Raw genomic sequence first — 229,641 nt, forward strand, 5'->3', positions numbered from 1 at the left:
TAAATCCAGGCCACTGCGACCCTCAGAGGTGGCTTTTTCTCTGTGTGTGCTGTGACAGTGAGAGCTACTCCAGGCTCTCATAAGTGTCCAGGTAGCCAAAAGGGAACAACATTCAAACGTTTGATTATTATTAACTTTAAAATCCCGGGTCACAGTCTTCAACTCGTGGGCTGAGAAATAGACTGCTGTGTTTTTCTTTTAATTTTTCCTTTTTCCGATGCGGATTGCTGTGCAATCAGCTGATCTCACATTAACGAGGACAGCGCACCAACTTTGTAAAGGATGTAACTTAGGATGTGATCTTCCCCGCCGCCGAGGAATACATGAATACTTTGCATCGCCAGATGAGCGCAGTAATGTCAGCACCCTGCCGAGGACAGTGCTGTGGACGTTCAAGCGAAGTATTTCTTTTCCAAACTCCGAAGAAGTGGAGCAACACGCACAGAAGTGGCTTATGTCTGGGCAGAGGCATTATTAAGATAGAATTGTTAATGTGTGGCTTTTCACTTGTAAGTGCTGCTGAGGGTGGTGATCTTTATTGGGCTCTTTAGTTAATAGTCTATCGCTATCTCTTTCTCACACATTTTTACATGAGCATCGAGGTAGAGGCGATCATGAATCTCCTCCCGAGACACGTGACGCTTCACGGGGGTCTTCGCCTTTGTAATATTTGTTTGCCACATAAGCCACATCACGTGGGCAATCGCCATCTTGGCTCTGAGCTGCATGCCCTGCGTGCCACTCTGCTGCCATCTTGGTTCTTGCTGACGTCACTCATGTGACTACCCGCCATCTTGGCTTGAAGGGACACGCCCCACATGTCGCCCCTCTGCCATCTTGGCTCTTCCTGATCACGTGACTCCATCACCATCTTTCTCTCTCTCTCGCTCTTACACACACATACACACACATACACACACACACACTTGTTCATATATATATATATGCACACCCATATGTATGTACATGTATAGATATACCCTTGCTGCTGTACCTGTGTTATCCCTAGTTAGTAGTTGATGTGTGTAGATATAATAGGATTATAATAGTGTTTATTGCAAAGTGATACTTATCTATGGATGGTTGTTGCTGGTTAATAAATCCTGTTATAGTTTAACCTGTCGTTGTCTGTGGTTATTGTGAATGTACTTGTAATAACAGCTGAATTCATGACAGTCAGTGCTTGGAATCATCCTTCATAATTTCAAGAGACTGTTTTCCTATTAATTAATTTGGCTATTGGTCCCTGGTGACAGGGTGGTGCCCCAATATTTATGTGTATAAAGCATACACTGATTTTTGCTTTAATGATTATTCCCCATAATCATTGACTCTTTTGCCAATAACCAAATTGCTCCTACTAGTGCTCAACAGTGTTGTTCAAAGTTTTGAGCTGAAGACCAGTACATTATCCAAATATGGGACACAAACATCATCTCTGAGATCACCGAGACATCCTTCCATGTAGCGCTGAAAAGCTGCCGGTGCATTAATGAGACCAAAGGGGATCCTCACCTACTCATAGAGTCCCTCTCTACACAGTCTGTTTTTCTCACTCCCTGGTGTGAGAATCCCTGGTGATAGGCCTTTCCCTGATCCAACACTGTGAACCAAGAGTTGCCTCTCGGGTTTTCTAGGACCTCCTGTATCCTCGGGATTGGGTGCTGGTCAGGTAAGGCCTTCCCATTAACCATTCTGTAGTCTATACACAGGCGGAGACCACCATCTTTCTTTCTGATGCATACCACAGGTGAGGAATAGGACACAAAACTTCTGGATAAGTCCTGTATATCACTTCTTGATATAGATGTCTAGGGATTGCATTGTTCTTTGCACAGGCACATTGCCTTTTAGCTGTATTATTTAACATCCTCAACAGGCTTTGTAGTTGGTAGATGGCATCAACACGGTGCAACCAGTGCTGAACCAGTGCTATGTTCAATGGTGTTGAACATAGTTCCTTAAACATGTGGCCTGGAGGAATGCCGTCTTCACTTGTGTCATTTCTCAGTGCTAGTTCTTCAATCACATTAAAACTGATGATGGGCCGTTCAGTGTCATCACTGGCCACTAGAATTGGCACCCAGTTGCTCACTCATTCCAGCCACAGCATTCCTCCACCCATCTGTTCCACTGGCAGCTGAGAGCTCTAAAGCTCCTTCCTCAAGCAGCTTCTCCACTGGTCTCACTTCAGCACTGGGCAGTTGTTTCTTTCTCCAGTTCGTTAACCACCATTGACACTCGAGACCCAGTGCCCCACAGTACTGTAGTACGCCCCCTAAGGACGCACAAACTAGGCATCAGCTTAGCAATTTGCCTTTGCTTACCAGTGAGGAGTATCCTAAGGCTGAACAGGTCTACTTGGCTTGTCTTGTCTTCAGGATGAAGTAGAATTTCAGTCTTACTTGTGTTGGGTGACACATTTCTTTGACAACAACCTGATCCCTAGTAATCCCATTTGGATTAGACACTTGACACTGCTGACACTGGTTGGTCTGTCTACTCATTCTCATTGGCTGAGGTTTAAGGGCATACTGAAGATTGGCAGTTTGAGTTGTGAGATTCTGTATAGCTTCACATATGGCCTTATTACCTTGATCAACTTTTTCCATTAACGTATCTCGTTTCACCATTCCACATTGCTTGTTGTTACCGTGTGGTTTGTGTGCACAGCTTTCTTTGTTTAGTTCTTCATTTCCATCACTTGACAGCTTATTTTTTTGTTCAACTTCTAGATCTTCAGGAGGACCTCATCTGCAATGTTTGGGTTTTGTAAGTATGGTTTCATATCAGTTTGGACAGTATGAAACCCGGGAGTATATGGACCCAAATGCAACACACAGGACTAGGTCAGTAAGGAGCAAAAAACTTTATTAGTTAATTCAGGAGGTTTTGCTGAGGCAGTAATGTCCACCAGGGAGCGGGGCTGGTCAATGGAGTCCACTGAAAGGTTAAATAACAAAAGAATTCCAAGAACAAAAACCTCTTCAGCAAAAAATAAAGTCACAACAAAAACACCTTCTTCAAAAAACGAAGGGAAAAAAATCAGAGTCTACTTTACCAAACCACAAGGCGGGAGGCAAAAACAGAAGCAGACAGGGTAACAACAGGCAAGGCAAACTGGTATACTGAGCTGGAGTGTCATGCAGAGCAAAGGGACAATCTGGCAATGAGATATGGGCAGGGGTTGCATTTGTAACCTGTGTGGAGAACAGGTGAGAGCAGTGAGGCTGATGAGGTGATAATGAGCTGAAGGATGAAGCATTCAGGGGAAAACAGAAAAATCAGTGACTTATGGACAGCAGATCATGACACAGTATCATTAAGGCCAGTGAGTACTGTCTGAAGAAACTGATTTAGGATGAGTCCTGGGCCGTACTTCAAACCAGACTTAACCCTCTCTGAGGAAAGACAATTTGTTGTCTCAGGTCCACAGCTCGCATCAAAAACTGAGTGGGAGTGAAACAAAGTCCTCTCCCTCTAAATACTGGAGAATAAGTCTCCGCGGTTTACGAGGTAAATCCTTGTCACTTTTATCCAATGTTAAGCCAAGTACTGCACAGATATCATTCAAATCTGATGCTGACAGTGTTAGTAACTTTTCTTCTACCTTCCCAACAACATTCTCCCATTCTCCGACATTCGTTTTACTTTGGACATGACAGAAGACTTTTACCGTCACCTTTGCCTTCAGGCACTGCAGTAGGCTATGGACTTTGTCGTCTTGTTTCCAGGCCACAAACTCCAAACTGGATGGAAACACCAGATTTATATTGCCCCCTTAATCAGCACGACAAGAACACGTCTTCGTCCTTTATTTTTATCTTGCTTGGATGATACCCATGAAACAATACTGAATTACACTTTTGTCCAAATATCTCCTGTCAACAAATCACGGTCCTTCAGTTCAATCAAACAGCAAGATGTAGAATTCCACTGACTGCTCCTTGAGGAAACATCACCAGCTTTCTATCTGGTGATTTGCCGTGCTCACCCCTTCAGTGTAGCTGTCAATAGCAGAAGCAGAGAAAACACTGAAAGTAGATTCTTTCTTGTGCTTAAAGGATACCAAAGAAACTCCCACCCTCTTAAACTTCTGGTTGTGTAGGGGGCCCACTCAAGGTGGTCCAAAATGAATGGAGGCTTACTGAGCTGTAGCCTCAAAATGTAACTTTTATGATGTAAAAAAAAAGTTATGCTAATTTTCTTTATGTTTTCGGTATAAGCGATAGAGACAATAGATAATTTCTTTAGATTAGATTTTTGCTGATTTTTTTGGTGATGAAATACCTTTTTGTATTATTAAGTAGTATGTGCAGTATACGCGCCAGTTTAAGGCATTCACCATTTTGGTTTCACACATCAATCAAGCACTAAGTTTGTGTTTTGTTTTAACCATGCTTCTAATGTCAGCTGTAGCTATCGTTAGGAAAATGCATAAGGACTATAATACACAAAACCAAAACCAAATTATTGGGGTTGTATTCAAATAATCATAATTGAAGTTAGCCCACCGTAACGTAACATTGCTAGTCATAAATCTTCGGTTGACCGATCAGCATACATTAGTAGAATGCTTGCACTTTATCGGCAAAACCGTTTTCCCTGTAAGAAATAGACAGGCTTTAGTACTTTTTCATTTCAAATCTGATATAAAATTGATACTATATTTGCAAAAACTGAAATAAAATTTTGGTGTTCTTGTCCAGAAGTAGGTGTAAATAATAATTTTAGCCACTCTATTCACTCCTGTTCTTTGTGGACAACTCTACACATATACACACTGTAGTATAGTTGGTTGTTTTTGTTGTTTCGATTTCATCCATTCGATATATCCGGAGCCAGATCGTGGGGGTAGCAGCTTGAGAAGGGATGCCCAGACTTCCCTCTCCCCAGACACTTGGACCCCAAGGCGTTCCCAGGCCAGTCGAGTGACATAGTCCCTCCAGTGTGTCCTGAGTCTTGCTCAGATAGGGCCCCAGTAGGGCATGCCCGGAACACCTCCCCAGGAAGATGTCCAGATAGATACCACATAGATTGACTGGTAAATTGAGACCTTCACCTTACAGCTCAGCTTCCTCTTTACCACAAAGGACCAATACAACGACCGCATTACTGCTGCCACTGCACCGATCTGCCTGTCAATCTCATGCTCCCATCTTCCCTCACCGGTGAACAAGACCCCGAGATACTTAAACTCCTCCACTTGAAGCAGGAACTCTCCTCCAACCTGGACGAGGCAGACCACCTTTTTCCGGTCGAGGACCATGGCCTCAGATTTGGAGGTGCTGATTCTCATCCCAGCCACTTCGCACTCAGCTGCAAACCTCCCCAGCGCATGCTGAAGGTCCTGGCTCGAAGAAGCCAACAGGTCAACATTGTCTACAAAAAGCAGAGATGAAATCCTCTGCTTCCCAAACCAGACACCCTCTGGTCCCTGGCTGTGCCCAGAAATCCTGTCCATGAAAATAATGAACAGGACCAGTGACAAAAGGTAGCCCTGCAGGGGCCCTATACGCCATAATCCCAGAGCACCTCCCCCAGGATGCCCACAGGGACATGGTTGAATGCCTTATCCAAGTCCACAAAACACGTGGATCAGTTCGGCAAACCCCCATGAACCCTCAAGCACCCTGTGGAAGAGCTGGTCCAGGAGCTGGTCCAGGTTCCACGACCATTGCGAAAACCACATTGTTCCTCCTGGATCTGAGATTCGACTATTGGCCAAATTCTCCTCTCTAGTATCCTGGAACAGACTTTCCCAGGGAGGCTGAGGAGTGTGATCCCTCTGTAGTTGGAGCACACCCTCCGGTTCCCCTTCTTAAAAAGAGGGACCACCACCCCGGTCTGCTAGTCCAAGGGCACTGTCCCTGACTGCCACGCAATGCTGCAGAGCCGTGTCAGCCAAGATAGCCCCACAACATCCAGAGACTTAAGGTACCCAGGACGGATCTCATCCACTCCCGCTACTTATATGTTATAATGGATTTTATTATATCAAAGATTATTAGTCATAAAATCATTAACAAATACTGTCAATTACATGGCACCACCCTGTTGCAAGGCACCAGGGGCATTGCTAGATATGCAGCTCTACACTGGTGTGAGAATTAACATCTGTGCAGATGAGAAAAGAGAAAGCTTCGACCCCCACACGCACACATACATGTCTGAGTTCATCAAATTCATGTTTAGGATTAAACCTCACGCTTTGCTACTGCTTGCAAGTAACGTTACCTTTTTAGATAGTTAGATTTTTTTTTATCACCAACTACAGCCAGATCTTACCTCCCTCATCCTCATCTCTTCTGTCTCTGCATTGTCCAAAGAATTTCCTTATATCCATCTACAAAAGTCATTCAATAATGTTTTAGTTAGTAGAGATCATGGTTCCATTTCTGTCGTGTCTGCACTCAATTTCGCTTGCTGACACATGACTGGATAATTGCATGCACATTACAGTTTACCTGCTGCTGTACACACACACTGACTTGCACAGAACAGAAAAACAAAAATGCAGAATGTACAGAGCTTCTGTTGGGGTTAAAAACTGTGTTGCAACACTTTGGAGTAGAAAAACATAATAATAATAATATAACACCCAGATAATATCATTCTATATGAATGCACTGACGTTTTTTTTTTTGTTGAAAACTGAGGACACAGCACATAAATGCTGGGGCATGTACCCCAGTAAAGTGGTTCTGGGGACGTGCATGCCAGGGATCAATAACCAAACTGGAAAAGCAATCTTAATCTGGTGTTCACTGAGAACTGTCAATATCAGAGAGATATTAACATTAATAAAGGAAAGAAAGTGAAAAATATAAAAGGAAAAAATATAATAAGTATAAAATATGAAAATATCAGGTAATTTACATGTGTCTGTACATTTATACATTCCGGGGAAGAGTATGTGTATGTGTGTCACTCTGTGGTGCATCGTAGGGTAAGAGTCTCTGACTGAACAAGCTCTGGAACTACATATGCAGACCCATCTATTGTCTTGATCTCATGGCACACATGGCATGAGATCCCAACACATTACTGCCTAGTAAAATGTCTCAGTTAAAAAAAATGTCACATTCAAAAGTGAAAAATGTTAAAGTGGTAGTCACACTTTAACTCTGTCTGTCTTTGAAACATGCACTCACAGCACCTTCGCATGATCTCATTTTTGTTTTGTTTGTTGTGGGTCATGTGACCTGTTATCTGTTGTGGCTGTTATCCCCCACTGTACAACAATGTTTACTGACCATGTTGACAACAAAATAAAAAAAGAAAGATTTGCTGTTGATTATGTCACATCCCCATTCCCCACAACCGGTTTGATCACACACAATTAGCTGTGCTATAGAGAAAGGAGTGATGACAATACAGTACATTCTTTTTTTCTCAGAGATAGTTGTGCATTGCTCTAAGCCAGGGGTGCTCACACTTTTTCAGCATGTGAGCTACTTATAAAATGACCAAGTCAAAATGATCTACCTACTACAAAAAAGCAAAACATATATTTATTTATAAGTATATTAAGAATTCTTTATATGTACAATGTATGTTGATGTACCTTGCATAACCGCATGGGCCAATATTGCACAACACAACACAATTAACTATGTACATGTTTTGTCATTACCTGAGTTTACTCTGATGACTTGCACTGAATGCAATCAGCCAGGGATGCATAGTCCGGACAGTAGCTGCTGACAGCCGGCATCAAGCACACTTCCTAATGTTCATCAGTCATGGTGGAACGGTACTTGGACTTAATAATCTTCATGTGGGAAAAGGCTGACTCACATAAATAAGTGGAGCCGAATAATGCAGTCAGGGAGGTAGCACATTTCCTCATGTTGGGGCACTTCACCTTTGTGAGTAAGTTCCAGAACTGTCCATGAGCTCTGGACTTCAGCTCAATGTCAGCTTGCAGTGTCAAAAACTCATCTTCCACTTGAGAAGAGTTCAGGTTCACCCGGAACGACGCTTCAGTGGCGGCTTTCGCTTTTGAAGTATGTTGTGAGAGAAATGACTGCTGTCCGGACAACTGGCATTTTAGTCCCTTCACCTTTCTCTTTCTCATCTCGCTTTTCGGCGGGAAGTCGGTGTCGTACTTTTCTATGTACAGTCCGAAAATGCCGCTTCACATTTCCCTTCTTTGGTATTACGATCGTACACTGGCAGATGAGGCAAACGCACTTCGAAAATGTCATCAAAACTCCTCCTTCCATTCCGTATGAAAGTGATACGTTTTTATTTTATTTACTTGGTCCAGATTCCCCACTCATTTTTATACCCTTTTAAGTTTAAGAGGAAAAAACGAGGGCTAGAAACTCGAGGTAACTCGCTAGCTAGCTTGTTAGCTTTGCTGCACTTGACGTCGTTTGCGTGCTTGCGCATGTGCAGTGACCCAAGTGTCAGAAAAAGTCATCTGACTGGCTGCCCTGTATATCAATCAAGTGACAGGATGAATGATAGGCTGACATCTATCAATCAAGTGACGGGATGGATGATAGGCTGACGTCTAATTTTTTTAAATGTCATGCGATCTACCCACAATGCCTTCGCGATCGACTAGTAGATCGCGATCGACGTATTGAGCACCCCTGCTCTAAGCAGACCAGATGGCATGTAGCAGATTATAAAATACTCATTACAACCATAAGAGACTTGAGCCTTGTCTTGGAATTGCAAAAAATGACTTGTGAGCATCTCTGCCAGTAACATACAACAACCAGAAACACTTTTGAAATTGAAAGTGGACTGACATAGCATATGCGAATAATTTTTAAACCCATATAGGCCATGATATTGTGGATTGTTCAACAACAGATTAAGAACAGGTGCTGAAAGTTTCCTGATGAGTGTTTTATAGTGAAATACATTACATGCAGAAACAAACAAATACATAACTCATGATTGCTTTTGCTTTCCAACAACAGGAAGCCCATGTGATAAATAATATGCAAACAGGATATAGTACATTTAAATTAAATCATTTACATATAGTTTTATCACAAGCGTGTAAATGTTTTTTGGTAACTGTCAAATTGATCCAGTGAATCCACAACTGCTGAATCTTTAAGTAGCTTAAGTTTTAGATACCAAGCTGCTTAATATGTAGAAAAAAGCCTTCTTAATCGCTCATGCTATTTGCTGTCAGACCACTTGATGTGGTCTTACTTTGGGGGAAAGCCTTATTAATTTCTTGACCGGCCAAGATTTAGATTTTAAAGGGGCAGTAAATAAATTATAATTATAGTCCCTGTTACCTCCTGTTTCTTGGTGAATTCGCTGCACCTCCAGTCCTGACCGGACTTTACAGTCCAGTCCAGAAAAGCATTGCATTTTAAAAGTGTATATCTAAATTTTCAACTACAACTGTTTTCTGTTTGTTCAACTGACCAAGAGAAGATGTGACAGATAAAAAAACAAGTCAACTCATACAACAATTGACAAGCATTCTTGTGGACATTCAGTGACTTAAACTAAAACTGAGTTTAGGCAAACTTCATCTAGTTTAACCGTTCTCACATTCAAAGCAGCATTATACTATACTCCAAATTAATAAATGCAGCTTTAGAAAAAGACTAACCAGCTTCAGAGATTTCTAGCTCGAATGTATGTTCAAACAAAACATCTGAAGCTGCCGCAGTTTTAAGATAACGTCAGTGTTGTCAAAAGCTACTAGCTACTACTAAGTACTGATGATGAAGCAGACTGTGGAACAAAGCATCACCGAGTCTCTGGTCTAACTTAACACCGATTCCAGCCTGAACCATGTAGGTTTGGAAAAATTAACACATATGGTTGAGCCCTCTATGGCCCTGCCTACTGCACTGATAGTGCTACTGGATCCAGAACCCTCTCCATGGCCCTGCCCGGATCCTGCTGCTCCTGCTCTGCACTGTTCTCTCTATCCTCCCTGTCTGTCCTCTCTCCCTCTCCTTTTTCTCTCTATCTCCCCGTCTCCTGTCTCTCTCCATCTCCCTGTCTCTCCTCTCCCCCCTCTCCCTCCCAGGCGGTCACAGCAGAAGGCCGTCTACACTGAGTCTGGTTCTGCTCGAGGTTTCTGCCTGTTAAAAGTTAAGTTACAGTTTTTCCTCGCCACTGTTGCCATATGCTTACTCAGTGTTTCTCTCTGATTCTCTTCTTTTTTGTTGTTTTTTCTTGTTGTTGTTTACACACCTGTAAAGTATCGTGAGATAACTGTGTTATGAATTGGCACTTTAAATAAAATTGAATTGAAATTGCATTGAATGGTTATAAAGGGCTGTGCTCACTTGTTTAATACAGGTTGCCAGTTTGAGGAACATTTAACTAAACTATTAACTTCGAATTTACTCTACAATGTAGTGAAAAAATAATAATCTGTTATTTTAGTTATTGTAACTCTGTGACTACGAGTTGTTCAAAGCTTAAGTTCTTAAAAATTCCTAACCAATCCAGACTGTCTGAGCAAGAAGTGTGGCTACATGAGATCACTGACCCTTCATCACCTTCATTCTGAAATTCAAAAATCTAATAAACATCTCTGATTTTTGTCAAGTGTCTCACAGCAAGAAAGCAACACTTACATAAAATTGAAGATCAAATACACTCTGTAGATGTTCTGGAAATCAAAAGAAGACTGTAGGAGCAGAAAGTCCTAAAATACAAGTGGTACTCCATTGCTTGCAGACATGGTGAGCTCATTCACAACTCATTGACATGTGTTTTGGCAAATTAACAAACTGAATCTCATAAAGAAAAAACATTCAATATCAGCGAATGGATTCAAGGTGAGAAACGAAAAAAACGTGTTGACTTCAGAAAATCCATCAGAAAAGCTTGATAAACATAGGTAATGTCACTGCACTGGCATGTGTACAACAACTCAAACACCTTATTTTATTTTCTATTTATATTATCAATATATTTATGTTTAAATACAAATTGTGGTTGAAACTCTCCTTCTATGTTAAAACCATAGAATATTAATTTATTCTTCTCAAGGAAACGAGAGAAATATGCCAAATGTTCACACAGTCAAGAAACACCTAAATCCTCTGTAGGAAATCTGTAAACAGATGACTGATGGTTTGTAAAATCTTTCAAAAGTTTTTGTTCAAAACTGCATGATGCCAGGCTAACTGGTTTATTGGGAATGCTGAGAAGGTTAAAAACCTCCAATGACTCTAAATCAAATTTAGTATACTTAGTATTAGGGCCACAATTTTGGATGTTTTTTTGGTTGTTTTTCTAAAGAGGTGTGTTAAAATGTGTTCTGTTAAATAAACATAATTTCAATTTTAAAAAAGTGAAAATATATGGCATGCCGTTCAGGAAATTAATATTTGAATATATGGAATGAAACCTCAAATATATGGAATGAATCTCTGAATATATTGAATGAAACCTCGGATATATGGAATGAACCTTGAATATATGGAATGAAACCTTGAATATATGGAATGAAACCTGACCGACGTCGCCATTGCCGGCATCGTGGTATCTTTAGCTATGTGCAGCGGGCGGCAGAAATGATTCAGCCAGCACGCAATTTGTTTGCAGCTATTTTAAACAATGAAGATTTAGTAAACACCCTGGCACCCGTGCACAAGAAAGGTGCCAAGACAAAAGAGATAAGAATAGGTAGGATTTATTTAAAACTAGATGAGGGCTCTCAGTAGAGTGCATATTTAATGATGCACCGGTACCGATACTGCGTTAATATACTCGAAATTAAAAGTTCACTGATACCAATCAAGAACTTCATACCCGCTTGTACACACTGCGTCTGCTGATCACCACGGACAGCTGCGGACACGAAGCAGCTCCAATGATCGAGTCGATCCACCACTGCTGCCTCCCGACACGGAGCACCTTAGATCGGTGTCAGAATCACGTCAGGAGAATGAAACCTTCGACCTCCAGCTGCTTCGTGTCCGCAGATGTCCGTGGTGCTCGTGGTGATCAGCAGACACAGCGCGCAGTGTAAGCGGGTATAAAGACGTTGATTGTTAGGTATCGGTACCGGTGCATCATTAAATATGCACTCTACTGAGAGCCCTCATCTAGTTTTAAATAAATCCTACCTATTCTTTTCTCTTTTGTCTTGGCACCTTTCTTGTGCAGGGGCGAACATTCGCCAGTGTGTTTATTAAGTCATCATTGTTTAAAATAGCTACAACACGGGCAAAGATTGTACACAGGGGCTGTTGTGGGGCACTGCTGAGTTTCATTCCATATATTCAGAGTTTCATTCCATATATTCAGAGTTTCATTCAATATATTCGAGTTTCATTCCATATATTCAGAGTTTCATTCAATATATTCAGAGTTTCATTCAATATATTCAAGGTTCATTCCATATATTCAGAGTTTCATTCAATATATTCAAGGTTCATTCCATATATTCAGAGTTTCATTCAATATATTCAAGGTTCATTCCATATATTCAAGGTTCATTCCATATATTCAGAGTTTCATTCCATATATTCAGAGTTTCATTCCATATATTCAAATATTAATTTCCTGAACGGCATGCCATAATGTACTACTCACAATTATTTAGGGATATTTCACTTTCGGGTGAAATTTCAGAATACACCTAAAATGCACTATAACCTTTATGAGTGAACTTAATTTAACCTTCTCTAAACTTTTGAATGCACATATCCAACTGTTCAGTGTTTCAGTACTTAATGAATAACATGCTGTTCTATAACTTTCTCCCTTGGTGATTAACTGCAAGAATCACAACAAGCGTCTAGAAGTCCCAGAGAAGAGCCATTTGGCTCTTCTACCTAAAATGCCCACAAGAAAGCCAAATGACTAAAGCCCCCCCCCGTGGATATTCCCTTTTGTTATGGAAATGTTGGCAATGATAATTTGCAGATACAGTTATACAGATATGTAGTGTTCAGATAGCAGTGACCTCATTACCATAACAAAAAGGGTGATTAGAGTAGTGTGGGAAAGCAGTTGCGCCAAATGACTAGTCTCTGGGACTTTAAGGTAGGCAGAAAAATCCTGGGACTTCTAGTCCTCTTCATCATGCTGTTCACATTTTGACATCATGAGACCAAGGCGACACCTAACACTACATTGCCATTTTTCAAACTTTACTTGTCAGTATATTTTTACATACACCGAAATTCTTCTTTGCAACATGCAGAAGTACACCGGAGAAGTGGGCTGCCATTGTCAGGCGCCCGAGAAGCAACTGGGGGTTAAGGGCCTTGCTCAAGGGCACATCAGCCTGCTAATGAACGGGGGTGGGGGGGTTAATTAACCACTCCACCACACCCAGATTTTTTTTCCTGCCAGTCTGGGGGGAATTGAAACGGTGACCCTTTGTTTACAAACCACTTCTCCAATCTCTAGGTCACAGCTGCCCCCATTTGAAGCAAGGCTTCAAACAGTATGTATGTTCTCAGAGGGAAGTTGCTGCTGAGCTTAGAGTGCTGCAGAGTGTCATCAGCAGGTTGCAACAGAGACACAGAGAGACTGGAAGAGTCACAGAAAGGCACAGAAGTGGATGTCCTAGGGCCACATCCCATGCTGATGACCGCTTCATTGTGAACAGTGCTCTGCGGAACCGGATGATGAATGCTACTCAACTCCAGGCACCTGAGTGTCACGTCAGACCAGTCGAAATTGCCTACTTGGCATGGTCTGCATGCTAGGGTACCTGACCACACCACCTGACCACACCACCTGGCCACCAACGCAGTTGGAGACGTCAAGGAGAAAGCCATGCATCAGCCACTGTTGTCACCAGACGAGCCATTGGAGGGTGATGTTGCAGTCTGGGCAGGTGTGTCTAGTCAACAAAGAACTACCCTACACCTTGTGACTGGTACTGTGACAAGCCGATACTACCTGAATAACATCATTAATCCAGTCATTGTGGTTCTGTATGAGCAACACAGGCCTGATTTCATCTTCATGAACGACAATGCCCCAGCTCATCGAGGTTGCCTCATCAGGGAACAGCTGGTGGAGGCTGGGGTACCTCAAATGGAGTGGCCTGTACTTTCTCCAGACCTGACTCAGGTAGAGGTGTTGTGTAGAGGGTCAAAACCCTGAACCCCCGAACCAATGACCTGAGGGCACCCCTTCAAGAAGAGTGGAATGCCATGCCTCAGCAGACAATAAGTCAACTTGGGAACAGCATGAGACGTTGTTGTCAAGCTGTAGTTGATGCTGAAGGACAAGTTATTGAGACAGTTTATTTTGTGGTATACCCACCACTGTTGTTAGATTTTGTTTCAATAACCTGTTTTTACCATTGTGTGTGTGTGTGTGTGTATACACACACACACACACACACACACATACATATTTAAAAAAAATTTCAACCTGTCAAAAGATGGTGAATTTCCATCTGTTATTAGTGTGTTAGTTACTCTGTCCTCTCTCTCAAGAATATATAAACAATTCCAAGTCTGGCTGTTTTAATTCTCATTAACACCATCTTTTATCCTTAAATATAATAAAAACACTATTACCAAGGAGGATGCAGAATGACTGCAGAGGTGTGTTGTAGCGTCATGTGAAATGAATTTAGCATGATGATCCTTTTCTCTCCTGGTCCCTAGAGGAGGTTGTGTTTTGAGAAGGCCTTATTCACCAGCGCCTGGACTGTGATGCTCACTTTCACCAGGCCTTTCTCTTCCAGGATGTGGTGAGGAAGACACAGTTTGTCCTGAGAGACCAGAGTCAGAGTGAAGGAGGGATGGAGGAGAAAAGAACAGGTCAGAGAGAGAAGAAATCAAAGAAAGGGAAGGAGTGCAGGAGCAGAGGAGGAGGGAGAAAAGAGACAAAGGCAACAGGATTTAGACATAATGCATATAAATATAATGTGTTATTCTGTAATTATGCCCGTATGTACAATCTGTTGACTATCTCACCTTCACTGAACAAAGCAAACAAACCTCTTCTACAATAAGGAAAACAATTTATGATTTCATCATTTATCAGCTTTATATAGACAACAGCGTCATATTTTAAAATGACGATGAAGCATACACTGCTTTACTTACATTCATTCAATATCGACACATCCACTACAAGTTAAATGTGCTGACATTACTAATATTAGCATTAAGATAAGATCGGGCCTTTTTTTTGATGGAATGTATGAGCTCTGGCTCAGGTGGATCCAGCTCATTGGCTGTAGCTTTATATTTATCATGTAAATATGAGTCGTATCTTCTCATTGTCATTATCTGACAAATGTAGAAGCATTACTTTAAGACCTGGTTCAAGTCAGAAGAAAACTGAACCAATGACTCAGATACTGTCCTGAACTACATTTATTGCCCCAGACCCCAACATTGTCAAACATACATAAGTCATAAAAATAATCATTCTTGTACATGAGATCTGTTAACATCAGCACAAAGTTAAAAAAAAAATCTTGGAAACAACAGCAGTTAAAATTTACTTCAAGAATTAACTCACAGAGTATGAATATGTGAATAACTTAATCATATTCATAGTAGCAGAAATATTTGATAAATGCTGATGGAGTTACTCAGCTTACACTTGTTTATGTCAAATATTCAGTCTTAAATCCATGGCCTCTCTTTCTTTAACATCTGTAATTAAAGGCCAAATATCAGTGACAGACAATTAGTTTCTGTGAATTAATCCTCTGCTTACATTGGCAAGGCAAAATAATGTTGCACTGGGCACAACAAACATCCACATTTCTCAGTTTTTAAATTCCTCTTAATATTACAACATTCTAATCCTCTATGTGTAAAAACTCAACAAGATACAGAGCTTAAAACAATTAATCTCTCTCTCTCTCTCTCTCTCTCTCTCTCTCTCCCCATATATATATATATATATATATATACTAACTATACTATACTATACTACAACTTCAACCATTACCCACAGTCACATTGCATATCAGGGTACAACAGGCTTTGGTGATGTAAATTAAAAATCCTCCCATTATGCTGTAGAACAACTTAATAAAATTCACGTTTTCAAATATCATTCTCTAATTACTGCTTTAAAAATCAATTCTTGCAAATTAAGAAACAAAATTACATCTGTCTTAAATAATTATTACATAAACATAATCCAAATTGCTAATCAACACTTTTTTATATTATCTATAGAATATTTCAAAAAGAACACTGTGAACCACCAAACATTTACATTCAGGAATCTTGTGCTCATGCAGTTCACTTGTTCAACAGTCACGAAAACATATATTCAAGTCATTTACTGTACTGACCTGAATCTACAATTTTTAAATATTCAGAGAATCATACATTCAGTATTCAAAGCTCTTCTTGTTAGCTTCACTAAAAAAAACAATGCATCAGCGATAAAATGGAGCTTCAGCAGTACCATTTGGTGGCTATGCTGGAGGTCTTCAGTACTTTTGATTGTATTCTTTACAACAGTACAGCATTCTCAGATTAATTTGGTAGACATGTTTAATATCTGTCTGACCAAGCTCTAAAGACCGCTAACGGATCGCACTGACTTTATTTAGATTAGACAGATTAACTCATTAGCTCACAACCACAGCATTTGATCAGCTACCCACAATTTGTTGGTAAAGTTGTTTTTATGACATGCACTCATTCTGCAGTGCAGTGCAGGACTTTTACATATAAAGTGAACATTCATTACTTTCAAACCCTCACCAAACAAGTTCACACTATGCTGAATAAGCCTTTCACCACCAGGTAAATCTCTCTGTATTTCATAGTACATCTATGTGGCAACTTTCCCGTTCTGGCACACTTGTAGTTTTATGAGAAAGTTTTATGTCAACCAGTAAAGATTGGTCTGCAAGAGATGAAGGGAAGAGCAACCTAAGAGGAGGCTATAGCAGCTAGGAGTATGGTGGAGCCTATAGCCTCAAAAGCAAGTCAACACTTCACTTACTGTCACTGCCAGAAGGGGCAAACAAAAGTTCTGCACAACAGGTTTAAAATACAGTAAATATGGTTGTAAAAGGTGTAGGTAGTTAAAACAAATATGTCACTATGCAATCTAAAAACAAACCAAACCCTAACTTTTCAATCAAACCATCAAAAATTTACCTCGTGAAATACTAGCTAAATTGTCTACAAAAAGCTAATTCTAATTGTAGATGTTTTGTAGTAGAGATTAAACACAGAGAAAGTTCATTTTACTCTGGCCATGTTTACATGCACACCAATAATCAAATCTAACAAACAGTATGGAATTGAAGCAAAAAGTGTTACCAACCAATTAATAGAGAAAGTTGTTACAGGCAGCTTGATTTATTGCCAAAAGTTACTCAATGAAATTAATGTACAGTAATATGTGTGATAGTGCCAATACTTACTGATGTGCAAAATCTAATATGCAATGACATTACTCAAACTGAGTGGCCTTCACAAAAAATACATAAATATTACATACAGTAACATAAACACATTTTTTTTATGAGCAGATTTTTTAAACTCTGTAAAATCTTTGTTAAGAGGAGCCTGAGTTTCATGTTTGCGAAATCACATTAAGCTTGGAAGTCTTCACTGAGCTCAGATCTTGAGTGCTGTATTTCAAATTCAATGTGGTGGTGTGCAGAGGCCAAATGCCAAAAAACTGATACTTCTCCCAATATATATGTACCAAACTCTATCTATCTATATTTAAATATGTACATTTTCTTTGATTTAGCAAACTGACTGACAACCAGCTGTTGGAATTTAAAAAAACGCCAATAGTCAGTTGTCTACTGGAACTCCATGATGGTGCCAAATGACTGCTGGTGGATGTGAGCAAACTATTGACTGGTGTTACAGTGATGTTACAGATGATGCTAATGTTGGATACTGTATACTGTGCAGATTATTAATCTATATATACAACACAAAAATCTGAACAAGACCCACTGAATTTGTTTAGTCAGTACTTTTGTTTTCTTATCATTCTTCCAACATGGTAGTAGTGTCCCTGATAGATACATAACAGACAGTTCATGGCTCCAACAGGCCCTTTCAGTGCTGACAGATCAGACTGTCCTTGCTGTACAGCATATCTTAAGTCATAAAATACTTAAGGTAACCTGCTGATCCACAAGTCCTGCTTCTATTAAGAATTTGAGTTTTGTTTAAATTTATTACAAAGGCATAAACATGTTTGTGAGTAGATTTTTCTTGAAGAGAAGATCAAACAAGGAACAGAAGGCAAAGCTCATGCTGATGGGCCATTGGTACCACAAGGACAGAACTGAGAGCTGGTTTAGATTATATCAGTTTTATTTATAAGCTGCTTAAAACATCATGAAAGCATTTTGGAATGGTGTTCATTATTGTTGTAAGAGTGGTTTTATGTTGCCACAACTACACCCATCACTCCCAATGTCAGAGTTACTCCAACAAGCAAGATTTCTGTACAGATGCTGATGGAACTCAGACAGCCACCAGAAGCGCATATATGTTCTTCGTGTACATCTAACTATCTATCTATTTATCAGCGACGTGCGGTGAGGTTCACGGCTGGTGAGGCACTGACTTCATCACAATCAGATTTACAAACATGTAAACCCTACACAGTAGCGTATTCACCATTTGATTGGCAGCATTTACCAGGTTATATTTAAAAACTCATATCAGCATTCTTTACACATACAAACTGCAGCACACAAAAAAGCACATTTAATTAAAAAGCATTACGCATTGGTTTTCCTTTAATTATTACCTCCTGCTTCGATTGAAAATCCAGTTTAGAAAACTGCTTGAGTTTAGATATGTAATCCTCCATTTTGAAAGTAAGGCCTGACGAGAGGAAAAACTAAACGGATGAATGCAATTGACTTGCTAACTCGAGATTGTAGCTTGCTGTCACTTATTCTGCACTTGACGAGTCGCAAGAAGAATCCCTGGGATCACGAGTGCTCCCTACCATGAGGCTGGAGAACTGCGTGCCTCACCTAGTGCCTTTTCATGGCCGTTTTATGATTGCTCAGTAAAAGAAACACGTTACACACATACAGTTGTTGACAAAAAAAACACTGTACATTATATACATCAGCTAAACTATGGAAATTTAGTTCATATAGCAAAAGTGTTTGAACATTTTAATAGCAACATACAGAGAGACAGCAATATGGTCTCACTGCCTAGCATGCCAGCACAGTCAGCCGAATCATTGCGCAATCCACCATGAGGCTCCGCTGGCTGCTGCCTCACTATGGGATTAGAATCCTGCCATTATCTGAAACCGAAAGAAAACGTTTACACTACATTGTTTACATTGACGTATCATGCACCAATGACTGACATAATGCGTCAGCGTCATGCATGGTGCTGTCAGTCCCACCTGACCTTACATGTGATTGGAATATACTTCACCAAAGAAACGATAGGTTAGAAGAGGCAGGTGTCCCTCCCCCGGAGCCGTTTTGTTTTTGGTTGTTTTCTAGTTTTTCCAGAGCATGAGTTTCAGAGTTTCAAACCAAAGCAGCGAGAGAACACTGCCAAAAATCACATGATCGCAACCTCACAGCGTTGTGGATGAAACTCCTAAAAGCGGATGTTGCAAAGTTACGAGTGCAAAAGTACATTCAAAATAAAATTTCTTGCTTGCAAACCTCAGGTTTACACCATTTCAGCACTTTTATTGCAAACCTACTGGAGTGGGAGAACAGTGACACGTTTGAAACTCTGAAAACGTGAGGGTGAAAACAGCACGGTTTGTCGTTAATGGGAGGTTTGAAACTCTGCAAAAACATAAACCACTGTTGCACCCAGAGCTCACATACAAATTGATGTTTGCAGAAGATTTCAACATTTCAAAATTCAAGTTTCAAGGTTTCAAAACTATTTTGCAAACACGCACTCAGAAGTTTTCAGATATCATAGTACAAGGTTTCAAAAGTGTTTTGCAAACTGATGTGGTGGGACAACAATGCCGTATTTGAAACTCTAAAAATGTATATTTAAAAACAGCAAGGGTGCAACAAGAGGTTTGAATCTCTCTGAAAATGTGAAGCTGAAACTCTGTAATATGCATGTTGCACTTATGAAAAATAAAAATTCAAATACAAAATTATACTTGCAGAGATTCAAACTTTTTTTCAGACTTTCAAAATACCTTTCAAGGTTTCAAAACTTATTTTCAGACTTGCAACTATAACAACATTTCAAACTTTATTTTAGGTTTTAAATCAAACACTGACTTTCAAGGTTTCAAAACATTTTGTTTCGGTTTCAGATAATGGCAGGATTCAAATCCCATACCTCACCGCACGTCTCTTCTCAGTATTTGAATGGTAAATGGTGACAATTCCGCAATTTTTAATTTAAAAAAAGAATTAAAACTGGTGAAGTTAAATGGAAAATAACGTTATAGTACAAATCACTGGATAAATATAACCATTTAATTTAATTTTTCATTTTACATTTTTTTCTTTCCGTGATGACAGGTGAGGCACGGCCTCTCCTGCTTCCCCTGACTGCACGTCACTGCTATCTATCTATCTATCTATCTGTCTATCTATATGACATCAAAACAGCATCAATTCTTCTAGGTACACCTGCACAGTTTTTGAAGGAACTAGGCTGGTAGGTGGTTCCAAACATATTGAAGAACTAACCACAGATCTTCTGTGGGTGTAGGCTTCCTCAAATCCATCTGTCTCTTCATGTAATCCCAGACAGCCTTGATGATGTTGAGATCAGGGCTCTATGTGGGGGCCATACCATCACTTCCAGAACTTCTTGTTCTTCTTTACGCTGAAGATAGTTCTTAATGACACTGGCTGTATGTTTGGGGTTGTTGTACTGCTGAATAAACCAAATAATAAATTTGGTGCCAATTGTATGCCTCCCTGATGGTATTACATGATAGATAAGTGTCTGCCTGTATTTCTCAACACTGAGGACACCATTAATCCTGACCAAACGCCCAATTCCATTTGCAGAAATGTAGCCCCAAACTTGCAAGTAGCCTCCACCATGCTTCACTGTGGCCTACAGACACTCATTATTGTACCGCTCTCCAGCTCTTCGGCAAACAAACTGCCTCCTGCTACAGCCAAATATTTCTGCTGTTTCCTTGGCTGACCACTGCGTCTATGATCCTCAACGTTGACTGTTTCTTTGTGCTTCTTCAAAAGAGCTTGAACAGCACATCTTGAAACCCCAGTCTGCTTTGAAATCTTTGCCTGGTAAAGACCTTGCTGATGCAGTATAATTACCTTGCGTCTTGTTGGTATGCTGAGGCTTGCCATGGTGTATGACCTGTGACATGGAACCGTCTTCCACAACCTCACCTTGGTAGCAGAGCTTGGCTGTTCTTCAACTAGTTTTAAGTCTCCTACACAGCTGTTTCTGTTTCAGTTAATGACTGTGTTTCAACCTACATGTGAAATTGATGATCATTAGCACCTGTTTGGTATAACTGGTTGATCATATACATGACCATAATCCTACAAAATCCCTGACTTTGTGCAAGTGTACCTATAAGAATTAATGCTGGTTTGAGGGCAAACAGTAGTAATGCCAAATATTGATCTGAATTAGATTTTTCTTTTGTTTGCTCACTTTGCATTTTGTAAATTGCAAAGTACTATATATATATATATATATATATATATATATATATATATATATATATATATATATACTTATAAAAATACACACACATATACACACACTGACTCAAAGAGGGTGAATATTGGCATTGCAGTATGTCTATTATGGCACCAAGTATCAGCCACCTATAGTGTAGCCTTGAGATCCCTCTCCAGACAGTTTAATATCCCTCATGTGACCCTATTGACTTATATGATGGAGTGGCATGACAACTCACTAATGAGTCAAACCTCAGCTCACGTGATCCCAATGACTCACCTGGAGGTGAGGCAGGAGGTGTCAATGACCCTCACGACCACCCCCAAGGTCACAGCACCACTAGAGCAGTGCTTCTCAATTATTTTCTGTTGCGCCCCCCCCCCCAGCAAGTAGAAAACAATTCGCGCCCCCCCCCCCCCCACTCTCCGCCGCGACTATAAATAATAGTAATAATAATATGTAATAATATTTAATAATATGTAATAATAGCATGCTAACAATTCTCGCTGGTTTACTGAAGTAGCATTCACAAAGCGGGATGATTGTTGGCAATATTCGGCACGTTTTGGCTGAAAAATCTCCAGCGGCTTATCAGCATGATTGGGATGTAATGTCTTCAAGTGGGGCCTTAATTTATTTGGCTTCATGCTGTCCGCTGCCAGCATGTTTAGACAGTAAACACACCGGTCTGTCGTCTCCCACTGTAGTCACAGTGAAGCCAAGCGCTACATATGCGTCGTCATATTTCCTCGTCTTAGCTTTCGGGTGAGTTACTTTTGTCTCATTATCTTCGTCTCTCTCCGCCTTTCTTCTCATCCCTGTTAAAAATGTCTTCATGTTGTCTCTTAAGGGTTCGCTTACTGCACTTCATATCGCCTGCTCGGTGCAAAAAAGCCGCTACACCATAGAGCTAATACTCCCTGCGCACACTCTGACAATGAGAGCGCCACTGCCAACTACTGTAGTGGATGTGCAATTACACTTTATTCTAGTACGGCAAAAAAAGCATGTTCCCCAGGGTCACACGCGCCCCCCCTGGCATCGCACCGCGCCCCCCCAGGGGGGCGCGCCCCACTATTTGAGAAGCACTGCACTAGAGGTTACATACATGGGACTCATTCAATCATACATGGGACTCAATCAATCAGCTTTTAGAACTCATTAGAACGCATTTTAATTATTTATGCAGTGACTTGTTGTACATTATTTTTACATCATATACTGTATGTTTAATTAATTGACATTACTTTGTAGAAATCTGTTTTCATTATGACATTCAAGAGTTTTGCTTTGTTTTTTGTAAATTTATGTCAAAAAAGCCAAATTATATTGACTATGATATGCTTGTCAAAGCAATAATAGGGGAAAACATGAATAATAAATAATTTTTATCTGCATTGTATATTGAGTCATTAACTGGGCTCTTTGCCCCAGACTTTATCTGAGGCACTTATTTCAAGATAAGATAAGATGAACTTTATTGGTCCCGCAGTGGGGAAATTCACTTGCTGTGGCATCGCACAAGAACAGAACAAAGTGCAAAAAGCAAGAAGTGTGCAAAAACACTTACAAAAAATATAGAGATAATAAATAACAATTTACAAGTACACACAGTACAATATATAGCTATATACAAGTCTGGATAAGGGAGAAAGAGAGGACTAGACTGTTGAGTTGTACAATCTAACAGCAGTAGGAATGAAGGATTTGTGGTAGCGCTCCTTCCTACACTGAAGGTGTAGCAGTCTGCCGCTGAAGGAGCTGCTCAGAGCCTCCACTGTCTGATGCAGAGGGTGAGAGGTGTTATCCATGATGTCAGCTTGGCAAACATCCTCCTCTCACCCACCTGCTCCACGGAGTCCAGCAGGCAGCCCAGGACAGAGCTGGCCATCCTGACCAGCTTGTTTAGTCTCTTTCTGTCCCAGTCCGTGCTGCCCGGTCCCCAACAGACCACAGCGTAGTGAGTAGCAGAGGCTACCACAGAGTCGCAAAATGTCCGTAGGAGGGGCCTGCACACTCCAAAGGACCTCAGTCTCCTCAGGCAACTTTGGCCCTTCTTGTACAGGGCATCGGTGTTATGTGGCCAGTCCAGTTTATGGTTTAGGTAGACACCCAGATGTTTAAAACTGTCCAAAATCTCAATGTCTCAATGTGGTAATGTCCATCTCCGGAAGTCAATCATCATCTCTTTCGTTTTACTGGTGTTTAAGCACAGGTGGTTGCGCTCACACCAGTCCACAAAGGCCACGGTGATTGACCTGTACTCCGTCTCATTCCCCTCAGACACACAACCAACAATGGCTGAGTCGTCTCAGAACTTCTGGAAGCGACATCTGCTGGTGTTTGTAGGTGAAGTGGGAAGTGTAAAGGGTGAAGAGGAAAGGTGAGAGCACTGTTCCCTGGGAGGCCCCCACCACCACCTCAGACACATACTGTGGCCTGTTGGTGAGGTAGTCAGCCAAATGTCCATCCACTCCTGCTCTCTCCAGCTTCCCTATCAGCAGCAATGGTTGAATTGTATTGAATGCAACCCAATGTCTACTGTCAACATCTGCCTATGTCGTTCTTCTATGTAGTGCTATTATAACTAACTTCAACAACATATCAGCTAAAAAACAAATACATACAATACATAGTCTTTCAGAATTCCAAATATAACAACCTGTCATGTTTGTCCTTTGTAATGTATGATGTTTATTGCATGTATGTTTCTCTCTCTCTCTCATCCTTTATTATTCTTTTTGAATACACATCCTTCCCTTATCCTTGCATGCTTTGCACTCTATATCCTGTTTGCTGCTGTAACACTGTAATTTCACAGTTATGGGACTAATAAAGGATTATCTTATTTTATCTTATCCTCTCTGTCCTGTCTACCTCTTCTTCCCCCCCTTCACCCAGCCGACTATCAGCAGGATAGTTGTCCCTTGTGAGCCGGGTCCTGCTCAAGGTTTCTTCCTGTTAAAAGGGAGTTTTTCCTTGCGACTGTCTGCTTGCTTGGGGGTTCAGGCTCTGGGTTTCTGTAAAGCACCAATTTTGATTGTAAAAGGTGCTATATAAATAAAATTGAATTGTATTGAATTGAGTCAGCGCCCGGTGCAGCAGGTGGATGACAGCATCATCCACCCCAATGTTTGGCCTGTAGACAAAGGTGGCTAGGAAGGTGGCTGAGGATCAGCCTCTCCATGGTCTTCATCAGGTGGGAGGTCAAGGCGACAGGCCTGTAGTGGTTTGGCTCCTTGGGGTGTGCAGTCTTAGGAACTGGAACCACACAGGAGGTCATCCACAGGACAGGGAGCCTCTCCAGACTAAGACTCAGGTTGAAGATGTACATGACTACCTCACAGCAGAGCAGATGAACGAGACAGGGATCAGAGCGTCCGGGTGGGTGTATGTGTCTTTGACATTAGTATACAAAAGTTCCAGTGTCCTGTTGTCCCTGGTGTGGCACTCCACATACTGTGTGAATGTGGGGAGAGTGGAAGATAGAGAGGCTTGATTGAAGTCTCCACTGATAAGCAGGAGGGACTGTGGGTGCTGTGTCTGCATCCTTGTCACTGCACTGTGGAGCAACTCACAGGCGGCTGCTGCATTGGCCAAGGGAGGGATGTACACATTAAACAAAACAACGTGCAAAAACTCCCTTGGGATGTAATAAGGCCAAATACCAATAGCAAGTAACTCAATGTCTTTAGTGCAGACTTAACAGAGACGTGCCCCAGGTTGCACCATCTCTCTTCGGTCTGTGCTGACCGGAGAGTCAGCACACACATAAGCTTGTCGGTGTTATTGGAGAGGCAAGGGACATTTCTCATAATCATGGATGGTAAATATGGTCTGTAGCTCCGTTTTCTCTCCTGGATCTTTCATCCCGCTCTGCAGCCTGTCCTTCTCCTATATTTCCGCAGGAATCTCTGGTTTCTCCGTGTAGAGAAGAGCAGGGCCGCATAGAGCTAACAGCTGATCCCTGGTGTAAACAATAAAGCCATGGCTGAAGCTGTAGTGGTCCCCTAGTGGAGTGCCAAAAAGGTCAAAAAACAGCAAAAAGCAAAAAACAAAACTAATAAAAGTGGTTTCCCTGTGTGCACATTTGCGACAGGAATCAACCACATTAAACAAAACAGGTAAACCACGCCAAAAAACAGTAAAAAAGAAAACTAAAAAGAAGAAAAGAGGGGGAGCTGCCACAACTTGCTGCTGCTCCTGCAGCGCCATGTTGGATTTCTTTTTAAAATTTTTCTGATTTTAAAAAGAAAAAGGGAAAGACCCTTTAAAATGTAAAAAGCTTATTAACATGGTTGGATGCAATGGAAAAATCATTGGTTATCATTATGAGCTCACAGAAGTGTTAAACCTTCTCAATATTTTCAGATAATGTATATTTTTGAACATGATTTTTCCCATGGGACATAAAGGCAGCAAAAACAAGGAGGAATAGCTTGGTAGAAAGAGAGCAAAGCTTGCAGGTGACACACAGGAGGCTGTTGTCAACAATATGTCAGCTCACTCCAACTATAGGCCACAAACAGCAGAATTAGGCAGAGGATGTGAAGCAGACTTGAGCGTATTAGGTCCCAGATTTGCCATGTGGGAGGTGAAGTTTGAGTGGTAACAGAAACCAGTGTGGGAGTTGCTGACCCCCTGGAAGAGGCTGGGTTTGGAGTTGAGACTGACTCTTCCTGTTTCAGTTCCAGTGAGGTTGTATCCATGGCAACCAACCCCTGAACTGTGGTGCAAACTCGCTGTAGGCGGCACTGGATGATGTCATAGGGCGAACAGAGGGAAGACTGGCGCCCCAAATAGGAAGATAAGGGTAAAAAAAAAGAAGGAAGGGAGGCAGAGACAAAAAAAGGGCAGGAGGTAAGTATAAAACAACGAAAGAGAAAAGAAAGGGAAGAAGAAAAAGTAGTCAGGGAATGACAAGTGGGGGTAGGAAAGAGAGAAAAGTGGAAACAAGACAAGTATGGAGGAAACAGGGAATAAGGCATTAAAGGGATGTGAGGAGAATGAGGGGAAAAAAGAGGAAATAAAGATGGTACAACCATGGGGGGAAGAAATAAGGGGATGGGTAAAGGAAGGAGAAATTAAAATTTAAGTAGAAATGAGGATTAGTAAAAAAAAAAAAGGTTCAAGCTCAGGGAAAGGGAAGAACAAAAACAAGAAAGACAAGGAATAACCAAAAACCATGGAGAAAAGAGGAAGGATGGAGGAGATGAGAAGTAAATTAGAAATAGAAAGATGATGGAGGACAAAAACAGAGAAGGATACAATTGAGGGAAAAAGAAAGAAAAACAAGACATAGAACGATGACACAGGTGAAAGAACGAAGATATGGCATAAAAAGTAGAGCGAAGGATATGTGATGAAGAGTGGGACAAGACAAATGCACAAATCATTGGAGCAAGTACACATTTCAGAGGCAGTTTAAAATAACCCAGAAGAAAATAAAAACAGAAACATGAAAAGTGAAACAAGAAGAAGAGAGAAGAGAAGGAAGACATGGTGTGGTCCAACCAGAAAGAAAAAGAGAAAGAAAATGCAGGAGGTTAACCAGTGGACACCGAGTGTAGAAGATGACAATATGAGCTGATGGGGTGAGGCAGGACCAAGGAAGGCAGGGACTACCATGGCAACAAGCAGGGATGCTTACTGAGAGGACAAAGTTAGACAGTCAGCCAACAATGCCGTAGGCCAGCATGAGAATCTTTTAGCATGTTCACTTGCAGAGGCATGGCCACTAAAGCATTCAGGCTGCAGGAAGCCTGCTATTTAGCCACGTCCAAACAGAGGGTAAGAAAGAATAAGCAAGTGGCAGCAGAAATGAAAGTCAAAGGTCAACCACTCTGTTCAGATAAACAGTGCAGAATAGGAATAGTCTTTAATTTTTTTCATCACAGAGGTATGTGAGACCAAATCTTTTATAGATGTAAAGAAAAAAGTAGAAAAAATACCTTTGGAATATATGTTAAAGATAAAACCATACAAAACATATAATAAAAATCATCTGTGGCTGCAACAAAACTGCCTTTCTCTCTTTAACAGCTACCCTGGTTCTGTACAAAGACAACAATAGGTAACAAAGATGGCGGCGCGCGGTAGTGCAGCGGCTTCTCACGCTCCCGGGTTTAAGCCCTTTTTTTGTAGTTTTTGTGCTGGTCTGAAGGCCAACTCTACTTGTTTTGGTTGTCTAAACCAACGAATAAGGTACAGCCGAGCCGAACTCTTTAAAATAAGGGACGGCTCGAACACCACAACAACAACAACAACAACAACAACAACAACAACAACGGCCTCACACCAACTCAGGGCTTCGCTGGGTAGACTGCAGCTGCTAAGAACACCGGACTGGCGTAGCAGGCTACACCGGACGGAGGGCAAGAGGAAGCGGTGTGCGCGGAAGCAGAAGAGGGGCAAACGGGGTGGTCTGTTAGCCAGGCAAAAGGCTAACGCCGGGAGACCACCGATCCCGTCCCTGTTCCTGTCCAATGTCCGCTCTCTGGACAACAAAATGGACCTACTTCGACTGAGGCTAGGGGTTTCACGTGAAATGAGGAACTGTGCAGTGCTTTGTCTCACGGAAACATGGCTAAACGAGAACATGCCGGATCCAGCCTTCCAGATCGACGGCCGGCTTCTCTTCCGAGCGGACCGTAACCAGCTATCGGGGAAAGTTCGGGGGGGCGGACTATGCGTCTACGTTAACAAAGGTTGGTGTACAAACTGTATAAAAGTTAACAGCCACTGCTCTGAGGCGATAGAGTATATGACTGTGAAATGCCGGCCACACTATCTGCCTCGGGAGTTTACGGCGGTGTTTGTTATGGCTGTTTACATCGCGCCGGGTGCTAATGCTAACAAGGCGCTAAGGGAGCTACACAATAACATCAGCTCGCTCCAGCACAAGCACCCGGAGGCTTTTTACGTGGTTGCGGGAGACTTCAACCACGTAAACCTGACAGACACTCTGCCTAAGTTCTACCAGCATGTCACCATACCAACACGGGGAAATAACACGCTGGACCGTGTTTACACGAACAGACGAGACGCATACAGAGCTGTCCCCCACCCCCACCTCGGCTTCTCCGACCACATCTCCATCATGCTGCTTCCTGCCTACCGTCCGCTGCTCAGACGCCACACACCAACGCAGAGGACCATCACCGTGTGGCCCAGCGATGCAGTCCCTGCACTACAGGATTGCTTCCAGCGCACGGACTGGCAGGTCTTCAGGGAAGCAGCTGTCCGTGAGGGAGAGGTGGACCTGGAGGACTACACATCTGCGGTCCTCAGCTACATCTACAAGTGTGCAGAGGATGTTACCAGTACCAGGACAGTAACAACCTACCCAAACCAAAAACCCTGGCTGAACACGGAGGTCCGTTCTCTGCTGAAAGCCAGGGATGCTGCGTTTAGGTCAGGTGATAGAATGGCACTCAGGGCGGCAAGGAGAGAGCTGACGGCAGGAGTGAAGAGGGCTAAGACCGCATACGCCCAGAGGATCCAGGGACACTTTGCGTCCAACGATCCACGGAGCATGTGGAGGCGCATTAAGTGCATCACAGACTATAACACCAAAGATGCACAATGCCCCAGGGACCCCTCTCTGCCTGAAGCTCTCAACAACTTCTTTGCCCACTTTGAGGACCCGGACGCCCCCCTCAGCACCAGACTCACCCCCCCACCTGGTGAAGAGCCCCTCAGCGTGACCTCAGCTGAAGTGAGGAGGACCCTCCAGAGGATAAACCCACACAAAGCTGCAGGTCCCGATAATATCCCGGGGCGGGTGCTGAAGGGCTGTGCACATCAGCTCACAGAGGTACTGACGGACATCTTCAACACCTCTCTCCAACAAGCGACGGTCCCCACCTGTCTGAAGACCGCTACAATCATCCCCATTCCCAAAACGTCCACAGTGACGAGCCTGAATGACTATCGGCCAGTAGCCCTCACTCCGATAGTCATGAAGTGCTTTGAGAGACTGGTCATGGCCCGTATCAAAGACTGCATCGACGTCACTGTGGATCCACACCAATACGCATATAGGAAGAACCGATCCACAGAGGATGCCATATCTTCTGTGGTCCACACAACTCTCACCCACCTAGAGAATAAAGACTCCTATGTCCGCCTTCTCTTTGTGGATTTCACATCAGCCTTTAACACCATCATTCCGCAGAATCAGAATCAGAATCAGAATCAGAATTCCTTTATTAATCCCTGGAGGGAAATTCTTGTTTCTACAGACAATTGCACATGCAGTATTCCCGACCAAGAAAGGAGAAAAGTGCAGAGTATATAAATAGGATAAACAAAAACTAAAATCTCAAGTACAGTAGTATTTACAAAAACTGTATTCAAAAAATTTTTTAAGAAAATTTAAAAATACAGGTATGTACAATGTGTAAAAGTAGCCAATATGTACATTGTATAAACAGTGAGTGTGTCCGTCACAGTGCTGAGTTTAACAGTTTGATGGCGACAGGCAGGAATGATTTCCTGTGTCGCTCTGTGGTGCATCGTGGCAGTATGAGTCTGTTGCTGAACGAGCTCCTGTAGCCGATCAGCACATTGTGGAGAGGGTGAGAGGGAAAGTCCAGTATAGTTCTTATTTTGGACAACATCCTCCTCTCAGACACCACTGTCAGAGAGTCCAGTTCCTCTCCCACAACATGGCTGGCCTTCTTGATGATTCTGTTGAGTCTGTTTGTGTCCCTCACCCTCAGGCAGCTGCCCCAGCAGGCAACGGCATATGTGATGGCACTGGACACCACCGACTCGTAGAACATCCTCAGCATCGTCCTGCAGATGTTGAAGGACCTCAGCCGCCTCAGAAAGTAGAGGCGGCTCTGGCCCTTTCTGTAGACCATGTCCACGTTCTTGCACCAGACACTGATCCATAAGCTCAGTGCTCTCGGTTTGAGCTCCACCCTCTGCAATTGGGTCCTGGACTTCCTGACGGACAGGCCGCAAACAGTGAAGATCCATGACATCTCCTCCTCCCCCATCACCCTCAGCACCGGCTCTCCCCAGGGCTGTGTGCTGAGCCCCCTCCTGTTCACCCTGCTAACACACGACTGCTCAGCGCAACATCCGAGCTGCCTCATCGTGAAGTTTGCGGATGATACAGCTGTGGTTGGACGCATCGCCAACAGCGACGAGGCCGACTACAGGCAGGAGGTGGAACGCCTGGAGGGTTGGTGCAGAGAGAACAACCTCTGCATCAACGTGAAAAAGACCAAGGAGATGATCGTGGACTTCAGAAGGGGCAGACACCTCCCCCTTCCTCCCCTGTACATCGGAGGGACAGCGGTGGAAGTGGTCTCCAGTTTCAGGTACCTGGGCGTCCACATAACGGACGACCTCACCTGGAGCAACAACACTTCCTGCCTCATCAGGAAGGCACACCAGCGCCTCTACTTCCTCAGGAGGCTGAGGCGTGCCGGACTGGGGAGTTCGGTCCTCACATCCTTCTACAGATGTGTGGTGGAGAGCGTCCTGTGCTCCTGTATCACTGTGTGGCACGGCAGCTGCTCTGCAGCAGAGAAAAAAGCTCTGCAGAGGGTGGTGAAAGCTGCACAAAAGACTGTGGGACACAGCCTATCCACCACCACAGACATTTACACCTCCAGGTGCAGGAAAAGGGCCTCCTGCATCATGAAGGACCCCACCCACCCCTCACACAAACTGTTTGCCCCTCTCCCCTCAGGCAGGAGGCTGCGGAGCATCAAGAGCAGGACCACCAGACTGAGGAACAGCTTCTTCCCAGAAGCTGTGAGACTGTTGAACTCTGGAGGTCCTCTGTAGCCCCTGCTGCCAAACTCACACCTCACACACCAACAAACACACAAACAATCACCCATGGAACATTTTGCACAATGCAGCATTTGCACAGAACTCAAACTGCTCATGTTCATTGCACTACGGTCATTTTGCACTACCCTGTCAGCCATTTTGCACTACTGTTTATACTGTTTACACTGGTGTTTATATCATCTACTGTTTTTCACTTATATTACACTGTTTTTATACTATATAGCATTGTTTATATTTATATTTATTTTGTTAAGAAACTGGGCTGATACTGGGACCGGGGAAACTAATTTCGTTCCACTCATGTTTTACGTGTGTGAAATGACAATAAAGCTCCTTGAATCCTTGAATCCTTGAATCCAAAATAAACTGAGAGCTTGTTTCTTTTATCCTTGTAAAGGTGACAAATATCTGTTTTACAGAGGGTTATGGTCCAGACAACTTCATAGTCTGGAACAGTTGCCTGGCTATCAAGAGACTCCATGAAGTTCCTGTCCGAGCCAAGAAAAGTCCAGCACATAACCCAACATAACCTCATCAGTCAGCTATAGGGGTACTGGTAGGCAGACTTTGTTACCCTTGGACAGACCCAGGCCAGCTCTTTCCCCGTTTCCAGTTTTGATGTACCGCGCTCCTGGCCCATACTCTGAATTTTTACTGGAATTTCCAGAGTTCCTAACGAGTCTGGTCCTTAAAACTAATAAAGTTATTATTATGGGTGATTTCAACATCCACGTGGATGATAGTAATGATAGCCTTCACGCAGCATTTATCTCTCTCTTAGATTCAATCGGCTTCTGTCAGTGTGTACATGAACCCACTCATTGCTTCAATCACACTCTTGACCTTGTTTTGACATATGGTATAGATGTAGAACATTTAACTGTCTCTGAACAAAATCCTCTTCTGTCTGACCATTGTTTAAGTTTGAGTTTATACTATTTGACTTCATACCACCAAGAAAAAACTCCTACACTAGGTACCTGTCTGATAGTGCTGTGGCTAAATTTAAAGAAACAGTTCTATTGTCATTAACTTCAGTATCATGTCCCCATACGAGTGAACAATACAATAATCCCTCTCAAGTGCTGCAAGTTTACTAAGGACGACTTTAGACTCTGTTGCTCCGCTAAAAAAGAAACTCATAAAGCAAAAGAAACTTGCACCCTGGTATAATACAGAGGTTCGCAAATTAAAGCAAAATGTGCAAAAACTTGAGAGGAAATGGCGTTCCTCCAAACTTATTGAATCTCGCTCACAGCTTATATAGGAAGGCCCTGCCAGAGCAGCCTATTACTCAAAATTAAATGAGGATAACAAGCATAATCTCAAGTTTCTCTTCAGCACTGTAGCCAGGCTGACAGAGAGCCACAATGCTATCGGGCCTTGTATCCCTGTGACCCTTAGCAGCAATGACTTTATAACCTTTTGTAACGACAAGATCTTAAACATTAGAGACAAAATTCAGCACCTACTGACCTCAGCTGATACTGATGTAACATCAAACACTAGTGTCTTAGAACCAACAGTAGAAACAGATAATCATCTTGACTGCTTTTCACCTATTGATCCCCATCAGCTATACTCACTCGTATATTCATCCAAGCCAACAACATGCCTCTTAGACCCCATCCCTACCAACCTTCTCAAAGAAGCTTTACCCTTACTTAGCATCTGTCTGTTAGACATGATCAATCTGTCCCTGATAACAGGCTATGTACCCCAGTCCTTTAAAGTAGCTGTAGTCAAACCTCTCCTTAAAAAACACACACTTGATCCAGAGGTTTTAAGCAACTATAGACCAATATCTAACCCTCCATTTCTTTCCAAGGTCCTTGAAAGAACAGTCACCAATCAGTTATATGACTTTCTTCAAAATAATAACTTATTTGAAAATTTTCAATCTGGCTTTAGAGCTCATCATGGCACAGAAACAGCATTGGTCAAAGTGACAAATGACCTCCTGGCATCAGACAAGAGATTTACCTCTGTCCTTGTACTGTTAGACCTCAGTGCTGCATTTGACACCATTGACCACTCTATATTACTGCACAGATTGGAACGCCTAATTGGCATCAAAGGAACTGCATTAAGCTGGTTTCAGTCTTATTTATCAGATCGATTTCAATTTGTTCATGTTAATGATACATCGTCCACACTCACAAAGGTTAGTCATGGAGTTCCCCAAGGTTTTGTCCTTGGGCCAATATTATACAGCCTGTATATGCCCCCCATTGGTGATATTATTAGGAAACACTCCATACATTTTCATTTTTATGCAGATGACACACAATTGTACTTATCAATGAAACCAGATGAAACAAATCAGCTAGTCAAACTTCAGGCATGTCTTAAAGACATAAAAACCTGGATGACCAGCAACTTCCTACTTCTAAATTCAGACAAAACTGAAGTTATTGTTCTGGGCCCCAAACACCTTAGAAACAAATTATGCAGTGATATTGCATTGCCAGATGGCTTAGCCGTGGCCTCAAGCTCCACTGTAAGAAATTTAGAAGTTATCTTTGACCAGGACATGTCCTTTAACTCGCACATAGCAAATATTTCAAAGACTGCATTCTTTCACCTCCGCAATATCACAAAGATTAGGCACATCCTGAGTCAGAAAGATGCAGAAAAATTAGTCCATGCATTCATAACCTCTAGACTGGATTACTGTAACTCCCGTCTGTCAGGGTGCCCCAATAAATCCATAAAGACTCTCCAGCTAATCCAGAACACTGCAGCACGACTACTGACAAGAACCAGCATGAGAGATCATATTTCTCCTGTTCTGGCTTCTCTACATTGGCTACCTGTAAAATTCAGGATAGATTTTAAAATTCTCCTCCTCACTTATAAATCCCTGAACGGTCAGGCACCATCCTATCTTAAAGAGTTTATAGTACCCTATTATCCCACCAGAGCTTTGCGTTCCCAAAATGCAGGGTTACTTGTGGTTCCTAGAGTCCTCAAAAGTAGATTGGGAACCAGAGCCTTTAGTTAACAAGCTCCTCTACTATGGAACCATCTTCCGGTTGCGGTCCGGGAGGTGGACACCCTCTCTATATTTAAGAATAGACTAAAAACTTTCCTCTTTGATAAAGCTTATAGTTAGGGCTGGCCTAGGCCGTGCCCTAGTTATGCTGCTATAGGCTTAGACTACCGGGGGCCCTCCCATGATGCACTGTGCTCTTTCTTCCTCTCCCTCTCCTTCTGCACACATTCATGTCCCAGTAATGCATATTACTAACTCAACTTCTTCTCTGGAGTCCTTGTGCTTTCTTGTCCCGCAGATTCCTATTGATCATGACTGGACCTCCTGCTGCGGTCCTGCTGTCGTCCTGCTCTAAACCTACTGCAATTACTATTGTTTAGTCATAATCTGATTTAAATCTGTCACGACTCAGTACAGCTACTACCATTATTGTTACTACTATTGTTATCAAAATCACCATAATACCTTCTGTATACTTCATTGTCATTATCATTATCTACATTTCCGATACTTCTGGTATTATTACTGCTGCTATGCATCTCTGCTTGTGTGCTCCTTCTCTCACACCCCACCCCCTCTGCCTCTCTCCCTTGCTCTTGCTCTCTCTCTCTCTCTCTCTCTCTCTCTCTCTCCCTCTCTCTCAATCCAACCGGTCAAGGCAGATGGCCGCCCATCTTGAGCCGGGGTCTGCTCCGAGGTTTCTGCCTTCTAAAAGGCAGTTTTTCCTCGCCACTGTCGCCAAGTGCTTGCTCAAGGGGGAATGTTGGGCTCTCTCTATTTACAATTTAATTAAAGAGTTTGGTCTAGACCTGCTCAAATTGGAAAGTGTCATGAGATAACTTTTGTTGTGAATTGGCGCTATATAAATAAACTGAATTGAATTGAATTGAAATCGATGCTACACTCAGCAAAGCTGGCATTTCAGGACACTAGTTCAGTTAGTACACCAAGTCACTACATACTAATTTTACACACCCAATCCTGCATGACCTCTCAAGTGTTGCTACAATAGATCTGTTTGATAGGGAAACCAGACACACACACACAAACACACACAGGGGAAGAGAGAGAGAGAGAGAGACAGAGAGAGAGAGAGAATAAATCCAGAACAGCTGTTTTGGACTGAAGCTGCTGTTTTTGCTGTTATGATGGAGGAAGCTGGAAGCCACAGACAGCGATGACAATGATTCAATGATTCATTAAATGGTGATATTAATAATACTGTTTAAAAGTGATGAGAACAAAATGAGGGATTAAGGAAGGTTAAGTCCTGGTAAAATGTTGAAAATGAAATGAAAGTTTTCATTTAGAAATAAAAACATAATTTGGGTAGTAGCAGACGTATCTGAAAGTATTACATTCAGCACTTCTCGACTTTGATGGTAGGATTTCTCAGGCAATCATGACAAGATTCAGTTGCATTTTTGTCCTGTTTTCCAGGTACAACTATTTCTTGCCAAGATGCCAGCCCTGCTACCTGTCTATTGAAAAGTATATTAGAAAGTCAAAGGCATAATATGTAGCAATTTCCTTAAAAAAAAAAAAGAAAAGAAAAGAAAATGAGGTAGTGTGGTAGTGTCTCTGTCTACAGAGACCTACTCTCTGTCTATATTTACATATTGCTGTCAGGACATAACAGCTAAGGATGTAGTATCCAGATTTGCTCTCTCTCTCTCTCTCTCTGTCATAAAGAGATGCAGGAAAGTTTGTGTGAATTACATGCAGGAATGCTAAGTAGAGGCACACAGTGAAAGGATGAAAACTCCACTTTGCATTTCACACAAAATTTGGAGGGTTGTGCAGAGGTGTAGGTGCTTTTTTTGTCCATAAGAATGTAACCGCTGTGAAGCAATCAGAAAATGTTTTACTTCTCTGATTCACACTAACTGCCTCTCTCTCTCTCTCTCTCTCTCTCTCTCTCTCTGAGCTTTGGACAAGCAGCCAACTTTGACTTGTGTGGTTACAAACAAACAACTGAAATATTCTACATATTATGCTTTTACCAAAAGTAAAGTCAGAATAAGCAGGTAAAGAGAAGTAAAGCACCTAGAAACAATTTTGATGTCACATAAATAAAATTGAACTGAACTGAAATTGAATTAAAAGTAAAAACTGTTCATAGTATTTTGTCCAACTAAGCAACCAACCACAAAAGTAGAGTGCTACTACTCTGCTGATACCCAAATTATGATACTCCAGAGTAATGGCATGTCTTACTTCTTGTACACCAATTTTTCTGCAGGCATCCAGGAAGTTTTCCACATTTCTCCGACACTTGGCCATGCTGAGTTTGGGCTGGAACCACAAAGTAACACATACACATACTCACAATATACAGAACAAATAATCTTTCATACTAAAAAATACATTTACAAGCAAAACATACAAAATACATTTCTATGATCAAAAATTTTAAGAGCAACTTGTTTAAAAAGACTATATCAGAGAAAAGCTAACAGAAAACACGTTTGCAAATTCTGGAGTTTTATATTTCACGAACTTTTTTTCAGTGTATCATGAGTATAAATCTCAGAGAGCAAAGTAACAGTCGGAGACGTACCACTGCAGGTGAGGGAACATGGATGCTGGCAACAGATCGTGGACGAATGTGGTTTACCAGATGGCAGAGCAATACGCCATCCCTCAGAGACGATCCAAGGTCCACAGGAAGTACAACCTTGAGTCTGCTCTCGATGCTCTTTGGATTAAACAACATTGTAACTAGGCAGATGCAAAATCTAAAGGACTGCTGTTCCCCAAATCAACATTAGTAACAGTATACCAAACAGTACCATGTGCTATACTGTTGTTTCAATGCATATTTTCTAGTTAATACATAATAATGTTTTGTACAGTTTTGTACAAACAAAAAAATATGTTGGTGTACTTAGTAGTGTACACACTACGGACTCAGAATTACTAAGTAGTATATAATCTGAACACAGTTTACAGCAGACAGATTGAGTAGTAATTTAAACATCTGCAAGTGTTTTTTCATGACAAACACTTTTTTGGTAGAGTAAATGTGTCTTACATCTCGCAGTTGCTCCATGAGCTCCAGTTCCTCTCGCAGTTGCTCCATCTTTCTTCTTATGGTAAACTGCGGATCAACAGACTCCATACTCTTGTGGCTCCACAGAAACACTGCCATGAATGCGTCAAGAAGAAGATAGGCAGTGTTAGTATGTTTCTTATAGAACATGCAAGCATGTCTTCCATGCTTCAAAGTGGTTCATTTAAAAGATTTTGTTACTAAATTCTCAACTGACCTTTAGCTAAACCTCAACTTTCCCAGTTACTGTTCCTGTGTCTGTCCCAAGCTTTCTACTTTTGAAATGGCACATATGCAGTATCATATAATGAGGAACTTTTACCACTTTATGGTTATTTTATTTTTAAACAAATGAATCCTTGATTTCAGAGAAAAGTACACAAAAGTAGCATCTAATTTTCAACTGACAACTGGTAGTCTATATTAGCAGAAAACTAGCTACCTCTAACTAATAGAGGGTTGCCAACTCACACAACTGACACTTCACATGCTCTTACACCACACATCCATGCAGTGTATAATGCATAACTGATTATGTGACGCAATGCGAAAAGAGGACACTGACAGTCAATGGACAGAAAAGCAAACAGGCAGTGCAAGCACTGTATCGTGAGATGAACAATGAACTAAATTCATGGCGAATAATACAAATTCCGAAATCAAATCACAAGTGGCATCAGTTAACAATATATGTGAATAAAATCCATCAGATATTCCCACAGTACAATATGTTATATTCAACTCATTCAACAAAATAGTTAAGCTAAGAAGTATTTTGCCAGTTTATCAATTACATCTAATGAAATCTAATGCAGGTACAACTGTCTTTGTATTTTTCAGCCGACCCCTACTGGCATAAATGGGGTTGAGTGAAAAGAGACTTCCTTAATATCCATTTGTGGATATTCAGTGACACAGAAAAGGGCTTTCTGTAATTAAAGATGTAGATAATTTATGTACGCTGATGTAAATATAAAGTAGGAAAAAAAAAGGGAATTATAAAAAAGAACACCCCCCTCCAAAAAAAAAAAAAAACAAAACAAATCCAAAACTAAATACAAATAAAATAAAAGAAAAAGCGATTTTAGAAACATTACAGCTAATGATAGCAGCATCCTAGTAGGTGGATTTTAATAACTTTGGACATATCCAGGCTATCTGTTGTTTCAAATATTCATGCTAAGCTAAGCGAACCTGCTGCTGATATGTGACAGGTAAGATACTAAATAAGTATATATCCCTAAATATCTTATACTTTAAAATCCATCCATCCATCCATTTTCTATACTGCTTATCCGTCAGGGTCACGGGGCGGAGCCTATTCCAGCTGACTATGGGTGAGGGATGGGGTACACCCTGGACTGGTCGCCAGTCAATCGCAGGGCTGACACAAAGACAAACAACCACACACTTGCACCTAGGGGCAGTGCAGAGTAGCCAATTAACTTAATGTGCATGTTTATTGGGATCGTGGGAGAAAGCCATAATACCCAGACAAAACCCACACAGGCACAGGGAGAACATGAAAACTCCACGCAGAGGAGTCCAGACCAGGAATCGAACCTGGAACCCTTTTGCTATGAGGTGACAGTGTTAACCACTGCACCACCTTGCTGCCCTGGAAACTGAAATCATTAAGCAGAATCAGATTCTCTAAAATTTAAATGATAACAGATATTAGAGAGGAGAACAGCTTTTCCAAACACTGTAGGAAAAAGAAACCTACATACACAAACTAACTGAATGATGACTCTTCGCATCCTCTGTGCCCTACTAGATCTCTATAGGATGTCTTCAAACATTTGAACATGTTTCCAAATGTAAAACTTGTTTAGCTAACAATCCTCACAGTTGTGTGATTGAATCTGATTTAAATAGTGTAAAACACAAGGAGAAGCTGTCAAAAATGGACAAATGCAGTGGGAAATAAAAGAAGGGAGGGATGACAGGAAAGGAGAGATTTAAGCTTTTTTCTTCATGGCAGAGTCCACTCAGATTATTAACACTAAAACCTGACTGCACTCCAGGAGTCCTGATCACAATCACATCCTCCAACTAAACAAAACTAAGCATACCAATGTCTAACAATGGCAAGCTAGCTAGGCCCACACACCATTTGGATAAGAGTCATATTTCACCTGTTTTGGTAGCAGATAACAGCATCTGCTTACCACCAGCTTGTGCACCAATAAGCCAACATGCCAGGGCTGGTTTTTCCACTTTATTCCACAAGATTTTTTTCTATGATTCCCTGTAGAAATCTGTGGGATGCACTAGAATAAGCTGAATCTGCCCTCTCACCTGGAGGCCGAACCTTCTGTGCACATCACCCAGTTTTGGCAGTACAAAAGAGATTTGAAAAATATCAAGCAGGTGGTTATGGTTATGTTGTGGCCAATCAGTGTACATACATAAAAAAAAGACCCAGTTAAGAATTGTTTGTCTTGGGATAAATTCAAATGATGTGCAGTTCCTCTGGAGGACAGAAGGTTAAGGGAAGGCAATGAAGAGCAAATTGTTTAATCTCTTTAGTTTTATCTTCTAGGTCAAGTCATCATCCATCAGCTTTGGTTGCATTTGAGCACTGGGCATCACTGATGTAAACAAAGAGTCTTCCTGGCCTCCTCTTGTGTTCTTGTCAGTTCTTAACCACCTATCCAGGGCAAGAGCTTGTTCTGGCATGTTGAGATGTAGTAAGGTCTCTGTAATGATGTGTTTACATATGTTACATATACATATATACATTTTATTTCATCCATCCATTTCTTCTTGCATGTCCAGATAAGTTCTGATCAATTTCAGCAAAAGACTCCACCCCCATGTGGAGGGAACAACAACAGAAAGGAGAATTTCTATGAAGGTAGCATTGACATTGTATTACATAAGAAATTACAACAGAAAGTGAAGCTGACCAGAAGCATAAAGATTGTGGAGAGATGCAAATACAGCGTTAAACAAATATAGGTGGTGTGCAAGTCCTGGAAGGGTCTACTGTAGTAGGTTTTATCTCAGTTCAACATTGTAAAAACAGACATACTTACAGCCTTAAGAAGGACACAGCAAGAGCTGACTTTTTATGGCAGGTCAGGCATCACTGAATATTGTACAACAACACAACTTTATGGAATTCACTGATAAACAGATAGCTTTAGTTGTTGGTAAAGTAAAGGTTTACCTGCTATCAGGATCACGCTCAGCAGCCTCTAAATGAACACAGCCAGAGACCAAACACAGCACCTGAGATCAACAATGGCCAGTTTGATGAATTCAGCATCAAGGTAGCTTACAGAATTTTCTGATGGACAGAGAACAGTTTGATGTCAGAAGCTGTGTTTGCTCCCGCTCCAACTGTACATGGAAAACCCTTTTAACATTTATTCAGTCGTGTTCACTGGTTGCTCCAGGGTCAGCTGGCTGGCTAAAACTGGCTCATAGTATCAGCCATGACTATGATTCTCTCTGGCTATATTATGTTTCAGTCTTTTTACTCTGCATCTTATCTGTCGTGGAATAATTCATTCAACTGTGGAGTATTTGCTTCTGGTGAGCATAAATCCTGGATTGAAACTTCAGCTGATGTAAGGCTGACTCAGTGTAAGTTGCAGTCTTTTTAGTACAAAATTCCCTCTTTATTTCTAGGAACAGAATATGCTATGACAGAATATTTCCTTGCTGACCCACTGTAATTTGTTAAACCAACCAAGTTCAACCCAGTTCAATATGCAGTTCATATTCTGTGACAAAATTGCTACCAATTGGTGTAATAAAAGTATGAAAGATACGTTGTCTTCTCTGGGTGTCTGCTACCATCCTCTGAGGCTAACTTGCTTAAAGGGGTGGGACCTACTGAAGTTGGGCATACCTCCATCATCATGGCAACAAGGTGTATCCCTAGGGAGGGTTGAGGCCTGTGACAGGAGGGAGGTGTGAAAACAGGAAGGAGGGGGCGAGCAGGGCATTGAGGGTGGGGCTACAATTCAGTGGTGGGAGTGGGCATTGTTCGTGCAGAAACATGGGGCACCGTAGTGAATCAAGTAGAGCAAGGTAATGTCAAACAACAAAATAGCACACTCAGAAAACATGAATATCATCACGAAAATAAAGGGAACGGAAGGAAAAAAAATGACACGATAATATATGACAGGAGACACGAAATGACACAAAAGAAACATGCAGCACATATTAGATATTAGATTAGATGAGTTTATGATTTTATTATCAAAAGTCATGCAGCAGATCAGTGAAAAAAAAAAACAATAAACAAAAAAACATGTTTATCAGAAAAGGAAAATGGGAAAAGTGGAGATACCGAGAGATGACAACACAGAACAGCACAAAAACAAAATAAAGATTAGTGGCATTTTACATTACAAATCACTTTAACATGCTGTTAGCACCATGTTAGCATTTAGCAAAATTACACACTGTTAATTAGCATACAAAGGCTGAACGCGACTGAAGTTTGCTATGTATCTGCAAACACGAGACAAGCACAGCTTATAAAGCTGCATTCATCCCAACAACTGATTCAGTTTATGATATTTCAAATTATTACTTAAATTACTTATATTACTTAATTACTAAATTATTCTGGGTTAGGTTGCGATCAACTACCCATGATTCTAAATGGCTATGTTTATGTCTCATTCCTGTTAAAAATGAAACTACACTATTAGGCATCTGATCCAAGAGGATTTAGGATTTAGCATTAACACACTATTCTGAAATTGGTCATTTTACATAGTGAGTGCTTTTATTTTGGTCCTTTAAATATAATTTGATTATATATACTGAATGGAGCTCGAATGTGATGTAGCAGAGTGGGAAAACCACAGTGCATTGTGGGCTTTATGGGCCACTGAAAATTGGGTTTGAGTACAGGGGTTTGAGTACTTGAATGATCCGAGGGGCTATGTTGTCGGCGGCTTAATGTCCCTGGTAAGGTCTTCCAAGGCAATCAGGTTCTAGGTGACAGGTCAGACTAAGAGTGGCTCAGAAGCCTCTGATGAACAAGGATGTGTACGTCACCCAGATTGGCGTTACCAGGGCCTCACCCTGGAGCCAGGCCTGGGGTTGGGGCTCGCAGGTGAGCATCTGGTGGCCGGATCTCCGCCCATGGTACCGGCTCGAGATAGTCGCGCTCACTTCCACGCACAGACTGGGCTCTGGAACCCAACTCCTGGAGAGAGGCTGGACTCTCTTCTACTCCGGAGTCGCCCATGGTGTGAGGCAGCGAGCTGGTGTAGGCCTGCTCATAGCCCCCCAGCTCAGCTGCCATGTGTTGGAGTTCTCCCTGGTGAATGAGAGAGTCATTTCCCTACGCCTTCGGGTCGGGGATAGGCCTCTCACTGTTGTCTCGGCCTATGGGCGAAACAGCAGTGCAGAGTACCCAGCTTTCTTGGAGTCCCTGGGAAGGGTACTGGAATGTGCTCCGACTGGGGACTCCATAGTTCTACTGGGGGACTTCAATGCCCATGTGGCAACGACAGTGACACCCGGAGGGGCGTGATTGGGAGGAACGGCCTCCCCGATCTGAACCCGAGTGGTGTTCTGTTGTTGGACTTCTGTGATAGTCACAGTTTGTCCATAACAAACACCATGTTCATGCATAAGGGTGTCCATCAGCGCAAGTGGCACCAGGACACCCTGGGCCCGAGGTCAATCATCGATTTCATGGCTGTGTCATCTGGCCTTCGGCCATATGTTTTGGACACTCGGGTGAAGAGAGGGGCTGAGCTGTCCACCGATCACCACCTGGTGGTGAGTTGGATCCGCTGGGGGAGGAGGAAGCCGGACAGACTTGGTTGACCCAAATGTATTGTGAAGGTCTGCTGGGAACGTCTGGCAGAACCCTCCGTCAGAGGGTTTTTCAACTCACACCTCCGGGAGAACTTTGACCAGATCCCGAGGGAGGCTGGGGACATTGAGTCCAAGTGGACCATGTTCTCCACCTCCACTGTGGAAGCTGTTGCTCGGAGCTGTGGTCGTAAGGTCTCTCGTGTCTGTCGTGGCAGCAAACAGACTGCTGTATTTTTCTGTAACTTCTCCTTTTTTCCTTTTACCGACGTGGATCGCTGGGCAATCAGCTGATCGCACGTTAACGAGCCGCGCACCAACTTTGTTAAGGACGAAACAAAGTTTGTTAACTTCTTCACCAGTGATTTTCTCCGCTGCCGCCGAGAGATCAATACTCCGCATCATCTGAGATAACGGACCGCCAGCATTCCGCCAAGGACGACGCTACGAACGTTTAAGCAGATTATTATTTCAAACTCCGAAAGATCGGAGCAACGCAAAGTAAGAGGCTTATGTCTGGGCAGAGATAGTGTAACGTAGGGTTGTTTACACACGATTTCCTGTAACTTATAAGTGCTACATTTATTGATTTTGTGTCCAGTCGGTCATTTCCGCCGTTTCAGCGAGACCTCCCGTCACCGGTTAAAGGACCAATAGCTGAGCAGATAAGCTCCGGTTTACTGACTCCGCTATTGTGTGGTGATACGCGAGACTCCAAAGAATTGGAGTGGATTCTTTTATTGGGTTTTGTTTCTTGTATTTTCATTTCTATCTTTCCTCACACTCTTCCTTCTGAACGGTGAGGCGAAAGTCCAAGCATGCGATCATGAACCGTAACCAAAGGGTACGTGGCGCTCAAAGGCTTCCGCCCATTGTTCTCTCCTGTGACCATATAAGCAACATTATGTGGGTTATCATCAACTTGGCTCTGAATAATGCGGTCGGCATATTTTTCTGTAGTCATTTTGGGTTTTGCTGTGTCATCACTTTCATGTTGACTAGCTGTTTTGTTTGCTGAATCATCCTTTATGTGGTTGTTCATCTCGTGTGCTGATTCCCCCTCGTGTACTCCTCCACCATTTTGATTGTAGTTTCCCCACTCGCCATTTTGGTTGTAGTTTCTCCACTCATGTGGCCATCCGCCATCTTAATTGTAGTCAGCCACTAGTTGTTGTTGTTAGCCGCTAGCTTGTTAGCCGCCATCTCGCTATCCTGCTATCCGCCATCTTGTTTGTTTTTAGCCGCTAGCTTGTTAGCCGCTATCTGGCTAGCTTGTTAGCCTCCATACTGTTTGTTGTCATCTCTCTCTCTCTCTCTCTCTCACACACACCCATACACACACACACTCCTGTATATATGCACACCTATGTATAGATATACTCTTGCTGCTGTACCTGTGTTATCCTTAGTTAATAGTTAATGTGTGTTGATAAAACTTAGATTATTACAAAGTGATACTTATCTATGGATGGTTGTTGCTGGTTAATAAATCCTGTTATAGTTTAACCTGTCGTTGTCTGTGGTTATTGTGTATGTACTTATAACAGCTGAATTCATGACAGCCAGTGCTCGGAATCATCCTTCATAATTTTAAGAGACTGTTTTCCTATTAATTAATTTGGCTATTGGTCCCTGGTGACAGGGTGGTGCCCCAATATTTATGTGTATAAAGCATACACTGATTTTTGCTTTAATGATTATTCCCCATAATCATTGACTCTTTTGCCAATAACCAAATTGCTCCTACTAGTGCACAACAGTACTAAGTAGGTTTTATTAAATTATTCACAATAACGTTAAACGTTCAGGACTAAATAAGACATAATCATGACAACCATACATTTTTGTTTGGAATTAATTATGATTTCTGTTGCATTACAACCACCTTAAGCTGTACCACAAAAACTACAAATGGTGTATGAACACAGTTCCTAGTTTTTACAGGCATTGTCAGCGAGATCATTATAGATTATTCCAATCAAACTGTTCCAACCTCAACATTATAAGTACTCGTGATACCATACATTCTTTGGATAAACTCCAAGTGTGAATTTTTTAAGAACAACCAAAATATAAAGTCAGTCTCATGGCAATGATGTAAAGAGTATGAAGTGTTTTCACTGTCACACTTTCCAGAACAAGCAGTCAATCAACCTGCGGATTGGATAGCCCAGATATTTGACCCACCCTCTTCACTCACCTGAACGGGGCTTCAATCCAAACACAGGGCTGTAGAAGGATGGAGATCTACTGGCTGATGATCTGTCATCTTGCTACAGCAACAGAATGCAAACAACATGGTTAAGTAGCTAGCTTCATTGTCAAGCAATAAAAGTATGATTTATTAAACAGATGCTGGACATCCTCTATCTTGTGCTTCATGTGGGAGCAGTTTGCAAAGAAACAAAGACTTACAAATGAGTCAGAAATGAAGTAAAGAAACACATACTCTGCTGTGAAGAAGCTGTACATATTAAAGGGAGTTCAGTGACCTAAGGTTAATCTCCAAATTGAACTCAAAAACTGCAGCACTCTATCCATCCATCCTGTCATCTCATATTTACCAGCAGTCAAAAAAAAAAAAAAAAAAAAAAAAAAGACTAGACTGATACAATGTCAGCATTCTTTGCAGCTCTCTAAACCTCTTCAATTTGACTGAATTGCATAGATTTTTGCACAGTGTGTGATCAAAGTCAATTCCAAAATTACCCTTCAGGGAAATGCTCTTATGCATTCCCACCTTTCACAGGTACCCCGCATCCACCTGGTAATATCTGATCTGTATAGGAATTTCTTATCTGGATCAGAAACGATACATATTATGCGAGGATAAATGCACACATTGGTGTGCCAGAAGATAAAGAGTGCATTAATTTGTAAGCAGTGTTGATCATCAGAACCACGAGTGAAGTACATAATATAAGAATAGAGGTGAAGTTATATTCAGTGAGATGTAATAAACATAATACAGTGCATCCAGAAAGTATTCACACTGCTTCGCTTTTTGCGCATTTTGCTATGTTACAGTCTCATTCCAAAATGGATTAAATTAAATTTCTCCCTTAAAATTCTACACAAAATATCTCATAATCCCAAAGTGAAACAAGTTTGCTTGAATTTTATTAAAAATGAAAAACAAGAAATGTAACATGTACATAGGTATTCACACCCTTGCCATGACACTCAAAATCAGAATCAGAATTCCTTTATTTATCCCCGAAGGGAAATTCTTTTTCGTACAGACACTGCACTTGCAGTTTTCCCGACCAAGAAAGAAAAGTGAAAGATATAAACATAGGATAAACAAAGACAAGATGTATAGTGAGATGAGAAGTATAAATCTAAAAATGCACATATTTATATGTGTTAAAAATTTTAAAAAACAAGTATTTATATGGTTGAAACAATATATACATTGTATATATAAAAGTAAGTGTGTCCGTCATAGTGCAGAGAGTTTAGCAGTTTGATGGCGACAGGCAGGAATGATTTCCTGTGTTGCTCTGTGGTGCATCGTGAGTCTGTTGCTGAATGAGCTCCTGTATCTGATCAGCACATTGTGGAGAAGTATAGTATTCCAGTATAGTCCTTATTTTGGACAACTTCCTCCTCTCAGACACCACTGTCAGAGAGTCCAGTTCCTCTCCCACAACATGGCTGGCCTTCTTAATGATTCTATTGAGTGGGTTAGAGATGTTGGTTTTTTTGCACTAAGTCAGGCATAAAGCGCAGATGAGCAATGAGCTGATATTTCCGTATATCAGGAAGGTCAAGACCACCCTCTGAGGAAGAAAGACGTACCCTGGACATTTTGAGGCCAGGTTTCTTTTTGGCCCATATAAAGGACCTAAACCAGCTATTCACATTGTTAATAGTTCCAGGTGAGAAGGGAACTGGGAATTTGTCAAAGCAGGAGTTAAATTCATCCATCCATCCATTTTCTATACCGCTCATCCGTCAGGGTCGCGGGGGAGTCGGAGCCTATCCCAGCTGACTACGGGCGAGAGGCGGGGTACAATCAAAGACAAACAACCACACACTCTTACACTCATACCTAGGGGAGGAAGCAGGAGAAAACCCATGCAGGCACAGGGAGAACATGCAAACTCCACATAGAAGGGCCCAGACCGGGATTCTTGCTATGAGGCGACAGTGCTAACCACTGCACCATCGTGCCGCCCCAGGAGTTAAATATCAGAATCAGAATTCCTTTATTAATCCCTGGAGGGAAATTCTTGAGATGCTCCCAAATACAGTATATGAACCCTGTAAGTTTTAGGTTTTTGTTTTAGGCTGCCGAGAAGCATTGCTTCTGAGTTACTTAAGTTTATTCTGTACCTGCAAAAAACACTGAACTTGTTGATGACCTCAGTAAGGGTCGAAATAGATGTCTGAGGCCTGGTCAGAAAAATCTGAATCTGAATCAGAATCAGAATACCTGTATCCTTTTCACCTCATCCCTATTTCCAGCTCTGACAGCCCTTTACTTGGCATTCAGGATGGTCTGCTTGCTTAATACATCTGAGGATGCCACACATGCAGTGATGGTGATGCTGGAGAGACAGCAGAACTCCAGCGTCACTGATCTTCCTTGGTTGCCATCCAGCCTTTCCTGGACATCAGTGGTTGCCCAGAGTTTGCTTGCTTAATACATCTGAGGGTGCCACACATGCATCCGCTCTTTCACCAATAAAATCAATAACATTAGAGAAAAAATCAATAAAGATCTTCCCAGAATAGCCGATATAGTGCCATCTCTAGAAATCTGTTTTAATCCTACTCCATCTCTGGACAGGTTCCTGCCCATAGACCTCCCCGAGCTGACCTCCAGCATTAACAAATCTAACCCAACTACATGTCTCTTAGACCCCATCCCAACTAAGCTCCTCAGGGACGTCTTCCCCTTGATTGGCGTTTCCTTCTTAGATCAGATCAACTTATCCTTAACAACAGGTTATGTACCACAGGCGTTTAAAACCGCTGTTATTAGACCTTTACTTAAAAAACCTTCACTTGACCCAGACATCTTAGCAAACTATAGGCCGATATCCAACCTGCTTGCAAATCAGTTGATTGATCACCTACACAGGAACAGTCTCTTTGAAATGTTTCAGACTGGTTTCAGAGCCCATCACAGCACAGAAACAGCACTGGTTAAAGTCACAAATGACCTCCTCATGGCATCAGGCTTGTCTCCATACTTGTTTTGCTAGATCTCAGTGCTGCTTTCGACACTGTAGATCACAGCATTTTATTACACAGATTAGAACATGAGACTAGGATCACAGGGACTGTGCTACGCTGGTTCAAATCATATTTAACAGATAGATTTCACTTTGCTCAAGTTAATAATGTTTCCTCTTCATATATAAGGGTTAGCCTTGGTGTTCCACAAGGTTCAGTGCTTGGGCCGATCCTGTTCACCTTATACATGCTCCCTCTAGGAAATATTATTCAGAAACATGGCATAAACTTTCATTGTTATGCTGATGACAATCAGCTGTACTTATCCTTAAAGCCTGAAGAAACAGAGCCGTTAGCCAGACTCCAGGCATGTCTTAAGGACATAAAGGACTGGATGACCTCCAATTTTTTATTATTAAACTCAGACAAAACTGAGATCATTGTTCTAGGCCCCAAACACCTTAGAAATAGAATAGCTGATAATATTCTCTCTCTGGACGGCATTACTTTGGCCTCCAGTACGACTGCGAGGAACCTCGGCGTTATCGTCGATCAGGACGTGTCATTTATCCATCATATTAAACAGACCTCTAAGACCGCCTTCTTTCACCTCCGTAATATTGCTAAGATTAGGAGTGTCCTCTCTCAGAGTGATGCTGAAAAACTTGTCCATGCTTTCGTTACTTCTAGGCTGGATTACTGCAACTCACTATTGTCAGGATGTCCAAATTACTCTATTAATAACCTATGCAATCTATTAATGATCCAGAATGCAGCAGCTAGAGTTTTAACAGGAATCAGTAAAAGGGATCATATCTCCCCCATCTTAGCTTCTCTTCACTGGCTTCCGGTAAAATTCAGAATAGACTTTAAAATTCTCCTACTTACATATAAGGCCCTAAATGGACAAGCCCCATCATACCTGCAGGATCTAATAGTCCCATATATTCCCAATAGATCACTCAGATCACAGAGTGCAGGTTTACTTACAGTTCCCAGAATTCATAAAAGTAGAACGGGAGGACGAGCCTTTAGCTATCAGGCACCCCTGCTGTGGAACCAGTTGCCAATCTGGGTTCGACAGGCAGACACCACCTCCACTTTTAAGACTAAACTTAAAACCTTTCTGTTTAGTAAAGCATATAGTTAGCACCAAATAAAGTGTGTAGGGCTGGTAGGCATAGTTTCACTCACCTCATGATATATAGCCACAGGTAGAATAGGTCTGACTAACTGTTAATCTTTAAATCTCTATCATAGCTAAGCTGCTAGAGGCCTATGCTGCCGGGGGACACAAACATGATCCACCAAGCAGTTTCCCCTCCTCCTTTTCCTCTTCTATCCTCTCCCCTCGTCAGATTAACATGCAGTTCATTATTTTATGTCACTAACTGTGTGTCCAGCGCTCCTCGTAGTCTTGTGTCTCTCCCTCCCTTTCTCTCTCTCTCTCTCTCTCTCTGTATCTTTCTGCAGGTATCTCTCCATCCAGATCTTCAAGTTGAACTGTAGCCGGCTCTATGACCAACCCAATGTGTATTGTTGACATCTGCCTGTCATTCCTCTATGTACCGACTATGGGCGGGGTGGTTCTCCCTACGGCCCGAAATCGAACTGATAGGATAGTGATTCTCAACATCACATAAAAAAAGAATACATGAATGTTACAGCAGTTCATTATAATTTTCATTACTATAATTTTCTTATAACTTGTGAAATGTTAAAATCATATTGAGGTGGTAGCAAAAAGTGAAACTAAACAGTTGAGATTTTGTTTTACTTATCTTTTTAGTAATATAATTTCTCATGTTGTTAATTGCTTTCCTGCCTGTACAACATCCATTGCACGTCTGCCCGTCCTGGGTGAGGGATCCCTCCTCTGTTGCTCACCCTGAGGTTTCTTCCATTTTTTCCTGTTAAAGGTTTTTCTGGGAGTTTTTCCTTAGTCGATGTGAGGGTCGAAGGGCAGAGGATGTTGCTGATGTTATGTTAAGCCCTTTGAGACAAACTGCTTGTAAAAATGGGCTATACAAACAAAGTTGACTTGACTTGACTTGACTTGACTCTTTAGAACGACTGTGGCCTTCGACCTTAAGCTGATGTCGTCAAACGGTGCCCAACTTTCTCTGGGTGTTTCAACCCTTAACCGCTACACCCTTCAGTTGGCAGGTCAGCAATGGTGGCCAGGTCACTGCCCATCAGCTCCAGGCCTCCAGCCTCCCTCCTCCCTTTTATGCCAAATCTGTGCACAGATGTCTTACGTTCTTTGCCTGATATGCTGAGTGTAGTGAGCACCGACCATACAGACTGTGCCGGGAACCCTTTACATCCCACCTCCACCGGAAACAGCCATGCTTGACACCATTTCTCTCTGCACTCCATGACAAGGTCTTGGTATTTTAGGCTCTTCCTCTCATGGGCCTCAGCACAGCCTTCTTCCCACGGGACAGTCAATTCCACAAAGATGATCTTCTTTGCCTGTTCTAACCAGATGACTACATCCGGCCTAAAAGTGGTCTGAACTATGGGAGGGAAAGTCCGCTTCCTCCTCAGGTCAGGTTTCACTTAGCATCCTTGTGCCCCATGAAGGATATTGGTTCTATTCTTCCTAGCAGAAGATGACTGCTCCCCTGTCCTGATGAACTGCGATGGTTGTACTTGTGGCTTGTGTGGTTGTGGTCTTTTCCTGGCCTGCTTCAAGATGTCTGTGATCACGCTGAGCACCTGGTCATGCCGCCATGCAGTTAGTCTGTGCTGTCTCAACCAAGCTTTTTTCCCTCCTTGTTTTGTGCCCCCTCTCCTCTGTGTGTCTTCCTGTGGATTTCAGTAAGAACATCAGCTCTTCTGGTCACCAAAAAGTAAGATACAAGCAGGAGCAACAGCAACAGGTTGCATGCATGATCAGCGTATGTGTACTCTGCTCATCATGTCATCAGTATAAAGGGTAATTTTACTTTCTTTGTCTGCTATGGTTTGGTCATGTATGTCAGGGTTTGTCCTAATGGTTTCAACCAGGGGCTCTATGGTTGACGCAAAAAACAACCTTGCCTTATACCTCTCTGAATCTGGAAGTTGAAAGATTGTGAAGACTGCAATGAGCACTGCAGGAAGAGGATTATGAAATAGAAGCTTAAGCCAATAAATTGTTTGCTGAAACCAAATTTATATGAAGTAGGAACAAATAAGGCCATTCAATGCAGTCAAATACCTTCGCAGCATCAAGTAAGATCAAGATGGTATGGGTGTTTAGAACATCTAGTGACTGCTGATGAAACAACTGAATTGTATTCATTAATGTGCGTGTTTTGCATGAATTACATCCTTTAGTCAGTTTAGTCAGTAGTTAGTCAGTTAGTCAGTTTGGTCCTCTTTAATAAGCAAGGGAATTAAACCCTAGTCGTGTAGAGAGTATCTTTGAGAGGAGCTTCAGATCCACATTTAGTACGGAGATTGGTCTATAGTAGGCACAATCTTCAGGCTGTTTATCCTTCTTTAAAATTAAGGAGATATTAGCTTCCCCCAAGGTTATTGGTAGAATAATCCTACCTAATGAATCATTAAACATGTTTAGCAGGGGATCAGCTAAAAGGTATTCTCTTTATAAATCTCTCATAAACTCTTTATAAAACTCATTACTGAGACCATCTGGTCCAGATGCTTTTCCAGACTGCATCCCTAATAGCATGCAATATCTCTTCTTTAAATATAAAAGCATTGAGAGTAGATAATAGGTCATAAATTAGGTGAAAAGAAAAAGTTGTCTGTTAATTCTGGGGTTTTTTATTTTTTATTAAAATTTTGCAATGTATCATTATTGTATCATTAAATATCAAAAGATACTAGATACTTTATTAGATGGGCCAAGCATTTACCACTCACTTTGTTCATACATTTTTTGTTTGGTGAATCAAATCCTCCATCCTGTGCATTTTGTTAAGATAGAGTCTAGTGAAGAATGGAGTGCTGAAATTTCTTTAAGCCTCTTTAAAGATGGATTTTTAAGATAGTCCTTCTCTGCAAGTTTAAGCTTAGATTCTAAAATCTGCCTTTGTTCAGCTTGCCTACAGCTTTTGCTAGATGAGTAAGATTTGATAAGACATAAGATGTCATTACACATCATTTAGAAGATTACCTTAGATTATTATTATTATTATTGTTAGCAGTAGTTAGAAAATCTCTCAGATGGCATGGGGGGTAGTAGACATTCAAAACAGCAGTCTGCTCTCCATATAAAATCCCTTTCACAATTTTGTCCACCTCTATCTTTAATGCAATTTACGAGTTGAAGTTTTCAAAATAAAATAGCTGTGCCCCTTCTCCTTGATGTGAATGAAGAGAAAAAGACCTGTACTGTGTAATTTAAGATGTTCCTTATCATCCAGATCAGTCTCCTTTAGCAATGCAATTTGATCCCCCTCTATTTTGAAGTAGGTCAGGATCTTTCTTCGTTTAACAGGTTTGTGAACGCCATTAACATTCCAGGTACATATATTCAATGTTTGCACACCCCAACAGGCTAACTGTCGGGGCAGCCCAGAGGTGACACCCTAGATTTAACCTACTACATGAACCTGAGTTAATAATAATACTTTGCAAAGGACAACTTTAAGGCAGACAGCCTATACGCCATCAGTTACTCAAAGCATTTTTCCTATCAAAAACAAGCAAATGACAAAGAACCTACTGCACAATCAGAATCAGAATTCCTTTATTAATCCCTGGAGGGAAATTCTTGAGTTCTTGAGTTGATATATTGCTTCACTTTAGCCAAGTCATGAAAAGTTTTGGTGGAACTGCAGTCGCTGATTGAGTGACGCCAGGTAGAACTGGCTATAGTTGGCACTGATGGAGTTCAGGCGTTTCTTCACCTCATCAAATCGTTTGCCCCTGTACAGCTGTAGAGAAATCCTGGAAAATCATCACTGTGGTATTCCCGTGTCTCAGTGATCCTTTTTCCCCATATCCCTTGAAGTGTTCATCACCCGCTGTTTATCCAGAAAGTTGTGGAATCTAAGGTTGTGGTCTCCCTAATGGGAGAGACTTGGGAGCCAAGAAGTGTTAAGCCCTCCCCAGCTTTATTTTGCCCATCTTTGTTTCAACGTTTTTGGCAGCCAGGTTTCAAAAAACTGTGTCGGATTATTGCCCTCAACATCCTCTGGCATCCCGACAATATGTATGTTTTTTCTCCTCCCACGGTTCTCCAAGTCATCAGTGTGTTCAGTCGTGTCCTGCACCTGCTTTTCCAGCCTCCTCAGTTTGCCAATGACAGGATCAACACTGTCCTCCAGCTTTGAGATTCTGGTCTCCACTTCGGACATCTGCTTTTCATGGCTGACAGTGACCCAAGCTTTCCATTGATGACATTGGAAGTATTAGCCGTATTCTAAGAGACTGCCTCACAAAGTGCTGGTTCAAGTGTGCCAACGTCAGTGTTAACTCCTATGTTACCTTCTTCACTAGCTTGTTGGCTAGTGACTCTTCTGGTTTGTTTGTTATATTTTGTGTTTCCTTGCTACAAGTTGTTGGACTGTCTAGTAGTTGTTAATACTCATTACAAATTGTGGACTTGCAATAAATTGCCGAGATACAGTGTTTGTAGGTTATAATGTAGAAGATCAGTGTTTAATAACAATAATAATAACAATAATCTTCCCTATCTTTAACCAGTGTGTACTTTAACAAGCTAAGAGAATCTTCTGTGATCCACCCCATATTCTGTACTCCCGTTATTACCATAAGGCAGACAATGCAGAGATCAAAGCAAACTGAACTGGAAAACTCCTATTTGTGATGATAGACGGTGGGGACTTTTTTTCCTGTATTGTTTTCTCCTGTTGGTTTTTATTTTCTCTCTCGCGCTCTCTCTCTCTCTGAGCTGAGCAGAGCAGTTTGGATTCTCCAGTCGCATTCTCTTCTGCTGTGTCTCATCCCATCCAGTCAACTCTCCTCTACTGCTATGTATTAAAGGCCCAGTCTTCATCATTGCCAGATTATACCAACTCCGCAGTGGTATTCTCGTGGCTTTCTTGTGATTTTTTTGGATCTTGAATTAATTGTTGTTCAGGATCACTGCCTAGTCTCTGCCTCTCCTGCCCTGTCTGATCTGTGTCACCTGTCTCTCTGGAAGTTTTGATTGTTCTGGAACTACTGGATTTAATGGACTCACCTGCAAGTAGACCACATGCACTCACCTACCCTCTGGTTTCCTTGTTGTGTGTAGCTCTGCTTGGAAAGACTGAGACTTTGACTTACCTTTTGCACATAGCATAAACAGTTTGTTGATTGTTAAGACTGAACTAAACTTTGATTTTTGTTGTCTGTGTCTGCTTATTGGGGTCCTAATCTTTATAAAATCCAAACAAGCTGCATAAGGAGAACAAAACCCCAAACTGACTGTATCCTTAGAGTGTGCATCTTTGTATTATTCTAATCTTTATAAAATCCAAACAAGCTGCATAAGCAGAACAAAACCCGAAACTGACTGTATCCTTAGAGTGTGCATCTTTGTATTATTTGTGGCGTTTCTTGACTTTCTGTGTTGTGTACTTTTTTTTAAATGTCTGCTGGTATGACATTTAATTATTTCATGGCACTTAACTTTGAATAAAATGGCTCTCCATAACTGAAGTTTTAATAAAATAAGTGCTGTTATTCATTCTCACATGCAATAATGTGTCTACTATTATTACCATGATTGCAGATGACCTTCTGTGCTGTGTCTTGACTCAAAATAAGATTAAGTTTTAAAGTTCAGCACACTGTACCTTTGGTGTGACACTGTCATCGCTGTCCTGTCCACTGGAATGAGAGAGAGAAATAAGGAAAAAGGGATAATATTAACTTTTCCAGACACAGCAACAGTGGCAAACTTCACACAGTGACAACCTACATGGAGGTTTTTGACAAAAACACACAACAACATTCAGTCACCACTGAATTTCAAAGTCAAAGCTAAACTTAACGAGACAGTGCACTTTTTTTTTACACTTTTCCTCAAATGGGAGTGAATGACAGGTGATTCTAGGGATGACTGTTTACAACTGCAGACAGACAGAAATGTTGCTTTTGGAGAGCATTGGCTTTCTCCTTGCCACTCAGCCATTCACACAATGGTTGTTCAGTACTCTCCTCATGGTGGATTCATGAACATCAACTTTGGCCAATGTGAAAGAGGCCTTCATTTGCTTGGCATGTGGTATAATTTCTATGTAAGTTATGATGGGCTAAAGTTATAGTACGCACTGCAATATGATAGCATGAAGTAGTCTGTGAAGGTAAAACTGTGATTGTGAAACTGTTTTATGGTAGTGAAACACTGTCTATGGTAGCCATACACTGTCAATGTAATCTCATTGTAACTGCTGTAAACCTGAAAAAGAACATTCATTGTAATCCTGCATAAAACAATTATTTTTAAAAAATAGCACAGAAAGAGGCCTGGAGATAATAGTGTCTGGTGCCAGCTGAAACTTAGGCAGAAATTGGAAGGCAGCTCAGAGAGGAGAACTAATGGTGTAAACTATGCTAAGAAGCACATAAAAATAATAAAATAATAAATAAACAGGTACAAGATAAGACCAGTGGAAAGTCCCCAGTAAACCTAGGGCAGGCCTACCTAATGGTGTAAAAAGTCACCACCCAATCCAGGACAAAAAGAGAAACCTATTGGTGTAATAAAAACAAAGTTGGCAAAAGGGATGGACAATAGGCGTGGAAAGGTCCAAACCTTAAGGTATATAATGTGAAGCTACCAGTCATTCTGTGAGAGACCCTTCATGTGTACCTAGTGTGCTTTGTGAACTTTTTTGCCGGCATTAAAGTCTTTGCTGCTCAGAATCCTGTCTCCTGCTGATGATTCTACTGGACTTCGAGGGAAGATTTTCCTGAACAATTGGACACAGCTAAAACCACAAATTATTGTGGTGTGGCTTTGAGTCTCCGCTCTGAGCCTACACGACAAGCAGTTACCCTTGGTTTCATTTGTGACCTCTCGTCTAGGTTTTGGAGTGATCTTTGTTGGTCAACCACTCCTGGGTAGGGTAACATTGATCTTGAATCTCCTCCCTTTCAGCACAGTTTCTGTGACTGTGGATTTGTGGAGTCCAAACTGTTCAGAGATGGTTTTGTAACTTTTTCCAACCAGATGAGCAACAACAACTCTTTCTGAGGTCCTCAGAAAGCTCTTTTGTCCGTGCCATCATACACTTTCACAAACGTGAAGATCAGATTTTGAACTCTCTGTTTTTTGTTGATATTTTATGTAAAAATCAAACAGGGCACTAAGTTACACCTAAGTCTCATTCCAATGCTTGGACACCCCTCTGCGGATGCTAAGGGGCATAGGTCACCAACTTTCTGCAAAGTCAATCGCTACAGACCTCCAAGCTTCATGTGGTCTTCAGATTAATTCAAGAACAGTGCGTAGAGAGCTTCATGGAATAGGTTTCCATGGCCGAGCAGCTGCACCCAAGCCATACATCACCAAGTGCAATGCAAAGTGTTGGATGTAGTGGTGTAAAACACGTCACCACTGGACTCTAGAGCAGTGGAGACGCGTTCTTTGGAGTGACGAATCACGCTTCTCCATCAGTCTGATGGATGAGTCTGGGTTTTTTTCAATTCAATTTCAATTCAAAAATTCCTATAAACACACTCCTAAACCTTGTGGAAAGCCTTCCCAGAAGAGTTGAAATTGAAAAATGAAAATCACCTGATGTTCTGAGACATTTTAAGGCAGAAAAATAAAAAAATTCCAAAGAGGTTGTAAACTTTTAAGTGGCACTTTACTTTGTTAATGAACACTTAAGAAGTAATTCTGGTTCACCTGCCTGTTTGTCACCCTAACCAATGCCCTAACTGCAGACACAATGACATTGAAAAGGTCCCTCCGTGCGCCATCCACTGTGTAGCTACATAGTCTTCTTAAATATATTGTCAGACTATATTTACTGTTTGTCAGCTGTGGCAGTTATTGAATCTTGCTTGCATTACAATAGCTTTCTGACTCATAGATGTGCCAAAGACTTCTATGAGCTGAGCAGACCAGAAATGTGCCCCACTGCCAGCTCATATCTAAGGTTTGTCTTATCTCCCGGAGTAATAATGTTTGCAATCCAATAGAACCTTATGACTGTTACCAGTCAAACCTTCAGGAGTTACCAGAAAAACTAAGACATGACTTGCGAAAAAATTTGGATTCTCCAAAATGCACGAAAATCTAAACAGATTGTTCTAATTTTTCATTCTTTGGTAGGTGAGCATGTTATAAGTGGGATAATGCTCTCTGAGGCATCCACATTTAGGAATTAATGTTTTTTCCTCTGGTCTCTCCACGGTTGCCCCCAGGACTGTGTGCTGAGCCCCCTCCTGTTCACCCTGCACACACACGACTGCTCAGCGCAACATCCGAGCTGCCTGATCGTGAAGTTTGCGGATGATACAGCTGTGGTTGTATGCATCGTCAACAACGATGAGTCTAACTACAGGCAGGAGATGGAACACCTGGAGGGTTGGTGCAGAGAAAACAACCTCTGCATCAACGTGAAAAAGACCAAGGAGATGATTGTGGACTTCAGAAGGGGCAGACATCTCCCCCTTGCTTCCCTGTACATCAGAGGGACAGTGGTGGAAGTGGTCTCCAGCTTCAGGTACCTGGGTGTCCACATAATGGACAACCTCACCTGGAGCAACAACACTTCCTGCCTCATCAGGAAGGCACACCAGCGCCTCTACTTCCTCAGGAGGCTGAGGCTTGCTGGACTGGGGAGCTCAGTCCTGACATCTTTTTACAGATGTGTAGTGGAGAGCGTCCTGTGCTCCTGCCTCACTGTGTGGGACGGCAGCTGCTCTGTTGCTGTTGTCTATTGATGCCATTGCCTGTCTATATTTTTTTTGTGGTTGTTCTTATATTTATATAGTGTTGTATATATTATATTTATAGTATTACGAATTTTGTAGGTTATTGGGCTTATACCGGGACCAGGGAAACTAATTTCGTTCCACCTCATGTTTCTACATGTGTGAAATAATAATAAAGCTCCTTGAATCCTTGAATCCTTAATTCCTTGCTAAAGGACAACTCACCAGGCCTCACCCCTTACTTAGAACACTTAACATGTTGACTTGAATTACAGTGGCTTTGTCCTGATATACTGTTTTACAGGACACATCAGGTAGACAGAAATAAGCATTTTCCACAACCACAGTACAAAATTGTTAACATACTATAAAGCACAGACTCACACAGACAAAGTCTTACATGAGTGACTCTTCTACTGTGACCATCTCCAATAGGTAGACCTGAATGTCAGAATACACTGCTCATCCATAATTGTTTACAGGTATGTTTTTAACTTCAGAATCATTAGACATGGGAGATTCTAAGAAGGATATTCATTAGTTTCTCAAACAGACAAATTATTTTCCGATCTTTTGTGTTATCTTAAACCTGCTAACAGATATTGATGGAATATGACATAAAGGGATTCACCCTATCACAAACACTAATAAACTAGTCGTGGATACTCATTCGGAGTGCTAAACATTCACACAAACACACACTGTTGGAAGAGCCATCAGGGCAGTTTGCCGTTGTTACATGCAGGCAGGTTTGTGTGTTTGTGTGTGTCTTGTTCTCCACAGGTGTCAGCTGTTAGAGTGAATCCAAGGGATTCCATGGGCACCACCCTGTCACCAGGGACCAATTTAGCCAAATTAACCAGTGGGGAAAAACAGTCTCTTAATGTTTGGAAGGGTAAACTCGAGCACTGGCTGTCATGGATCCAGCTGTTGTCATTAATACCTTTCACAATAAGCACAGTCCACGACGGGTTAAAATTATAATAGAATTTATTAAAAGTAACAAGCATCCAAAGACAAATATCACTTCACAACAAAGCTATTATAATCCAAGTTTATGAGTGCACACTAACTACTAGCTACAATCGGTATACAGGTACAGCAGCAAAAGACATTCATAAAGGTGTGTGTGTGTGTGTGTATGTATGTGTGTATAGAGAGAGAGAGAGTTAACAATGGCAGTAGACAACAGACAGGGTAGAGGCTAAAAAGCTAGCGAGGTGGCAGCTAACAGGCTAGCAGCTAAAAACAAACAAGATGGAGGCTAACAAGCTAGCCAGATGATGGCTAACGAGCTAACGGCTAAAAACCAGCACACAGAATGAACAGCCACATAAAGAACAAAACAGCAAATCAACAAATTAAATCTGCAAATCAATCAGCAAATTAACATGCAAGGGATGATTTAACAATACCCAGAATGGCTACAGAAGAACATGCCGAGCATGTTATTCACAGCCAAAGCAGTAGTAACCCACGTGGTGTGGTTAAGGTGTCCACAGACGAGAACAATGGGCGAAAGCCTTTGGGCGCCACGTACCCCTTTGTTATGGTTCGTGATCGCGTGTCCGGGCTTTCGCCTCACTGTTCAGAAAGATTATTGTAAGGGAGAAAGAAAGAGGTAGAAGAACAAGAAACACACCCAAATAGAAAAATAATCCACTCAAATTCTCTGGAAACCCATGTATCACCACACAATAGCGGAGTCAGTAAACCAGAGTTTATCTGCTCAGCTGTTGGTCCTTTAACTAGTGATGCGCGGGCTCGTTGAGCTGGCGGAAGTGGATGATCGGTAACCAAAAATCAATTAATGCAGCACTTACAAGTTACAAAACATGTGTAAACAACTCTATTTTACACTATCTCTGCCCAGACATAAGCCTCTTACTTTTCGTTGCTCCGATCCTTCGGGGTTGGAAAGTTAATAGTCCGCCTGAATGTTCACAGTGTTGTCCTCAGCGGGATGCTGACGATCTGTGTCTCAGATGATGCGGAACATTGATCCCGCGGCGGCAGCGGGGGACAATCACCAGTGAATGAAACAAACTTTGTTTTGCTTTAACAAAGTTGGCGCGCGCGGTCCTCGTTCGTGTGCAATCAGCTGGCTGTAGCGATTCACGTCGGAGGAAAAAAAGAAAAAGAAATGAAACACACTACAGTCGATTTCTCGGCCTGCGAGAGACTGTGACCTAGGATTTAAAATAATGATACTCAAACGTTTGAGGAGTTGCTCCCTTTCGGCGACCAAGTTGTAGAAAACTTCACAGTTCTTCACTGTCCTTGTGCACGGGAAAAAAGCCACGACTGAGGGTCGCACTGAGCTTTTATCACCTGAGTGACGTCACCGTAGATTCCTTAGGGATGGCTGGCACGCAGCCAATGTCCGTGCCCGTTCGGAGTTCGAACTCAGGAATTTATGACTAGGTGTACGTCATAGGTGGGGTCTCTAATGGTTAGTCACTCTAATTCAGGCTTTATGGGTTACATGTAGGCCTCTCTATTGTTCTAATCCACACATGGCCAGAGGTCCCAACAACTGTGTGGTATACTGGGGCCACCGCCAGGGACAAGCACAGACTGCAGCGTGCTGTGCGCTCTGCTGAGAAGGTGATCGGCTGCAGCCTTCCATCTCTCAGAGACCTGTACACCTCCAGGACTCTGAGGCGTGCAGGTCGGATCACAGCTGACCCTTCTCACCCTGGACATAGACTCTTTGACAAACTCCCTTCAGGCAGGAGGTTACGGTCCATTCGGACCAAAACCTCACGCCACAAGAACAGTTTCTTCCCCTCTGCTGTTGGACTGTTGAATACCAACTGACTAACATGCTGCTCTGCACTTTAGTAACTGATTTTTGCTCATGGCATTATCCACCTGCTGTTCATTTGCACTGTTTACCACACCCACTTGCACTATACTCCACCCTGCACTACCTCACTTTTGGACTACCTCCAGAAACATATTATTTTACTTATCTTATTTTATTTTATTTTATTTTATTCTTCTATTATATGTTACTTGTTACTGATTTTATTATTTTATGGCAGATTACAACAAGCAATATATTGATATAATTTTTAAAAGTATTTATACATAAGCACACTTACAAACACATTTTACATTATATACACAATAACACTACACACATCTACAAGAACAGAAGACCACTAATTAATTATGATTTGATGAATAAATGATGTACGTTGGGTAGCTGAGCTACAGCTGTCACGCGCCAAATGAATGAAAGAACGATCCATATGAACTGTAGTGCTTGCTACTCGCCACACAGCCTGAGGACGGCGCACAGTTGAGTGAGTCGTGAACTAATCATTTCTGTTTCCTGCCCTGCTGACTGAGCTTATGCAGCTGCCTGTCATGTAGCGAGAGAAGGTACTGCATGAAAATGAACGAATCGCTCACTGAGAAGACTTACTACTCCCAAGTCATATAAATGTTTAGTTCATACTGAATGAATTGTTGACGAACGAAACATGACTAGTATCCCAATGAATTTTTTCTCAGCGACTGCTGTGCTGGAGGGAGAAACAAGCTGGTAAGTTTAAAATGATTGCCTAGCACTATGAGTAGGGGTACAAAGTTCAAAACATCCATTATTAAAATAACGTATCTTGACGATTAGCAGCAGCTTTGCAGTATCTTTGAGTTCTTTCTGAATATTGGGAATTGAATGCTATTTATTTTGAATATTAATATACAATATTTTGTTTCTAGCACTAACTGCTGTATGAGACATGAAACAGAAAACTGAATGGAAGTGATTACTGAACAAGATAAAGTATGTAAAAAAGAAGAAGTTTGGGTGTCATACTGGCACTGCGAATGAAATATTCTAACTGATACTAAACTCCATGCTGTGATGTTGTAATACTCGTTTGTCCTGGTTCTCACCTGCTGGGATCTTGCAGCAGCTCCACAGCTCCCTTCAGCTGTTTGATCATGTCACTGTGGAGTTTTGTCCCTCCAGTCACTTTCAACCTGAAATGGACACAAATGATGCAAATTGTCACGACGCGTCGCTGACGCAGAGAGCTGAACCCCGATGCAGTGTCAAGGAGAGGCAGGGAGGCAGAGGTCCACTATAATGTTCTTTTAATTATATCAAACTCAAGAAATCTTGCACTTACTGTGGCAAGGGATCATGAAAACAAATCCTGGCATGAATGTAAACAGCAATTACAACGCAACGGACCGACAAATGTGACTGTGACTCTCATTGTCTTGTCTCATTGTCTTGTAATACAATGAGACACAGGTGAAACACATTAGGGGGGAGAAAGCAATCAGGATAAACTAAAGCAAAGGTACATGAAACAGACACAACAGGGGAAGTGACACTTTCAAAATAAAACAGGACATGGCAAAAACCTGGAACATAATACATGGAAACACATTACAAGACACACATGAAACATGACACATGGAACAAAAATCAAAAGACAGAACATAACCAAAAATAACATGGCGTGACACAAATATCCTAAAATCCTCTCAACTAATAAAGAATGATATAAACAATCAAATAATACAAAAAAATGAATGAAAATGAATGAATGAAAATCTGTGTTAAAATATAGATATATATATAAAAAGATTCATAGATAAACAGATAGTGAACTTACACTTGCTCTGTTGGCCAATGTGAGTCTTCCTCTATCCTGAGAGGCTCGTCCAAGTCTGCTGCTGTCTGACCCTGTACACACATACACAAATACACCAGTTGCAGTTTTCACACAATCCACAGAGATATTACCACAATACAAAAACTCAACAATAAGAATACTGTAACAAAATCTTCTTTATAAGTAATATATATTGTACTCAACAGGTTAAGTTCCTATATCTAGGAGCATGGTCTTCTCAGCTTTTTGAGTTGTCCATGTATTTCAGGTTTAATTCCTGTTTGGACAGATAAGTCTCCACAAAGACTCAGACTCACTTTGACATAACACTTTATAACAGGACAGTCTGTTTAACTGTTACACAGTTGGGCATTTTGTGGCAAAACAAGCAATAACTTTTAACTCTAGATATAAAGTGAACTCCAAGTAACTGCCCTGTGTGGAAATTTTGACTACATACATCTTTAAAACAAATCAAAAACTTCAGAAGCCCAAAATGACAAGCAGTAAGACTAACACTGGAATACAGCAGAACCGCGACAAGCACAGTTTCACATAACTAGACTTAGGCAACTAGGCTTTATTCATTAGGTGAACTAGTCGCTGGATCTGTCACACCACGGTAAGGTATTGTCTTGTTTTAGGTTTATGTCTTGTCATTTCCTGTTTTATTTTGAAAAGTAACTCTCCTCTCGTTTCAGGTCAGTTGCCCTTCTTCAGTCAGATTGTCTCCCCGATTACCCGACTGTACCCACGTGTTCCCCATTACCTCCATGTGTTCAAATAATCTGCGTTTCGTCCTCATGCGATCACTCCAGCCTTTCCTCAGCCACAGGTACAGCCATAGCCGTGTCTTTGCCTTGTTTTCTGTTCCTGTTTTTTTCCTCTAACAGAGTGAATTTTTTTGTTGTAACTTTCATAGTGTAGGTTTGCTTAGTTTAGGATATCTAGATAGACTTTTGTTTCCTTTTCCTCCATAGGAGTGATTTTGGTTTCTTTTTTAGATAATATATTTTCTCAGTTTTCCTTGTCTAAGGGTGATTTTTTGTTCTTCGTTATTTTTCCTAGTATAGCTCTTGCCTCCTTTTGGAGTGATTTTTAGTTATTTAGATCGGAAGCTCTATTAGCATCCTGTCCAACAGAGTGTAAGACCTTCTCGAGCTCTTGGTTAAGCACTCGACTGATTCCAATGCTCCTGAGACCCAGGCGGTTCTCACTCCAGCACCGGCTACACCCGTCGGGGCAACTGGAGAGGCGAAGCAATATAAGCCTTTTTTAACTGATTGCGCTCTTCATTTTGAATATTCTCTCCAAGCTTTCCCCACGGACAGATCCAAGATCGCTTTTATGATCTCCCATCTGTTGGGACGAGCTAGAACGTGGGCCATGGCAGGAATTCGGCACTCTGCAGTTTGTTACCAGACTTTCAGAATGCCTTGCTGAGAATCTTTGATTCAGTCACTAGTGATCGCGAAAAGGCTCGAGAGCTGTGTGGGCTCGGAATCTGTTAGCGATTATGCCATCTGTTTCCGCACTCTGGCGGTGGAAAGTGGACGGAACTCTGCCGCCCTGTACGACGTTTTTCTCAAAGGTCTGGCTCATCCTATCCAGGAGTTGATGGTACCTCTAGATCTACCTCCAGATCTGGACTCTCTCATAGCCCTTGCCATCCGAACAGGCAACCACCTCCGGGAACTTGGTGCGCAGCGGTGGAGTGAGTCGACGGGTACGAGGAGGTTTCCTTGCTCTCAAGCTCTGGGCAGGCGCTTTTTTCCTCGTCAGTCTCCGGGGCCGCCTTCCCACTCACCATTGGAGAAAGGTGACAAACCCATGCAATTAGGGCGAGCTCATCCCACGCAGGAGAAGCGGCGCCGTCGGGGAGTTGGGGCATCTTGTTGCTGCCTGTCAGGCCAAGATATCCACAGTGGTGAGTCAGGTCTCATCCATCGGACCCATATTACGTAAACTCACGTTGGTTAAGGTATGGCATCATGATACCACCACTGACCTCAGTGCTCTTACAGATTCAGGAGCAGATGAGAGTTTAATGGACTGGAGTCTAGTCTTAAAGATCGTGCTCAAGACAGAACAGTTAGCCAAACCATTCAGGGCTAGTGCTCTGGATGGTAAAGAACTTTTTACAATTACACACCGGACTGAGTCACTAGAACTATCCATCAATGAGCATAAGGAAGTTATGAACTTTTACGTGTTGGAGTCTCCTTCTCAGGCTCTAGTGCTGGGGCACCTCACAGAGTGTGAGGGTCTCTGTTCAGTTTCCTTGTCACGGCATAACTCTGCGCCATAGACTTGGTTCCATGGTTCACCATCCCCAAGGGATGTATTCTGTTTCTGGTCCAGAGAGAGAGGCCATGAAGGATTATATCCAGACCTCTCTCAAGGTAGGACTCATCCATCCTTCCTCCTCACCAGGAGGTGCAGGTTTCTTTTTTGTTGAAAAGAAGGATGGGTCTTTAAGACCATGTATAGATTACAGCCCTCTCAATGACATTACAATAAAGAACCGGTATCCTCTACCCCTCATGTCCTCAGTCTTTGACCAGATCCAGCAGGCAAACATCTTCACCAAATTAGATCTCTGTAATGTTTATCATTTAATCAGAATCAGGGAGGGGGATGAATGGAAGACAGGGTTCAACACCCTCTCAGGGCACTATGAATCACTGACTCACTAACGCCCCCACAGTGTTTCATGCCATGATAAATGACGTTCTTTGGGATTTCTTAGACCAGTTCGTTTATGTGTATTTAGATGATATTCTGATTTAGTCGGCTGATTTGGAGACTCACAAAATTCATGTTGCAAAAGTATTACAGGGACTCCTTGACCATAAGTTGTATGTCAAAGCCAAAAAGAGCGAGTTTCATGCCGACACCATCTCCTTCCTGGCTTCATTGTAGCCCAGACCTGGGCACAAAGGGCCGGTGTGGCTGCGGGTTTTTGCTCCAACCAACCAAGAGCACACAGTTTGACCAATCAACTGTCTGAAGACTGAGATCAGTTGATTAAATGAGTCAAGTCTGGTGTGCTGCTGCTTGGTTGGAAAGAAAACCTGCAGCCACACCGGCCCTTTGTGGAACAGTTTGCCCAGGTCTGTTGTAGCCCCTGGTAAAGTGCAGATGGATCTGGCTAAGATTAGCGCTGTCGCTGACTGGCCCACACCTGATACAGGTGGTTTATCAGAGGCTTCAGTGCCATAGCTGCTGCGCTTCATGCTCTGACCTCTTCAAAAGCGTGCTTCCAGTGGATGTCTGGGACGGAGTCAGCGTTCCAGAGCCTTAAACAACACTTTACAGCAGCTCCCATAATCACCTTGCCAGATCCTCAATGACAGTTCATGGTGGAGGTGGACATTTCCAATGAGGGCATCGGGCGGTGCTTTCCCAAAGGTCTGAGCAGGATGGGAAAATGCACCCCTGTGCGTTCCTTTCACGGTGGCTGTCCAAAGCTGAACGAAATTATGATGTGGGCATCGTAATGCTGGCAGTCAAGCTAGCTCTGGAGGAGTGGCACTGACTGGAGGGGGCCAGTCACCCATTCATCATGTGGTCTGACCATAAGAACCTGGAATACATCAGAAAGGCTAAGAGACTTAATTCTCGTGTTTTTAAGATTCATGGATTTCCCAGGGATATTGTCTCAGACTGGGGTCCTCAGTTCGTTTCCCATTTCTGGAAGGAGTTTTGCCGGGTAATCGGAGCCAGTCTGACCTCCAGTTATCGCCCAGAGTCTAACAGCCAGACTGTGCACCTGAGCCAGCAGCTGGAAACTGGCCTCCGCTGCCTTGTGTCCCAGAACCCATCTACATAGAGCAAAAATCTGGTCTGGGTCTAGTATGCGCACAATTCCCTTCCAACTTCTGCATGTTTGGCTATGACCCACCTCTTTTCCCAGACGATGAGTCGGAGGCGTTGGTTCCCACCGACTATGCCCTGCTACGTCGCTGATGGTGGACCTGGGCAGCCGCTAGGCAGGTGCTGGTTCGCCAGGGTGATCGGGCGAAGAAGGCTGCCGATCGCAAGCGGAGGCCTGCTCCTGCTTACCTGCCAGGCCAGAAAGTATGGCTCTCTACTAGGGACCTCAACCTCAAATTCCCATCTAAGAAGCTGGCACCTAGTTTTGTGGGTCCATTCCCCATCACCCACCCCGCTGCTGTCCGGCTTCGCCTGCCTCGATCTCTCTGGGTCCACCCCACGTTTCACGTCAGCCAGGTCAAGTCTGTCCAGGAGAGCCTCATGGTCCCTGCGGCCCCTCACCCCCCCCCCGAAATTGTGGATCGGGTGTACCAGGTGAAGCGGTTGCTGGCCATTCGAAACCGGGACCGTGGCAAACACTATTTGGTGTACTGGGAGGGCTACGATCTGAAGAGTGGCTATGGTTCCCCTTCCGCCACATTGTGGACAAAACCCTTATTGATGACTTTCATTGGGACCATCCTGATCAGCCTGGGCCGTCAGGAGTCAGCCCTGGGGGGGGGGGGGGGAATCACACCACGGCGAGGTATTGTCCTGTTTATGCCTCGTCATTTCCTGTTTTATTTTAAAAAGTAACTCTCCTCTCCTTTCAGGTCACTTGCCCTTCCTCATGTGTCTTCAGTCTGATTGTCTCCCTGATTGTATCCACCTGCTCCCCATACCACCATGATTTTTGTTTCCATTTCCTCCGTAGGAGTGATTTTGGTTTCCTTTTTAAATCATATATTTTCTAAGTTAGGTTTTCCTCATCTAAGAGTGATTTTTCGTTCTTTGTTATTTTTCCTAGTATGGTTCTTACCTCTTTTTGGAGTGATTTTTAGTTCTTTAGATCAGAAGCTCTTTTTTTACTTCATCTTCATACTTTATCTTCATTGTTTTTATCTCCTTCGAGATAATAAAGTTTCATAGCAGAGTGTCTCTTATTAGAGGAGACACTCTTTAGGAGTATTTTTTATAGCTTTTGGGTTATTCTCACTCTGTCCTGGGGAAGTCCAGGAAGTTATTAATAAAGTCTGCGCTTATCCTGACCTGCTCTGCGTCTGAGTCCTGCCTGAGTCTCAACCTGACAGGATCAGTCTTGAATAATAAACTGGCTCAAACACTCAGAGGAGCAGCAGCACTAAAACATGAAGTCTTGCCTTGATGTAGTGGACAAAGCGAGCGCGAAGAGTAGAATCTCTGTAGTTAAACTGGTCCCTCGGGGCTTCCGGAGAGCTCTCCTCAATCAGATGAACTGAGTCAGACTGTGCATCTGCTGGAATGGAGGATAGGTGTAGATGTGTCATTGGCACTGTCTGGAATTACTTGCAATTTATTATATAGTGCACTACATTTAATGCCAACAATTTTATTTATTTTGTTTACTAATCTATTTTTAGTGCTAAATTTCCTTCAATTGAATGTTTATGGTCAATATATGTATCAAATTTTATAGATGTGAAAATTACCATTGTATGATTCTACACCTGTCTGTGGTGAAAGACAATGAGAAGTAAGTAAGTAAATCTTAGTTTACTTCTCACTGTAGAATAAACAACTGAATAACTACTATATAGGGAGTATTATAAGTGAAATAGTAATTTGGAAACAGGCCTCAAACTTAAATACTAAGTGAATGAAACAACGCACTTGTTACATTACATCGGGACCTACCACAGATATCTGAGGTATTATTAACTAGTTTGGAGCCAACTGTGGTCTGGAACGCAATGTATGTGTGATGGGGAAACCTAAAATCTCCAGATAACCCTGATAGCCGCTCATCTCAGCACAGTTATTTGATCCTCCATCAGCTTTGACCTGATTAAAGTCTATTTAAACTGTGTGTCTAGGGAAATGCTGGTCTTTTCTAATAGAGTTCATAGAGTTGAATAGCCCAGATACAGCCCCTGTTATTCAAATCTGTTTCTTCACTTGGGGTTGCTAGCGAGCAGGCACTGGAATTCTTGAATTTCCCTTGGGATCAATAAAGTATCTCTCTATCTATCTATGGAGTAGGCTGTGTTAGTGAAAAGTTTTGTTTTTGCACTCAACACCCAAAATAGGCTACGAAATACTGATCTTAGTAGTTACTTTTGCTTTTCATTAGTTTGGTATTGCTACTACAATGGCCAGCAACTTGCAAAAGTTCATTGAGTGCAGCAGCGACTTATGAACCATATAATCACTTGGAGGTGGTAGACCTGAAAACACCATGTGTATCCCAAGGACACATTGTTTATAAAAAAGGCCTTGCTACACTGCTTATGTTAAAGCCAAAGAATGTGCTGGGTGAGGAGCCTGGGGCTAAAGACTGTTAAGACACGAGTTTCAAATAGTACTGCAACAATCCACTGTGATATAGAAGTGATTATGGCATTCTTATTGGAAATGGAGCATGAATTATTGTCATTTCAGTGCAAACTAAAGAATGCAAGGTCAAGATGGAAGTAAGGGGAAAAATGCCTTCATATGGAGCCATGGATGCAGCACCACAACCGGCTCACCGTTTAGCTTTTCTTTAACTGCGTAAACATGGATGCTACGTCTCTGCAATTCGCACTAGTTTTCCTTTTTGTTCTTGCACTTTTTACGACTACGTACGGGGATTCCGCGCGGAACCACGGCTCCATTGTTTACAGTAGAGATCAGCTGTTAGCAATACAGACTAACTCCCGGCTACTTTATGCACAGAGACCTGATGCCCCCCGTGAGCTGAGGCGGAAAAGACGGGGGTACAGGGGCCGTGCGGCGTGCCAGGAGGAGACATTATCCACCTGTCCTCCCTTCCGTCATAATGGGGAAAGTACAAGATGGACAAGCTTGCTGCGCTAACCCGGCATGAGGGGGACTCCGGACGCGGTCACCGAGTTGGACCCTGGATCACCCCTGACATCAAGTCTCTCCTGAAAGAGAAGAGTGCCTTCATGTCAGGGAATAGAGAGGAGCTGAAGTTTGTGCTGAGGTCTGAGAGGAGCTGAAGTCTGAAGTCAGCTTAGGAGGAGGATCAGAGAGGGGAAAAGGTGCTACAGGAAGAAGATGGAGGACCAGCTGCACATCAATAACATCACCGGAGTCTGGCCCGGCTTGAAGACCATCTCAGGCCACCAAGAACCCAAGACTCTGACTGGAGGGGACCAGGTGTGGGCAAACGAGTTGAACCTGTTTTTCAATAGGTTTGATGTGGCGCCTGCACCTTCCCCGACTCAGTCCCTGCTGCTACCCCCCACTTCTCCTGCTGTGAACTGCTCCCCCTCCACCCCCCTCCCCCAACATTCAGCCCTCACTTCACACTGCTTCACACCCCATCTGCAGACATGGGCTCCCCCTCTTCAGTCCTCAGCACCCCTCCTCTCTGCTCAAGTCTGTCTGCAGGTGAGGAATCAGCTGAGGAAGCTGAAGGTGAGGAAGGCAGCAGGTCCAGATGGCATCAGTCCCAGAGTCTTGAGATCCTGTGCTGACCAGCTGTGTGGAATCTTCCAGCACATGTTCAACCTGAGCCTGTCGCTGGCCAGAATATCACAGCTGTGGAAGACACCATGCCTGGTACCAGTGCAAAAGACCCCCCATCTGAAGGTGCTCAACAGTTACAGGCCAGTGGCACTGACGTCTCACCTGATGAAGACTCTGGAGAGACTCGTCTTCGCCCACCGCTGGTGAGCTCACTGATGGACCGGCTGCAGTTTGCCTACCAGCCAGGAATTACAGTGGAGGATGCCATTATATACCTCCTGCACACATCATCTGCAGGGGGCTGGGAGCACTGTGAAGATCATGTTTTTCGACTTCTCCAGTTCCTTCAATACCATCCAGCCCACCCTGCTGGGAGACAGGCTGAAGTGTGCAGGAGTTGACCACCACATCAGTGCCTGGACCGTGGACTACCTGACAAACAGGCCACAGTATGTGAGGACGCAGAGCAGTGAGTCTGACATGCCTCTCTGTAGCACAGGTGCACCACAGGGAACAGTTCTGGCTCCCTTTCTGTTCACTCTGTACACGATCGACGGCCGGCTTCTCTTCCGAGCGGACCGCACCCAGCTGCCGGGGAAAGCTCGTGGGGGCGGACTATGCGTCTCCGTTAATAAAGGTTGGTGTACAAACTGCACAAAAGTTAACAGCCACTGCTCTGAGGCGATAGAGTATATGACTGTGAAATGCCGGCCACACTATCTGCCTCAGGAGTTTACGGCGGTGTTTGTTATGACTGTTTACATCGCGCCGGGTGCTAATGCTAACGAAGCGCTACGGGAGCTACACAATAACATCAGCTCGCTTCAGCACAAGCACCCGGAGGCTTACACGTAAACCACGTAAACCTGACAGACACTCTGCCTAAGTTTTACCAGCATGTCACCATACCAACATGGGGAAATAACACGCTGGACCGTGTTTACACAAACAAACGAGACGCATACAAAGCTGTCCCCACCTCGGCTTCTCCAACCACATCTCCATCATGCTGGAGGAACCTAAGACATCTCCCCTGTCTTAGGTTCCGGTAAAATTCAGAATAGACTTTAAAATTCTTCTACTTACACATAAGGCCCTAAATGGACTTGCTCCACCATACCTGCAGGATGTGTTAGACCCATATATTCCCAATGGAACACTCAGATCACAGAGTGCAGGTTTACTTGCAGTTCCCAGAATTCATAAAAGTAGAATGGGCATTTAGTTCGACAAGCAGACACCACCTCCACTTTTAAGATCAGACTTAAAACCTTTCTGCATATAGTTAGCCGAAAACAAAATGTGTAGGGTTGGTAGGTATAGTTACAGTCACTTCTTGACATACAGCCACAGGTAGAATAGTGCTGACTAACTCTTAGTCTTTAACCTGTATCATAGCTATGCTGCTAAAGGTCTATGCTGCGCGGGGACACAAAGATGATTCACCGAGCAGTTCTCCAACCTCCTCAACATCTTCACCATCTCTACACTCCCACCTCCTCTCCCCTCCTCTCCTCTCATCAAGTCAACATATGATCCATTATATTACGTCACTAACTGTGTGTCCAGTTTTCCACGTAGTTTTGTGTCTCTCCCTCCCTCTCTCTCTGTATCTTTCTGCAGGTCTCTCTCCATCCAGATCTACATGTTGAACTGCATCTGGCCCTCTGACAAACCCAGTGTCTACTGTCAACATCTGCCTATGTCGTTCATCTATGTAGTGCTATTATAACTAACTTGAACAACATATCAGCTAAAAAAATAAATACATACAATACATAGTTTTTCAGCATTCCAATTAAAACAACATGTGTTCTTTGTGATGAATGATGCTTATTGCATGCATATCTCCCCTGTAAGCCAGGTCCTGCTCAAAGTTTCTTCCTGTTAAAAGGGAGTTTTTCCTTGCCACTGTTTGCTTGCTTGGGGGTTCAGGCTCTGGGTTTCTGTAAAGCACCTAGAGACAATTTTGATTGTAAAAGGTGATATATAAATAAAATTGACTTGAAAAAAAAACTGAACTGAATTTTAAATCTACTCTGGAATGTAGAGAGGATGTCCGCCTCCCAGACCAAAACTGGAAGATGATTCCATAGGAAAGGAGCTTGGTACCTATGGGCTCTGGGTCCTGTTCTACTTTTGGTGACTCTAGGGACAACAAGTAACCCTGCATCCCGGGAGCCTAGGGTTCTAGTTGGATAATAAGGCACTATGAGTTCTTTGAGATATGATGGTGCCTGACAATTGAGGGCTTTGTATGTGAGGAAGAGAATTTTAAACTCTATTCTGAATTTTACAGGTAGCCATTGTAGAGAAGCCAATACAGGAGAAATGAGTTTTTGTCTGTACATATGCAGCAGCATTTTGGGTTAGAGTCTTTAACCCTCCTCTTGTGTTAGCTTTCTGTTACCTTCCCTTGTGTTAGCGGGTCGGTTTTGACCCGTGTCTTAAATCAGCCATACAATACCCTAAAAACAATTATTTATCATCCCATTTGTTTCTTACCTCTTGGTTACCTTGTTAGGCTTCCTTATCCATGAAAAGATTGGTTTTAATATTTTTCTTGTGGCCCCCTGGGCCTTTCTTTTCACAGCATACCCCTCGTTTTCAATATAAAAAAATGAAAAAATGAAACTCAAGAGAATTATATAAATAAATAAAAAGTTTTATGTTACCTGACTATTACTGAGGGGGATTAGAACACATCTCTTAATTGTTAAAATAATAATAATAATAATTTTAATATTATTAACTATAACTAACATCCATGGTGTTACGGGTCAATTTCGACCTGTATATATTTACTTCAAGAAAAAGGCAAAAAACAAGTCTTTTTTTTCCCAAAAATATTACTTTAATACAAATACAAAATGAAAAGCAGAAGTAGTAATAATACAAAATGTAGATTTGCAAGGTCAAACACACAACAACCATTCAAGCAAATCAATCATGTGTGGCAAAAAGTGACACTTTCAGTGTGTTCTCTGCAGAGATATTTTTTGCAGGTGAAGCACAATGTGTTTGTCTTTCTGACCTGACACCTTTTTCTTTACAATCACGTGGTCTCTCTGGGGTTGTGGCTGTGGCTGTTGTGGTTGATGTTGAGGCAGGGCTGGCTGAGGAGGATGCTGGCGCTGATGCTCTTCGTGTTGCTGCGGGCGTGGATGGGGTGCCTGGTGTGCTCTGCAGCTGTCTGACCAAAGCTTCGCTCAATGTGTGCCTTGACAAGGGAACTTCCTAGCTCCTCGAGAAACATTCTCTGCTTGTTTTTTTTGGTTGAGTTCCACCCTTGGTGAATGTGGGTCCACGACACAAATCGATGTACAATGCAGACACATCGAGGATGTTGTAAAACACAACCATAGGCCATCGCCTGGTCATTCACTGGCAAGTGTAGGTGGCAGTTAGCTTGTCCAGGTTGTCCATTCCTCCTTTGTTTTTATAGTCCAGAATGATTATGGGCTTTTTGTCACTTCCTGATGACACAGCTACATCTTTGTGAAGAGTGGACAGTAGTATCACATCTGTCATTTTTTTGGAAAGTATGAAACAGCAGTGGTGGTGTCTGTAAAAACAAACTTTGAGGAAGGTGGAGCCCTGTCCTTCACCTGCAACATTTCAGGGTGCAGCTCAGGTTTTTGTTTTTTTTTTTACTGTGCCCACCATGGTGAGTTTCCTCCTGAGAAGTTCTCGTCTGTCTTTATTTATTTTGTCAAACAAGCAAAGAGAGAAGCCTTTAATTGAAGTTCAAGTGGTTGGAGAAGGAGCTGGCTGTGGGCTGTTGGCTGATAGTGTGTTTATGATTTCAGTTTTGGCACTTATTATTGTTTTATAATCTTATATTATAACTGGGTCAAAACTGACCCTAACAACACAAAGGTCATAATTTTCACCAGAGCATTTTATAATTTAGTAAAAAAAAAAAAATTTATTTTATTTTGTTTAAATAGAGATTCCTGACAAAGTCAAAAAGCCTTGATGCAATCAACAAATTTATGTAGTACTTTTATGCATTTAAAACCTAAAAACGGGTCGGTGCCGACCCTAACACCAGAGGAAGGTTAAGGACTTATTGGGGCAGCCTGATAACAAGGAGTTGCAATAGTCCAGCCTGGAAATAATAAATGCATGGACTAGTTTTTTCTGTATCTTTTTGACACATGATGTATGATGTATATGTATATTTTTGCAATGTTGCAAAGATGAAAAAAGGCAATCCTTGAAATCTGAGCTATGCATGATTTAAAGGACATATCTTGATCAAAAGTAACTCCCAGATTTCTTACGGTGGGGATGGACAACAAGGTAATGCCATCCAGGGTACATATATTACTAGATAATTCGTTTCAAAGATGTTTAGGCCCAGCACAATAACTACAACTAAATACATTTATTTCTTTAAGACATGTCTGAACCTTGGTTAGCTGATTGGCTTCATCTGGTTTCACTGATAAATATAACTGTGTGTCATCTGTGCAATGGTGAAAATGTAGATAGATAGATAGATAGATACTTTATTGATCCCGAGGGAAATTCAAGGCATTGAGCATTGATTGGTATTAATTGTATTGAGTGTTTCTTAATAAAATCACCAATGGGGAGTGACCAGTGGGGGCGCGCAAGATGGCTGCTTAGTTGAATAGCTCAGACACCGTGCAATATCCTTTTTATAAGATAACTGCCATCATCTTCCGAAAGTCATACGGTATGGATACGTCAAGGCCCACAGCTGGAAAACAATGTGACATTTTCACTCGTGGATGCAAGACTGGCGCTAAAACAATTACACTGGAGCGGATTCACCGTACGCTCCCGGCGGGGAGGCAGAGCTGTCCTGGTCCGCTTCCTAAACTTTCAAGAAAAGGAGATTGTCTACTGGGAAGCGAGAAAAAAGGAAATCATACACGACGGGCTCAAGATTACGGTGACACGCGACCTTTCAGCGGAAACGGTCCGTATCCGGTGGGGATTCCACCCGGTCATAAAGCGCTTCGTTGACATCAATGCTTTCCGTGGGTTCCAGTACAATCCCTGCAGGCTCAGAGTCCTACACGGCGGCAAGATCCACCTGTTTACTACACCCCAGGAAGTAGAAGCCTTCCACAAATGACGACAGGAGACAATGATGAGTGAGTGAGAATGAACATATTCATCAGACAGCAGTGACAGACGTGTCACTCTGAAGAACTGCACATAAACATTACATCAATTACAGGTGAAATCCAGTAAGGGGTGCAGGTTCTAAATAGTGTGGTCTGAATGTTCATTTATAGACAGTGTTTTGTCTTTAAAACATTCATGTTCCATTTGAGCAAACTACAGACTTGTTGGCAGTTTTGAAAGACATCCTAATTAATCTTTTTAAGGGTTAGACGTTACACTCTTTAAATAGTACGGTCAATCGGGGCCTAGGGTAATATTGGTCATAGCGACTAGCTGCTCCTCAACATTGTGGATCAGCGTCCTCAGAAGCGAGACTACAGGGGAGGGATGTGCATTTCACAGGATTGAATGCAAATGTTCTATGGGGGTTTGTTTAACATAGGTTCATGTTTGTGTTCTGTGTTCAATAGGTGTGAGTGGGTGAATTAGTGCGGAAACTTGCATTATCATTGTAATAAGGTTATTTTCATGGTTACTGTTCATAAATGGGTTGATCAACCTAAGAGTACAGCATGCAGAGGATTAATCAGGAAAGTTGTCTAAACATTACTATTACAAGCTGGAACAGGGGAATAAGAAGGATGGCCAAAGTTAAACAAATATTAAACAGAATAAAATGTCTAAAATCCAAGATAATTTACATACAAGAATCACACTTGACTAAATCAGACATACAGTTACTGACTAAAAGATGGACAGGTCAGGTATTTGATGCTTCCTTTACCAGCCATGCCAGAGGAGTTGATCCAGTCCTAGATAGATCTACTCAAAACGACAAAACCCATCAAAAAACCAGAAAACTATTACAGAACTATATACAAGATCTAAGAGTCATTGATATTTGGAGGAGTAAAACCCCAACAAATAGGCAATACTTGTGTTATTCAAGCACATATAAAAGTCATTCGTGTATTGACTACTTCTTAGTTTCTATGGAATTATAACCTCATGTTATAAAATGTGGATACAATGGCATTGTAATCAGTGATCATGCTCCAGTCTTTCTTGAAATGCAGCTGGGTAACACTGAACACGGTCCACAAAGATGGAGGCTACAAACATTTTTGCTAAAAGACCCAGTCTTTGTTAAATTTGTAGAAAACCGCATAGACATGTATTTTGAACTAAATAAAGGAGAAACCACAGCCAGCATTAGATGGGAAGCTTTTAAAACTTACATATGGGGAGAGATAATCAGCTATTCCAGCAGTCGAAACAAAACATACAATTTAGAAATAATGTCATTGGAACAACAAATTAAGGCCTTAGAGAGTGAATTTTATAATAGCAATAACCCTGAAAAACTGCAGGATCTGACTGTCATGAGAGCTAAATATGACAAATTGACAACTGACAAGTGGCAAAAAGTTTAATGTGGACTAAACAAGCTTATTATGATCAAGGAGAAAAAGCAAGTAAATTGTTGGCTTGGAGAATAAAGAAATTGTAAGCTGATAGAGCCATCCTTAGTATTAAATCAACTGCGGATAATCTGACAAGCAAGACTCCATCTGAGGTTACTATACCAACCCTATGAAAGAGGAGGCCTCCAGTTTCCAAATTTTAGATGGTATTATATGGCTGCCCAGCTAGCATCCGCTTCACATTACTTTTATACAACTTCCCCACCAGCCTGGGTGACCATCGAACAAGAGTCCTTTCCAGAACTAGCATTATACAACTATTTGTATTCTTCAGATGTTAAAACACTAAAAAAAGGTATAAAAAATCCCTTCCTAAGAAATACTGTAACAGTGTGGCACAGTGCACACAAACTTTTAGGGGACCCTATAAAACTCTCCCGTTTTACTCCCACTTGGGGAAATGAACAGTTTATTCCAGGCACAAAAGATAGAGGGTTTAAAATATGAAAAATAACGGCATCCAATCAGTCAAGGATTTATACGCAGACGGAGTATTGCTAACCTTCTGTGAGCTGTGTGAAAAATATAAACTTACACAAAAACACTTCTTTAATTGTTTACAGCTTCAGAGTTACATAACATCTAACTCCAGACAGGCTACGCATATTCCATTGTTAACAGCAATAGAAGAAATTTCACTTAAACAGCAAGATGGAAAAGGTCTACTGTCGAAATATTATAATGTTTTATTGTCTAACTCTGAAGATTCGGCAGTGGATAAGTTAAACGCATGGAGGAGGGATATATATGAAGAAATAGCTGAGGTGGATTGGAATGAGGCTTGTCTGAGGGCCCAAAAACAAACAATAAATACACAGCTCAGTTTACTGCAATATAAATGGCTGACCAAAACCTACATAACCCCTGTTAAACTACATCATATGTCTAGCAGTACTCCAGATGTGTGTACTAAATGTCAGAATGATACAGGTACCCTCATTCATTGTCTGTGGGAATGTCCAAAGATTCAAAAGTTTTGGAGTCAAGTGATCATTTGTCTGTCACAGGTGTTTAATTTCAAGATTCCTCTTTGTGCTAAACTTTGTGTAATGGGAGTTTATCCCGAAGACTTCATACAAACCCAGAAACAGACTAAGTTGTTGGACTTGGGATTATTACATGCCAGGAGAGCGATTGCATTATGTTGGAAAAATATAGAACCTCCTTCTATACAACAATGGATAAAGGAACTCTCAGAATGTATCGGCCTAGAAAGGTTAACCTACATTGCCAAAGGCAAACAACAGGAGTTTGTTCATCTCTGGGAACCATATATGAGCATAATAGCATCTAGAAATTAGGTGCATTCATATTTGCTTTATTTATTTTATTTTCTATACAAGTTTATGGTATGTGTGTGTGTGTGAGTGAATGGATTAATTGAGACCTGTTGTGGGTCTAACTGTTTATGTGTGTTTTGTATTGCAAATTTAAAAACCAATAAAAAATATTGGGGGGAAAAAAAATAACCAATGGGGAGCATATGTAAGCAGAATAATATTAGTCCAAGCACAGAAGATTCATCATTAACATGAATGAACTTAGTTGGATCTGATAAATAATACTGAAACCAGCTTAATGGTAATGCTATTACGTGTTCCAGTCTGTGTAATAAAATATAACAGTAAGAAATGCAGCGCTGAGGTCTAACAATACATGAACAGAGACAGGACCCTTGTCTGATGCAAGTAGAAGGTCATTTGTGACTTTGACCAGTGCTGTCTCTGTGTTGTGATGAGCTCTAAAATCAACTCCTATTATGTAGAAAGTTGTGTAGCTTATTAGCGACTGTATCGCAAGGAATTTACAGAGAGGGGGAAGGTAGGTCAGGAGGTCAGGAGTAGGAGGAGGTGATTTACTCTAATGAGTAAAATTAAAATTTATCATTAAAAAAGGTCATAAAATCCTTACTACTGAGGAATACAAGGCTAAATAGCGCCACGACTCTGTGCTGAAGAGAAACCTGGGGTGGTTCTAATTTTCTTCAATTAATGCTGAGTAATATGCTGCATTGGTCTTCTGTAGGGCCTTTCTGTATGATTTAAGACTGTTGTGCCAGATCAGGTAAGAGCCCTGTAGTTATACATTAGCTATATTAATATTGTTGTTGTTTGTAATGTACCAGGATCTGATATTTATTAAAAATCCTTAAGAAAGCACTTAAAACTTGTGGTTATCCAAACTGGGTCTTCATGAAAGGCAACAGAGAAGGACACAGAGAAGGAGGACAAGGAGGAACAGGAGGAAGAAGATCACTGCTCCTTACACTGCAGGAGTATCAGAGAAACTCAGCAGTCCATCTGCACCTCGAAGCCAAGGGACACTCCTTTGAAGGTGACAAGGTTCATATTCTAGCCAGTGAAGGCAGATGGTTTGAGAGAGTAGTAAAAGAAGCCATTTTTGTTAACCTGGAAGAGCCTTCACTCAACAGAGGAGGTGGATTCTGCCACAACCTGTCCCCCACTTACAGGGTCCCCCTGGCTTCTCTGCACAGGAGATTCATAGTTCAATCCCATTCTAATTTTACCATAACGACTCAGGTGGCCACAACAACTCAGTCAACAACCTGGGGGGGGTTAACAGCCCATCAGACCCCTTAATGACCCTCGTCACCTCTCCCAGATGGATGCTAAGTTCTTCTCTGGCCTCGAGAAAAGAACAGGCAGATCCACGGTCTTTGATGCACCACTGGGCACCTGCTGAGTTAGCCTGGGGACATTGGAAGGGAAACTGTGGAGTTTTTTTCTGCACTCTACAGCTGTTACTACAGGGGCAGTAAATACCTGTTCAACTCCTTTGGTGATGATCTCCCATGTTTCTGAGGAGTGAAACGTGCTCCTGCGAAAACCTCTCTATCTACAAGAACTGTCAATTCCTCAAAAGAGCATGTTTGGGAGAAAATGCCTGGAACCGATGTACTGCCTGTGGAATTCTACAAGCCTTTCTGGACAAGGATGGGAGAAGATTTGTTGACTGTTTTTAATAAAAGCCTCACAGAGGAGTCCTTGCCTCTCAGCGGCAAGATTACAGTCACAACTTTAGATCTCCAGGAGATTAAGAACTGGTGTGCTGTGTCTTTGGTCTGCATAAGATCTTCTCTAAGGAGCTGGCTATCAAACTGAGAGACGTCACGGAGCAGATCGTCCAGTGGGACCAGATGTGCCTTTCACGACAGTGTGTCATTATTTTGAGATATTCTGGACATCTTGGGTTCACTGGACTTAAACCTTGGACTCATATCTCTGACCAAGAAAAAAAATTTGACTGGGTTGAGCACTATTATCTCTTGAAGGTGTTGGAGAGTTTTGATCTCAGCCCCTGTCTCAGTGCTATGAGCAAGGTTATGTACCAGAACATTCAGAGTGTAAAGAAAATCAATGAAGGACTTGTGTACAGTCTTAAAATACTATTCTTTTCTTTTCTCAAAGTAGAGAGGGGAATAAGGCAAGGCTCTACTCTGTCTAGTATGTTACAGTTGTGTTCAAATTAATAGCAGCGTGTTTAAAAAAGTGAGCAAAGTTCAAAATCCTTTTAATAGCTTTTATTACATGCAAATGCACTGGGAACACTGCATATTCTATTCTATTACTGGTGTGTTTGGGGGCCTCGTCTTGTTGAAATACCCATTTCAAGGGCATTTCCTCTTCAGCATAAGGCAACATGACCTCTTCAAGTATTTTTGTGTATTCAAACTGACCCATGATCCCTGGTATGCAATAAATAAACCCGACATCATATTATGAGAAACATCCCTATATCACGATGCTTGCACCACCATGCTTCACTGTCTTCACAGTGTACTGCAGTTTGAGTTTGTGGGCCAGTGTTTGGGGGTCGTGTGACAAACTGTCTGCGGCTCCTAGACCCAGTCCACAAAATGTTGTGCCATTTCTCTTTAGACTAGTCAGTGTGTTCTTTGGCAAATTGTAACCTCTTCAGCACGTCGTTTTTGCAACAATGGGACTTTGCGGAGACTTTGTGCCAATAGCTTGGCTTCACGTAGGGGTCTTCTAATTGTTACAGTACTTTAGACCTTCTTTGATCTCCCTGATCATTGGCTGAGTCTTTGTCATTTTAGCTATTCTGCGATCTATTCGAATGGTAGTTTTCCATTTTCTTCCACGTCTTTCTGGTTTTGGTTGCCATTCTAAAGCATCTGAGATCATTTTAGCTGAGCAGCATATCATTTTCTGCACTTATTTATGTGGTTCCCCCTCTCTAATCAACTTTTTAATCAGTGTTCGCTGTTCTTCTGAACAATGTCTGGAACAACCCATTTTACTCAAATTTCAGAGAGAAATGCACTATAACCAGCATGAACATTTGCTGCCTTCGTCTTTAAATAAGGGCCACCTGTTTGACACCTGTTTTTTCACAGAATGAATGACCTCACTAACTCCACACTGCTATTATTTTAAACACGTCCCTTTCAATTAATGATTCCATGACACAGAATCAGCAGCATACATGTCATGCCTGTTGGGTCAGTGACTGATCTGCTTAGTGATGTTGGACTGCTATTATTATGAACACAACTGTATATGCAATCTTGTAATGTAAAATGATTGAACTCTTGTAATGTAAAATGGTTCTCCATTGAAGGTTTGCTCTTACCTCATTGTGGATGAAACTTTGTAAGTCCAGCCTACACAGATGATATCGCTATGGTTAAAAAAATCAAAAAGAAATCACTTCATTGGAGAAAGTAATTAGGAATTTTAGTTTGATATCATCTGCAAAGGTTAAATAAATGGCAATTGGCTTTAACAAAAAGAGTCTTCTGGCAAGAAAGAGGCTAGAGAAATGGAGGTGGCTGCTGCCACATATGTCCTACAGAGGAAGAGTCCTGATCATCAACAACCTGGACTATGGCACAAGACGGTCTGTGTGGACCTGCCTGCTGACCTGCTAGAACAGCTACAAAAGAAATGTGAGTGTGATGTGATGACACAATGCTTTTATTTTAAGTTTTAAAGTTGATTTTAGAGGTTTTAATGAAAACTGATTCATTCTTGGAGCAGGGTACAAGAAAAGAGCAGTTAAATCGCAAAAGTTAAACTTTTATTTCAGGGCAGGCCAAGCCGGTCACCTATAAAAGCGGGTTTATCTATCAGCAGTGTATTCAGATGTAACTTGCATTATTGATGAGCTCATTTTTTGAATGACATTAAACGTACTCTTGTCCTGTTGTACATTGGCTTTTATGACTGAATGACTGAATTTTTCAAGTTACTGTTACAAAATTTTGTGCAAGTTGTTTTGATAAATCAACCAAAATCTCACTCTCAATCCAGTCAGTCTAGGCAGATGGAGCCAACTAGAGCCAGGATCTGCTCAGAGATTTCTGACTACTACAAGGCAGTTTTTCTAACCACTGTCACAGAGCGCTTGCTTATCAGGGAGTCTTGAGTCTCTGTATACTAAGGATGTTATTAAAAACTATGATGTAGACCCGCTCTACTTGGAAAACAGGAGGAAAGAATACCTTCTGTTGTCATTTGGCGCTATATAAATCCATTGAAACTGAAATGAAATTGATGACTTACTTGATGACTATACCTATCTGACCCCTTAACCAGCTTACCAAAAACACTTAACCTATTAGAAGACATCAGCAGAATATTGAGAGATGCATTAATTCACAATAATGCAACTGAATACAGCAGCTAAGGTGACTGCATCTAATACACCCATCCTTAAAATAAGTAATAAGCAAATTTCGGTACTGGTACTTGGTATGAATTTGGGTCACACATTCCTTTAAAGTACATTTCCCCCCTATTGCCATCTTGACTGAAACATGATTTGAAATGTTGGAATTTTCTATTTATCTTTAGAAGAAAGAATCAACATATTCAGAATGTTCTGCTCAAATTCTTATACAGCTATGTACACATAAAAAAAGTTTTATTTTGCATGGTTGGATCTTAACAAGGTTCCAAGTAGAGCTTCAATATGCAACAAGAAGAAATGGGAGTCAGATAAAATATTTGTTGAGCATGCAATTTATTGAAAACAACACTTTAACTGAAACAGGCAGTTTTTCAGCCAATCAAAAGTTTAGGACCATACCCGTAAAACCCCCAAAACAGAAATCAAAGTTCCAAACATGAACTCAGTAATGAGTAGCTCCGTTATTGATGATCACTTCAAAAATTCATTGCAGTATGCTTGATGGAAGCGTTTCCATGAGGTGAGTGGGAACATTTCTCCAAGTGGTGAAGACAGCCGCACGAAGGGCATCTACTGTCTGAAACTGTTGTCCCTTTTTGTAAACTTCCCATGCCATCCATCCCTGCAGGATGGTCCAAAAGAGTGATGTTATTCTCCTAGAAGAAGCCCCTTGTCCTGCGGGCATTGTGTACTGTAGTGTTGTCCTGTTGAAAAACCCAGTCGTTACCACACAGAAGAGGGCCCTCAGTCATGAGGGATGCTCTCTGCAACATCCGGACATAGTCAGTGGCCGTTTGACGCCCCTGCACCTCCTGAAGCTCCATTGTTCCACTGAAGGAAAATCACCCCAGATCATTATGGCACCCTCTCCACTGTGGCGCATAGAAAACATCTCAGGTGGGATCTGCTTGTCGTGCCTGTAACGTTGGAAACCATCAGGATCCTCAAGGATAAATATTTTTTCATCAGAGAATAAAACTTTCTTCAACCATTGGGTCCCATTTGGTGCTCCCTCGCAAAGTCCAAACGGTCAGTTCTGTGGCGTTCAAGGAGATGAGACATTTGAAGACGTTTTTTGTTTTTAAAGCCCTACAGTCTCAGATGCTGTCTGATGGTTATGGGGCTGCAGTCGGCTCCAGTAACGGCCTTAATTTGGGTCGAGGATTGTCCAGTGTCTTGACGGACAGCCAAATAGATCCTCTGGTGAACTTTTTTGGGTCTTCCACTTGACTTTTTGTTCCATAATCCTCAGGATCATTTAAGAAATTCAATTTAAAGCTGCTGGCGAGAGATAAGAGTAAATACAGTAAGATTATAATTCACGTCGGTGCTAATGACACCCGACTACGCCAGTCGGAGGTCACCAAAGTTAACATGGAGTCGGTGTGTAATTTGGCATAAACTATGTCGGACTCTGCAGCGTTGTCTGGTCTCCTCCCGAATCTGACCAGTGATGACATGTTCAGCCGCATGTCATCGCTCCATCACTGGCTGTCACGGTGGTGTCCAGAAAACAATGTGGCCTTTATAGGTAACTGGATATCTATACTTTCTGGGGAAAACCTGGCCTTATTAGCAGAGACGGCATTCATCCCACCTGGGGTGGTGCGGCTCTTATTTCTACCAATATAGCCAAGTTTATTAGACAACCAACCTCCTGACAACCCAGGGTCGAGGCCAGGAGGCAGAGTCACTGCCTTACACATTTCTCTGCTGCTTCTGTAGGACTGCTGCCCTCCATTAAAAGTAGAATAAATAAAAATGTAAATGCACACAGTAATACTACGTTTAACAATCGCATAGAAATAGTGTCAGTGCCTCGTCCTCCCATAGTCCAACTAGCACAAAATGTAAGAACTGTTAATCAAAATAACCTCTTAAAAATACAAACTTGCAATTATTTAGAACCAAAAAATAGGACATTCAGATGTGGATTATTAAATATATAATCACTCCACTCTAAATCCCTCCTAGTCAGTGATCTAATTATTGATCATCAGTCTGATATATTCTCCCTCACTGAGACTTGGTTATGGGATGAAGAGTATGTTAGTTTAAACTCCATCTGGTTATATTAACTATTATGTTCCTAAGGCACAGGCCGAGGAGGAGTGGCAGCAATCTACCACTCCAGTCTTCAAATTAACCCCAAACCTAAATCCATCTATAGCTCATTTGAGAGTCTCACTCTCAGCCTGTCTCACCAAAACTGGAAGTCAGAAAAGCCAGTTTTATTAGTTGTTGTGTATCGCCCACCTGCTGCTGCTTACTCAGAGTTCCTGTCTGAGTTTTCAGACTTTTTAGTGCTGAGTACAGATAAAGTCATTATAGTGGGTGACTTTAACATTCATATGGGTTAAATAGGTTCATATAGGTTTCCTTCAGACAGTAAATGAACCAACACACTGTCATAATCACACCCTCAATCTGGTTCTCATCTACGGCCTAGACACTAAGAACCTGTTAGTTGTCCCTCAAAACCCTCTCCTTTCAGACCATTCACTTCTAACTTTTGAGTTAACTCTAACAGACTTTACAGCACACAACAAAAAGGTCTACTATACCAGATGCCTCTCTGAGAATACTGCAGACAGATTTAGGGATACAATCCCATCACAGCTCCCTTCAGCACCATGTACCAGTACAACAGAGCTATATTATTCCTGCAGAAATTGATTGCCTTGGCAACAACACTGTAGCCGCGTTACACACAGTTTTAGATATGGTTGACCCACTGAGAAAGAAGGTTAAAAATCATAGGAGGCTAGCTCCTTGGTATAATTCAAATATACGAACACTGAAGCAAACATCAAGATGAATAGAGAGGAAGTGGTACTCCTACAAATCAGTTGAATCCCAGAGGACCTGGAAAGATAGTCTATTGACATATAAAAAGGCCCTTCGTAAAGCCAGAACAGCTTATTATTCATCACTAATAGAGCAAAACAAGAACAACCCATGTTTTCTCTTTAACACTGTAGCCAGGCTGACAAAGAGTCACAGCTCTGTTGAGCCTTCTATTCCTGCAGCTCTTAGTAGTGAAGATTTCACGAGTTTCTTCACCAATTAAATCACTAACATTAGAGAAAAAATCAATAAAGATCTCCACAGAATAGCCAATATACTGCCAGAAACCTCTTTTAGTCCTATTCCATCTCTGGACAGCTTCCTGCCCATAGACCTCCCCGAGCTGACCCTCATTAATAAATCTAACCCAACTACATGTCTCTTAGACCCCATCCCAACTAAGCTCCTCAAGGATGTCTTTCCCTTGATTGGCGTTTCCTTCTTAGATCAGATCAACTTGTCTTTAACAACAGGTTATGTACCACATGCGTTTAAGTGCTGTTGTCAGACCTTTGCTTAAAAAGCCTTCACTTGACCCAGACATCTTAGGCCGATATCCAACCTCCCATTTGTTTCTAAAATACTTGAAAGAGTGGTAACTGATCACCTACACAGGGACAGTCTGTTTGAAGTGTTTCGGTCTGGTTTCAGAGTCCATCACAGCACAGAAACAGCACTGGTTAAATTTACAAATGACCTCCTCATGGCATCAGACCGTGGGCTTGTCTCCATACTCTCATACTTCTACTGGATCTCAGTGCTGTTTTTGACACTGTAGATCACAGCATTTTATTACACAGATTAGAACATGAGACTAGGATCACAGGGACTGCGCTAGGCTGGTTTAAATCATATTTATCAGATGGATTTCACTTTGTTCACGTTAATGATGGTTCCTCTTAACATTAAAGGGTTAAACTTGGTGTTCCACAGGGTTCAGCGCTTGGGCTGATCCTGTTCACCTTATAGATAGATAAATAGATATACTTTATTGATCCCAGGCTGGAAAATTGCAGTGCAGCAGCACAACACACAACAGGCTAAACAAAATGTTAAACAAAATAAACAGCGGCATATATAAAATATATATAAAAGGCAATATAAAAAAGTATATATACAGCAGTAAACAGTGTAATGTAGTGCAAAACAAAGTAGAGGTAGAGTGTAAGGTGCCAGTAGAATGTAAAGTGAGTGAGTAAAACATATAAAGTGCGTAGTGGCTGTATGTTATGACCAGAGTTTAGCTGTTATTGTACAGTCAAAAGAGTTAAAGCAAGGCGTCTGGACTTGTGAAGACAGGCTTGAAGACGTTTCGCTGCTCATCCAAGCAGCTTCATCAGTTCTAAAAAACTGACTGGTGGGGAACAAATACATACACTTCAGTGGGAGTGACTAAGGGAAACTAACTAAACAAAGGATCAAATAGCCCTGCAGATTGGTCTATGTAGTTGGACAGCCTGTCTGACGACTGGCTATCCAATTTATACATGGAGGAAGTGGAACGCAAGGCCCTGAACTCCTTTGAAGGAGCAACACCGAGCCACTGGTTCAGATATGTGGATGACACGTGGGTCAAAATCAAAATGCAAGAAGTGCAAGCCTTTACTGAACATATCAACTCAGTGGACAGGAACATCAAGTTCACCAGAGAAGATGTCAAAGATAATAGTTTGCCCTTCTTAGATTGTGACGTCCACATAGAAAAGGCCAGGAGCCTCCACATTGGGGTATACAGGAAACTCACACACACAGACCAATATCTCCTTTTCGACTCACACCACCCTCTGGAACACAAACTTGGTGTTATCAGAACCCTGCAACACAGAGCTGATAAGGTACCCACCAGCTCGGAGGCCCAAGGGAAAGAACATAAACACCTGAGGGATGCCCTCAAAACGTGTGGTTATCCCAGTTGGACCTTTGTGAAAACTGCAGCTGGTTCCAGGAAGAACACCACCAAGGTGGTTGAGGAGGAAAAACAGGACAAAAGAAATAACATAGTCATCCCATATGTATCTGGGGTATCAGAAAAACTCAGGCGGATCTTCAGCAAGCACCGTATCCCTGTGTATTTCAAACCCAGCAACACGCTCAGACAGAGACTGGTACATCCCAAAGACAGAACACCACACACTCAGAAAAGCAATCTGGTGTATGCTGTCCAATGCAATGAGGAATTCAAAGACCTCTACATTGGGGAGACAAAACAACCACTACACAAGCGCATGTATCAGCACAGGAGGCCCAACTCCTCAGGCCTAGATTCTGCCGTCTACCTACACCTGAAGGAGAAAGCTCACTCCTTTGAGGACAACAATGTTCACATCTTGGACAGAGAGGATAGATGATTTGAAAGAGGAGTCAAAGAAGCCATCTATGTGAAATTAGAAAAACCATCTCTCAACAGAGGAGGAGGTCTGCGATACCACCTATCTCCAATTTACAATGCTGCCCTTTCATCCCTTCCCAGGAGACACAAAGGACCCCATGTGACTCTAACGACTGTCGTTATAACACAATAGAGCATTAACGAAGTCGAAACCAACTTCACCATCCCCAAAGACTGTCTCTCAACGACTGTCGTTTGGCACAATGGGGGACTAAACGAGCCTATGACACCACTGGCCATGTGAATGCCTCCACAGAGGTTAAATACCTGGATCTCCACACCAGCTAGTTGGACTAGTCCCAGCCTAGTCAAGCGAGCATGAACTGATGAAGCCTCTTGGATGAGAGGTGAAACGTCTTCAAAGACAAATAACTAAGTCCAGTTGCATCCGATTGAATTTCCTTGAGATAACCATGACCTGGATGAATGAGAATATTCACAGGCTATCTGAGGCTAACGACTGGCTAGTGGCTATGGGAATGTTAATGAGTTTGGGTATGGCCAGTTAAAGACCTATTGTTGTGATGGTTGTCGTGTGAATTGGGGTGAAACTTCCTAGGAATGGAAGGGAGGACAGCATTGTAAGTGCAAGAGAGATGATGTCTAAGTCCACCACCTCTGTTAAGTGAAGGTTTTTCCAACTTAACTTAGATGGCTTCCTTGACCCCTCTTTCGTACCACCTGTCCTCCCTGTCGAGAATGTGGACATTGCTGCCATCAAAGGAATGTCCCTTTTCCTTGAGGTGTAAGTGGACTGCTGAGTCTTGTCCTGTGGAGGTGGCTCTCCTGTGTTGTGCCATTCTTCTGTGGAGTGGCTGTTTTGTTTCACCAATGTAAAGGTCAGAGCATTCCTCACTGCACTGGACTGCGTATATGATGTTGCTCTGTTTATCCCTGGGAATTTTGTCCTTGGGCTGGACCAGTTTCTGTCTCAGAGTAGTCATTGGTTTGAAATGGACCGGAATGTCATGGTTTTTAAAAATTCTGTGGCAGGAAAGATTTCCTGCATCTGTCCGTTCGACAGCGGAGCTGTAGCAGCCTGTGGGAGAAGGTGCTCCGCTGTCTGTCTACTGTGTGGTGGAGAGGGTGCTGTTCATTGTCCATGGTGGATAACAGTTTGTTCAGTGTCCTCCTCTCCACCACTGTATCAAAAGACTCCAGCCTGAGACCAAGTACAGAGCCAGCCTTCTTGATGATCTTATCCAGGAGATCCTTGCGTCGTCAACACCCATCACCCGCAGCTTCTCACCCAGTAGCAGAGGTTGAATGGTGTTGAAAGCATTGGAGAAATTGAAGAATGTGATCCTCACAGTGCCCCCCCCCCACCCCCACCCCCACCATCCAAATGCAAATGGAGTTGTTGCAGCATCGTCGACTCCTAAATGGGGCTGGTAGGCAAACTGCAAGGGGTCAAGAAACGTCACCTGTGGCCTCAGCTGAGCTAAGACCAGTCTCTCCAGGACCTTCATCACCTGAGATGTGAGGGCGACTGGTCTGTAGTCTGCCAGGTCAGATGGCCTCGACCTCTTGGGGACTGGAACCAGACAGGACGTCTTCCACAGTGTCGGGACTTTCTCTTGACTCTGGCTCAGGTTGTACAGATGTCCCAGTACAGGAGACAGTTGGCTGGCACAGGTCTTCTGGATCCTAGGTGTGATGCCATCAGGACCTGCAGCATTCTGCTGATGTAGTTTTTCCAGCTGCCTCCTAACCTGGCCTGTAGTCACTGTTGGGCTGATGATGATGTCTTCTGTGTAGGAGGAGGAGTTGGGGGAGAGAGAGGAGGGGCAGATAGAGGGGTGCTGTACAGGAGAATGCCGGGGGTTGGGTCGAGCCATTTGGGACAGTGTGGGTGTGTGGGAGGCTGGGGGTGTCGACGGGGTGGCAGGAGGTGAGCTAAACCTGTTAAAAAACTGGTTAAACTGGTTTGCTCTGTCCAGGCTCCATGATGTCTGCCTCCTCTGTTCCTCTCTGTCTCCAGACCTGAAAGCCTTCTTCTTCTTGTTCAGAAGTGCCTTCAGGTCACTGGTGATCCAGGGCTTATTACTGGAGTAGCAGTGCACGGTCCGGGCTGGCATGGTGGTGTCCTCACAGAATTTGATGTACTGAGTGATGCAGTCAGTCATCATATCAATATCCTCCCCATGCGGCTCACAGAGTACATCCCAGTCTGTTGACTCGAAGCAGTCCTGCAGTGCCTCAGCAGCCTCCTGTGTCCACCTCCTCACCGTCCTGGTGTGCATGGGCTGCCTCTTCACAAGAGGGACATACTTGGGAGTCATCATGACCAAGTTGTGGTCTGACCTGCCGAGGGGGGCAGGGCTGTGGCGTCATATGCATCCATGGCATTAGCATACAGGAGATCCAGTGTCTTATTGTCTCTGGTGGGGCAGTCGACATACTGGTGAAAGCTATTTAAAGTTTTGTCCAATGAAGCATGATTAAAATCTCCTGTAATAACCATGAATCCATCCGGGTGTTCAGTCTGTAGTTTGGCTGCGGTGGAGCTGACGACTTCACAGGCCACTGCTGCATCAGCTGACGGGGGGAAGTAAACAGCGATAACAATGGTGGATGTGAACTCTCTCTGTAAATAATACGGGGGCATTCCCACCACTAGCAGTTCAATGTCCGGGGTGCAGATCCGCTCCTTCACGCACACATGTGCGATTGCACCACCTCTCACTCACATAAAGTGCAAGCCCACCACCCTTCCTCTTCCGACTCTTGGAACAGTCTCTGTCACCTCGTATCAAACTGTAACTTGGGAGCTCAACGCTGTTGTCCGGGATGTGTGAGTGCAGCCATGTTTTGCTGAAGCAAAATATACTACACTCACGGTATTCCCTCTGGGTCTTCACTAGCGCTGCCAGTTCGTTCATCTTATTCCCCAAAGACCTCACGTTTCCCATTATGATCGCTGGGACCGCTGGTTTATGTCTTCTCCTCCTCTCCCTCCGTTTGACTCCGGACCTGCAACCCCGGCGTCTCCTCCGTAACTCCTGCAGGACCACAGGTCTGTCTCACGGGCCTACACAGCGCAATCAGCTGTTCGTGGGTGTAAACAATGCTCCCACCGCTATTGGCAACGTTCTCTGTTACGAAGAGTAGTAAAAGTAACAGAAAAATGCGGAGAAGAGTAATAAAACTTAATCCAGCCATCGCCACAACTTTTCTGAATGGTTGTGAATAATCAGAGAAAACAACCGAGCAGGAATAAACCAACAATATATAAAGATTAAAAAACACAACGAGAGCTTCGGCTGCGGGCTGCCATCTGGGACAGCGCCATCTTGAATGTATTTTTTATACATATATATATATATATATATATATATATTTAATATACATGCTCCCTCTAGGAAATATTATTCAGAAATATGGCATAAACTTTCATTGTTATGCTGATGACACTCAGCTGTATTTATCCTTAAAGCCTGAAGAAACAGAGCCGTTAGCCAGACTCCAGGCATGTCTTAAGGACATAAAGGACTGGATGACCTCCAATTTCCTATTATTAAACTCAGACAAAACTAAGGTCATTGTTCTAGGCCCCAAACATCTTAGAACTAGAATAGCTGACAATATTCTCTCTCTTTGTTTAATTTACTTTGGCTTTACTTTACTTTTTTTAACATTACTTTACTTTGGCCCCCAGTACGACTGCGAGAAGCCTCTACGTTATCTTCGATCAGGACGTGTCATTTATCCATCACATTAAACAGACCTCTAAGACCACCTTCTTTCACCTCCGTAAAATATTGCTAAGATTAGGAGTGTTCTCTCTCAGAGTGATGCTGAAAAACTTGTCCATGCTTTTGTTACTTCTAGGCTGGACTACTGCAACTCACTATTATCAAGATGTCCAAATTACTCCATTAATGGCCTGCAGCTGATCCAGAATGCAGCAGTAAAGCTTTAGTAAAGCATATAGTTAGCCGAAAACAAAGTGTGTAGGGCTGGTAGGCATAGTTACAGTTGCTTCTTGACAGACAGCCACAGGTAGAATAGGTCTGACTAACTGTTAATCTTTAATCTCTATCGTAGCTATGCTGCTATAGGTCTATGTTGCCAGGGGAAACAAACATGATCCACTGAGCAGTTCCCTCACCTCCCCAATACCACCACCATCTCTATTCCCCCACCTCCTCTCCTTTTCTTCCTCTCCCCTCATCAGATCAACATATAATTCATTATTTTATATCTTATTTCTTATTTTATATATATGTCTTTCTCTCTCTGTATCTTTCTGCAGGTCTCTCTCCATCCAGATCTACATGTTGAACTGCATCCAGCCCTCTGGCAAACCCAATGTCTGCTATCAACATCTGCCCATGCTGTTCTTCTATGTAGTGCTAATCTAACTAACTTAAACAACATATCAGCTAAAAAACAAATACATACAATACATAGTCTTCAGAATTCCAATTATAACAATGTGTCATGTCTGTCCTTTGTAATTTATGATGTTTATTGCATGTATGTTCCTCTCTCTCTCTTTCATCCTCTCTGTCCTGTCTACCTCTTCTTTCCCCCCTTCACCCGGCTGACTATCAGCAGGATAGTTCTCCCTTGCAAGCCGGGTCCTGTTCAAGGTTTCTTCCTGTTAAAAGGGAGTTTTTCCTTGGCACTGTCTGCTTGGGGGTTCAGGTTCTGGGTCTCCATAAAGCATCTAGAGACAATATTGATTGTATAAGCTATATAAATAAATAAATAAAAATAAATGACTGTCTTACTGCTTCCCACCTCAGCAGCGATGGTACACTGCTTATGCAGTTCAACAACCCAACCATGTTCAAAAACAGAAAGTTTTTTTGCCTTTGCCATCAGCAGGTCATGACAGTGTCACTACCTGACAGAACATCAGAATCAGAATCAGAATCAGAATTCCTTTATTTATCCCTGGAGGGAAATTCTTGTTTTTACAGACATTGCACATGCAGTATTCCCGACCAAGAAAGGAGAAAAGTGCAGAGTATAAAAAATAGGATAAACAATAAAGATAAAATCTAAATCTAAAATCTCAAGTACAGGTATTTACAAAAACTGTATTCCAATTTGTTAAGAAAATTTAAAATACAGGTATGTACATGTGTAAAAAAAAAGCCAATATGTACATTGTATATATAAGTGAGTGTGTCCATCACAGTGCATAGTTTAACAGTTTGATGGCGACAGGCAGGAATGATTTCCTGTGTCGCTCTGTGGTGCATCGTGGCAGTAAGAGTCTGTTGCTGAACGAGCTCCTGTAGCCGATCAGCACATTGTGGAGAAGGTGAGAGGGAAAGTCCAGTATAGTCCTTATTTTGGACAACATCCTCCTCTCAGACACCACTGTCAGAGAGTCCAGTTCCTCTCCCACAACATGGCTGGCCTTCTTGATGATTCTATTGAGTCTGTTAGTGTCCCTCACCCTCAGGCAGCTGCCCCAGCAGGCAACAGCATATGTGATGGCACTGGACACCACCGACTCGTAGAACATCCTCAGCATCGTCCTGCAGATGTTGAAGGACCTCAGCCGCCTCAGAAAGTAGAGGCGGCTCTGGCCCTTTCTGTAGACCATGTCCACGTTCTTGCACCAGTCCAGTTTGTGGTCTAAGTACACCCCCAGGTATTTGTACTCCTCCACCACCTCCACAGTGTCCCCTTTTATGTTGATAGGGGTCACTGGAGCCTTAGTCCTCCTCAGGTCCACCACCAGTTCCTTGGTCTTTGTCACATTGAGCTGTAGGTGGTTTTTCCTGCTCCATGTGACAAAGTTGTCCACTACCGTCCTGTACTCTCTCTCATCCCCCCCAGTAATACACCCAACCACTGCGGAGTCATCAGAAAATTTCTGAAGATGGCAAGACTCTGTGCAGTGCATAAAGTCTGTGGTGTAGATTGTGAAGAGGAAGGGAGAGAGGACAGTCCCCTGTGGAGCCCCGGTGTTGCTGATCACTTCATCTGACAGGCAGCACTTCAGGCGTACATACTGTGGTCTGCCCGCCAGATAGTCTGCGATCCAGGACACCAGTGGGGCATCCACCTGCATCGCTGTCAGCTTCTCAGCCAGCAGAGCCGGCCTGATGGTGTCAAACACACTCGAGAAATCGAAGAACGTGATTCTCACAGTGCTTGCCGGCTTGTCCGGGTGCGTGTAGACTCTGTTCAGCAGGTAGATGATGGCATCGTCCACTCCAAGGCGGGGCTGGTAGGCGAACTGAAGGGGGTCCTGAAGTGGTTGGACCATGGGCCTGAGCTGTTCCAGGACGAGTCTTTCCAGGGTCTTCATGATGTGTGACGTCAGGGCCACAGGCCTGTAGTCAGAGGCATGACGTCTTCCACACCACGGGGACCCTCTGGAGACTCAGACTCAGGTTGAAGACGTGATGGAGTACTCCGCTTAGCTGGGGGGCACAGGCTTTCAGGACCCTGGGACTCACACCATCTGGGCCTGCAGCTTTGCCTGCACGGAGTCTCTGCAGCTGTCTTCTCACCTGATCAGCTGTGAAGGTCATCGTTGGGGTGATGGGTGGGGGAGGAGTGCATGTGGTACCCAGGTGAGAGTGGTCCACCCAGGCTTCTGGGGACGAGGTGTGAGCGAGGCCATCCAGATGGAATGTGGGTGGAGGGAGAGAGGCTGGAGTGGCTGGTTGCTGCAACCGTACTGCTGAGGAGTTGTTTGAAGTGTGAATTGGGGTCCCTGTGTCGAATCTGTTAAAAAACTGATTCAGCTCATTCGCCCGTTCCACACTGCCATCAACTCCTCCGCTGTTTGGCCCGTAACCTGTGATGGTCCTCGTGCCACTCCACACCTCTCTCGTGTTGTTCTGCTGGAGTTTCCACTCCAGCTGCCTCCGGTACCTCTCCTTTGCCTCCCTGATTTTTATTCTCAGGGTGCGCTGAATAGCTCTCACCTCCTCCCTATTGCCTGCTCTGAAAGCCCTCTTCTTGTCATTGAGGATGGCTTTGATGTCCTTGGTTACCCACGGCTTGTTGTTGGGGTAACACTTTACCGTTGTGGTTGGGACAATGGTGTCCACACAGAAGTTTATGTAGGCAGTGATGCACTCAGTGAGCCCATCAATGTCCTGGCCGTGGGGCTCACAGAGTTCCTGCCAGTCTGTCACCTCAAAACAGCCCTGGAGTGTCTCATTGGTCTCGTCTGTCCATCTCCTCACAGTCCTTGAAGTTGCGGGCAGACGCTTTACGAGAGGCACATAGCAGGGGGAGAGGTGGATCAGGTTGTGATCTGACCTGCCTAGTGGGGGGAGGGGGGAAGAGCTGCAACAATCCCTTGCATTAGCATACAGCAGATCTATTGTTCTTCCCTCTCTGGTAGGACAGTTCACAAACTGAGTGAAAGTGGGGAGTGTTTTGTCCAGGTTAGTATGGTTGAAATCACCCGAGATTGCAATGAATGCACTCGGGTGCTGAGTCTGTCATTACAATGAATACACATTTTTGCACAGATTTAGCCTTTTAAAGGCATGTGGTCTTAAACTTTTGATCAGCTGTAAACCAGCCTGTTTCAGTTTAGCTGTTGTTTTCAATAAATTACATGCTCAAAAAAATGTTTTGTCTCACTCCCAATTCTTCTTGTTGCATGTTGAGGCTCTACTTGGAACCTTGTTAAGATCCAACCATACAAAATATGATTTTTTTTTTGCAATTTTTCAAGTGGTCTTAAACTTTTGATCGGGACTGTATAATGGACACAGTGAGGGGCGGCACGGTGGTGCAGTGGTTAGCACTGTCGCCTCATAGCCAGAGGGTCCCAGGTTCGAATCCCGGTCTGGGCCCTTCTATGTGGAGTTCGCATGTTCTCCCTGTGCCTGCGTGGGTTTTCTCTGGGTACTCCGGCTTCCTCCCACAATACCAAAAACATGCACATTAGGTAAATTGGCTTCTCTAAATTGCCCCTAGGTGTGAGTGTGAGAGTGTGTGGTTGTCTGTCTTTGTGTGTTGGCCCTGCGATTGACTGGCGACCAGTCCAGGGTGTACCCCGCCTCTTGCCCGTAGTCAGCTGGGATAGGCTCCAGCTCCCCCGCGACCCTGACGGATAAGCGGTATAGAAAATGGATGGATGGATGGATGATTACAGTGAAGACTTTCAACTTTAATTCAAAGCATTTGACAAAAATGTGGCATTAACCACTTTGGAATTACAGCCTTTTTTATACACCTACCCCCATTTTTGGTGACTCGCAAATGATGGGACACACTAACAGTTTAATTACAAATTACAAATACAAGCATTGTTTTTAATACTTGAATGAAAATCCTTTGCAGTCAATGACTTGCCTGAAGTCTGGAATCCATGGACATGACCAAATAAGATAAGATAAACCTTTATCAGTCCCGCAGTGGGGAAATTCTCAGCGTCACAGCAGCAAGGATAGCTAACCACCTGTTTTGGGTTGAGGGATTTCCCTACGATGGAGATGACCTGGTGATTTTATCCAGTCTCTTCCTGTCTGCAGTAGAGATGTTGCTGTCCCAGCAGACCACTCCACAGAATAGGGCTGATGTTGATAAAAGTTGCATTCCAAAGAACCTGAGTCTCCTCAACAGGTACAGTCTGTTCTGGCCTTTCCTGCACAGTGTTGTGGAGTTGTCTGTCCTCTCCAATTTGTGGTCTAGGTGAACACCCAGGTACTTCTGAGAATCTACTATCTCAATGTCCATTCCCTGGATGAGCGAGTGTCAAAGCCTGCAGTAAATCCACCACCAGTTCTTTTGTCCTTTCACTTGCATATACATCTCTTTAGACCCCATGTTTAGTGTACCAATGAACAACTACCAAATTCAAATGTAACACTCGGGACCAACTCCAGACCTTTATCTCCTTGATCTCTTATGGACTTACAAGGGAATAGGTGACACCTGGCCATGAAACTGCTTGCCAGTCACTTGTCCCATCATTTATGAGCCACCAAAAATGGAGGTGGGTATATAGAAATGGCTATAATTCCTAAATGGTAAATGCCACAATTTTGTTAAATCCCTTGAATTAAAGCTAAAAGTCTTTCATTACAAGTTCAATGTGATGGTTTACAACAGGCCCAATGCCAAAAAACCTATACTTGACCCAATGCGTAAGAATCTAACTATATGTATTTCAATGCAATCCTTTCTATTTATCCAGATCATTTTTCCTGTCCAAAAAACAAACTGATATCAGGATTTATTTGGAATAAAAAAGCACTTCTGGCAATATTTAAAATCCTTTGAGATGTTTTGGACCTTCTGCTATTATTGCAGTGATTGGAATAGCTCAACAAAATGTACTATTTAAATTTCTGAATATACTGATCAAATAATTAATGAGGTCCACTGTGAGGATATGGATGGTTTCAGGCGATATACGCAGGCTGAAAAAAAACAAATCAAGAGAAATATTTTGTGTTTTTGACACATGTTTTGTCTCTTCTATTTCACTGAAAACACAATTCAACGACATGAATGATAAATAAAATATAATATACACAGACATACACTCACTACACAGAGATTCATGTGTGCACTCTATATATACAGTTTATTGTTCTGTCAATACATATCTTTACAGTCTGTCCACACATGGACACCGTGACCGACACAACCACATCCTGGCCACTTGAGTGTGTGTACCTGTCAGGGAGCTAAGGTGTTCACTTGAGTTGTCTTTACCAAGTCCCTCCTCCTCTGTGACGTGAATCATCGGTAAGTTAAGACTCAAACTGTCTTCATCTGATGGCTGCAACAAACAACAACAAAATGGGTTCAGAGTCAAAACTACTGAATAGCAAGTCAACAGAAAATAAATGTACAACAACTCTTGTCCTAGTATGTGTCACGGTATGATTGTTAATCAACTGAAATAAGCAGAGCTTTCGTAATTGTTTGCAGACTGCCAAGAATATAAAGTATAAATATAAGTAATTATACATACATACACACACACACACACACACACACATATATATATATATATATATATATATAATAAATACACGATGTTGTCTCATGATACTTCAGTACAGAGAGACCCAACAAAACCCCCATGAGTGAGCACTTGGCAACATCCTTTAAGAAGGCCAAAACCTGGGAGCAGACCCCGGCTCTATGTGAACGGCCATCTGTTGACTGTTGGGTCGTGAAAGAAAGAGAGAGAGGTCTAACAATATGAGAACAGAGACAAGACCCTCGTTTGATGCAAGTAGAAGGTCATTTGCGACTTTGACCAGTGCCATCTCTGGCTCTGATGATCTGATGATCTCTACAACCAGACTGGAAATCTTCAAATAAACTAGGAGAAAGAGGCATATCTGATTAGCGACTGATTTCTCAAGGATCTTATAGAGAAAGGGAAGGTTGGATATCGGTTTATAGGTGACCAAAACGTCTAGATGAAGAGTAGGCTTTTAAGAAGAGGTTTGATTACACCTACTGTGAAAGCCTGTGGTATGTAGTCTGTTACTGGAGAAAGATCTGGGGATGTTCTTATTTTCTTCAATTAATGCTGAGTGAGAGGCTACTGCGGCATTCTGTAGGGCTTTTGAAATTGTTGTGACAGATCAGGCAAGATTCTTCTAGTTTCCTTTCAAATTTTTGTGCATTTTGCTTTAATTTGTGGGTCTCTGAGTTATACAATGGTGCTAATCTTTCTTGCTTTGTAATTTTCTTTTGTACAGGTGCACTAGAGTCAAGGATCGTTCTGAGTGAGCTTGATGACAAGCTAAGATGAGCTAAGATGACAAAATGATTGATTTGAGAGGGACTATAGGTGGCAATAGACTTCCTTGGCATCTGAGCTTTTGGATATATTGAGACATGACATAGAAGTAAATGCTGATGGTATCACTTCCTAAAATTTTGCTACGGCACAATTGGAGATGTCTCGTGTAGGACTTTTTTTACTTAGTGGCTTGTAGTCCGATTATAGAAATTCAAAAGTTACTAAACAATGGTCAGATGAAAGAAGAATTCGTGGAAAGATTATTAGATGTTTTTTGTCCAGGGTTTGGGTCATCGGGATCCCCGTCCACAGCTGTCGCCCAAACCACATTGCACTGGCCACTTCTGAATCCTCTCGCGAAAAGAGCAGGCCCATGTCACTTGTTCGGGCTGTACCCAGCCGGGTCCCGTGGGCAGAGACCCGGCCAACCAGATGCTCGGCTGTGAGCCCCAGCCCCAGGTCTGGCTCCAGGATGAGGTCCCGGTAACAACAATCCGGCCTTCCTGGGGAGGTGTTCAAGGCATGCCCCACCGGGAGGAGGCCCAGAGGAAGACCCAGGACATGCTGGAGGGACCATGTCACTCTGCTGGCCTGAGAACGCTTTGGGGTCCACCCAGAAGAGCTGGAGGAAGTGTCTGGGGAGGGGGAAGTCTGGGCATCCCTGCTCAAGCTGCTTCATCAAGATGGATTGATGGATGCGTGATGGATTGATTATTAAATGTTCAATTTCAATGCCATAAGACAGAACAAGATCAAGAGTGTGACTGACACGGTGTATACAGGTTTATGCACACACTGAGAGAAGCCGATCGAATCTAACAAAAAAATAAATGCTGTAAAAAAAACAAAGCTATTGTCATTATCTACATGATTATTAAAATCACCCACAATAATTACTTTATTTGTTTGAAGGACTAGATTTGATAGGAACTCTGACAATTCTGTACAAAAAAGCCTGGTATACTGTAACAATTAAAACTGGCTTCACTGTTTTCTAAGTTGGGTGTGAAAAACTGAGAATAAGGCTTTCAAATGAATTTTGGATGTGATGCTCCCCTGTCTGACATGCTGTTACATGTCAGTCAGGAAGCTGATGATCCACTGACAGGTGGAGGCAGGCACTGAGAGCTGGGTGAGCTTCTGATGTAGGAGTTCAGGGACGATGGTGTTGAACGCCGAGCTGAAGTCCACAAACAGGATCCTGGCATATGGCCCTGGGTAGTCGAGGTGTTGCAGGATGTATTGCAGTCCCATGTTGATGGCATCATCCGTCGACCTGTTTGCCCTATAGGCAAACTGCAGAGAGTCCAGCAGAGGTCCTGTTATGTTTTTCAGGTGGCTCAACACTCGTCTTTCAAAGAATTTCATGACCAGGCCTGTAGTCATTTAATCCTGTGATGAAGGGTGTTTTGGGAACTGGGGTGGTGGTGGAGCATTTGAAGCAGGAGGGTACTTCACACAGCTCCATGGACTGGTTAAAGATCTGCGTGAAACTGGGGCCAGCTGTTCAGCACAGGCTCGCAGCAAGAGGGGGACACACCATCAGGTCCAGGAGCCTTGTTGGTCTTCTGCCTCTGAAAGAGCCGGCACACCTCCTCTTCGCAGATCGTCAATGCAGGTGGGGTGAGGGATTTGGGTGTAGAGGGTAAGTCTTTTGTGCGTGATGGGTGTGAGAATGGATGCTTTTCAAACCTGCAGTAGAAGTTGTTAAGGTCATCAGCCAGTCTGGGATTTTCTACAGGGTGGGAATATGGTCTTTTGTAATCCATTATCTGTTGCAGGCCTTTCCAGACTGACGCAGGGTCGTTGGCTGAGAGGCTATGTTTCAGTCTCTCACTGTAGCTTCTTTTGGCTACCCTGATCTCCTTTGTCAGCTTGTTCCTGGCCTGCTTGAACAGGTCCCGGTCCCCACTGCTCTAGGCCTCCTCTTTGGCTTGGCGCAGCCTCCTAAGATTAAGAGTGAACCACGGTTTGCTGTTGTTGTATGTGCAAAAGTTCTTGGTTTGCACACATAAGTCCTCACAAAAACTGATGTAAGATGTCACAGTGTCAGTGAGTTCATTGAGATCGGTAGCTGCAGCTTCAAAAACACTCCAGTCAGTGCAATCAAAGCAGGCCTGCAACTCCAGCTTTGACTCCCTTCTCCACTTCATCACAGTCCTTGCCACAGGTTTAGAAGTTTTTAGTTTCTGTCTGTAGGTTGGAATGAGATGACGCCGACAGTGGTCGGAAAGTCCTATAACTGCCCGGGAAACAGCATGATAGGCATCCCTGAGAACTGTGTAACAGTGGTCCAGTGTGTTTTTTTCCCTGGTGGGAATCTTGATGTGTTGTCTGTATGTAGGGAGTTCATGGTTGAGTGTGGCACCGTTAAAATCCCCAACAATAATGGCCAGGGAGTCAGGGAGGTTTTTTTTTTCAATGTCTGTTATCTGGTCAGCTAGCTGTTGTAGCGCTTCTGCTACAGGCTTACAGTTTATCACTAGAGTCTCTAAGTGAGGGCTGCATGACTTTTCCAACAATGTAACATCTGTACACCAACCTTCGTTTAGGTAGAAGCAGATTCCTCCACCTTTTGTTTTCCCTGAAAGCTCTGTGTTGCGATCCGCATGGAAGAGTTGGAAACCAGGCAACCGAAGTGCGAAATCCGGAATGCGCTCACAGAGCCAGATTTCAGTGAAGCACAGGGCGGCGGATCTGCGAAAGTCCGAGTTGATTTGGTTGAGAAGCAGCAGCTTGTCCATCTTATTTGCCAGAGAGTGGACGTTCGCCAGGAGAATGGCTGGGAGCGCAGTGCGTAATCCTCTCTTCCTTAATCTCACCAGCGCTCCTGCTCGTTTCCCCCGTCTGCGTCTCCGACGAATTCCACGGAGAGCCACACCTCCAACCAGGATTTCTGCGAAGCTAGCTAGATTTGGATTTGTGAAAACTGGAGAAAAAGTTCCTATTCAGGACTGCCCGATGTTTAGAAGTTCCTCTCTGGTGAAAGTTATCGGTGGAGAACAGCAGATAACGTAATAAACGCATAAAAACAAATTAAGTACAAGAGAGCGAAGCACCGAGGTCGCCATCCGCAGAGCCATCTTGACCACCAACCACCATGCTGCCTGCCTATCAAGCAGGGTACTATTGGAGTTCAAAAACCATACTGTACCAAACCGTTATGTGACGAATCAAACCGCACTGTACTGCTCAGTGGAAACAAGCCATTAGATGCAAATATTGACTTATTCTCATAGCGCCGCCTGCTGGCAAGAGGAAATTACTATACTTTACTATGTGTGCTGTTTAAATAAAAAAATACCTATAAATGACCAGGTACACCTCAAATGCATTTAGAAAAGCCTTAACAGATTAATGATTTTTGGCTTAGATTTAGTCAAATGTGACTGAATTAGACAGAAAACATAGTTTGACCTCTGTTTCTCTCAAATTCAAGCTGATCACGGAGCAAGTACTTTATAGCACTGACATGGCAGCAACAAATTATGAAGCTTCGCCATGGAACAGGTTTTTGTAACTCAAACACACATTGTGCAATCTGCACCAAACTTCATCTGTTGAATTAGAGTGCCGATGTGAAAAAAACGACCAGCCGATATTTAGTTATACTAACAGTGTTACCTGCTGGCAACAGGTCATGACTGCCACCAGCCCCGACGTCTGAATGTGCGTGAGTGCCCACTCAATGCTGCTTGCAGCTTTACTTCACTTTGTTTAATTTATTTAAGATACGATAAGATAATCCTTTATTAGTCCCATAACTGGGAAATTGCAGTTTTACAGCAGTAAACAGGATATAGAGGGTACAAAGCATGCAAGGATAAAGGAAAGGATGTGCATTCAAAAAGAATAAATACACAGGAAACAAGTACCTGAAAAGAGAAAGTCTATTTACATTAGCGTCCCTCAGTTATGATTAGTGGATGGATTAATTATTGCACAGATTTGTTTCAGTGACTAAGTAAGTAGGTACTGGTCCTTGTAGTAGTGTTACATGAGTAGGGATTATTGCACAATTATTACTACACATGTATTATTGCACAGGTCTGGCGTGACCATTTTGTCCCATTATTGCACATGTTTCATTGTCCAGTTAACACATTCATCAGCTTAAATGTCCAGTCTATCAGCTGTGAATGTTGTGGGAGGGGGTCTCCAGCTCCTGTCACCCACCTCATCCACTGAGTCCAGGGGGCAGCCCAGGACTGAGCCAGCCCTTCTCATCAGTCTGTCCAGCCTCTTTTTGACCCGGGCACAGAAACTTCCTGCCCAGCAGACCACAGCATAAAAGATGGCTGATGCCACCACAGAGTCATAAAAGCTCTTGAGGAGTGGACCCTGTATTCCAAAGGCCCTCAGCCTCCTGAGCAGGAAGAGTCTGCTCTGGCCCTTTTTGTACAGGGCGTCACTGTTGTCAGTTCAGTCCAGTCCAGTTTACTGTTGAGGTGAACGCCCAGGTACTTGTAGGAAGTGACTCTCTCGATGTCTGTTCCCTGGATGTTCACCAGTGCAGGTGAGGTGTGTTGGCACCTGCTGAAGTCCACCACCAGCTGGTTTTACCAGAGTTGATCTGGAGGCGGTTCCCCTGGCACCAGTCTCTTGGTCATCTCCGTCCATGATGAGGTTGACGATCGCAGAGCCGTCTGAGAACTCTGTAGGTGGCAGGTTGGAGTGTTGTACCTGAAATCAGAGGTGTACAGAGTGAACAGAAAGGGAGCCAGAACTGTTCCCTGTGGTGCACCTATGCTACAGAGAAGCATGTCAGACTCACAGCTCTGCGTCCTCACATACTGTGGCCTGTCTGTCAGGTAGTTCACGGTCCAGGCACTGAGGTGGTGGTCAACTCCTGCACACTCCAGTTTGTCTCCCAGCAGGGTGGGCTGGATGGTGTTGAAGGCACTGGAGAAGTCAAAAAACATTATCCTCACGGCTGAATGTTGTGGGAGGAGGGGTGGAGGGGGAGCAGTTCACAACAGGAGAAGTGGGGGGCAGCAGCAGGGACTGAGCGGGGGAAGGTGCAGACGCCTCATCAAACCTGTTGAAAAACAGGTTCAGCTCTGTACTGGTGGGTGCGTTGTTCTCCATGCAGAAGTTGACGTAGTCTGTAACCGTGTGAGTCAGGCTGTCGATGTCATCCCCGTGGGCATCGCTGAAGACCCACACAGTAGAGCTAAAACAGCCCTTTAAAGCATCTTCAGCTTCATCAGACCATTTCTTCACTGTGCGGGTCACAGCTGGCTGCCTGTGTACCAGAGGTTTGTACACAGTCTGGAGGAGCACCAGGTTGTGGTCAGCTCTGCCCAGCGAGGGGAGGGGAAGTGATGTGTGCGCCTCCTTAGTGTTGGCATAGAAAAGGTCCAGTATTTTATTGTCCCTGGTGTGGCAGGTAACATACTGGGTGAATGACGTTAGAGAGGATGAAGGAGCGGCATGACTGAAGTCTCCAGAAATGAGGAGCAGGGCGTTGGGGTGCTGTGTCTACAGCCTGCTCACAGCTGAGAGCAGGAGGTCACAGGCCACTTAGCCGTTAGCAGACGGAGGGATATACACAGTTATCACGATAACCGCCGTGAATTCCCTGGGGATGTAGTGGGGTCGCATGCTAACCGCTAACAATTCGATGTCCTTGCTGCAGAGTTGTTCTTTGATGGTGATGTGCCCCGGGTTACACCATCTATCCTTCACAAACATCACCAGCCCTCCTCCTTTCCTCTTACCGCTTTCTTTCGTCTTTCTCAGCCTGTGTAAGTTGGAAGTCGTCCAATTTGGCGACCGCGGCCAGAGTTACCGTCGTTAGCCACGACTTTGTGAACAGCATCAGGCTAGCCTCCCGGAAGTCAATCTCATGCTGGGTTAGCGCCGCGAGCTCGTGAGCTTTTGCTGGGGAGAGATCTTACATTCCCTATGATGACGGAAGGGAAGACAGGTCGATAACATCTTCTCCTGGCTTGGCGCGCGGCCTCGGCACAGTACCACCGTGTCTTCCACCTCAGCTCTCGGGGGACGTCGGACAGCTGATATCTGGTGTAAACAATGGAGTCGTGGATCCATGCAGAATCCCTGTACTGGGTTGAAAAAGTGCGAAAAAAAAAGGAAAACTGGTGCGAACTGTACAGACGCAGCGTCCATGTTTACACAGTAAAAACAAAGGAGAAGAGCACGCATAAAAAGAAGATCAAATTACAAAAAACACAAGAAAAGCTCAACAGTGAGCCTGAGTTGCCACTCACGCAGCGTCGGAACCAAACATTTTATACTATTAACAACAACATGGTTAACAATCAAGTCATATAAATGTTAATTTAGATTACATAGAGTTTGGGTAAACAACATTGATACAAAATGCAAAACAAAAGCTGATCTAACTAGAAAACAAGACAAAGTTGTTCTGTCTGTGACATAAAAAGCATAAAAGGATAAGATATAGAGACAGTGATAAACATAAAATCCCTCATATACACCATTATACACACACATACATACACGCATCGTACTCTCAGTACCTCAGTAGCAGATAGCCTCTTCTCTCCATTGTCACTGCCAACTCCTGAGTCACTGTCCTGCCTCTTCTGCTGCTCCATGTCCTCCACGCTGCAGACACATAACACAAGTCACACATCTGACACACACACAGAAAGAAAAGAAGATAAAGAAAGAAAGAGAGAGAGAGAGAGAGAGAACACAGCCTCTTTCTAACTCCACCTCTCCCTGTCACGTTAGGTTGAGACTGTGAGGTAAATTAAGCTCCTATTCACACCTGACTGTTCATATTATCAACACAAATGGAAAAAGTCTCTCAGTGTTCAAAATGGAAAATATCTCAAAAGTATTGTGTAGGAGTAAATGCTGGTTTATTGATAAAAACAAGAGGGGACAAAGTGCAGTGGAAACAGAACTGGTGAATAAATAAGGAAGTACATGATTCAAGATCCTTTGTCACTTCCAGATGAAATACAATACTCTGGGTCTGGTTTACCAGCAAAGATAATACAAATTAACCATCAGTCTAAACCAATGTACAGCGTGAGGAGGTGTTGTTAATTCTGACAGTCTGAGGCTTCCTTGTCAAGACCACACTGCAGAGTGTGGGTCTTGGTCCTAGTGGTGCCAGTTTCTTAACTAGTGTTTGTGGGATGATGGTGTTAAAAGCCAAACTAAAATCAAGAAAAAGATATAGGCATCCTTGTCCTATGGTAGTTGAGGGCCAGATGAAACACTGAAGCAAATGGTATGGGCTGTGGGGCAGTTTTTCCTATTGACATACACAGTAACTTATTCAATACTCTTTTTTCTCCCATGCACATCGCTCATTCTTGCGTATAGATTACTTCATGATAGATAAAAAACTTATTCCAGAGGTGGTCTCTACTCAATATTTACCCATAACAGTGTCGGATCATGCCACAGTAATCTTAGACACTTCGGTTTAGCAAGAAGCCAAAGGGATTCAAACACTGGAGGCTGAGTCCTCTCTTGCTGGCTGATGCCAACTTTTGCAAGTATATCTCTGAATCGATCTCTTTTTTTGTGAAACTAACAAGGTGAACAGTGAAACCTCCCCATCCATATTATGGGATACCGTTAAAGCTTACATACGGAGTAAAATCATCTCTTTTACTTCTTATGCAAATAAACAGCGCAGATTTCGGCAGAAAGAGCTGGAAGATGCCATCGCGGATTTAGATGACTCCCTTTCGTTCTCTAATTCACCGGACTTATATAAAGAGAGAATAAGACTTCAAACAGAACTTGATCTCCTTCTCACTTCTGAAGCTGAACAGCTTCTCCTCTGTTTCTGGGGGATGGTGTATGAGCATGGAGACAAAGCTGGACGCCTTTTGACTCACCAGCTGAAGGCAAAAACAGCATCGATTCAAATTACTCAGATAACAGACGAATCAGGCTCGATAACCTCTGACCTGGATAGAATAAATAATCTGAGTCCTTAGCAGATAAAACTCATCTAATTAATTTTTTTGAAAAATTTGACCTACCTAAAGTCTCAACCGAGGATAATCTAGGACTAGACACCACTCTCACTCTCTCAGAAATTAAAGAAGCAATACAATCAATGAACAGTGGCAAATCCCCAGGCCCAGATAGTTATCCAGTCGAGTTTTATAAAAAATTCTCAGATCAGTTAGTTCCATTATTACTCGAAATGTTTAACCACTCATTCAAACAAGGCACCCTCCCATCCACGCTTACACAATCCTCCATCTCCCTAATCTATAAGAGGGGTAAAGATCCACTGAACTGCGCATCCCATCGACCAATATCACTTCTTCCGGTAGATGTTAAAATACTCGCAAAGATCTTAGCTTGACGTTTGGAATCTGCGGTGCCCCAGATCATTTCAGAGGATCAGCCAGGATTTATAAAGAAAAGTATTCATATTCCAATACAAGAAGGCTTCTTAACGTCATCCTCTCTCCATCTCCCTCTGGACTCCCAGAGGTCATAATATCTCTTGATGCAGAGAAGGCCTTTGACAGAGTCGAGTGGGCCTATCTCCTCTTTTCTCTGAGACAGTTTGGTTGTAATACTAACTTCATCTCATGGGTTAGTTTACTCTACTCTTCTCAGATCCTTTTACACAAAAATAAACAACATGATTTCATCATTTGTAGGGACAGATCGATTGGGGGACTGGGTCTGCCCAATTTGATCGGCTACTATTGGGCAACTGACATGCAAAAGATAATATCTTGGTTTGCTTCCCCTCAACCCAGCTGGTGCCAGAGTGAATCAGCTTCCTGCTCTTCGTCGCTGCTAGCTTTAACATGTAGTACCTTGCCCTTCTCCCCATCAAATTTTACCTCTAATCCAGTTGTTGTTGGAACATTAAAAATTTGGACACAAATAAGTACAAATAAGTCCAAGTAGAAATACTTGGGGGTGTACTTGGACCACAAACTTGACTGGTGCAAGAACGTGAACACTGTCTACAGAAAGGGCCAGAGACGCCTGTATTTTCTGAAGAAGAAGAAGAAGAAGAAGAAGAAGAAGAATCACTTTATTGGCAGCATATATACTTTTACATACACACACTGAATTTGTCTTCTGCATTTGACCCATCCTTAGTTGAACACACACATGCAACACCCGGCAAATTACATGCAGTGAAACACACACAGGAGCAGTGGGCAGCATCAAGCGCCCAGGGAGCATATTGGGGGGTTAAGTGCCTTGCTCAAGGGCACATCAGCTGGCTAATGCAGGAGGGGAGCAATTTTTTCGCATTTATCACTCCACCACACCCAAATTTTTCCTGCCCGTCCTGTGGGGGAATCGAACCGGTGACCCTCCGATCACAAGCCGCTTCTCCATCCTCTAGGCGGCTGAGGTCCTTCAACATCTGCAGGACGATCCTGAGGATGTTCTATGAGTCGGTGGTGTCCAGTGCCATCCCATTCCCAGGAAGAAACCTGGCACTTACTGCTTACACACTTCAAACGACTCCTCAGCAGTACGGTTGCAGCAACCAGCCACTTCAGCCTCTCTCCCTCCACCCACATTCCATCTGGATGGCCTCGCTCACACCTCGTCCCCAGAAGCCTGGGTGGACCACTCTCACCTGGGTACCACATGCACTCCTCCCCCACCCATCACCCCAACGATGACCTTCACAGCTGATCAGGTGAGAAGACAGCTGCAGAGACTCCGTGCAGGCAAAGCTGCAGGCCCAGATGGTGTGAGCCCCAGGGTCCTGAAAGCCTGTGCCCCCCAGCTAAGCGGAGTACTCCATCACGTCTTCAACCTGAGTCTGAGTCTTCAGAGGGTCCCCGTGGTGTGGAAGACGTCATGCCTCGTTCCTGTCCCGAAGACGCTGCGTCCCAGCGACCCCAAGGACTACAGGCCTGTGGCTCTGACGTCACACATCATGAAGACCCTGGAAAGACTCGTCCTGGAACAGCTCCGGCCCATGGTCCAACCACTTCAGGATCCCCTTCAGTTCGCCTACCAGCCCCGCCTTGGCGTGGACGATGCCATCATCTACCTGCTGAACAGAGTCTACACTCACCTGGACAAGCCGGCAAGCACTGTGAGAATCACGTTCTTCGATTTCTCGAGTGCGTTTGACACCATCAGGCCGGCTCTGCTGGCTGAGAAGCTGACAGCGATGCAGGTGGATGCCCCACTGGTGTCCTGGATCGCAGACTATCTGACGGGCAGACCGCAGTACGTACGCCTGAAGTGCTGCCTGTCAGATGAAGTGATCAGCAACACCGGGGCTCCACAGGGGACTGTCCTCTCTCCCTTTCTCTTCACGATCTACACCACAGACTTTACGCACTGCACAGAGTCCTGCCATCTTCAGAAATTTTCTGATGACTCTGCAGTGGTTGGGTGTATTACTGGGGGGGATGAGAGAGAGTACAGGACGGTAGTGGACAACTTTGTCACATGGAGCAGGAAAAACCACCTACAGCTCAATATGACAAAGACCAAGGAACTGGTGGTGGACCTGAGGAGGACTAAGGCTCCAGTGACCCCTATCAACATCAAAGGGGACACTGTGGAGGTGGTGGAGGAGTACAAATACCTGGGGGTGTACTTAGACCACAAACTGGACTGGTGCAAGAACGTGGACATGGTCTACAGAAAGGGCCAGAGTCGCCTCTACTTTCTGAGGCGGCTGAGGTCCTTCAACATCTGCAGGACGATGCTGAGGATGTTCTACGAGTCAAGAGCCTGCCTGAGAGGAGGATGTTGTCCAAAATAAGAACTATACTGGACTTTCCCTCGCACCCTCTCCACAATGTGCTGATCAGCTACAGGAGCTCGTTCAGCAACAGACTCATACTGCCACGATGCACCACAGAGCGACACAGGAAATCATTCCTGCCTGTCGCCATCAAACTGTTAAACTCAGCACTGTGACGGACACACTCACTTGTATATACAATGTACATATTGGCTCTTTTACACATGTACATACCTGTATTTTTAAATTTTTCTTAAAAATTTGAATACAGTTTTTTGTAAATACCTGTACTTGAGATTTTAGTTTTTTGTTTATCCTATTTTTATACTCTGCACTTTTCTCCTTTCTTGGTCGGGAATACTGCATGTGCAATGTCTGTAAAAACAAGAATTTCCCTCCAGGGATTAATAAAGGAATTCTGATTCTGATTCTGATTCTGATTATTGCACTTCTGGTTAGATGCCAAACTGCGTTTCATTGCATTGTACTTGTACATGTGTAATGACAATAAAGTTGAATCTAATCTAATCTAATCTAATATGCTGTTGCCTGCTGGGGCAGCTGCCTGAGGATGAGGGACACTAACAGACTCAATAGAATCATTAAGAAGGCCAATGATTGGAAGAGAAACTGGAGTCTCTGACAGTGGTACCTGAGAGGAGGATGTTGTCCAAAATAAGGACTATACTGGACTTTCCCTCGCACCCTCTCCACAATGTGCTGATCAGCTACAGGAGCTCGTTCAGCAACAGACTCATACTGCCACGATGCACCAGAGTGACACAGCAAATCATTCCTGCCTGTTGCCACCAAACTGTTAAAATCTGCACTGTGACGGACACACTTTTATATACACAATGTATATATTGATTCACACATGTAAATACCTGTATTTTTAAATTTTTAACACATGTAAATACCTGTATTTTTAGATTTATACTTACTTGTTTTTGTTTATCCTATCTTTATATCTTTCACTTTTCTTTCTTGGTCGGAAAAACTGCAAGTGCAATGTCTGTACGAAAAAGAATTTCCCTTCGGGGATAAATAAAGGAATTCTGATCCTGATTCTGAATAAGACGCCACTTTGGATGGCATTCCCTTCCTCTGGCAACTCCCATTTGCAATAATCATCTGTTCATTCCAGCACAGATCCATCCACGATTCTCTGCTTCAGAAGACAAAGGACTACGTAGTCCGGGAGACTTATACACTGATGGTGTGTTTGCAAGACAAGACAAGACAACTTTATTTGTATAGCCCATTTTTACAAGCAGTTTGTCTCAAAGGGCTTAACATAACATCAGCAACATCCTCTGCCCTTTGACCCTCACATCCACTAAGGAAAAACTCCCAGAAAAACCTTTAACAGGAAAAAATGGAAGAAACCTCAGGGTGAGCAACAGAGGAGGGATCCCTCAGCCAGGACGGGCAGACGTGAAATGGATGTTGTACAGGCAGGAAAGCAGTTAACAACATCAGAACGACATTACTAAAAAGACAAGTGAAACAAAATCTCAACTGTTTAGTTTCACTTTTCTAAATATTATAAGTTTGTATTTTTATGAGGTTATTATGATTAACACTTAACACTTAAATTTTGTGCTGGCTGGACTATGGGAGGACAAGGCACTGACACTATTTCTATGGGACTGTTAAACTTAGTATTACTGTGTGCATTTATATTTTTATTTATTCTACTTTTAACGGAGGGCGGCAGTCCTACAGAAACAGCAGAGAAGTGTGAAAGACGGCGACTCTACTTCCTGGCCTCGACCCTGGGTTGTCAGGGTGTTGGTTGTCTAATTAGAATTCCTTTATTAATCCCTGGAGGGAAATTCTTAATAAACTTGGCTATATTGGTAGAAATAAGAGCCGCACCACCCCAGGTGGGATAAATGCTGTCTCTGCTAATAAGGCCAGGTTTTCCCCAGAAAGTCTTCCAGTTATCTGTAAAGGCCACGTTGTTTTCTGGACACCACCGTGACAGCCAGCGATGGAGCGATGACATGCGGCTAAACATGTCATAACTGGTCAGATTCGGGAGGGGACCAGACAACACTTCAGAGTCCGACATGGTTTTTGCCAAATTACACACCGACTCCATGTTAACTCTGGTGACCTCCGACTGGCGTAGCCAAGTGTTGTTAGCGGCGACGTGAATTATAATCTTACCATATTTACTCTTATCTCTCGTCAGCAGCTTTAAATTGCCCTCTATGTCGCCCGCCCTGGCCCCCGGGATGCATTTGACTATGGTTGCTGGTGTCGGCTTCACATATCGCAAAACAGAATCGCCAATAACCAGGGTCGGTTTCTCAGCGGGTGTGTCGCTGAGTGGGGAAAAGCGGTTAGACACATGAAGCGGTTGGTGGTGAACCACGGGCCTTTGTTTTGGACTACGCTTCTTTTGAACCGCCACCCAACCTCCCTGACTTCCCGGCTGCTCGGGGGCTGCCGGGGGGCGGCTGACATCAGCTAAAGTAGCTAAAGTAGGCCGGTCCGCACAGGCTAACTGCTGCTGGCTAGCTGTCGGGACTAATGGACTATGATCTGCAGTACGAAGCCGGGCCTCTAACTCAGTTAGCCTCGCCTCCAAGGCTATGAATAAGCTACACTTTCTACACATCTCACTCTCACTAAAGGAGGCAGAGGAATAGCTAAACATTTCACACACCTTACAGGAGATAGGAGAGGGAGAGGCAGAGGGAGAGTGAGTGGAAGAAGCCATGTTAGCACTAAGCTAAGCTGAGCTGAACGACAGACAGAATGGGGATCGGGAAAGGAAAGAATCGAGATGATCATGCAGTTAATAAACTTTTCCTAATAAAATTTTCCTAAAGTGCTTTTGCACTTATTTGTAAGAACCACAGTAAAAGCTAACACAAAATATGTCGATTGAAGTACACCAATGCCACCAAACACCAAACACTAGCAAGTGAATGAGTAGTGCAAGAACAGGAAGTGACGTAATACGCAATACGTTACCCAATGCAGGTCACCTTGCAAGCTTCAACCAATTAATCTCTACTTTTAATCTACATAAATCAGACTTTTCCCGGTACTTTCTTTGCGAGATTTTGCAAAAACGCACGCTGCATCATTCCCACAGATACCAACACCCAGCGGGATTGACCTGGCTCTCCAGGCTAAAACTATATCAATGGGCCATATCTCCCCTTTCTATAATTAACTGTACTCAACCAGTGAACCGATTTTATGTAAGATCTGGATGAACTGGGAATCAGAACTTCAGTTTCATTAATACAATTTAAAGTCTTTCATAGGCTACACTATAGTAAGGAAAAACTTTCAAAACTTTACCCAGACAAATTTGATGAGAAATGTAATAGATGTTCACATACCCCATGCAATCTCACTCATATGTTCTGGACATGCCGCAAACCGTCTGAGTTCTGGCAACTATTCTTTAAAACAATTTCAGATATATTAGGCATAAATCTAATCCCAACTCCACATATTACCATTTTTGGCAAGCCCCCAGATGACCTCCATACCACAGCCGTTCAGAGTGGCGTCATTGTCTTTGCTTCCCTTGTTGCTTGTAAGAGAATTCTCTTATTATGGAAGTCTTCCCAACCGCCATCAATCAAGGCCTGGCTGCATGACATTCTTCTGAATTAGGAGAAGATTAAATTCTCACTTTGGCGTTCATCCGACAGGTTTTATACTCATTGGAGACCACTACTTAACTATTTGGATGGGTTGCCTGGGGGAAATAGCTGGGGAAATCTCTCTATAAAGTCCCTCAGTATGATCATGTATGAATTTGCCTGCTTGTGTCGGTCTGCTGGCAGCAGATAAATGTCCCTCCTCCAAAGTTTTACTCATCTTAAGACACTGCAGCATAACAGACTGAGGAGTAAGCAACTATTTAGAGTCACTTTGTTCATTTATCGACCAGCACGAGCACAGTTGAGGCCAGTGTACTTGACTCCATTAATTCACAACTGTCCGTACTGGAACTAGGTCCGCGATGACATCAGGGAGCTCAAAGCTAGTCTTGAATTTTTTTAATCCCAGATCGAATAGCTTGTACAAATAAACAACTAACTAAAAGGAACTGTTAGAATTTTATCCACTGAAGTAATGCATCTCAATGACGAAAACAAAACCATATGAGCCACAATGCTCATCTCCAGTGTTGCAGCATCCGCGATAACTTAATATTTTCCGGCAAGCCCGAACAAAGTCCAGATAACCCAGAGGGAGCTCTGAAAGAGTTCATGGAAACTTCCCTCAAAGTCTCCACACAGATCATAGATGAAATAACCTTCTACCGAGTTCATCGTCTCACCTCTAAAGTCAAGAATGTGAACAAATCAGCTCCAATAACGGCCAAATTTGAGTATTACAAGCTATAAGATAAGATATAAGATATAACTAAAAGCAGAGGTAAACTCTCAAATGGATCTTCATTTGGGATGAATCATCAATTCCCTAAGGAAATACAAGCGCGAAGGAAAATACTCATTCCAATAATTAATAATAATAATAATAATAATTTCCATGGAAAAGGAAAACGAGCCACACTATCTGTGGATAAACAAGCAGGCAAATTCATACATGATCCACAGATAAACATAAACATTATTTCGCAACCGTGACATCACCACATGGCTGTAGGCTAACAGCCTATTTCTCACCATCCAGCAACATACTTTCTGAACTTTGACTCTACTCCTTCTGCCTATCTAAACTGTGTTGTTACATGTTGTATCAGCAGTTAGCACAAGAAGCACTGCTTCCCTTCTTCTCTCTCTCTCTCTGCCTATTATTTTGTCTCTCTCTGATGTCTCATAAGATAAGATAAGATGAAATTTATTGATCCCACAGTGGGGAAATTCACTTGTTGTGGCAGCTCACAAGAACAGAAAAAGAGTGCAAAAAGCAAAAACTGTGCTCAAACAGTTACAAAAAATATAGAGATAATACATTAACAATTTACAAGTAAACACCATACCGTATAGAGCTATATACAAGTCCTCATAAGGGAGGAAAAGGGGACTAGACTGTTGAGTTGTATAGTCTAACAGCAGTGAGAATGAAGGATCTGAGGTAGCGCTTCTTCCTACACTGAAGGTGTAGCAGCAGTCTGCCGCTGAAGGAGCTGCTCAGAGCCTCCACTTTCTGCTGCACTCCACGGAGTCCAGTGGGCAGCCCAGCACAGAGCTGACTCTCCTGATCAGCTTATTTAGTCTCTTTCCGTCCGGTCCGTGCTGCCCAGTCCCCAGCAGACCACAGCGTAGTGGATAGCAGAGGCTACCACAGAGTCATACAAAGTCCTTAGTAAAGTAAAGTAAAGTGACATATTTTGTCATTGGAGGGAACTCACTCCAACGAAATTTGTTCTCTGCATTTAACCCACCCAAGTGACGTGCACACACACAGCAAACCCGGGGCAGTGGGCGACCGCGTGCAGCGCCCAGGGAGCAGTGGGGGTTAGGTACCCTCTTCAAGGGTACCTCAGCCATGGACACCGGGATGGGGAATCGAACCAGCGATCCACCGGTTACGGGTCCGACACCCTAACCGCTTAGGAGGGGCCTGCACACTCCAATAACCTCAGTCTCCTCAGAAGGTGTAGGAGACTTTGGCCCTTCTTGTACAGGTAGGTAGGTACAGGCATCGGTGTTATGTGACCAGTCCAGTTTATGGTTGATCTTCTCTTTATAACTTTACTTTCTCCACTTTTTTCGATATGTTCAGTGTTTGTATGTCGCTGTATGTTCAATGTCCATTTGTCTCCATGAAATCCCCAATTATGTTCTATGTAGACCTAGATCCACAAGCCTCTATATAGTCTTGACAACCAGGGGACATCATATTAGGTGGAAACTTTACTGTAACATAGTACTGGGAATACCCCATGACTTCCTATGTTATGCTACAGTGTTTGAATTTTTTCAGACTCTCTGTTTCTTTTCCTTTTGACACACACACACGAGCACACGCATACACATACGCACTTAAACACACACACTGTACTTTCTCTCTCTACCACCACCACCTTTCCCCCAACACTCAGTCTATCTCTCTCACCCCTTCCCCTCTATCAGTCCCCACATACTTGGTCTGACTATATTGCATATATGCATAACATACACTCATGCATCAACTTAAATTGATAACACGGAATGTATGTGGCTTTCACACTCAATCTAAATGAATTGAATCAGTGATCACGCACCTGTATCTTTATCCCTATCCTTCCAATCAGATTTCAAACGTCCTACAAGGTGGCGCCTAAATACATCACTCCTAGATGGAGGAGATTTCACCACATTAATTAGAAGAGAGTGGGCATCATTTTTGGAGACAAACGACTGTCCAGAGGTCTCCCCATTCACATTCTGGGGAAATAGGCAAGACCATCATTAGAGGTGTAATCACATCATATTCATCACACAAGAAAAAGCAGCAACATAAATTGAAAAAATACATTAGAACAGAAAATCAAACATTTGGCAAACCAATTATCTCACAATCCCTCAGATAATACACAAAATGAATTAAAACAGTTACAAAGACAATTGAACAGTATCATTCAAAGAAAAAAGAGGAGTTATACATAAAAATCTAATAAAGATCAACACCAACACCTCCACAGCTACAACAAATAGGAGAATTAAATGTGGACTGTTAATTATTAGATCTCTCTCATCTAAAGCTGTACTAGTGAATGAGTTAATATTGGACAATAATATAGATTTATTTTGCTTAACCGAAACCTGGCTTTGGCCAGAAGAATATGCCAGTTTAAATGAATCCACTCCCCAAAGTCATATTAATACTCACATTCCTCGAGACACCGGCCGAGGAGGTGGAGTTGCCGCCATTTTCGACCCAAACCTATCATTTAGTCCAAAGCCCAAAGTCAACTCCCATTCATTCGAAAGCCTTATTCTTACTCTCTCACACCCTACCTGGAAAACAATACAACCAATTTTTATTGTTGTAGTGTACCGCGCTCCTGGCCCATACTCTGAATTTTTACTGGAATTTCCAGAGTTCCTATCGAGTCTGGTCCTTAAAACTAATAAAGTTATTATTATGGGTGATTTCAACATCCACGTGGACGATAGTAATGATAGCCTTCGCGCAGCATTTATCTCTCTCTTAGATTCAATTGGCTTCTGTCAGTGTGTACATGAACCCACTCATTGCTTCAATCACACTCTTGACCTTGTTCTGACATATGGTATAGATGTAGAACATTTCTGATTCATTTCATTTCAAACATCCTCTTCTGTCTGACCATTGTTTAATAACTTTTGAGTTTATACTATTTGACTTCATACCACCAAGAAAAAACTCCTACACTAGGTACCTGTCTGATAGTGCTGTGGCTAAATTTAAAGAAACAGTTCTATTGTCATTAACTTCAGTATCATGTCCCCATACGAGTGAACAATACAATAATCCCTCTCAAATCGACCATTTCGTGAACAGTGCTGCAAGTTTACTAAGGACTTTAGACTCTGTTGCTCCGCTAAAAAAGAAACTCATAAAGCAAAAGAAACTTGCACCCTGGTATAATACAGAGGTTCGCAAATTAAAGCAAAATGTGCAAAAACTTGAGAGGAAATGGCGTTCCTCCAAACTTATTGAATCTCGCTCAATCTGACAGTCTTAGATTATATAGGAAGGCCCTACGGACTGCCAGAGCAGCCTATTACTCAAAATTAATTGAGGAACAAGCATAATCTCAGGTTTCTCTTCAGCACTGTAGCCAGGCTGACAGAGAGCCATAGTGCTATCGAGCCTTGTATCCCTGTGACCCTTAGCAGCAATGACGTTATAACCTTTTTTAACGACAAGATCTTAAACATTAGAGACAAAATTCAGCACCTACTGACCTCAGCTGATACTGATGTAACATCAAACACTAGTGTCTTAGAACCAACAGTAGAAACAGATAATCATCTTGACTGCTTTTCACCTATTGATCTCCATCAGCTATACTCACTCGTATATTCATCCAAGCCAACAACATGCCTCTTAGACCCCATCCCTACCAACCTTCTCAAAGAAGCTTTACCCTTACTTAGCACCTGTCTATTAGACATGATCAATCTGTCCCTGATAACAGCCTATGTACCCCAGTCCTTTAAAGTAGCTGTAGTCAAACCTCTCCTTAAAAAACACACACTTGATCCAGAGGTTTTAAGCAACTATAGACCAATATCTAACCCTCCATTTCTTTCCAAGGTCCTTGAAAGAACAGTCGCCAATCAGTTATATGACTTTCTTCAAAATAATAACTTATTTGAAAATTTTCAATCTGGCTTTAGAGCTCATCATAGCACAGAAACAGCATTGGTCAAAGTCACAAATGACCTCCTCCTGGCATCAGACAAGGGATTTATCTCTGTCCTTGTACTGTTAGACCTCAGTGCTGCATTTGACACCATTGACCACTCTATATTACTGCACAGATTGGAACACCTAATTGGCATCAAAGGAACTGCATTAAGCTGGTTTCAGTCTTATTTATCAGATCGATTTCAATTTGTTCATGTTAATGATACATCGTCCACACTCACAAAGGTTAGTCATGGAGTTCCCCAAGGTTCTGTCCTTGGGCCAATATTATTCAGCCTGTATATGCTCCCCATTGGTGATATTATTAGGAAACACTCCATACATTTTCATTGTTATGCAGATGACACACAATTGTACTTATCAATGAAACCAGATGAAACAAATCAGCTAGTCAAGCTTCAGGCATGTCTTAAAGACATAAAAACCTGGATGACCAGCAACTTCCTACTTCTAAATTCAGACAAAACTGAAGTTATTGTTCTGGGCCCCGAACACCTTAGAAACAAATTATGCAGTGATACTGCATTGATAGATGGCTTAGCCGTGGCCTCAAGCTCCACTGTAAGAAATTTAGGAGTTATCTTTGACCAGGACATGTCCTTTAACTCGCACATAGCAAATATTTCAAAGACTGCATTCTTTCACCTCCGCAATATCACAAAGATTAGGCACATCCTGAGTCAGAAAGATGCAGAAAAATTAGTCCATGCATTCATTACCTCTAGACTGGATTACTGTAACTCCCTTCTGTCAGGCTGCCCCAATAAATCCATAAAGACTCTCCAGCTAATCCAGAACGCTGCAGCACGACTACTGACAAGAACCAGCATGAGAGATCATATTTCTCCTGTTCTGGCTTCTCTACATTGGCTACCTGTAAAATTCAGGATAGATTTTAAAATTCTCCTCCTCACTTATAAAGCCCTGAACGGTCAGGCACCATCCTATCTTAAAGAGTTAATAGTACCCTATTATCCCACCAGAACTTTGCGTTCCCAAAATGCAGGGCTATTTGTGGTTCCAAAAGTCCTCAAAAGTAGATTGGGAACCAGAGCCTTTAGTTATCAAGCTCCTCTACTATGGAACCATCTTCCGGTTTCGGTCCGGGAGGCGGACACCCTCTCTATATTTAAGAGTAGACTAAAAACTGTCCTCTTTGATAAAGCTTATCGTTACGGCTGGCCTAGGCCGGCCCCTAGTTATGCTGCTATAGGCTTAGACTGCCGGGGGCCCTCCCATGACGCACTGAGCTCTTTCTTCCTCTCCCTCTCCTTCTGCACACATTCATGTCCCATTAATGCATATTACTAACTCAACTTCTTCCCTGGAGTCCCTGTGCTTTCTTGTCCCGCAGATTCCTATCGATCATGACTGGACCTCCTGCTGCGGTCCTGCTGTCGTCTTGCTCAAAACCTACTGCAATTACTACTGTTTAGTCATAATCTGATTTAAATCTGTTACGACTCAGTACAGCTACTACCATTATTGTTACTACTATTGTTATCAAAATCACCATAATACCTTCTGTATACTTCATTGTCATTATCATTATCTACATTTCCGATACTTCTGGTATTATTACTGCTGCTATGCATCTCTGCTTGTGTGCTCCTTCTCTCACACCCCACCCCCTCTGCCTCTCTCCCTTGCTCTCTCTCTCTCTCTCTCTCTCTCTGGCTCTCCTGCTCTCTCTCTCTGTCTCTCTCGCTCTCCTGCTCTCTCTCTCTCTCTCTCTCTCTCAACCCAACCAGTCAAGGCAGATGGCCGCCCATCTTGAGCCGGGGTCTGCTCCGAGGTTTCTGCCTTCTAAAAGGCAGTTTTTCCTTGCCACTGTCGCCAAGTGCTTGCTCAAGGAGGAATGTTGGGCTCTCTCTATTTACAATTTAATTAAAGAGTTTGGTCTAGACCTGCTCAAATTGTCATGAGATAACTTTTGTTGTGAATTGGCGCTATATAAATAAACTGAATTGAAATTGAAATTGAAAAACACAGTGCTGCATCCAGCAACTCAAATATGAGAAATTTCACTTCAGCAATAAAGCAGGAAAATTTTTAGCAAACATGCTACAGCACAAGAATGATAAATCAGTTATCTCATCCATGCTCAACCCCACAGACAAATTGACACAGGATCCTCAGGACAAAAACAACATCTTCAAACAATTCTACAGTTACTATTCTGACGATAACCAACCCACTCAATCAGAAACTGACAACTTCCTTAACTCTCTCCACCTTCCTTCACTATCCATGGATCAATCAAACCCGTTAGAACAGGGGTTGGCAACCCATGGTTCCAGAGCCTCATGCAGCTATTTCATCCCTCATGTGGCTCCCATGGCTAAGAGAGGCGAGCATATTTTGGGGAAAAAACGCGATAATTAGTTAACGCCGACAATTATTTTATCTTGCTGTTGTTTTCATGATAATAATTATTTTTAAAGTCTGCTGCTCACTAGTTATCTAACCGTTGCTCACTTGCTCACTACAAAACAGCGTTAATGTGCGATAAAATAAAAAATAATGATTGACAGCATTAATTAATTTAAGCGTTGACTTGCCCAGCCCTAATGCGATAATACGTTGACGTTGCCACAGCCCTACATATTTATATATTATTTTATTTGAAAATAAATGTATAAGTGCCAGTGTCTTTTTCTCTCAAAGTACAAAAGAATTTTGCGCTGTTAAAAACGGAAAATAAAAATTTGTCATTTTCTGTTTGTAGTTTATTGATTTCATAAAAGTAACATACTATAGTTCTCATATATAAAGCATAAGTTTAAGGAAACTATATGTGGTGTTACTTTCATTTTAGTCGTCAAATAGGTTTTGTGACTCCGAGTGGGTTTTAATTTGGTGGGAAACAGGCGAAATGGCTCTTTTCATGCTAAAGGTTGCTGACCCCTGCGTTAGAACAACCCATTACAGTTCAAAAACTCTTTAAAGCACTCCAAAACATGCCCAATAACAAATCACCTGGACCCAATGGACTACCGGCAGAATTCCACAAGCATTTTTGGGATATCTTATGACCACTATTCATCTGATTGATTACTAATATCAAAACTACCTCACCCATACCAACATATATGAACACAGCTGTCATTACTCTTTTATTGAAGTCTAACAAAGACCCAACCCATCCATCTAGTTACCACCCTCTACCTCTGATTAACACAGATCTCAAAATTATTACCAAAGCATTTACTACAAGAATCAAAATAGTTATGCCCACTGTAATTCTCCCAGACCAGACAGGATTCATAGAGAACAGGCACAGGCCTCCGACAACATCCGTACACTTTTCAACCTAATTGATATATCACAAAAACATCAGCATAAGACCATCATTGCGCTGGATGTAGAAAAAGCTGAAATAAATCTGTTTTATGAGCTACTGTAATGTAGGTTCAGAGACTCCATCATTAAAGTTTCTCAGACACCCAAACTAAAATAAACAGTTTAGTTTATTGACTCAACAACAGTTTTCTGCCTGTGCTGCTCAAGGATGACTACATGGAAAACTGAAATTGTGCTCTTGTGTCATTTGCCAGAACAAGTCCCAAAAATCACAATAAAATTAGATTTAAATCAGACAGAAAATTATTCTACAGTGATCTCATTAGGTTTCACTGTTTAAAGAATTGCTCTAATACTAGGACTCCTGTCCTTCATTCAACAATTGAAGCACAAGAAGGGAGGAGATGGTGTCTTAAATCGCATCACTTAAGTTGCTTCAGCAACTAACCTGCAATTGGTGGGTTGTGATGGGCTCAGTCGCTCCATAACAGGCAGGTACAGAGAGTCGGGCATCTTCTCACTTCGACAGGCTTCGATGCTCAGATACTTGAATATGTGAACTTTACCCTTTATACAGATCTGAAATGGAAAAAAAGATTCAGACTTGGATGAAGTGAAAAACATGTTCACACAGACAATCTGAATGTTGAGTCACTGAACTCTTCTTACAGCTAGAGTTTTTGGTCCATGAGCCCCTGAGACAATGCAGATTTGTACATACAGTTTCATATCAGCTCTCAGACATTGATCAATCACTCCACCACACCCAAATTCTCCCTGCCAGTCCGTGGTGGAATCGAACCAGCAACCCTCCAGTCACAAGCCGCTTCTCAAACCTATAGGCCATGGCTGCCCCCAAAATATGTATCAATGTAGCTAACTAGACCGTTTTTATCATGATTAACTCCTCATGTTTTAATAGTCATGGTGTCTGTCTGGTCAGAATGTGTTGGTACTATGTTTTATTGTGTGTTTATAAAAATATGAGATCATGACAGAAGTTGTCTGAGTGTGACAGATTGTGGCTGGTGAGTTATACTGTTACACATAGTCCAGTTCTCTGTGACACTGGCTAACTGAGACGTTAGCCCTAGAGCTCTTTAAAAATTCCATCATAGAAATACTGAGGTGCTGCTACAACACATGGTAAAACTGTCTTTTTTTAATCTGATGTGCAGTGGATGAGGTGTTCTCAGGTTACATGACCTCCTAAAGTCCACATGGTCACAAAAATAGGAAGATTTTGAACTTGTATTTACTACAGGCAGCAAATAATAATCAGAAGGACAAGGTCATTGTCTGTTTAAGTGTGCGAGCATGCGTGTGTGTCTACCTGTGCAGGTGGACTCTGCAGTGGGTTGTTTTCTAACTGGAAGGACTGTAGCTGTTTCATCTTCCTGTAACACACTGGGATGGTCGACACCTTGTTACAGGAGAAGTCAAACTTCACCAAAGGAAGGTCAGCCAGGTCTGCAGGAAGAACACACATGCCTCAAACCATGGGCAATTTCCACTAGAGCAATGCATGTTATTTTTTTTTAAGAGGGTTGTAATTTTGTCATCCCTCATTTCTCTTATACAGACAAACCGCTAGCTGCAGTTAGCCAGGCCCCGTTAGCTGGTGCAGAGCCACATAGCTTAGCTGTTAGCGCTCCTCCAACAACTCCCGAGCAGCCGGGAAACCAGGGCCGGTGGGTGACTGGCCATAGAAGGCATAGCTTCAGACCAAAGCCTGCCATGTGCCACTTAACGTTTCTAATAGGTATTCCCCACTCGGCAACACCTGCAGAAAAACCGGCTCTGATAATTGGAGAAACATTAATTAATTAACATTAATTAATAATTGCGAAACATTAAGCTAACGAAACCAGTGACCGTAGTCTGCATTCCTGGGGCCAGAGCGGGCGACAATGAATCAAAATGGAAACTGCTGGCTAAGGCTAAACATAAACACAGTAAGATTGTTGTTCACGTCAGCAGTAATGACATCCGTCTACGCCAATCGGAGGTCACTAAAGTTAGTGTTGAGTCAGTGTGTTCATATGCCAAAACAATGTTGGCCGCTATTCATCCTTCAATTTCTGGTTATCGAGATGGTATCCAGCAAACGGTGTGGGCTTTGTTAAAAATTGGCAGACCTTCTGGGGAAATGGGATCCATCCCACTTTGGGTGGAACAGCTCTCATTTCTAGCAATTTGGACAATTTTATCAGCATCCCAACACCCTGACAGTTCAGAGCTGTAGTGCTACACATTTCTCTGCACTTCTCTTAGAGCAGTTAATTGCCCAAAACCCAAAACCCTATAGGGATTGTGCCTGTTCCTAGTTTATTTAGACCTAAAACTAACGTACACATTAAAGGAGCTGTTCAAGATAATCTTATTAAAATTAGCCGCTCTGCCATTATTGTACCAGATGGGAGAATTAAATGTGGATTGTTGAATATCCAATCCCTGTCCTCAAAAGCTGTACTTATTAATGAGCTCATACCAGATAAAAATATTGATCTGTTTTGTCTAACTGAAACCTGGCTGTCTGAGGATGATTACGTCTCCTTGAATGAGGCTAGCCCACCTAGCCATATTAACGCTAATGCCCCTCGATGCTCTGGTCAAGGAGGTGAGGTTCCAACGATCTTTGACTCTTATTTATCCATCTTTACTAGACCAAACAGAGGCTATAACTCATTTGAAAGCCTTGTTCTTAGTCTGTCTCATCCCACCTGTAGGACAGGTCAACTGGTCTTATTTGCTGTATTGTATTGTCCTCCAGGCCCAATTCTTATCTGAATTTACGGAGTTCCTGTCAAGCCTGGTCCTTAAATCAGATAAAGTTATAATTATTGGTGACTTTAACATCCACGTAGATGTGGTTAATAATAGCTTGGCTACTGCATTCAATTCCATACTAGAAACAACTGGCTACTGTCAATGTGTGCATAAACCCACTCATATCTGTGGAGATTCTCAGTCATCCAGGTCATATTCACTCAAAGAGTTAAAGCAAGGCGTCTGGACTTGTGAAGATTAGCCTTGAAGACGTTTCGCTGCTAATCCAAGCAGCTTCATCAGTTCTGAAAAAAACTGACTGGTGGGGAACAGATATATACACTTCAGTGGGAGTGACTAAGTGAAACTAACAAAATTTTAAATAACTTTCACCAGTATGTCGGCTGCCCCACCAGAGACAATAAGACACTTGATCTCCTGTATGCTAATGTCATGGATGCATATGATGCCACAGCCCCCCCTCAGCAGGACAGATGAAGGAACAACAACACCTCAAGTCAGCCCTAAAAAGGACAATGGAAGAGGAGTAACATTGTCATTCCTTATGTATCAGGATTATCAGAAAACCTAAGAAGAATTTTCAACAACCATGACATCCCGGTCCATTTCAAACCAATGATTACACTGAGACAGAAACTGGTCCAGAAGCTCATCCATGCTTTTGTTACCTCTAGGCTGGATTACTGTAACTCTCTTTTGTCAGGATGCAATAAAAAGTCCCTCAGGACTCTGCAGTTCATTCAGAACTCTGCAGCTCGTGTCCTGACTAAGACTAGGCGTGACCACATTTCACCTGTGCTGGCCTCTCTACATTGGCTCCCAGTAAAATTTAGAGTAGAATTTAAGATCCTCCTCCTAATCTACAAAGCCATGCATGGCCTGGCACCATCATATATCACTGATCTCATTGAACCATATCAGCCCTCTAGGGTGCTGCGTTCCTTAGATTCAGACTTACTGGTAATACCACGAATCTCCAAATGTAAATATGGAGCCAGGGCCTTCAGTTATCAAGTCCCTCTTCTGTGGAACCAATTACCAGTCTCAGTTTGGGCGGCAGACACCCTCTCTATGTTCAAGAGTAGACTTAAAACCTGCTTTATGACAAAGCCTATAGTTAGACCAACCCCTAGTTATGCTGCCATAGGTTTAGATTGCTGGGGGAGATCCTTAGACACCAAGCTTTCAGAGCAGGGGGACTCTCTCATCATGTCCCATCACCGGTACAGCACCACAGTCCCTCTCCCCCGGAGCTCTTGTGCTCCATCTTTTCTCAGCACTTCTGGAGAATGTTGCTGGATCCAGAATCTCCTACCCCACCCTCCTGTGGCCTGGTACCGCTGCTGGATCCTGAGCCCTCTATGGCCCTGCCTATTGCACTGAGAGTGCTGCTGTATCCAGAACCCTCTCCATGGCCCTGCATGGATCCTGCTGCTCCCGCTCTGCACTCTTCTGCCTATTCTCCCTGTCTCTGCTCTCTCCCTCTCCTTTTTCTCGCTATCTCCCCCTCTCCTTTCTCTCTCCATCTCCCTGTCTCTCCTCTCCCCCTCTAACTCCCAGGCGGTCACAGCAGAAGGCCGTCTACGCTGAGTCTGGTTCTGCTCAAGGTTTCTGCCTGTTAAAAGGAAGTTTTTCCTCGCCACTGTCGCCAAATGCTTACTCGGTGTGGGGTTTTGCCCTGGGACCTGTTTCTCTCTGATTCTCTACTTTTATTTTTTTGAATGTGTTGTTTACATACCTGTAAAGTGTCTTGAGATAACTGTGTTATGAATTGATAAATATAATAATGTAAATATGAATTTCAATAAAATTGAATTGAATTGGACAAGCATTGGGCACCTATTCACAAACTGTCAAAATACTGAGATATTCAATTTAGGAGAGCATCACTGCATCATGCATCAATCAGTTACACAATGGAGTTCAATTTCAAATTAAATGCCTGATTCAGCATGTATATGGTTTACTACTGACTCACTAAACAGAGAGCAACATAGAAAGAGAAAGAGCTGACCCTCATAAATCCTCTGAGCTGTCTCTCTGCTCTTCTCTGCAAAATGTTAAAAATAACTCTTTGCAGAGCAGACAACAGGGACCAAGTGGGGCTGGGTGGAGAGACACCATCAAAACATGAGACTGTGAAAGGGAATATGTATTTTTACAGTGGCTCATGTTCCATTACAATGTTGTGCATGTTTTACAAAATCAGAATTCCGTTACTTATCCCTGAGAGAAAATTCTTTAATTCTTTATGTGCTTTATCATCTTCTCATCTTGTGTTTTTTTTTGTGATCCATGTGTACAATGTTTGTGTCAGAAAATAAGGAAAGGAAGTATACATAAAACCACGGTCCCAGGGGCACCTGAGAGGAATATGTTATAAATCTGAAGTCTTTTTATTATTTGGCCAGTAACAGTATATGGCAACATGATGTGACATTGATGATGATCACACATAGTTGTGAGAATCCATTTTAACTGATGCAAATCTAGGCAGATTACAGATACAAAAAGAGGTAAGTCTAATGCCAGAAAAGTATTTGATTTATATTTTATTAATTAACTGTTTAGTCTTTTAGTTTATGAAAATGATTCAATAAAAATATTTCCATCTTATCTTTGCTAAAATATATTTGAGTTTGGTGTACTGGTCAGAAAAAATACATTTGGGTCTGGCTCAATGTGGGCGGCCACCCACCTTGATGGGTTAGGTTATGAATTAGCAGAGGAGGGGTACACAGACAGAGATGCAACATCGATGACAACAGAGTACTGGAATGACAATGAAAGTATTAACAACAACAATGACGATAGTAGTAGTAGTCATAGTAGTACTAATAAAACTTGAATTTCCCTCGGGATCAATAAAATATCTATCTAATAATTATGTAGAAATATAACAGGTAATATTAACAGTCAGTGTAAAGCAGGGCCACAGCAGGAGGTCCAAACATGATCCATGGGAACCTGAGAGATGAGAAAGCACAAAGCTCCACAGAAGAAGTCAAGTTATTGACATGCACTGATGGGACATGAATATGTGTAGAGGGAGAATTAGAGGAGGAAACAGAAGCTCAGTGCGTCATGGGAGATTCCCTAGCAGTCTAAGCCTAGAGCAGCATCACTAAGGGGCCAACTTAGGCCAGCTCTAACTATAAGCTGTATCAAAGAAGAAAGTTTTAAATCTACTCTTGGAAGTAGAGAACGTGCCTACCTCCCAGTCTGAAACCTGAAGACGATTCCATAGGAAGGTAGCTGGATAACTAAAGGCTCTGGTTCACGTTCTACTTTTGGTGGCTCTAGGAGCCACACGTAGACCTGCATCCTGGGAGCATAGAATTCTCGTTGATAACAAGGTACTAAAAGAAGCCCTTTAAGATAAGATGGCGCTTGACCATTGAGGGCTTTGCATGTGAGGAGGAGAATTTTAAACTCGATCAGAGCTCGATCTGATAAAGACTGAAACCAGCAAAATGCAGTTCCTTTAATGTCAACTAAGTGCTCCAATGGATCAAGAGTTGGCGTTTTAAGGAGAGGTTTGATTATAGCTACTTCAAAGGACTGTTGTACATAGCCTGTTACTAGAGACAGATTTATCATCTCAAGTAGGGGTTAAACTTGTTTGAGCAGCTTAGTTGGGATGGAGCCTAAGAGGCATGCTGTTGGTTTAGATGAAGAGATCAATGAATTTAGTTGATGAGGGTCAATGGGAGAAAAGCAGTCTATATAATTATCTGGTCCTACAGTTTCCAAGGCTTCTGCATTTGAAGGTAGGTCAGCACCAGTTGTGGTTAGGAGGTGTTGAACTTTCTCTCTAATAAGTAAAATTTTATCATGACAAAAGGTAATAAAATCATTACTTCTAAGGGTTACAGGAATACAAATCTCAATAGCACCATGATTCTACACTCACTAGCCACTTTATTAGGTACACCTTGCTAGTACTGGGTTGGACCCCCTTTTGTCTTCAGAACTGCCTTAATCCTTCGTGGCATAGATTCAACAAGGTACTGGAAACATTCCTCAGAGAGTTTGGTCCACCCCATCAACAATACTCAACCTCTGTGCCATACCTGATACCTGTGTATATATAATATAATATATATATATATACTGTATATATTTATATCTTGTTTTTTTCTTCTTGTAAATACTTTATTCTTCATTTATTATTATTATTATTATTTGTTATTTTGTATTTTGTATGGTGCACAGGAGAGAGAAAAATCTGGTGTCAAATTCCTTGTATGGACACACGTATTTGGCAAATAAAGCTGATTCTGATTCTAATTCTGATTTAAAAGAGGGAGGAAGGAAAAAGAATCACATAGCACTAGTGTCGTTTAGACCAATCAGTCTCCTCCAGGTTATTTAAAAGAGGGAGGTGGGAGTGCTGAAATATTGATGATTTTAGCTCCAAAATATTATTACTTTCTTCGGTCACATTTGGTGATCATCATTCAGACAATTTGTGTAACTCTTTTTCCAATGATTGGCAATTGTCCAGTCACAAGCCTGCCACTCTCCAGCCTTACCCCATTAGCACTCAGTCAGTGGATTAGTCATTCTGAATGGTGTCTCTCCAGATGAGTTCCAGAACATTGTGGCTGTTCCTAATTTCTCACTGGGACTGGGACTGGAAGTTGTTCTTCAGCCATATCTAGTATCTATACTTTGTACAGAAGGATTTGTTTTATTTCTGCATTTAACTGTAAATCACGTGCCAGCCACATTTGACTTTTCAATAAAGGTCAGTAATAGCAGTGTCTGAAAATGCCTTCTTGAAATACACAATCCCAAGATATTAAAATAAAGTAGGATTAACCAAAGACTATGAACAGAAATAAGGGCTTGTTTTAAATCCTCCCAAAAGAGAACATAAATACTAGCTTTCTCCCCTTTACGTTCGAAAAGTAGACAAAAAATTTTTCAACCAAAACTCATCTAGCTTTTGGGCATAGAAATGTATGCTGTCCACAAACGTCCTGGCAGACAAGACACTACATTTTTCAGACATGACAGAGACAAAAAGTTTGATTTGGGATAAATACAACCCTCAAAAAGAAACAAACTCACCATCTGGCAGGATGCAAAGAAGGTTTCGTCGTACATTTAATTCTCGCAAAGCTTTGAGTTTGCCAATGTAGCGAGGAAGAGCTGTGATCTCATTGCAGCTGATGTCCTGCAGAGAACAAAACAACAACACGCAAATCATGTTCACAGCTATTAAAGGTCCTGGATGCATTTCATTATACTACAGCCAAATACCCGAACTGTATTTCAACATGAAATTCAAGTGAAAATTACATTTTAGCTGAGGAAAGCCTGATTAAATACAACACAACAGTATTTCTCTTTGGCAAAGAAAAATAGTGCTACATAACAGCTCCCTCTCCTTGAGAAAAGACTGCTGAGTCTCAATATTGAATTATTGGAAATCTTAGTAGGCATCATTCACAGAAGATAATATGTTGGTACATTTTTTGATCTTAAGAATCCAGTTCTTGGGCAAACATGGCAAGGCGTAACAAGGCAAAACAAAAGTTCCTGGCATGGCATGGGAAAAATGCAGACGCTCTGACAAAGGTGACTGGGAAGACAAGGACTAAATAGACATGACAACGAGACACAGGTGACACACATCAGGAGGGAGAAAGCAATCAGGAAAACCAAAGCAAAGCTACATGAAAAGAGGGCACACAGGGGAAGAGACACTTTCAAAATAAAACAGGACATGACAAAAACCTTGAACATAATACATGGAAGCACAAGACACACATGGAACATGACACATGGACTCAAAAATCAAAAACAAAGCATAACCAAAAACCAGGCATGACAGAACCCCCCCCTTAAGGGACAGATCCCAGATGTCCCTAAACAGAAAAAAACAGTACATAACCAGGCTGGGCAGGTGGAGGGGGACCAGGAAGGAGGGAACAACCAAAGCAATAAACCAAGAAAAACAAAGCCAGAGATTCAGCCCAGGTGTAGGGCATGGGCCTGGCCTGAAACCTCGGGCAGGCGACCCCAGTTCAACACCCAGGTGGGGCTTGACGTATCAGGGGGTCTGCCCAAATGCTGGGCCAGGACACAATGTGAGGCCTCAGGCGGTCTGCCTGAATGCTGGGCCAGGGCCAATGGCCGATCCAAGAGCCGCCTCTGTGGCGACCTGATGAGACGTGAAGACCTGACGAGACGTGAAGATCCGGTGACCTGACATGGAGACCTGACGAGACGTGGAGACCTGATGAGAAGTGAAGATCCGGTGACCTGACGTGGAGACCTGACGAGACGTGGAGACTTGGCAACCTGACGTGGTGAGCTGACGAGACATGGAGACTTGGCGGCAAGACGTGGTGACCTGACAAGACGTGGAGACTTGGCGGCAAGACGTGGTGACCTGACAAGACGTGGAGACTTGGCGAGACGTGGAGACTTGGTGAGACAGGGCGTGAAGGCAGGCAGACCCAGGCCGGAGACGGTGAGCTGCGGTCCATCTGCTGCGCCATAAAGATCTGGCAAGGCTTGGGGTGCTGGCGGACCCAGACCTGGCACAGTGGGCTGCGGTCCAACAGCTGAAGCGTGGAGCCCTGGCGTAGCTTGGGGTGCCGGTGGACCCAGACCTGGAACAGTGGGGTGCGGTCCATCAGCTGAAGCGTGGAGCCCTGGCGTAACTTGGGGTGCTGGTGGACCCAGACCTGGAACAGTGGGCTGCGGTCCATCAGCTGAAGCATGGGGCCCTGGCGTAGCTTGGGGTGCTGGGGGACCCAGACCTGGAACAGTGGGCTGCGGTCCATCAGCTGAAGCATGGGGCCCTGGCGTAGCTTGGGGTGCTGGTGGACCCAGACCTGGAACAGTGGGCTGCGGTCCATCAGCTGAAGCATGGAGCCCTGGCGTAGCTTGGGGTGCTGGTGGACCCAGACCTGGAACAGTGGGCTGCGGTCCATCAGCTGAAGCGAGGAGAGCGGAGACGGCAGACAGCCGCTCCATCAGGGTCTGGAATACGGCGCTGATCTCCGCGACGGTTGGCGGCTCGATCCGCGGACTCCGCCCCGGCAGCGGGGAGCCTGTTGCTGGATGCAGGCCTCCCCGGGGCCTGAAGCGGCGCATCTGCTCCTCCCAGAGTTCCACCAAATCGGGAGGCTGGGCCGCCAGTCTGGTGCCCGCATTAGGAGACTCTACGGGGTTCATGTTTGGTCAGAGTGTTCTGTCAAGATGGGTCGGTGTCGCTGACGCAGAAATGAGCTGAATCCCGATGCAGAGTCAAAAGGAGCAGGCAGGCGTGGTGGAGGTCCAAAAACAATTGTCTTTAATTAAACAAAGCTAAACTCAAAAAACACACTTACTGTGACAAAAAACTCCTGGGCAAACATGGCAAGGCGTAACAAGGCAAAACAAAAGTTCCTGGCATGGCATGGGAAAAATGCAGACGCTCTGACAAAGGTGACTGGGAAGACAAGGACTAAATAGACATGACAACGAGACACAGGTGACACACATCAGGAGGGAGAAAGCAATCAGGAAAACCAAAGCAAAGCTACATGAAAAGAGGGCACACAGGGGAAGAGACATTTTCAAAATAAAACAGGACATGACAAAAACCTTGAACATAATACATGGAAGCACAAGACACACATGGAACATGACACATGGACTCAAAAATCAAAAACAAAGCATAACCAAAAACCAGGCATGACACCTGTCTTCATATGTGCATAGATATACCAGTAACTAGTCCCGCAGCTTTTGCATGAGCATCCTGAAACTTTTACCAGACGTGTGGCCATATCGGCAATAGTGTGCTATGACTTTTAGTTCCGATCCGATAAACGGTTCTCGAGAAAATCGTGAAAAACCGATGGGTGAGAGACATAGACGATGAATGTAAAAGAGAGAGAGAAAAAAATCGCAAAACATTGCTCTCTTTGTCGCCCTCTAGCTCTGCGACAGTTTCACCTGGAGACATCATTCGAAGTTTAAACGGGTAAGGAGCATTGGAGCTAAATACATTTGTGTTTCAATTTTTTTGGCTTTCGAGCTGGAGCAGTTTAAGTTTTAAGAAGATTTTGGAGCGACGAAAACATTTTTCCCTCCAAGCGGTGATGACGTCACGCACTTTAACTTTCAGCTTCTGAAAAACAGCTGAAAAAGGTGAACAACTTTCGCCTGTGGCCGCAGTGTGTTCCACACATGCACAAATTATACATCAAAACGTAGGGATTTTCGTCCCGGTTAAGATGGCGTGCCATTCGTTGCCGTGTCACCAACGGTATTTGGAGCTCCTCAAGCGTAGGGAGCGTGCCTCCCTCCTCTCATTCACTCCCATGTTAAATTCGGTCGAGAACATATACTTTGACCGGGAAAGATGAAATTCGACATGACGTTAGTAGACAAGTGCCCGGCGTTCACGGCGAAAGAATTTTTGCCCTGCGAACTTTCGTTTGTTCTATGGTAACTAATACATGGAGCCCAATGGACACCCAGTGTATATTAATAAGATACACAGACCACAACATGCAAATATGACCACACAGAGACACACACACACACACAGATTTTAAAAATATAAGTCTCTTTCAAATTACAGGAAGTGGCTGTCAAAGAGCTTTACAAAATAAAAGCGCCATTGGCCCACTCAAAATTTCTTGTGAAGAAATTTTCTAGATTATTTTCTTTCTTCCGGACAGAATTTCAGTGTGTAACTAGTCACGCAGCTTTTGCGTGAAAGCCCTGAAACTTTTACCAGACGTGCGGCCATATCGGGAATAGTGTGCTATGACTTTTGGTTCCGATCTGATAAACTGTTCTTGAAAAAATCGAAAAAAACCAATGGGCTAGTCTAGGAAGGGATGAGTCCAAGTCCACCAGATACAAACTAACATCATCAGCAAACAGTCCTATTTTGTGTTCGTGTTCCCCAATCATGATTGCTTTTATCCCCTCATCTTGGCGGATTGCTTGAGCCAATGGTTCTATATATAGGACAAAGAGGATGGGGCTGAAGCAGCAACCCTGCCTCTGCTCAACTCAAATCGGTCTGAAAGGAAACCATCTATTTTAATCCTAACTGTTGGTTGTTGATAAATAGCTCTAATACATTTTAGTTAGTCTTTATTAAAGCCAAATCTTTCTGATGTTTGATATAAGAATTCCAAGTAACCCTATCGAAAGCCTTTTCAGCATCTGTTCTTTCAGCATTTGTTTTTTCCTGATTGATTCTGTGTAGTTTATGAATAGTTCTCCTAATATTATCTGGTATTTACCTGCCTAATATAAATCCAGTGTGATCTTCATTAATTCAATCACATATAAATATTTCCAGTCTTTTGGCAATGATCATAGTATATAGTTTGTAATTTATAATTGATATTGGTCTATAATTTGCACAGTTATCTCTGTCTTTATTTTCTTTGGGGATCAGGGACACAATTGCCTCCCTCCAAGAAGGTGGTATTAATCCCTCCTTTAGAGCCCAGTTCAGGGATAAAAGTAAAAATGGAGTCAGGTCTTCATGGAATAATTTGGACCATTCTGTTGGAAACCCATCACTTCCACACGTCTTATTTGTTTATTTAGTGATTTAGTCCTGTTAAAGTGATTTCTTTTGTAATTGTTTTATTCTGTACTTCTCTAATGTTAGGAAAGTCTAATGAGTGCAGAAATTCTCTTATTAATCCTCTATCAACAGTGTCCTCCTGTGACTAAAGTGTGTTTTCTTGGGTTCCATTACTATCTGTTGAGATTTTGGGTCTTTAATTTTGTGAATTGCGGTGTCCACGTGTGGTGTTTACGCAATCTCCGAGCGAGGGGCTTAGCTGATTTTGGGCCAAGCTTATTTCTGTCTAACAAACCTTGCCTTCTTTTCAATTCATCAATTTGAATCTTTGAATCTTTTTGAATTTCAAATCTTTGTTCTAGTTCCTTTAGATCTTGTGTCAACTGTTTATATCTTTCCATTCTACCTTTTTTAAAATGAGCAGCCTTCGCTATTAATTTTCCACGTAAGACAGCTTTCAGTGAATCCCACATTAGTGGGTCGGCTTTGCCATCATTTATCATTCTCCTTATTTTATGTTTGGATATCCAATTTGATTTCTTTGAGTAATAATTTGTTATTAAGAATGCTGACATTTAATCGCCATACTGTATTTTTTTTTATTTGTTTCTATTAGGATGGTTAGGTAAATAGGATTATGGTCTGAGATATCACATATTCTGATTCTGCAGTCTTTTACTCTGTAGCATTCTTCCGTTTGCATTAGAAAGTAATCAATTCTTGTATGTATCCCTCTGCGGGTGTAATGATCTCCATACATTCACCATACCAGTTTCAACGAAAAGTGGTGTTTAAAGATTTTGAAATATGTTTCTTACTCCTGTTTTGGCTAGTTGTGTCTAAATTGTAGTGGAGTATCACAATGAAGTCTCCTCCACAGATACATATCCCTTCAGTTTCCATTGAAATAATATTAAACAAGGTTTTGAAGAAGGATTTCTCACTGTGGAGGTGGGAGGTACATAAACATTTACAAGTGTTAAAACATTATTTTCAGCTTTGCCCTTCACTATTATATATCTATGATCCTTATCTTTTATTTCCTTATAAATTTCAAATTTTACTGAATTTGCTATTAATATTGTTACTCCACTCTTGTGGCTTTGAGTATGAGAAATGTAACAGAGATTTCTGCACCCAAACTTCCTCAATTTCTCGTTTTCCTGTGAGGATAGGTGGGTCTCCTGTAAGAAGATAATGTGTACATTTTCTCTCTTCAGTCTCGCCTACTTACCTTAGTCCTTTTGATTGGGTTACCCAAACCACTCACATTGAGTGACATCAATTTAAGCTCATGATGTTGCATCACTTACTAACATGCAATAGGCACGTTTTACTCCTAATCTCTCCTCCTCAAAAACAAACAAACAAAAAAAACACTGTAGAACAAAAAAATTACATCAACAAACAGGAATGTGTTCTGCATTGAAACCAACAAGAACAACTCAAACATAAGAAGGGCTGACTCACAAAACGGGGGACATTTAGTTCCCTCTGGGACTCCAGTCCTTTTCAGTGAGGGGGAAATCCTCACTCTCAGCGAAGGGCCCCGTCCTAGCATGTGTGAGTAGTTCTTTTTGACATTCACTCACGGTGGTGCTAGCATTGCAGACTCCTGATTAGTAGAGCTTATGAAACATTTTATTTAAAGATTGTGCATTTGGGTACCTGCTCGTAGCTCAGCTTTAGTCTATCTTGTGTTGAAATTCCTGAAGCTGTTCATGAACCCATCTTGCTTGCCTTGCCTCCTGTCTGTCTGTGGGCCGACTGACGCGTTGCCATGGTGACGCATTCCCCAGCTGCTGTATTAAAACCATTGGGTTTGTTCATCTCATAGCCTCGTCTCTGCAACTCGCGCACGGCCTCACACACGTTGTTGTAGATCTGTGAACCTGTCTCCCGGTGGATCCATACCTTTGTGATTGGTATCTGAAAGCGGATGCCGTTCTCTTTCAGAGCACGCTTCACATCTTTGTACACTTGAAGTTGCTGCACCACAGCTGCCGTATAATCATGATCAGAGGCCAAGGGTTTATCTTCCAGCTGGATCTTCTTTTGCCAGGCATTTTTGAGCACATTTTCCAACTGAGCCTGAGCATGACGGTTGTTTCTGCTCTGTGGAAAACAACACGCCTGGTTCCGGTGCCGAAGAACAACCACCCAAACTCACACAGTGACTAATATTTCAAAGACTGCATTCTTTCACCTCCGCAATATCGCAAAGATTAGGCATATCCTGAGTCAGAAAGATGCAGAAAAATTAGTCCATGCATTCATTACCTCTAGACTGGATTACTGTAACTCCCTTCTATCAGGCTGCCCCAATAAATCTATAAAGACTCTCCAGCTAATCCAGAACGCTGCCGCACGACTACTGACAAGAACCAGCATGAGAGACCATATTTCTCCTGTTCTGGCTTCTCTACATTGGCTACCTGTAAAATTCAGGATAGATTTTAAAATTCTCCTCCTCACTTATAAAGCCCTGAACGGTCAGGCACCATCCTATCTTAAAGAGTTAATAGTACCCTATTATCCCACCAGAACTTTGCGTTCCCAAAATGCAGGGCTACTTGTGGTTCCAAGAGTCCTCAAAAGTAGATTGGGAACCAGAGCCTTTAGTTATCAAGCTCCTCTACTATGGAACCATCTTCCGGTTTCGGTCCGGGAGGCGGACACCCTCTCTATATTTAAGAGTAGACTAAAAACTTTCCTCTTTGATAAAGCTTATAGTTAGGGCTGGCCTAGGCCCCCAGTTATGCTGCTATAGGCTTAGACTGCCGGGGGCCCTCCCATGACGCACTGAGCTCTTTCTTCCTCTCCCTCTCCTTCTGCACACATTCATGTCCCATTAATGCATATTACTAACTCAACTTCTTCTCTGGAGTCCTTGTGCTTTCTTGTCCCGCAGATTCCTATCGATCATGACTGGACCTCCTGCTGCGGTCCTGCTGTCGTCTTGCTCAAAACCTACTGCAATTACTACTGTTTAGTCATAATCTGATTTAAATCTGTTACGACTCAGTACAGCTACTACCATTATTGTTACTACTATTGTTATCAAAATCACCATAATACCTTCTGTATACTTCATTGTCATTATCATTATCTACATTCCGATACTTCTGGTATTATTACTGCTGCTATGCATCTCTGCTTGTGTGCTCCTTCTCTCACATCCCACCCCCTCTGCCTCTCTCCCTTGCTCTCTCTCTCGCTCTCCTGCTCTCTCTCTCTCTCTCTCTCCCTCCCTCTCTCTCTCAACCCAACCGGTCAAGGCAGATGGCCGCCCATCTTGAGCCGGGGTCTGCTCCGAGGTTTCTGCCTTCTAAAAGGCTGTTTTTCCTCGCCACTGTCGCCAAGTGCTTGCTCAAGGGGGAATGTTGGGCTCCCTCTATTTACAATTTAATTAAAGAGTTTGGTCTAGATCTGCTCAAATTGGAAAGTGTCATGAGATAACTTTTGTTGTGAATTGGCACTATATAAATAAACTGAATTGAATTGAAACTGAAATACAGGTGGCCCGTGGCCTTGACAGCACACGCCATGAAGTCACTGGAGAGGCTGGTCCTAAAGCATGTCCGATCAGTGGTGGACCTCTGATGGAAATTTTGTATGCTTTGTAGCAACAATGGCATAATGTTCATACTTAATGTAGTTAATCTGTAGCTTTTAGTTGTGTAGTGTTATACTGACCAAGTAATGACCTGGTGAATTGACTGTTATAGTCCCGTTACAAATAACATCCTGGGTAAAGCAGAGGGCAGAAAGAGATCTTCATCTCACAAGAGATAAACCTGAATTGGGGTACTAACAGTTATTACATCCTGTCTGTTTTTCCTTCAACTTGTGAAGGAATGTATTTGAAGCTCCAAACAAAGAACCAGAGACACATCAGAAAGTATAAAATGGGATAAAGTCTTCAGCCAGTGGGGCACAACTCTGAACTGCTTGCTGCCGTGTGGTTCCGTGTGTTGCCTCCTCTCTATAGAGATTAAACCATTTTGGCGCATGCTATCTTCCGGATTTGTTGTGTTTTCCTTTGCTTAACTCACTACTGGCAGAAATGAAATTTCCGTAACAGAACCATACCTGGACCCCCTACAGTTCGCATACCAGCCACATATTGGAGCTGACGACGCCATTATCTAACTGCTGCACAGAGCCTACATGCACCTGGACTGGGCAGGCAGCACTGTAAGAGTCATGTTCTTCGACTTTTGCTGTGGACAGAATCACCTGCAGGTCAACAGGGAAAACTAAAGACTTGAGGGTGGACTTCAGGAAGACGAGTACCCCCCATAACCCTATCAACATCAGGGGTACTGAGGTGGACATTGTGGACTGCTACAAGTATCTAGGGGTCCACATAGACAATAAACTGGACTGGACAGTCAACACTCATGCCCTCTACCAAAAAGGGCAGAGTCACCTTTTCCTCCTGAGGAGACTCTGGACCCTTTGCAATTTGCCTACCAGCCCCATTTAGGAGTCAATGATGCCGTCCTCTACCTGCTGCAACGCGTCCATTTGCATCTGGATGGTGGGGGAGGCACTGTGAGGATCACATTCTTTGATTTCTCCAATGCTTTCAACACCATTCAACCTCTGTTACTGGGTGAAAAGCTGCAGGTGATGGGTGTTGACGACACCAGGATCTCCTGGAGTACTCACTACTTGACAGGCAGGCCACAGTTTGTCCGTCTGGGCTTCAGCTTCACCTTTTACACCAGTGACTTTCAGTACAACTCTGAGTCATGTCACCTACAGAAGTTTCCGGTTTACTCAGCTGTTGTCAGGTGTATAAGAGAGGGAAAGGAGGGCGAGTACAGGACAGTAGTGGTCCAAACAGAATTACCTAAGACTGAATGTCAACAAGACCAAAAAGATGGTGATCAAGTTCAGTAGGAAGAGGACGCCTTCACAATCACTACGGACCAGGGGGGAGGTGGTGGAGGACTACAGATACCTGGGAGTGGTGATCAGCAACAGACCAGACTGGACATCTGAGAGACTGGACACACTGAGGCTGTGTACAAGAAGGGGATGAGTAGACTCTATTTCCTGAGGAAGTTGAGATCCTTCAACGTGTGCAACAAGATGCTGGAGATCCTCTACCAGTCTGTTGTTGCCGGAGCCATTTTCTCTGCTGTTGCGTGTTGGGGTAGCAGCATCAGAGCCAGCGACACTAACAGACCTGATAAGATCATCAAGAAGGCTGTCTCTGTATTTGGACTCAGACTGGAGTCTTTTGAGACCGTGGTGGAGAGGAGGAAGCTGAACAAACTGTTATCCATCATGGACAATGATCAGCACCCTCTCAGACAGACAGTGGAGCACCTTCTCTCAGAGGCTGCTACAGCTCCGTTGTCGAAGGGACAGATACAGGAAATCTTTCATGCCACATGCCATCACACTGTACAATAACAACTAAACTCTAGTCATAACATACAGTCACTACACACTTATGTTTCATAATGTTTCTCGGTTCACTGCACCTTACATTTTATTTTATTTTGCACAACTGTCAATACTGCTTATTTGTTGTATATACACATATATATTGTTTTATATTGTTTTGTACATAATTTGTATAGATTCTTTTTCTTTTTACCGTATCATTACTGTGTGCAATACTGCTGCTGCACTGTAATTTAACCAGCCTGGGATCAATAAAATCTATCTATCTATCTATCTGCCAGCAAGATATAGTGAGGCTCACCTCTACGCACAGCTTGGGCTCTGGAACCAGTCTCCTTTCGGAATCTTCTCTGCTCTAGAGCTGCCTTGGGTGAGAAGCGGAGGGCAGGAGTGGGCTCACTTATAGCCCCACGGCTCTCTGCCTGTATGTTGGGGGTTTACCCCAATGAACAAAAGGGTTGCTTCCCTGCGGCAAGTCAGGTAATGGGTCACGCCTGTTGTTTGTGTTTATGCACCAAATGACAGTTCAGAGTACCCACCCCTTTTTGGAGTCCCTCGGACGGGTGCTGAAAAAAGCTCACATGGGCAACGACAGTTGTGACGTGGAAGGGTGTGATTGGGAGGCATGCCAGATCTGATCAGATTGGACTTTTGTGTGAGTCACAGCTTGTCCATAAATAATACCATGTTTGAACATAAAAGTGTCCACAAGTGCACCTGGCACCAGAACACCTGAGGTTGCAAATTGATGATCAACTTATTAGTTGTATCAGTGGATCTGCAGCCTTATGTTTTGGGCACTCGGGTGAAGAGAGGAGCAGAGCTGTCAACTGATCACCACCTGGTGGGGAGTTAGATCAGGTGGCGGGGCAGGAAACCTGATGGACCTGGCAGATCTGAACGAACAGTGAGGGTCCGCTGGGAACGCCTAGCTGAGGACCCAGTCAAAATGGTCTTCAACTCCCATCTAAGGCAGAGTTTCTACTGCATCCCCTGGGTTTTGGGGAACCTGTAGTCTGAGTGGGCTATGTTCCGCGCTGCCATTGCAGAGGTGGCTGTTTGCAGCTACAGTCAGAAGGTCTCTGGTGCTAGTTGCAGTGGCAATCCTCAAACCCGTTGGTGGACACCAGGGCTGAAGGGTGCTGTCAAGCTAAAGGAGAAGTCCAACCTAGTATGGCTGGCTTGTGGGACTCCTGAGGCAGCTGATAGCGACTAGCAGGCCAAATGATGCATGGCTCAAGCAGTGACAAAATCAAAACCCGGTTGTGGAGGAGTTCATTGAAACCATGGAGGGAGACTTTCAGTCAGCCTCGAAGAAATTCGAGGAAACCGCCTGGCAACTCAAGAAGGGGAAGCAGCACTTTGTTCACACTGTTTACAGTAGGAGTGGAAAGCTGCTGATCTCGACTGAGGATATAGCGGGGCGGTGGAAGGAATACTTCCACCAACACGCATTCCTTGGAGGAAACAGAGCAGGGGGGCTCAGGGGGAGGCTCAGAGGCAGGTAAACAATTCTGCAGCAGCAGTGCGGTTGGATGAGATCCGTCCAGAATACCCCAAGGCTCTGGATGTGGTGGTGCTTTCATGGCAGACACGCATTGGAGTGGCAATCTGGGGTGGTGGTACACCTTTTCAAACAGGGGGACAAGGTGGTGATTGGTTCACATTGCCGGCAACAAGTCAAACTCATTTCCAGATAGAGCTGGACTACATCAAGGTTGCCTTATGTCACTGGTTCTGTTCACAATATTTATGGACAGAATTTCTAGGCACAGCCAAGTGGCAGAGGGTGTCAGGTTCAGTGGCCTTAGGATTCCTTCTCTGCTTGTTGCAGACGCCTATTGGCATCATGGAACAGTGATCTCCAGTTCGCACTGGGACAGTTTGCAGCCGAGTGTGAATCAGCTGGGATGAATATAAGCACCTATAAACTGAGGCCATGGTTCTCAGCTGGAAAAGGTTAGATTGCCCACTCCAGGTTGGAGGAGAGTTGCTGCCCCAAGTGGAAGAGTTTAAGCATCTTGTGGTCTTACTCACGAGTGAGGGTTAAAATGTATCAAATGTATCGGTGCAGAGGTGCTGTCATTCAGATGTTGTGCCAATCTGTCGTGGTGAAGAGAGAGTTGAGCCGGAAGACGAAAATCTCGATTTACCACTCAATCTATGTTCTAACCCTCCCAACTGAAAGAACAAGATGGCGAATACAAGCGGCGGAAATGCGTTTCCTCAATAGGATGGCCAGGCTCAAAAAACATTGTCATGATTGCCAGAAACCAAAGTTTCCCTGCATAACATTGTATTGTTAAGATCCTGCTACAGGCCTGCTTTGACTGCACTGACTGGAGTGTCTTCGAGGCTGCTGCCACAGACCTGGATGAACTGACTGACACTGTGACATCCTACATCAGTTTTTGTGAGGACTCATGTGTGCAGACCAAAACCTTCTGCACATACAACAACAATAAACCATGGTTCACCAATAAACTCAGGAAGCTGCGCCAGGCTAAAGAGGACGCCCACAGAAGTGGGAACAGGACCCTGTACAAACAGACCAGGAACACACTGACGAGGGAGATCAGAGCTGCAAAGAGGTGCTATTCTGAGAAGCTGAAAAACAAGTTTTCAGCCAACGACCCTACTTCAGTGTGGAAAGGCCTGAGAGGCATCACCAACTACAGGAGCCCATCCCCCCACCCTGTGGGTAACAAGGGACTGGCAGAGGAGCTGAACAGCTTCTACTGCCGGTTTTCACACCCTTCTCCAACCCCATCCACAACACTCAACCTCTGTGCCATACCTGACACCTCCCCCTCCCCCCTCAACTCAGACCTCCTACCAGCACTGAAGGTCAATGTGGAGGAGGTGCATCGGCTCTTTCAGAGGCAGAAGACCAGGAAGGCTCCAGGACCTGATGGAGTGTCCCCCTCCTGCCTGAGAATCTGCGCTGACCAGCTGGCACCCATCTTCACCCAGATCTTCAACAGATCTCTGGAGCTGTGTGAAGTACCCTCCTGCTTCAAACGTTCCACCATCATCCCAGTCCCCAAAAAACCCACCATCACGGGGTTGAATGATTGAATGACTGAATGGCAGTTGAATGGTTGAACCGTCGCCCTGACGTCTGTGGTCATGAAATCCTTTGAGAGGCTGGTGCTGAACCACCTGAAGTTCATCACAGGCCCCCGGCTTGACCCCCTGCAGTTTGCCTACCGGGCAAACCGGTCAGTGGATGACGCAGTCAACATGGGACTGCACTTCATCCTCAATCACCTTGACACCCCAGGGACATATGCCAGGATCCTGTTTGTGGACTTCAGCTCTGCATTCAACACCATCATCCCAGAAATCCTCCGCCAGAAGCTCTCACAGCTCACAGTGCCGACCTCCACCTCTCAGTGGATCTACAACTTCCTCACTGACAGGAGGCAGCAGGTGAGGCTGGGGAGCATCACCTCCAGCACCAGAACCATCAGTACCGGCGCCCCCCAGGGGTGTGTTCTTTCCCCGCTGCTCTTCTCCCTATACACAAACGACTGCTCCTCAGGGGACCCGTCCGTTAAACTACTTAAGTTTGCGGACGACACAACTGTAGTTGAGGTGATGAGGCTGCCTACAGACGTGAAGTAGACCAGCTGGTCCTCTGGTGTGGTCAGAACAACCTGGAGCTTAACCCGCTCAAGACTGTGGAGATGACAGTGGACTTTAGGAAGAACCCACCCACCTTACCTCCCCTTACCATTCTCAACAACACAGTGTCTACTGTGGACTCCTTTAAGTTCCTGGGAACTACAATCGCCTGGGATCTCAAGTGGAAGTCCCACGTAGACCTAATCAGGAAAAAGGCCCAGCAGAGGCTTTATTTTCTGCGACAGCTGAAGTTCAACCTGCCTCAGGAGCTGCTGACCATCTTTTACACCTCCATCGTCCAGTCTGTTCTCTGCATTTCCATCACTGTCTGGTTTGGATCGGCCACCAAACAGGACAGAAACAGACTGCAACGGACAATCAGGTCTGCAGAAAAAATCATCGGGGCCGACCTGCCCTCCATCCAGGACTTATACCAGTCCAGGGTCAAAAAACGGGCAGGAAGCATCACTGCAGACCCCTCTCACCCTGCACACAAACTGTTTGATCTGCTTCCCTCTGGTAGGCGTTACAGAGCTCTGTATGCCAAGACTACCAGACACAAAAACAGTTTCTTCCCCCAGGCTGTCTCCCTGATCTCCCCGTAATCCACCTGCCATTGTGTGAACCATCACACTGTTTGCACTACATCATTCCACTGTTTGCACTACATGTGTATATATATATATATATATATGTATTTTTTTTTCCCTTTCTTATACTATATTCTAATACTTTATTCTTCATTTTTATTATTATTATTGCTATTTTGTATTTTGTATGGTGCACAGGACAGAGAAAAAATCCGGAGTCAAATTCCTTGTATGGTCACACATACTTGGCAAATAAAGCTGATTCTGATTCTGATTAATTTTATTCACTTTACCTGTCAGTGATTGTAACGCTGTGGCTGATCTGTGTATATAACCCATGTGAATTTACAGAAAAAAGTGCATTGTAATGGTTTGTGAAAATAATATTATTCATATAAAAACAGTTCAAATCTTTCAAAATAATAAATTACTGATTTAAAGGACTGTACAGATGAAGCTTGGGAAAATAGATGTGAACTAAGAGGTAAATTGGAAATGGCAGATAAACATTTTTGTTCAGGCAATACTACAAAGGCATGGAAGGTCTACACCAGATGATGAGCATGGAGGAAAACAGAAACATGTTCCTCTGTCCCACCCCTCTAAGAACTAGAAGGGTAAGGAAAAGATGTTGATGTTGATTTAAAATTAGAATGTAAATGTTATGAATTATTTGGTACAGCCCTACATATTACACACGTGCTACACATACTCACATATTAACACAGTAACACTGTGACATTATGAACAGTCTTACTAGCTCCATGAGGCTGTGCAGTTGTCCAATGGACTCTGGTAGGCTGATCAGCTTGTTGTTGCTCGTGTTGAGGACTCTCAGAGGTAAACCACACAGACAGGCTGGAAGACAGCCCAGTTGGTTACGACTGCAACACAAACACAAACATCAGTTGTTCATAGAGAGGTAACAAGGAATTAAGAAGCCATCTCTTTTTACTTAACAGGGTTATAGGGCTACAGGTGCAAAAATAGCTGTAAAGTAAAGATGGCACAGCGAAAATAGTGTTTTTTAATTGGTACTACCAAATATTCCAATTGAGGTTGTCACAATGCCAGAATTTTTCAGGCTTAATCTTTCGAATTTTTACTTTTTTGATGCATCCAACTTCATTTCCACACACACATTCATGCATATTTCCAACCATTTAAAGCCTTTTAAAATGTGTATGTATTGTACTTAAAATATATGGGAGGAGCTCAGAGTAGAGCTGCTGCACATCCAAAGCATTGCTTGCAAGAGCTACATAAACATCCGTGTTAACACTTTGTTTTAAGGGGTATGCATCTCATACCCCTCATAAACATGACATGATACCTCTCATGAACAGGAGGGTGACTTTGCATAACTGACCAAATGACACTTAATGACAAGCACCATCAACATACATAAATGCTCCTTAAAGTTCTCGACAGGTGTTATGTCATGGTTTTGATAATATAAAGTAAGTCTTACACACATTTACCTCAATTTAATCTTTCCCAACATGGGTCCTGATCATGTACTGATGTAGAATGACACAGCCCCTTGGAAAGTCCCTTGGTTCACCAGAACTAGACAGCAGAGCAACTGAGAAGGGGACGAGGAGTACTTGGAGGAGGATTCAGATGTCAGACCAGTTGGATGAAACCTGGCTTGCAATGTCCATTTTAGTTCCTCCTTAAGATAAATGTCTTGCTATGCTGAAGCAGTAAGATTTTCCTTCACTGGAAGTAAGGGGCCTAACCCAACCCCTCAAAAAAAGCCCCATAAAGAGGTATGTCTGGATACTTTTGTATATATAGTCAGGGTTCCTACATATTTGAAATTTCAAAATGCCATACTTTTTCCAGACCCTAATTTCCAAACTTATCTGTAAAAAAAATCCAAATAATTTGTGACATTTGAGTAAATTGATGTGTATCATGTAAATGTTTGTTTTCATTATTTTGAATATATATATGCTATTACGTCACCAAAACGGATTTTTTATTTAAACTTGCACATGAACAGTTGAACTACTGTACTGTCTTCATCTCTCAAACCCCTTGAGTAAGAGAGGGGATGTTACAAAAGACTTGGCCTCGTTGGCATTCTTAAACATCAAATAAACATTCAAAAAGGTTAAGTAACTATAAATTAAGTCAATTAAAACAAAAATAAATTAACAAATAATAAATTAAGTTATAAATTAAAATGAAGAAATAGAAAAGGCTGTGTCTCACTGGCATCAAATCCTTCAACATAAAACATACTTGTAAATACTGTTTAACAAATGATTTTAAAGTAAAATAAATAATACATTAAAAGTTTTAGATATGGTTGCCCCGCTGAGAAAGAACATTAAAAATCATAGGAGGTATAATTCAAATATACGAACACTGAAGCAAACATCAAGACAAATGGAGAGGAAGTGGTACTCCTCCAACTTGGTTGAATCCCAGAGGGCCTGGAAAGATAGTCTGTTGACATATAAAAAGGCCCTTTGCAAAGCCAGAACAGCTTATTATTCATCATTAATAGAGCAAAACAAGAACAACCCATGTTTTCTCTTTCACACTGTAGCCAGGCTGACAAAGAGTCACAGCTCTGTTGAGCCTTCTATTCCTGCAGCTCTCAGTAGTGAAGACTTCATGAGTTTCTTCACCAATAAAATCACTAACATTAGAGAAAAAAATCAATAAAGATGTCACCACAATAGCCAATATACTGCCAGAAACCTCTTTTAGTCCTACTCCATCTCTGGACAGCTTCCCGCCCATAGACCTCCCTGAGCTGACCTCCAGCATTAATAAATCTAACCCAACTACATGTCTCTTAGACCCCATCCCAACTAAGCTCCTCAAGGATGTCTTTCCCTTGATTGGCGTTTCCTTCTTAGATCAGATCAACTTGTCTTTAACAACAGGTTATGTACCACAGGCGTTTAAGACTGCTGTTATCAGACCTTTGCTTAAAAACCTTCACTTGACCCAGACATCTTAGCAAACTATAGGCCGATATCCAACCTCCCATTTTTGTCTAAAATACTTGAAAGAGTGGTTGCAAAATAAGTTTACTGATCACGTACACAGGAACAGTCTGTTTGAAGTGTTTCAGTCTGGAAACAGCACTGGTTAAATTTACGAATGACCTCCTCATGGCATCAGACCACGGCCTTGTCTCCACATTCGTTCTACTGAATCTCAGTGCTGCTTTCGACACTGTAGATCACAGCATTTTATTACACAGATTGGAATATGAGACTAGGATCACAGGGACTGCGCTACGCTGGTTTAAATCATATTTATCAGATAGATTTCACTTTGTTCATGTTAATGATGTTTACTCTTCACATTTAAGGGTTAACCTCAGTGTTTCACAGGGTTCAGTGCTTGGGCCAATCCTGTTCACCTTATACATGCTCCCTCTAGGAAATATTATTCAGAAATATGGCATAAACTTTCATTGTTATGCTGATGACACTCAGCTGTATTTATCCTTAAAGCCTGAAGAAACAGAGCCGTTAGCCAGACTCCAGGCATGTCTTAAGGACATAAAGGACTGGATGACCTCCAAATTCTTATTATTAATATCAGACAAAACTGAGGTCATTGTTCTAGGCCCCAAACATCTTAAAACTACAATAGCTGATAATATTCTCTCTCTGGACGGCATTACTTTGGCCCCCAGTACGACTGCGAGGAACCTCAGCGTTATCTTCGATCAGGACGTGTCATTTATCCATCACATTAAACAGATCTCTAAGACCGCCTTCTTTCACCTCTGTAATATTGCTAAGATTCGAAGTGTCCTCTCTCAGAGTGATGCTGAAAAACCTGTCCATGCTTTTGTTCCTTCTAGGCTGGACTACTGCAACTCACTATTATCAAGATGTCTAAATTACTCTATTAATAGCTTCTCTTCACTGGCTTCCAAAAAAATTCATAATAGATTTTAAAATTCTCTTACTTACATATAAGTCCCTAGATGGACTAGCCCCATCATACCTGCAGGATCTAATAGTCCCATATATTCCCAATAGAACACTCAGATCACAGAGTGCAGGTTTATTTGCAGTTCTCAGAATTCATAAAAGTAGAATGGGAGAACAAGCCTTCAGCTGTCAGGCACCCCGCTGCAGAACCTCCACTTTTAAGACTAGACTCAAAACCTTTCTGTTTAGTAAAGCGTATAGTTAGCCTCAAACATATTGTGTAGGGCTGGTAGGCATAGTTACAGTCGCTTCTTGACAGACAGCCACAGGTAGAATAGGTCTGACTAGCTGTTAATCTTTAATCTCTATCATAGCTATGTTGCCAGGGGACACAAACATGATCCACTGAGCAGTTCCCCCACCTGCCCAATACCACCATCTCTACTCCCCCACCCCCTCTCCTCTTCTTCCTCTCCCCTCCTCAGATCAACATATAATTCATTATTTTATGTCACTAACTGTGTGTCCAGTTCTCCTCGTAGTTTTGTGTCTCTCCCTCCCTTTCTTTCTCTCTGTATCTCTCTGCAGGTCTCTCTCCATCCAGACCTATGTTGAACTGCATCTGGCCCTCTGACGAACCCAATGTCAACTATCAACGTCTGCCCATGTTGTTCTTCTATGTAGTGCTATTATAACTATCTTAAACAACATATCAGCTAAAAAACAAATACATAGAATATATAGTCTTCAGAATTCCAATTATAACAACCTGTCATGTCTGTCCTTGTAATTTATGATGTTTACTGCATGTACGTTTCTCTCTCTCTCTCTCTCTTTCATCTTCTCTGTCCTTTCTACCTCTTCTTTCCCCCCTTTTGTTCAGTACAGGTCTGACTTGGACTGCATGGCTAGGCTATACCCTCAAAGTTCACCCTCTTCAGTGTTTTGTCAGTGACAAATCTCTGGAGAAGGTGCATCAGTAAGTGAAAAGATCATCTGCCAGGAAAGCTAGCATGGGCTGATCAGTTTGATATTTTATTAGAAAAGGCATGCAATGGAGAGGAAGGTGTTGGCCTTGGGGTCACACTGTAAAAAGTCCTTCAATGGTGCAGTCTATAGGAATTTATTTTAAAAAGTATATTTCTTCCAATAAATTAATTCCCTTTTCTTTTTGAATGCATTTATGTTACACATAAGTAAAAAGTGTGAATGTTTTGGTAACTTGTTATTATCTATCATAAAATTGATTTTAGTAAAACGTCACGAAACAGTCAAACTTGGTCCCCACCTCTCCTCCACCCAAACACTCAGCATGGGTTCCCCACAAGGGTGTGCCCCCTCCCCTCCCTTTCTGACATGTACACATCTTGCTGCCTCACCAGAGACAGCACCCATTCCGCCCACCACATGTTCGACCTGCTGCCCTCTGGCAGATGCTACAGGTGCATCAAATCCAAGACAAACAGACTCCGGAACTCCGGAACTTTCCAAAAGCCATCACCATCCTGAATGCATAAATGCACCAGACCCCTAACATGCAAAATCTCATGTGCAATAAATTCTGTTGTGCAATAACCTTACCTCTACAACAACCCCCCGTGCAATATTCTAACCTGTGAATTATGCAATAACTGTATGTGCAATAATGAGCAATTTAATCTTGTCAGGCAACACCCTGCTCTCACCATTTGCTATGCAAATACAAGTAAGATGCAGCATTCTTCTTCTTCCTCTTAAATCATTTGTATTTCTGTGTAGCATTTGTATATTTTGGATAACTTTAATATTTTGTACAGCATTTGTATTTTTGTAGTATTTGTGTTCTTGTACAGCATCTGTATTTTTGCATTTGTATTTATAATGTGTTTTTTCGTCCATACTGTGAACTATACTTTTTACTACCTATATTAGGACCAGCACCTCGTTGTAGCCCCTGCAATTTCGTTGTGCCTACAGCATGTCAAGGATTCAAGGAGCTTTATTGTCATTTCACACATGTAGAAACATGAGGTGGAATGAAATTAGTTTCCCTGGTCCCAGTATAAGCCCAATAACCTACAAAATGCATAACTATAAATATAAAACAACATTATATAAATATGAAAACAACCACAATAATTATATATATATATATATATATACAGTATAAACAGTGACAGAGATGACAACAATATGTCTATTGTTGTACCATGACAATAAAAGCTTTCTATTTTTAAAAGCGTATGTGCACATCTAGTTGTTTTGACTGGAGGGGGCGGTTCAAACTTGCGTTCCCAAAATGCAGGGCTACTTGTGGTTCCTAGAGTCCTCAAAAGTAGACTGGGAACCAGAGCCTTTAGTTATCAAACTCCTCTACTATGGAACCATCTTCCGGTTTCGGTCCGGGAGGCGGACACCCTCTCTATATTTAAGAGTAGACTAAAACCTTTCCTCTTTGATAAAGCTTATAGTTAGGGCTGGCCTAGGCCCCTAGTTATGCTGCTATAGGCTTAGACTACCAGGGCCCTCCCATGATGCACTGAGCTCTTTCTTCCTCTCCCTCTCCTTCTGCACACATTCATGTCCTATTAATGCATATTACTAACTCAACTTCTTCCCTGGAGTCCCTCTGCTTTCTTGTCCCGCAGATTCCTATCGATCACAACTGGACCTCCTGCTGCAGTCCTGCTGTCGTCTTGCTCAAAACCTACTGCAATTACTACTGTTTAGTCATAATCTGATTTAAATCTGTTAAGACTCAGTACAGCTACTACCATTATTGTTACTACTATTGTTATCAAAATCACCATAATACTTTCTGTATACTTCATTGTCATTGCTTGTGTGCTCCTTCTCTCACACCCCACCCCCTCTGCCTCTCTCTCTTGCTCTCCTGCTCTCTCTCTCTCTCTCTCTCTCTCTCTCAACCCAACCGGTCAAGGCAGATGGTCGCCCTTCTTGAGCCGGGGTCTGCTCCAAGGTTTCCGCCTTCTAAAAGGCAGTTTTTCCTTGCCACTGTCGCCAAGTGCTTGCTCAAGGGGGAATGTTGGGCTCTCTCTATTTACAATTTAATTAAAGAGTTTGGTCTAGACCTGCTCAAATTGGAAAGTGTCATGAGATAACTTTTGTTGTGAATTGGCGCTATATAAATAAACTGAATTGAATTGAATTGAATTGAAACTTTGATCAAACAGTAGAACATAGTCACTAGCAGATTTCACTTTTGACGAGAGAAGTGATAAGAAATATGATGCAGTGCCAAACGTTGTCAGGTAAGCTGCCTTGTCATCCCCGCAGGTGAACTTTGAGGCAATATTACTGTCTAGAAACATAAGGGGGAAAAGTTCACTCTTTCCAGCATAGCTGTTGAAGGATCCATGCTTCTCAATGACATTAAGTGCCCTGTACACTTCGGCAGACAGAAGCTCTGGCCCAAACGCAAAGGTCCTCATTGAGCTACTGGATGTAGCTGGAGCTGTGTCACTGAAACAGATAAACAATTTGGGCTCATTGCGAATTAATAATTACTATACATATCAACTTCACATCCAGCAGTAATGAACATTTAATCACCAGAATGATTGAATTGTCTTTAAATATAATAATACGTGTTATAGGATGATAGAGGGCATGTCAGTAGCCAGCTTACATCATAAGATTAATTACTACTATTGATTCATGTATTGTGGGGCGGCACGGTGGTGCAGTGGTTAGCACTGTCGCCTCATAGCAAGAGGGTTCCAGGTTCGAATACCGGTCTGGGCTCTTCTATGTGGAGTTTGCATGTTCTCCCTGTGCCTGCGTGGGTTTTCTCCGGGTTCTCCGGCTTCCTCCCACAATACCAAAAACATGCACATTAGGTTAACTGCCTACTCTAAATTGCCCCTAGGTGTGAGTGTGAGAGTGTGTGGTTGTTTGTCTTTGTGTGTTGGCCCTGCGATTGACTGGCGACCAGTCCAGGGTGTACCCCGCCTCTCGCCCGTAGTCAGCTGGGATAGGCTCCGCGACCCTGACGGATAAAGCGGTATAGAAAATGGATGGATGGATTGATTCATGTATTGTGCAAATAAAGTAAACATACAATAAACACGGCCAGCAACTTAAACATTAACATTTGTAATTAACACTGTAAGTTACCTAGTCTGTTTTCTAAAACAAACAGACTGAATTCATAGTGCAAATAAGCCCAGCAGGTATGGCCTGCACACTGATGCTAAAGGGTGGCAATATTTAATTTGTACTCATCATATGACGGTGTTGCTCGACGAGTATAGCACATGTACATGCTAACAAAGCATTGCATTGTGAATGTTGTGAACTTTTGCTATACTTAGCATGCAACACCATCGTACAACTGAGTACAAATCAGTTTCTTTATTTTAGCTCGTTTGGTTAATGGAGTAGCTCGCCAGCCACTGCAACAGCAGCATTAATACAGCTAATATCAGCTAGTCATTTGATGGATATACATATTTGCATGTTCTCACCGGTCATCATTCGGTGTGTGGGCAAGTTCACTTGATGTTGTCGGACTTGGTTTCACGCTGGGTTGAGCCAAAAACGCTGTGACTCTCAGTGCAGAGAATGCGGTGACAAGACGACAATGCTTTTTTCCCCTGCATATGACTGACAACCCCCCCCATGTTGGAGATGTCAGACGATTTCACCCACGCTCTGCATTTAGCTTTCTTAATCCATTTGGGATATTTGGGCTATAGTGTGGCCAGCAAGGACAGTCCCTGTACTCCAGGACAGGTTTCAACACATGGACTGCAGTGTGTTGGCTCCCCAGGCCACCTGTGGCTCACATACGGACACTGACATTTATACTCCCTCTGTTTAGGATTATATCACCTCCACCATCGACAGTATCACAACAGAAGAAGAAGCAGATCACCACATACCCTAATCAGAAGCCATGGAGGTGCGGCTCCTACTGAAGGTCCGTAACATTGCATTCAGATCAGGGAATGCACAGGCCTACAGCACATCCAGGGCAAACCTGAGGAGAGGCATAAAAAAAGGCCAAGGACTGCTACAAATTCAAGATAGAGGGTCACTTTTCCAACTTCGACCCCAGACGTATATGACAAGGCATCCAGGCCATCACAGACTACAAACCCAAAAACTTCACCCCTACAGCCATGGACACCTACTTCCTGAATGAGTTTAATGACTTTAATGCTCGCTTTGAGAGGGACAACAAGAACAAAGACACTGCTACCAAGACCACACTGTCAGCAGAGCACCAACCCCTCACAATTTCCTCCACTGATGTCTACACAGCACTGAGCCGGATCAACCCATGCAAGGCTGCTGGTCCTGACGGCATTCCTGGACATGTGCTCAGAGCATGTGCGGAGCAGCTTGCTGGGATTTTCAGAAAGAAGAAACGCTGTCTGCAATGAGGTTGCAGCATTCTTAAGGACTCATCCCACCCTACCCATAGACTGTTTTCCCTCCTGCCCTCATGCAGGCGCTTCAGGAGCTTCCGCACAAGGACTAGCAGATTGAGGAATAGCTTTTTCCCCAGAAATGTGTCCTGACTGAACTCTTGCTGACCCTTACACACCACTTCAATCCCCTCATCTCTTCATTCCTCCTCAGACCAAAGACTGTACTCCACTATAACTGTACCACTGGACTGTCCTGCACACACACACACACACATTACTACACAATACTACACTAGTTAAGTAAACCTAGGCAACTAGTGTCTATATTTACGCACTATTTAATGTTCATGTCACCTGTATTGTACTATCATCTCTATATTTCCTCTTGTAAATGATAGTTCCTGCCTATGGTCTACTACATTTAATGCACATATCCATCTGTGGAGACGGAGACGCCGTCGGGGGAAGCGCGCAGGAACGCTCGTCAGACTGAGGCAGCGGGGATTATGCACAGCGCTCCCGTCCATTCACCTGGCACATGTTCGCTCCCTCGCAAACAAAATGGATGAACTGCTGCTTCTAATCTCCAAAACTCCGACTTTAGGAACTCTGCCACCCTGTGTTTCACTGAAATCTGGCTCAGCGAACACATCCCGGACGCTTCTCTCCAGCTGCCCGGCTTCTGGCTTTTCCGTGCCGACCGCATCACGGAGCTCTCTGGAAAGACGAGGGAAGGTGGAACGTGCTTTTGTGTCAATGAAGGTTGGTGTAAATGTCACAGTGTTTAGGAAATCATGCAGTCCTCACCTTGAGTCTTTATTCATAAACTGTAAACCCTTTTATTCACCGCGGGAGTTCTCCTCGTTCATCCTGGTCAGTGTTTACACTCCACCTCAGGCCTGTGTGACAGAGGCGTTACAACACCTAGCTGACCAGGTATCAGACATGGAGGCTAAACATCCAGACTCCCTGCTCATCATTCTTGGGGATTTTAACAGAGCAAACCTCAGCCAAGAACTCCCAAAATACAGATACAGATACAGATAAAGTGTCCCACCAGAGATGCTAACACACTGGACCACTGTTATACTGTTTTAAAGAACTCCTATCGCTCTGTTTCCCGTGCTGCTTTGGGACTCTCTGATCACTGCATGGTCCATCTCATCCCAACCTACAGGCAGAAGTTAAAATCAGCAAAGCCTGTAGTGAGGACAATTAAGAGATGAACAGCTGAGTCAAAGCTGGAGTTACAAGCCTGCTTTGACTGCACTGACTGTAGTGTCTTCGAGGCTGCTGCCACAGACCTGGACGAACTGACTGACACTTCTACATCAGCTTTTGTGAGGACTTGTGTGTGCAGAACAAAACCTTCTGCACATACAAGAGTAAACCATGGTTCACCAACAAACTCAGAAAGCTGTGCCAGGCTAAAGAAGACACCCACAGAAGTGGAAACAGGGTCCTGTACAAACAGACCAGGAACACACTGATGAGGGAGATCAGAGCTGCAAAGAGACTTAGACTTAGAGACTTAGATTTTCTTTATTTGTCATTTGGATTTTCATCACAAACGAAATTTCGGTACAGTGGCTCAAGCATAGCAGGAATTACCGACATATTCTTTATAAAAGAAAAAGTAAAAAATATAATATATACACAATAAATATGCAGTAAAAAGTACTTGAAAGTGAGGTAGTTTGTATAAAAAGTCAGTCAGCATATATACGTATGTAATTATTATTGCACAGTGAGTATTTGTAATAAATAGTACTTTTGTGGATGTACAGAATATAAATATATTGCACAGTAAATAAATAAATGGGCTGTAGTCCTGAGTGGTGTTTGTGTGGTTGAGGAGGGGAAGTGATCATGAAAAGTTAAGTAGTCTTATGGCATATGGAAAGAAGCTGTTTGCGAGTCTGGTTGTTCTGCACCGCATGCTGCGGAATCTTCTGCCAGACTTCAGCAGTGAGAACAGACCAGGGTGAGGGTGGGAGGGGTCACTGGTGATGTTGTGGGCCCTGGTCAGGCAGCGTTTCCTTGCAATGTCCTGGAGAGGAGGGAGTGGAGTCCCAATGATTTTCTCCGCTGTCCTCACCACCCTCTGTAGTGATTTCCAGTCAGAGGCACTACAGGCCGCTGACCAGACTGAGATGCAGCTGGTCAGGATGCTCTCTATAGTTCCTCTGTAGAAGGTGGTGAGGATGGGAGCGGGTAGTTGTACTCTCCTCATCCGGCGAAGAAAGTGCATGCGCTGCTGGGCCCTCTTTACCAGAGTGCCAGTGTGATTGGACCAGGTTAAAGAGTCAGTTATCTGCACCCCCAGGAACCTGGTGCTGCTGACAATCTCCACTGCTACATTGTTGATGGTGAGAGGGGTGTGGCTGGGCCGGTTCCTCCTGAAGTCCACAATGATCTCTTTTGTTTTAGAGACATTCAGGATCAGGTTGTTGGTGTCACACCAGACTGCCAGGTGTTTCACCTCCTCTCTGTAGGCCTGCTCATCGTTGTTCGTGATGAGGCCCACTACTGTTGTGTCGTCTGCGAACTTCACAATGTGGTTGGTAGTGGACCTGGCGTAGCAGTCGTGTGTCATAAGTGTGAACAGCAGCGGACTCAGGACACAGCCCTGAGGGGAGCCGGTGCTCAGAGAGATGACACTGGAGACGTTGTTTCCCACCCGCACACGCTGAGGTCTGTTGGTGAGGAAATCAAGCAGCCAGTTGCAGAGGTGGGTGTTATATCCAAGGGGGGCCAGTTTATTTATCAGGTGTTGTGGAACGATGGTATTGAATGCGGAGCTGAAATCCAGAAACAGCATCCGCACATGTGTGTTTTCCCCTTCCAGATGCTCCAGGCTCCGATGGACTGTGGAGGAGATGGCATCCTCTGTGGAGCGGTTGCGGCGATAAGCAAACTGGTACGGGTCGAATATTGAGGGGAGTCCAGAAACCATGTGGTCCTTTACCAGCCTCTCAAAGCACTTCATCATGATTGGTGTAAGTGCAACTGGGCGGTAGTCGTTGAGGGAGGAGGTTGTGTTGTTTTTGGGTACCGGTACAATGATGGCAGTTTTGAAACAGGATGGTACCACAGCCTGGTGAAGTGATGTATTGAAAATGTCTGTGAGAACCCCAGCCAGCTGGTCAGCACATTCCTTGAGCACTCTTCCTGGTATGTTGTCAGGGCCAGCTGCTTTCCGGGCATTCACCTTCCTCAGGGTTCTCCGGACATCAGCTGAATCCAGGCGGAGTATCTGCTCACCTGGGCGAGGAATGGATTTTACTGCTGAGGTGGTGTTCAGTGCCTCGAACCTCCCAAAGTGTTTGTTCAGTTGGTTGAGGAAGCTAGTGTTGTTCTCACAGGAAGGGGTAGGAGCCTTGTAGTCAGTAATAGATTGGATGCCCTGCCACATCCGTCTGGTGTTAGTGGGGTCATTGAAAAGGTCCTGTATTTTTTGTCCATGAGCGCGCTTGGCCAGTCTTATAGCCCGGTTCAGGTTGGCTCTAGCTGTTTTCAGAGCCACCATGTCACCGGACTTGAAAGCCTCATTTCTTGCTTTCAGCCTTGCACGTACCTCACTGGTCATCCAGGGTTTCTCATTTGCCCGGGTGGTGATAGTTTTTACCACGCTAACATCCTCCGAACATTTCTGGATGTATCCTGACACAGATTCAGCATACTCCTCAATGTCCACGGCAGCTGACTTAAACATGTCCCAGTCAGTAGACTCGAAACAGTCTTGTAGGGCATCCATGGCTCCTGCAGGCCAAATCCTCAGGACATTCATGGCATCTCTGGTGTTTGCACTGGGTGGAATGTACACTGCTGTGATGATGATAGCACTGAATTGCCGAGGTAGATAAAAAGGTCTGCATTTCACCGTCAGTATTTCCACATCAGGAGAACAGTGACATGTGATCTTCTCTGCATTGCTACACCAGTTGTTGTTTATGTATATGCAGACCCCACCGCCCCGTGATTTGCCAGTGAGAGAGCTGTCTCTGTCCAACCTGAATGTTGTTAGCCCCTCCATGCTAACGGCGTCATCCGGTACAGATGGAGTCAGCCAGGTCTCTGTGAGAATGATGGCGCAGCAGTCTCTCGTTTCCCGCCTGGTGGTCATCTCTAGCTTTAGGTGATCCAGTTTGTTCTCTAAGGAACGGACATTGGAGAGCAGGACGGAAGGTAGCGGCGACCTGAACGGGTTAGCCTTTAGCTTGGCTTGTAGCCCCGCTCGACACCCCCGCTTCCTCTTCCTGTCGCACCGCCTCCGCCTCCCCCGTTGTCGGACACCGCTGGTACGAGGCTCCGCTGCACCACAGGCCGCTGGATGTAGCTGGCGCAGCAGTCCGAGGCTGTTAAGGAGCTCCAATGTGGACGCGTCTACGTGCCCATAACCACTGTTTTCTGCCAGATCTAACACTTCCTCTCTGTTTAGATAAGTTCGCTGCCAGTTCCTATCTAAGCTGCGTGAATTTGATGAGTTGTTCGCCAATATATCTGTCGGTAAATCTATTTGCGCTGTCGGAGCCACTGCAGCCGCAGCCGGCACGGGCGCCGCCATCTTGGAAGAGGTGCTACTCTGAGAAGCTGAAAAACAAGTTTTCAGCCAACAACCCTACTTCAGTGTGGAAGGGCCTGAGAGGCATCACCAACAACAGGAGCCCATCCCCCCACCCTGTGGGTAATAAGGTACTGGCAGAAGAGCTGAACAGCTTCTACTGCCGGTTTTCACACCCTCCACCCACCCCATCAACAACACTCAACCTCTGTGCCATACCTGACACCTCCCCCTCCCCCTCCCCTTCAACTCAGATCTCCCACCAGCACTGAAGGTCAATGTGGAGGAGGTGCATCGGTTCTTCCAGAGGCAGAAGACCAGGAAGGCTCCAGGACCCAATGGAGTGTCCCCCTCCTGCCTGAGAATCTGCACTGACTAGCTGGCACCCATCTTCACCCAGATCTTCAACAGATCTCTGGAGCTGTGTGAAGTACCCTCCTGCTTCAAATGTTCCACCATGATCCCAGTCCCCAAAAAACCCACCATCACAGGGTTGAGCGACTACAGACCCGTTGCCCTGACGTCTGTGGTCATGAAATCCTTCGAGAGGCTGGTGCTGAACCATCTGAAGCTCATCACAGGCCTCCGGCTCAACCCCCTGCAGTTTGCCTACCGGGCAAACCGGTTGGTGGATGACGCAGTCAACATGGGACTGCACTTCGTCCTCCATCACCTTGGCACCCTAGGGACATACGCCAGGATCCTGTTTGTGGACTTCAGCTCTGCATTCAACACCATCATTACAGAAATCCTCCACTTCCTCACTGACAGGAGGCAGCAGGTGAGGCTGGGGAGCATCACCTTCAGCACCGGCGCCCCCCAGGGGTGTGTTCTTTCCCCGCTGCTCTTCTCCCTATACACAAACGTGCTCCTCAGGGGACCTGTCTGTTAAACTACTTAAGTTTGCGGACGACACAACAGTAGTTGGCCTCATCAGGGACAGTGATGAGGCTGCCTACAGACGTGAAGTAGACCAGCTGGTCCTCTGGTGTGGTCTGAACAACCTGGAGCTTAACCCGCTCAAGACTGTGGAGATGACAGTGGACTTTAGAAAGAACCCACCCACCTTATCCCCCCCTCATCATTTTCAACAACACAGTGTCTACTGTGGACTTCTTTAAGTTCCTGGGAACTACAATCACCCAGGATCTCAAGTGGAAGTCCCACGTAGACCTAATCAGGAAAAAGGCCCAGCAGAGGCTTTATTTTCTGCGACAGCTGAAGAAGTTCAACCTGCCTCAGGAGCTGCTGACCATCTTTTACACCTCCATCGCCCAGTCTGTTCTCTGCACTTCCATCACTGTCTGGTTTGGATCGGCCACCAAACAGGACAGGAACAGACTGCAACGGATAATCAGGTCTGCAGAAAAAATCGTCGGGGCCAACCTGACCTCCATCCAGGACTTATACCAGTCCAGGGTCAAAAAACGGGCAGGAAGCATCACTGCAGACCCCTCACACCCTGCACACAAACTGTTTGATCTGCTTCCCTCTGGTAGGCGTTACAGAGCTCTGTATGCCAAGACTACCAGACACAAAAACAGTTTCTTCCCCCAGGCTGTCTCCCTGATCTCCCCGTAATCCATCTGTCATTGTAAGAACCATCACACTGTTTGCACTACATGTACATACATATTTATATCTTGTTTTTTTCTTCTTGTAAATACTTTGTTCTTCATTTTTTATTATTATTATTTGTTTTTTGTTTGTATTTTGTATGGTACACAGGAGAGAGAAAAATCCGGAGTCAAATTCCTTGTATGGTCACACGTACTTGGCAAATAAAGCTGATCCTGATTCTGATTCTGTATAACGTGTTCATAGTACCCAATCTGTAAATTACTTGTAAATTATTCACATACTATACACATACAAACTGTTAATTTATTTATTACATCTACACTTGCTGATTTTGCACTTCTGGTTAGATGCTAAACTGCATTTCATTGTCCTGTACTTGTACATGTGTAATGACAATAAAGTTGAATGTAATCTAATCTAATCTAATCAAGTAATCTAATGAACTTGTCTTGTTAAAACACCCATTTCAAGGGCATTTCCTCTTCGCAACATGGTCTCTTCAAGTATTTTTGTGGATTCAAACTGATTCATGATCCCTGGTATGCAATAAATAGGCCTGACACCATAGTATGAGAAATATCCCCATATCATGATGCTTGTGCCACCATGCTTCACTGTCTTCACAGTGTACTGTGGCTTGAATTTAGTGTTTGGGGGTCGCCTGACAAACTGTCCGCGGCCCCTAGACCCATAAAAAACACTCTTGTTTTCATCAGTCCACAACATGTTGCGACATGTCTACTTAGGCCAGTCAGTGTGTTCTTTGGCAAATTGTAACCTCTTCAGCACAAGTCGTTTTTGCAACAATGGGACTTTGCGGGGACTTCTTGCCGACTTGCCGATTGGCTTCACATAGGCATCTTCTAATTGTTACAATACTCACAGGTAACTTTAGACCTTCTCTGATCTCCCTGATCATTGGCTGAGTCTTTGCCATTTTAGCTGTTGTGCGACTTAGTAGGAGCAATTTGGTTATTGGCAAACAGTCAATGATTATGGGAAATAATCATTAAAGTTAATTCAGTGTATGCTTAATACACATAAATATCGGGGCACCACCCTGTCACCAGGGACCAATAGCCAAATTAATAAATGGGAAGTAACAGTCTCTTAAAATTGTGAAGGATGATTCCGAGCACTGGCTGTCATGAATTCAGCTGTTATCACAAGTACATACACAATAACCACAGACAACGACAGGTTAAACTATAACAGGATTTATTAACCAGCAACAACCATCCATAGATAAGTATCACTTTGTAATAAACACTATTATAATCTAAGTTTTATCAACACACATTAACTATTAACTAAAGATAACACAGGTACAGCAACAAGAGTATATACATAGGTGTGCATATATACAGGGTGTGTGTGTGTGTGTGTGTGTGTGTGGGTGTGTGTAAGAGAGAGAGATGACAACAAAAGTATGGAGGCTAACAAGCTAGCCAGGTAGTGGCTAACAAGCTAGTGGCTAAAAACAAACAAAATGGCGGTTAGCAAGATAGCAGCAGGATAGCAGACAACAAGCTAGTGGCTAAAAACAAACAAGATGGCGGTTAGCAAGGTAGCGGCTAACGAGATAGCAGCTAACAACAAGCTAGTGGCTGACTACAATTAAGATGGCGGATGGCCACATGAGTGGAGGAACTACATGAGGGTGGGGGTCAGCACATGAGATGAACAACCACATGAGTGGATGATTCAGCAAACCAAGCAGCTAGTCAACACGAAAGTGATGACTCAGCAAAATCCAAAATGACTACAGAAAGATACGCTGGCCGTATTATTCGGAGCCAAGTTGATGATAACCCACTTAATATTGCTTATATGGTCATAGAAGAGAATAGTGGGCGGAAGCCTTCGAGCGCCACGTACACTTTTGTTACGGCTCGTGATCGCGTGCTCGGACTTTCGCCTCACCGTTCAGAAAGAAGAATGTGAGGAAAGATAGAAATGAAAATACAAGAAACACAACCCAAATAAAGAATCCACTCCAATTCTTTGGAGCCTCGCGTGTCACCACACAATAGCGGAGTCAGTAAACCGGAGCTTATCTGCTCAGCTGTTGGTCCTTTAACCGGTGACGCGCGGTCTCGCTGAAACGGCGGAAATGACCGACCGGAAACCAAAATCAATAAATGCAGCACTTAAAAGTTACAAAGCATGTGTAAACAAATTCTATTTTACGCTATCTCTGCCCAGACATAAGCCTCTTACTTCGCGTTGCTCCGATCTTTCGGAGTTTGGAATAATGATCCGCTTAAACGTTCGCAGCGTCGTCCTCGGCGGGATGCTGGCGGTCCGTTATCTCAGATGATGCGGAGTGTTGATCTCTCGGCGGCAGCGGAGAAAATCACCGGTGAAGAGGTTAACAAACTTTGTTTCGTCCTTAACAAAGTTGGCGCGCGGCTCGTTAACGTGCGATCAGCTGATTGCCCAGCGATCCACGTCGGATGAAGAAAAAAAGGAAAAGTTACAGAAAAAATACAGCAGTCTGTTTCTCGGCCTGCGAGTTGCAGAACTGTGACCCGGGATCTAAGATGATGTTAATCAAAACGTTTGATTGTTGCTCCCTTTTGGCGGTTTGGACATTTGGAGAGCCTGGAGAAGCTCTCACTGTCACAGCACGCACGGGGAAAAAGCAGGGGCTGATGGTCGCAGTGACCTTTTATTACCTGAGTGACGTCACCTCGGACCCCCGTGGAGATGGCTGGCACACAGCCAATGTCCGTGCCGGTTCTGAGTTTAAACTCAGGAATTTATGACTAGTTGCACATCATGAGTGGGGTCTCTAACAGTTAGTCACTCTAACTCAGGCTTTATGGGTTACATGTAGGCCGCTCTATTGTTCGCCAGAGCGCATGGCCAGAGATCCCAACATAGCTATTCTTCAATCAATTTGAATGGCAATGTAAGAAGAGATTTAGTTTAGTGAGGACATATTCAGTAGATTGTCTTATTTTTCACTGTGGAGTATTTTGAGCCTACATAATTTAATTAATTGTGACTGCATTTATATCTATTGTATTTTACTGTTTAAGGCTCATCAGGAACTATTTAATATGGCGCACTTTCCATGCAGGTAATGCGAGTTATGTTTAAAATTGATGGAGTGATAGGTAAGGCATTTTTTTTTTCTTATGGTTGGCAGTGTTCAGTTGTCCTACGCTTGGCTTCGGATAAGGAAGAGAAATAAAGAATCCAACAGAAGAAGTCATCTCTGTGCACAGCCCTTCGATTGCTTAATTAAGTAACAAATAAGGCAATTGTTTAAAACCTACAAAAAGCCCTGCCTTACAGTAGTTTTCCATTTTCTTCCATGTCTTTCTGGTTTTGGTTGCCATTTTAAAGGATTTGAGACAATTTTAGCTGAGCAGCCTATCAGTTTCTGCACTTACTTATGTGTTTTCCTCTCCCAAATTAACTTTTTAATCAAAGCACGCTGTTATTCTAAACAATGTTGGGAACGGCTGCATACGTGACACTGTTCTTGTGTTCTGTTGTTTTGAGGAAAATCTCCTCAACTGTTACTTGTTCAGATACGGACACTGCACTTTGCAAAATTCCTAACCAAGAAAATGAAAATGAAAGATAATAACAAAACAGAAAAAGATATATATATATAAAAAAAGATATAAATATGTCTATACATTTATACATTTCTGGGGAAATGTATGTCCTTGTGTCTGTTACAGTACAGAGTTCAATAGTTTGATGGGGACAGACAGGAATAATTTACTGTGTCACTCTGTGGTGCACCGTGGAAGTAAGATTCTCTTAATGAATGAGCTCCTGTAGCTGATCAGCACGTTGTGGGGAGGGTGAGAGGGAAAGTCCAGTATAATCCTCAGCATTGTCCTGCAAATGTTGAAGGACCTCAGTCACCTCCAAAAATAGAGGTGGCTCTGACCCTTTCTATAAGTGTTCACGTTCTTGCACCAGTCCAGTTTGTGGTCAAAGCACACCCCTAAGTATTGTACTCTTCCACCACCTTCACAGTGGCCCATTGATGTTGATAGGGGTCACTGGAGCCTTAGTCCTCCTCAGGTCCACTACCAGTTCCTTAGTCTTTGTCACATTGAGCTGTAGGTGGTTTCTGCCGCTCCAAGTGACAAAGTTGTCCACTACAGCCCTGTACGCTCTCTCATCACCTTCAGTAATACACCCAACCACTGCAGAGTCATTAGAAAATTTCTGATGGCAGGTCTTGAAGTCTGTGTTGTAGTGAAGAGGAAGGGAGAAAGGGGGGTCCTCTGTGGAGCCCTGGTGTTGCTGATGACTCTGTCTGACATGCAGCACTTTAGGTGTACGTAATGTGGTCTGCCAGTCAGATAGTCTGCAATCCAGGACACCAGTGGGGCATCTACCTGCATCGCTGTCAGCTTCTCAGCCAGCAGTTACTTATGTGTAAAAAACTACAGAGGAGGAGGGAGGCTTTGAAACAACGGAGGTCCATTGTCTTTTCCTAACAGGTCAGAGGCTCCAATCACCATCAGCAGGGATGCTGTCCTAGCAAGTCTGCAGGCCCAGATGGCTTGAGCCCCAAACTCCTGAAAGGATGTGTGGCCCAGCTGCGCAATGTTTTTCAGCACATTTTCCAACTGAGCCTGAGCATGATCATGGTCATGCCTGCTCTGTGGAAAACAACATGCATGGTCCCGGTGTCGAAGAACAACCACCCAAACTCACACAGTGACTACAGACCCGTGGCCTTGACATCACACGCCATGAAGTCACTGGAGAGGCTGGTCCTAAAGCATGTCCGATCAGTGGTGGAACCATACCTGGACCCCCTACAGTTTGCATACCAGCCACGTAATGGTGTTGACGACACCATCATCTACCTGCTGCACAGAGTCTACACGCACCTGGATAGGGCAGGCAGCACTGTCAGAGTCATGTTCTTCGACTTTTCCAGTGCCTTTAACACCATAAGACCTGCTCGACTCTGCAGTAAGCTCCTGGACATGCAGCTGAATGACTCGCTGATCACCTGGATTGGGGATTCACACGTCACACAATAACTTTGTACAAATACTAATAACCAACACAATAAAGAAATACAAACACTCCTGAGTGCAGTGGGACGCGCCCCTTGCCCTGTGCTCGATAAAGTCCGCCCCTGCAGTGGTGCGGGCTTCCGCAGAGGAGCCCGGGAGTGCGGGTGAGTGTAAGTGAGTGAATGAAGGACCAGAGTCTTTACAAACGGACAGATAAAGAGTGGGATGAGTAGTGGGTACCTCACTACACGCCTGGATGCTAGACCGCGGAGAAAATTCTCACGGGTGAGTTATTGTTGTGGTGAGTGAGGGACGCAGTGGGCCATGTTTCCGGCACAGAAGCGTCCATGGTGCACGCCACGGCAAACATGTCACCAGTCATTTAAAATATGTACACGCTGTTAAAGAGTCCATCTCTCTGTGTGTGTGTGTATGCGCACCCGCATGTACATGTGCCACAAAGTCCAAATAGTCTTTCTCTCCCAACGCTGCCTCGCAGGCCACATCATCAAAGTGTCCATCGCAGAAGACAGTGAGAAGGGGGGGGGGGGGGGTTGCTCGCCTTCTCACAGGGTCCTTTTTAATTTTGGTCAAATGGGATAAATACTTACTGGGCTTATCCCCATACGCATATAGCCTTTGCTTTGAAAAGAGGAGAGCGCTCCTAGCCTGCTGGGTTAGTAAGGTGTCTAGAGCAGCCTGTATCGCGCATTTCCCCTGCAACAGTAATAGGTCTGATGATAAGCAAAGTGCACTTTTAATATCTGCCAGTTCTTTTTAGAGTTTTATTTGCTGTTCTAATTGTTTTTTTCCTTTTCGAGGCTGAATAGGCTATAACTAAACCCCTAATGTATGCTTTAGCAGTTTTCCACAGTAAGCATGAGTTGCTAGTAGATTGTGAATTAACAGACAAGAATATCTTAAATTTACTTTTCAGATGAATGAATTTGTCATCTTTCAGGAGACGCATGTCGAATCTCCAGCATTTACTTTTTGCAGATTCTATGTCAAGAGACAATTCAAGGAGCTGAATTACATGATCACTAACCACAATATTGCCTGTTGAGCAGGAAGATACAAGTTGCATCACAGACTGGGATACGAAAAAATAATCAATTCTTGTGTGGCACTTGTGAGGAGGAGAGTAAAAGGTCAAGTCTCTATCAGACAGATGCAATATTCGCCATATATCAACCAAGTTGATTTCCCCACAAGTCAACAAGAGGGCTCTAGCCTAGTTTGACAGAGGAGTGGGGGATTTTGTGGGGGATGTCTATCAAGTCGAGGATTAAGTAAACAATTAAAGTCACCTCCCACTAAGGCCAATGGTGATGATACTTCTGCAAATTCTGAAAATGCTTTAGTTAATAAATCTGGAGAATAGTTAGGTGGGAAACAAAGATTCATAATAGTAATTTCTGTCATGCCTTGGTTTTTGGTTATGCTTTGTTTTTGATTTTTGAGTCCATGTGTCATGTTCCATGTGTGTCTTGTGCTTCCATGTATTATGTTCAAGGTTTTTGTCATGTCCTGTTTTATTTTGAAAGTGTCTCTTCCCCTGTGTGCCCTCTTTTCATGTAGCTTTGCTTTGGTTTTCCTGATTGCTTTCTCCCTCCTGATGTGTGTCACCTGTGTCTCGTTGTGATATCTATTTAGTCCTTGTCTTCCCAGTCACCTTTGTCAGAGCGTCTGCGTTTTCTCCATGTCTGGGTTGGGGGGGCTGGGGTGGGGAAGGTGAACATGTCAGTATGGACCCATTGTCTTTCAAAGCTGCAGTAATGGTCGTTCAGCTAATTCGCTAGGCGCATGTTGTTTATGGAGTAGGGGGCCTTGGGACGGTAGTTGGGTTATCTGTCTGAGAACTGGTGTTGAAGTTTCTCAGAGTACCGTTGTTTAGCATTTCTCACCGCCTTGCTAAAGCTGTATTTTGACTCCTTGTACCTCTCTTTGTCCCCACTCCCCACTAAACGCCTCCTCCTTGAGCCTCCTTGAGCCTCCTTGGCCACTTGAGTTCAGCAGTGAACCGAGGTTCGTCATTGCTGTAACACACCCTGGTGCGTGATGGGATACAGGTCACCATCCTGAACACATCCCAGTCAGTACAGTCCAAACATGCCTGCAATACCTCAATGGCTCCACTGCTCCATTGTTTAAATGTCCTCACTACAGGTTTGCACCATTTCAGCTTCTGCCTGTAGGTGGGAATCAGGTGAACCACAGTGTGGTCCAAGTGGCCCAGTGCAGCCCGAGAGACAGCATTACAGGTGTTATGGACTGCTGTGTAGCAGTGATCCAGCGTGTTCCCCTCCCTGGTCGGGCACTCAATAAAATGTTGGTACTTTGGGAGATCGTGGCTGAGATTTCCTTTGTTAACTAGGGAGACCGGTTTGGTCTGCTCCACATTTAATATCTGGTCAGCGAGCGCTCGCTCGGCTTCCAGCACGTTGGTCTGAGGCGGAATGTAAACACCGACCAGAATGAATGAAGCGAACTCACAGGGAGAGTAGAAGGGTTTACAGTTAATAATATAAATTTTCAAGTCCCAGGAGCAGTGCTGCAGAATCACTGTCACATCTCTACACAGTTAACATAAAAACAGATTCCTCCACCTTTACTCTTGCCGGAGAGTTCTGTGTCGCGGTCCGCTCTGTGGAGTTGGAACCCGGCCAGCTCCATCGCAGGGTCGGGTGTCGATCCACACAGCCATGTCTCCGTGAAGCACAAGATTGAAGAAGAGGAAACATCTGTTTTTCTGCACCAGTAGCTGAAGTTCATCTATTTTGTTGAGCAGTGAGCGCAAGTTGGAGAGGAATATGCCAGGGAGCGGAGTACGGTGTCCACAGCGGCGGAGCTGTACGAGCGCAGCGGTCCATTGACCTCGCTACCGACGCCTCACTGCCTTAGTGACTATCAGGGCTCCTTTGATTAGAAAGTTCAAAATATCTGCTGATGTGGCAAGAAACTCAGGAGACAAATCTGGTGGGTCTACACTCACCTGGACAAGCCGGCAAGCACTGTGAGAATCACGTTCTTCGATTTCTCGAGTGCGTTTGACACCATCAGGCCGGCTCTGCTGGCTGAGAAGCTGACAGCGATGCAGGTGGATGCCCCACTGGTGTCCTGGATCGCAGGCTATCTGACGGGCAGACCGCAGTACGTACGCCTGAAGTGCTGCCTGTCAGATGAAGTGATCAGCAACACCGGGGCTCCACAGGGGACTGTCCTCTTCACGATCTACACCACAGACTTTACGCACTGCACAGAGTCCTGCCATCTTCAGAAATTTTCTGATGACTCTGTATTACTGGGGGGGATGAGAGAGAGTACAGGACGGTAGTGGACAACTTTGTCACATGGAGCGGGAAAAACCACCTACAGCTCAATGTGACAAAGACCAAGGAACTGGTGGTGGACCTGAGGAGGACTAAGGCTCCAGTGACCCCTATCAACATCAAAGGGGACACTGTGGAGGTGGTGGAGGAGTACAAATACCTGGGGGTGTACTTAGACCACAAACTGGACTGGTGCAAGAACGTGGACATGGTCTACAGAAAGGGCCAGAGCCGCCTCTACTTTCTGAGGCGGCTGAGGTCCTTCAACATCTGCAGGACGATGCTGAGGATGTTCTATGAGTCGGTGGTGTCCAGTGCCATCACTTATGCTGTTGCCTGCTGGGGCAGCTGCCTGAGGGTGAGGAACACAAACAGACTCAATAGAATCATCAAGAAGGCCAGCCATGTTGTGGGAGAGGAACTGGACTCTCTGACAGTGGTGTCTGAGAGGAGGATGTTGTCCAAAATAAGAACTATACTGGACTTTTTTACGGACCGTCACAGTGCTGAGTTTAACAGTTTGATGGCGACAGGCAGGAATGATTTCCTGTGTCACTCTGTGGTGCATCGTGGCAGTAAGAGTCTTTTGCTGAACGAGCTCCTGTAGCTGATCAGCACATTGTGGAGAGGGTGAGAGGGAAAGTCCAGTATAGTTCTTATTTTGGACAACATCCTCCTCTCAGACACCACTGTCACGATGCGCTTTTGTATTGACTTTCGACGAGTGAACGCACAGTCCCACTTTGATGCTTACCCTATGCCGAGGCTGGAAGACTTGATTGAGCGCCTGGGCAAGCATCATTTATAACCACCTTAGACTTGTGCAAGGGATATTGGCAAGTACCTCTGACTAAAGAAGCCAGGCCCTACACAGCCTTTCGTACCCCTCAGGGGCTGTTTCAGTTTCGGGTAATGCCCTTTGGTCTGCAGGGGGCACCAGCCACTTTTCAGAGACTGATGGACATTGTGTTGGCTGGTACAGACTCTTTTGCCGCAGCTTACCTTGATGACATTGTGGTGTACAGCGCAACCTGGGAGGACCACCTCTGTCATGTAGGTGAGGTGTTTCAGCGCATCCAGCAGGCGGGCTTGACCATCCACCCACAGAAGTGTGCCCTGGCGAAGGAGGAGGTGCGGTACCTTGGCCATGTTCTGGGCCGAGGGGTGATTCGGCCACAGAAAGAGAAGGTTCAGGCGGTACTGGACTGCCCGCGACCCCAGACCAAAAAGGATGTCCGGTCATTCCTGGGCCTAGTGGGGTGGTACCGTCGGTTTGTGCCGGATTTTGCACGGCGAGCGGCACCGTTGTCGGACTTCAAGGATTCAAGGATTCAAGGAGCTTTATTGTCATTTCACACACGTAAAACATGTGTTGGGACCATGTGCTGTCATGTGTTGGTGAGAACAATAGAGAGGCCTACATGTGACCCACAAAGCCTGACTTAGAGTGACTAACCGTTAGAAATCTATTTTATGGCGTACGCCTAGTCATAAATTCCTGAGCTCAAACTCCGAACGAGCACGGACATTGGCTGCGTGCCAGCCATCCCTAAAGAATCTACGGTGACGTCACTCAGGTAATAAAAGCTCAGTGCGAAACTCAGTCGTGGCTTTTTCCCGTGCATAAGGACAGTGGAGAGCTGTGAAGTTCTCTACAACTTAGTCGCCAAAAGGGAGCAACTCCTCGAACGTTTGAGCATCATCATCTTAAATCCTAGGTCACAGTCTCTCGCAGGCCGAGAAATCGACTGTAGTGTGTTTCGCTTCTTTTTCCTTTTTTTTCTCCTTTTCCTCCAACGTGTATCGCTACAACCAGCTGATTACACGCGAACGAGGACCACGCGCGCCAACTTTGTTAAAGCAAAACAAAGTTTGTAATTCACCGGTGATTTCTCCCCCGCATCCGCCGAGGGACCACTGTGCCGCATCATCTGAGACGCAGATCGTCAGCATCCGCCGAGGACAATGCTGCGACCGCTCAAGCGGACTGTTAAACTTCCAACTCCGAAGGATCGGAGCAACGAAGAGTGAGAGGCTTATGTCTGGACAGAGATAACGTAAAATAGATTTGTTTACACATGCTTTGTAACTTTGTAAGTGCTGCATTTAATTGTTTTTGGTTACCGATCACCCACTTCCGCCGGCTCAGCAAACCCACGTGTCACTAGTTAAAGGACCAATAGCTGAGCAGATAGACTCCGGTTTACTGACTCCGCTATTGTGTGGTGATAAACGGGTTTCCAGAGACGTGAAGTGGTTTATTTTCCTATTTGGGTGTATTCTTCGTTCTTCTATCTCTTTCCTTTCTTCCTTATACTAATCCTTCTGAACAGTGAGGCGAAAGCCCGACCACGTGGTCACGAACCGTAACCAAGGGGTACGTGGCTCCCAAAGGCTTTCGTCCCTGGTTCTTGTCTATGGTCACGCAAAATAGGCCACGTGAGCCATTACCACTCTGGCCCGAATAACATGCTTGACGTGTTGTTCTGTAGCCATTGTGAGTACTGTTAAATTACCAGTGTGTTATTCTGCTGATTTAATGTGTTGGTTAATTTGATGTTTCGTGTGCTATTTTAATTTGCTGTTTGTGGCTACTTATTCTTTGTGCTGGCTCCCCCTAGCGTAGTTATTCACCTCCCCTTTCCGTTATAATCTACTGCCATCTTGTGGCCGTAGTTTGTCACCACTTGGGTTATAGTCTGCTGCCATCTTGTGGTCGTAGTGTGCCACCAATTTAGAGTATAGTCTGCTGCCATCTCGTGGTCGTAGCCTACCTCCATTTTAGTGTTAGTCTGCTGCCATCTTGTGGCTGAAGTCTGTCGCCACTTTGATTTTAGCCGGCCGCCATTTTGTTTGTTTTTAGCCTTTAGCTTGTTAGCCACCCTTGAGCTAGCTTGCTAACCGCCATTTTGTTTGTTTTTAGCCTTTAGCTTGTTAGCCACCCTCGAGCTAGCTTGCTAACCGCCATTTTGTTTGTTTTTAGCCTTTAGCTTGTTAGCCACCCTCGAGCTAGCTTGCTAACCGCCATTTTGTTTGTTTTAGCCTTTAGCTTGTTAGCCACCCTCGAGCTAGCTTGCTCGCCGCCATTTTGTTTGTTTTTAGCCTTTAGCTTGTTAGCTGCCCTCTAGCTAACCTGCTAACCTCCATTTTGTTTGTTTTTAGCCATTAGCTCGTCAGTCTCTTCTTTGTTTATTGTCTACCGCCAGTGTTAACTCTCTCTCACTCTATATACACACCCACACCCACATACACACACTGTTATGAATGTCTTTTGCTGCTGTATCTGTATACCTATTAGTAGTTTAGTGTGCACTCAGAAACTTGAACTATAATAGCTTTGTTTTGAAGTGATACTTATCTTTGGATGCTTGTTACTTTAATAAATCTTGTTATAGTTTAACCTGTCGTGGACTGTGCTTATTGTGGGAAGTATTAATGACAACAGTTGGATCCGTGACAGCCAGTGCTCGAGTTTACCCTTCCAAACATTCAGAGACTGTTATTTCCCTTATTAATTTGGCTATTGGTCCCTGGTGACAGGGTGGTACCCCGATATTTATGTGTATTAAGCATACACTGATTTTACTTTAATGATTATTTCCCATAATCATTGACTCTTTGCCAATAACCAAATTGCTCCTACTAAGTCGCACAACACATGAGTGGAACGAAATTAGTTTCCCCGGTCCCAGTATAAGCCCAGTTTCGTAACAAATAAATATAAATATAAACAATGCTATATAATATAAAAACTAGTGGAATATAAGTGAAAAACAGTAGATGATATAAACAACAGTGTAAACAGTATAAACAGTAGTGCAAATGGCTGACAGGGTAGTGCAAAATGACCGTAGTGCAATGAACATGAGTAGTTTGAGTTCTGTGCAAATGCTGCATTGTGCAAAATGTTCCATGGGTGGTTGTTTGTGTGTTTGTTGGTGTGTGAGGTGTGAGGTTGGCAGCAGGGGCTACAGAGGACCTCCAGAGTTCAACAGTCTCACAGCTTCTGGGAAGAAGCTGTTCCTCAGTCTGGTGGTCCTGCTCTTGATGCTCCGCAGCCTCCTGCCTGAGGGGAGAGGGGCAAACAGTTTGTGTGAGGGGTGGGTGGGGTCCTTCATGATGCAGGAAGCCCTTTTCCTGCACCTGGAGGTGTAAATGTCTGTGGTGGTGGATAGGCTGTGTCCCACAGTCTTTTGTGCAGCTTTCACCACCCTCTGCAGAGCCTTTTTCTCTGCTGCAGAGCAGCTGCCGTGCCACACAGTGAGGCAGGAGCACAGGACGCTCTCCACCACACATCTGTAGAAGGATGTGAGGACCGAACTCCCCAGTCCGGCACGCCTCAGCCTCCTGAGGAAGTAGAGGCGCTGGTGTGCCTTCCTGCTGAGGCAGGAAGTGTTGTTGCTCCAGGTGAGGTCGTCCGTTATGTGGACGCCCAGGTACCTGAAACTGGAGACCACTTCCACCGCTGTCCCTTCGATGTACAGGGGAGGAAGGGGGAGATGTCTGCCCCTTCTGAAGTCCACGATCATCTCCTTGGTCTTTTTCACGTTGATGCAGAGGTTGTTCTCTCTGCACCAACCCTCCAGGCGTTCCACCTCCTACCTGTAGTCGGCCTCGTCGCTGTTGGCGATGCGTCCAACCACAGCTGTATCATCCGCAAACTTCACGATGAGGCAGCTCGGATGCTGCGCTGAGCAGTCGTGTGTTAGCAGGGTGAACAGGAGGGGGCTCAGCACACAGCCCTGGGGAGAGCCGGTGCTGAGGGTGATGGGGGAGGAGGAGATGTCATGGATCTTCACTGTTTGCGGCCTGTCCGTCAGGAAGTCCAGGACCCAATTGCAGAGGGTGGAGCTCAAACCGAGAGCACTGAGCTTGTGGATCAGTGTCTGCGGAATGATCGTATTAAAAGCAGATGTGAAATCCACGAAGAGAAGGCGGACATAGGAGTCTTTATTCTCTAGGTGGGTGAGAGTTGTGTGGACCACAGAAGATATGGCATCCTCTGTGGATCGGTTCTTTCTATATGCATATTGGTGTGGATCCACAGTGACGTCGATGCAGTCTTTGATACGGGCCATGACCAGTCTCTCAAAGCACTTCATGACTATCGGAGTGAGGGCTACTGGCCGATAGTCATTCAGGCTCGTCACTGTGGAGGTTTTGGGAATGGGGATGATTGTAGCGGTCTTCAGACAGGTGGGGACCGTCGCTTGTTGGAGAGAGGTGTTGAAGATGTCCGTCAGTACCTCTGTGAGCTGATGTGCACAGCCCTTCAGCGCCCGCCCCAGGATATTATCGGGACCTGCAGCTTTGTGTGGGTTTATCCTCTGGAGGGTCCTCCTCACTTCAGCTGAGGTCACGCTGAGGGGCTCTTCACCAGGTGGGGTGGTGAGTCTGGTGCTGAGGGGGGTGTCCGGGTCCTCAAAGCGGGCAAAGAAGTTGTTGAGAGCTTCAGGCAGAGAGGGGTCCCTGGGGCATTGTGCATCTTTGGTGTTATAGTCTGTGATGCACTTAATGCCCCTCCACATGCTCCGTGGATCGTTGGACGCAAAGTGTCCCTGGATCCTCTGGGCGTATGCGGTCTTGGCCCTCTTCACTCCTGCCGTCAGCTCTCTCCTTGCCGCCCTGAGTGCCATTCTATCACCTGACCTAAACGCAGCATCCCTGACTTGACCCGGAAGTCAGGATCCTCCAAGGTCCAGTGGGGGGAGAAGCAAGAGCAGGCGTTCCTGGACCTGAAAGAGGCGCTCTGCAAAGACCCAGTGCTCCAGAGTCCTGATTTTGGACAACACTTCACTGTCCAAAGGAGAAAGGAGAACACCGTGGCAGACTTCTTGTCTCGCCACCCAGTTGGCGAGACTTCAGAGGGGTAGGGAAATGTGAGAAGGTGAGCACCCTCCTTCTCACTGTCTCCCACGAGGGACGCGTTTTGAAAACGTGGCCTGCGAGGCAGCGTCGGAAAATTAAAATTAAAAAGACTTTTCGGACTTTGTGGCACATGTATACGCGGATGCGTGTGCGCACACACATACACACACTCGCACGCACACGGAGAAATGGACTCTGTCGTCAGTTTATATATGTTTTAAATGCTTGGTGACATGTTTGACGTGGCGTACGCCATGGACGCTTCGGCGCTGTAGAATCAGCCTGCTGCATTGCTCACTCACTACAACCACAACTCACCCATGTCAGTTTTCTCCCCGGTTTAGCATCCAGGCGTGTGGTGAGGTACCCACTACTCGTCCACCTCTTCATTTCAGTTTGTAAAGACTCTGGTTTGCCATACACTCACAGTCACCTGCACTCCCGGTCCAGCTCCACTGCTCCTCTGCGGAAGCGCGCGCCGCTGCAGGGGCGGACTTTATTGGGCACGGGGCAAGGGGGCACGTCCCATTGCACTCAGGGGGTTTTTATTTTCTTATGGTGTTGGCTATGTGGTGTTTGTGTAAAATTATTGTATGGTGTGTAAATATTTGGTGTGTGGATACATTGAATAATGCCTTATTTATTTTTTTGTATTTATTTATTATGATTAGCATATTGTATGGACCATTATGTCTGTTGGTAATCCCCTCCATAATGGTTTGGACCATTTGGGCTCAACAAGCAGCCCTATTTAAAGGAGCCTCATTTTGCTCTTGTTGTTGTTTGGGAGAACTACTATGTACTGCTGTGAGTGTTTGCTATTGGTGTTTTTGGTTCCTGCATTGTTCCTGTCTGTGAAAACCTTGTGTTCCGGGAGAATAAAAGGGCTTTTCCTGGCACCTGACGCTTTGCTGCCTCCTATTCCCAACCTCTTCTGCCTGAATCCGATCTTGCCGAGATCCCGTTATTCGGGGAGACCACTCTGGTCCCTCACAGGTAACACTTTGAAGTTTGAACCCACACTGACAGTAAAATACTGTGTATGTGAGGGTCAGCACCATGTAGAAGTGTGTGGTTTCTGAGTTAACTCACAGTCCACTGAACACGTTGCAGTTCAGTTTGTGCCATCTTTTGGGACAAACACACAACTATAACTTCAGGATGGACACCTCCTGTACATGTATATGTTGTTTGAGAACAAAAGCACTACAGTTAGTGTAACAGGAGCTCTTTGGAAATGAAAACATGCAGGTGATGCAGCATCACTAAGTGGAAATCTCAGTTTGCAATCAGCCTGAAGCATTACAGTTATACTACAACTCTTATTTTTTTCATGTCTTCAACAGACACCAGGCTAACAAAGTTTACAAAGTACAGTTTCAGAGCAGAGATACTGGACAGGCTGCACTCAAACAACAATACAACTGCATCATATCCAGAAGGTATATGAAGAATGCAGAAAGCCTTAGGCTCTCACATTGTAAGACAGCAGTGACACAAAGTCTGTAAATGTGTGTACCTGAGATTTAAGGAGGTGAGTGACTGCAGGCTGATGATGCTGTCTGGGACAGTTCTGATGCAGTTGTGATACAGGTTTAGTGTCTCTAAGGCAACAAGGTGGCAGACCTCTGAGGGGACATCAACCAGTCTGTTCTTTGACAGGTCTGCAAGGACAAAAAAAAGAATTCAGTCAAAGCTATAACAAGGAAAGATAAAGCTTTAGAAAAACACTTTTGTGAAGATAGAAGAGAAAGACATTCTATGGGTTCAAATCTTTAAAATATGATGTTCCAACTATCAAACAATCCACCAATTTACACTATATAGATAAAAGTATTGGGGCATATGACCATTACACTAACAGGGACATTAATGGCATCAAATATTAAATACATAGACAGGTTTCCAGCTATAATAGCTTCCACTCTTATGGGGAGGCTTTCCACAAGATTTTGGAGTGGTTCGTAGAGCAATATTGAGGTGAAGCACTGATGGTGGATGAAAAAGCCCACCTCACAATCTCTATTCCAGTTCATCCTAGAGGTGGTTGATGGGATTGAGGTCCAGGCTCTGTGGGGGCCAGTCAAGTTCCAACTCCAACACCAACTCATCACCCTAAGCATGTCTTTATGGACCTTGCTTTATGTACTGGGGTACAGTCATAATGGAATAAGGCACATTTTGTTTGCATCTGTTACTCTCCAGACTGGAATATTGCAATTCCCTGCAACAATAATCACTAAACAGTCTCCAGGAGATCCAGAAAGCTGTTGCACATGAACTTACAAGAACTAGTAAAAGATCATATTTCTTCCCATGTTGGCTTCTCAACACCAACTCCCTGTATAATCCAGATTAGAATTAAAAACCTTATTTTTACCTATAAAGCCCTTAATGGTCAGTCACCATCATATCTTGACTTATTTCCCAGTGACAGTCTATGCCTGAGTCACATCAGGTGTAAAAATCACATTTATTCCACTATGCACCTTGCCTTATATGTTTTGCACAATTAACCTGCACTTCAGAACTCATTTCTGGGTAGCAATCTGTTTACATATGCTTACACTGCAGCTTTTAGTCTCTTGCTTTATATATACAGTCAATCTGGTCAAACTTCTTTCTTTTTACTCTATTGTACTTTATGTAGCATATGTTAGTAGGGCTGGGTATCAATCAAAAATTTTCGATACCGGTACCGGTACCCATACCAATACGGGTTCCTGAACGATACTTTATTTGAAGGCAGTTTTTCCTCGCCACTGTCGCCAAGTGCTTGCTCAAGGGGGAATGTTGGGCTCTCTCTATTTTACAATTTAATTAAAGAGTTTGGTCTAGACCTGCTCAAATTGGAAAGTGTCATGAGATAACTTTTGTTGTGAAGATTAAGATTTTAAGATTAAAGTGACATATTTTGTCATTGGAGGGAACTCACTCCAACGAAATTTGTTCTCTGCATTTAACCCACCCAAGTGACGTGCACACACACACAGCAAACCCGGGGCAGTGGGCGACCGCGTGCAGCGCCCGGGAATTGGCGCTATATAAATAAACTGAATTGAATTGAAATTGAATTGATACCAATTTTATAATATCAATTCTAACAAAAAGAAAATTACATTACACATTACAGTACAAATCTGGAGTTTTATTTTTCCACTTTTTTTTGTTTTTTCTGTTTTCTTACAGAAAAAACAAACAACGAATAATTTCCAGTGCACAGTTGCAAAGGTGGAGATTTTGAATCAGGCCGCGTGGTACGGTGGCCGACTAGTACAAATGCGCTGCATATAGACAGGTGTTGCAAATACAGAAACGTGCTGCAAATAAGAAAACGCCGCATATCCAGTCATACAACGGTAGTGCTCCAACAAATTTGTTGTGTTGTCAGCCTTAGCAATGATGACTTTTTTTTGCATATATTGCATCGCGCACATTTGGAGCCACACTTTTGACCTCTGTGGCGTTTTTTTTTAACCAGTTCAACAACACACACACAACTACAGTTTCCAACACATACGCACGTGAACCCCGTCTGCATGCCGTGATCACACGCAATGTTACAGCCAATCGCTGGCAGCATGATCAGGTCTTGATCACGTGATTATCTGGGTACCGAAACTTGCCACGGAAAGACGAGGCATATTTCAATACTTGGTACTACTGAAGCATTTCGGTCGGTGCCATACAAGAACCAAAGTACCCAGCCCTATATGTTAGTTTATTTAGTATATGTTTAGTCTATTTTTCCTACTAACAGTTGGGCCTTGTTCGGTTGTTTGTTTGCTTATTTTTTGACAAACCTACACTGCTGTAATGGGCTACTGGATGCTTGAATTTCCCTCGGAATCAATAAAGCATCTATCTATCTATCTATCTATCTAATTCATAATACCCCATTATCTGAAAAGAACTTTAAACTCCTATGATGCAGGGTTAGCCCCTAGTTATGCTGCTACAGGCTTGGACTAATTGGACTAACAAATCTATGATTGATAATAGCACAAAACAGAGGACACTGACAGCACATGGACATTTTCCAATAACAGGTTATTAAGTTGTCATGATAAGTTGGTTTAATTATCCCCAAAATCATCCCCAGATGCCCCGATTACATGTGGTCTCCTGATTTAGTAAGTATGGATATGTTAGGTTGTAATTAGGGTGGCATTAATCAATACAGGCAATATAAGACAAGTACTTTAATTTACTTTTGTACTACTTGCACTCGAAAAATAAAACACTGTGCAGTGCAGGCACAGACTGGCTTTGAAATGTTTTGTTGCTAATTAGATACGAATAAAGAAAGCTTCAGAATAGTGAATGATGATACAACTTTTACTGCCTTTTTGTCTTTACTAGTTGACGTTATCCAAAAGCCTACAAAACATTTTTTTTGTAATTCATCATTCATCTCAATGGTTGCAGGCAGCTACCAGCAACTTTGAAGGTTTTCTGTTTTCTTGTCACTCAGTTGACAATGAGAACCAATCAACACACCCCAAATTTCAATACAACAACAACTTTGACCAGTACTTTAATTTCAAACTTTAAAATGCACATTAATTTCAGTCAGATTGAGCAAACTGTGGATATTCTGTTTCTTCACCTGGAGAAAAAAAATGGCACAGCGTTCTTCCGGTGGGCACCTCCCTATCTCAAGCATATGGCTAGAGTCTGGGTCTGGTCAAAGTTTCTGCATGCTGCATGCTTTCCTCACCACTGTTGCTAAGTGCTTGCTCATGGAGAATAGCGGGTCTATGTATAATAAAGACCATGGTCTAGACTTAATTGATTTGGAAAAGGGCATGAAATTTTGTTGTGATTTGGGACTACATTTGTGAACTGAATTGAGTGTAAACAAGTATTTTTGGTGTCTAAACCTGACCAAGTAGATTATGGTGTTAAACCATGATGTTTTCCTAAACTTAACCAAGCGGTTTTGTTCCCTAAACCTAAACTAAGTAGTTAAGGTGCCAAAACGTAGCCAAGCAGTTTGGTAGAAAAGTTTATTGGCTTTCTAACGGAAGGCTAGGGCTAACTTTTCCCATGATAACTAACTGATAGATCACAAGGCATAGGATCCAAAGACATGATTCAGGAAACAAGCTCCAGCAAAACCAACTTAATTCACTGGCAAAGGAAGGAGATATAAGGAATTGCTGAAACACAATATGGAACAATAATCAACTAGCACAAGGAAGAGACAGAGCAGGGTTTATATAAACTGGGGAACAAAATAGCAGAGAAACCAATTAAACAGGAGAAAACAATCAACTGGCAGGAAACAGAGAAAACAGAGACAGCAAGTGATTAGTGAAAGATGGATGCTACAGATGAAACATAAAAACAAAATCAGAATCAGAATCAGAATTCCTTTATTTATCTCAGAAGGGAAATTCTTTTTCGTACTTTTTCGGACATTTCACTTGCAGTTTTCTCGACCAAGAAAGAAAAGTGAAAGATATAAAAATAGGATAAATAAAAACAAGTATAAATCTAAAAATACAGGTATTTACATGTGTTAAAATTTTAAAAATACAGGTATTTACATGTGTGAAACAATATATACATTGTATATATAAAAGTAAGTTTAACAGTTTGATGACGACAGGCAGGAATGATTTCCTGTGTCACTCTGTGGTGCATCGTGGCAGTAAGAGTCTTTTGCTGAACGAGCTCCTGTAGCTGATCAGCACATTGTGGAGAGGGTGAGAGGGAAAGTCCAGTATAGTACTTATTTTGGACAACATCCTCCTCTCAGACACCACTGTCAGAGAGTCCAGTTCCTCTCCCACAACATGGCTGGCTAACGATTCTATTGAGTCTGTTAGTGTCCCTCACCCTCAAGCAGCTGCCCCAGCAGGCAACAGCACATGTGATGTCACTGGACACCACAGACTCATAGAACATCCTCAGCATCGTCCTGCAGATGTTGAAGGACCTCAGCCGCCTCAGAAAATAGAGGCGGCTCTGGCCCTTTCTGTAGACAGTGTCCACGTTCTTGCACCAGTCCAGTAAAATCCATGGTTAAGAGACATGAGATGTGTTACACATCTTTCCGATTAGATGACTTGTTTGACGTTTATTTAATGGGGTTTGACGCTTTTTACAGGCTATAACAGCAATCATGAATTATAGTGCTTGTTATATGATGCACTGCAACAAAATTATTCTTAAATATACTATTTCTGCACCAAATGCTCACCATAATACTCTTCTTTCAAGACAAGTTAATATCTCTCCTTCCCTGAGTTCTTTTTTTTTTTTTTAGAAGAATGGCAAATTTAAAGATATGAAGATCTGTTCACCCAGATCTACTGTGATGTGAGATTGTTTCATGACAGCATGTATACTGAAAGGACAAGTCTGTTAAATTAAAGGATGCGTGCAATTAACCCACTAGAAGTTTAAACGTTCCTACGCAAACTAGTCAACACCAAAAATACTAATTATTTTATAATTAGTTATAATAATTATCATTATTCCAATAATGTAGTGTATTTAAAACACCACAGTGGTTAAGTAAGCATAACTTACAATACCGATACAAACTTTCATTCATGGAACAGGTAAGCACAAATAGTTTTTTGAGTACTGCAAGAAGTGAATGCTTAATGTTTCTGGCTGTATGAAGATTTACATTTGATTTATCGACAATGGCTATGGATTCTTGCATGTAACACGTTGAAGAACACTGAACAACAAAAATTCCATTAAAGACAAGAAGTCAGGAGTCAGAAGTGAAGAGTCAGAAGTCAGACTTTTCACCAGACATTTCTAAGAGATGCTACAGCGAACATATAAGGTATTAAGTCTGTTAATCTTTAAGTGTCAAATTAGCAGCTATAGTACACATTTAAATTACACAGTGACATAATTTGCACTGAAATGTCATGCCTTTTTTAAAATTTATTTATAAAAAAACAAGCATCTGTTACTGACAATGTTGGTTAAGTGTTGCCCCCTAAGATGTCTAAGATGTCACCAAAGAATGTCACAATAAGTTTCAAATGGCTCTTATAATGCACATGATAATTTTGGACAGTGTTTAACTCTACAGATTAAACTGTGCTCAATTCTGACTGTTTCCTCCATGTTCTTTTAGTTTTAGGCTAGACGACTACTCTGAGATTAAATTTTAACCGTCAGGGAAATCAGTAGTAAGAAACATCCCTAATCCCCCCTACAGCAAGAAGACAACATGAGAACAGTTGGGTAATAAACTGTGTGACATCAAAAATTTGTACAAGGATTTGTTGTGCACAGGCAGGAGCAGATTTGGCTATTAGTTTAATAGTTATTACTATTAGTGATTATCACAGATAATCTTTGATGGTGATATAATTGTTGACAACTAATTTCAATTACATAATAATATGTGTTTGTGTGTGTGTGTGCATGCAAAAGAGAGAGGGAGAGAGCAAAGACGGTGGATGAGGTCACGTGAGTGACGTGTCTCACCGAGTTCAATATGGCAGCTCAACTGTGAAGGGTTTGAACCAAGAGAGTGGGGAAAATAAGGGGAACAATGTGATCTAACATGTGTCCAACAAAGAGATGGCGCAAACTGTTATGTTATGCTACGATGTGATCTCTACACTCAGATGGTCATGGATGTCTGAAGTGTGTGTAAGAGGGTTAGTAGAGAGGTAATGGAGAAGAAGAGGAAGCAGATAAAACAAGGAGGATCCTAACTATAACCGTGGCATTATAAACTGGCTTATTTTACCACACGGTAACAAGGCAGATGAACTGTCATTTGTCGGGCTTAATAACTTTCCTTCAACTGGTAAAATATCAGTTCAGGCTCAACAAGGAAGAAACTCGTGTAGATTGTAAAAAAAAGAACAAGCATTAACTTTAGCAAACAAAGGACACAGCGGTCTTATAATACCAAAAGGGACACAGCGGTCCAACAACGACAAAGCACAGTTAGCATTAACGAGTTAAGAACACGACCGGCAAATTTTCCCCCTGTGCACAGGGGAAAAAAGCATAGAGGTGAGCATCATGCATGCCTGCCTGACATCACCAGAAGAGACCAGGGACCCTCAGTGATCCCGGTGGATCTTGTCCAATGAGGAGCCAAAGTTTGAAATTAAACTAAACCTCACACCTAGGTGTGAAGAGTGAGGTTTTGTTGCATGTGTGTGTTCAACTAAGGATGGGTCAAATGCAGATGACAAATTCAGTGTGTGTATGTAAAAATATATATACTGTCAATAAAGTTGATTCTTCTTCTTCTTCTTGGCACTCATTCTAACAAAGGGTAGTAAAACCCTGGCATCAGACTTCTGGGACAACATGAAGACCTCTCTATTGTTAATCTCAGCACATGGCATGATATCCCAACAGATTTGTACAGTACAAACACTCACTCACAGAGCAGGAATGTGGAAGTTGAGCAGATGAAATGCAGAAATGCTTCCTGCCCACTCACTAACAGAGCTCTGTCATGTAAGACTGCGGAAGGACAATGAGGAGGGAGGGCAAGGAAGGAAGGGAGGAGGGAAGAAAAAAGGGAAAGGAAATGAAAGAATGAAAAGAATCACTAAGTTTGCATTAGAACTATCAGTTTAAGCTGGGTCACTTTTAATTTCATCAATTTTGAAACAAAAAATTCATAACATAAGTCCAATTCATGACAGAACTTATACAGCATCACCACTGTGAAATGACAACAGCAATAACAATAATTCTGTATTCTATCTGCATTTTATTTGGTAGAGGTTTTATCTTCACTGAAAAAGTTTCAAACACATAGACTATTGTAATTAGTATGTTATCCGATTATCCTCGTTTCCACGACATTTTAGACATAAGTCTATTTGCACTCCAAAAAAATCCCCCTCAAGACATGTACTAAGACATATATAGTCTGCTTTGAAGCTTCATTTGCAATGTCCTCTACATCACACTTGTTTAAGCTGCAAACTAGAACAGGGTTGCCTGCCAAACCAGTTGTGATGTCATAAATTGTCCTCTAAGGCCTGCCCTCTTATTCTCAGATAACAGAACAGATAAACTTTCTACTTTCAGCAGATAAATGTAAAAAATAGGGATGTTAATAACAACCAATTCCATAATCCCTAAATACTCGTAGAGGAGGAGGAGTGGCAGCTGTTTATCAGTCACATCTGCATATTAACCCTAAACATACTGCTAAATACAACTCACTCTTAGCTTCTCACACCCAGACTGGAGAGCAGATAAACCACTCTTATTTGCTGTGGTGTACCGCCCCCCAGTGCCTTACTCTGCGTTCTTAAATGAATTCCCTGACTTTCTATCATACTTAGCAATAAACTCAGACAAAGTTATTGTGATGCCCACGGAGTGGTGACCACAATTATTAAGTTCAGCTATCAGGATGTTTGTTTGGGAATCATAACCCACTGTATTCTAATTCTTCAATGGTGATGTATTAACGATTCTGATGAATCTTTGATTTACCTGTTGTTCTGGCCCTCACCTGTGGGTGGCGGTGAGCACTGTGTGGCGCTTCGGAGATCTCAGAGCTAAAGCTGCACCAAAGGGGCAACATGGTCTCATTGCCTGATTCCTTTTTAACTTTTCTTTTACTTGTCCTACAGGGACTATCATAAATTCTGCTCGCATGCCCCTGCCACGGAGGGGGTGCAACATTATCATAAGGGGAGACTTTAACATTCATGTGGATGTTGAAATGACTGTCTAGCTCCTGTTTTCAAATCACTGGCAGACTCAATCAGAATCAGAATCAGCTTTTATTTGCCAAGTATGTGTGACCATACAAGGAATTTGACTCCGGATTTTTCTCTGCCCTGTGCACCATACAAAATACAAAATAGCAATAATAATAATAAAATGAAGAATAAAATATTTACAAGAAAAAAATATATATATATACATGTAGTGCAAACAGTGGAATGAGGTAGTGCAAACAGTGTGATGGTTCACACAATGGCAGGTGGTTTATGGGGAGATCAGGGAGACAGCCTGGGGGAAGAAACTGTTTTTGTGTCTGGTGGTCTTGGCATACAGAGCTCTGTAACGCCTACCAGAGGGAAGCAGATCAAATAGTTTGTGTGCAGGGTGTGAGGGGTCTGCAGTGATGCTTCCTGCCCGTTTTTTGACCCTGGACTGGTATAAGTCCTGGATGGAGGGCAGGTCGGCCCCGATGATTTTTTCTGCAGACCTTATTGTCCGTTGCAGTCTGTTTCTGTCCTGTTTGGTGGCCGATCCAAACCAGACAGTGATGGAAGTGCAGAGAACAGACTGGACGATGGAGGTGTAGAAGATGGTCAGCAGCTCCTGAGGCAGGTTGAACTTTTTCAGCTGTCGCAGAAAATACAACTTCTGCTGGGCCTTTTTCCTGATTAGGTCTACGTGGGACTTCCACTTGAGATCCCGGGCGATTGTAGTTCCCAGGAACTTAAAGGAGTCCACAGTAGACACTGTGTTGTTGAAAATGGTAAGAGGAGGTACGGTGGGTGAGTTCTTCCTAAAGTCCACTGTCATCTCCACAGTCTTGAGCGGGTTAAGCTCCAGGTTGTTCTGACCACACCAGAGGGCCAGCTGGTCTACTTCACGTCTGTAGGCAGCCTCATCACCGTCCTTGATGAGGCCAACTACAGTTGTGTCGTCCGCAAACTTAAGTAGTTTTACGGACGGGTCCCCTGAGGAGCAGTCGTTAGTGTATAGGGAGAAGAGCAGCGGGGAAAGAACACACCCCTGGGGGGCGCCGGTACTGATGGTTCTGGTGCTGGAGGTGATGCTCCCCAGCCTCACCTGCTGCCTCCTGTCAGTGAGGAAGTTGTAGATCCACTGAGAGGTGGAGGTCGGCACTGTGAGCTGTGAGAGCTTCTGGCGGAGGATTTCTGGGATGATGGTGTTGAACGCAGAGCTGAAGTCCACAAACAGGATCCTGGCATATGTCCCTGGGGTGTCAAGGTGATTGAGGATGAAGTGCAGTCCCATATTGACTGCGTCATCCACCGACCGGTTTGCCCGGTAGGCAAACTGCAGGGGGTCAAGCCGGGGGCCTGTGATGAACTTCAGGTGGTTCAGCACCAGCCTCTCAAAGGATTTCATGACCACAGACGTCAGGGCGACGGGTCTGTAGTCATTCAACCCTGTGATGGTGGGTTTTTTGGGGACTGGGATGATGGTGGAACGTTTGAAGCAGGAGGGTACTTCACACAGCTCCAGAGATCTGTTGAAGATCTGGGTGAAGATGGGTGCCAGCTGGTCAGCGCAGATTCTCAGGCAGGAGGGGGACACTCCATCAGGTCCTGGAGCCTTCCTGGTCTTCTGCCTCTGAAAGAGCCGATGCACCTCCTCCACGTTGACCTTCAGTGCTGGTAGGTGGTCTGAGTTGAGGGGGGAGGGTGAGGTGTCAGGTATGGCACAGAGGTTGAGTGTTGTGGATGGGGTGGGAGAAGGGTGTGAAAAACGGCAGTAGAAGCTGTTCAGCTCCTCTGCCAGTCCCTTGTTACCCACAGGGTGGGGGGATGGGCTCCTGTAGTTGGTGATGTCTCTCAGGCCTTTCCACACTGAAGTAGGGTCGTTGGCTGAAAACTTGTCTTTCAGCTTCTCAGAGTAGCACCTCTTTGCAGCTCTGATCTCCCTCGTCAGTGTGTTCCTGGCCTTTTTGTACAGGGCCCTGTCCCCACTTCTGTGGGCCTCCTCTTTAGCCTGGCGCAGCTTCCTGAGTTTATCGGTGAACCATGGTTTGTTGTTGTTGTATGTGCAGAAGGTTTTGGTCTGCACACATGAGTCCTCACAAAAACTGATGTAGGATGTCACAGTGTCAGTCAGTTCATCCAGGTCTGTGGCTGCAGCCTCGAAGACACTCCAGTCAGTGCAGTCAAAGCAGGCCTGTAACTCCAGCTTTGACTCAGCTGTCCATCTCTTAATTGTCCTCACTACAGGCTTTGCTGATTTTAACTTCTGCCTGTAGGTTGGGATGAGATGGACCATGCAGTGGTCAGAGAGTCCCAAGGCAGCACGGGAAACAGAGCGATAGGAGTCCTTTAAAACAGTATAACAGTGGTCCAGCGTATTAGCATCCCTGGTGGGACACTTTATCTGTTGTCTGTATTTTGGGAGTTCTTGGCTGAGGTTTGCTCTGTTAAAATCCCCAAGAATGATGAGCAGGGAGTCTGGATGTTTAGCCTCCATGTCTGATACCTGGTCAGCTAGGTGTTGTAACGCCTCTGTCACACAGGCCTGAGGTGGAATGTAAACACTGACCAGGATGAACGAGGAGAACTCCCGCGGTGAATAAAATGGTTTACAGTTTATGAATAACGACTCAAGATGAGGACTGCATGATTTCCTTAACACTGTGACATCTTCACACCAACCTTCGTTGACAAAAAAGCACGTTCCACCTCCCCTCTTCTTTCCAGAGAGCTCTGAGTTGCGGTCCGCACGGAAGAGCCGGAAGCCGGGCAGCTGGAGAGAAGCGTCCGGGATGTGTTCGCTGAGCCAGGTTTCAGTGAAACACAGGGCGGCGGAGTTCCTAAAGTCAGAGTTTTTGGAGATTAGAAGCAGCAGTTCGTCCATTTTGTTTGCCAGGGAGCGAACGTTTGCCAGGTGAATAGACGGGAGCGCCGTGCGTAACCCCCGCTGCCTCAGCCTAACGAGCGCTCCTGCGCGCTTCCCCCGACGGCGTCTCCATCTCCGCGTAATTCCATAGAGAGCCGCTGCGCCTCTGACCAAAAACCCCGGAAAACTTCCAGAATTGGGGAAAAGTGGTGGAAAATTGGGTAGAGATGTATCTCTTATGCTCAAGAGTTCTTCTCTGGTGTATTGAAATGAGAAAACTACCGGAAAACTAACAAAAACTACAAAAAAGATAGTCCACAGAGTGGAGAGAAACTCCGAGGCGACCGTCCGCGGCGCCATCTTAGATCTTATCTTAGATAAGATCTTAGATCAATTGGCTTCTCCCAGAGGGTTAATAAACCCACTCACTCCTTCGATCATATCCTATATCTGGTGCTAACCTATGGCATTGAGGCTGACCACCTTATGGTTTTCCCCCCAAATCCTGTAATGTCTGACCACTCCTTAATAACATTCGGATTTACTTTAGCAAACTATACTTTGTCTGAAAAAAATTCCACTACAGCAGATGCTTTTCTGACACTGCTGTATCTAAATTTAAAGCACTCATTTCAGCAGAGCTTGCCATTACCCCCTACATTAATACAATGGAGAGCAACTATACCAATTTCACTCCCTGACAGGTAGACCTTCTTGTAGATAGCACTGCAACATCACTTCTTGAGACCCTAAATTCTGTATCCCCATATTACTCCTCATTAATAGAAAGGAACAAGAACAATCCTAGATTCCTCTTCCAATACCGTAGTCAGGCTAACTAAAAACCATAGACCTGTTGAGCCATACATTCACCCGATTCTGAGCAGTGATGATTTCTTAACTTTCTTCACTGATAAGATTGTGAACATCAGAGCAAGGATTGGCAGTAATACTCCACCAAACACAGTTTCTCTTATAACAACCACACCTATAGTATGTTTGGACAGCTTATCCCCAATTCACCTCTCAGAGCTAACTTCAGTGGTCCAGGTACCAGTTTGATAACATTAATCGTAATTGCTCCAAGTACAGTAAAGTTACTTGTGGAGTACCTCAGGGTTAGGTATTAGAGCCGATATTTTTCACTCTCTACATGCTTCCGGAAGCACTCCATCAATTTTCATTGTTATGCTGATGATACTCAGCTATAAAACCAGATGACAGAAGCCACCTTACCAATTTGGAAAACTGTCTGAAAGACATTGAGTGCTGGATGTCCTTCAACTTCTTATTACATAATTCAGAAAAAAGTTATTGTTACAGTTACAGTTACAGTTATTGTGTTTGGACCTAAACATCTCAGGGACTCTTTTTCTAGCCGGGCTGCCACCCTGGATGGCATCACCTTTAGCTCTATTACAGCTGTGAGGAAACTTGGAGTTATTTTCGACCAGGATCTGTCCTTCAATTCTTCACAGATTTCTCCACGGCTCCATCCATCGGCACCTCCTTCCCTGTGCTTCTACCATCTCAGCCATCCCTGCTCATCAACCAACTTTCCGCTCCTGCTTTCGCTGTTCACGACCCAGCATGCTCACTAGGACCTGCCTCCATCAGCTCTCCCCTGACTGAACATTTCCCATATCTGATGTTGTTAACTGCTTTCCTGCCTGCACAACATCCACTGCACGTCTGCCCGTCCTGGGTGAGGGATCCCACCTTTGTTACTCACCTTGAGATTTCTCCCATTTTTTCCTTGTTAAAGGTTTTTCTGGGAGTTTTTCCTTAGTCGATGTGAGGGTTGGGCAGAGGATGTTGCTATGATGTTATGTAGTTGTCTTGTCTCATCTAATGTTTAAACAGGAAGTTTAAAGATAAGATAAGATAAGATGAACTTTATTGATCCCACAGTGGGGAAATTCACTTATCATGGCAGCTCACAAGAACAGAACATGCAAAAACAGTTACAAAAATATAGAGATAATAAATTAACAATTCAGAAGTATACACAGTACAATATACACCTATGTACAAGTCCGATTCACAAAGCAGTGAATCAGAGAAATAAAACTTAGTTTTCTGACCGTTTCACAAGAGTTATTTTCTAAAACCATACAGCCTGCAGAAAGTTGCCACAATTGCCAGATTTTCAGTAAATTAGTATCAGTTTTACTGCCACTTAAGCTCTTGATATATCCATGACACAGACAGAGCAGAGGGGAATGAGGGAGACACCAAAGTTACCAGTTCCCTTTATTTTTCAGCTTTGGTACAGCCTTCACACCCTGGCTAAGGGCTACGAGCCCACTATTAGGGCTGGGCGGTATATCGGTATTAGCCGTTATACCGGAATATTTTAGAAAGAGTAATGAAAAACACTGTGATACCGATATCTAAAAGTTGTGTTATGGCGGTTTTGCTTTTCAGCTGGTTGCATCCAGGTTGCTTCCCACTCATCCAGATGTGCAGACTCTAACATAAAACACTCTCTCTCTCTCTCCCTCTCTACTTGCTGAACTCCGCCCTCTGCGTGTGCACGCAGACCTTTCTTCATTCACATGCAAACACACACACAACCCCGCAGAGATGGCAGAAGTTGGTGATGCAGAAGCGCTAGTTAGCAAGAGAAAAAACAACGGCTCCGTAATATGACGATATTTTGGGTTTAAGGTTTCAGACAAGGACCAAATCAACCCCACCTGTAAAACCTGTCGTAAGCAAATATCTTCCAAAGGTGGAAGCACGTCTAACCTGTTCCACCATCTGCAGCACCACAAAGTACTCTATGATAAGATAAGATAATCCTTTATTAGTCCTATTACTGTTAAGAAAACTGAGATTCGAACCTGAAACACTCTCACTGTGAGGCAACAATGCACCACCTTGCATCCTAAGTCACCTAGTCAACCGTATGAAACATATGTGTAGCCCAGAGTAATTAAGCCAACAATGAATAAATGGAGGGCGGCACGGTGGTGCAGTGGTTAGCACTGTCGCCTCATAGCAAGAGGGTTCCAGGTTCGAATCCCGGTCTGGGCCCTTCTATGTGGAGTTTGCATGTTCTCCCTGTGCCTGCATGGGTTTTCTCCGGGTACTCCGGCTTCCTCCCACAATACCAAAAACATGCACATTAGGTTAATTGGCTACTCTAAATTGCCCCTAGGTGTGAGTGTGAGAGTGTGTGGTTGTTTGTCTTTGTGTGTTGGCCCTGCGATTGACTTACGACCAGTCCAGGGTGTACCCTGCCTCTCGCCCGTAGTCAGCTGGGATAGGCTCCAGCTCCCCCGCGACCCTGACGGATAAGCGGTATAGAAAATGGATGGATGGATGAATAAATGGATATTTATTCATCACGTTTTAGGCTGTTTTACAAGAGACCCAGAAATGTTTTATTGTTACGTAGGATGAATATCCAATAAATTCAACCCTACTGTCACTTGAGTCAGTCAGATGAGTAAGCCCTCCTCCTCCTCTCTGTAAAGCATCTAGAGACAATTTTGATTGTATAAGGTGCTATATAAATAAACTGAAACTGCCTTACTGTCTGCAGTAACGACGCTGTTAATTGGAGAACACTTGCATTCCACAGCAACGTCAAGTGCAGCAGGAACAAACTTTAGACACAAAATCAACTTTGGAGACAGAGAAAGTTCCAACTTTCTTCAATAACGGTCTCACAATCGAGTGTAAGAGAGAACCTGACTTATAGAAAATCCAAGATGAAAGATCCAAGATGTTATTGCCTTTGTTTTTTTTCTTTTTATTCCCATGCACACAGGCAGTAAGCCTGATGTTTTGTTGCGATTTGTGCTTGAATCTGTGGACAGATACACATTGTACTTTTATTAATTAATTGTTAATAGAACTTTAAAATATGCATACCTGTCCTGTGTCTCTGTTTGACTGTGGTTACTCATACTCTTGGCTCCTGCTGTTCCTGAATTGTATCTGAGTCTGCTTATAGGTAACAAGGACTGGTTACAGATGCACATATGCAGTGCGAACATGCATGTATCTGATCCTGTATGCATCAGCAGCTGCTCAATGTGTGGGCATTGTCCAGGTTTTGTGTCTGTGTGACTATATGTGTTTCATGCTTATTTAGCAGCCATAAAAAAGCATATTTGCAGGTTGTGCAAATGTTTTCATATCAAAGCATAAAAACATAGTATGCGTGGTATGTGGGAGGTTCTGACAGATGTACATAGAATAGGAAATAGGTCACAGAGAAATCATGTCATATCTATTCACACACAAAATTGTTTATGGAAGGCGCACACATACAGCTTAAATTGTTTTCCCATGCGACTGGAAAATTCCTCATCCATCAGAATTACACAGTATTGAATGTCTTACATTTAAGTCTAATTGAATCAAAGTATATTTCATCTGGTTAAAGTAAACAGATAGCAACCATTTGTGATTGGTAAAGTACTGACAGACTAGCACAAGGAAAGAAGGAAATAAAAATTTGCTTGGACAATTCACGGTTCTTCTCCCCCTCCCCCCCACTTGCATCTCAACAGCTAAATCTATATTTATTTGTTCTTTACAACAGCTGATTGTTACATAAAAGACTACTTCAAATGAACACCCACCCACATCAACTCGCTGTGTCTCATACTCACAACAGCAAAGCCTCATCAGTACTGACAGACACAGTCAAGGGCTTAATTCCCTTTTAAAACAAAACAACAGTAGGAAAATCAATCTGTGTTTTGTTTTGGTGTCAGATAATTTACAACACTGGAGAACTATCATCCAATTTCCCTGCCACCTCAGAAGGATAAGTAGGGAAAAGAAAAGAAAAGAACATCCAGAGAGATTAGTCTGCTTCTTTATCATCCACACACAAAGACATGACATGGATCCACATCAGCAAATACTGTTACAGCAATAAGAAGATAAGGTACATGTAGTTGTTTTAATACTTTGAAAGTGCAGCAAGACTGAAGATTTAATGAGCAACACTAAGAGCAGAAAACCTGTGTGCACACACACACACACACACACACACAGAGTATATGGGTTAGCATAGCTGGGGCAATCTCACTAGTGTTGGGATCTCTGGCCATGTGAACTGTCGGTGTAAATGGCAGCTAATTTGTTTATGGCAACCGATACAGTTCTGTCACTTTATTTTTTTTTTGTGCCTTTATTTTGAAGAGCACCGCTCTTATTTTGCTACTTCCTGCTGTTGCTGACGCTAAACTTCCTGCTCCCGCTTCAGCATAACGACATCTCGTCGCTTCGGAGTTGGTAAAAATAGGATACAAAACAAACTATTTACCTGTCATATTTTGTGTTGAAACCTGTGTGAGTGGTTATTTTATTGTCGTTCGCTTCGTTTTTTATGTCGTCCGTATGCCTTATGTAAGGACTTTCACCGCGAGTTGTGTGTGGAGGATGGGCTGTTAGCACACTGAGCTTAAACTTAGCGCCCTTGGAAGCAGAAGGAGGTAGGAGGAGATTATGGTGTATGTTGTATTCATTGCAAAAGAGTTGTTCATTTATCTATAAAGAAAAGAAATTGTCATTATTTTGTTTAAATAAGAGCTATAATGCGTAACAGTGCAAAAGGTTAATTTCATATAAAAATTAATAAAATAAGTTGCTAAAATTATTTGTATTAAGCTAAATGTAAATATGATTTCTGTGTATTATTTGTGGAAACATGGCACTATAGCATTTGTATTTCTTGCCCATTTTATAGTTTTCACAGTGTCAGAATGTCAGTGGAAACGGAGGAGAGAAATAAAGTTGCACCAGTTTGAAGCTCTCTGCATTTGCGTGGTTACTCCAAGTGGGCTGCTACAGTGAAAACTCCTTGTGGCTGCAAGAGACCTGCCATCCCTGCAGAGAAGAGATACCATCTCATCTGAGATCCAGCTACCAACCTGATACCAGCCAACTGACTTTACTTGCGACCGCATCCTGCACAGGCAAGATTAAAAAAGCGACAGAGTATAAGGTACAACTACGGACGCTGAAAGAGACATTGGGTTCCAAGGAGCAAAAGAATTGTGTTAATGGAATAATTCAGCACGTCTGTTTATGAAAGGTTAAATGGTGAAACTCTTTAAATATTAATGTCCAGAGTGCTCATTTACAACATATTTGTTGTTACTGTTTTCTGATAAAAAAAAAAAAAAAAAAAAAAAAAAATTAATAATAATCCCTTTGAATGTCCATAATCCGGAAATGCTTGATATAAGTATTACTCTGTGGTAAAAGATAACTACAGCTTATAGGTGAATTCAGGCATAGGACAATCAAAAGCCACGCCAGACTTAAAGCAGTTGCACAAACAATCAAGATGTCACTCCCAACAGAGAAGACGGACAATCCCACAGACACACCATTCAGACCCAGCTCACGTGAGAGAAAGCTAACAGAGAGAGGCCAAGAAATGCATGACCGAGACTTCAAAAAACATGAAAAGGCATTTAACAAGGTCTATGACTCTTGGAAGCTAGTAGCAAGAGAAACTCGGACAAAACTAAAAAGCCTCTGTTCATTGGAAGACCTCAATAAATTACATGAAGATATTCATGCAAAGTATATTGCTGTAAATCTGCAGTATGAACCTATTCTACGTAACAGTAGCACCACACCAGAAATTGTCAAAAAAATGGACGCCTGTGTTACGCTGACAAGGGAAATTCGTGACCTCATAAGCAACCGTCTAGAGATTATTAATGAAGATTATAATGATCAACTTGAAAAGGAAAGAGTAAGAGAAATGTTAAACAAAAATGAATATGGGTCTGTCTTTGGCCATACCAAAACCGAAACTGTAAGCTCATCAGAGTCATCAGAGAGATCGAGCAAGCACTCCGAGCACCAGTACCCATGGCAGTAGAGTGGACGCAAAGGCAGAGCTTGCTGCTAAGCTGGAACAATCAAAGGCCATGGAAGAAATTCAAGCACAGCAAGCACATCTTCACAAGTTGGAAAGTGAATGGAAACTCAAGGAGGCAAAAATGTTTTCAGAAATGAAACAAAAGGAGGTGGAAATGCAACAACGTTTGGAGCAGGAGAGAGCAGTTACAAGCATCAAAAGAGGTCGCTATAGCAGCAGCTCGTGTGAGAGCATATGATAGTTTTGAAGGTTTTGAGAACCACAACGAAGAAATTAGTGACAAAACTAGCTCTGCTTGCTGCAGAATACAAGCTAAACCTCAACTGAATCCAGACGCTGCTCCCTTTCAACCTCCCCAAGCAGCTCCTGAAGTGACAATGACCCAAGATTCTGTCAGTCTAGCTCAAGCAATCGCCAGCTCATTAAGTATGAATCGTTTGCCAGTCCCTGAACCCACCATGTTTAGTGGTGACCCTTTAAGGTTTACAGATTGGAAGATGTCATTTATGACTCTGATTGACAGAAAACCACTCCCAGCGAGTGAGAAGATGTTTTATCTCAAAAATTATCTTGCTGGAGAGGCACGCAACGCCGTAGAAGGTTTCTTTTATCGCGATTCAGAGAACGCATACAATGGAGCATGGAAAGTCTTACAGGACAGATATGGGAATCCATTCATCATACAGAAAGCTTTCCGTGATAAACTCATGAGATGGCCCAAGATCAGCACAAACGACCCACTAGCACTAAGAGAGTTTGCTGACTTTCTCCAGAGTTGCACTGAGGCGATCCCACATGTTAAAGGACTAGCTATCCTTAACGACTGTGAGGAAAACCACAAGCTGCTCAAAAAACTGCCAGAATGGATTGTGCGCAAATGGAGTCGAATTGTTGTGGATGAACTTGACACATCTAGCAGCTATCCAGATCTTGCATGCTTCACAGAGTTTCTGAGCAAGGAAGCACGTATAGCTTGTAACCCTGTTGCTTCTCCACTGTTGATAAATTTTAAACCGGCAGATGACAGAACCCCAAAGAGAACCAAAGCTTTCAACACAAATACACAGCCAAAGAGTTTTGTTCAGGAGAAACAAGAGACAAACAGCAGTAAACCGAAATCCCCTTGCTCTGTCTGTAAAAGTGAAGCTCATGGCATCACAAAGTGTCCCACTTTCACAGCAAAGAGTGGCGAGGATAAAAAGGCATTCATCCATGAAAATCGGCTCTGCTTTGGATGCTTGGGAAAGGGTCATATGACCAAGGATTGTAAGAGACGACACACGTGCAACATATGCAGTCGTCGTCACCCAACTTGCTTGCATGAAGACAGGAAGCAAAGACCTGTGGAACCAGTAGCGAATAGCTCCACTGCCGCTGAAGAACATGCGAGTCAGGAAACACACAAGGTCGTGTCCCATACATCAACACGAAGCGCTTCTGCTACCTCAAGCATCGTTCCAGTCTTTGTGTCTTCAGTACAAGAACCGCACAGGGAAATACTTACATACGCAACACTGGACACACAGAGTGATTCAACCTTTGTTTTAGAAGATGTACTTGACAAACTGAATGTGGATGTCCAACCAGTAAAACTGAAACTTAGTACTATGACAGCCATTGACACAATCATATCGAGCAAGAGTTTTCATGGTCTACAAGTTCGAGGACTCCATTCTGAGAGCTACATTCAACTACAGCAGGCCTACAGCCGGGACTTTATCCCGGTGGACAAGTCTTACATTCCAACGAAGGAAACAGCATCACTGTGGCCTCATCTCCGAAACTTGGCAGATAAGTTACCACCCCTTCAAGATTGTGATGTAGGGCTCCTAATAGGTTATGACTGTCCATCAGCACTAGCTCCGCTTGAAGTTGTCTTAGGTGACAAAAATCAACCGTTTGCGAGATCAGAACTAGGATGGAGTATAATAGGCTCATCAAACCCCCACCTAGACAGACAAGGAAATCAAAGCTTTGTACATCGGCTGACAGTAAGAGAACTGCCAATTCCATCAGCAACAGATGTTCTAAAGACCCTGGAATCAGATTTCACTGAGAGAACTTATGAGGATAAATATGTGTCCCAAGATGACGTTCATTTCATACAACTCCTCAGTAATCACATCACACAGAAGGAGAATGGGCATTATGAGATGCCTCTCCCTTTCAAAGGCAGCAGTCCACCCAACCTACCAAACAACAAGAGGCTAGCCACAGTTCGTCTACAGTGTCTAAAGAAAAAATTAAAAGCCAACAAACAATACTATGATCAATACAAACAATTGACGAGGGTGATGCAGAGCCTGCCCCTACGACATCTGAAGGAGAGACAGAGTGGTACCTTCCGCATCACGGCATCTATCACCCCAGAAAACCAGATAAGCTGAGAGTCGTTTTTGACTGTTCAGCCAAATTCCATGGTGTTTCTCTAAACGACACTCTACTATCTGGGCCTGATCTAATCAATCCTCTGGTAGGAGTACTTTGCAGATTCAGAAAAGCAGCCGTAGCCATTATCTGTGATATCGAAAGAATGTTTTATCAATTCTCTGTCACTCCTGAATCCAGGAATTATCAGAAGTTCCTCTGGTGGAAAGGTGGAGATTTGGAGAAGGGACCACAGGAGTACAGGATGACAGTTCATCTTTTTGGAGCCACTTCATCTCCGGGATGTGCTATTTTTGGTTTAAAGCATCTGGCACGACAACACAAAGCTAGCTAAACATTGAGCCTCTAGGTTTTGATCCAACCCCGTCAGAACGTGCTCTAGGCATTCAATGGTCAATAAAGGATGACACTTTCAGCTTTAACATCAACTTGAAGGATCAGCCTTCAACCCGCCGTGGTTGTTTGTCAGTCATCGCCTCTCTTTATGATCCACTCGGATTTGGAAAGCGTATCCTTCAAGAGCTTTGTCATAGAGGCATCGGATGGGATGATCAACTCCCAGAAGATATAAAGCCACGATGGGAGGAATGGATAACTGGTCTTCTCAAGTTGAAAGAGGTCTCAATTCCAAGATGTTACCACCCACATGACTTTCATAACATTGTCAGAGTAGAGTTACACCATTTTTCAGACGCCAGCTGCGTAGGATATGGTGCATGTTCTTACCTCAGGTACAAAAATGACAAAGATGAAGTCCATTGCAGTCTCGTGATGGCGAAAGCCAGTCGGTTCGAGGACCCCCCTCCCCCATGATGCACACCTAGTCATAAATCTGAATTCAAACTCAGGACAGGCACAGACATTGGCTGTGGTTCAGCCATCTCCACAGGGGTCCGAGGTGACGTCACTCAGGTAATAAAAGTTTACTGCGACCCTCAGTCGTTGCTTTTTCCCCGTGCGTGCTGTGACAGTGACAGCTATTCCAGGCTCTCCTAGGTGTCCAGCTCGCCAAAAGGGAGCAACAGTCAAACATTTCATTATTATTATCACTTTAAAATCCCGGGTCACAGTTTTCAACTCACGGGCCAAGAAACAGACTGCCGTGTTTTTTTTCTGTAACTTTTACCTTTTTTTCTTCTGCCGACGTGAATCGCTGCAATCAGCTGATCGCACGTTAACGAGCCACGCGCCGACTTTGTTTAAGGATGAAACAAAGTTAGTTTTTTTTCACTGGTGATTTCCCCGCTGCCGCCGAAGGACACACAGTGATATGCCGCATCGCCAGAGGAAAGAAGTAACGGACCATCAGCACCTCGTTGAGCGGACTATTAATTTTCCAACTCTGAAGGACCGGAGCAACACACAGTAAGAGGCTTATGTCTCAGCAGAGGCATTATTAAGCCAGAGACATTATTAATGCAGAGGCATTATTAAGGCAGAAGCACTATTAACACAGAGGCATTATTAAGACAGAGTTGCTAATGTGTGATTTTCCGCTTGTAAGTTTTGCACTCATTTAATTTTTGCTACAATCATCCAAATCCATCAGTTCCGTGAGCTTGCGCATCACCAGTTAAAGGACCAATATCTGATCAGATAAACTTCGGTTTGCTGAGTCCGATATTGTGTGGTGATAGTGTAAGACTCAAAAGAATTGAATTGGTGATCTCTTTCCCTCACAATTTCTTTTAATGAGCACTGAGGCAAAGCCGAGCATGCGATCGCGAACCATAACAAGGGAGCACATGATGCTCGAGGGCTTTCGCCTACTGTCCTCCTTTGTAGACACGCAAGTCACATCACGTGGGCCATCGCCACGTTGGCTGCTGCCATCTTGGTTTTGGCTGATTCACCACTCACGTGATCACTCACCATTTTGTTTTGCTGACTCACCACTCATGTGGTCACCCGCAATCTTGTTTGCTGAGTCACCACTCACGTGGTCACCCACCATGTTTTTATCACTCATGTGACGACCCACCCTCTTGGCTTCAAGGGACATGCCCCATGCATCACCCCTCCACCATCTGGGTTCTTCCTGATATGTCCATCGCTATCTCTCTCTCCCTCTCACACACACACACACACACAAGTACATACACTTGTGCATATATACAGTGGTATGAAAAAGTTTGGGCACCCCTGATCATTTTCAGGATTTTCCTTTATAAATCATTGGTTGTTCGGATCAGCAATTTCAGTTAAATATATCATATAGCAGACAAACACAGTGATATTTCAGAAGTGAAATGAAGTTTATAGGATTAACAGAAAGTGTGCAATAATTACTTAAACAACATTAGGCAGGTGCATAAATTTGGGCACCACAACAGAAAAATGACATCAATATTTCGTAGATCCTCCTTTTGCAGAAATAACAGCCTCTAAACGCTTCCTATAGCTTCCAATGAGGGTCTGGAGTCTGGTTGAAGGTATTTTTGACCATTCTTCTTTACAAAAAATCTCCAGTTCAGTCAGGTTTGATGGTTTCCGAGCATGGACAGCCCGCTTTAAATCACACCACAGATTTTCAATCATGTTCAGGTCTGGGGACTGAGATGGCCATTCCAGAACGTTGTAGTTGTTCCTCTGCATGAATGCCTTTGTAGAGTTTGAGCAGTGTTTGGGGTCGTTGTCTTGTTGAAGTATCCAGCCCCGGCGCAACTTCAACTTTGTCACTGATTCTTGAACATTGTTGGCAAGAATCTGCTGATACTGACTGGAATCCATGCGACCTTCAACTTTTACAAGATTGCCAGTACCTGCACTGGCCACACAGCCCCACAGCATGATGGAACCACCACCAAATTTTACTGTGGGTAGCAAGTGTTTGTCTTGGAATGCTGTGTTCTTCTTCCGCCATGCATACCGCCCCTTGTTATGTCCAAATAACTCAATTTTACATTCATCAGTCCACAGCACCTTATTCCAAAAGGAAGCTGGCTTGTCCAAATGTGCTTTAGCATACCTCAAGCGACTCTGTTTGTGGCATGTGCGTAGAAAAGGCTTCCGCCGCATTACTCTCCCATACAGCATCTCCTTGTGCAAAGTGCGCTGAATAGTTGAACGATGCACAGTGACACCATCTGCAGCAAGATCATGTTGTAGGTCTTTGGAGCTGGTCTGTGGGTTGAGTTTGACCGTTCTCACCATTCCTCGCCTCTGCTTATCAGAGATTTTTCTTGGCCTGCCACTCCGGGCCTTAACTAGGACTGTGCCTGTGGTCTTCCATTTCCTCACTATGTTCCTCACAGTGGAAACTGACAGCTTAAATCTCTGAGCCAGCTTTTTGTATCCTTCCCCTAAACCATGATGTTGGACAATCTTTGTTTTCAGGTCATTTGAGAGTTGTTTTGAGGCTCCCATGTTGCCACTCCTCAGAGAAGATGCAAAAGGGAGAACAACTTGCTACTGGCCACCTGAAATACCCTTTCTCATGATCGGATTCACCTGTGTATGTAGGTCAAGGGTCAATGAGCTTACCAAACAAACTTTGTGTTCCAATAATTAGTGCTAAAGGTACTCAAATCAATAAAACAACAAGGGTGCCCAAATTTATGCACCTGCCTAATGTTGTTTAAGTAATTGTTGCACACTTTCTGTTAATCCTATAAACTTCATTTCACTTCTGAAATATCACTGTGTTTGTCTGCTATATGATATATTTAACTGAAATTGCTGATCCGAACAACCAATGATTTATAAAGGAAAATCCTGAAAATGATCAGGGGTGCCCAAACTTTTTCATACCACTGTACATGCACACTCATATGTATACACGTATAGATATACCCTTGCTGCTGTACCTGTGTCATCTTTAGTTAATAGTTAATGTGTATAGATAAAACTTAGATTACAATAGTGTTTATTACAAAGTGATACTTATCTCTGGATGGTTGTTGCTGGTTATAGTTTAACCTGTCATTGTCTGTGGTTACTGTGAATGTACTTGTAATAACAGCTGGATTCATTACAGTCAGTGCTCAGATTTACCCTTCATATTTTTAAGAGACGTGTTATTTCTCACTTATTAATTTGGCTTTTTTACATATATAAAGGACACACTGATTTTGCTTTAATGATTATTCCCCATAATCGTTGACTCTTTTTGCCAATAACCAAATTGCTCCTACTAGTGCACAACACTAGGAAGACAGTATGATAGTTAATGGCATTAGGAAGAATCTCATTTGGTCTACCCATAGCCTATTATTTAGCCTATTGCTCAGCATTAATAGAGAAAAATAAAGGAAATGGGTTTCTTTTCAGCACTGTAGCCAGTCTGACACAGCCAAAGCACTATTGAGCATTGTATTCATATAACCCTAAATCCATTATGATCTATTATAAGGTCAAAATTTTACAAAGACACAAAATTAATCACTTCTTTCCCCCAATTGCTACTGTTCTATCTTCAAACACAGGAACCTCAGAAACAGCTGAAGGCCCAGATATTTAGCTAGACTGCTTTTCTCCCATCTACCTTCACCAACTAATGGCGCTGACTTTATCTAAACCAGCATGTCTCTTAAACCACATCTTAACTGGACTGCATAAAGAGGTTTTACCCTAAGTTAGCACTACTCTAATAGATATGATCAATCTGTTTCTATTAAGAGGTTATGTTCAGCCCTTTAAAGTGACTGTAACAAACCTTTCTTTAGAAAGCCTACTCTTGATCCAGTGGTTTTAGTCAACTACAGACCCACATATAACCTTCCATTTCTCTCCAAGATTCTTGAGAAAGCAGTCATCAATCAGCTATTTGATTTTCTAGCTAACAACAGTTTGAGGATCTCCAGAAGAGTACAACACAGCACAGAAACTGCAAGGGTCAAAGCTACAAATTACAATATAATGGCATCAGATGAGGGACTTGTTTCCTCCCTTAAACTGTTAGACCGTAGTGCTGCGTTTGACAACACTGACCATCACATTTTACTACATTGATTGGAAGCTTTAATTGTCATTTAAGGAACTGCATAAGGAATTACAACAGCTGTTTTCACCGCTATTACCAAGTTAGTCACAGAGTTCCAAAACTTTCTGTGCTCAGACCAATACTATTCATCTTGTAGATGCCCCCTATAGATTATACAATGAGGAAATACTCTAGAAATTTAGATTGTTATGTGACTGACACACAGGTATACTTATTGAAACTACAGGTGCAACGACTGCAATTTCTTGGCTGATTCTGATTTCCAATTTTCTTTCTAAGAACTACAACTGACAGCATATTGACAAAAAAAACAAAAAAAACAACTTTTCTTCATTGCAAAATTTTACTTTCATAATAAATTCATATTTCATTTCAATTATTAAACTTTAGAATTTCCTCTCAAAATAAAGCAACTGGAAAGAGCTACAAAGAACAATTAACTGACATATTGTACTTTACCAAACAAAAGCAGGTGCAACAGATTTATATAACAGTTAATTATATCTTTTTACAGTATGCTTATTGTGACAGCCTTCCTGCTCTCCAGTCTGCTGTTTTCCCCTTTTGCTGTCTGTCTTGTTTGTCTGCTGTCTTGTATGGTCTTGTGGACGGAATGAATTACTGCAACTGGGAGCGCCTGGCCAGTCTCTCGGGGTATACAAGATCTAGCTGTCGCAGTTCAGCTCTCTCTCTCATCTCTCCAGCAACATGGTTTTGTTTGGTTGAATTTTTGCACTTTACAACACCCTCCACTGACCACTTAACACTCATCCAACTACTGACAAACTGATTACTGACTTCCATACCTCATACCCTGAAATTCACTGTCAATTCACCAGCCACTAGGGCTGGGTACTGAATTTCGGTTCTTTTATGGTACCGACCGAAATCGAAATATGCCTTGTCTTTCGGTGCTTAGTTTCGGTACCCAGAGGTTAATCACGTGATCAAGACCTGGTTCACGTGCATTTGTGTTGGAAACTGTAGTTGTGTATGAGTCGTCGAACCGGTTAAAAAAATGCCATGAGGTCGAGTGTGGCTCCATTTTAGCAAGATTGATGTCAATAGTGCGTGATGCAAAATATGCGAAAAAGTCATCGTTGCTAAGGCCGGCAACACGGCTAATTTGGTGAAGCACCTGACCGTGCACGCAATCAATTTCAGAGCACAAAGTTGCTCCGTGTTTAACTGCAAGAAGAGCGGACGGTCCGCAGCGGACCACATCCTTCCTCCTCTTAGCATTCAAGTCCGCCTGTGGACGTTACAAAGCCCAATCATACAGTGGCCGACAAGTACAAACGCACTGCATATACGGAAACGCGCTGCATATAGGAAAACAGATGCAAAAGGAAAATGCTGCAAATACAGAAATTCGTTACGTATATACTACGTATTCTTTTTTCTTTTTCTTTGACATTAATACGTCTGTTGTCTGTCTCTCGGGTGGTAGCTCAGCACTGCCCCTTGAGGCCTGGAGCACTTCCGCTGTGTGACTGGATGTGCGGCTTTTCTTTCTGCATTTGTTTGCTTATATGCAGTGTGTTTCTGTATTTGTAGTGTTTTCCTTTTGCATCTGTTTCTTATATGTAGTGCGTTTCTTTATTTGCAACACCTGTCTGTATATGCAGCGCGTTTGTACTTGTCGGCCACTGTACCGAGCGGCCTGATTCAAAATCTCCACCTTTGCAACTGCACTGGAAATTATTTCTTGTTTATTTTTTCTGTAAGAAAACCACTTGGAGTGGAAAAATACCAAAGCTGAAAAATAAAACTAAAGATTTGTACTGTAATGGGTAATGTAATCTTCTTTTTGTTAGAACTGATATTACAAAATTGGTATCGAAAAAAGTTTTGTTAAGGAACTGTTATCGAAGTGAAGGTATCGGTATTGGTACCGGTATCGAAAATTTTTGACTGATAACCAGCCCTACCAGCCACTCTTCATGCATTCACATATGTAGCGTACTATCCCTTAGGAAGAGGTATGCTACTCTGGTAACACTTTGTTCTCTACTATGAGAGCGGCTGATCGTCCAGGGTCATGAATTCCATAATTTTCCTTGTAATTTGTTCTTTTACTGCTCATACCCAAGGAAAGATAGGATTGGCTGCTGGCTTGTGTCTTGCACTGAGCTGTGGCTGGCACTGAGTTTTAGCTGCTTTTCTTTTGCTAGCTTCTTCAAACCGGGCATGTTCAGCTGGATGTCTGGGAGACCGACCAGGCTGAGAACACTGAAAACCCCTGATTCCGGTCCCTGGCTGGTTGATCTGTGTATCTGTAGTTATTTGGCACTAAAACAATGTAGACATCATAACCTCTTCTAATCTCTCTTCTTGACCTCTTCTAATGTTCAAAAATCTTTTTCAAACGTCATTTCATCGTCATCACAGAAAGATGATTAAGATGGGGGTGGTTCATTTAGTATTTAATTTAGTACAAATAATTGTGGTGCCCAAATTATGAAACCCACTAGCTTGGACCATCCCCTGACTTTTCCTGCAGTGCCATCAACGGGTCAGTGTTTTCACTTATCCTCAGAAACCTCTTCAACACTCATGACATGGATTGACACAAAATTTTTGGACACATCACTCCCAAATGATATGCCCTTCTGATTTCTGTGATTCACTGGCATTTCCTGTCGCATCACCAAGAAGTTCACAGTTGTTGTTTTGTGTGAAATGTCTGTGAGTGAAATGCTACTGAACGGATTGCTATATATTTGGTTCAGACATTTATGTTCCTCCTCACAAGTTTGCTGTCCTTGTGCCGATGAATTGTAATAACTTTTATGAAACCCAAATTTTATTATATTTAAATGCTGCTTTATTTTAAATGCCTAATGTCTCGTAGACATGATGCAGAAATGTCAATTGTACAGTTTTGTAGGGTGAGGACATCTTTAGCTTCCCTGACAGGAAAAGAGCTGAGCTTGTGCCTCTAGAAAACAATGAGTTGGGAGCAGTCACTTCCTGTCTCTGCAGTCTCTGCTCCACCTCACAGAGTCATTATTGAGGATCTCAACCCCACGTGTCTTTAAGATAGCTTCACAGCTCAATCATGACTGAGGCCTTGTTTAGACCTGGGTGACATGGGTGATGCGTCCTCAGTGATCCCAAGTGATCACATAAGTACAAGTCTGAATACAACCAATACACATTAAGGACACACTGAAATCCAATTGCTCAGAACACATTCAGAGGTGGTCTGAGCCACATATGATCACATTCTTTTCAGTGTGTAAGGTAATGCATCCAGGGCCATGTTGAAGGACTACCTACTCAACTCAGTGTTTCCCATACATCGACTAATTTGTGGCAGCCCACCACAATATCAACACTGACCACCACATATTGAGTATCATTGTTTTTTTAACGCTAGACTATTTAAAAACACAGCATATTTATTCTTTCACAGCTACATGTCCTTGCCATGCACTCTCTATCTCTCCCTCTCCCAAACACAGAGGGTGCCAAATGATTAGTCTGTGAATAGTTCCTCTTTGTGCACACAGTATCTGTCGCGATATTTGGGACAGAGAAGACGAGAAGATGGCTGGTGAGATCTGAAGTTCATAAATGGGTCTTGAGTCTGTGGAAAACACTGCAACTGACATCCTCTATTGAACAACAAGGTACAACACAGACACAATGGATTACACCCTGTTACCCTCTACCAGACTTATCTTGTTTGAGATAAGATTAGCGTTTATTAGTCCCGCAGGGGGAAATTTCTCATTGTCACGGCAAAATAAAGGTGCAGATAGGTCAAGTAAAAAATATGGGATATTTACACTACACAAAACACATACAATATTTACGGTATTTGACTATTTTTAAATTATCAACAAAACAAAAGTCACTGTATTGTGCTAGGAGCAGGAGCCGGGCTGGTAATACAGCAGGGAGGGAGGACCTGTGGTAATGTTCCTTCACACACTTGGGGTGAAGCATCCTGCCACTGAAGGAGCTGCCCCATGCTGTCAGGGTTAGCTATCATCCTTCTCTCTCCCATTACCTGCACCGGGTCAAGGGGACTCCCTAGGACGAAACTGGCCTTTCTAAAGATTTTATCCAGTCTCTTCCTGTCTGCAGTAGAAATGCTGTTGCTCCAGCAGACCACTCCACAGAATACGGCCAATGCCACGACAAAGTCTAAAAAGTTCCTGAGGAGCATCCCCTGCACTCCTAGCTTCAAGATATTTCATCATTTACACTGGATTTATGAAAAACAAGTCAAAATGTTATTGACGGTAAAATTTCTATACTTTTTTTTCATAATCAGTGTAGGCTTCTTTGTCATCTTTGGGAAAAGCCCACAGACTCCCTTAAAGATCTCAGTTTTGTGTGTTAATGAGTTAAGAGAAACATTATAAACTGTATGAAATACTGTCAATGAGACACTTGTAATCATTTGGTCCTTGTTGTAGATTTGGCACCAAATACGGTGAAATACTGGCATTCGTTTAAAGAACAAAGCTATTCAAAGGCCTGGAAGCAGTTTGAGAAACTATTTTTTAATATGTGCAGTCTCACCCTCTCTACCATGTTTTCTATACTAAGTTACGCTCTCACCCATGTTTAATGTTTGATCATAGCCTCATCAAACATATCTGTCAAAAAACACCAACTGGAGATGGTGTTTTTTGGCAGACATTTTCAAATCAAATATGTCTCCTTACTCCTGTCTCCTTACTGAACTCAGCCCCCCACTAACACCCTCACCCTACACCACACTCCACTACACCACCCTATCCTAACTGAGTACTACGTACTGAATGTTGCACTAGTTCCTCTACCTCACTGTTAATATAGTTAGCCTACTGCCTATCGCTGTATACACCATATTGTCCATTGCACTAGTGATTTATAGCTTAATTTAACATCTGCAAATATCATTTGTAAATTGTGTTATAGTTTCCGCCTACACTAGATGCACATTAAAGCACATATTCATCTGTATAGTATGCTCATAGTTCTTAGAATCTCTGTATATTACGACAACTACCTGTATATCATGTTTATATTATATCTGTAGCATAGACACCTGTACATACCCTGTACATACTGTAAATTATTGTATATCTGGCACTTACTGCTTATTGCACTTCTGGTTAGATGCCAAACTGCGTTTCGTTGCATTGTACTTGTACATGTGTAATGACAATAAAGTTGTTAAAGTTAAAGTTTATTTTTTATGATGTACTATGCTCCTGGTCTGTATTGTGAATTTTTATCTAAATTTTCAGAGTAGTTTAGTCCGTAACACACATTGTAAACAAACAGTAATTATTGTATATGACTTTAACATTAATGTGGACACTGATAACAACAGCCTTGGCACTGTGTTTATCTCTTTGTAAGGCTCTTAACTTGTCTCTGTACACAATCCCATTCACTGTTTTAATCACACCCTTGACCTTGTTTTGATATATGGCACTGAGGTTGAACATTTAATTCATTCCACAGAATTCTCTTTCAGCTGACTATTATTTCATAACTTTTCAATTTAAGTCATTTATATAGCACCAAATCACAACAAAGGTTATTTCTTGACACCTTCCAAAACTCTCTAATTTAGTCTTTAACAGAGATAGACCCAACATTCCAGGCAAGCACTTGGCAACAAAGGCAGGGAAAAACTGCCTTCAAGAAGACAGAAACCTCGAAGCAGACACTGACTCTAGGTGGGCAGCCATCTGCCATGGTTCAGCTTGGTTGAAACTGGGGAGGGAAAGGGGCAATGGAGAGAGAGAGAGAGAGAGAGAGAGAGAAGGAGAGAAAAAGAGACAGAGACGGAGAGAGACTGGGAGATAGAGGGCACACACACAGAGATGCATTGTAGCAGCAATAATAAGAGCACTGTTATTATTGCTGTTTCTATGTATCAGCTAGTACCTATAGTTCCAGTGAGTACTGGAACTATAGGTAATAGTGATAGGTACAATATTTTTGCAATTATTAATTATTTTTAAAAAGATCAAACATGTTCTTTCTGAGCTATGATCCCACCAAATTTTTACATATCAAAGCAACTTTGCTTCAACAGTGGGATGTTTTTGGGCCTATTGACTGCAACCAAGCCCAGTAACCACAGAACAACAATTTTTTCAAGGTCTGTACCAATTTTGTGAGCTTTTGTGAATTCTAAGGCCTTCATAATTGTGTTTTTGTCCAGTATTAACATAATAACTTCAGCAACAAGCAATGGTGGACAGGCCCTCACACCCCCACACACAGAGGTGAGCACAGTGGCTGTGGTTTCTTTACCAGTAATTTTCATGTGTTTGGACACTGCATCAATGTATTCAAGGTCACTTCCTGTGTTTACCATGTGACACAAGAGAATGCCTGACAATTATATATTTTGCATGTAAAGTGTAGTTATTAGTTATTTTCATATAAATGCAATGACAGCTTTTCACACTAGAGTTACTTCCTATTGCAGAGCAGTGCCACAACAACGTTTAACATACAGATATGCCCGGGAACAGAAAACAGAAAACTAAAGTTATAAGAAACGTTACCGATGCTGGTCTTTCAAAATCATCTGTTTTGTAGTCCTATAGATTAGCTATAAATTTATGTGCAATCAATACAGCCATTCATTCATGATATACCAGGTTTAGGGCTGGGTACCGAACTTCGGTTCTTTTATGGCACCAACCGAAATGCTTCAGTAGTACCAAGTATCGAAATATGCTTCATCTTTCCGTGGCAAGTTTCGGTACCCAGACGATAATCACGTGATCAAGACCTGATCATGCTGCCGGCGATTGGCTGTAACGTTACATGTGATCGTGGTATGCAGATGGGATTCACGTGCATATGTGTTCGAACTGGTTAAAAAAAAAAAACGCCACAGAGGTCAAAAGTGTGGCTCCATTTTAGCAAGACTGATGCCAATGGTGCGCGATGCAACAAAAAAAAAAGTAATCGTTGCTAAGGCCAACAACACAACAAATCTGTTGAAGCACCTGATCGTGCACGGAATCAATTTCAGAGCAGAAAGTTGCTCCGTGTTTGACTGCAAGAAGAGCGGACTGCAGCCTTCCTCCTCTCAGCATTCAAGTCCGCCTGTGGACATTACAAAGCCAGAGCATACAGTGGCCGACAAGTACAAACGCACTGCATATACAGACGGGCACTGCATAAACAGAAACGCGCTGCATATAGGAAAACAGATGCAAAAGGAAAACGCTGCAAATACAGAAACTCGCTAACCTAACCAGGTTCAACTCTCCAGAGCCGTAAGGGGCCAAGCTCACATTGAGCAAAAGGAAGAGGTGGTTTATTGGAATGGTGGAGAGACTAACCAAAACAGGTTTAAAGTGTTTTATTTTGTTTCTATTAAGTTTGAAACATATTTTATAACAAGTTAACAGGAAGTTAAGAATTTTTCTTTGGTGGAAGAAAGAATTTTGAATACAAAAGGTGCTCACTCGTATTTTGCCATTTAATTATGTGTAAGCATATGTAAAATCTTGATGTTTTTTTTTAGTTTATTTCACTGCATATATCTCCCAACCAAAGCCACCGGTGGTTAAGGGGAACCAGATGAAAGAGCCAGTCGCCTCATCACTAAACGGGACTGCTGCCCCTGCGTGCATTACAACAAAACATACACAAATATTTTAGCAATTGCTGATGTAAATGTTTTTCTTTTCATTACAGAAACACACACTTTTCACTAGTAGCTAATATAGGTGCTCTTTTTATATTAAAAAAGATCAGTATTCTAGTTTTGTAAATAAAACAGCACACACTGAGCCTGTATGGGTTCACCCTCTTCCCCATGCCTGCTGACAACTCTAAATGGATTAAAAGAAAATGGTGGGGAATTCCATTGCCCACTGAACATTCTGGATCCTGGAGAGATTTATTGCAAAGCTGGAAACTTTAACGACCTTTTCCATGAGTGTCACATTTGTTTACAAATTCTGTGTACAGTGGCAGACAAGTCGGGTCATTTGGTGTCAATGTGACCACGTAATTTGCCGCAACTAACTCATCGTTGGCGTTAACATTCAACTTTACGTCCTGTCCTCACAAAAGTTGAGGAAATACATACTCTCACTGAAATGAAAGTCGCACAAATTATCACACAAATGGCCCATTTGGCAGCAAAACTTCTTACACCAAGCGGGTTGGGGCCTCACCTCCACGTGTAGATCAATTAATAAACATACTCAAGCTAAATATCTCAGAGGAATTCCTACCTGCTTCCACTGTGTCCGTCAGGTCGTGGTTTGCGGCTGTCCGGGGATACTCCTTTAATTTTCTGGAGCTAAGGTTGAGTATGCCGCTGGCGGCCGCCTCCTCCAGCGCTCGCTCCAAGCCCCTGTTGGGAGGCATATTGGCGCTGACAGTATGAGTTTGGATCGATGGAGCACAACCGAGTTGGGGAAGAGAAGGACGGGTCGACTCTGGTACCAACGTCGCCATAATGTTGCCCTTCTCCGCTGCTCTTTGGGTGTGTGTCGGTTATAGCTGAGAAAGACAGCGCGCGTTAGCTTACGTACAAGCAAACAACTCAACATCAACCAGGCGTGCCTGGCCGCCACGCGCAATCGTTTTTATTCTTGAATTGCTAACGCTGCGTCAGTCACTGTCTTCGCTTAACGTCATATGCCATGCATAAAACAGTAGTGTGACATCCGGTCGTCACCTTTCAAAATAAAATATTGGCATACGAAGTTGTTAACGCTTCACTCCCCCCAAGTGTACTTTCCGCAGAAAACATTTAGAGCATGTACAGACGTATACTTATTTGTTATTTTGCCTCTTGAGTAACACAAAATGAAAGCCAGAATAATGACAGACGTGTATGTTTCAGAGAACTAACGCTGACTATGTTTTCAAATTATCAAAGGAAATCGCAGTTACATAGTCACATTATAATATTACTGACATAGCCAGGCTAGGTTTGTAACCTGTGTTTTAGTTGTACAGTTATAGGTGCTCTTTAACTTGCTGCATAACAAGGCTACCATCTACTGAACGTTGTAAATAACGTGTTTATCATTCCCCATGGCGTATATTATGGATTTGCTATTCAACAAACTAAAAACTAACAAAAACAAATATATGAAAAACAAATGATACTCTTGCAACTGCCTCTGGAACCGTGACTGAGGAACTAAAAAGTGTGAATAATTATTAGGTAAACTGAGGTTGAGGTTCTAATTAATCATCATGTACACCAAATAAACAAGGGTAACATTTTTGCATGTTTTGTTGAGGTTAAAAAAAGCTCTTCTGTCTGGAAAGCAGGATTAAATTATAAAAAAAAACATTCCAAACAGATGTACATGTAAGGTTTATGACATAATTAAGTCAGTGTACATCAGGAACAAATGCTGATGCAGGGGTCCAGACAAACTTTTTACATTGGTTGCACTTTTTACAATAGGCGCACCAGCACAAAATTAGGGTGCACCTAAATTTTTCATTGTGTCGCCTTTAAGCCTTTAACGCCATAAGGTCACCTTTTTATCGCTTTAACTTTCATATAATGCTATATGAAATAAAATGTTATATATCAGTCTCTCTCTCTCTATATATATATATATATATCGATATATATATCGATATATATATCTATAGATATAGATATATATATATATATATATATAAGCAGCAGAAGGACATCCGTCCACTCTGCATCGGCGGGTCTGAGGTGGAAAGGGTGGACAGTTTTAAATACCTCGGTGTGACCATCACACGGGACCTGTCCTGGTCACTGCACATTCACAGGACTGTTAAGAAGGCCAGGCAGCGTCTCTTCCACCTCAGACGCCTCAGAGACTTCAGGCTCCCCCTCAAGGTGCTCAGGAACTTTTACACCTGCACCACTGAGAGCATCTTGAGTGGGAGCATCACCACATGGATGGGCAGCTGCACAAAGCAGGACCTCTCGGCCCTTAGGAGGGTAGTCCGCTCAGCTGAGCGGACAATCAGAACAACCTTACCCGACCTGCAGGACATTTACACCAAACGATGCAGGTCGAGAGCCGAGAAGATCCTCAGGCAGCCCCATCACCCCGGACACTCACTCTTCTCCCTGTTGCCATCAGGCCGTCGGTTCCGCTGCCTGAGAACCAACACTGAGAGGATGAGGAGAAGCTTCTTCCCCCAGGCCATCTGTCTGCTCAACAGTGAGCGTTAATCTGGACAATCCCACTCCCACCTGCACTACATGCACTAGATGTAAATACCACTGATGTAAATAATGCACATTTTCACTTTTTTTAAATTTAATTTTAATTTTATTATTTTTTTCTTTAAATTAAAAATTTTTTATTTACCTATTTTTTGGTAGCAGGGACACAAAGAATTTCACTGCACATTGTACCGTGTATGATTGTGTATGTGACAAATAAACCTATCTTGTATCTTGTATATATATATATGTTAGTGGATCAGGGTGATCAACGTGTGCAGCCTGTTACAGACGCTCCCGATCTTTTTCACTGTTTTCTACTGTTTTTATTATATTTATACTTTTTACTTTCTTTTACTCTGGACTACACTGTTTTTCTATCTACCACACACCAGGAAAGTTGTGGGTCTTTTTGGTGTTTTTGTTCGTCGCTGAACTACACTTTTCGGAGCGGCGATGCAACTCCTCGCTGCCCGCATTGTTTACACTCGGGATCAGCTGATGGACCTGAAGCCGGCCACCGCTCCAGGGAAAACACCGAGAGTAATCCCTGCTGAATGCTGGATTAAAACTCACAGGGGATGCAGGGGAAATAAAAAGTTACGGAGGAAGAGGGAAGCTTTGAAACAACGGAGGCTTATGACTATAGGAAGTTTAAGCCGTGTCTCCCCTCTATCGTCATGGGAAATGTGAGGTCACTCGGGAATAAGATGGACGAACTGACGGCACTGTCGCAGAGTCAGAGGGAATACCTTTTTAAGAATTTTGCCTTCAGGGATAAATAAAGGAATTCTGATTCTGATTCTGATATATGGCTGTTGTGTGCAACATTACACACTTGTGACAGCATATAGTGTGCAAGCACTCCTGACAGTAAACATAGTGCATTGCGTTACGTCCTTTGTCGTACCTCAGCCAGGGAAATTGTTTCAGCCAGTCCTGTCTGAAAGAATAAATTGTTATCTTCTTAATTGGAGTCTCGGGCCAGGCTCTATCTCAGACTCGGTTGTCTCCTCTGGTTCCGATTCTAATGCTATAGCTGAAGGACCTGGGCTTAGCGTCTTACCAGCCAAGTACTGGGGATGGATTGAATGATAAGATAAGATAAAATAAGATAATCCTTTATTAGTCCCATAACTGGGAAATTAGTGTTACAGCAGCAAACAGCAGCAAAGGATGTGCATTCAAAAAGAATAAATACACAGGAAACAAGTACCTGCAGCTGTACACAGTACAGAAAAGAAAAAGACCATTTACACTAGAGTCCCTCAAGTTATGATTAGTGGATGGATTAATTATCATACAGTTTTGTTTGAGGGACTAGGTATGTAGGTACTGATCCTTGTAGTAGTGTTACATGAATAAGGATTATTACACAATTACTACTACACATGTATTATTGCAGGTCTGGTGTGACCATTTGTCCCATTATTGCACATGATTTATTGTCCAGTTAACAGATTCAACAGCTTAAATGTCCAGTCCATCAGCTGTGCTTGTTATGGAGTCTGACAGCAGTGGGCAGGAAGGAGCGGCGGTACCGCTCCTTCACACAGCGCGGGTGTAGCAGTCTGTCACTGAAGGAGCTGCCCAGTGCTGTCAGAGTGCCCTGCATGGGGTGGGAGGGGGTCTCCAGCATGGACGACAGTTTGGGTATCATCCTCCTGTCACCCACCTCATCCACTGAGTCCAGGGAGCAGCCCAGGACTGAGGCGGCCCTCCTCACCAGTCTGTCCAGCCTCTTTTTGTCCCGGGCATGCTGCCTGCCCAGCAGACCACGTCATAAAAGATGGCTGATGCCACCACTGAATCATAAAAGCTCCTGAGGAGTGGACCTCGTATTTCAAAGGCCCTCAGCCTCCTGAGCAGGTAGAGTCTGCTCTGGCCCTTTTTGTACAGGGCGTCAGTGTTGTCAGTCCAGTCCAGTTTATTGTTGAGGTGAACACCCAGGTACTTGTAGGAGATGACTCTCTCAATATCTGTTCCCTGGATGTTCACCATTGCGGGTGAGGTGCGTTGGTGCCTGCTGAAGTCCACCACCAGCTCCTTGGTTTTACCAGCGTCGATTTAGAGGCGGTTCTCCTGGCACCAGTCCACGAATCCTTGGGTGAGTTCTCAGTGCTCTCGGTTGTCGCCATCCATGATGAGACCGACAATCGCAAAGTCGTCCGAGAACTTCTGTAGGTGGCAGGTTGGAGTGTTGTACCTGTAATCAGAGGTGTAGAGAGTGAACAGAAAGGGAGCCAGAACTGTTCCCTGTGGTGCACCTGTGCTACAGAGAAGCATGTCAGACTCACAGCTCTGCAACTTCGCATACTGTGGCCTGTTCTTCAAGTAGTCAGTGGCTGAGGTGTTGGTCTACTCCTGCACACTTTGTCAGGTTCCGGCAGAATAGGACTCAGATGCAGAGTAAGGTGCGCAACAGCAGTCTTTATTATATAGCTCCGTCAAGAGATACACTACAGAGTGAAAAACCAAGTGGCTATCAAATTACCTGAGTTTCGTCTGGAGACGATGCGCGACTATAAAAACTTACCAGGGGTAGAAACAAAAGAGCTATCAAACTTACCGAGGTGAATATCTGCTCTGTCTACAAAAGAAAGCGCTCCCATAGGAGGAATAAATAACTAAGGGTAAAGATCTATCTGGGAAACAAAAAATCACTCACAAGGAGGAAAAACTACTAAGGAACTAAAAATCACTCTTCAAGAGGAAAAAGAAAGCAGAACTCAAAATCCCTGTCTCAAAACTTTGGGAAACAAACTCTATACTATGAAAACTTAACAACAAAAAGTCACTCTGAACAGAGGTTAGAACCATAAGGCAAATAGAGAAAACGATCAAGACTGTGGCTGTGGCTGTGGCGAGGAAATGCTAGGGTGAACGCACGAGGACGAAACACACTGGCACAGGGGATAATAGGGAACAGGTGGACACAATCAGGTAATCGGGTAGACAATCAGACCGGAGACACAAGAGGAAGGGCAAGTGACCTGAAACGAGAGGAGAGTTACTTTTCAAAATAAAACAGGAAATGACGAGACATAAAACCAAAACGAGACAATACCTCACCGCTGTGTGACAGTACCCCCCCCTCTAGGGCCGACACCTGACGGCCCAGGCTGACCTGGATGGTCTCGGTGAAAGTCCACGATAAGAGTCCTGTCTATAATGTGGCGAGAGGGAACCCATAGGCGATCTTCCGGGCCATAACCCTCCCAATCCACCAAATACTGTTTACCACGGCCCCGGTTCCGTACAGCCAGCAACCGCTTAACCTTGTACACTGGCCCCCCATCCACCATCTCCGGAGGAGGAGGCCGAGGGGCCGCAGGGACCAAGGAACTTTCCCGGACGGGTTTGACCTGGCTGACATGGAACGTGGGGTGAACTTTGAGAGAACGAGGCAGGCGAAGACGAACAGCGGCGGGATTAACAACCTGGGTGATAGGAAAAGGACCCACGAACCGCGGTGCCAGCTTCCTAGAGGAGTCCTTGAGGTTGAGGTCCTTGGCAGATAGCCAGACCCTCTGGCCTGGCTGGTAGACCGGAGCTGGCCTCCTCCTGCGGTCAGCAGCTGTCTTGACCCGATTCCCCTGGCGGATCAAAACTTGCTTGGCGGCTGCCCAGATTCGCCGGCAGCGGCGTAGCAGAGCATAGGCGGAAGGAACCGAGCTCTCTGGTTCACTGTCTGGGAAGAGAGGGGGGTCATAGCCAAACACACATTTAAAAGGCGTCAGACCTGTTGCCGATGTAGGAGGGGAATTGTGGGCATACTCTACCCAGACCAGGTGTTTGCTCCATGTCGACGGGTTCTGGGACACTAGGCAGCGGAGGCCGGTTTCCAGCTCCTGGTTAAGGCGCTCGGTCTGGCCGTTAGCCTCCGGGTGGTATCCCGAGGTCAGACTGGCTGTAGCTCCGATGAGCCGGCAAAACTCCCTCCAAAAGCTTGACACAAACTGGGGCCCCCGGTCTGACACTATGTCCCGTGGGAACCCGTGGATCCTAAAGACATTTGCCATCATAATTTCAACCGTTTCCTTAGCTGAAGGAAGCTTGGGCAAAGCAATGAACCTGACCATCTTAGAAAACCTGTCAACTACTGTGAGCACGGTGGTGTTGCCTTGGGAGAGCGGGAGCCCTGTGACAAAGTCCAATGATATTTCGGCCCATGGTCTAGAAGGGATAGGTAATGGCTGTAGTAGTCCCATACGAGGTCCGGTCGAAGTTTTGTTGCGAGCGCAGACCGAGCAGGCTCCCACGTACTCCCGGACCTCCGCCCCCATGGATGGCCACCAGAACCTCCGGGAGATGACAAACAACGTCCGTCGAACTCCCGGGTGGCAGGAGAGCAAAGAGGTGTGAGCCCAATGAATCACCCGTGATCGTAGTTCTGCTGGGACAAACAGCTTGTTATCTGGACAATCACTAGGTGGTGGAGCCACACCATTAGCCTGCTCTACCTCCTTTTCTATCTGCCAAGTCACCGATCCAACCACACAGGAACGCGGAAGGATGGAGTCAGGTTCCTTGGCAACAGGTTCGGGGTCGTATAGCCGAGACAAGGCGTCAGGTTTGATGTTTTGGGACCCCGGCCTGTAAGACAGAGAAAAGTTAAACCTATTAAAAAACAGCGCCCACCTGGCCTGGCAGGAATTAAGCCTCTTGGCTTTGCGTATATACTCTAAATTCTTATGGTCCGTCCAAACGATGAACGGGTGGCTGGCTCCCTCCAACCAATGCCTCCACTCCTCCAACGCCAACTTGACCGCCAGCAGTTCCCTGTTGCCCACGTCGTAATTCCTCTCCGCATTGGTCAGCCGCCGGGAAAGGAACGCGCAGGGATGCATCTTGTCGTCGTGCTCGGACCTCTGGGAGAGCACTGCCCCAATGCCTTCATTGGAGGCATCCACCTCCACCACGAACTGTCGTTGCGGGTCTGGCAGGGTGAGGATGGGTGCTGAGGTAAAGCGCCGCTTGAGGAGCTGGAATGCCAACTCCGCTTCAGGAGTCCACCGGAAGTGAGCTTTGGGGAATGTCAGGGCGTGAAGCGGAGCGGCTATGGCGCTGAAGCCTCTGATAAACCACCGGTAGAAGTTCGCAAAGCCGAGGAATTGCTGAACCTTCTTGCGGCTATCGGGTGTGGGCCAGTCAGCGACCGCGCTAATCTTAGCCGGATCCATCTGCACCTTACCAGGGGCTACAATGAAGCCCAGGAAGGAGATGGTGTCAGCGTGAAACTCACTTTTTTCTGCTTTGACAAATAATTTATTCTCTAGGAGTCTCTTCAATACTTTTGACACATGAACCTTATGAGTTTCCAGATCAGCTGAATAAATCAGGATGTCATCTAGATATACAAAAACGAATTGGTCTAGAAAGTCACGAAGAACATCGTTAATCATAGCCTGAAATACTGCAGGAGCGTTAGTTAGCCCAAATGGCATGACCAGGTATTCGTAATGACCACTGGGTGTATTGAAGCCTGTCTTCCACTCGTCACCCTCTTTGATCCGGATCAAATGATAGGCGTTTCATAGGTCTAGCTTTGTGAATATGCTAGCTTGTTGAATTTGATCAAACACAGAGGTCATCAGAGGTAAGGGATACCGGTTCTTTATTGTCATATCATTTAAAGGGCTGTAGTCAATACAGGGCCTTAACGATCCATCTTTCTTTTCTACAAAGAAAAATCCAGCTCCAGCTGGAGAGGAGGATGGGCGGATGAGACCAGCCTTAAGAGAGGTCTGGATATAATCTTTCATCGCTGCTCTTTCTGGCCCGGAAACGGAGTATAGACGTCCCTTGGGAATAGTAAACCCCGGAACCAAGTCTATGGCACAATCATAGGGTCGATGCGGAGGTAGGGACAGCGCCTTAGATTTATTGAAAACCTCCTTGAGGTGGTGGCAGCAGGTGGGCACGGATCCTAGGTCTGGGTACTCAGGGTCTGTGGCGGATTCAGAGGAAACAACATTAGTCATAGTCTCAGTGATTTTAGGCTTCTGCGTGACCAAACATATTCCCTCACAATCTTTTCCCCAACTCAGAATCTGTCCAGACCTCCAATCGACATGCGGGTTGTGTTTTTTCAGCCAGGGATAGCCTAAAACCAGAGCCTGAGAAGGAGACTTGAACACATAAAAAGTCAAGAGTTCTCTATGCCGCTGGATTATTAGTTCCAGAGGCTCTGTTCTATGCGTGATAGTGAAAAGTTCCTTCCCATCCAGAGCACTGGCCCTGAATGGTCTAGCCAGAAGTTCAGTTTGGAGACCAACCTTCTTAACCAGATCTTCATCCATCAAGCTCTCGTCTGCTCCTGGATCAACGAGAGCGGGGAGCTTCGAATTATAGTCGTGGTGAACTAACCTGACTGGTGTGAGGATGCGCTGGACAGGACCGACAGCCGAGACATGACTCACCGCTGTGGGTTTCCTAGCCCGACAGGCAGCAATCAGATGACCCAACTCTCCGCAGTAAAAGCAACGGCCCTCCTGCTGCCGACGAAGCCGCTCCTCCTGCGTGAGTTTAGCTCGGCCTAACTGCATAGGTTCATCGCCTTCCTTTGCGGGGGAGAGGGAATAGGAGTGCGAAGGCGGTCGGCGGTCGAAACGACCACCAGCAGACTGTAAGGGAGGGACGCTCATTCTCTCCGTGAATCCGCTCCGATGCTGAGATTTTAACTCCCGGAGACGATTATCTGTCCGGATGGCGAGAGCGATGAGCGAGTCCAGATCAGGAGGCAGGTCCAGCGGAATCATTTTCTCCTGAATGGGAGGCGCTAGACCCTTCAGGAAAACGTCGTACAGCGCGGTGCTGTTCCATCCACTCTCCGCTGCCAGGGTACGGAAACGGATGGCATAATCGCTCACCGGTTCGGCACCTTGTCTAACGTTGCTCAGCTCTCGAGCCTTTTCGCGATCTCCGGAGACGGGGTCGAAGATTTTCAGAAGGGCGTCCTGGAAGTCAGAGAGAGAACTGCAGAGCGCAGAGTCTCGTGCCCACTCCGCCGTAGCCCAAGCTCTAGCGCGCCCCGCCAGGTGGGAGATCATGAACGCGATCTTAGATCTGTCAGTGGGAAAAGCGTAAGGAGAATGTTCAAAATGAATCGAGCAGTCAATAAGAAACGGCTTACACTTCTTAGCTTCTCCCGAGTATCGCTCCGGAGAAGCCAGTCTGGCACCCGTTCCCACTGTAGGAAAGGCCGGAGCAGGTGCGGTGACTGCAGGAGGGACAGGAGCCTGCGGAGGAGCCGATGGCTTGGCCATTTCATCGAGGAGATCCTGTACACGGTTTGCTAGGTTGTTTACGTGAGAAGCCATCGCTATCTGGAACTCCTCCTGGCGACTTAAACGAGCCTCCTGTTCCCGCAGAGCAGCTGCCGTCTGCGGCATTTCCGAGCGATCGGGCGGGGTCTCTGCTGAGTCCATGCTGGCCAGTGTGTACTGTCAGGTTCCGGCAGAATAGGACTCAGATGCAGAGTAAGGTGCGCAACAGCAGTCTTTATTATATAGCTCCGTCAAGAGATACACTACAGAGTGAAAAACCAAGTGGCTATCAAATTACCTGAGTTTCGTCTGGAGACGATGCGCGACTATAAAAACTTACCAGGGGTAGAAACAAAAGAGCTATCAAACTTACCGAGGTGAATATCTGCTCTGTCTACAAAAGAAAGCGCTCCCATAGGAGGAATAAATAACTAAGGGTAAAGATCTATCTGGGAAACAAAAAATCACTCACAAGGAGGAAAAACTACTAAGGAACTAAAAATCACTCTTCAAGAGGAAAAAGAAAGCAGAACTCAAAATCCCTGTCTCAAAACTTTGGGCAACAAACTCTATACTATGAAAACTTAACAACAAAAAGTCACTCTGAACAGAGGTTAGAACCATAAGGCAAATAGAGAAAACGATCAAGGCTGTGGCTGTGGCTGTGGCGAGGAAATGCTAGGGTGAACGCACGAGGACGAAACACACTGGCACAAGACAAGGGAAACGCAGACTATTTGAACACAGGGGATAATAGGGAACAGGTGGACACAATCAGGTAATCGGGTAGACAATCAGACCGGAGACACAAGAGGAAGGGCAAGTGACCTGAAACGAGAGGAGAGTTACTTTTCAAAATAAAACAGGAAATGACGAGACATAAAACCAAAACGAGACAATACCTCACCGCTGTGTGACACACTTCAGCTTGTCTCCCAGTAGGGTGGGCTGGATGGTGTTGAAGGCACTGGAAAAGTCGAAAAATATGATCTTCACAGTGTTCCCAGCCCTCTCCAGGTGAGATAGTGATGTGTGCAGGAGGTAGATAATGGCATCCTCCAGTCCAATTCCTGGCTGGTAGGCCAACTGCAGCCGGTCCATCGATGAGCTCACCAGCGGGTGCAGGTGGGCGAGTGCGAGTCTCTCCAGAGTCTTCATCGGGTGAGACATAAGTACCACTGGCCTATAACTGTTGAGTTCCTTCGGATGGGGGGTCTTTGGCACTGGTACCAGACATGGTGTCTTCCACAGCTGTGGAACTCTGGCCAGTGACAGGCTCAGGTTGAACATGTGCTGGAAGATTCCACACAGCTGGTCAGCACAGGATCTCAAGACTCTGGGACTGATGCCATCTGGACCTGCTGCCTTCCTCACCTTCAGCTTCCTCAGCTGGTTCCTCACCAGCGTGGCTGTGACAGACAGACTCGAGCAGAGAGGAGAGGTGCTGGGGACTGAAGAGGGGGAGCCCATGTCTTCAGATGGGGTGTGAAGTGGCTGACAGCTGAATGTCGGGGGAGGAGGGGTGGATGGGGAGCAGTTCACAGCAGGAGAAGTGGGGGGTAGCAGCAGGGACTGAGTGGGGGAAGGTGCAGGCGCCACATCAAATATGTTGAAAAACAGGTTCAACTTGTTTGCCCACACCTGGTCCCTCCTATTCTGAGTCTTGGGTTCTTTGTGGCCTGAGATGGTCTTCAGGCCCTGCCAGACTTCGCTGATGTTCTTGTTCTGCAGCTGGTCCTCCATCTTCTTCCTGTAGCACCTTTTCCCCTCTCTGATCCTCCTCCTCAGCTGACTTCAGCTCCTCTCTATTTCCTGACATGAAGGCCCTCTTCTTCTCCTTCAGGAGAGCCTTGATGTTGGGGGTAATCCAGGGTTTGTTGTTTGTTTGTTGTTGGTTTGTTGTTAACCGTAAGAGTCAGGTTGTTGATGTCCTCCCCATTGACATCACTGAAAACTTTGTGGATTAATAAATATTTACCGTGCCTTATTCTGTTATATGCTTTGGTATAATTCATAATGTTATAATCATGTAGAACTGGTTGTTTGTCTCAGTACTGCACACTCTGAGGGAGATAGAGGCATCATACATAGTAGGAGAAGGACACCATATCTCAAGTCCCTCTGACCGACAGGCTCGGATGATTGTGTTGAAGGCAGAGCTTAAGCCCACGAATAGGTTCCTCTGTAGTCCAGATGCCGAAGGATGTAGTGAAGGGCTAGGTTAGGGGCTACCCCCCCGAGTAATACACCCAACCACTGCAGAGTCACTGAAAATGGCAGGTCTCTGTGCAGTTCTTAAAGTGGTGTAAATGATGAAGAGGAAGGGAGAGAAGACAGTCCCCTGTGGAGCCCCAGTGTTGCTGATCACTTTGTCTGACATGCAGCACTTTAGGCGTACATACGTCTGTCCGTCAGATAATCTGAAATCCAGGACACCAGTGGGGCACCTACCTGCATCGCTGTCAGCTTCTCAGCCAACAGGGCCGGCCTGATGGAGCCTGAAAGCACTCTTCTTGTCATTGAGGATGGCTTTGATGTCCTTGGTTACCCACGGCTTGTTGTTGGGGTAACACTTTACAGTTTTGGTTGGAACAATGGTGTCCACACAGAAGTTTATGTAGGCAGTGATGCACTCAGTGAGCCCATCAATGTCCTGGCCGTGGGGCTCACAGAGTGCCTGCCAGTCTGTCACCTCGAAACAGCCCTGGAGTGTCTCACTGGCCTCGTCTGTCCATCTCCTCACAGTCCTTGAAGTTGCAGGCAGACGCTTTACAAGAGGCACATAGCAGGGGGAGAGGTGGATCAGGTTGTGATCTGACCTGCCCAGTGGGGGGGGTTAATCTTAGAATCTATTTAGAATCTATTACATTAGCTTACAGTAGGTTTATTGTTCTTAGAAGAAGAAGAATAGAAGAATCAACTTTATTAGCAGTATATATATACATTTACATACACATACTGAATTTGACTTCTGCATTTAACCCATCCTTAGTTGAACACACATACAACACACACACAGGAGCAGTGGGCAGCGTCAAGCACCCGGAGAGCATATTGGGGGGGTTAAGTGCCTTGCTCAAGGGCACATCAGCCGGCTAATGAAGGGGGGAGAGCATTTTCTCGCATTAATCACTCCACCACACCACGGCTTCCCTCTCTGGTAGGACAGTTCACAAACTGAGTGAAAGTCGGAAGTGTTTTGTCCAGGTTAATATGGCTGAAATCACCCGAGATTGCAATGAATGCACTCGGGGGCTGAGTGGGTTATTGCAGAGTGAATAGTTTCACATACCGTGCTGGGGTTTGCAGAGGGGGGAACATAAATAGTCACCATGACAACATGCGAAAACTCCCTAGGCAAGTTGTATGGACTTTGTCCAACGGCACACAGTTCCACATCCGGGCTGCAGATGCGCTCCTTCACTGTGATGTAAATTGGATTACACCGGTTGTTAACGAGCATGGCAACCCTTTTGTGGTTACCACTGGCAGCGCAGTCTCTGTCCGCACGGACTGTATGGAAGCCCGTTACTGTCGTATTGTCATCTCGTATATCCTAGTGCAGCCATGTCTCCGTAAAGCAATAAAATTGAACTCCCGATATTCCCTCTGACTCTGAGACAGCGTTGTCAGTTCGTCCATCTTATTCGCGAGTGACCTCACATTTCCCCTGATGATAGAGGGGAGACACAGCTTAAACTTAATAATCATAAACCTCCATTGTTTCAAGCCTTCTCCCTCTTCCGTAGATTTTTATTTTCCCTGCACCCTCTGTGAGTCTTGATCCAGCATTCAGCAGGGATTACTCTCGGTGTTTTTCCTGGAGCGGTGGCCGGCTTCAGATCCATCAGCTGATCCCGAGTGTAAACAAGGGGGAGTAGGGGCAGCGAGGAGTTTCATCGCTGCACTGAAAAGAGTAGTTCAGCAGTTACCAAAAACGCTGAAAAGACCCACAACTTTCCTGGTGTGTGGTGGGTAGGGAAAAGTGTAGTCCAAAGTAACAGAAAGTAAAAAGAGTAGTGTAATATAATAAAAACCAGTAGAAAATGGTGAAGAAAGTCGGGAACAGGCTTCGCACGTATCAACGCATGCGCGCTGATCAAATGAGTTTAGTTTTACATATTTGATAATGTTAGCCATATTTTCCTGTTTCTTTGAGTAACTTCAACCGATATCTAGTTCATTGTCTTCCTCTGTATAGTGAGGAATCAGAAGTCAAACAATTACAAAACAAGCTTGTGTCAGCAGATAAACAATGCTGATCACTAATTACATTATGTATGCCAACATATCTTTTACTTGTATAATGGTGAGGATCTTTATTGACATAATACACAATACATGCTTGAAATTATTCAATTAAAAATCATAATTGACATAAAATTAAAAGAGAAAAAGAGAAAACATTGTATAATTAGTGTATCAACATCAATAAAAAATACAGTGTATCAAAATCATTACTGTAGGAACTGTACTGAGTTGTTTTCAGGCCTGTTTATCAAATTAATCTCAGTTCATACATGTTAAAAAGAAGTCTCCTTTCACATCAAACTTAGTCATGGAGTTTCACAAGTTTTTCTATGTAATATCATTAGGCAGCATCCCATAAATTTTCATGTTCTGTGGATGAGACACAGTTATACATATCAATGAAATCATTTGACGCCAATCAGTTAACTAAGCTTCAGCCATGTCTTAAAGACATAAAACACTGCAATTTTCCACAACTAAACTCAGACAAAAGTGAAGTTATTCTGCTGTACCCTAAATATCTTAGAAACAAATTATATAATGATGTAACAGTTCTGAACAGCATTACCTTGGCCTCCAGCACCACCATAAGGAATCTGGGAGTTATCATTGATAAAGACATGTCTTTTCACTTAAATATAAAACAAATGCTTTCTTTCTGTGTAACATTGCAAAAATGAGGCACATAGTGTCTCAAAAAAAGATGCTGAAAAATTAGTCCATGCATTTTTTCTTCCAGGATGGATTGTTATATTAACTCCTTACTATCAGGTTGCCCAAATAGGTCTTTAAAGACTCTCCACTGATGTTTACCCTTATGGTCTGTCGACTTCAGGGGCCTGCAGTACCTACTGGACTGGAAGGGTTATTGTACCAAGGAACAGTCTTGGGTTCTTTTGTTTTGGATCTTCATATGGTGAGAGACTTTCATAGACAACACCATGAAAAGCCTGATGGGTCTTGTGCCTCAGTTTCATTCCTGTCTTCCTTCCTAGATGCCCTTTCCAGCTCTCCTCATGTTTTTCCCTGGATCTCGTACCTGCACTCCCTTTGCCACTAGACCACTTACCAATCACTTGTCACACCAACATTTGTGAACATTGAATAATTGACTTTTCATACTTCCAGGATTTTAGAAGGACTCTCTTCAGCTAAGGACTGTCATGTTTCATATTTAATTTGTGTAATATATTCTGTGTGTAATATTTATTTTTTTGTGTAAAGAATGTTAATGTTTTACAATTCATCTGTTGTGTGTCTTCTAGAGTGTGTTCTGCATTTGTGATAATGTTAACAAAAGGTTGACTCAGAAGCAGCACTCTACAGTCGCTGATAAAGTTGAACCAATGTTCATTTACAAAATAATAACAAAAGTCTTAACTGAGATTCTGGGATCTCTCTGCTTTGTATCTCTGTAAAGAGATTTTCTGCTAATTTATGTTCGTGGTTTAGGGCCAGATAGTGATTAAGTTTGCTTTGATTTTTTTTCCCAATGTTCCAAATGGGCATCTTTTGTTACTTTAATAGACTGGACTACTCTGATCAGAGAATGTGAAGCAATGCTGGTGTTATGTGATCAAAAGGTGAAAGGACCAGCAAACAGATGGAACTGTACTGGGCATTCAGTTCCAGAGTTTGTAGTGCCTAAAATCTCAGTGTGTCTTGGGGGCTAGACAGAAAACATGGTTTGACCTCTGTTTCTCTCAAATTTAATCTCATCAGTTAAGAACAAGTACTTGATGGCCTGTTTTCAGTGAGAACACATGAGTTTCAGCATTTTAACTACAGTTGCTTCACAGAGCTGTGCAAAATCAAGCTTTTGGCTCAGATTTGGTCAAACTTGACAGAAGTGGTCAGGCAACATAGTTTGACTTCCATTTCTCTCAAATTCTAGCTTATCACAGAGCAAGTACTTTGTGGCCCGGTTGTCAGTGAGAAAACATGAATCTCAGCGTTTTAACTACAGTTGCCTCACACAGTTGTGCAAAATCAAGTTTTTGGCTCAGATTCAGCCAAAATTGACTGAATGGGACGGAAGACCTGGTTTGACTTGTTTCTTTCAAATTCCAATTGATCATACAAGTAAGTACTTAAAAGCCTTTTTTCAGAGAAAAAAAAAAACACGCGTTTCAGCATTTTAAGGACAGTTTCCTCACATAGCTGTGCACAATCAAGTTTTTGGCTCAGAATTACTGTATTTTCCGCACTATAAGGCGCACCGGATTATAAGGCGCACCTTCAATGAATGGCCTATTTTAAAACTGTTTTCATATATAAGGCGCACCGCATTATAAGGCGCATAGAATAGAAGCTACAGCAGTGGTTCGGGTTGCGTTTTGCGTCCACTAGATGGAGCTGCGCTAAAGGGAATGTCAAAAAAACAGTCAGATAAGTCAGTCAAACTTTATTAATAGAATACAAACCAGCGTTCTGACAACTCCGTTCACTCCCAAAATGAATAAACAGCTGTGTTATTATTTTTCCCGATGTAATGTCAGCGACGTAGTATTTTCGCGCCACAGTTTATCTTTTAACAACAGCAAGGTATAACAGGTAGTGCAACATTTTAATCACGTAGTGGACGGGAACTTTTCCTCGATTCAGTAAACACGTAAAAGAGTCTGATACCGTTACGGTAACTCAGACGTAAGTGCAATAACAATATAGTAACTCTCGAAACCATTTAACAATAACTCAACGTTGCTCAAACGTTACTGTCCATATTCACAATATGACCAACCTTGTTCAGTTGTGAACACACAAAAAAAACACGTAAAGCTCACTTTATCAGTTCATTCCTCATCCACGAATCCCTCGAATTCTTCTTCTTCAGTGTCCGAATTGAACAGCTGGGCAAATACGGCATCCAACATGCCCGGCTCGTTAACGTCGTTAACGTCGTAAATTTCTCTCAGCCACTCACTCATCTCTTCTTCGTCCATCCATCCCTTCGAGTTAGCCTTGATAATGACGCCGGCTGGAAAGTCTTTTGGCAAGGTCTTCCTCTTGAAAATAACCATGGGTGGTAGTTTCTGGCCATTAGCCTGGCAAGCGAGAACTACAGTGAAGGACGACTTCTCATTCCCTGTGGTGCGAACATTCACCGTACGTGCTCTCGTTTTATCCACAGTGCGCTTAAATCTGTTACTTCGGCCACGCCCCCTGACTACGGTAGCCACGATTGACCAATATTGATCCATAGATAAGGCGCATCGGATTATAAGGCGCACTGTCAGCTTTTGAGAAAATTTAAGGCTTTTAGGTGCGCCTTATAGTGCGGAAAATACGGTAGTCAAAAGTGACTGTGGCCTGTTTTGAGCGAGAAGACATAAGTTTCAGCATTTTAGGCACAGTTTTCTTCCAGAAATGTGCACAGTCAAGCTTTTGGGTTAGATTTAGTCAAAAGTGACTGAACTGGGCAGAACACTTGGTTTGACCTCTGTTTTACAAGATGGCACGGATGCAGTGGCTACAGGCTCTCCATTTAGGTGGAGGTCCAAAAACTATAAATCTTTATTTAACAAAAACTCAAAAGGCACACTTACTGTGGTAAGGGAACTGAGGAAAAACTGTGGCAGAGAAACTGTGGAAAAAAACTCCTGGCAAAACATGGCATGGTAAGTGTTGTGCACTAGTAGGAGCAATTTGGTTATTGGCAAAAGAGTCAATGATTATGGGGAATAATCATCAAAGCAAAAATCAGTGTATGCTTTATACACATAAAAATAGGGGCACCACCCTGTCACCAGAGACCAATAGCCAAATTAATTAATAGGAAATAACAGTCTCTTAAAATTATGAAGGATGAATCCGAGCACTGACTGTCATGAATCCAGCTGTTATTACAAGTATATTCACAACAACCACAGACAACGACAGGTTAAACTATTAAAATCTAAGTTTTATCACTACACATTAACTATCGACTAAAGATAACACAGGTACAGCAGCAAAAGTATATCTATACATAGGTGTGTATATATACAGGAGTGTGTGTGTGTGTATGTGTGTGTGAGAGAGAGATAAGACAATGGACACCAAGATGGATGCAGGGGCGTGTCCCTTGAAGCCAAGATGGCGGGTCGTCACGTGAGTGACGAGACTACAAATAAGATGGCGGCTGATCACGTGAGTGACGAGACTACAAATAAGATGGCGTCTGACCACGTGAGTGGGAAGACTACAAAACAAGATGGCGGCCAATCACGTGAGTGGGGGAACTACAACCAAAATGGTGAATGACTACGAGTGAGAAACCGCACACAAAATGGTGAACAACCACACAAACGGCGACTCAGCACACAAAGCAGCAAATGAACACTGGAGTGATGATTCAACAAAACCAAGATGGCAACAGAAGAATACGCAAGGCATGTTATTCAAAGCCAAGGTGGTGATGACCCACGTGATGTGGCTTATATGTCCACAGAAGAGAACAATGGGCGGAAGCCTTTGGGCGCCACGTATCCTTTTGTTTGTCGGATTTTCGCCTCACCGTTCAGAAAGAAGAGTGTGAGGAAGAAAGATAGAAATGAAAAGAGCAGAAAACACAACCCAATAAAAAGAATCCACTCCAATTCTTTAGAGTCTCGCATATCACCACACAACAGCGGAGTGTCATGCCTGGTTTTTGATTATACTTTGTCTTTTGATTTCAGTCCATGTGCCATGTTTCATGTTTGTCTTGTCATGTGTTTCCATGTTTTATGTTCAAGGTTTTAGTCATGTCCTGTTTTATTTTGAAAGTGTCTCTTCCCCTGTGTGCCCTGTTTTCATGTAGCTTTGCTTTTAGTTTTCCTGATTACTTTCTCCCTCCTGATGTGTGTCACCTGTGTCTCGTTGTCTTGTCTATTTAGTCCTTGTCTTCCCAGTCACCTTTGTCTGAGCGTCTGCATTTTTTCCTCCATGCCATGCCAGGATCTGCAGTTTTCTCTATGCCATGCCAGGATCGTTTGTTTAATTTCGCCTTGCCATGCCATGCCTAGTTTTTGTAGCTTTTTTGCCACAGTAAGTGTGTTTTTGTTTAACTAAAGTCAATTGTTTTTGGACCTCCACCTTGCCTGCCAGCCTTTTTTGACTCTGCATCGGGGTTCAGTAAATTTCTGCGTCAGCGACGCCGACCTATCGTGACACGGAGTCAGTAAACCGGAGCTTATCTGCTCAGCTATTGGTCCTTTAACCAGTGATGCACGGTCTCGCTGAACTGGCGGAAGTGGACGACTAACCGACAGTCACTCTAACTCAGGCTTTATGGTGTACACGTAGGCCGCGCTATTGTTCTCCAGAGCGCATGGCCAGAGATCCCAACAGTAAGGCAAAGCAAGGCAAGACAAAAAACTCCTGGCATGAACTGAAGAAACTCAGCAAAAGACAAGATTAGAAAATCCTAGTTTGGTAACTTGAAGACAAAACAATGCTCTGACAAAGGTGGCTTGGAAGACAAGGACGAAATAGACAAGACAATGAGACACAGGTGACACACATTAGGAGGGAGAAAGCAATCAAAAAAACCAAAAGCAAAGCTACATGAAAACAGGACACACAGGGGAAGTGACGCTTTTCAAAATAAAACAGGACATGACAAAAAATCTTGAACATAATACATGGAAACACAAGACACACATGGAACATGACAAGGACGGGCCCCTTGTCATGAAGCAGGTTATGTGGAAACTCTGAGTATGTTAAGCCTGAAATCAGTGAAACCCTGAGTTAACCGTTTCAAGAAGCGAGGTAAGTTAACCCTGAGATCGGGGTAAGTTCAGGAGTAAGTTAAGCCCGTTTCATAAAGCGAGGTAACTCATACTCGGAGTCTGTTACCGCGGTAACTTAATCTGTGAACGTTACCTGGTCGGGAGCAGGTTTTATCCCAGAAACCCCGAGTTTGTCTCTGACTCCTCCCCTTTACGGAACATAAGCCTGAACCGTTTCCTTATTCACCAAGTCTCCGTCGAACCTGCTAAGTTTACGAAAATCGAGTGTCTGTTTCTGGAGGAGCCTGTAGACGAAGAAGCAATACTGATTCACAGAGAAATGTGATTGCGTCGGGCGAGGATTTTCCGAGCACGTCTGGGTAATTTTTCATCCTGTTCCGACTTTTTATTGAGCCTTATCGTTTTTCGTTACAGTCACTGCAATACATTCACAACCTCATCCATCCTGTCATCACTCACATCACCCACCGTGGCCATGCACTCACCACTGAACAGATACTTTGCTCTACGTTTTTGCAAACGGGAGTGTTTTAAACAACACTGGAGATGCAGAGCAGATAAGTAAAGCAGCTGTTTGCAGAGCTGTCAGAAAGGTGAGCCTCGCTCTGAAACGGTTTCTCTCAGTTTGTCTTGTTTTTCCTGGCCACAAGCCTGTGAGAGCCATCAAATGGGACTGCGGGAAAATAATTTCAAATGAATAATAATTTTTCTGTTAACATGTTGCTGAGACCTCTGGGAGCAAAGATTTGAATGTCTTTTAGGATTTCCCAATGTGATTGGCTGCACTGATGGCACTCACATTCCTATCACTGCTCCTTCACAAAATGATTATGTGAACAGGAAGTCTCATTTTCTGTACTGTTAAAATCATTTGTGATGCAGCTCACATCATCACAAATGTGGAAGCCAAGTGGCCTGGGTCTGTGCATGACTCCTGTATATATCAAGAGTCTACTCTGAGCAACAGACTGGACTGTGGAAAGTGGCCTGAAACATTGCACTGGTGGCTGTTTGTCACTGTAAAGATCTTTGTCTAATGAAAAGATCTTTGAAAAATATCAGTACTAAATAAATGTGACTTTACTTGCAGGAGAGATTGAAGGCTTCCTTCTGGGTGACAGGAGTTACCCCTGCCAACCGACTCTCATAACTCCTTACCCAGACCCTCAACCAGGCCCCCAGCAGCACTTGCAGGACAAGAGCCAGGGTAGAGATGACTGTAGGCCTGCTGAAAGCCCATTTCCAGGGCTTACGTCATCTCAGAGTAACCCCTGAGAGAGCCTGTGACATAAGTGTGGCACATGTTATTATCCATAATATTGCAACTATTAGAGGAGAGCAACACCCTGCCCTACAAATAGAAGACCATGAGGAGGACCCCATCCACCTCCCAGAAAACCAGGATGGAAGAGCAATCAGAGATCTCATATGCAATAATCATTGTCCAGGTTAAATCAATAAAAGCACGACCACACTGTCACACATTGATTTTATTTAGTCTTCCTTATATCCTACAGACAGAGAGAGACAAAGAGAATTTTTTTGTTAGTTTTTCATGTTGTTCCAATAATAAATTAAATTTACCTGTGATTGCACACCCACCTCTAACTTGTATTTAAGTATCTTGATTTCCAGATCTGCCTTTTGGATCTGGAGGTCCAAGTGCACCATTTCCTTATTTGTTTTTTTATCTGTTTAAGGAGATGGATTCTGTATAACTGGTAACTGGAAATCCATAAGAATGACATTAAGTCATATTGTTCTACATGTACAATTGTACAGAATTAAACTCTGTTACTGAAACTCTCACTGTGTCCATTTGTGCTGCAGAATTTGATGGACCCTCTTCATGCTGTCCAGTTACGCTCTGTTAACAAAGGACAACAATGTCAGCTTCCATGTCAATATACATCCATACAAGACTGTCACATGTACATGTAAAGCTGATCTAATATGATACCTCTGTAGGCCTTTCTGTGACAGCAGACACAGTGTCTTCATCTTCATTATCCTTTGAAGACAAGCATTTTATTCTGTGAACTTTATACCACTATTGGTTATGAGTTACATACAACAGGCTGGAGTTGGGCTACATGAGGCTCCAATAGGTGGAGACGTCCCTCAGAGTCTATTGGATTCAAGAACAAACGTCCTGTCTCTAAAAGAGGCTTCATAAAAAATATTATAGAGTTGTGGACTTCTTACATGTTATGAAGACACTTGTGTCCTGGGGGGTGACTGGCTCAGATGAGCTGCCCCCTGGGATTCCCTCAGCCACTGGCCTTCCAGTAGTTTGGCTAAGGAACATCTCCTCTGCCTCTGTTAGAGGTGATGGTGCAGGTCCTCCACCCGTTTTAGGGGCCTCTGCCCTCTTTCTGTTGGCCAGGCAGGAGTCAGATGTTAACTTCACCACATTAATTAATGAAACATTACAGAGCACAGAATGTGTGAAAACATCATGCGGGGATGAAAGAGTTGTATAGTATTAAATCATTTAAATACATTTAAATAGTTTGACATGTCAAATGTTAGCAAAGTGAGATACAACCAGGCATGTTATGTTTCAGCCTCACCTGATTGAATTATATTTTTATATTTCACACGTTTTTCACCCCCTGGGTTGCACCTACATGAACAGAGTGTCAATACCATTTTTTACAAGCAATATTTTATGAGTGATTAAACCCAAAACTTCTGCATTGACTCGAGCAGTGTTTGTTTTTCTCCACGAGTTTTCTCTTTCTTTTGCCGCTGCTGCCGTGTTACTTTTTTCCGGAATGTATACCAATATTCACCATACGCCTCCATCAAAATTTCCAGCTCCAGCGGTGAAAAATATGTTGAGCGCTTTCTTTCCCCTCCGGCCTCCGTGGTTAATCAGTGAATCGGGGCTCCATTGATGATGGCTTTTTTAGAGTCGCGGTGCACAAGCTTGCGTCAACATACTTAGAGTTAACATACTCAGAGTCGACAAAACTAATGCGAATTCGCTTTGTTGAAACAGGAAACTCTGAGTTT

At 43.4% G+C, this 229,641-nt stretch overlaps 1 protein-coding gene across 14 annotated transcripts; it reads right to left on the reverse strand.

The window, feature by feature from the left end:
* Positions 1-12,445: 12,445 nt before the first annotated feature.
* On the reverse strand, positions 12,446-207,893 carry lrch1 (leucine-rich repeats and calponin homology (CH) domain containing 1). 14 transcript variants are annotated; one of them, XM_046403189.1, is made up of 18 exons: positions 207,448-207,890; positions 174,022-174,166; positions 143,626-143,752; positions 128,748-128,853; positions 122,215-122,351; positions 121,330-121,460; positions 105,028-105,115; positions 104,422-104,589; positions 97,435-97,540; positions 68,031-68,146; positions 62,896-62,966; positions 62,165-62,251; positions 55,162-55,195; positions 45,417-45,489; positions 37,403-37,512; positions 36,929-37,066; positions 36,586-36,663; positions 12,446-14,689 (listed from the first exon to the last, which is right to left on the reverse strand). In XM_046403189.1, the coding sequence occupies exons 1-18, from the start codon at positions 207,671-207,673 to the stop codon at positions 14,579-14,581; spliced, it is 2,052 nt and encodes a 683-aa protein (XP_046259145.1). In that variant the 5' UTR covers positions 207,674-207,890; the 3' UTR covers positions 12,446-14,578. The 14 variants fall into 14 exon arrangements, with proteins under 14 accessions (XP_046259145.1, XP_046259142.1, XP_046259146.1 ...); XM_046403186.1 differs by lacking the exon at positions 12,446-14,689 and adding an exon at positions 24,579-25,527 and having other exon boundaries at positions 207,448-207,891; XM_046403190.1 differs by lacking the exon at positions 12,446-14,689 and adding an exon at positions 25,370-25,570 and having other exon boundaries at positions 207,448-207,889.
* Positions 207,894-229,641: the final 21,748 nt, after the last annotated feature.

Source organism: Scatophagus argus, chromosome 11 (assembly GCF_020382885.2).
Source record: "Scatophagus argus isolate fScaArg1 chromosome 11, fScaArg1.pri, whole genome shotgun sequence".
NCBI classification, from domain to species: Eukaryota; Metazoa; Chordata; class Actinopteri; family Scatophagidae; genus Scatophagus; species Scatophagus argus.

Coding starts and splice junctions, on each gene's coding strand:
- lrch1 (XM_046403184.1), bottom strand. CDS start 207,673: ATGGCGACGTTGGTACCAGAGTCGACCCGTCCTTCTCTTCCCCAACTC. Junction 174,167..207,447: donor GACGGACACAGTGGAAGCAG/GTAGGAATTCCT, acceptor TTGTCCTTGCAG/ACCTGTCAAAGAACAGACTG. Junction 36,664..36,928: donor ATGTTCCCTCACCTGCAGTG/GTACGTCTCCGA, acceptor TTGTGGTTCCAG/CCCAAACTCAGCATGGCCAA.